The sequence below is a fragment of the Peromyscus leucopus genome, chromosome 8a (assembly GCF_004664715.2).
Source record: "Peromyscus leucopus breed LL Stock chromosome 8a, UCI_PerLeu_2.1, whole genome shotgun sequence".
In the NCBI taxonomy this organism is placed as follows: domain Eukaryota; kingdom Metazoa; phylum Chordata; class Mammalia; order Rodentia; family Cricetidae; genus Peromyscus; species Peromyscus leucopus.
Genome location: NC_051085.1, coordinates 42,027,611 through 42,269,267, shown reverse-complemented (window position 1 = coordinate 42,269,267; position 241,657 = coordinate 42,027,611). Strand labels below are relative to the sequence as shown.

Sequence of the window (241,657 nt, the reverse complement as noted above, 5' to 3'; positions counted from 1 at the left end):
GAGTAGCCTTCTTAGCCACATGCTCCCACTTCCAAGGCCACAGAGTCAGCCACCAATGGACTTAGCTGTGAGCCAAAATATAACATTTTCCCTTTTAAGTTGTTTCTTTTGGGTATTCTGTCCCAGTGATGAAAGGCTAACTAACATACACAGATATGGGTCACACTTGCACTATAAGAGAATTGTTGTGAGATATTTGATTACACTGTGTAAAGATACGTCACTCTGTTTAGTTTAATAAAAAGGTGAATGGTTAGTAGTTAGGCAGGATTTCCAGGCACAGAGGATGCTGGGAAGAAGAAGGGTGGAATTGCCAGCTGGATACAGAGGAAGCATGAGGTAACAAGCTATGAGCTTGTAAATTAATAGAAATTGGTTAATTTAAGTTATAAGAGCTAATTAGAAACAAGCCTAAGCTACTGGCCAAGCTTTCATAATTAATAAGAAGTCTTTGTGTGGTTATTTGGGAGCTGGCTGGTGGGATGGAAAAATCCACCTACAGAGACTAGAAATGGAGAGACAAAATTCCCAGGTTTGTTTCATAGACAAGCAGTTGTGACCACACATTGAGAGAGCTGTCTAAATTTAATGACCTAAAAAGGAAACGCTGCTTAAGAAAAGTCAGTTACAGTAGAAAGAAAGGTCTTTATTGTGTTGAGGTCTTTAAAACATCTATTCACTAATGTTCTTTCCTAGTAGACATGGGTGATTCTGTGCATGTGACACGAACACTTGGTATAGCTGGAGAGTTTTCTCTCCAGGTCCCACCAAGCCCCGGCAGTGCGACAGCCCACTTATAAAATAAACACACAGACGCTTATATTATTTAAACTGTTTGGCCTAATGACTCAGGCTTCTTGTTAACTGTTCTTACATCTTAAATTAACCCATTTCTATTAATCTATACTTTGCCACGTGGCTCGTGGCTTACAGGTACCTTACATCTGGCTTGTCATGGCGGCGGCTGGCAGCGTCTCTCTGACTCAGCCTTCCACTTCCCAGAATTCTCTTCTCTGCTTGTCCCGCCTATACTTCCTGCCTGGCTACTGGCCAATCAGCATTTTATTTATACAAAGCATTATCCACAGCAACTTGGACACAAGTTAAACAATATATCTGAGTTTAAAACACTATTTTATGGCCAGGCAGAGTCCAGAGGTGAAAAGAACTGGCTGGTCTTATAGAGGACCAGGGTTCATTCTCATCACCCACATGGTGGATCTGAACTGTAACTTCAGTTCCAGGGCGGGGTGAGGGGGATCCAACACTCTCTCCTGGCTTTTGTGGGCTTTGCAGGCACGTGTTGCACTTACATACATGCAGGCAAATACTATTATGCATAAAATTAAAAAAATTAAAAACCTCACATATCTATAGAGTTCAGTTACTCTGTGCCAGGAGCTATCCTGCAGCATGTGGGAAGGAATCCCCTGTGAATAAGACAGCTCTGGACCCAGGTCTCACTGAGTTTTTCTGTGTAGAGTGCTGTGGGTCACTGCCAGTTAAAGGGGAGTTGTGAGTATCATTGCTCTGGGTCTCATAAAAGGAGAGGCAGCACCCTAGACCCAGAGAGTCATCAAAAAGCCTCCTGGAGGAGGTGGCCCTTAGGCACTTGAAGACAAGGATGGATTAGGAGCTAAGTAAAGGCAAGAGTGGATGTTGGGTAGTGAGTAGACTGGGTAGAAAGAACCACAGGAACAGAAGCCTGTAGTTTGGCAAGCATAATGAATTTGAGTCACTTAGAGGATGGGGGGGGCGTAGGGAAAATGAAGAACATTGACAAGTCAGGCTGAAGAGCCAACTGCCATATCATAGCTGGTCATGTCATCTTGTGAAAGACTATTACCCCAGAACTACTCCCTTGAAATGGTTAGAGTGATGGTCTTTGTGTTGTTTTTTAATTTTATTTTATGCATAATAGTATTTGCCTGCATGTATGTAAGTTATGGCCAGGCAGAGTCCAGAGGTGAAAAGAACTGGCTGGTCTTATAGAGGACCAGGGTTCATTCTCATCACCCACATGGTGAATCTCAACTGTAACTTCAGTTTTGCCACAGTTTTTAAAAACATCAAGAAGACAAAGGGGGGCTGGAGAGATGGCTCAGAGGTTAAGAGCACTGCTTGCTCTTCCAAAGGTCCTGAGTTCAATTCCCAGCAACCACATGGTGGCTCACAACCATCTGGTGCCCTCTTCTGGCCTGCAGGCATATGTGCAGACAGAACACTGTATACATAACAAATAAATAAATCTTTTTTTAAAAAAAGACAAAGGGTAAAAGAAAAAGAAGCATCTCAGATGATCAAAAAATTGTTAGAGGCAACTTCTATGGGTTTTTTTTTTGTTTTTGTTTTTCGTTTGTTTGTTTGTTTTTTTAGCAAAGAACAGCTGCTCTGTGCAGAGGCCAAAGCAAATGGAGGCAGAGGTCACCAGGAGTGATCAAGAACCTGAGAAGCCAGTATCCATGAAATAGGGAGGCTACTTGGCATCATGGTAGGATATGGTGGTGGTGAGTCCATGGTGTGATGAAGACTGCAATCCATAGTCTACATTTTCACTGGGTGAGGAGGAACAGCCAGAGTGGTGGTGGGTGACAGCACTCTGCTAACACAAAGATCTTCATTCCAGAAAGCCTAAGCTTCCAGGCAGGAGTTCATTCCAATTTTTATGGATGTTTTACATTCATGCATGTCTGTATCACATATGTATGGATGTTTTACATGCATGCATGTCTGTATCATAGGCACGCAGTGCCTGTGGAAGTAAGAAGAGGGAGTTGGATCCCCTGGAACTGGATTTACAAAAAGGTTGTGAGCTGCCATGTGGGTGCTGGGAATTGAACCCAGGTCCTCTGGAAGAACAGCCAGTGCTCTGCCTCTGAGCCATCTCTCCAGCCAAATTCTTTCATTCATTGATTAGGGTAGGTTTGATAGTTGTCCCTTGAAGACTGGGGATTCCTAAAGACAGCATTTCTCATCTGTGGAATAAACTCAATACATGTGTGGTTTCCCCCCCACTCCTCCTGGAAAGTGGTGAGTCTAGGAGAACAAGGGCCACCATAGATGTGAAGCTCGTTCTCTCTGCCCTTTACCCCTGACCTGGGAAACCAAGGCAGGCTAACTTACTAGCCTGTAAATAGGGAAACTCTCCACATGGCTCTCAGTGGTGAGTTCCGTGCTGAGGACCAAGCATGTGGGGAGAATAGGCAGAGACAGACAGAGACATGGAGAGCTGAGAGGATGCCTGTAGCTGAAGTTAACCTGTTCCTGCCCAGCTCCCACGGCCCTCAGATCCAAGCAAACACACAGAGACTTATATTATTTACAAACTGTATGGCCTAATGACTCAGGCTTCTTGTTAGCTGTTCTTATATCTTAAATTAACCCATTTCTATTCACCTATAAGTTGCCATGTGTTCTGTGGCTTTACCTGTTGCCTTTGCATGCTGCTCCCTGGATGGCAGGCTGGCGTCTCCCCCTCAGACCTCCTGTTCCCAGAATTCTCCTCTCTCTTTCTCCCACCTATACTTCTGACCTGGCCACTGGCCAATCAGCACTTTAATTATTAACCAATCAGAGCAACACATTCAGGGCATACAGAACATCCCACAGCAGATGCCATTCTGTTTGTGTGATGTATCATGCTGGCTATGACCAGGAGGGGGGATCTGAGTATGAGGAGTACAGGGAAGGCAGGAGCCAGATGGCCAATGAGGAATCCATGTAGTCCTGAAGAAAGATTGCATCTAGAGTAGATGCTTTGGAGGACCACCCAAGGGGTCAGAGGAAATGATATCAATTTTGGACCATTCAGGTAGAGATACCCTGGAGGAAAGCTTCCTGTCCCTCAAGAAGGGAGTCTGAGCTAGAGAGGGTACCTTAGGAAACAGGATATTAACAGCAGTTTAGGCCTTGTGTGAATTCCTAACAGTCCAGGAGACTCTTTGATCTCATACACCAGCATCCCATGGAGGCTTGTAGAGGCCAGGAAGGTAGGAGCTGTTAGTGAGCTGGCTCAGATGGAAAGGTCCCTCACAGGAGCATCATGTTCTTCATGCTTTCTGTGGTAGGCACTCATTTTCCCTCGAGAGAAGATCCTTTATCATTTATCTAGAACATCTGTGTTCTAGCTGCCAACCAAGCCCATAAAGGGGAACAAAGAAACCATCTCCTCCAGGAGTCCGAGCAAGTTACCGTCACTAATGTTGGCTTTGCACCTTTGGTGTATTCTTCACAGATCTTAGAGCATTGCCTCACCAGAATCCAGGACCGAATAGGCTAGCCCTGCCCCCACTCTCATCTCTCTTCTCCTTCTTCTAGCTAAGTTAGAAATTTGGATTTTTATTTTTAAACTTTTCCCCCACATAACACAAGTTAGAATCAGCCTCCGGCTCATAGACTCCAACTTAACTTGTCTACAGAAGAAGGAATTTGCTTACACCATGGTCTCGTTTGGGGGTTCCATGAGAGCCCTGTGGACAGCTGTACATTGTGATACAAACAGGGCATTTGGGGGCTTGTGTTTGCCCACACAGCAGAAGTTCTGATCACTATCGAAGCCCTGCTCTTTTATGCTATCCTAAAACCACATGGCTTCAGAATTAGTGAGTCTGCCTGTCCCTTGTCTCTTCAAATTGTGTGCTGTATGTGAACAAAGACGCTGTCTGAGAAATATGACCTGTTTCTAGTCTATAAAGGGGACTTGGCCTGTGTCATGCACCGCATTGTAGAGGAGGCAAGGCCCATATTTGGACACTCAGCCTCCTGTGACTGTTCCCTCCACCCCACCGGACTACTCTTCCTATATCTGTGAGTTTGGTTACTCTATGCTTTCTTCACATCCCCAGTAGCAATGATCAGGAAAGGCTTTTGTCTGGATGAAACTCCCAGGATGGTATGGGGGGACCACCCTGATACATTGTTGCTTAGATACCACCCTGATACATTGATGCTTAGGTACCACTCTGATACATTGATGCTTAGGTACCACCCTGATACATTGATGCTTAGGTACCACCCTGATACATTGATGCTTAGCGAAAGCTCCTGGGAATCTACAAAATAGTCATCTCCAGAATCCAAGAGATAGAAAAGGGCAAGGACTCATGAATTGCCACTTTCCCATGATTGGATGGCACTGTATTACTGATGGTGCTATGAATTTAAAAATAGATTTATTTACTTTATTATTTTATGTGTATGAGTGTTTTGCAAGCATGTATGTATGTACACCACATGTGTGCCTGGTGACCATGGAGGTCAGAAGAGGGCATCAGATCCTCTGGGACTGAAGTTACAGACAGTTTTGAACTGTCATATGGGTGTTGGGATTCAAACCCAGGTCCTCTTCTACACAGGCAGTCAATGCTCTTCATCACTGAATCATTACACTAGCCCTGCTATAAGTTTCTAAAAGCTAATTATTTGTTTGTTATTCCTACTTGTCTCCATATGCCCCTGATTTGACTGTGTTCTCTTGCTTTGGGCTTCAGTAAGTTTTGAACTTCTTTCAGTCAATCATTAAACACGAGTTGGTCAAGTACAAATTGCCCTGTACTGTGCAGAACCCATACAAAGCATTGTATGGAATCAAATTAGACAAGAGGTACATGTGCTACCATTCAGAATGTTTATCTACAAGGGACCTTCGATCTCCTGTAAAAGAGCTTTCAAATACATTGTAAAGCAAACATCCTAAATTAATTTAGTTATATAAAATGATGGTGAAGTGTGCCATCCCAGAATACACTTGATTGGTGAGTTGATTATTTTAAGGTACAATCAGCTGGAAAATCTTGAAATTCAAGAGGGGGCCACTGGGTCTGTCTTCCCTACAAGTCATATTGTCTTGGCGAGTCTCCTTGATGTCAGAGACTGGGCACTGGGACAGCACTGAACCTGTACAAAGCTCTGAAGTCGCCCCCGTTTCCCTTCAGCTACTACATCTGCAACCCCATCTTTGACTGTTAATAATAGCTCTCAAATTTACTACCCTGGCCTAAAGATCTGTTTGTCCTTACCTTCTTTCGCAAAGTTATTGATGTCTAAAACTACCATGCTTTGGCCATTTCTTTGTTTTTTTTTAAGTCTTCTGTAAATATCCCCATGTTTATATAAAGCTAATAAAACTGTAATATTTTTCTCATGTTAATTGGATCCCTGGATCCAACCAGAGTGTCCAGGGAAGGAGGAAGAGGGGAGATGGAGGAAACTCTCCTCCACTTTGTGCAGTGAGGTTTTGCATTTATCTAATTCTCAAATGTAACATAATGCCACAGTAGTGTTGGAGTTCCATGCTGTAAGCTAGTTATTGGGGGGGGGGGGGGCGGGGAGAAGAATATACTTATATCTTGAGAAGTTGTAAAGAAAAATTAATATGCACAATAAAGCTTCAGATCTTATGCATATAAGGTTTCTGATAAAGACTTACTTATTGACATAAAAGTTGCAAAAATGTAGCAGCAGTTTCTTTCATTGAATTCTCATTCCCGAGGGAAAGAACTGAGTGTGCCCTTACCTGGCCAATTAGAGAAAGCCATGGCTGACATGGAGGACTGAGGGCTCATAAAGAACTGCTAACATTTACTCTTCATATTCACTTTTCTTCCTCTAATGTCAGAAGGCAGCTTAGCAGACTTCTAAATATTTCCCCCTTTCTTCTGAAGATTTATGCCGAGATTTTACATACACCATGGGGCTTTGGTTGTCACAGGCTTGTCTAAATGACACGTGACTTCCAGTAAGTCACCACAACAAGGAAGATCTGAGGCCTCTGCCTCAGATGCTTTGAGATGCCTCACTCTAAAGAAAGATGCTCAGCAGCTTTCCCCCATGGGTGGAACCAGGCAACTGAATTGGCTAGGGCTTTGTATTAGGAAATGGTTTGTCTCAAAAAGCTTCAGTAAGTACCCATTTATAGATGCACGCTTTTAATAATTTTAATCTATCAAAGAAAATTGGAAATGTCAAGTTATATGAAATAAGCCTTACTTTGTACACCAAAGATTTAGACTAACTTTTCAATTTAATAATAAAACAGGATATCTTGTTATTACATTTTTCTATGAAAAGGTTTTTAATTTAGTAACTGAACTTATTTTAGCCTCCTGTCAAGAAAACAAAAACCATTTCAGACACTAAGCTTACTATTTCAAAAGCAATCTAGATACGGAAAACTGGTTTGTCACGAGCCACCGAGACTTAATATATCCTCTGCCCTAGTTCTGCTGCTGTTGTAAGAAACACCATGAGCAAAAGAAGCTTAGGGAAGGACAGAGTTTATCTTAGCTTACTTACATTTCCAGCCCATAGTCTGTCCTTGAAGGAAGTCGAGGCAGGAGCTCAAAGCAAAATCTACTGGAAACAAGGCTTGCGAGCTTGCTCTCTGGCTCACCAGCTCATGCTCAGCTCACTTTCTTATGTAGTCCGGGATCACCTGCCTAGGGATGGTGTTGCCCACAGTGGGCTGGACCCTCCTACATCAATTAATGATCAGGACAATCCCTCACAGACATGCCCACAGGCCCATGTGATCTAGGAAATGCCTGAAATGAGGCTTTCCTCTTAGACAATGTCAAGTTGATCAAGCTACTTAGGACATACTTTTTTTTTTTTTTTACCTTGAATTATTCTCTCTGTGGTTCACAAGGCAGGGCAAGAGTATTATAGCCAAACAGTTTGGAAAAAACCGTATGTTCTAGTGCAGACAAAATTCAAACAAAAATTTACTTTGCACTTTACAAACTTTATTAAATAATGGACATTACTAAGTTTCATTGTCTTATATACACTATTAAACTGTTTTCCAAGATGCATTGCTTTCCCCACCAAAAAAAAAGTAGGTCAAAAGTGAAATTATAAAAAAAAAAAAATTGGAACCTTCAGTATAGGAACCCAGTAAGAACTTTTAAGTACATAAAACTTTCCCCCCAAGTATATACATAGCCACCCACCTGCAAAATAAACTATTTTAAACAAAAGCACTGAATCTATAACATTGAGGGAACATCTGAGCATGTATACACACAGACAGACAGACAGACAGACACACACACACACAATTGGCTCTCAAAGTCTGCAGCCTGGTCCATAGAGGTGATCAATAAAACTACAGATTTATCCTAGAACCCAAAGGACCACATACATTTTGTACAATATGACATCCACCTTTGTAGGTAACACCAAACTGCAAAAAAAACACTGTTGTGAAGAATTAATAATTTCTGAGACTCAGACAGAACAGTAACACGGACTATATTGGAATGTGGGTCACATAGACTAAAAAGAAAAAAAAAAAAACAAAGCAGGAAACTATATCCTCAAACAAGGGTCAGGAAACTTAAAAAACAAAATAAAAAAATAAGCAAACAAACAAAAACAAATGATACAAATTTGTCTAGGAAATTCTAAGAACAGAATTCTCAACTTTTCTGCTATTGCTTTCTCTGGAAAACCAATATGTTTAAATACAAGCAATGAAAGAAAAAAAAAAGGAATGTTTTCAGAACCACGTAATTCAGTGCTGGGGATCAGTCTGGGCCTGAGAACGTGAGGCGAGGGCTCCACCACCAAATGTCACCCTCAGCCCCTGTAGTTTTGATAACTACAGGAAGAGTTAAGGGTCCAGAGGACAGGAAACTCAAAGCAACAAGAACAACAATACAACACCGTAGGAACTAATTTGTAACATAAGGATGGTCACATTTTTAAGTGGCACAGTTGAAACTAAAGGGGGATGGGAGTTCAAAAGAGGAAAAGGATTATGGGAAGCTGTCAGTGATTCTTATTCCTGCCTATTGTTAACAACAGGCCAGACATCTTTCCCTGTAATTCCTATCATATCTTTTTAAATGGAACCAATTGTTTAATTCAAACAAAGAGAAATAAGTTAAAACAGAAGCCGAGAGGGTGAGGAAAGACTCCAGAATGTTCTACGGTGTAAAGTGAGAACAGAAAGGGTACTATGAGAGAATAGTCTGACTGCATTTATGGAGCCTTCAATAAAATGTTTTTATAAAGTAGCAATACATCTGTCTTCGTTTCTCTTTGCATCTGTTCCTATCTACAAGGAGTTAGAATGGTAGGCTATCACAGTGAAATGTTGTCTAAGACTACAGTTACAACGTAAAGGAAGTCACTAGGTAGAACCCAGCAACCAGAGACTCGGTTCTTCTGTATGTTCCAAAACACTGAAAGAGGCCCTAGGTTATGGACTGTTTAGAAACTAAACTCTTGCCCGTATCTGTGGCAAAGACTTCTCAAGGAGGGCATTCAGTCATGCCCAAAGGTCAAGAAAGTGTCCATGAAGAGCTGCTATAGGTGGGCCATATTAATGCATTTTGTCTTATTTTAACTGAGGACTTACTCTGTATTGGTAAGAGACTGGCATATATAGTAGTATAGTGCGGTGTTTTGGATGGTTGTTTTTTTTTTTTTTTTTTTTTTTTTTTTTAAGGGGGCAGTTCTCCTTTAGTTGTAAGAAATAATCAGATTGTTTCCATAAGTCTCCCTTATGCAATAATTAAGTTGGCCTGCATTCTTTTGAGCTTGGATTCTTTTCTTTTCTTCTTTCTTTCTTTTCTTTTCTTTCTTTTTTTTTTTTTTTAAGATTTATTTATTTATTTACTATGTATACAGTGAGTGTTCTGCCTGCACCAGAAGAGGGCACCAGATCTCATTACAGATGGTTGAGAGCCATCACGTGGTTGCTGGGAATTGAACTCAGGACCTCTGGAAGAGCAGCCAGTGCTCTTAACCTTTGAGCCATCTCTGTAGCCCTGAGCTTGGATTTCTTTAAGCCAGGAAAGAAATAGTTTATTTCACCTCAGATATTGTAGAATTACTATAATTAGTGGCACACCGTTTGGGCCTTGTCGAGGAACACAGGCAAAGATTTTTTTTTTCTTTCTAATAGCGAGTTGGTCTTAGGGCTATATTTTAGTTTTTTTTAATAGTCACATAATGTTGGCCTCTACAGGAAATATGATAGGAACGCCAGTGTGGGAACCTTAACATACATGATAAAGCTGTATTCTCATCAGCGATCTCTGGCATACGTCATTCTTGAGTCTTGCCATAAATATAACAGAAATGTCACATATAATTCTTTAAATAACTTTAGTTTCTCTTTTTAAAAACTGCGAAAGAGACTCGTGCTGCCTCTGAGTCACAGAATAAGACTCCTTGGGGTGCGGGGAGGGAGGTGATCTAAGAATTATATGAGTGAGCGCTATAGGTCAGGATATGGGAAAATGTCATCGGCAGCTAGCTCAAGGAGCTGTGCTGTGAAGAAAGAATGCATGGTTTACACCTCTGGTTATTACAAAATTGTTTTAAACTGGTACATATATTAAAAAACAACAACAACAACAACAAAACGCCTCCTCCCTATTGGTAATTTGCAAGCCTCCGGCGCCAGTTCGGACTGTTCTAGAACCCTAGGCGAAGCTGCTGGAGCTCAGACACTGAAATTTCTCCCTCAGAGACTGGACAAGGTTCTGCTGACTGGGTGACGGCCCCCTCCACAGATAATCATTCAGTTTGTCAGAGTCCTTGCACGCTGTCAGGTAAGGGGGAAGCCTGCTGCTCACTGGCTCTTTCAAAGAGCAAGGTGTGCTGTGGTTACCAGAACAGTCAGGGTCTGCGATCTCTGGGTCAGGCTTCCTGCCTTGACTCAGGGAGAGATCCAGCCCCGCCTCCTCCTCTTCGGACTTTATCTCCACATAGTCATCTTCATCTCCCTCAGACTCTTTGAAATTAGAAAAGTAGTTCTGTGTCGCTACTTGGGCACTTAAGGGTACATTTCGATTTACCACCAGAACTTTCTGTGAGTCTTGGAGTGTGAGATCCGAGCGTTTTCGAGTGTCCTGTTGACATGAGTCCGCCGCGCCGGACAGCAAGTCCTGCTGGCTCGCACCTCTGGGACTCTTCTGTAAAGACAGCCGTTGCTTTTTTTCCGTCTCGCTCGGGTAGTTGATGGAGTCAAGGGACTTGTTTATCAAGACCGAGGAAGATGACTGGGGCCTGCTGTACGGCTGGGCTTTCGTCCCGATGGCTTTGCGACCCAGCGAGTTGTAAAGATGGCCTGCACAGGAGTTCTCTTTGTGGGGCTGGTTGACCACCACGCTGCATCTCTGCGGCCCGGAGCCCAGCAGGGGGTCTGACACTTGAAGAGAAGGCACCGAACAAGCGGCCGACAACTGCCTGGGAATGCTTTTGGCCATGGAGTCTAACGTGGTATGATAGTTTGCCTTTGAGTCTTGCTCTGGCGGGGCGCAGAAATCGGCTAACTCTCCGTTACTGTAGGGCGAATGCCAAAGCCAGTCCTCACCAGCGCGCTGGGCCTGGGGAGGTGACGCAGGCCTGTGGAGAGAGGGTTCTTGGGTCCTAGCCCAGCCATCCTTCTGAACTTTAAGGGGTGGTGTCTCTCTGAACACGATCTGGTCATACAGTTGGGAATATTCAGCAATCCTGGCACCTGGAAGGCATATATTGAAACAATAAGTACACATAGGATTATCCTCACCTAGGAAGATTAACCATAAGAACATAATACCCTAAATAGATGTATTAAAAATCAGACAGTAGACTTAAGATTAAGGGTAAGTAGTCCCTGAATGCAATGCTAATTAAAATAACCCACAGTTTAATAAAAAATAGAGTTCATTTAATGGGATTGAATTTCACACTATTTTATTTGAATAGCAGATCTACAAGGGTCCAGTGTGTGTCATGAAAAGTCCTTTAATCCATAAGATAGTGTCAGTGCTGAAAACAAGCCATTGGCAAATGAGGATACCAGAGCTTATGTCCTGCTGTATAAAAGCACCTCATGTCCACTAAAAGAAGCAGGACCACAACGCTGTAGCCACCCCTGGCTTCATGCTCCTCTTGTTTGCCCTCGGACAAGTTTTCTTAGAGACGTTGGCCCCTGGCAGCTGTTTCAACATCCTGCTTTCCAAACAACCCTCTACCGCCACTGCCTAGCGGCCAACATCGAGGCAACATCCTTTAGCTCAAGTAAGGACTAGCTCACGCATCCTTTCCCATTCCGCCAAAGCCAAGGGCAAAACCCCATGTCGCCAAGCCGTCAAGAACAGATAGATCCCTTGCTCACGAACTCCATAACTGAGTGCTATCTGGCACCGACTTAAGAACAGGACGTGACAGTTACTTCCCAAAACACATTTGCCGCCTATAATTAAGCCCCAGCCCCTTCTCCATGTTGCCTTGCTTCAGAGTGCAGACATCTCCAAAGATAGGACCTAGATTTTGATATGCAATGGAGAGCATTCTCCCTAGCCAGCAGCACATCAATTCAGGAGCTGTTCCCAGCTGCGACCCTGGCACACATGACCGTCATGACCTCAAAGAACCCTGTTCACCCTGTGTATTGCTCAGACCTCATCTGCATGATATCTGTGAAGGAAGTCCATCCCATCTTTAATGACATCAGCAAATGACATTAGATATAAGTTGGTACTATTACATGCATGGTAACCTGTTGTGGGTAAACTCTCCTTTAAATCTCAGTGGGAGACACATTTAGTGGAACGCCGGCTATTTCTTCAGTCTACCTTTCTTGAAGATGGAAACCACTTGCTGGGATCGTGTGCTTCCAGCTGTAACCCCTCTGTCCTTCACCCTTCAACCCCTGCTCCCAGCAATTGAGTCAAACCATTTGTGTAAAAATGTCTTAGGAAGAGTTTATACTCAGATGCTTTGGGTTTTCAACTCCATTTGAAACCGCATTCAAGGACAGAGAATATTGTCCAGAAATCTCTAGAAGCAAAAACTTCACAAATTTCTCCTTAAGGAGCACAGCAAAGACTTGCAACACCAATTCAAATGCAGCAGCACCTTCAAGAGATACTACACAGCCATCTCCTTGGATGGCAGCGCTCTGTGTCAGCCATCTTCCCAAAGCCTGGCATGTGGCATTAACTATGAGACCCAACCGCAGAGAGTCGGGACTTCAGACGACGTCATATAGTTCACTTGAGCATCCCTCTCACACTGTAAGTAGCCCTGAACTAAGCCACAGCTGAGTCAGGGGGCACTGAACGTCCACCAAGTTCTAAAGAGTTGACAATTGGAGGGAGGGCAGAACTAATGCATGATTCACATAAAAGTATTCTGGCACAAATTTACCCATAAAGTTTTATTGGAGGACATGGCTCCTGACTTTAGTGCAGCTAATGTAATGTAATGTAAAAACACTCATGCAATAGGTTACGTCTAAAATACTCATTGTATTTCTCACGCCTTTTCCCTCTCAGGCTTTCCTCGTCTTTGCCTAATTAAGCCTCACCCATCCCTCAAAATCCTCCACAAGCCCTAGTCTACTCAAAACCCCTCTCCTGACTTCTTTCGTAAGCTTTATATGGGGCTGAAGGAATGGCCTCACTTCCAGACAACCCGAGTTCAGTTCCCAGCACCCACACTGGGCAGCTTGCAACTGCCTGTAGGCTCCAGCTCCAGGGGATCCAACCCACTCGTCTAGCATCTGGAGGCACCTGCACATACACAGTGCATATACTCAGGCACACACACACACATGTATAAAATAAATTAATGCATTTTTAAAAGTATTCAAACACATGCACACAAACAGAAAAGCTATATGGCTAATCACCTCCGTAGGCTAGTTCATTATTGAGGATAATCTATGAGCTTTTGGTCTCAGAGAAACAATGTTGTACACATAACTTCTGGAAGGAAACTGGTCTCAACTATTTCATTACATGGATTTTTTTTCACCCTTTCCTTTTGAGCATAGGGTTTCAAATTTATGGGCCTTTCCTGAGACCACCCAACAGAGTCAAGACAACATAGAAATCAGGCCACAAGCAGGAAAGGGAAAACAGGAAGATGGCTTTGGATTAAAATGCTTCCCATAGATAGCTCCTACTGGGTACTTTAATCTTTAGGTGACAAAGAGGGGGACCATCGATAAATTCTGATATAATGTATCTCACTAGAAGAGAAAACTGATCTCAGTTATTTCTTGTCTCAATTTTTCCACTTGAGAGAGTTTATAGCTTGCATGATGCCAGTATGAACAAGACATACTGTTTCAGAGCTCAAGCTGTGATTAAATAGAACCTGTTAGTGGGATGCATAGAAAATGGCTGGCCACCATTGGCCTCTTAGCCTAGCAAACCCAGGACTAGTCTATGGGTCAAAGTTTAACTATGACCTTACTTCTGCTACTGTCCGTATAGGACATATACATTATTATTACATGATAATATTAGGCTGTCTTTGGTTTGTTTTTCCCTGAAGGCTTGAAAGTTGGAGTTCTTTTCATTAAAGATTAAAAATTGAAATAATTGTTGTGGCAGGAGATATCAAACATGTTGATTTCAAGACAGAGGATTAGAAAAATATTGATATTTAGGATGTCGCTCATATATAAACAGAAGCATAGAACTGTGCCCTTCCTACATCATACAAAAAGTTCTCAAGCCTATATGAAAATATCACCCAAAATACAGGAATCCAAGGAGTCTCCTTGGTCTCAAATACTATCAGCGGAACAAGATGGCCACATGCTACAAAAGGCTCTAAAAGGTGGGAGCAACTGGACCTGGTTGGGTGATTTATAGGTGGACATGTGACCCGGGGCCTGTAGACCCCGGGGACAGAGTTCAATAAAGATGCTCGAGGCTTTCAGCAGGTGAATAGGGTGCTCTTCCTTCCGCACAGCACCGAGAGCAAGCTCCTGGCAAAGTGGCAAGGCCCATGCGCAGAAGTCTGGAGAATCGGTCCATTCGATTACGACGTCCTGTGCCCAGATAAACAAGAGAGAGAAAAGGAGTCATCATGTCAACTGATTGAAAGCCTAGTGGGCACAGGAAGTGGCCTTGATCACCCAGATGGAGCCAGGTCTGAGAGGTGGCAGGCCCCAGGGGCATGCTTCTGCCTTGTGGAGGGGAAGATAGCCTTGTCAGGAAGACACCGTGGCAGGGAATGCTCCTCTTTGTTGGAGGATGATGCCAGTAGCAGCCTAGCAACCCACCATATCAAGAAAAGACTCAGATACAAAGCATAGAAGAGATCTTGTGGGACCCCGAGAAGACAGCAGGACGAACCAGGAGGCAAAAAGGCAAATGGAAGCCCAATCGGCAACCACAATACTTCAAAGGCGGTAAAAAGAATTCATTCAATGAAGTTCTAGGTCCTCATTCTTTAGTTCTGAGGGGCCTGCTTCAAGCAAGCTTAGAGTTTTGCATCTTAATGGCTGGCTCATATTCCAGTCTGTCTGGCCCTGGCTATTACTGGTAAACTGTAGTCTGCTGGCATAATCAACTCCTCCTCCTCCTCATCATCATCAGAAATATTAGTATTATATTTTCTCTAAATATGGGAAACAATGGCCTGGCCTCGGCTATTGGCTAAAATTACCACAATCAACTTCTCCCAAGGACACTCATGCCACCCCACCCACAAATCCTCCTGGAGTTTGACTTTAGTCACTTTCTGAAACTATAAAACAACCTGCTTGGCGAGACGAGCATTGGAAAGAGGATGTAACTGACTTTAAGCATGCCATTGCCGGGAGGAACAGAAATGCATTCTAGTCTCTCTCACAGTCACACAGAAGTCAATTTTTACTTTAATTTTTATCATAAAGAAGAATTCAACGAGTCTGTAAAACCCTTCAGAAACCAAGTCCAGGCCTATACTTCCTTATCTGGTAGGAAAATGCTGAACATGAAAGCTTTTGATAATACTTTAAATTATGGCATATTTTTTCCCCTCATGGATTGATTGAATTCATTTAGGACTTAGATATCTCCTTCCTACTGTCTAGTTTCCATGGACATAAAGAAGTCAAATGCAGAGGGAGGAGATTCGTGGCATCCGCAGTCTGAGTGGCATTGATGTGCACAATGTGCCTTGTCTTGAGGCTGATTGACCCTGTTAATGCCATTTGGTTTTAACTTCCATATTTGTGGGGTTTTTTGTTTGCTCGTTTGTTTTTGAGACAAGGTTTTTCTATGTAGCCCAGGCTGGACCCAAACTAAGATCTTTGTGCCCTGGCCTTCTGGGTGCTGGGATTATTGGTGTGCCCTACTGCGTCTGACTTGGTTTCTGCTTTTAATTGGAAAACTGACTTTCTTCTCATACTGAGGTAGTTCTTTGTCAGAAAATAGGACTCTCTCTCTTCCCTTTTCTTCCCTTCCCTTCTCCCTTCCTTCCTCTCTCCCTCGCTTTCCTTTCTTAACAGGATCTCACTATGTAGCCCAGGCTGACTTAGAACTGGGTAGAACTCATAGATCCTCCTGTTTCCACATCCCAAGGCCTGGAATTTCAGGTTGTGTCACAGGGCATGACAAGAGTAGGATTTCTTAAAATATGGTGGATTTAAACATACAGATTCCAGGGACTGACGGATGTGGCTGAACTGGAAGAGTGCTTGGCTAGGCCAGGGTTCAATCCCAGTGCCACGTAAAACCATGTGTGGGGGCACCTACCTGTAATCCCAGCTTTGGGGAGGGGGGTGCAAGAAGATCAGAAATTCAAGAGGTTCACTGACACAGGGAGTTTGAGGCCAGCCTGGGCTACGTGAGTTCCTGTCTCAAAAGAGAACAAAGACAGATTCCTATCCCCAACCCCAGAAATTAGTGTCTGGGGAGGGATGAAAAGATCTCCTAAGGAGAACGCCCCTCTTGCGTTTTCTTTCACCAAGCTGCATGATTTATTCACAACTCGAGGCTTCTCATGGATCAGTGTTTCGTTCTGTCTTTCAAAATGTCACACCAGGAACCACTTGCTCTGGTACCCCTGCTCCTCGCCCAGGTTACGTCTAAAAGCCCAGTTATGCCCACGAAGGACGTCCCATGGAAGAATTAAGCTTCTTGGAAGCACGGAGTGACAAGACCAAGTGAGAAGGTGTTGAACGCACAGTAGCTAGCTGCCGTTTAAAGGCACCAAGTCGTAGCTGAAATATGTGGGTGCAAATGAACTGTGGTTTAGAAAAACGCATAAAAGCGGGGTGGGGTGGGGGTGGGGGGTGGGGCTAGAGATATAGGTCAGTGCTTGAGAGCACTGGCTGCTCTTCCAGAGGACCTGGGTTTGATGGCCACACCCACATGGCAGCTCACAACCGCAACTCCAGTTCCAGTGGATCCAACACCCTCTGCTGGCTTCCTCCGGCACTGCATGCACATGATACACAGGCATATACGCAGCCATACACAGAAGATAAAAAAAATAAATCTTTAAAAAAGACTCATTTTTTTTCCGTCTTTGCTAGCGGACGTGGGTGCTTCTTTGTTGTATGTACATGTTTGTGGCTTTGTATGCCTGTGTACATGGAGGCCTGAGGCCAATGCTGAGTGTCTTCCTCAGCCGCTTACCACCTCGTCTTCTGAGACAGGGTCTCTCACTGAGCCTAGGTTGACTGGCCAGCCAGCTCTAGTGACCGACCCTCCTTGTCTCTGCCTTCCCAGCCTTGGGTGACAGGCATGTCCTGCTTGTACCTGGCTTCTTCCCTGGGTGCCAGGGAGCTCAACTCAGGGTCTCACGTTGTATGGCAAGCACTTTACCAACGGAGCCGTCCCCTCACCTCTGTGCTAGGGGTGCGCACTTTTGTTGGGGTTCTGCAACAAACGACACAGCAGCCCTGTTCTAGATGATTCCCAACCTCGGTGGTTTTGAGGAGCACCTGCTCCCCAACACATTGCAGACTCATAGGGAAATGCTTAGGTGTCTCTCGTAGGTTAAAGCAGTTAGCCTCGTTCACATTCCAGGCTCCCTTCGAGAAACTTTTTCCTACAAGTACGAACTCCATAGTAATATTACATGTGCACCAAACCCTGAGGCCCCATCATGCTCTAGTTTATGTGATTCAACTGAAGTAAAGTGGGAAGGGCTGGCAGCGGCTTGGTGGCCTGTGTGATACGAGACTTGAATGGCTGTTCTCACAGGTGTGTCCGCTCTAAGGACAGCTAGAATTGGGAAGCCTGTTCCCACACCTGACTGTCTAGAGGGAAGAAGGGAGCAAGCACAGAACATACCAATGGCAGGCCCTCCTTGCCTCTTCTCTTCCAAGATGGCCACCAGGTCTTTGTGAGTGGGCTTATGTTGACTGGATGGTGGCTGCTCTAACTCTGGGCTTCTCACTTTCAAAAGCTGATTTGCCTTCTTAATCTTTTGACTATACTGCCTTGCCATCATAAAGACCCTGCTCTTGGTCTTATCTGTGGCCTCTATCCCAAGGTCAGGGCTTTCTGGGTCTGCTTGGGGCAGGTTGTAGTTGGCCAGGTCATAGGGACTGTCCACAGGAGGCACTTCCCTGGCCAGAGAGAGTGGGTTAAGACTCACGAAGGAGCCTTCTGTAGAAATCAGGTCGTCTTCGCGGGAGCAGTTGACCCCGCTGGCTCTGGAATCCCGGCTTTTCCCAGGCGTGAGAAAAGTCTGGCTCCCAGGAAGGGACAGCATAGATGTGGCATGTCCTGCATCTCTGCTCAGCTCGCGGGTATTGTCCACATACAGCCTCTCCGGCACATCATCCTTGCTCACAGGAAACGCTGCGAGGAGGCGGTCTCTCGCTTTGTCTTCATTTTTCTTGATGTAATTTTCCAGGTCGTTCCAGATTTCATCTACTTCTTCGGACAGCTTGTCTGACAGGGCCTTATCTGCAATAGGCAGGTTACAGCGGGGAGAGTCATATAACAAACTCAAGTAATCAGTGTCCGAGGGTCCCTGATGGTAAGACACATCGTCCTCACTGAACTGGAGGCTGTCCTGGGAGACAAAGGGTCTCAAGCTGTCACAGCATGCAAAATCAGCTTCCAGACCCAGGAAGGTGCTCCTCTTGGGCTGCTTAAGGGTGCTGCATTTGAAGTCCAGTGATGGTGGGTCTGGAAGCCCTATGGTGTCATAGATGTTTTCTTCTACTACCTGGAGTTCATGTATGCTTTGGTTAGATGCCTCTTGACCACTGGGAGCTGCCTCTTTCTTTGGGTAGAGAGAGCTTGTATTGAGGCTAGCCTGCCTCTTTGAGAAGGCTAACTCTGGAGTGCTCTTGGGGCGAACAGAGTCTCTAGGTGATTTGGGGAGAGAGAATTCAGCTTCATCCCGCTTAGCCACCATTAACTTCAAGTCTTCGAAACTTATGTTATCATAGACGTGGTCGATGTCATCAATTGTCAACTCCACAGATGACCCAAAGGGAGTCATCCCTCCCTGGCCTCCTGGTTGAGGGCCATTCTGCAGTTCTCTCCTGGGACAATACTGGGAGCCATCACTGTCCCTGATTCTTACTTCGGGAGGGCACGTGTTGCTTTCGCCCGCGCTGCTGGCCCGCCGGACTATCCTGTGACCGGAAGTGGAGAGCTCTGCGGGCTCGATCAGTCCCAGGTGCCAGCTGCAAGGGCGACTCGAAGTGTTCTCTTCACACAACCTGGTGGAATTGAGATCCGAGGAGGAGGAAAAGGACGGGACGAACATCTGGTAGTCGTCGTCATCGTCTTCGTTCTCCTGTGGAGACCGGCGGCTGGGAAACAAGGACTGCCTGACGTGGTGATCCGTCCAGAGGCTTCTGATGGCCCCACCCCCACGGAGGAGACTGATGAGGGCAGTGTTGCTTGGCTGGCTGTTCCTCTGGGCAGGAGAAGGCGTGGCGGAAGAAGTCAGCTGGGAGGAGCCTTCTTCTCTAGAAATCTGAAGGAGACAGACACATAGCCACTGAATTATTGCACCACAGGGAAGATGAATTACTGACCACTGGGGGTATCTCACCCATGTAGCTAGACTGGCACATCGCTAAAGAAAATGACCACCAGACACTGTTGGCTTTCAGTTGAGTTGAGGGGCACTTCAGATTTTTGAAAAGGAGGCAGAAAGGGCAGGGATATTTATGTAAAAAGTGGGCTTAAGCAATTTGCAGATATCCTCTGTAAAATTAGTTTTCATGTTCAGTCTATGAACTAGGTATGGATATATCAGGATTATACAGAGGAAACCCAGGCTCCGGAACAGTCAGTAACTTTCTTTTCTGGTTAGTGGTAAGGGTAGAGGTCAAACCAAACTGACTCCACAATCTTTGCTCCCAAACAGAACAGAAGCGAAATACAGCGAGTGTGGTAGAAATCCACTGGATAAATGAGCATGCATTGGGGCCCATGCCTTAATATCTGCTCATATGCAAGACTTCAGGGAGCCTTCATTTCAATGTCTTACTCCTGAGAGTCTTTCATAATTTCTAGTCTTATCAGGAGCCTCTTCTCACACTCAGCACACTATTGTCAGGAGACAGAATTTTGCTAGTGAAACAGCACACTGGTAGCTTGTTTGTTTATTTTCCTTGCATGACTTTTGTCTTCATAAAGCTGTGTAGTTCTGAAGTGGACGTTCCTGGGTGGACTTGGTTGAGGATTGGTGTAAGGTTTCCCAGGCTGGAAAAGCTTTAACTCCAGCATTGACTTAGGTACCGAGAGGGGCTGGGCTCCCCGATTCTATCACAGCTGCGCTAAAGGTCAAGGTACCTGACCTAATTCGGCCACCCAATTTATGCAAAGATCAGAAAATAAGTTTCACAATGAAGAGCCAGTAAAGTTATAAAGTTTCAGATGAAAGCAAATAGTATCTGAAAAAACATGAGTGTGTCCTAGAGATGCTGAAATCACCTCCCAAGTCGAAGCTGGTTTTTAGACATCTGAAAATAAGACAGGGTCTCACTGTGTAGCCCTCACTTAGATCCTCCTGCCTCTGCCTTCCAAGTGCTAGGGTTTTGAAATGAAGATACAGCCTTTATCAACAAGGTCACATTGTCTCTCTGCTAAACCATGGTGTAAATGGGATTTGGGGAAGAGACGATCAGAGCCACATCCTTATGGATAAGGAGGGTAGATATTTAACCCTTACATGAGAAACTATGATAAACGCTCTAGAAATTGTCAATGAAGAAAACTCATCAGTGGCCATATTGGTGAAGTCACTCAGGTCAGGCTATAACAGCTCTCCTTTCCAGGGAATAAATCTGGGCACACAACTTCCAATAGGACAAAGCAGTTTCCTTTTTCTTCAGTGGTGAGACTTTAACCCAGGACCTCAGGCATGTTAGGTGACAGGCACAGCTCTACTAGCCACCATTCACCATCTCCTAATGGTTTGTGCCAGGAACACACATCCTCCTTAGATACAACTTGATATAGCAAAGTTTCACTGAATCACACATCATACCTGCTGCACCGGCAGAAGGATTACGTTATATTAGTTGTGATTTTTTTTTTTCTTTTGAGATGGGTTTCACTATGTTGCCCAGGCTGATCTTCAACTCCTGGATTCATTTATTCCTCTTGCCTCAGTTTCCCCTAGTAGCAAAGACTTGGGTGTGCTATTGCACCCACCTTAGGACCATAGTCTTCAAAGGGGCACCTCATCCTTGTGATTGACAGCCAGGGCTTTGGGAAGGGTGCTCTACCCAGGAGGTCAGGCGCTGGCTTTACCATGAAAGAGGTACAGGGCAGTGTGAGACTGACCGCTCTAGCTGTAAGTGAAGGTTACTGTCTAAGGGTGGTTACAGCTTCTGAGGTGAGATGTGGGCCACAGGGATGGTTAGAACTGCCTGAACTGCGAGAGATGAAATGGGGAGGGAGCGAGTTGAAAAGAATTAGTTTTCCCTTAAATCAAGACTAATTAGCTAAAAATGCAAAGTGACTAAGAACGTCAAAATGTCACGTAAATGGTGACACTTCGGGCTGGGGATGAGACCAATAAGAAAGGACATCGAGGTGAAAGGTACCCACAGCAAACCCTTCTGAAGAAATGTGGCCATGCTTACCTTCTGGATATCGTGTGCAGTTTCTGAAAAACAAAAACAAAAAAATTTTAAAAATGCTTTAAGTTTGAGAATTTAAAATGTATCTCATATATAGGTAAGCATTCATACTTTTATATGGCTTGTACACATATTGCTAATAATAGACACTCAAGAGCTTCATATCTCTTGGATCCAGTTTTCAAAAATGTCCCTCACTTATCTGTTCTACATCCTCTACCACAGCAGAACCACTTTATATTAAGGCCCAGAGCCATCTTCTGTGTCCCTGAGAGCAACAGTTCATGGTAATTGTCCTCAAAACTTCCTAATAAAAATATGAAAAAGAATGCCTGTGTCATAGGCCATGCGAGTCCCCTGAAGACCTGAGAATGTCTTTGTTGGTTTTTAGACATTTTGGGGCTTTAAATGAAGATGAAATCTTTATACAGAAGATCTCCTTGGCCCTGTCATGGAGAGGGATTTATGTAGGTATCTTATAGATACTCCAATAATACACATGTCATCATACAAGTGTTTAGTTAGGTAAGCTTATAGAGTACTTCTCTTCCCACAAATCTCTCTCCCTAGAGGTACAGTTCAATCTGGTGTTCATTTTTTCTGGGTTCCATAGCCACTGTCTCTCATCATATTGCAATATAAGTTGCTCTGTTGGTTCTTAAATAAAGATGCAATACACATCAGAGTATTTTCTGCTAAATCTATAGGCATGTGTTAGTAGATAGAGACCGACTTTATTCTTTTCAACAGCAGAACATTCCCTTATAAGTATGAACAGACTATTTCCTACTAGATGGGCATTTTATATCATGCTATTAAAATGCTGCAAAACCCAAATCAAGTTTGTTTCCTTATAGAACTACTCACTTATTGACATCTTAAGAGTTCTAGGAATATTCCTTCTTCTTGTTTTTAGGCAGGGTCTTGTGTACCACAGGCTGGCCTTGAACTTGCTATGGAGCTGAGAATGACCTTTCCATAGTGCATGAGTGGTCTATCCAGAAATTGTGGTTGTTTCTGCAAGTTTGTATGTTACACCAGGGGGAACACGGGAGTTGTACCAGGTTCCCTGAGCATGTGGAATGAGAGTTGACCTTTGAAAATACTTGGGACGAATACAGAGTTCTAGTCATACTTGTTGACACATCTATATGGGCCGAGAGGTCAAATTGTTGGGTAAAGGACAAATGACCACTTTGAACTTAAATGGGAATCACTAAATTTTGCTCAGAAAAGTTGTAAAAATTTACCCTTCCACCAAGAGTTTTACAATGTCTTTCCATCAAATTCAAAGCTTCCTTTCCTCCATTTCTCTCATTGAAGTGAATAGTTTTTCTAATTACTGAGACAAATGACTTTTTAAACTTTAAATTGTATTGGCACTTTGTTTCTTCTGGGAACCTGGGATATATATATATGTATAGACATATAGCATATATATTATATATGTTATTACATGTTTAGGGGTCCTTTTCCTTTTGCTGATAACCATTTCTCTCTATGATATATGCTAATTTTACATCTGTCAGACATGTTGCAAATAACTTGCACCAGTTGGCTGTTTTGCAACAGGATACTTCATCTTCCTGCAATCCGGCTATCAAACCTGTGAATCTACAATGCACCTCACACATAATTTTCTTCTATACACTTTGACAAAGAATGAAAAATGCAACTCTATTTTCAGACTCACCGCTGGTCTTCAACACTTTGTGTGACCGCGAGGAAGGCTCTGAGGGGAGAGCAAAGCCAGCATTATTTGCAAATCAATATTTGCCCTCATAAATAAATTAGTAGCTTATTGACATTTTTAAGAGCTTTAGAAATTCTTTTTTTTTTTTTTTTAATTTTAGACAGGCTTTCATGCATCTTAGGCAGGCCTCCACTATGTAGCTGAGGATGACCTTGAACTCCCGATCTTCCTGCCTCCATTTCCAACACAAAGATCACAGGCATGAGCCCCCATTATGTGGAGCTGGAGAAAGAACCCAAGGCTTTGTACATGTCAGGCTAACACTCTATTAACTACGTAACATCCCCGGACTCTAGAAAGGCTCCGTCCAATTTACTCAAATTCTCAGAGTTCAGAGATACTCAGGTGCAAGCAATTCACTCTGCTGACGTGGTAGGATAAACTAAAGGGTCGGGAGTCACGGAACAGAAGGGCAGGTGCCACTCTGCCAACCCACCAAGCAGTGGAACAACCTCTGCAGCTTCCGCTGCAGCCTATCAGCTGGCAACTTGCGATTTCATATTCCAGGCTGCTTACCTTACCCATGCTTCGGATCTCTCAATCTGAGCTCCCCCGCTTCCTCTTGACCTTTCACCTGTATTTGCTACCAGCTCATCGATGACTTTTCTCTCGAAAGCTAGTGACCACGATGCCATTCTCAGCCTATCTTGCTTCCATCCACCAGTCTAGAAAGCTTTGAGTGAGCTGACTCAAGTCACCCGTCTGCATCCCTAAGCCTGACCCAAGTCACCAGTCTACATCCAGGCCTTCCTCATTTCTCCCCTAGACTAGTATGGCTGCTGTGCTGGGGTGGGGTGCGGAGGCCCCTTGCCTATTTGGTTCTGCATGCGAAGCCAGCTTCTGTTAAAGGCATATATTCTCACAGTTGAAAAATCCTCCTTTTTTAATAAGCCTCACCACATTCACAGGTGTGCATGGCATGCTAAGCCTTCATGATCTGCACCCCTCTATCCTCATCTCACCATGTGCCTTGTCTCCTCCACCTCAGCTCCATCCCTCACTCCAGCCAGGCTGAGCTGCTGACAGTCGCTGGCTGCTTGTCCTGTGGCCTGTTGGCTCAAGGTCTAGGGCTCTGCGGGGCTGATTCCAGCTCTCTGCCTCAGCCTCACATGCCATCAAAGGTATCAGTCTTCGACTCCGTGAAATCTCTCTCCTTCCGGGAATCTCTTCATCTTTTCACTCTCTTTTCCATCCACATATGCCAAAGATTTATCAAAGGTATTTATTTATTCATTCCTTTTTTTCTGTCTCCCTCACAGAAACAGTAAGTGCTGTTTATCCCGGCATTCCTTGCTGATAGTAAAGGGTAAAGTGGACTTCGTAAACACTCCTTCATATAAAACCAAGCTTTGAGAGCTCAGAGAATACTAAGCAAACACATATCAAAATGTTAGGCTTGAATACTCTCGGGTGTATCATTCACAAGGTATACTTTTAACCACCAACCACAAGTAGGGCTTAAGGGAGTACTTGCCAATGGTGAGGTGCTGTATAAAGCGCAAGTCATTGGTTGATACATTTTATTTGTTTATTTAAGACGGGGTCTCACTGTGGAGTTCTGCCTGGCCTAGAACTTACTATGTAGATCAGGCTGGCCTCCAACTCACTGAGATCTTCCTGCCTCTGGCTGGGACAAAAGGCATGTGCCATCATACCTGGCTGGTTGACATATTTTATATTTACTGGGAGAGAGAAGTAGAGAAGTGTTTTAAAGAAAGGCTAGAGAGGTGTTTTTTTTTTTTTTTTAGTCTTCCTTTTTGGTAGCCTTAGCCTTTTTGGTAGATGTATTAAACTAACAACCCAGAAAATGCCTGTCAGTCAGCAAAGTACCCACTTCCTGGCCCTTTCGGCATTACAGTTCCCCTTCAACGGCAACTTCCTGCTTACCAGATTTCCGCCTCTGCCGATGTGGTGCAGGGCCTTCTTTGGAGCCACATGGCGTCCTCATCTGTCCCTCAGGACTGTACCAGAAGCCTGGATGGTCTGCAAAGAGGAGGGTGGCTGTAATTTTTTGAATTTTGTGCTACATCAGAAACACCAGTAATTCTCAAGTGATAAAGGTTCTTGTAGATAATCAGAAGGGACTTTTTTTTTTTTTAAATGGGTGAGTAATTGCATTGTAGTGCGTGTGTGTGTGTGTGTGTGTGTGTGTGTGTGTGTGTGTGTGTGTATATTTTAATTGCGGGGGAGAGGAAGAGTCAGTCCTCCATGGAGGCACATCTGACAGTTTTAGGACCTGTAGAAATCAGAATATTGCTAGCCATCGAGTGCATCACAGGTAAACCAGGGGAATCAAGGTAGAAGCGAACCCACATCTTAGGAAGGGATGATCACGTCCGCCCCAGCTGCTAAGATGGAGTGAACAGGGGCTAGTTTCCCACAACTGACATTTCACAAGCTTTGAGACACACAAACAGACAGCACCGTCTTCTCAAAGAATGCTAAGGGAACACAAAACTTACGGATGGCATCCATTTCAAGTATTGCTTGCTTGGCCTGAAAGAGAGAAAAAAAAGTAGATATAATTGAATTTTTTTTTCTCCAATTTCTTCTTTAAACTACCAAGTCTGACAGAAATCTTATCACATCTAAATAAATGGATTTTAGAAAACAAAAATTAAAAAAAAATTTCTTTTAGGCCTTAATACATAGTTCAGGGGACTCAAAGACTATTCTCATGGGGATTAGCAGATGCTGTTCACTGGGGGAGACCAGCTTCCTCTTAATTCCCCCCGGGTACTCTCTCTTTTTTTTTTTTTTTTTTTTTTTTGCTTTTTCAAGACAGGGTTTCTCTGTGCAGATTTGCACCTTTCCTGGAACTCATTTTGGAGACCAGGCTGGCCTCAAACTCACAGAGATCCGCCTGGCTCTGCCTCCCTCGTGCTGGGACTAAAGGCGTGCGCCACCACCGCTCTGCCCCCCCCCCCCCCCAGGTACTCTTGAGCAGGGAGAAATGAAAAATATGTAGATAGAGGTATAGAGGAGAGAGAGAGAGACAGAAACACAGGATAGCCTCGGGAGGGCCTGGGTCCAAACCCACCAGCCCCTTCTGTCTCTGCTAAAGGGCTTTTTAAAGGAATGCCAGTGGGTGGAGCAAAAGATCCCCCCCCCCCAGCACAGCCAAGTGCAGACCATCCCAGACACCTGGTGACCTTGCACGTGGTCCAGCCATCCCCTAGTGCAGCCCTGCTGGGTAAAGCAAGCTCAGATCTCACTGGGAAACCTTTGTGGGTTCCCACAGTTCACTTGGTACACTGCAGCGGAGACTGGCTGATTAGTGGTCACTGTCAACTTGACACAATTTAGACTCACTTGGGAAGAGAGTCACAATGACAGACTGTCTAGAGCAGTGATCCTCAACCTTGCAAATGCTGCGACCCGTTAATACAGTTCCCCGTGTCGTGGTGGCCCCCAACCATAAAATTTATTGCTAATTCATAACTATAAGTTTGCTACTGTTATAAATTGTAATGTAAATATCTGTGTTTCCTGATGGTCTTAGGTGACCCTCAAAGGGATCGTGACCCACAGGTTGAGAACTGCTAGCCTCGATCAAATTGGCTTGTGGGCACATCTGGGGTGGTGGTGGATTATCTTCTTGATTTTGTTAATTGGTATGGGGAGGCCAGTTGGTATGGTCACAACCCTGAGGCTGTCCTGAATTATGTAAGAATAGAGACAGTGAGTTCAGTAGCAGGCCTGTATTCATTTCTCTCTGCTCTTGACTGTGGGTGTGACGTGAGAAGTGGCTTTCAGCTCCTGCCTCGGTTTTCCCGGAATGATGGAGTGTAACCTGAACTGTGTGTGAGCTGAAAGGAACCCTTCCTCCCCAAGCTGCTTCTTCCGTCAGGGTATCACGGCAATGGAAATGAAGCAAGATCCAGACTGCAGCATCCATGGCCTTGATGTAGAGATACGCTTTATACAGAGCCTGTACGCGTGTTCCTGTAAACTTTAAATCAGCTCCAGGGGTTACTTACCATATCCAACAGGTCGATCGTCTTATATTGTATCGTTCAGGTGAGTAAAAAAACCGACCGCATGCATACTAAGTATAGCTGCCGTTCAGTTGCTCTCACGTTCCAGAGCGACCTGAAGGGAGCAGCTCTCACCTCTCTGGAGCTTTCTCAACTGTAAGGTGGGATTTTTTGTTTGTTTGTTTGTTTTTCGAGACAGGGTTTCTCTGTGTAGTTTTTTTGGTGCCTGTCCTGGATCTCGCTCTGTAGATCAGGCTGGCCTCGAACTCACAGAGATCCGCCTGGCTCTGCCTCCCAAGTGCTGGGATTAAAGGCGTGTGACACCACTGCCCAGCTCAGCTGCAAGGTGGAATAGCAGGATCTACCCTTCTGAGTGCTGTTAGGACCAATTGACAGGCACAGGCATGGCCCCCGTCTCTACCCTTCTGGGGAATGGAACCTGATGCCTTGAGGCTTCTGCTCTCCACACACTTAGAAGTTCTACCCAGAATACTTTGGGGTTTGCTGTTCCTGTATGCGGCCAATGCTCAGAGACTTAGAAACAGGTAAGCGGAACTGTCTTAACCCACCATTTTGCCAACTGATTCAAGGGGGCGCAGAATCAGTTGAGGTGACATTTCTTGCTTTTTAATAGTGTTTACATTTCCCCTCAGGGTAAAGTAATTTAATCTACATACACTATGCTATAATAACTAAAATGACTCTGCTTCTAATTTGCTGCGATCTATGATATCATGCAAAACTATTTGGCCTGAGTGGTAATCACATGTAATTAAAAAATAAAGATGGAAGCACAGACAGGAAAAACCACTGAGTTACCTTAACTTTGAGAAAAAAAAAACAGTTGCCTATTTCATTCAGTTGTATTTCTATGTTATATTTGGAACTTGAGGTTACTAGTTGGAATGAATTTCAAACACAAACGGTAGCTTAATCTCTGGAAAGTGGCTTCCTCGGTCCACATTAATATTTAAAATGAAAAAGCATTCACGCCATCTTTATGCTCAATTAATTTGGCTCAGTTTATAAACTATACGTATAAATGGGGCACGACGTGACTAGTTCCAAGAAATTCCCTTAACAAAGTTAATCCTTAAGAAGGCATAAAATCCCCTTCAGTCTTGTAAATCATTTCAGGAAAGAATTCTTTCCACGTTGTCCACTAGGTGTCAGCTGAAGCCCATCCGGGAGCTTAGCGGTCTGGGTGGAGGCTGGCAGAATTCAGTGATTCATCAACAGCTGTGTTGACATTAGAAGACCCGGTTATACATGTCTTGCTGTTTAAAGTGTCCCATTATATATTTGTTTGATTTCACAGAAATAAATATATTTTGAAAGCTTTAAGAAAACAATTGAATAGTCTTGATGAAAGATCTAAAAAAAAAAAAAAAAAGCCACCTTCATTTAATAACCCTACTTAAACAGGGCAAGGAGTTATTTTTACCATTATAGTGGATAAAGTATACTAAACATGTTTGTTTTCGTTTCTAGTGGGGGAAAATATGGTTTAGAGGCTCTTTGGAGCCAAATTTTGATTTGGGTTGGAATCTGAATTTGGCCATGCACTAGTTGTAAAACTTGGACAATTTGCTTCCTGCTTCTGAACCTCTGATTTTATTCTCTAACATGGGAAGAACATGACCCACCCATCTCTAAGATATTTTACTGAGTGTGAAGTAAGAATGCAGTGTACTTATCACAATGTATATGTGTTCAATAAGTTGTAAATTAAAATCCATTTTTGATCCTCAATGGACTAATAACTTGGGTGAAAAGAGTAATTGTATTGTGCCTGTATCAGTTGTTTTAGGCACCAAGGGAAAAGCCACCAGGAATACACAGAACGGAAGGAAGAGGACAGGCATGTAAGCTGTCTCATTTGGTAATTGACTATAATTGCCTTTCAAAATCTTATTAAGCAATCTGATTTTCCCAGGATTCTTGTAAACAGTAGGTGGAGCATAGCAAAGACATGGTGCCATCTCTCCGAAGGGCATTGCCTTTGAGTAATCATGAGAGAAGGCAATCACTGTTCTGCACGAGTTCCCTTGTATCTCGCGACACCTGACGAAATCAAACTCGCGCCTCAGTCTAAGCACATACCCCTGCATGTTCATTTCCTGAACATAAAGCCACTGCTGGCACAGCTCCTAGAGACCAGGCTGAACATCTTTTCAGAACATGTAGAGGGCAAGCTGTGTACATATTGTGGGCATACTGGGTACACCTGTGATCCCAGCAATCAGGAGGCCGGAGGTCGGGGCGGGGGGAAGGGGTGGGGTGGGGCGCATGGTTGGAAGTGTTCAAGGTTAGCCTGGGCTACATAATAATACTCTGTCTCAATCAACCAACCAACCAAAGGCAAATTTCTTCTTCCCTAGAACTCCTTCCGATTTTTTCCACCCACCACCATTTTTACAACTGATTCTATTTTCTGTTCAGTTTCTCTTCTCTTGGTCCCATCACCGACATGCCATCATCCTCACAGATGGCTACTCACCCCTTCTTCTTAGGCTTTGCTGCTTTATTTCTAATAACCATTTCCTCTACTCCACAGTAGCAACAGGGCAGTAAGCCCCTCCTAGAACCTGAACACAGCAGGATGGCCCGGCCTCCCAGGTACGGTACCAGGGAACTGTCTTCAACTACAGATTCCATGTTTCCCGATGAACCAGCTGACCACAGACCGGAAGTCTCTCCTCCGCTCAGCCAGGAATCATAGTCACTAGAGCTACAAGCTCATGAACATGGGCCCTTCTCCTTATTGTAGGAACCTTTCGCGCCCCAGCTCTGCCACCCCTGGAGAGGAACTCCTGAGTGCCATAGTTCCTTCCAGCAGTTTCTAGGTTGCTGAGCAATTTGTCACGACACCGTCACGCGGATCCACGTAGCAGCCTCAGGTGGGTCATTGGTGCCTTTCCGAAAGGAGCCGAGTCACCCTGAGTAAGTAGACCTTTTTCTTTAGCAGTGAGTCTGACCCTCTCCACTTTCGAGCACCTACCCCATCGCGGCTCCATCCCAGGGGATGACGTCATCACCCACACCAGCGTCTCCGGCCCTTCCGGGTTTCCTAATTCCCCTCCCATTTCTCTTCATTCTTCACTCTAGCTCAGGGAACAGGTTTTCAACTCTTTCCCAGGCTCCATCCTTTCCACCTCCCGTGACAAACGGCCCTTCCTCACCCTTGCTGCCTCCTAGTCTTCCCAGACAGCTCACTAACCTACACCATGTTTTCCACCCAGATAGCAAGCCTCGTTGTGACTGAGTGGCTCTCTAACTTACACCTTTTCGAACTTTGTGGGGGGGGAAAAAATGTCTCCACCCGGCCTATTTCTCCTCTCTTTTCAACCCAGTGCAAACATTCTCAAATCCACATTCTGCATCTGTTTGGACCCCTCAAAGCTGCTTTTCTTTATCCCTGTTGCCCCCTCCTCATCAGGTCCCCTCCTCCCGGTGTGCTCCCTCTGGCAGCTTTCCAAGGACCCCTCCCCCAGCAGATGACACGCTGGGATTCTCAGGAGTCCCTGCTTCCTTTATACATTCTTGTGGGCCATCCCGTCAAGCTATAGGGCTTCAATCACGGCTTCTCCTAATCCTGGACTGCCAGAACCTGAATTTCCACCTCCGTTCACCCGGCCAGACGCTCCTCTGCTCCCATCCAACCGGTTGGGTGTCCTCTGGTTAAGTCCCAACCCCAAGCCCTTCCTGCGCCTTCTGACTCAAGCGCTGTCTCAGAGGCTGACATCTGTTCCCTTTGCCTGGGCGGCCCTATCTTGCATCTGCTCCCTGTGCCGTGCTCCATAGGCGACTTGGCTGCCTTCCCCTTCCCCAGCCTCACCTCTGCCCTATCTCCTGGCGCTCTGGTCCCAACGCCAGCTGTGTTTGGGGAGCAGGGTGTCACTCCGGTTTTGTTTACTCTGTTGTCTCGGCCTCCATTCCCCTCCCTCTCCCCAGCTTCACAAGCACATTCCTCATCCTTCACGAAAGCAGGAGGTCCCTTTTCCTTCCTCCCCCTCACTGGCTGGAGCTGAACACGTTGTCCTTCTGCCCCAGGCCACCTGGCTTTCAGCACAATTGTTTCCCCACGTCCAGCACACAGATCTGGGTTAGGCGGGCAGCTTGCTCTCGCCTGGTAAATTCCTTTCCTGCCAAACTGGGCTTGGCTTCCTGCTGTTCCCACAGGACCCAACAGGGCCTCCTGAGGCTCCCAGGCCTCCTCAGAGGAGGTCCCATATTTTCTATTAGCTTCTTTATAGTCTTTCACTTATATTTTCCCCCCTTTTATCCTCTGGGCGGGGTGGAGGGGGGTGGGGGGTTGGGAAGAGTAGTTAGCAACATTGCCTCCATAGCCAAAGACGTGTACATCTGTAGTGGGTGCCATTGACTCCTCTGTGTTTATATATGTCAATGTACAACCTCTGAAATGCCTTTTTTTTGTGGACAGGGTTTTGCTTGGCCATCCTCCTGCCTCAGATTCCTGACTGCTGGGATTAAAGGCTCCACTTTGAAGCTTGGCCTTGCTTCCCGTCAGACTCCTTGCTAGGGCCTGGACCTTTTCCGCAAGCGTGACCGTGTGCTGACTTGACCTCGCTCTCTTACCTTAGCTGGGATCTTTGCGGCATGGTTCTCCAGAATGAGCCTCTTCAGGTGCAGGACCCAGAGCCGTTTGTCTTGCTGGGATTTGGCCTATGGGAGGAGATTTAAACAGTGAGAGGTGAGGCCACACAGAGATGGTGGCCGGGCTCTGGGCACCTCTGCGATGCAGGGACCTAGGAGTGGACCGCTCTGTTTACCTGAACTGTGTGCTGCAGCTTGGGGTTCTTGTAGTGGAAGACACTGAAGCTGAGCGGCTCCTTGGGAATCACCTCCACAAGCATGAGGTTGCCACACTGCAGCGGAGGAGAGCACGGTGGGTGAGGCACACTTGGGCACGCCACCAGCCACCCCCCTACCTCACCCCCGGCCCTGCATGCCGCCCCGTGAGGACCCACCAGGATGTGAGCTTTGTAGGTAAACGTGTCGTCTCTCTTCTTTGTGATGAGAAGCAGCTTGTCCAGGAGGAAGAGTGTCCTCTCATTCTTGGCTCTCTGGATGCGGAAGGTCCCCTCAAGCACCAGCTCCCCGTAGCTGGTGAGGTCTGGCCCCTTCCAGTTGGTTAGCAAGCTCTGGATCTCCTAAGCAAAGGGAATTTCACTTCTAATTAGACACCAGGCACACTGCAACGCATCGCAGACTCAGTGACGGGTCACTGAACCTCAAGGATGGTGACCGACAGAAGCCAGTGTTTATGGGGGCAAGGCTGTCAGTCTCGAGGGTTACCTGAAACGAATCAAATCGTCAGTCGCTGAATTGCCAACTGCTCATTGCCATTCTTTTTTTTTTTTTTTTTGAGACAGGGTTTCTCTGTGTAGCTTTGCGCCTTTCCTGGAGCTCACTTGGTAGCCCAGGCTGGCCTCGAACTCACAGAGATCCGCCTGGCTCTGCCTCCCGAGTGCTGGGATTAAAGGCGTGCGCCACCACGCCCGGCACATTGCCATTCTTTAATGATCCAGTGTCATGGCTGGCATCGGCGGCTACACCTTTCCAAAACTTCACAGGGTCGTCAGCAGTGTGCTGCCGTCACAGATGGCACCCTCCTCTAACTTGTCTCATTTTCTTCTCTTTGAATTAAAACCCTTCAAGGTTTAACTTGAGAATGTTCTAGAAACTGAGTTCCATACCGTACATAAGTAACTCAAAACTGAAGCCTGGGTAAAACCACAGACATTTTTCTCAGGGCTTTTCCAACTTCAAGTTCATTTATCCCGAAAGGAAATGGACATAGCTGGATGGACATCCCGTGTGAGCCTGGTGCTCATGAAGCCATGAGAGTGTGTCAGATCCCCTGGAACTGGAATTAAGACCATTGTGAGAATTGTGAGCCTCCATCTGTGTGGGTGCTGGGAACTGAACCTGGATCCCCCGCAAGAGCAGCAAGTGCTCTTAGCCACCTATCCCTCTACCCAGGACCTTGTTTTTAAGTGGCTCATTTTTTGAAGAGTCTAGAACATAACCAAAAGTTCCTGCAGGGGACGGGGTGTGGGGGGGCGCGCTGAGAATTTAGGGTTCATAATACGGCCATGCATAATCTATGCGCATATGCTGCGTGGCTGTGTAAGCAGCCTGTATGCATGCACAGAGCTCCTTTCAAAAGCAGACTCTGTCGGCCCCTTACTTTCTCGCTGTCACCTCCCTTTCAGAGGCCACCTCCACGAACTTCTCCCTCTCTTCACACTCCCTTAATAAACTCTTAATGTAGGCTTTGTTGTATCTTGTGGTCTGTCACACAACAGATGGACCTTAGCAAACCTGTCGTCACATGTTAAAGTTGGAAAAAACTAAATGTTCTTGAGATTCGTGTCTCAAGTGAAATGCAAAGGAACTGCTCCAGTCTCCAGTCCCCTCATCGAGTCACCTGCCCTGTGACCACCCTAACACTGTATGTCATGGCGTTATATAAACCAGTCAGAGAGGAAGAGGGGCATTACATGTCCTTAAATAGTTCAGAGAGAATTTGCTTTTAGCAAGAGTTGTAATTGATTTGAAATGATATCAGAAAAAAGCCTTGGGAGACTCATATTTAACCAGGGTCATCAAAGGAGCTATAACAAAATTATTAGTTTAAAAGTGATAAATTTTGTCCTACGTAGCCACTGTCATCAAGGGTCGGTATTATCCGTGTCCTGACCCGTCTTCAGGGAGAACTGCGGTGAGGACTGTCAATGAGGGGCAATACTCCGCAGCCTGAGCATGTGACTCAGAAAACAGTGATGATGTGTCGGAGCCCTCGCTGGGAACCGTCCCCCGGCTCACCTGCAAGCGGACAGCGTGCTCATGCTTCCGTTTCATGTCATTGATGTGCCAGGCCACTCTCTGCATTGTGTCTATAGCATCAAGCACCACATCATAGCCTTCTGTGTCCTTGTCAAGGTGGTTTTCTATTTCCTTTAAAAAAAAATCTGTTATTAGTTCTTTCTTCCCATGTAGTCAATGAAGCAAATGGCTTCATATATATATACCTCAAAAGGCAACAACAAGGTAATTTGGGATACACTCAGTTACCATTCTTCTTTTTTTCCTTCATTAATAGTCATTTACAAATATCAATTAAGTTTTTGTAAGGATCTTGATTACTCAGAGGAGCTAAGATCTTGGATTTTTCTTGATTGATGGCTACCTGATTCTCTAGAGGATGTCTTATATGTCTTATATGTGACACAGTTTAGCAGAGATATATCCTGCGAGAGGTGTTTTTTTTCCAAGAACTGTGTTTTTTTTTTTTTTTTTTTTTTTCAAAAACAGTGTTTTGTTTGAACACTGACTCAGCAAACTTATCCTACTAAAGCTTCTTTTTGTTTTTTGTTTTTTGTTTTTCGAGACAGGGTTTCTCTGTGTAGTTTTAGTGCCTGGCCTGGATCTTGCTCTGTAGACCAGGCTGCCTGGCCTGGATCTTGCTCTGTAGACCAGGCTGGCCTCACTCACAGAGATCTACCTGCCTCTGCCTCCCAGAGTGCTGGGATTAAAGGCGTGCGCAACCACCGCCCGGCATCCTACTAAATCTTGAAGGTCACTAGGATTAACTCAAAAATTAAGGGATTATTTCTAGGTGGCTTCATAAGATAGTGTGGTGGTAATCTAATTGTACAGAATTATTATTTTGATTGTATGTTAATAAATAAAGTTGTCTGGGGGTCAGAGCTATTAGAGCCATAGCAAGAGTGTGGCGGTGGTGGCACACACCTTTAATCCCATAGATATCTGTGTGTTCAGGGTCAGAGCTATTAGAGCCATAGCAAGAGTGTGGCGATGGTGGCACACGCCTTTAATCCCATAAGATCTCTGTGTGTTCAGGGATACAGCCAGCATTGGAGACATATGCCTTTAAGACCTAGGGGGCTGTACATTCAGACAGTGACGAGGCAGTCATGTGTTTGGGTTTACAACCAATGAGAAGGCAGAACAACATACTATAAAAAAACAAGCCGACAGGAAGTAGGTCTCTTTTCACGAAGCTGGGACAGCAGGAGGAAGGGTGAGATTTTAGCTCTGAGCTCTGACCTCTCGGCTTTCTCTTTTACATTGTTTCTGTGTTTCTTATTTAATAAGACGGTTGGTTACATCAACATCTGGCGCCCAACGTGACAAGAATCCATTAAAAACTGCTTGGCTTGGCGGCAGGTCTGCTTTCCCGCAAGGGCGGCAGGCGGCCCGCAGCGGAGGCGGCGGCGGCGGCACGTGGCGGCCGGCGGCGATCGGCTTCTTAGTCCTTAGCCTGGGTCTAGTTCTGCTTGACCTCAGGCTGGACTATCGGTGAGCTGCTTGCTTAAATCCTGCTTGCTTAAAGCCGGTGCTACAAACAACTCAGAGTTGCCCTGCCGAACAGGGCCCTGCCTGTAAAGCCAACGCACGTGGTCGGAGCTTAAGGAAGCCAGACCCAAGCCTTGATTCGGCACAAGAGGGAACACGTGGCTGCATTTAAACTTTAGCCAGCTACGCTTTCTTGCGCTCTCTCTCTCTCTCTCTCTCTCTCTCTCTCTCTCTCTCTCTCTCTTTGGATTTACACCTGGGACACTAGGTGGCTGCTTTGAAAATCCCCTCGGATTTCTACTGTTCTACGCAGATTTGGTAAGTCATAACATATCAGATATTTTAAAGGAAACTATCTAAAAGAGAATTTTTTCCACATTAAAAAAAAATGGGTTTTATGTGTACATTGGAAGAAAATTGGTTTTTGTTCAAAATTTTAGGCAGTCTGGCAATGGAACAACTATATAATATTAGTATTGGTGGAATTATGCACCTTATCACTATAATAATCCACATTTTAATATTTAAAAAGATAGTCAATTTAAGTGCCAGGATAACAGCTTTAGAAGAACTTGCTAAACCTGTAAAAATTCAGACAGAAGAAATTAACAGTGAAGTTGTTTCAAGTCGGGATCATAAGGTTGCAGAAAGAAAGCCTGTTTTCACACAGTCACCCTTAATTTATCCTGTAACCGTACAGCAGATGCCTGATCAAATGGCTACACAAAATAATTGGGCTCCAATTGAAATGTTGGATTTAAAAAGGTTTAAGGAGGCAATAGTATCTTATGGCATGCATTCCCCATATGTAAAGCAAATGTTAAACTCTTGGTCAACATATAATAGGATAGTACCACAGGACTGGCGGGACCTGGCACAAGGTGTTCTGGAACCCAGCCAGAGACTTCAATTTCTGACTTGGTTTAAGGAGGAGGCTAAAAACATAGAAAAACAATGGAGGGATAAAGGAATACAAGTTTGCCAGGATCAGCTTATGGGCGAAGGCCAATATGCTTCAGCACAAACACAATGTTTATATGATGTCCAAACCCTAATTTTATGTCGAACGGCAGCCTTGAATGCATGGGACAAAGTTGAGGAACCAGGAAAAAAATCTGAGTCATTTACAAAGGTGAAGCAAGGCCCAAAAGAGTCTTTTACAGATTTTTTACAAAGACTGGCTTCAGCAGTAAAGAGAATGGTCTCGGATTCAGAAGCTAGTAAGGCAATAATTGAATCTTTGGCCTTTGAGAATGCGAATGCAGCATGCAAAACAATAATCAGGCCATTAAGGGCAAGATCTGCACCTATGGAAGATTGGATTAGAGAAACAATTAATGTTGAAGCTGATGAGCATGATGATACATGGGTAGGAGAAGTAATTTCAAAAGGTTTGAGGAGTGTTAGATGTTTTGGATGTGGAAAGCAAGGACATTTGAAAAGGGACTGTAGACAGGTCATTCCCAGAAACAATGTTTCTTCAAGGAACAATGGCAACAGAAGGCCCCTTCCTTCTGGAGTATGCAGAAGGTGTGGTAAGGGAAAACACTGGACCAACGAATGTAGATCAACAAAGGACAGACAGGGTAATCCTTTGCCTCAGTCTTCGGGAAACTCCCAGAGGGGCCTCAGGCAGGCCCCCAGTGCAAATCCAGTTCAAACCTTTCCTGCAGCCATAGAGGAAATGCCTGCTCTGGAGAGCGATTAAATAACCAAATGCCTATTGGAATAAATCATGCTGGTCAGGAAGATGAAACAGAGAGAATAGAAAATTCAGGAGAAAACATAAAGAAAATTTTTTGGCAAACTTCTATTAATGAACAAAGACCAAAATTAACAATAAAAATAAATGGTGTTTTGTTGTCTGGTCTGGTAGACACAGGTGCGGACGTTACCATAATTGCACCAGAATTTTGGCATCCAACTTGGCCTCTTCAGGAGGTAAACGTTCAACTGTTAGGAATTGGGACATTATCTCAGGTGAAACAGAGTGCAAGATGGCTCGAATGTATAGGTCCAGAAGGACAGAGAGGAAAATTAAAACCATATGTGGCTAACATAACTATGAACCTGTGGGGTCGAGACTTGTTGCAACAATGAAATACTCAGATTAACATCCCTCCAATCTCAGAAACAAATCATAAACTAGCACATGTTACTGAGAGAAATATTAGAAGATATTGTTCTAATGAGTGGTCACCAGCCATCCATATTATACAAGAACAGGGCACAATAACTGATGATCTTCCAAAGACACCAACAGCTCTACCTTTAAAATGGTTAACAGACAAGCCTGTATGGGTCCAGCAATGGCCTTTAACAACAGAGAAACTCCAGGCTTTAGAAGAGCTGGTAGAAGAACAGTTAAATGCTCAGCATATTGAAGAATCAACCAGCCCTTGGAATTCTCCTGTATTTGTTATTAAAAAGAAATCTGGTAAATGGAGAATGGTAACAGACCTTAGAGCAATTAACAAAGTAATTCAGCCAATGGGCTCTATACAATCTGGGATGCCTTTGCCTACTCTGTTACCAAAAGGATGGCCTCTCATAGTTATTGATTTAAAAGACTGTTTCTTTTCAATACCCTTACAAGAAAAAGACAAAGAAAGATTTGCTTTTACAGTGCCTACTTATAATAATTCTCAACCGGCTAAAAGATTTCAATGGAGGGTCCTCCCACAGGGAATGTTGAATAGCCCAACTCTGTGCCAATATTTTGTACAACAGCCATTGGAAGTGATACGTAAAAAATTTTCTAAATCTATAATTTATCATTATATGGACGATATTTTACTAGCTGACTCAAATGCAGATACTTTAGAAATAATATTTGAAGAAGTAAAGAAAATTTTGCCTTGCTGGGGATTACAAATTGCTCCTGAAAAGATACAAAGAGGAGATTCTATTAATTATTTAGGATATAAAATAGAGCTACAAAAAATTAGACCCCAAAAGGTGCAAATTCGGAGAGATAGACTACAGACTCTTAATGACTTTCAAAGATTATTTGGAGACATTTCTCATCTACGAACTATTGTTGGGGTAAAAAATGATGAACTGACTAATCTGTTCAGAACCTTAGAAGGTGACAAGGACTTAAATAGTCCAAGAGAATTATCACCTGAAGCTGAGAAAGAATTGGCCTTGGTAGAAAAGAAAGTGCATGAAGGACACGTGGATCGTATTGATCCAAAGCTGGATTGCATTTTGGTTATTTTACCTTCTAGGCGTTCTCCTACTGGAATATTAATGCAGAGGGAAGATATTATCTTGGAATGGATATTTTTACCAAATAAACCAAATAAAAAATTAAAAACTTACGTGGAAAAAATCTCTGACTTGATTTACAAAGGAAAATTGAGACTTCGTCAATTAGCAGGCATAGACCCAGCAGAAATTGTCGTACCATTAACTAAGGAGGACATTGAAAAATTATGGACAGAAAGTGAACCTTGGCAAAGAGCTTGCAGTAATTTTTTGGGAGAAATTAACAGCAAATATCCCAAAAGCAATAGAATTGATCTTATAAAAAGAGCTGAATGGATCTTGCCTCAAATTGTACGGCAAAAACCCATATCTGGAGTTCGTACATTTTATACAGATGCCAACAAAGAAGGAAAGGCTGGTTACAAATCAGAAAATTTAAGTAAAGTGGTTCAAAGTCCGTATAATTCAGTTCAAAAATCAGAATTGTATGCTATTCTGTTGGTATTAATGGATTTTTCAGAACCTCTCAACATAGTAACTGACTCTCAATATGCTGAAAGAGTGGTGTTACATATTGAGACTGCAGAATTTATCCCTGATGCTTCAGAATTAACTTCACTATTTATTCAATTACAAGATACAATCAGGAAAAGGGATCATCCTTTATATATAACTCACATTTGATCCCATACTGGTCTGCCAGGTCCTCTAGCACAAGGCAATGATGAGATTGATAAATTATTGATAGGAAATGTGCTGGAAGCCTCAGAATTTCATAAAAAACATCACGTCAATAGTAAAGGTTTAAAAAAGGATTTTTCCATAACCTGGCAACAAGCCAAAGAAATAGTAAAGAAATGTCCTACTTGTTCCGTCTACAATCAAACGCCATTACCAGCAGGATGTAACCCAAAGGGTACTCAGAGAAATGAAATCTGGCAGATGGACGTGTTTCACTTTGCAGAATTTGGAAAATTGAAATATGTACACCACACTATCGATACTTATTCAGGATTTCAATGGGCAACTGCTTTGAGTTCTGAAAAGGCTGATTCTGCAATCACTCATTTGCTAGAAGTTATGGCCATCATGGGTATACCTGCACAAATCAAAACTGACAATGCTCCATCATATGTCTCTGTTAAAATGAAACAGTTTTTTGCTTATTACAATATAAAGCATATTACAGGCATACCACATAATCCTACAGGTCAAGCAGTTATAGAAAGATCAAACAGAACTCTAAAGGATATGCTAAATAAACAGAAATGGGTAACAAAAACCCCCAGAAATAGACTGCATAATGCTCTTCTAACTTTGAATTTTCTGAATGCCAATGAGAAAGGAACAACAGCTGCAGAGAGACATTGGATAATAGAAAAAACTACAGAATTAAATCAGCCTATATACTTTAAGGATGTGCTAACTTCAGAATGGAAACCAGGGTATGTATTACATTGGGGACGAGGTTTTGCTTTTGTCTCTACAGGAGAAGATAAGCTGTGGGTACCATCAAAATTGATAAAGGTTCGAATTGAACAAGAGAGACCTCTTAATTAGAGGAGGTGATAGTTCATCAACCAGCATGAACATTCAATTTAAACTAACTTGTATCAATAAAACATGCCTTTTCATTTAATCAGATAATAACTTGCCAAAAAGGAACATCCCCAAAATTAGTCTTGGGGAAAGGTTTTTGTTTTTGTCTTTTAGGAGAATGAAGGTTAAGGAATCTGAAGAACACTGGACAAATGAGACAACTGAAGAAAAGGGACAAATCATCTATCCCAAGAAACAGAGTGAAACGGTGTATGGGTATATATTATCTAAAAAATTTTTTATGTCTTCCTAAATGTTTGTTTCTGCTTTTCTCTAAAGATTTAACACTATTGGTTTTCTAATAGTTCCAATTCAATTAAAATTTAAAGCTGACTTTGGAGTTGGAGAATGGCTCTCTCCTTCTTTAAACTCAAGCATGTTGTTAAAAGGAAAATGCAAACTCCCTGTATCATGCCAGAATAAGAGCCATCTTCTGCTATGGTACAGGACAAAAGCAAAATTAATTAAGGGACTATTCTATTACTAATCTCAACTCTTTGATTCTATTCTGATTCTTTAAACTTTTCTCAAAGTATAAATTTTATATCAAAATTTACAAGATTAATATATATATACATTTTAAACTTTGTTAAGATATGAATGGTCACATAGAGTACTAACTAATTCTAGAAAAAAGGCTAGCTGCATATATATGTTTTTGTGTTCGAGTCTCTTATCAGTTTTCTGCAGGAAATCATGGCCAGGCCTAACATCAACTGAAGTCTCCAGAAAGAAGATGGGGCCCCACAACAACAACAATTCCACGTGGACAATAATAATATCATTAAGCTGACAAACATCATCCATAGATCAGCTTTGAACTACAAGGTGCTCAGAGCAAATTTGAGATGACTAGCTGAGATGATCCAGTCTCAAAGACTACTTGAATAAGGACTTGAGATAAACCCTGAACTTTGGCATTATACACAGACTGGATAATGAAGGATATAGTTACCTCTCCTAGAATTTGACAATTAACCTAAAATTTTTCTTTCAGGATAAAGAAAACTTCGCCCATACCCAGCAGGAAGCAATTTTAAGAATACGACGCCCACATTCCCAAAGAGGTGGTGTGGGGCGGGTGGTCTTTTGGTCTTTTTAATGGGTTTTGGGTCTGGGATAATTTTCAGTATTTAGGGGGGTTGGTTACAAGTTATTGTCAAGGGTTAGGAAAAAGGCTAAGCAAAGGAGATTAGATTTAAGGTTCTTGTTTAAAAAAAAAAAAAAAAAAGAAAAGAAAAAGACAATTACTAATTTTAAATACTTTACATTGGATTGGATTGTTTTATATTGTATACAAATTTGAAACTGATATTGCTAGAAAATGCTATATGTATATTTCTAATTGTATTTATTCCATCCATTTAACAATGTAATGCAAATTTCTGATCCTTGAATGTTATTATTATCAACTATTAGGATATAAAGAAATGAAAGCTAGTAGTTAGACATTATCATAGAACTTGTAGTCAGATTAGATATGTTTTAAAAATTAAGCAGAGATGTTTTAGACAGGTCATCTTCAAACCCTTCAGAGATCTACAGAATATGGCATTTAAAATGTTTTAATAACTTAGAAAATTTTTCTTTTTTGAGACATGTCAGCTCCTGGCAGTACTAATCTACTTCAGAGAAAATATGGGCATTGAAGAAACTGCATATGGAGTCAACTTTCCTTGTGGCAAAAGTTAGCCACTGGACAACAAAGTATCCTCGAATCAACAGGACAAAATGGACAGACAGAACACTAAACAAGGGACTACTGATTCTTGCCAAAACAAGTGTGGTTATGGCTTTATCAAAAGGCATCTTCTGAGGCCAGGACAATACGGCCCCATCCCTGAAATGGCCTTCGCATCCGGAAAAGGTACGGTGCCCTTTTCTTCAAAGCAGCTTAACAGGCAGAGGGCCGATGGATTCTGTTGTACAATGGAACAGCAGCTAAAAGCTCATGCCTCTCAAAAGTAGACTGGCATTTAATAGAGGGATGTGGAGAAGAAGGGGATGCTGAGATGAAGCCATATATACACAGCCAAGAAGAATGGACAGCTGAATTTAAAAACTGTCAACAATTTCCAGAATTTAAAATCCTGAATCATGACAGGACATTAGTGGAATTCAGGTGTTTCTGGTACATGGACTGCTCTCACCCAATGTGAGGTTGAACTGTTGACCTTGTGTACATCCTACTTCCAAATGAGTCTGTCAGATACACTGAGCCTATAGGCTGAAGATGATGCCCCAACACTGCGGAGAAACCTCAGGTGACTGCCCAGGCAGCTGGCTGTTTCTGTCAACTCACAAAATTTTTTGGAAGTTGCTTGCATGCACTTCCTGTTTTTATTTTTGTTAGCTAATATTATTCCCTTCTTGGGTCTCTGAGGGAGTTGAAGATTAGTTAGTTATAGTTGAAAATTAATTAGGATAGAAAGTGCATTAGATACATCTTGGATTTACCAAAGTAGGATAGATAATGGAATTATTTTCTCTGATTTGTCAAATACCTGTTTAGGTATTTATTACTTGTATATATTGTATATAGTTATTGTACTTTTGTATATAGTTTTTCTTTTGTTAGTTATAACCTTTTGCTTTCTTTTTCTTTTTATTAAAATAGAAAAGGGGAAATGTGGTGGTAATCTAATTGTACAGAATTATTATTTTGATTGTATGTTAATAAATAAAGTTGTCTGGGGGTCAGAGCTATTAGAGCCATAGCAAGAGTGTGGCGGTGGTGGCACACACCTTTAATCCCATAGATATCTGTGTGTTCAGGGTCAGAGCTATTAGAGCCATAGCAAGAGTGTGGCGATGGTGGCACACGCCTTTAATCCCATAAGATCTCTGTGTGTTCAGGGATACAGCCAGCATTGGAGACATATGCCTTTAAGACCTAGGGGGCTGTACATTCAGACAGTGATGAGGCAGTCATGTGTTTGGGTTTACAACCAATGAGAAGGCAGAACATACTATAAAAAAACAAGCCGACAGGAAGTAGGTCTCTTTTCGCGAAGCTGGGACAGCAGGAGGAAGGGTGAGATTTTAGCTCTGAGCTCTGACCTCTCGGCTTTCTCTTTTACATTGTTTCTGTGTTTCTTATTTAATAAGACGGTTGGTTACATCAACAAGATAGCAGACAATTCTCCAAGGATAAGCTACTTACGCAAGTAGATGAAGACATTTTTGGTAAAATTCTACCTATGTGAACTCTGCAAACCAGACATGATTGCCCAAGTTAGAAACCTAGAATCATTTCAAAAGAAACACCACATATGGTCAACAGTCACGCCACCCTGAACACGTCTGATCTTGTCTGATCTTGGAACCGAGACAGGGTTGGGCTTGATTAGTGCCTGGGTGGGAGAGATATCAGGAGTGCTGATAAGACAGAGCTCTGGATTAAAATTTCTACTTATTTGTTGTTTGATTGGTTGAAGGAGGGTCTTATGTAGCACGGGCAAGCCTCAAACCCTCTGTCTAGCTGAGGATGATACCAAGGTCTGGATCCTCCTGCCTCTACCTCTAAAATACCTTTAGGAAAAGATTCTTAATCTAGTATACAGAATAACAAATTATAAACACTATCTCATTTTTATCGAATGGCTATGAGCCACAGCTAATGTAGCACTTGCCTCGGGGTTCTGTTCCTCAGCCTTACTATTCTGTTTTCCCTCCCACTGCAAAGCTAAGTAAATCCAACTAGTAGAACGCAAATGATCTGCAATAGAACGTTCTCCATTAACTACACTTCCTTAGAGGATCTGAGAGGTGAATCTGAGATCTACATCCATCTTATTTCTAAAGCCTTCTTGACTATCACACAAGTAGAAACCACTAGAAAAGGTCGATAGCCAGAGCTGAGGCTGAGCCCCACTCAGAGATCCTTCATGGGGGCTGCCCCTCTGTCTACCCCCTTTCTAGGACTTTCTCTTTTCTTCCATATGAGGGCCAATCTATGACAGTTTTCCCTCCCAGCTGCCTACTGAATTGGGGCTCATGGAAATAAAGCAAAACAGGAAAGTGAATCTGCTTTTCATTTAGATGCTAGCTCCCTGCCTGTAACTGACCCTGTCCAGCACAAGGCATTCCTCAGCCCTGTCACTATCCAAGTTCAAATTAATCTTTCAGCTTGGCTGTTGTCGATGGGGCTGCAGCCCTAGCATACAAGTATCTCTAATTCCTCAAAGCGGTTGTAAAGCATGAGTGTAGAAAGTGTTTCCATATGAGCACAACATTTTCTGGCATTCCCACCCCTCCCCAATTTAATATACACACCCCAAGCCCCCATCCCCTGGCAAGAGTTCTAGCACAGGCTGAGACTTACATGTAGAAGGAGATGATATTTGAGAATCCGCTGGACTGGTTTTAAGAGATAGGACCCTAGGGGCAGTGAGTGTTTCAGAGTTTCCTGGCGCTCTCGGAAGAACTTGGCCAGTATCTTGTTCCTCATACACTCGGTTAGCACGGCCACAGACCTGCAGGAGAAGCACATGCTTTTCATCACGATGATGCCATGTCTTACGTGGGTGTTTGAGGTTTCAATGCCAGTCTTGGTGGAAAGATCCTAAAACAGGCAGAGTAGCCATGGAGCTAGCTCCTGGCTAGAATGCCTTGGAGCAAGTCAGGAAAAGGTGTCCCTTTGGATGAATTGAATTAGAAAAAGGAACTGAACCCAGTGGCATAGAACCATGGGTTTGTGCTTGGACAGCCCCACTCCAGCTTGACAAGACACGTTTGTATTGGACGTTAGCCCCTATACCTGCCTCATCCAGATGTCTCTGTACAGTGCTCATGGTGCACATCTGGATTCAGTTCCCACAGGCCAGGTTATCAGGCACAGCTTGCCTGGTTTAAGGCATTTAACAGTTCCTTTTATTTTTATCACAGACTTGGTTTCCTATCAGGACAGTGGTCACCCCTCAGACGGTTGGAGAAATGTGCCTACTCTACCACTTCCCAAGAGTTGACCTTTCCCAGAGAAACTCTGAATGGCTGCCCTCTCTACTGACAAATCTTCTCTACTGGCAATTTTTGGTAGTTTCACTGCAGGGTATTAGAAAAGGGGGCAAGAGTCCCTTCTGCAATTCCCAAAGTCATGCGTAGCTCCAACACATCTTAAAGCAAGAACGTGTAATGATGATTATCCCTTCCACATCAAGCCAGTTAATAAGATCAGCTATCACACACACGCGCAAATTAAAATCCCGATGTGGTATAACTTGGATGCAGGCGGGAACCATTCTATTCTTTTCTTCCCCAAGTCACTACAATGTTTTCAGGATTAATTGAGACAAACAGATGGAGCCAAACAGCAAATTAAGACTCCTTGGAAAGACATGAAGTGAAAGTCTTGTAATTAAGCTGTTAGAGTCCTTTTGTGCTATTTGCTTTAAGAAATATCAGTTAAAACGGATTTATTTCTCCCTTGAGTCCTGATTTGTAAACTCTTCATTGTGTGACCTGGGTATTTCTCTGAAGTCTTTTGGAATTAGGGGCAGCTGCTCAGTAGCCTGGTGGGTGACTGATGGCCCAATCTCTTGCTCAAGATCAGAATCTGCTACAAATGAGGCACATGACACTTGAGGTTCCCGGAAATCTCAGGAATAGGGCAGGCATCTGAGGACAATGGCATGACCTCCTCTGTGCCTGTCCCTCGGGGAAGGAGGGAGGGACCTGTGCCTCTTCATAGTGAAATCACCAGGGTGTGATTGGCATGAAAGAAGAAGTCACTTGCCAAGGTGTGCCTGTCACATTTAGAATCATCAGCCTGGGTCTCAAGTGGGGAGAAGAATCTTGGCACTCTGCACTTGCTAAGACAGGGACCAGGGCATCTCAAATCTCAGAGCAAACTGCCTGGAGACAGGCAAGGAAATATTTCTTTGTAGATATGAAAGCCACACATTGGGCAAGAACTGGACATGCCTTCTTCATTGAGAGCATCACTCTGTTAACACGGATTTCTTTAAAGGCAGACTCATGATCAAAACACACAGTCTCCAGGAGATTGTCCTTAACAATCTCCACTGGGGCGACTTCTTGTTATTTCTGTGTCTTTAGTTTCCGCTGCATGTTACTGAGTCCATACCATATTCATTCCCATTTAGGTATTTAATTGCCCCTATTAAACAATTTCAGTGGTATATGCAGTTGGGTTCTGCCCCTCCAAAGCATACAAGCTGCTTGAAGGCAGAAATGTTGGGTCCTGGTTCCTGCAGATCTCCACTAACCAGGGAATAGTGAATAACATTGTTCTTAAATAATAGCATAAATAACAGGTTCTTAAAATCCTTTTTGCACACCAGTTCACTTTGCTAGGATCCCCAAACAACCCATGATGGCAAAGCATAGTGTTTCAGTGAGCTGGACAAACTTTCTGAATTTTTGATTTGGAAAGTTTCTATAATGTCTTTGGATGGTATGTTCACAGGGAAATGCACAGAGACAGACCATCTCAAGCCAGTCCTTCTGACCATCAGACAGAGTACCTTGCTGATTTATCAGTTTGAACAGCTTCCCTTTTGCGTGGGAAGAACTTCTGTGGACAGGCTGTGGACTGGCTCCATGGTTCCTCTGCTGCATGGTGTTTTTGGCTTATGGACCATGAGATTTAGTTGATGCATCCTATCGTCCATACTGTATCAGGAAAAAATGCTTAAGTGTAACCCTGCAAACTATGGGTGTGTCTATATAAAAGGATCGTGACAAATGCTTGCATATGCATGTGGGGTGTTTGTTTTAAAGAGAAATCTGGGAAAAGCACAGCTGTCCATCCAAATGAATAACCATGGTGTCACATCTTTAACACTATTTACAGGAGACTAAAATTTTATAATGGGAAGTGGTTGTTAAAAGTAATTATGAACTTCAGACCTCTTATTACACCCTAGCCTTTTAGGCAACTCCTGGGTTACAGGTTAGGGGTGTATGTCCTTCCTTCCCTTCGCAGCCATAAGGATTCTCTACTGTATATTGTATCTTTGTGGGCCACTTCTGGTAAAATTGACCAAGAGTGTGCAAGTCACTGCTGCTCTCTTTCTGGCTGGGCTGCAAGAGCCGGCTGATCATCTCTTCACACAAAGCTCCAGAACTTTATGAAGATATTGTGGTGGGTGGCCTGAGGCTGGAGCAACTTGGCTGACATCCTCATTGGGCTGTCCATCAGACAAGACCCTGTGGAGTCCATTTGTTATGGGTCCCTCAGCAGGGTCATCCATAAAATGGGAAGAAGGAAGGGGTGGTGATGGATTTGCATTTTATGAAACTTTACTGGGTTTCTGGCACTGGGGTGGGTGTCCTGGATTCCTTTATTCCCCTAGAATCTCTACATTACTCTACATGTTTAATTTAGCATTTGTTTCAATACTGCTCAGGGGTCAAATATCCAATAAATGTCTTGTGGAGAGACAGGAAACGCCTAGAGTTGTAGCCTTGTCTTTTGGCCACTATTCAGTGATCAGTACCTTGTCTGGGATGCTCTGGGTACTGCCGTCCCAACACCAATCTTAGATACAAGTGAAATGGAGCCAACATCTCTGGGAGACTGGGAGTCATGCCGACTGCTCATGACCTGTCCTTTCTGAACTTTATAAAACTTGGGAAACTCATAAAGCTTACCAAGCAAAACCAGAACATGTTTTCTTCCTAGCTTGGTTACACAAACGCATCTTCAAAATGTGGCACACATTTTAAAAAAAGGCGAACAGAGAAGTAGATAGCCCCATGCAACAACGAGGAAATGTCAATTTTCCTTTGGAGCTGTGCAGTGATGTCCTTGGTCTTATCCAATGTCTTTCATGAATTTTCCCTGCTCCTCCAGCTCCATGGATCCTCCCAGTCCTAAAGGCGTCAAACAGTATCTGAGATCCCCAGAGTCTGTTCTCAACGTTTTCGCGTTTCTCACGGTCTTCAGCACAGTGCCAGGCGTACAGTGCCCGATACAGCATCTAACGACCCGAAACAAAAACAAAACGGAGCAGAACTCTGCCCCTTTCTAAGCCATACCTTGGGTAGTTGGTGCAATACTGGGTATAAATGTGGAACTCTTCACTCTACGAGGAAACAAAGGAGAATTTCATAAGCCCCAGAGCACAGACAACAACAGCCATTCAAAAACAACACAAGAAAGCGCAATCAGGCTTTTATTGTCCCATTCACATTGGTCTGCCCCCCTGAGCCTGTGTGGCCATCATCAGTGCCCACTGCTTTTTACCCAGAATCCACGTAACTTGAACCCACTCAAGTCCAATAAACACCCTGAAAACCTGCTGTGTCCCAGGGATTCTGAAGACAAATAGAAAGGGATGAAAACGAAGTTTTTGCCTCCAGGTGCTTACGGAAATATAAGTAGGTTATGTTTAAACACCACGCAGTAAGAATATGCTGGAATATGCATGGGAGACCAGAAAGCTGCTCCACATGCTCAAGTCCTGCATGTGTAGCTCTTTCCACCATGGTCCTCCCTGCTTTTTTCCCTGCATAGCCACTGGGCCTGCCTTGAGAATGCATGCAGGCTGCATTTCTTCCAAGCAGCTTTCTTTGAGATTTTGGGTTGAGCCAACTGTTTCTAATTGTGAACATTCACCAAAGCCCGCATTCATCTGTCTGGGAGCACTGACCAAATGGGACTGATGTCTTCTGTTTATCTCTCTGGCTCACCATAGTCAGGGCAGGGGCCACATTGGTCCTCCTGACAGATAATACCTGTTGACCCCTCTCTCCTCCTGATATCAGCTGAGAACAGAGCCTAGGTCTACTCACCTGCACGCACCTAGCACAGGAGCCATGTCTCAAAAGCAACAAAGGTTTGACTAGCAAACGGACCCCCATCCCACCCTCCCTAAAATCTCGACTTCCAAGGCTACCTTAATCTTTCAGCTGTGAATTTGTATTATAGGAAATAATACATTGATACTGGCTGATTCAGACAGTTCTTCAAAAAGGTAGGGTCACAATGCCATGGAAATATAAAATAAGCATTGTCTCTTATCTTGTTTCACCCGTTAATGAGGAAATTGGTCAGACATTACAAACTGGATCAAAAGAAAAAGAAACAGAGCACACTTAGGTTAATGAAGACTGATGCCATGCATTTTTACAAAGAGACACGAAACTGGCCTTTTCCTTCTATGGCCTGGGGTGAGGAAAGAAATCAATTGTCAAGCCAGTCATGTTGATGCAAGGCGGGGCCAGGAGGACTGTGAGCTTGAGGTCAGCTTGGACTACACAGTAAGACTGTCCGAAAGGAAAGGAGGGAGTTGGGAAGGGAGGGGGAGGAAAGGGAGGGAAGAGAGGAAAGAGGAGGTGAAGGAAGAGGGGAGGAAGAAAGGAAGGGAAGGAGAGAAGGAAAGGAAGGAAGGGTTAGAAGGGAAGAAAGGGGGAAGAGGAGGAGGAAAGGAGAGGAGGAAGAGAGAAGGGGACCCATCACCCCAGTTCCTTTGCATCCTTGAGGACAAGCACTGTTTGTACTACTCTGGTTATGTAAGATCAACAAAGTGGAAAAGCATTCTGTACACCCTCTGGTGTACACGGACCTCATTGAATTACTGCCTGGCAAGAATAAGCCAGAAAACTGGCGGTGACACCCATTAACTTGTCTTTTGGGATTCCCTACACCGCCAAGGGAAAGAAATACATCCACAGTAGGTGTACGGAAAGTTAGAGTTTCAAACTCCTGGCTGGGCAACTGTCAGAATGAATGGCGCAAGCCAAAGAATTACTGGCTCTCGCCAACACTGAACTAGAATTTCATCTTGACCAAGAGCCGTGGGGTATTTTGCCAGGAATTCACATTTCCTGGCTTCCTAAACAACTCCATGCTCGAGACACTGCTTATTTCTGATACTGTTAACCTTTAATTTTTAATTCTTGTCTCTACTTAGAATCTTCTCGGTTAAACTCAAGTAGAACTAAGTCAATATTTATTTTTTTTAAAAAATCATTATGGGACATTTTAAGCATATATAAAATTAGAGAGGATGGTAACTATTCAGGTAGCCTCCATCCAACGTGATAACCATTAACTCAAAGTTTATATCTTTCTGCTCCTCTTGCCCCTGTTACCATCACACTGAAGTAAATTCTAGACAATGTATCATGTCACTTATACTTATTTTACTACAGGTCTCTAACCATTTTTTTTTCAAAAAATATTTTATATTTTATGTGTTTGGGTGCTTTGCCAGCATGTACGTCTAAGAACCACATGTAAGCATGGTGCCCTTGGGGCCCAGAAGGGGGCCTCACATCCCTTGGAACTAGACTTACAGATGTTTGTCAGCCACCATGTGGGTGCTGGGAATCAAACTTGGGTCCTATGGCAGAACAGCCCCTGCTCTTAATCTCCGAGCCATTTCTCCAGCCCCTGTTTCTAAGCATTTTAATCAAGAGGCATCACAATTCCACGATCATACTTAAATAATCCCACAATATAAGGTTTGCCAATAACTAGACACATTTCTCTCTTCTGATTTCCTTTCCTTTCACACTCCAGTACTTGATTTGAAGCCCACAGAAGACTCATACACAGCACATGTTATCAACTGGTTGATTATTTTTGCTCATTTGTTTGCTTTGTAAAGCCGGGACCCAGAATCCCAGCATCCCTGGCAAATCCTCTACCCTCCACTGATCTTTATATCTCGACTGGTTTTTCCCTTTGGACATTCAGCTGTTGAAGAAAGCCGTCCATTCATTCCCCACATGGTGCCAGGCTCAGTGTCCTGGGGACACATTACAGTCCCTCTCTGGATCCTCTCCATTGTACTACTGAGTGCTAACAGAGGGTGGCTCAGATTGGGGATTTATAGTTTGGCAAAATGCACCATAGGTTGCACTGTGCTCCCGTCAGGAGGCACAAATGTCTGGACATCTTTTCTGTGATGTTAATAGCCATTGGTGATTACTACTTAGGCTTGTTTCTAGGGGTTACTAATGGTGATGTTTCTAGTACAGTCACTCCTTCTTTATTTGTTATTCTCAGAATATCCTGTAAAGAACCTGTCTGATTATTAATGTCACTATAAATTCATAAATAGGAATATATTTATTTAATGAGGTTCAGTTGTTTTCAATTAACTATCTTTACTTGTTGTATTAGTCAGGGTTCTCTAGAGGAACAGAATTTATAAAATGAATGAATGAATGAATGAATGCATCCATCCATCTATCCATCCATCCATCTATCCATCCATCCATCTATCCATCCATCCATCTATCCATCCATCCATCTATCCATCCATCCATCTATCCATCCATCCATCTATCCATCCATCCATCTATCCATCCATCCACCTAGGAAGGGGATTTATTAGAGCGGCTTATGGGCTGTGGTCCAGTTAGTCCAACAGTGGCTGTCTGGACACCAATGGAAGGTCCAAAAATCTAGTTCAGTCCATTTCAGTATTTACTAGAATCCCAAAGAAGTGGGTTCTAATGCCAGTGGAGGAGTGGACTTGCTAGAGAAAGTGAGAGCAAGCAGGCAGAGAGAGAGCTTTCTTCTTCCACGTCCTTTACATAGACTGCCAGCAGAAGGTATGGTCCAAGTTAAAGGTGGATCTTCCCACCTCCAAAGATCTGGATTAAAAGTGGGCCTTCCCACTTCAAATGATTTAACTAAGAAAAAAAAAATCCCTCACAGGTGTGCCCAGCCACTTAGGTTTTGGTTAATTCCAGGTGTAGTCAAGTTGACAACCAAGAATGACCATCACATTGGTGGTTCAAATGACCCCCATCTTTGACCACTAGGCACCTCTTCTCTGATTCTAGCTTAGTTGTGTCTATCACATGACTTACCATCTTCAGAAATTTCATGTTTTCTGTGTGACAAGATATTCAAGAACATCTTGTATATTTCCCAACCACCCACACACATGCTTCCCAGAGCCCCGACCCTCCATAGGAAGCAGTATTTAGAGATAGAAACCAGTCTGGGTGTTAGGAACCTTCTAGCTATTGGGTTTATCATTTTTAGGGCTTTTCACTGGACAAAGTTAGGGGTATTGTTTTTCTAAGAGATTTTAAAGGAGACTTGGTCTATACTAATACAAAATTAAAAAAAAAAAACACCACAATGCTGAAAATCCAATCTTTGAGAATAAGCATGATGAAATAAGTGGGAAATCCCATACCTCAACTCACACAAGGGGAAGCATAAGACACAGCTGCACTGAAAATATTATGCAGAATCACTTCAGCCTAGGTGTAGAGGAAGCATTCCTGCATTCTGTGTTCACACTTGCATCTCATCCTTAAGATACTATATTATGTCCATGAAAAGTTTCAAAATCTGAACTATTTCTGGTCCGAAGACTTTGGGATAAGGGTGGCACTACCTGTCATTCAGATACAGAACTATAGGACTTAATGAGTCGGGAGCATTCCTGCTTCTATATTTCTCCCGGCAATTTCATTTCTCAAGGGCACTAATATCAGTCTTTGCATGATCCCATAGCACACTCTATAATTTTCACAGGACAACAGGAACATCACCATATATATGTGTTGGCTATATTCTGGCCACCACACATTTTTCAAATCAGTTAGAATTTCCTTTGCACGGCTACCTACCAAGTGCACACACATCTTTTTCTGTTTGTTTCATTTTACTATTGGTATACAAAATCTGTTTTTTAAAGCCTTAATTTGGGCTTTCGAATTATATACATGCAAATCCAGTCTTAGTGATAAATACTTATTCAGAGAAGTTAACTCATTCTGCTCCATTCTAGGTGATTTCTTCTTTCCTTTCCTCAATTTTTGTTTGTTGAAATAGAGTTTCATGTGGCCCAGGCTGGCCTCAAATTTGCTACGTAGCTGAGGATGGCCTTGAACTCCTGATTCTCCTCCTGAGATTTCAGCTTCCACATCCAGTTCCTTTCTCTTATTTTTTAAAATCTTATCTGTCATCCTGTTTTTAAACACAGACATCCCTTTATCAGATAAACAAATCACATTGTAGGAGTGAACATGAGTGGATGTCACTGGAAGGTTTATGGAAATGGATTGCTAGATTGAGCACCAGCTTCTCATTTAGTTGGTTGCAAGCATTTCTAGCAAGTTCCCCTGTGACGCTGATGTCACAGGTAAGGGACCATGCTTTGAGAAGCTTGTGCTCTGCACACTTAACTGCCTCCCCCTCCCCCTCAGTGTACGGAGACATTCCTTATTTTCTTGCATTGTTCCACAGTACTCCATTATTTGGTTGAATATACAAAAGATTACTCAAGCAGCTTTTTGTTTAAGTTGTCTGCAGTCTTCGGAGGATCAATTATTACTGCCAAGTATCATGTCAGACTCATTAAAATTTTGCCAGTTTATCCTATGAATAGCTTTCTGGAAGTAGGATTGGTAGACAATGGGGTAAATTCCAATTTCTTAAATACTAGATTCATCCAGATTCCTCTCCATAGCTTCTGGGCCAATTTGAATCTGTTTCCTTACAGCCTAAACAGCTTTCTAAACCCGGTACCACATTTTCCAATATAGCACTTTACAAATCCTAAATTAGCTGTCTACTTCTAAGCATCAAAGAATATAAATAACTTGGTTTTGGCTTCTTCCGACTAAGTATAGGTTCCATGGGCCACGGGCCTACAGGTCCACCCAGCAAATACTATCCTATGAGACCAGCAGACACCTGTCCCATTGTAGCCTCTACCTGGGTCCTCCATGCATTGAGTTAGGCATTTATTGGCTGTGCAAGACAGCCCTGGCCCTAGGAATGAGAAAAGCAAAGAGATTTGCTCAGGTCCTTCAGCAAGAGTATAGCAAACTCCAGCTTTCTCCCCTCTGGTCCACACTGACTCAGAGTTACTGTTCTCTTCTCACCCTGGGTTAGAACAGCATCCAGCTACCTGTCCTCATCCTTTGAGACCTTTAGGATCATAGGCCATGACACATTGAAAACAGTGGCCTTCATGAAGCTACACTGCAGTTGAGACATATAGTCAGCCTACATATACTAGTCCCTAGGCAGGTCCTAGGGCTTCTTGTGGCATTGTGACTCTTCCTGTTTTAGAGGCTTGATCGCCATCAGTGGCCTATTCTTAACAGAGGGTTAAATGCAGGTTTGACCTTAGATACCCAAGCATCTGCAGACTTTACAAATAATAGATATATCCATTGTATAATGCCAGCCCAAACCCTTTTAAAGATGCATTTAGGGAAATATATTACGCAAATCAGAAAAAAAGCAGAGACTGCTTTCTAGTTTCCAGCCCTTTCAGATTCTAATTAGAGAGGGTGCACAGAGGAGGCAATTATGTAAAAAACGAAACTATGAGGTACAGGGCTGCCGAGCGGAGCACACAGGACACCCAGCGGCTGCTGAGTGAGTGACAGAGAACAGAAGTCTGTGACTTTGCCACAGATCTCTCTCCTTTACAGTCCTTTCTCCAGGGACGTTTTCTTGGACATAGTACATAGGTAGTACATGGGGAACGTGACAGTGACTTGACATGGATTTTCAACACTAGCAATTTCTTGATGATAATTCCAACATGTGGCGCGCGCGTGTGTGTGTGTGTGTGTGTGTGTGTGTGTTGTGTTGTGTGTGTGCACACACATGCATTTATGTGCAGTGAGTGTTGGTTGCATCTTTCTGTGTGAACGTGTACTCATTCTCCTCAGCTATGAAAGAAGGAAATAAGCACTCATGGGAGGTGACCCAGCACCGAGGGAGAGGATTCTAAGGGGAACTTGGAAGTCATGCAGTCTCTCCTTCAGCTGCCCAGAGTAAGCCCTGCTGACAGTCCAGTGAGGGATGAGCATGAGGGTGGCTGAGAAGGCAATCTGGGGACAGACTCGAGTCTTTCAAGATGCTTCCAGAGCCCCGAGTGCAGATCAGCATACGCGGGCATCAGGCCGAGGAGAGAACGCTTACTGCTGTCCCTAAGGCAACTGTCATCCCTTTTCTTTTGGAAGCCATCAGTGAGATGAAACAGTATTTTCTTTCTTCGGCTAAGGACTTCCTTAGCCTACACACACCACCCAAGCGAGCCAGGGCAATGACGACGACGACGCTCTGTGTGAGCCCCAGCGACTCCGATAAAAGCAGGAGTCAACTGCCAGCTTTACCTCTTCTGCTAATGACCTCTCAATTAAAGCAATTTTCCATTCCTCTCAGAGCAGAGCAGCTGGTGGCGGTTCAGAGAAACATAACCCCGTCGAAATGTCAGGGTGCTGAGTGAGAAGCGGGTAGCGCCGAGCCCGACACACCCTCCCGGCTCCTGCTCCCATGTGAAAGTGCCGAGTGCTGAGGTTGGTCTTCTAATTAAACTTGGCAATATTACAATGAAAAATGAGATTTGGGAGTTGGCAGGGAGGCACGTAAACAAACTTTTATGTGAGTAATTAAGCCAGAGTTAAGCGAACACTGGAACCTCTTTAATCAGCGTGTAACTAAAGTTGGGAGTAAAAGCTGAATGTTTTCTGAAATGTCAGTGTTGCGCATGCGCATATCGTCTTTGAAATGCTCAAGGTTTTTTGTTTGTTTGTTTGTTTTCACGCCATTTCTCCTGTTGCCATTTCTTTGTCTTTTTAAAACTCCTACCCTATAAGAGAATCCATTACAATGAGTGCAGCTATGAAAAAAAAAATTGTGTGTGGAAGCATGTATGCACCATGATTTTTTTATTTTATTTTATTTTTATTTTTTTTTATTTTTCGAGACAGGGTTTCTCTGTGTAGCTTTGCGCCTTTCCTGGAGCTCACTTGGTAGCCCAGGCTGGCCTCGAACTCACAGAGATCCGCCTGGCTCTGCCTCCCGAGTGCTGGGATTAAAGGCGTGCGCCACCAACGCCCGGCTGCACCATGATTTTATATGTGAACACACACAAAGCTATAGAAAGACAGGAGGTGCATACAGGCCCATTGATTGCTGTGTAGTGATTTCAGTCAAAACCAGAGAGCTGTTAACTTTGAATTTCCAGCCACCTGGATGCGTCCCAGACCATCAGAGATAATGTGTGAAACGATCTAGAGCCAGCAAAGGCTGGGGCAACATCTTAGTTCACCTTGGACTTCAGGGCTCTAAATGAGGCGCTAATTGATGGTTGGATCCAAGGCATTGCTGTGAACCTGCTTCAACCTTGTCCACTTCAAATCTTCACACAGAAATCACATGAAGGTTTTTTTTTTTTTTTTTTTTTTTTTCTGTCCCTGCAAGTCGATCTCTTCTAGAGGTTTTCCAGAGAAAAGCTGTTGAGTCTCACTGTGAAACTTGAAGGAGACAGGATTCTACGTGTGTGTGTGCCAGGCAGCAGCATGTGAACTGCCTGGGATATTGCAGAATATCAGCCTTCCAAGTTCAGAGCATGAACTTGCTGACACCTGTCTTCATGTCAAGCCCATGTCATGCATTTTTCTAAACTCCAGCGACACATAAGAAGAATATAGGAAACCGGGGGGCATTGTTAAGATGCAGGAAAATAAGCTTTGCTGTTCATTACCCCTTGGAGGGGTAAGAGCATCGACCATGCTAGTACACACATTCCACACACAAAGCATGTAGATTCTTGGGCATTTTTGGAGTGGATTGAGAGGTATGGTATATAGATTTTATCTTTACGTTCTTTACTCTAGGAAAAGAATGAATAACATTATCCAACTACCATACAAACTCTAGGAACTCTAGCACTAACACCCTCCTTCCTCTTCTCTGTAGCAGTGTGTGTGTGTGTGGATTGAAAAACACACACACACACACACACACACACACACACACAGAGAGCTATGAAAACAAAACAAAAGAGTCTGTGACTGGTTGGCTAGTTTAATTCAATATTGAATGACCATTTACCCTAATTTTAAAGTGAAAACAGGTTGCACACTCTGTCTGCCTTGGTAGGCCCTGAAAAAATGAATGGTGCTTACCTTGGACACAAAACATTCTGCTATGGCCACAGGATCATTTTCACAGTTTTCCAGATCTTGAAGAAGGTCACTAAGAAAACAAAACACATAGACAGGAAGTATTAGATTGTAGTTTTCAGGTGAAAGACATTTTATGGAACTTAAAGGTTTAAACCTTCTTAATGGCATTTACAAGGAATCAGGTAATTGGGTCACAGGTCTATTGTCACCATGTCCAAGGCTTAGATAAGAGCTGTCCAAGGTCATGGGTAGAGCAGGCGTTTAGACAGGACCAGCAGTTCTCCCAAAGATACGCCTGCAGAAGAGTTAAGTTTCCCAGACATTTGTCATGAGCTGCCAAAGTTGCTAACACACATTCATTTGCTGAAGAAGAGCTTAGGCATCCACGCAGTACAAGGTCCGTGCACGTACGCACATGTACACCAAGCAAAGTGGGATGCGTTGCCAGTCTTGGTGAACTCCTGATGCATTTGAAGAATAAGACTCTCAGTTTTTTGTTTTTTTTTTTCTTTTTAATTTCTTTATTATATATACATAGTGTTCTGTCTGCATGCCAGAAGAGGGTGCCAGATCCCATTATAGATGGTTGTGAGCCACCATGTGGTTGGTGGGAATTGAACTCAGGACCTCTGGAAGAGCAGCCAGTGCTCTTAACTGCTGAGCCATCTCTCCAGCCGAAGAATAAGACTCTCAAACCACACTAACAAAATTATCAATAAAGGGAGTGTTTCAAAGGACAGATACACCACAAGAGCAGACATCTCTGCTTAACGGTAAATTCATTAAGTTTTAGTGGCAGACCATCATGCTGCGTGTCTATCTATTTAACTAACCATTTAAGCTCCCAATGTTGCACAAAATTCTGAAAGTGGAATTGTTTGCTCACTAGATATTCTTCTGAGTCTTCCTCTTCAGTAAATGTCCTCCCCTCACCTGGGCTGATGATGTCCTGGGGCAGAGGATTCTTGGTTGGAGTCACTTCCTCTGAATGTTCCTGGAGCCTCCTGAATCCAAATACTGCTATCAAGAATTTAGTATCACCCTTCTCCCCAGTTGCTGATTTTTTTCTTTAAGTTTTTAGTTAGTTAGTTAGTTAGTTTATTTATTTATTTATTTATTTATTGCTAACATAATTCTGAGACTCTGTGCTGCTCTCAGCTTTGGGTCTGGTCTTTGATCACGTACTTAGCCAGTTTGGATGTGACCTTGACCTCCATGTGGCATCTAATGTTCCCTTATTCAGGACACCCAGATAGGACATTAATTCATAAAAATGCTCAGTGAGCTTTGCCAGAGGCTGTATGACTTGGCTTGCCTCACAGAAACCGGAAGTAGACACGGGGATGTTGATGTTTGCTATGAAGTCGGACAGTAAAGAGAGCTTCAAAAATGTCAAATGGTTCCCAAACAAAGAGACAAAGCATAAAGTCATCAAGCCACTTGCCAAAATGTGTGGGTTTATTATTATTATAATACAAACTGATAGTTGAATCGCTTCTGAGCTGTAGTTCCTGACACAATAAACAAAATATAATAAAACTTAAACAGATACGCTCATGGGTCTTCACCACCTGCAGGAAGGCAAGGGATCCTGGGACCAAGGAGTTTAAAACCTACTGGAATCCCACGTTTGATGTGTCTGTCCCTCTGCTGGTGGCTGTTGGAGGTCCTGTTACTCACACTTTTGGATCTCCTGGTTTGATCTTCTAACTCTTCTCCTCTTTCCCTCAACATGATGCTGACTGTCTCTCTCTCTCTAAGAGATTTACTTCATTTCCCTTCTACTGATAATTTTCTTACTACTGTCACCAGACAGTAAGTTTGGAGGATTTGGGGTTGTTTATTTTGTCTGAACGTGCTACCTGGATGTTTCTTTATGTGTCTGTTCTTATTTCACAAGTGCAAAATATTCTATTATGTAGTATAAGGATATGATGGTGATGGTGATGATGATGGTGATGATGGTGATGGTGATGATGATGGTGATGATGGTGATGGTGGTGATCTTTCTGGTTGTTATTTGTCTTCTGCTGAGCTCTTATTTCTCTGCTTGGTGATTGTGGCTTCTGTCATTCATGCAAATGTGATCCTAAAAAGTCTGGCAATTTTTATTTGTCCTAGATAATTTTATGTCAGCTTGACAGAAGCTAATGCCAGATAAAGGAAGGGAACCTTAATTGAGAGAAATCCCCCCATAAGAACAGGCTGTAGGCAAGTTTGTTGGGCATTTTCTTAATTACTGATTGATGGGGGAAGGCCCAGTCCATTGTGGGTGGTGCCAACCCTGGGCTGATAGTCCTGGGTGCTTTAAGAAAGCAGGCCAAGGGCTGGAGAGATGGCTCAGAGGTTAAGAGCACTGGCTGTTCTTCCAGAGGTCCTGAGTTCAATTCCCAGCAACCACATGGTGGCTCACAACCGTCTGTAATGAGATCTGGCTCCCTCTTCTGGCCTGAAGGGATACATGCAGGCAGAACACTGTATACATAATAAATAAAATAAATCTTAAAAAAAAAAAAAAGAAAGAAAGAAAGAAAGAAAGAAAGCCTCTCTGTAATGAGATCTGGCTCCCTCTTCTGGCCTGAAGGGATACATGCAGGCAGAACACTGTATACATAATAAATAAAATAAATCTTAAATTAAAAAAAAAAAAAAGAAAGAAAGAAAGAAAGAAAGCAGGCCGAGCAAGCCACGGTGAGCAAGCCAGTAAGCAGCTCCCCTCCACGGCCTCAGCATTGGCTTCTGCCTCCAGATTCCCAACTGGTTTGAATTCCTGCCTTGGCTTTCCTCAATAAACAGTGATTCAGGATATGTAAGCCAACAAACAAACAAACAAACAAACAAACAAACAAACAAACAAGCAATTCTTCTCCCCAAGTTGCTTTTAGTTATGGTATTTCATCACAGCAGTAGTGACTCTAAGATACTTTCAAGTGAGAAGCCATAATGGGGACTACAGTCTCTGTGCACAGAAGGAGCTGATCACATAGTGGACTTCGCTCTCAGGTAGAGAGACTCCAATATTTTAAGTAACATGACTTATTTACACTCTGGAATAGTCTTAAAATGGATGATATACATATACATTATATATATATGCATACACACACACTAGAAATTAAAACTGAATACTAATCAACTGACACAGAAGATAAATATATTAATATAAACATTCCTCTGTGACAGTTTTTAATAAAACAGAGTGAGGAACATGTTTTACACTTTTGCACATTTCTCATATCTAACTCCAGCTGGATTCTCTTGCCTGCTTCTGAATTCAACCTGTTGTAACCTATTACTTGGGGTGGAATCCACTGAAAACAAAGCAGTCACAAAGACAAGTCCTTAGGAGAGAGGGGAGTATTTTAATGGCTTCTTCAGACAAGGGTGACTATACATTGACAGTTCACTAGAACTCAGCAAGTGGTGGATTTTTACAAGCCTGCTGGCATCAGAAACCACATCAAATGGGCCAGCCTACCACTTTCAAATTCACTGCATAGTCCTAATTTCAAACATTTCCCCCAATATTCTTATGAAAAACATCTCTTTTGCAAGGTTTTTATTTTGGCAAGTATCCCTCAGATATTTGAATTGTTATTATTTATAGCAAGACGGATGCGATTAAGAGAGAGACAGCTGAAACCTGATCGCTGTGATCTGAACACTGGGAGAGGGAGAGAAAGTGGCGAGACAAAGAAGAGCGGAAGACGAGGCCTCTGGGGTTGGTGTCCTCTTTTAATGAAGGGAAGATTGTTCTGTTTGGAGGGTTTGGGCCTGGGCCTATCACAATCTTCTCTCGGGGAGATAAGAATTTTGAGAGGATTCCAGAACACTCACTTTCCCTTCCTTCCTTCCTTCCTTCCTTCCTTCCTTCTTCCTTCCTTCCTTCCTTCCTTCCTCCCTCCCTCCCTCCCTCCCTCCCTCCCTCCCTCCCTCCTTCCCTCCTTCCTTCCTTCCTTTGTGACAGGATTTCTCTGTGTAGCCCTGGCTGTCCAGGAACTCATTCTGTAGACCAGGCTGGCCTCGAACTCATAGAGATCCATCTGCCTCTGAGTGCTGGGATTAAAGGTGTGCACCACCACCGCTGGGCCAGAACACTGTATTTCTGAGCTTACTTGAAATACTCTTTGGTTATGCATAACTCCTCACATTCTAAATTCTATGCTCCTAGCATTCTCTCCAAGCATAAATTTCATCTCCAGAGTGGACTTGCTAGGAGGAGGAAGTCTCTGGAGCTCTAGGTGTACCTCACCTATACATGAGTGACCAGCATTCACTGCTTGAGAACCACAGAGCTGGGTACACAGAGTGACAGTCCTAATCCAGCTTTACGGGGAGGATATCACAACCCATAAAGATAAAGCTGCTCATCTTAGATGCCACAGATCATAATTAATGGCAAAACTATGCCCAGAAGGAAGGTTCCCGAACCTTGCCTCTGTACTCCATCAGGAGTATGGCTACTGAGGAAGGCATTTCCTCAGCAGACTTGAGTATGAGATTGTGTGCCCTGGAGTTTTCAAACACCCACCTGGGAGATCCTCTTGGTGCCATCTGGCCACCTTTTATAGCCTTGTACTTGGATAACATAAACACAATGTAAATGAGGAGGGCAGGGGTTCTTTCTCTCCTGCTTTCACTGGGGCTACTAGCCAAACAAAACTGTGTGCTTGCTGTTCAAAAATGACTGGGAGACTTCCCTGTAGGGCGGGATGAGATGCTCTGAGGAAAAGACGACAATGGTCCTGCTTACAATTCATGTGTCTGTGTTCTGATCATGGGTGATCAATGTTAATAAAATAGTCAATACCATGTGGTACCACGTAATGTGAAGTCAATAAAGAGAGCGATATGTCTGAAGTCAGTAAAGGAGGGGAAACTGAGGCAGGGTGGAATTGGTGGAGGGCAGGGTGGTCATACAGTTTATTTTCCGAGGAGGTGATTGTTATTTGAGGGCAGGAAGAGACTTGGAAGAAATCATTTAGGAAATGAGGCCCCAAAGTCAAGACAGAATGAGCTTGGTAGGTTTTTGTGTGAGACGTAGGAAGGAAGTTGCGGCAGAGGTCGGTGAACCATGGAGAGTGTGGGGATTCAGGAAGACAGGTAACTGGGAGGAATAGAAGAAAGACTGTGGGACACCCCGTGGGCCCCAGTGCAGGAGACAAAGACCAGAAACAGGGCTGGCCACCCAGAATTACAGCCTAATGGGCCAACGACCATAGTGATGGCCACAGTGTGGGCAACGAGACAGGCTCGTCCAAGAGGTCAGAGCATCCGAGACGGCTTTCAGGGTTAAAACCGGATTGCAGCCATCGCGCTTTCAGAATCTCGGTCTGCTCTCTTTCCCCTGAGTCGTTATTCTAAATCTGGCTTCTCTTTTGAATGGGATCACGAACGAGAAAAATCGATATCATTTCCTTCTGGAGCTCAGGCCTCTGAACTCGCCCTGGTGGACAAACAGCGAAAGCTTTGTTCTCTTTCAAGATCTGTGTTAATGTATGTGACACTCTCTCTGCCCACTGCTGTGAACTTGAGGGCAGGGGCTGTATCATGACGGCAAGGTCATACTGCTTTATGCGGAATGAGGATCAGGAACGGGCTTCTCCTCTCCTGGGTGGCCTGGACTCCAGGCAACATTTCCTTTCCCCAACACCTTTCTAAGCCATTTTTCAGGTATAGCTTTCAAAGAGACTCATGTGCATATGGGAATGGAAAATGTCACATTAGGCTCACTGATACATTTGACTTTTTGTTGTTTGTTTGTTTGTTTGTTTATTTATTTATTTATCCATCCATTCATTTAGTTATTTTTGAGACAGGGTTTCTCTATGTAGTCCTGGCTGTCCTGGAACTCACTACTAGAAACATTAAAGAAGACTGTCCATAAAAAGATTCCTACCATTCTTTGTATAAAGCTGGGATTCACTGTGGTAGGTTGAAAATGTACTAAAAAGAAAATTGTCCCACCTCTCTCTGCCTTGTTCTAAGTTCCAATGAATCATTACGTTACATTAAATAAGCATAGCCCCAAAATATTTTTTTCACTTTGTATATTTAACTTACTTTGTGAGGATTTCACTAGACTCTTACACGGAATTAGTTGCATGGTCCTCAGCTCCTTCAAAGCATCCCGTTCATTCCTTGAGTATATACATGACCTACTGCCCTCTATACAATGGTGTCAGTCATGCCTGAGTCTGAAGACCCAGTCAGGCCTTTTGCGCACAGTAAAGGCTCAGTGCAGGTATACTGAAGACAAAGATCCAAAGTAAAACGGAAATGTTTATTTTGAGCTTTGATGATTTTAATCCTCTAATAAACATAATTTAGACATAAAAAAATCAATGTGGAGGAACTGCCTGCATTTCCTCATGCTTCATCCTTAAAGAGAGATTCATGTTACATTTTAGACATCTTCTCTATTCCAAGATCACTGGCATTTTTTGTTTTTGTTTTCCTTTGGTTGGCAATGCAAGTTTTAAAAAGCTTTGGGATTTTAGGGCTCCAGTGGTTTCTTTTAACTAACCCAGTTTCTGACCATTGGAGATTTATTCCAGACACCAAACCAGAGACTTCAATTTCAGGGCTGGTGGGGTGGGGTTGGGGGAGGGTGGTAGTGGTGGGTGGTGGTTATACAGTAAGTGATGTGGCCACTAGGAAAGTAGACCAAAATGAAGTCTCAGCTGCATTTTGTGATGAGAGATTTAAAATTTTAAATCTCATGATCTATCAAAACAGAAGGGAAGACAATGAAAAAAAATCATATTATTGATGAGAAGGAATAAAATACTTCATCAGTAAACAGACATAGAAAACCTCATGGGCAGGTGGAGTTTATTCTGGTAATGATGTATGTGTATGATTCAAATCAGAATATTTATCAATACAGTTCACATAATATGCATAGAAGTAAAATAATATAGTAAGTTTATTAAAGCCAAACTCTGCATTCAGTAATGCTCAATATTCATGATATTTCTGATAAACTCTAGCAAAGTGGAGGAGTGTTTCTCTAATACTTGATTCATAAGTAGGGAAGTGTTTCCGATGATGTCAAAATGAAGCTAAGGACAGTGACAATGGGGGAGAGAGTTGATTCAAAGCCATGGGATAAAGAAGGGGACCCAGGGAAGAACTGAAAAAGGAAACCAAATAATTCACCTTATTTTCACAATGACTGCATAGAATTCTAGAAGCACCTACAAGCCATTGTTAGACATCACAGGGAAGCCTGGAAAGTTCCTTGGATATGATGACACACAGAAGAATCAAAAACATTCCTTGTGGAGGGCACATAGTTAATTAAAAGAATAGAAAAATTTTAGTCAACATAATGTCAGCATTTTAAGGTCTCTAGGAACTAATTTTTAAAGCTACATGTTTCCAGGTGGGAGAAAAGTTTTAAATATTCTTACATGACATTTCAAAAGGTAGATGGGACCAGGTGTATATCTGTAATCCCAGGATGTGGGAGGTGGAGGCAGAAGGATCAAGAGTTCAAGGTCATCCTTGGCTATATAGCAAGTTCTAGGCCAGCGTGGGTTACATGAAATCTTGTCTCAAAAATAAACAAGTAAGCAAATAAATAATTGGCCAAAGACACATGCAGCTGTTGATAGCATGCCTTGGTCATGTAAAGATGTCATTTTTAACATTAGATTTATAAAAATATCAACAGAGTCCTACATGGATTTTGAAAAACTAATGAACAATAACAATAAAACCACTTGATAGGGCCGAGTCAAGAGAAATGAAATCAGTGTTGAAGGGGGGCAGGGAGGGTTCCACACAGGCGTCATGGCACCAGCAGTTGGAAAAGTAGACTAAAGAGGACTCAGAGCCCAGACTCAGACCCACACACCCATGTAAACTTGGCATACGGAGGACAGGAAATGCAACTTAGAGTGGAGGGTTTGTGTATTTCAATTAGTGATGATGGGACCATTGGCTAGGCATGTAAAACCAGAGCTTAGGTCTACCATCAAACACGCCACCACCATCGGCTTCAGGGAGATTAAAAACAAATGTGAAAAAAGCAACATTTTAGGAGTCTTTGAAAAAAGTGAATACGCTTATCACCCCAAAAACGGGAGATAATTTTTAAACCCAACCCCGCGCGTCCTACTTTCAAAAGTGTATTTTGTGTTGTGAATTGTGTCATTGTCTTCTGAGAAACTAAATTAAAGTTAAAAGGCATGTCTTTTTTAAAATAAAAAAAAAGACATTTGCAACTCACACAGTCTATGGAATTGATAAACAATTCTTATAAAGCAATGAGAAGAGAAAAAAAAGTTTCAACATGAGAGCAGGTGATGGATATGCCAGAAAAAAAAAAATCACAGAAGAAATCTAAGTGGCCAGCAAACAAACAAACAAACAAAACCAAAACTCGTTGCAACTGGCCCAATGCAAAATAACCACTCTGGGAAGACTCACATGGTGGTTATACAAACCGGAGAACTGAAGCTCAAAAATGATGCTGAGTGGAAAAAAAAAATCTGTAAGGGTCTGACCGTATTTATGCCGTGTGTGAACCAAGGAGAGCCAGTCACGTATTTCAAATAGATACAGATGTAATGATGGCAAAACTCCTACCCCGAGGCTGGGGTGTGTGGCTGGGTGGTAGAACCATGTCTGTGTGATATGTGAGAGTCCCTGGGGTCCTGCAATACAACAGAAAACCAGGCAAACCCCGCTTGTAACGAAGCCCTGTGTTGTAAGTTACAATGAAACACAAATTCATAGAGAGCTGGTTTATCTTAGCTGATCCTGCATCTTTGCCTTTTCTCCCTCAGTGATGCCATAGGCTCCTGACATCTGAGCCCTTTGGTTCCCCAGTTTTTAACATAGGAGAGGGTGATACACGGATGGGAGTCGTTATGTCACCTAAGCTGACAATCGGTTCCAGATTTCTCCTGCACTGCCGTGCCAGAGAACTGGTTTACCAGCACATGGGTGTATCACTCCACATGGTGCAGAAGGACACTGGAGAAGGGCACAGAAGAGGTTTTCAGTGAGATTTTTTTTTAATGCCTTTAAAATGTAAGGAATTTAAAAAGTAAATATGGTACAAAAACGCTTCAAAGAAGCTGGGGTTTATTATACCATTCTATACTTTTTCTGTGCTTTGGAAATACAGGTCAAGAGTTCCCTAACCCACATATTCCGGATCAAAAGTGTTTTTGGAGTTTGGAATATCTGCATAGACACAGAGTCTTCCTTATCTTGTTGAAAAAATGTGGGATTAAACAACAGAATTTCGGAGTCTATTACTTAGAGCTCTGTCATGATTCCCCAGACAGTTGGTTGCATCTTGGAAATCAATTGGAACATCATTAAAGATGCATGAGCAGTGACATAAAAGGTCACACTGATGTCCTTACTTACCCAACTATAACCACCGCAGGGTCATTTAAATTATAAATTTAGATTCTAGATGTAAGAAGACAGAAATGCAAACAAATGGGGACGGAACAAGAGAGGTGATTCTACTGTATGTAGCTGAGCATGGGAGTGAACCCCTGCACCCCAGCACTCTGGAGGCCACCATACGAAGACTGAGTTTGAGGACAGCCTGGCCTACATAGTGAGGCCCGGTCTCAAACAAACAAACAAAAAAACAAACAAGCAAGCAAGCAAGCAAGCAAGCAAGCAAGCAAGCAAGCAAGCAAGCAAGCAAACAACTCACCGACCCACAGAACCCAGATAATTCAGCAGCTAAGTTAAACAACAGGTATTTTTTTTTTTAAAACAGAGGAAGATACTAGAAATGAACAAAAAGCAGTATCCAGAGCGGCCCAGGCTTGTACTACTACACCTGGGAACTACTTCCCGGTCTCAAAGGCTGATTCCTCACATATGAAGTGAGTGTGTCTTACTGCATCCTGTCCACCTTGCAGAGATGCTAAGAGGGTTAAGGTACTGTAAGAACAGTGAATATACAAATGCGATCGCCACAGCCATGGGCATGAACACGATGGGTTGCCATGGTGTGACCTCACCCATGCCTTGTATGGACATCATCAGCAGGGCATCCCTTCACTGACTCAGGTGTATTTTAGACAGGATGGCTTTCAGGGTCAACAAACACCCAACGGAAAAGAAAGGAGAATGAATTCAAAAACAGAAAGGTCTTCCTAATTCTTCAGCTTTTGCAGAATAGGCCTCACCGCTGAGTCCTTTCTTGCTAACTCATCTTTTTCTTTCTTTAGACAAGGAGACACACGGACATTTAGATTCCAACGAGTGAAAATCCCTCCTGAGGTTAGCCATAGCTCTCTGTACTGCATAAAGGGCTTGAAGAGCCAGGTTCTGCCGTGCAGGAGGGCACATGGCTGAGTGAGCCCTGATGACGTATTTGAAGGGCTGATGCCTCTAAAGCTGTCTGGCCTCTGGCACAAAGGAACTACTCCCCAAGTACTTGTCATCATCAGTTTACAGCCAGACCACAGAAGAGCTAAGGCAGGGACCTCTCAGCATCCAGCATCTTTCTGGGTCACAATGGCATGAGTGGGCTCTGGAAAGTGATGCTATCCCAGGACTCATGGGATTGCCAAATAGGGGCCTGCAATAAAACCACCACATCACTGGTGAGCATGTGTGGCTTCTGCAGTTTTTGATGTGTTTCTCACAGTCTTACTGCCGGGCTGATTTATCCAGATAGTGTTTCTCTGCGGTGGCTCCACATTTTAAATACCTGAAGACCATTTAGAAAATTCTGATGCTGTGGCCCCATCCAAGACCAATGAGTCAATGTCTGAAAGTAGGGTCTTGATACTGCTTTAAAAAAAATAATGCTTTTATTTATTTATTTATTTATTTATTTATTTATTGAGAATTTCATACAATATATTTGGATCAGATTTCCCCCCTTCCCCAACTCCTCCCAAGTCCCTGTCACCTCCCTGCCCACCCATCTTCATACTCTTTTTCTCTTTTCAATACAACAACAACAGACCACAAGCCCTGGGGAGTCCGGTTTGTGTTGGTTGACTGCTCCTGAGCACTGCGTCCACCCAGGAATGTGGCTGATAGACCCAGTGTCGTGCCATTGAGGAAAACTGATCTTCCTTCTCCCAGCAATGACCAGTTTCAACTAGCTTCTGGGTTAGGGCTGGGACATCATGCCCACTTCCCTTACATGCTGGGGGTTTGTCCGGCTTTAGCTTGTGCAGGTCCAGTGCATGTGGTCACAGTCTCTGTGAGTTCAGATGTACGTCAGCTCCATACTCCGTGTCCAGAAAATGTCCTTTCTTTGGAGTCACGCACCACCTCTTGTTCTCACAGTCCTTCTGTCCCTGGTTAAATTCCTGAGCCTTTGAAAGAGGACATGTAGGCCAACTTTTCCTTGTTCTTTTGTTTTGAGACACAGTGTCATGGAGCCCAGGCTGACCTTGAACTCACTATGTGGCTGACATTCCACTTCTGATCCTCCTGCCTCCACAGGTGAGCCCAGCACCCCAGGTTTTATTTGGTGCTGAGAACAAAACCTGAGGCTTCATGCATGCTCGGCAAGCGATCCACCACCTGTATACCCTGACTGTGTTTTGGAAGGAGAACTTCCCAGGTGCTTTTGTAGGTGGCCCAGGAGGAGAAGCATGGGCTCAGAAGACACCAAATGGTTCTCAGCGTCTACAAGATCAAGCAAGTGAAACCCTGATGCAGCCTTGGTGTTTTCTATGAGCTGGACTGTTAGCACTGTAGAAATCTGCCTTCTACAAGCCATGGTGGTACTAAATGTCAGGGACCCAAAAAGACACAGGAGACGCAGATCCTGCCTCTGAGGAGCTCATTTTCATTGGCCCCGATAAACAATTCATAATGTTCTTACAGGAGAGCAACCGCGTGTGTATTGACTTACCTATTAAAGTGGTAGATATCCTGTATGTTTCCAAAAAGAGCAGTCCTATCGTCGGTCCCCAGGGGAAGTTTTGTCTGGTCCCGGATGCATGCGAGGTAATCCTGTGAAGTCAATGAGAAAGATGCCTTAGGACTCCGGATCTTTTCTAAGACATTTTTAATATGCAAGATGAATCATTGGCATCTATTTCAAATAATTATGATACTAATGTGCTCATTACCTCTACCGCAGAGTACGGACAGATGTTCTGTCATTAATGAGTATAATACTTACCCATTAAAGAGCATGCAGTTGTACCAAGGAGAAAGAGCGTGGCCTACATTAAAATACTGCCCCCCCCCCCAATCTCCTCAATCCACCAGAGCTTCTTTCTATGGATGCTGGTCCTGGTTAGTGATAAAGTCAAAGTTTGAGCATTTCCTATGTCCCTGAATGATTTATTTGATTAAGAATCCAGGGGTCTCAGGGTATAGCTCAGGTGGGGATTGCTTTTTGTGCAAGCAGGAGGATCTGAGTTCAAGCCCTGGAACCGACATGAAAGCCCATGATGCAACACACACTTGTAAGCCCAGTTCTGGGGAGGTGGAAACAGGTGGATCACCGAAGCTTGTTCATTGCCTAGCCAGCCTAGTTTAATTATCCAATCCCAGGCCAGTGAGGACCCTGTCTCAAGAACCAAAGCAGACAGAACTTGAAGAACAATACCCCAGGTAGATCTCTGGATTTCACACGTGCTGGTCATCCACACTTGAAATCCATAGAGTGGAAAAATCAGAAATAAAAATTCAGAGTGTGATAGAGTTCTTTAAGACAAACCTTTAAAGTATAAAGTTATCAGATACATACATATAGAACCGGATCCATGCCAGTACGGGAAAAGTTTAAAAAATAAGCACATTTCTCACTCTTATTAAGTATGTTAAATTATATGGATGAACCATGGGGAATGGAAATAACTTTATATGTCTAACACTTACACAGCTCTTAAATGCATCCCACATCAGTCAGACCCACCGAGGGTTAAAACCAACGCAGCCCAGACGCTGTTGGGATTGCCCGGAGGGGGAAGCTGCTTTCTGCTCCATGTGTGCTCCAGAGTTCATAACTCAGCGTTCCTCTCTCCACCATTGCTGAAGAGTGGACTCAGCAGGAAGCAAGGAGAGAATTTAAAAAAAAAAAAAAAAAGTGGAAGCAGCTGAAATAACGTAAAAAGAAAAAAAAATCAATACAGTCCCCTCCCCAGGACTGTACGCTGTGGCTCCATTTCCTTCTAAGTCCAAGATGTGATCTGCAAGCATTGGGGGAGCAGGTGTGCTACAGCACTGGGGGGCGGGGGAGGGAATGTGTGCAAAATGACAGGGACCACAAAGCACAGTTGCCCACTGCCTCCCATTTCCCAGCAGGCTACAAGGTGATGCGCAGAAGAACCCTCTGAAGGAGAAGCTGGGGTATCCTATGCCTTTTCCTAAGCCACACTAACTTGTTTTGTTCCTTCTGTAAACAGCAAAGGCATTGTCGTTAGCTTCCTAAAGTAACGCAGGTCACTGTCTACACCAAATATGCTTTCATTCTGGTCCCTTTCTGCCTAAAAGTATTGCCATACATGACTTTCATTATCTTTTTAAGCAAGCTTTGTTGGTAATTGCTATTTTCGCCCCCTCATTCCTTCCTCCTCCTTCTCCCCTCCTCCCTTCCTGGAAGCAAACATCGCATGAGAAAGCAGGCTGACAAGATTTCAGTGTAGTTGGCTGGCACCCCCTCCGCCCCCCACAAGCTAAGCTTATTATCACTCTCACGAGAGGGACCATGATAAGGAAGTTATGTCTGTGCAGGGGAGTTAATGTCCAGCCAAGAGCAGCTACGCATGACAGAATTGAAGCAATAGTACATTTAGAACAACATGTACAATCTGCTCTTCGTCAAAAAAAAAAAAAAAAAACACTCACTGGGAACTAGTGGGACGGGTCAGTAGGTAAAGGCGCTTGTTAGCAATCTGATGATGACCTGACTACCACGTTCCCCCACCCCAACCCACATGGCGGAAGGACAGAACCAACTCCCACGAGTTGTCCTCAGAACTCCACACGCAAGCCATGGCATACACTCCTCCCCAAAGAGATGCCAAATAAAACCAACTAGTATTTTATTAAATTACTCATGGCACATAAAAATGGTCTAATGCTCAACTTCATCACATGCTCCTTTTTGATGATAGCTTAGCATGCCATTAGACACTTAAAGAACTTTATTATTTTTATTTAGTGTGTGTGTGTGTGTGTGTGTGTGTGTGTGTGTGTGTGTGTGTGTGTGTGTTGTGTGTAGTCCACACAAGCACAGGTGCCCAAGGAAGCCAGACGTGTCTGATCCCCCTAGAGCTGGAGTTACAGGCAGTTGGGAGCTCTCCAACATGGGTGCTAGAAACTAAACTCGGGTCTAGAGCTGGAGTTTTAGGCAGTTGTGAGCTGCTCAACCTGAGTGCTAGGAACTAAATTTGGTCCCCTGGAAGAGTAGCAAGTGGTCTTAACCACTAAGCCACCATCCCAGACCCAAATGAGGCATTTTCAAGGAATATTTTGCATGTAAAATGAAGGAAATTAAACTAGAGACCCTGGACCATACCAACACATCAAGTTGGAAGTGTCAACTGGGATGGTGATCAGATGCCAGATTCACATGATTGGCTACAGCAGGCTGTGAAGGAAAAATGCAGTAAAAATGCTTGAAGAATTTCATCTGGGGTTGGAGACAAAGCCCGTGGCTCCCTTTCCACAAATCTCTAATGGAAAGTACTTTGAAACTCTGAGAGTTCATGGCAGAGACCCTGTATTTTAGAAGCTGCTTGCTTTTCTGACATTGTCGAGAAAATAGGCCATTAGGAGTCCACATTTTTGTAGGTCATTCTAGATAACAGATCAAAGTTGTATGGTCACAACTTGTTCCCCGCTCTGATGATAATTAAGTCTTTTAAAGAGGGGACGTTAACCCTGAACCAGTTACTGGAGACCAGTGTAGCATGTGCTGCCCTGACAGCTGTAATCATCAGAAGCCAAAATGAGAGGCTGGAAGCTCGGCCTAATAACAGTTCACTCTGTGCTCAAATGACAGAGCGAAGGCATCCGTGAGCTCCACCAGAGCCCCCCACACCGCTCATTAGTTTCATTGGCTTCATGTCAGGACCTATGGCTATCCTATGGCTCTCAACCAACCCATAGAAGGTGTCGGCACTGGAAGGAATTCTTGGCCATGAGGGAATTCACTCTGCTTTGGGGGCAGAAAGAAACAGACAGAGACTCAAAAAGATGACTTGTTATCACTCAGTTGCCCTTTTGAGATGCAAGAATCTGCTTTAAAGTATCTAGTTTTTAAGTAGTTTATGTCCTTAAGATCTCCTTCATTGAATAGTTTGTACATGACTGCTCTCCTCCGGCTTCTTATTTGAAAATACCTCCTTATTTGAAAATATCAAAATAGCGTCTAACTTGGTTCCTGTCAAGGTGTGGGAGTGGATAGGAAGCAGTTTGCAAACTGTTTCTGACCCACAACGATGTAAAGACAGAACCTGAAGAAGCATGCTGACACCTTGATATGAGTCTGATGATCTGTTAGCTTATTAATAAATCTGTTTCTGTAACTGGCATGTCTTTTTAAAATTTTAAAGTATTTAAAAAGTTTACTGTTTTTATTTTCTGTGCATGAGTGCTTTGCCTGCATGCATGTCTATGCACAGCACGCCGGCCTGGTGCCCTTGGAGGTCAGGAGAGTGCATCTGATCTTCCGTGGACCTGTTGTTACAGGTAGTTGTGAGGTGACACATGGGTACCAGGAATGAAACTCAATCTCTGGCAGAGCAGCCAGTGCTCTTAAACACGGAGCTACCCCTTCGGCTCCACAGCTGGCATATCTTATTCTTCCCTGTTTGATTATTTTGCAAATGCAGTATTTGGTGATGAAAGCTATAACACAGCACGCGCGCGTACACACACACACACACACACACACACACACACACACACACACACACACACACACGGCAGTTGGAGAAATCCTGGGTTAGATAACCATTGCTGCAAAGATACACAAAGAATGTTATAGAGGGTTCAACAGAGCTCGCTGGGACAATTTCTATAAGGCCCTTGAAGAAATTTAGTCAATGGCTCCTTTAACCTGTCTCTTCCTTGAGATCATGTTTTAAAATGTTACAACCCACTTAGCATGTACTAGGGATCACCCGCTATGAGGAGAAGATAGTTATTTACATGGAAGGTGGCTAGAATGCCTCTCAGTGTTTTAGGTCCATTTACTCCTGTGCTCCCTTCAGCTTGGAGATAATCCCACCGTGGAAAGGAAACTGGAAACTTCTTTCCGGATCCTCTTGTTTTATACATCAACTCCTACACAGTCCATTTCTCTGTGGCACTTTTTGGTCCAGCCCCTCCTGTTAGCACTTTGCACCCTATTCGTTAGATAGAGTTCTTACAGTTTTCCTTTTTCTTGATGGTGGTAATGCTGTTCTTTATTTGGAAGAAAGCATCTTCTCCATTTCCCAGAAGCCATCACCGTCCACCGCCTCGTACCTGTGCCGGGATGCCACTGAAACCACAGTGACCTATATTTGTATACCGATTTAACAGTGTTAAAGCACACTCAACTCCACTCCGCCAGTCCTTCCGGCTGCTCTTTCTGGGGGCATTAAGAGTGGGTGCCAAGTTCTGTTTTACAAGCTAGGAGTTTACAAATTGAATCATACAGATCCTTCCCTTCAAGCAGCTCCCTCCCTGGCTAGCTGAAAATGTGTCAACAAACAGGTCCTGTACAGTTCTGGCTAAATGACTGATAAGTGTCCAGTAGAGAAGGATGCACATATTCAGTACAGAAGGGAATCACATGCAGGAGTGGTCAATTCCAGGAAGGGATAGTAACCTTTGGCAGGAGAGAAGACCTTTTAAAGAGACACTACTGCTACCAGACTACTGAAAAACAATGGACTCCAAAGAGTCAAATTTTGGTGGACTTCCACACTAGGGAGAAGAGAAAGGCTGAAGCCTTGGTGCCAGCCAGAGGAGGAACTTCCCAGGAGGCAATCACCTGAAAGCTGAATCAATGATGGGCAGAGACATACCTTGAGCAGGATTACTTAGTTATACATACCTGTTGCCCTCCATGCTCCTCAGTTATTGGACCCCTTTATTTATTCTTCTTCCCAACATTTCTACTTTAAATAAGTCTAGTTTCTCAGCTTTTCACTATGACTTGTTGTAGGCAGAGTTTCTCTGTCCCACCAGTGAGCTCTGTCCTGCCAGCTGGCTCCCCAAATAGCCACAAAGAGACTTATTATGAATGATAAATACTCAGCCAATAGCTTAGGCTTGTTGTTAACTAGCTCTTACATCTTAAGTTAACCCATATTTCTTATCTATATTCTACCACATAAGATACCACTTCTCTACATTCTACCAGCATGGCATATTCATCTTTTGCCTCCTGTGCCTCTGGCTGGTGACCCTGTGACTCTGCCCTCCTTCCCATCTTCCTTTCTGTGTGACTCTCCCAGCTAACCACTTCCTGCCTAGCTATTGGCCAGTTAGCTCTTTTGTTAAACCAATCAGAAAGAAGGTGCCTTGGCAAGTCACATCTTCACAATGTACAAAAAAATTATTCCATAATAACTTGTTTCTTTAATTGGCATTGTTGGGACAGGTAGCTGAACCTAGTTTATTAGGGTTTCTAGGGCTTAGGGTATTATCCTAAAAACTTCAATAGCAGGAAGAGAGGCTTCCAAAAGGAGGTGGGTAACCAAGTCCCTGAGGATGAGTAGGGATTTGAATACAGAGAAAAGAAGAGAGAGACCACAATATACAGGCAGGTAGAAATGAGGCTCAGGGTAATAAAACCAGGTCCTTGAGGGGAAGTAACAGGGGCTGGCCACAGGTGGGAAGGATGCTCAGAGTTGAGTTTAATTACCCAGAGCAAGACTTGTGGAGCCCACTAGTCCTGGAAGGTGGGGCATTGGAGTGATGGGAAGATCCTGAATGCTCTCTCCTGCTGTGCAGATGGTGATATTACAGGAATCAGTACTGAGGAGACCACAAAGGATGGGTACATGCTTCATGGCTGACTTTGGACCCCATTTCCTGTTTCCTTGGTAACACTAGAAAGATAAACACCAGCTTTGCCATTGTTCAAGCCTATTGGTCAAAACAGTGAAATAAATACCTCTAGTTTTGAGAGGAGACAAGACGTTCTCATCTACTTCAAAGATGAGACATTACATATTATTGTCTCCTTTAAGAGTTAATCTAGCTGAGCCTAATAGTCACCTGGCCAAAAACTAGTCCTCAGAAAGACCAGTTTGCCTAAAGCTATGCTAAGGAGATGGGAGGAATAATTAGTCCTTTAATGAGGCGATATATATATATATATATATATATATATATATATATGTGTGTGTGTGTGTGTGTGTGTATATATATATATATATTTGGATAGATATTATGAGGGTATATATGAATATATATGAGGATGTATGTACATATGTATGTATGTATATGTATATATGTACGTATGTACGTATCTATCTATCTATCTATCTATCTATCTATCTATCTATCTATCTATAAGACATCAATATCAGGCCACAATACAAAGTCTGGCCCCTTTCTGACTCCTAACTTAGAAAAGTATAACTTTCCCCTTTCCCTTCCTCCTGTTTCTTTTCCTTTTGAATGCTTGCAGAAGTCTAAGCATGCTTCCCCAGCTACTCTGGGATTCCCCACTTGTCCTCTGAAGCTCCTACTGCCCTCTGCCTGACACACACATCTGGCTTCTGCCATGCAGCTGCCTGTTACTTCCATGGCTTCCCATGCTGGCTTAACTCAGGCGGCATGACTCTCTCTTCCTTTCCTCTGTCTCCCTTTCCCTGGCCTGCTCTGTTTTTTCCCCAAACTCTCATAAAATTGTCCTGCAGCTTCCTTCCATGTCTATCTCTAAGTTCTTTTATTAACAAGGCTGAGAATCCAAAAGCGGGAACCCCAAATCCCCTAGCAACAGTGGCAGCCACCAGAGGATACAATGAGATTGAAGACTACTCCAGCATCGGTACTCAAAATCCAACCACAGGGAGGCTGCTTAGACTGGAGCAGTCACATCGGGGAGCACAGAGCATGGCTTGAACCTGAGAGGGGTAGACAGCTGGGACATTTAGCAGTGAGAAAGGCGGGGAAGGGAATGAGTCCAATGAGAGGCATAGTTTGAGCGACTGGTCTACTCATCGTTGGTTTCAGGATGAGGAAGTCTGGGGTTCCCTCTATCTTTCCTCATTTTGTCACTGAGGAGAAACGTGCAGTTCTACCAGCTGCCCACAGGGCACTTGACTGTCCACTGAGGCAGCAGGTGGGTTGACGGGCACTGAGTCCACAGGACCCTTGTTTGCCTCTTGTGTTGGGCCACAGCAGGGAGGCAGCTGGGCTAGGGTCCTAGGCAACTGTTATCTTCTATCTTTCCTTTCCACTTTGTCCCAAGTGGGGGGGGGGCTACAGAAGCCACAGTGGGTAGTTAGAGGCTTTTCTGACAGGTTGGGGACTTCCCAAACCAAGGTGGACTGGTCACTGACATCTCCGAGGATCTGTGGTGAACGGAGACAAGGCCTATCTTTGACCTACCACATGTAGACAGTAGGGCCTTGCATGCCTAGGACTTGTACTCTGCTCCTATCAGGGTCCAAGCTCTAAATAGGGCGTCTATTTTGTAACCACTGCCCTCTGCACAGAATGCCCGGGGTTGGCTTCGCCTCATAAGACTGGCTTAGAATCACAGGTCTTTAGGACTAAATCCCCACATGGTCACCTTCGATCTCTATCCCTAAGGGAAGTAAACAAAGGTAGCATTAGTCTAGGGTAAAGATAACACAGCAGCCCTGGACACGCTAAGGTTGTGATAACTGAAGGACATCTCTTGGAATCCCCAGGACAGGAGTGACGTGTGAGCAGTTGGCTAAGAGAGCTCTGGCCATCTATGAAGACTCGGTGTCTGTCTTAGGGACCATCAACAGAAAGCTGGAGCTAACACTTACCTTGTGTTTCAGGGTCAGAGCCCACACAAGTGACTGCTTATGAGAAAATGATTTCAGGGGATCTCAAGGCCGGCACCCTCCAATCTCAGTAGACCAGCAGCCTGCACTAGCAGGAGAGAGCCGCTCAGGAGTCCTCTGTCTTAGGAGGAGCATTGAACAGCTCCCGCAAATGGAGGCTAAGCAAGGAGTATCAGAGATGTAAGACTTTGGGTACTTCAGAATGCAGTGTCCACCCGGACGGAGATCAGGCCCTGAGCGAAGGGGAGGGGGAAGGGATTCCCTGGACGGTAAGAGTCCTGAAGCACAAGCCTGCCATGATGGCCCTTACTTCTCAGGAAAGTTGGGCGGGAATGAATGTCTAATTCCCATGCTAGAAGGAGGTATCGACCATTTGGGAGAGTAGCGGAAGAGCTGAGATGTTTGCTGGAGAAGAAGGGGGTGCAGGAGCAGGAGGGTGGGTGGGTGGGTGGAGACCGATCTGTCCTCCTGTCACCTGTCCATCTGTCACTTGTGCATCCATGGACAGGCTGTTGACACAGGAGGGAGCAGGAAACGGGAAGCCTGGAATGTAAGATTCCATCCAATAACGTTATTATAATGTATTCAGTAAAGGTTGGAGGTGCATGCTCTCTATGCATTAGGTCCTGATGTAGGGGGAGGAAAACGTTCAGGAAAGATGATAATGCAATCCCTGTCCCTGTAGGTACTCACCACCCTCACACACAAGACAAAAACATAAAGGGGAAAAACAATTAAAATGTAAGTGGCAGTATGATCACTTGAGTGGGATAAGCACAATTCACAGAGTCCTTTGAGAATAGTGAAGAATCTATTTTCAAAGTACATAAACTTTTAGCCCCCACCCCCATCCCCATTCCCCAAATAAGCCACTGAACAATCTTACAGTGGAAATCCTCGCTGTGGTTAGCGGATGATGTCTAAGAAGTCTAATATGCAGGCCCATCTCTCTCCATCTCTTTCTCTCTCCAACGCTTACTTGGGAGGAAGACACCATCAAAGGAAAGGGAGCCGAGGGCCCAGCTTCTCTCTAAGCAAAAGCTGGCACCATGGAGACAATGCCGTCTCAAGTCTATGGCACAAAGCCTGAGCATCCACAGAGAACAGAGTGGGGAGTGCCATGGGCATGGAACACAGCAGAGATCTTTCTGTATTTCTGAAGGGAGGAGAGGGGAGAAGAAGGAGGAGGAGGAGGAAAGAAAGAAAGGAAGGAAGGAAGGAAGGAAGGAAGAAAGAAAGGGGAGGAAGGAAGGAAAGGAAAGGAAAAGAAAGGAAAGAAGGAAAGAAAGGAAGGAAAGAAAGGAAAGGAAAAGAAAGGAAAGAAGGAAAGGAAAAAAGAGAGAGGGAGAAAAATAAGCAGAAGAGAAAGAAAGTAAACAAAATGAGGGATGCAAAAAGGAGACGGGAAGAATGACAGGGTGGGTGGGGGAGCACACACCCAGCAGTAGAGACAGCTCCTGGGCGGACACAGGGTCAGGTCTCATTTCAGGGTTCCTAATCTATCACACGGAGGCTGGTCCTAGTGACAATATGGGGACATCTGTTAAGGACTCGGAGATGTTTTGATAAAAGAGTAATAAACCCGGAGGTTTCAGCCTCATTTACTTTCTATAGCATTTTCAATACATGAAACCAGTGAAAAATGCCAGGAATGGCCCTCTAGTCAAGCTGTGACAAATGACGCTTGTGCTCGCTCAGGGCTCTCTATTGTCTCCCTCCCTCCCTCTGAACAGGGTTGCTAGGATTTCTTCACAGGGAGGACACAAGACACTAGACCTGCTGGAACGGGGAGTGGGGAGGTGGGGGGCAGGCTGGACCCCCAGCCAATCCCCAGAAAGAAAGCCCGGGGAAGGAGGAAGGAGCATGGATTTTGTTAAAAACAGACCCGTTGGGTAGAAAGATAAGTACTACAGCTAGGAAAGTTTGGGCTGGTTTTTCTTCTAAAGCTTTTAAGCAGAACAGAGTCCGCAGAGCAGAGGCTTATAAAAATGGATTCAACTGTTCATTTCTTTGTGCAGTTTTTGAGACATGGTTTTGCTAATTGCTCGGGGTGGCCTGGAACTTGTGATTTTCTCACCTCAGCTTCTCCAGTAGCTTGTATTACAGACACAATGTGCTGTTGATTCTGCCTAATATGTTAGTTCTTAGCACTCAGAGTGGCTATCTTTTTCTACACCTCTCATGACCGTTGTAGACATCACTGGAGCACTGGCCAGCCAGTCTAGCAGAATCCATGAACCCTATGTCCAGTTAGACACCCTGTCTCAAAAAAATGAGGTGAAGAGTGATAGGGGAAGACATTGATGCAGATCTCTGGTCTCTACACACATGTGCAAACACATTTCTCTCCTTTCCACATTCACAAATATGAACATGTAAACATCCCAACCCTAAAATGTGCTTAAAGTTTTCAAAGGACATTGACCACATTCTTACATGTAGAAGCTCTTGTTAAAATAAGGGTGAACACATGGCACCTTGGAGAAATGCTGTTGAGGAGCCAACTACCTTTTCCTCCTTAACCCACAACTTTCTATTCCTTTAACCATATCAATATTTCTAGCTACCAATAAGTGAACAAAACAAAACAGGAAAGCATTTCTGAGGCAGTCTATATGCCTTTGGGTAGAGTTTAATATGATATTAAAAAACCTTCAACATGGCTACCGGAGTGGCTACCTGAATCCTCTAGAGAAAGGTACAGGCCCCCAGCTCCCCGTGGGCACTGACCAGATAGGGGTAAGAACAAATCTGTAGGAGGCTGCTGTTTGGGACATGTTTCTAACCCTAGTCACCTGTAGACCATACCAGAGTGGAGTCATTTCTGCTGGGTACCAGCTTCCAAAAAATCAAGAGATCCCTAGCATGTATGATAGTAACTTTGAAACAACCTGTTATTGTTCTGTTTCTGCTTTGCTCAGCTCCTTTTCTGTCTATAAAACCTCATCAGCTTGGCTCATCAGCACATACATTCCATTTTATGGAATAAGGTGGTGCCTGGTTCTTGAAGACCAAGTCAAAACCAATTAAGAGCCTCAAGACAATTTTGTTGTATTTTGCCTTTTGACATAGGTAAGCAGGGAAGCTAAGTAACTGCTTTCTTGTGATTCATCCTTTTCTTGTTTGTTTTGTTTTTGAGTCAGGGTTTTTTCATGTAGCCCTGGCTATCCCCGAACACGGTTTGTAGACATCTGTAGACCAGGATGGTCTCTGCCTCCTGAGTGCTGGGATTAAAGGTGTGTGCCACCACCGCCTGGCCTGATTCATCCTTCTTATGTCTTTCTTTTCCTCCATCTCTTCTTATTATGTCTGTGTTACCTAGTTGACTTCACATAGCATTTTTTTAAAACTTGCTTTTGACTTTCCCAGTACCAAACTAGGTAAGAAATTAGATACAATTAGAAAAGGCTACATCCTCAAAGGAGAAAATGTGGACACCCAAGGACATACTGGACAGATGAGATATGTTGGAAATAATTTTAAATACTTGAAAATAAGAAGCCAATTCATCTCAATCACAGGCAGTGGTACTATTTGAATCATGGTACTTAGGGAAAATTAAATAAATCCCAAAGGGATTTTTTTTTATTATTTTGGAAAAATTAGACATCAGTAAAATAAAAGTACATTAGAAGATAATTAGAATTTTAGGTTCCCTTCATGGCTATTATTATCATCACCATCATTATTCTCAGATTTACTGCTAGGTACCAGCTCTCTACTTCATATACATTGTCTCATTTAGTTTGTACCATGCCCTAAGCCATTATTGATTCCCTTTCTTTGGAAGCATAGGATGTTTCCATCACTCTTCCAGGGTCAGTCAGGGAATAATTATGAAGTCATGTGTACACCGGGATCCACTGGCCAGCCAAGCATGGAAATCCTGCATCCCATGTCGAAGGCTTTATTCTTTCACACGTATCTTTAAACCAAAGGGATGTTTGCAACTGGTTTATTCTAGGGGTTAAATGTAGTATTTATTAGGAATCTATCAAACACAACCACCCTTACTACTACAGACTGCATCTGACTTCCTGCCACTCCCATTTACACATTTAACTCTTCACTGTTGGATGTTCAGACACACTCACTCCTGGTATGATTTTTCATCAGCTGATCTCTCCCGTATCTGCTTTCCACCCCCCAATCTAACATTCAGACTCTACTGTGTCTTCTGACCTACTCATGCATAGATACGTTTCCTTCCTTCTCATGAAAATCTGCTCTTAACTCCTTTAGGACACACGGCTGTTTCTGCCCACCATGTACAGTTTCAATACTGTGCTAATTTTCAAGTGACGAAAAAACAAAAAACAAAACCAGAAACAAAAACCAGTTCCATGATAAGAGCCTGAAAACTCTGTGTTTTGAGGCTGGAGGGTTAGGCGTTCTATCTTGAAAGAAGACCCAGAAATACCCACAGTGAAGACAGAAAGGACACCACTTTTGGCCAGCACAGCCATGGTCAAAAGGAGATGCTGCCATACTGAAGTGGACGGGTATACATGGGGGCCCAGGACCAGCATGCAGAAGCATTCTGTCCCTGGGCATTGGTGTGTGTTCCACGGTGTCACATAGGAGCATGAAGGCGCTGTAAACATCTCAGAGTAACACAGGCTATAGACACACATTCTCACATGTTCTTCTCACGGTGCTCCAAAGCCCTCCATGAGTTCTGCGCTTCCCTTTACTACATGGGTGGCTTAAAAGCTTCACTAGTCAGAAAAATGACTAGTGATTTCAGAAGCCAAAACACTCCCAGGTCACAAATCCAATAATGGCCTACAGCCTACCCAGAAATTAATTCTAGGAATTTTGAAATAAAAAGACCAAGTAATGGCCTATTCACACAGATAATGTTTTTTTTTCCACATATACATTACTGATTATCATATCCTTAACTTGTGTTAGACAGTGATGAATCCTGTCAGTGACTTGATAAATTAGAGCGCCTCCCCAACTAGTCTATGAAGCCTGTAACCACATTGTAGTTAATTCTCCTAGTGTGTGTTCTCAGGGTTCATCCAAGAGAAGAAACAACTTTAAAGACAAAGCCTCTTGTTGTGCTGAATTTCTTGGAACTCTGACCCTGACGCAAAAAAGGTTTCAAATGGCCACCAAGGTAGGGGCTACCTGGATAGAATTCTCTAGAAGACGAAAAAGGTGGAAGAGGCTAGCTCAGCTTTCCATTTACTGAGTCACACAGAGGGGTAACAGGGCTCTTTATGCTGTGTCTTCCCAACAATTTCAGGACCATCTCCTACCATAGACGGTTGGTAGCAAGCGCTTCACCACCATTGTTGACATTGGCGGTGGGGAGAGTATGGGAGCAGAGCTTATTATACATTTTCTTTTCTTTTCTTTTTGGTTTTTTGAGACAGGGTTTATCTGCGTAGTTTTGCACCTTTCCGGGAACTCGCTTTGTAGACCAGGCTGGCCTCGAACTCACAGAGATCCACCCACCTCTGCCTCCCGAGTGCTGGGATTAAAGGCATGCAAATAGAGTTTGAGTTTGAACCAAAAGTGGCTCTGATCTTCCCTACTCCTCAGTGTTTTTTGAGGAGGAAGCTGAGAGTCAGAAGGCCACATTGGAGCTACTGCCACTAGCCAGTGTGTGCAGAGGCCCTGGTACCAGACACCTAGCATTGGGCTATGGTGGTCAGCCACGGGAAGGCTTGGCTTTGTATGGCTCCCACTAAAACACTAAAGCAATGGAGTCTTGGAAAGAGGTCAGTAATCAGCATTCTCCAGGACTCAGAAGAAGATGACTGGCAGGCTCATGTGCTAGCATCATATTGTACCTGGGACCCACAAGGAGCGAGACCTGTGGTGGTATTCTAATTGTACTGAAATGTGATTTTGATTGTATGTTAATAAATAAAGTTGCCTGGGGGTCAGAGCTATTAGAGCCATAGACAGAGTGTGGCGGTGGTGGCACACGCCTTTAATCCCATAGATCTCTGTGTGTTCAGGGACACAGCCAGCATTGGAGACATATGCCTTTAAGAACTAGGGGGCTGTACATTCAGACAGTGACGAGGCGGTCACGTGTTTGGGTTTACAACCAATGAGAAGGCAGAATGACTAGAAAAAACGACTTATACACAGGAAATAGCTCTCTTTCGGGAAGCTGGGACAGCAGAAGGAAGGGTGAGATTTTAGCTCTGAGTTCTGACCTCTTGGCTTTCTCTTTTACATTGTTTCTGTGTTTCTTATTTAATAAGACGGTTGGTTACATCTACAGAGACCTTCCATGATGAACCCAGCCCCTGGCCTCAAGTGCCACACTCTGTCCTCACATAAATCTGCTGTCTTGCAAAAGATGTGTTCGGAAAGCACAGAGTCTACTTTTGTTCGGATCACAAAATAAGAGCTGGGCATATAGCTCAGTGGTAGAGCATTTGCCCAGCACCCACAAGGTCCTGGGTTCAGTCCTCAGCAGTGCAAACAACCAGTTGCTCCTGTAGCTGTCCATATAAGTTCTCAAAATATCACCTAGGAAAACCTTGTCTTATGAGCGTATCCACTCTCCAATCTCACCATCTCTTTGTCTCTGCCATATGCTGTCTCTTAAATTCTGAGTAACAAGATGACCTGTAGGCAAGTATGTGGGCCCTTTTCTTTTTCTCTCTTTCTCTCTTTCTCTCTTTCTCTCTCTCTTTCTCTCTTTCTCTCTCTCTCTCTCTCTTTCTCTCTTTCTCTCTTTCTCTCTTTCTCTCTTTCTCTCTTTCTCTCTTTCTCTCTTTCTCTCTTTCTCTCTTTCTCTCTTTCTTTCTTTCTTTCTTTCTTTCTTTCTTTCTTTCTTTCTTTCTTTCTTTCCTTCCTTCCTTCCTTTCTCTCTCTCTCTTTCTTTTCTTTCTCTCCCTTCCTTCCTTCCTTCCTTCCTTCCTTCCTTCCTTCCTTCCTTCCTTCCTTCCTTCCTTCCTTCTTTCCTTCTTTATTAATAATTGACGTGGGAAGGCCCAGGCCACTATGGGCAGCACCACCACTGGACAGGTATTCCCGGGAGCTACAAGAAAGGTGAATGTGAGCTGGAGGAACAAGCCGGTAAGCACGGTCCTCCATGCTCTCCGCTCCAGTTTCTGCCTCCAGCTTCCTGCTTGCGTCCCTGCCCTGACTTTTGTTACTGTTGTTTCTGGTGTTTATCACAGCGACAGGAGGAAGCAAACTAAAACACCTAGCTCACTCAGCCTTCCAGATTCTTCCATGGTTCTTCTTACCCTGTGCCTCAGTGCATCGGGTGCTCTCCCGGTTGGTTATATTAGTAATTCCCGGATATTCCTCACGCGAGCTCGCAAGTCTCTGCGGAGCTCTCGCTCTCCCAAAGAACGAGGAGAGCGAAGGGTGGGGCGAACGGCGCTCCAGCTTATCTATCACGAGGGACAGAACGAGTCTTGGCAGTGTGAGCATCTGCTACCAGGGTAAAGGGAGCCAGAATGGCAAGGGTTAAAGGAGGCCCTGTCACTCTGTGGCGGTGGCTGCATAGAATTTCAGCCCAGCTCAACATTCCTCCTGGGCTCCCTCCTTTGTCACAGGGGACAACTCTTACAACCCCATCTCTGGAAGGTGACAAAGGCTCTCAGCCCTGCTTCTCCTTTTTAACCCCCCCCCCCCCCCGCCCCCACGGGCCCGAACTCCTGCCTCCCTGCAAGAAAAGAAATGCTTTTCTAATCAAAAGGAGATTAACTCCACCCTTTGCAGGACCATTGTCCGGGCCTTAAACAGACCCCAGGGGGAGTGATTTATCCCCTGCTTTGTGCAAAACGGAACAAAAGGGGCCCCAGCTCGGCAGCTCTGCATTTATTGTGGCTAGCTAGCTCGCCTGCCGCCACAAGGCCTCACTCTCCTCCCACTTACAGATAGCCTGGTAGCCTGGGTGCAAGCACAAAGCCAAGACGTGCTCCAAAACAGAAGAGACACTCTTTTCTTGTCTCAGCAAGAGAAAGATTTTTTTTTTTTTTTTAAGCCTTGGAGCAAGCTTCATTATTTCCCCGATGCACGTAGTTTTATTTTTCACGATAAATGGCTATTTGAAATTAGTTCCATAAAGATTAATATTAGTAACCCAAGCTCTTGCGGTAATGGCTCCAATCCCACACCAACCCCTGTGATGCAGAAGGCCTAATCTACAACAACAGGGTAGTGATTGTACGTGTTAATTAAAAATAACAAAAGGAAATATTTTAAAGGATAAAGAATATAAAGAATGGCCTCTCCCAACACACACACACACACACACACACACACACACACACACACACACACTTCTGAAGGCAGCTTATGGAAACAACTAGTCCGCATCATCCATTCTCCATTCTTTGTGACCCCCTTTTGAATGGGGTTCTTTATAGATCAGTTTGATAAAGCAAATAGCCCCTACAACAAGCACTGGGCTTTATTTCTTATTAGTGATGGCCACAGCGTCGAACTGTGTGTCCGTCCCTGCCAGAGCCCCCTCTCGATTCCCTGTAGGGATTTATTTTCCTTTTTATGAGACACCGTTTCATTTTTGGTGCTGGATAAGTGCATAAAAATATTTTTGATCTCCAAGATCCCACCTCTGGACAGGCAGCTTGTGACTGCTGAGAGAGGGAGAATTGGTCTTGCCCAGCAGTGGTGAGTCCCCTGAATGGTTATCTAGCACATAGCTCTCAGCCCTGAAGCCATAGACACAGGAACAGCAAAAATGGACTCGGCAGGTTGTACTTACATATTTGTCTGTCTGTATATATGTATGTATACTCTGAGATTAGAGCGGGATGTTGGGTGACTTCCTCAGTCACTCTTACTATTATTATCAGTCACTGAACTGGAAGCTTGAGACTTCAGCTCTGCTGGCTGGATACAGAGTCCTTGAGATCTGCCTGTCTCCATTTCCCAATGTTAGGGTTACAGGCACATGCAGTCATGCCTGGCTTTTCCTTTTTTCTTCCTTCCTTCCTTCCTTCCTTCCTTCCTTCCTTCCTTCCTTCCTTCCTTCCTTCCTTCCTTCCTTTCTTCCTTCCTTCCTTCCTTCCTTCCCTCCCTCCCTCCCCCCTTCCTCCCTCCCTTCCTCCCTTCCTTCCTTCCTTCCTTCCTTCCTTCCCTCCCTCCCTCCCTTCCTCCCGATGTGGGTTCTGGTAATTCAGACTCAGGTCCTCAAGCTTGCAGACCAGACACTCTTACCCACTGAGCCATCTCAGCCCCTGGAATTACTGTTTATCTGGTCCAGACTTTCTGGCTGGGATGGTAACCAAGTTCTGGAAATTGACAATAGTGATGGTGACACAATGCTGTAAGTGTGTTTACTGCTGGCATCCAGGGATACAACGTTCAATTGTGTCTACTTTACTACCACCAAAAAATATTTTAAAAGTTAACTAAAGAGCCTTATTTTATTTATGAAAGATAAGCATCAGACAACATATTTCAGATTGCTGTGGCCATCACAATATGACAACTTCTTGCCAGTGAGATCTATCAGAAAGGGGGCTAGATTGATGGCAGTAGTTACAAGCTTTTATTGTTCTTGCAGAGGACCTGGGCTTAGTTCCCAGCACCCACATGGTGGTTCACAACCACCCATAACCACCCAGTTTCAGGGGATCTGACACATTGGTGTGACCTCTTTGGGCACCAGGCACATATGCATGTGGTACACACACACACACACACACACACACACACACACACACACACACAGGCAAAATACTCATACACATAAAATAAAATAGGTAACTCTTTAAAAAAACAGAGCACTTCAGTTTCGTCTGGACTTTAATTCACTAACAAAATTCATCAGTGTGATTGAGATGACTTTGCACCCACTCCATAGAGTCTCACTTCAGTCATTTGAGGAAGTCTTTTTCCTGGCTTGCTGGTGCTGGCACATCCACCTCAGCCCTCTACTTGCCTTAGGCTATGAAACCAAGTAATTAAGCTTATTTTAGACACGTAGGGTAAATAGGCTCTCAGTGACAGCCTGGGCCTCTTGGGTAAAAGACACAGGGTTTACTGTCTAGTGTTTGAAATATCTATTTTGGCAGCTCAAAAGACACATTTGTGTCTGGGCTGCATTCTTGAGAGCTGAGGCTGGTGGGGATGCGATTGCCAGTCATCTGTAGATTTGGGGCTTTCTGAATTAGACTCATTTATAGAGGGAGAAGCTGACATCAGACTAGCCATTTGTTTCTGGACACACAGCTGATTGTCACATGAGCCCATAGTCCAGACCAGGAGCTTTGTCCATTAAATCAACCCCAGTTCGACTCGGCCCAAATTAAAACTCTGGAGGAAAAATTCATTCCACTATGAAAACCTTTTGATATGTTAGAAATGAATTCCAGTTACATGTAAGTATGGAAGGCATACTCAAAAGTACAACAAACTATATGTATCTTGTAATTAAAAGACACTTTTACTTTATTTTTAATTAGGGAGGTGTGTGTGTGTGTGTGTGTGTGTGTGTGCACGTTCTCTGGGAGGCCAGGAGTGAACGTTGGATCTGTTGAAGGTGTAGTTACAGAGTTACAGGCAGGTATAAGCTGCCTGATGTGGGTGCTGGGAACCAAACTTGAGTCCTCTGGGAGAGCAGTATGTGCTCTTAACCACTGAGCCATTTCCCCAGCCTGTATAACATTATCTTTCCAAAGTACAAATTTAAGGGTCAGTGAGATGGCTTGGGGATAAAAGCACTGCTCCCAAGCCTGAGGAACTGAGTTTGTTTGATCCCTGGCACCCACATGGCGAAGAGAGAACGGCCTCCTGTAAGTTGTCTTATGACCTCTAGACATGTCACCCCCCCATACATACACCTATAAAGTTAAGATAATTTCTTTCTTTCTTTCTTTCTTTCTTTCTTTCTTTCTTTCTTTCTTTCTTTCTTTCTTTCTTTCTTTCTTTCTTTCTTTCTTTCTCTCTCTCTCTCTCTCTCTTTCTTTCTTTCTTTCTTTCTCTTTCCTCTCCTCTCCTCTCCTCTTCTCTCTCTCTCTCTCTCTCTCTCTCTCTCTCTCTCTCTCTCTCTCTTTCTTATTCTTTTTGAGGCAGCGTTTCTCTGTATCCTTGGCTATCCTGGAACTCACTCTGTAGACCAGGCTGGACTCAAACTCATAGAGAGCCTCCTGCCTCTGCCTCTCAAGTGCTGGGATTAAAGGCGTGCGCCACTACTGTCCGGTCAGGATAATTTTTTTAACTAAAACTTTGATATAGATATACAGGTCTGCCAATAGTATAACACTTTACAATCTACCAAGAATGATTGGCTTTGTACAAGAGTTAATTGCATGAATAATCATCTAATGAGAATAATGATGCTCCCTAAAATGTTGATTTTTTTTTTTTTTTTTTTAGCACTATGTAAGCATTGTACACGAAAGATTCCATCCTCTTAGTCCCATTTTTTCAGGTGAACCTGTGGGTTTCCATGGAAAAGGGCAAAGCAAAGGCCCAGATTCAGTTCTGGCTGCTTTGAAAGTCCGTATTTCCATCATTTCGTTACATCCCATGAGGCCAAGAGGATGATTTATGTTGCCTCTAAAAGTTATTGTTTGCTTTATAACAAGAAACACAACAAAAATCTCCTGAGGACCATGGACCTCTATGTCAAATGGCTGTTGGAATATGAGGAGCAGCGAGGAAAACTTTCCTCAGCCCCACAGATTCGATCTCCTCACTTAGGGTGCAGTGCAGGGCTGGCCAGAAGCTGGGATGTTCCCATGATCTCCCCAGCAGCCTCTGCTCTAGAAAAGCCCTGCTTAGGTTTCTGTTGCGCCTCCAACCCAGATTTCTCAAGTGATAGCTTTTAATTGCTCAAATAATAGCCCCTTTGAACGTGTTTACGAGGGCTTGCTTACTATCCCAGGCACAAATCTACCTGATGACCGTTAATTGTCTGTCTCTCATGAGGGGTCATTAGGATGTTTGATTAATTCCTATTTTTGAAGTAGGAATTTTCTCTAAGTGGAAAGAACACAAAGTCAGCTTTGAACACTCCGGATGGTTTGAATATGGGGTCCCTTTACATAGCCTATTAGTAGCCTGCTTGTCCTTATTTTCTTCTAAATAGGACTTGGCAGGCAGCTCCCACCTCAGAATAGAGGTGTGTAAAACAGGTCTCCAGAGGGACCAACTGGCTTGCCAGTGACCACACATGGACAAACCCAGGAAGACCTGTTCTTGTAGGAGAGGGAAAGGTGGATTTTTACCCCAAAAGTGACCTGTACTAGAATTATTGGGGGGAGGGTAAGTTGTGGACTGCTTTTGCCTTATCCTGAGATGAAAGTGACCCTAAATGTTGCAGATTCCTCGATCTTCCTCTCTGGATTTGCTCACCAAAGGTAGACAAAGCCACAAACTCTTTCCTTACCCCCCCTCCCCCACCATGCTCTAAGTTTTCTCTGTTAATGCCTGAGGCGTAGAGGACTGACTAAGAAAAGTGGCTTGCTTCTAGGAAACTTCATTTCACGAGCTTTTGTGAGGACTCACCTTAACTGGTATCTGTGAGGCATTTAGTAAAACGCTTCTAGCTTGTTTTCTTCCACTTGATTCTAAGTGGCTCTGCTTCGCCATACCTCCCCCACCATGGTGGACTGATACCTCTGAACACTGTGAGCCAAAATAAGCAATTCCTCTCTTTAACCTGTCCTTAGTTATTTGGGTCACATACAAAAGCAACACAGTTGTTTTTATTTATATTTCAACATTGAAAAAAAAACCGATTTTAGCAGTTCTACTCAAGACACTGAGTAGAATGCCATCACTGGCTTTAAGTGGAAAGTAATCTCCGCAGAGGAGAAACTGAAAACAATGAGAAGAGCTAATACTAAAGGGTGGTATGGCTGGTGAGTTGTAAAGAGGCAAAGCTGCTCATGGGCTTTGCTATCTCCTTTGGGGACACACCTAGAATACATGTCTCTGCCTCCCTTAGAGACTAGTGAGAGCATACGACAAGTCCCTCCTTCCCACATGAGCTGGCTTGTGAGCGGAAAGAGGGACACTCAGAGTGACTCTGTGTTTCTAGGGGTGCTTAGGTATGAGAGTGAGGCAGGGTGGGGATAAGAGGCCAGACAGTAGCACAGATGATGACAGCAACAGTGAAAAAAGCCAAGAACACGTTCAAGTCGATTCTATGTGCAGGACATTCTATGAAAAACACGGCTGAAAAAAATATCTTCTGCACACGCAGGGGATTATCAGATTTGCTTCTAAAGGACCATAAATCCCGAATGATTTTAAGAAAGCCCCCATGCACTCATTATGAGAGTCCTTAGAAGACAAAATGAAAAGATGCGTCCACACCAAAGTGCTCAGACACCCCATTAAGCAATGTTGATGAAATTATGCCAAGTACTGTAGTGCAAATTCTTTATTAAATCCACCCACAGAATAGGCCTTCACTGAAAAAAATATCCCCGCCAGGTCCTACAGTCTAGGAGGGAACACATTTCCCTCTCAGGATTAAAAAGGTTTCCATCTAAATGAGCCCCGTTAAAAAGTGTCAGCATGATAAATGCTGTTGAAGTTAAAGGGGGGTTTATACAAAGAGGACCTGGGCATCTGACAATAGAACCTGTGATAACCTTTCTGGTAGCCTTCGAGCTCAGTACGTAGCCATTCTCCTTTGGTAGCTGTGCAGGGCATATGGATGATCCAAAGAATTCCCACACAGCCATTTGATTGGTAGAGACACACACTGCCACACCATTTCCACACCCAACAATTCTACCTTCCCCAAGATCACCGGGGAAGCTAAGCCTTGTTAGAAACTGTCTCCAGATTCTACAACACACTGTTGTCCTCAAGGGCAGCACGTCCTAGAACAAAGACCAGCTCAGATTCCATTTGTCCCAGTCACAGATGCCTCGAAAGGCTCAGAGCAGAGCATCTGGGTAGCGCTTGCCCCACAAGCTCCCCAGGCCTGGCCTTGGCTTTCCTCTTTCATTCTGTACAAACCAGAGAGAAGTGCCATTGTCCTTCTGACAAATGGGATACACCCAGCACCCTACTCTAAGTTACAGCACCAGGCAGAACTGCTTTCCATGAATCTCCTGTCAGTAAGGTATGGAGACCACTCGTCACTCTTTACCTGTCCTGACATTGGACACTCAAGAAACAAAAGGACTATGAGCAGAGGTTGACACTTGAGTCCTTGTTCAGCCAAAGCCTTTATTTTACTTTATTCTGTTTTCCTTTTTTCCCTCCTCCCTCCCTTTCTCCCTCCCTCCCTCCCTCCCTCTCCCCCTTCCTCCCTCCCTTCCTTCCTTTTCTTGGCAGTGTCTCATGAATCCCAGGCCGGCTGTGAACTCACTATGTTGCCAAGAAGAATGTTGAACTTGGAATCCCCTTGCTGCCACCTCTCAAGTGCTAGGATTCCAGGCATGGCTAACCATATCTGCTTTTATGCAGTGATGTGGCTTGAGGTCAGGGCTTCATGCATGCTACACATGCACTCTACCCACTGAGTTACAGCTACTGAGCAATGCCGAGCACTTCCAATGAAGATACTCTTTTTTTTTTTTTTTTTTTTTTTTTGTGGTTTTTCGAGACAGGGTTTCTCTGTGTAGCTTTGCGCCTTTCCTGGAGCTCACTTGGTAGCCCAGGCTGGCCTCGAACTCACAGAGATCCGCCTGCCTCTGCCTCCCGAGTGCTGGGATTAAAGGCATGCGCCACCACCGCCCGGCCCGAAGATACTCTTAAGCTTTGACTGTTTAGAGATACCAGCATCATTTCTGTTTACTGTGGCATTATTCACAGTAGCCAAGGTAGGAAATCAGTGCATATTCCCATCAAGAGAGGAAAGGATAAAGATGTATCATATACACACAAGAAGAATAAAATAATGTCCCCTGCAGGAGAATGGATTGAACTGGAAGTCATCATGCTAAGTGAAATAAATATCACATTTTCTTTTATAATCAGAATCAGTCTCTCTCTTTCTTCCTCCTCCCCCTCTCCCTGCACCTCCACAGGCATACACACATGTGGAACTGGAAGAGGGACTATTTGTGGGAGAAAGAAGGGCAAGGGAGGGTAATGGGAAACAAATATGACCAAAGAAGATGGATTATACAAGCATGAAAATATCACGATGAAACCCATTAGTTTATATGCTAAATAGCATATTTTATATGTAGACCCACTATAGGTAGACCTCTACGCAGGTCTTGGGGATTGAACTCGGGTTGCTGGACCCATCTCACTGGCCCGTACAAACAATATTTCAAAGCTTTAACTGTTAAAATTTTGGACATTAAGGCTGTGATACTCACTTCTTAGCTTTTTTTTTTTAAACATACTTTATAAAGGTACTTGAAAAGCATTTTAAGTCTCTGGTATATGATAGGGGGAAAAGGTTCATGTTATATTTATTTTATCCACTAAAACATACATCCCCCACTAAACATACATGTCTTTTTACATCCTCAGAGATGACCTAATTTGTTACCCCAGAGTTCAAAGATGCCATTTGTAGTGGGGATGTGAATTCTGATTACACAGCATTATATAACATTCTGAACCATTTTAAAATTCACTAAAAGGGTAAAAGAGGCTGTGAGCGCTATCTGAGATCCAATCTCATGGGGCTATCTAAGTCTCTTTTATAGATCATTTAGAAAGATTAAAAGAATCCTCCCTTGCCCAGTCAGTCAAAGATCCATTAAACATGAAAGAGACCCTCTGGCTATGGATCCCATCTCACCACAAAGTGGATGGGCGGCTATTTCCTTTCCATTTGTTTTAGTGTTTATTACCTCACTTCATTGGTGAGCGATGAAATATAGGAACCATATATAAAGATGGGAAGAGCTGTCCCATTGCTCCCTTGGGTATGGTGATGGACAAAATCATATCTGCCCTTTTCCAAATGTTAATGATACAAATGATGAAGGCGTTGAAGGGAAAGGAACAGTGGATGAGACAGAGCCACTCTGGCAGGTAGGACAGGAGTCCAGAGATTAAGGGAGTGAGTAAAAATGCCAGGAGTAAATAGTAAATCAGCACATACAGTCAAATGACATCTACATGTCATTACTGAATCCCTGTCTGCTAAGAGAAAGAGAAATATGATCTCTGTATTTTGGATTAGTTTAATACAATGTCTCTGCAATGGGAAAGAAGGTATTTTCTTTGTCCATATAACCGGCATGTGGAACCCAACTACCCAGGTTATCAGGGGCCCTTCTTCGAAATCAAGCTAGCTGGGACAGTCAAATTGCCTTCTGTGGACGTCTCTTAAATCAGTTCCTGTATCAATAATGTTCACAAAATCTGCCTGTTCATCAATCCTAATAACAAAATCTCAACTTGAGCCATGGAGGTTCTGTTCATGTAGGATACAGCTAAAACGTACCCTTTCCAGAAAAATCCATTCAATTGGGAATGCTACTGCTTGATAGTAAGGCAGAATGAAACAAGAGCATAAACTGGGCTCAGAAAACTGAAGCTCTTTCCCGTCTTGCCCTGCATTGAAGAGCTAGCTCACCGACCTCTGCAGAGAGGGTTAACACATCTGCCCAGAGGCCAGGTAAGGACACTTGGACAGCTTCAAGCAGCACCGATGGGGTGAAAGTTGGATAGGAAAAAACACCTCTCTATCTGGTTTCTCTCATTCAGATCTTATTTCTTCTCAACCGAATTTTATAAAGCATCCTTACGAAAGAAAACAAAACCAAGGGTCATCGTGGAATAATAGTTGAGTAGCTCAAGGTCTCTCTCTTAGGAGATGTATTTTGATTAGGTGGAAAAGCTACTAAGAAAACAATAAGGAAAAGCAGCCTAGCACAAACCAATAACAACTTTAATAAGGCCAAGTTCCCTGAGAGGTTGGAAAATGGTTGACAGTTTCGTGGTTTTTTTTTTTTTTTTTTCCCTGCAGTACAAATGACATCATGGTTAAAAGTTAGAAATGGAGCCACTTTAGTCCATTCGGCACCACATATTGTTTTGGTCGGACATCAGCTAGCTTTCTATTTTTACTGGGAGTGATGTCATCACTGTTTTTAGGATCCAGGCTCTGGTTCTGTCGTCTGTGGAACTCAACACACGATCATGCTTTTTAACATCTTCTAAAGCTGTAAGCATGTGCGTACTTGGCAGAGAATGTGCTCATCAGCAAATACTCCATGATATCCTGAAACATATTTTCTATTGAAAGTCTAACACGGAAGCGTGCCTGGTGGCACACACCTGTAAATCCCAGAGCTTGGGAGACTGAGGTAGGGGGCTCAGGCCAGGAGTTCAAAGCCAGGGGGGAAAAAATCAAAAACGGGCTTTAGTTACTAAATAAATAGATAAATAAATAAATTAATTTAAAAAATGAAGGTATCTGGTGCATCGCTAGGCAGCAAAATGAGTAACTTTGTAATACATAGATTTACCCTAGAAGTACTAATGTTCTTAAGAACAGGTTAATATCTGAGTTCTACTCAATCTTTACCCCTGGAAACTGATCTATAACTCACAGCGAAATTAAAAACTGAATTTTCAACAGAGGTGATATGACACAGAAGCTGAGCTAAGTTCCTATTGACTAATTTATACAAATAACTAATATGGTAATCATTTATGCAAATTATCCAATTCCATCCCACAGGCCCCACACTCCAGGACACAGAACTCACAGCCTCTCAGGGGGGCAGGATCCAGGTATCAGTAGTTTCAGAAACTTCTAGACATACATGGAGAGTTGTGGTTGAGGTCAAAACAGTTGAGTTCAGAGACATCTAGCATCTACTCACCAAGAAGCTTGGGGTACCCTCCACCCTCATTACCATCTGCTCCACTAGCTGAGAGGTACCCCAAGATCCCTGGTGTGGAATTTAGCAGAACAGTATGCTATCTGAATATGTGCACAATATCATCATCACTGTCCCTGACACACAGTTGATCTGCTATGCAACTGTCAACTACTCCATTGGCCAGGTGACAGCATTAGGTTTCTCTAAGTGAAGAATTTGTGTTCGTATACTCCTGCATCATCGAAGACATCACCCTGCCCTCCCCCACCCCAAACAAAGCCTTTGCTTTCCTCTATATTTTGCAAGCCTATTTCTCCTGCTTGACAAACTTAAAAGTCGTTAGAGTCTGCCTTACCTCCACAATGCTTTTTAGATCTTGCACGTAAGTCCTCTCCGTCTCCAGGATTTCCTGTACCACTCTATCCACATAGAGGAGCTTGGGGCTGGTGTCCGAGTCTGCATTGGGCTGGGATGTCCCATTTGTGTCCACTCTCCATGGGGTCCTGGGCTGCCTCTCGCTGACCCCATCCATGTTCGGTGGCCCGGAAGGGTTGTCCCGCTGCAGCTCGCTGCTGGAAAATGGCCGTGCTGGTACCAGCTCCAGCTTTATGGCCCCAGCTTCCTTATCCGGGTGAAATAAGCCCAAGTGGCTATTTGAAACCAAAGTCATCCTGCTGCCAAAGGAACCATGGCTGTCCCTGGAGGAGGCCGAGGATGAGGTGGAGCCAAAGCTGATGGGTCGGTCACTGTCCGAAAGCTCCATGGTCTTTGGTTCTGGGGACCGGGAAGGTTCAGCTGTGGTCTTGGGATCAGGAACTTGAGTTACAGCTGATGGCACTTCAAGTTGCCACCGGTGATGCCCGTCTGCTTCCAATGCAGAAAGATAGAAAAGACAGAAGAAAGGTCAGTGAGCATCCTCTGAACAGAAAGAGGTTAAAACCCACCTCAGGTGTAGAGCATCATCAACAAGAGGCTGCAAGTTAGCTCAGAAAGGCAGACTGAGATAGATGAGGATGAACGCCAGCAGAGCATCCTCTGAGCCAGCTGGAAATGCAGTCTCAGGCTCTGCGCCCCAGGCCTCCTGACCTTGATTATGCAACTTGACAGATCACAGAACCAGGCAGGATACCCTAAACTGTGAGATGCAGGACATCCATTGGGTGCGATTTCTAAATGTGACCACCTGCACTGACTCGCACATGCAGATGAGTCCAGATTTACTGACTTAAAGGCTCAGCGGTCAGGGCGCAAAGAACGGGCAACTTTAATCAACACCACGGATGGTTCTTATGTGCTGAGAAAGGAGACTGATTCTTCCAGCAGCTTGAGAAAGGCTGTTTTAGATTTTAAGTCTTCCCCCACAATTCTACCATTTTTAAGCAAGGGGTCTGGAGCATGGCGACTCGGTTTAAGTGATACTGACCCACGCACATTTCACTCACACAAGGCACTGAACATAGAGCTGTGTGGGCTGGCTCTCTCTCTCTCTCTCTCTCTCTCTCTCTCTCTCTCTCTCTCTCTCTCTCTCTCTCTCTTCTAATAGTGGGGCACAAAAACCAAACTGAAATAATCAGACCCACATCCTACCTCAGACTGATCTTTCCTTTTAGCCTTTGCCTAAAAGGCCCTTCTAAAAAACTGGCACACCAGGCTTGCGGGATGGCTCAGCTGGTAAAGACACTTCACACAAAGTTTGACCACCTGACTTTGATCCCCTGGATCACAAGAGAGAGGGACGGAGCTGACTCCTGTGAGCTGTCCCACATTTCCAGCCGGCCCGGGAGATGCCTTCAAAACGTTTGTGTGGTAACTCACTTCCTCTATAACGCCCATTCGCCCATATTCTCTTTCTCTCTCTCTCTCACACAAATAAATCAATTTATGCTCTAAGAAACCTGCCTGCCTAAGACAGACAAACATGGCTCTTGTAGTATCTACTAAGTCACAGCATCCAAGAGCTGCTGGAGTAGCTCCGGCAGTCCATACGCCACGCCAGGAAACAACAGTTTTAAATTAGGAACTAGATGAGGAGAGACGTGACGCCCAGCTGGGTTGTTAGCATTTATGAGAAAGCACAAGGTGAGACCTCCGCCAAGTGGAGAGGTGACCATATGCACGGCCGAGGAAAATTATCCTGGCTTCAAAAAGGCCATCCCCGAACTTAAACTCACCAAAATCGTTCTCATGGGACATGCAAGAATCCAAATCTTTTCAGCTGTCAAGGCAGGATCAACATCCCCCTCCTCCACCCCATAATAATGAGATTGTACCTTATGATAAGGGATTTGATTAATGATGAAATTGGCTTCATTTTGGCAGGTCACCTCACTACCAAAATCCATGTTTAGAGGTTTTGTTTGAAATGAGGAGGGGGGCATGAATTTTGCTGGAGAGGTTATAATATGACAGATGTATTAAGAATATAGATTCATGGTTCCCCTTCCCCCCCCACACCCTTGTGTAGCACTGGTGGCTGCCCTGGAACTCTCTCTATAGACCAGACTGGCCTCGAACTTAGAGATCCACTTGCCTCTGCTTCCTGAGCACTGGGATTAAAGGTGGGTGCCACCACCTGTGGTTATTTTTTGATAGGAACGTGAACTTGTTCTGACTTTATAGTAAACATCCAAGAGCTGGTATCAACATTTTTAAACTGTAAGTCCTTCAGATCCCCATCCTTTTCTTAGGCTATAGGCACAGAAAATATTAGTGCCAATCTATGAAACAAACGGAATGGTGAATATAACGTGAAGGCCTTCACTTTTGTTGACAACAAGCAATGGTAAGAAACACATAGGGCCGGGCGGTGGTGGCGCACGCCTTTAATCCCAGCACTCGGGAGGCAGAGCCAGGCGTATCTCTGTGAGTTCGAGGCCAGCCTGGGCTACCAAGTGAGTTTCAGGAAAGGCGCAAAGCTACACAGAGAAACCCTGTCTTGAAAAAAAAAAAAAAGGAACGGGGGGCGGGGGAACAAGAAAAGAAACCCATAGGAAGCAAACACACTCAGTAAGACTGCCACCACATGGTATGAGTTTGCTACGGATTTTTAGAGCTTTTGGAATATGCTTTCTGCTTGCTCTATAACAACTTTATAGCCTATAAAACATGGATTGGTTTGCAGTTAAAATGCACTTGACCTAAAAAGCTTGATCCGACTTGAGTGTGGCGAAGATCCAAGAAGTGGCCATGCATTCAGACCTGCTTGTTGCAGAATGCACTTGCCAAAGCTCAGAACTGCTGTTAAGAAAATCTAGAACGTGATAGGCTGGGGAGATGGCTCAGTGGACATAAGCACTGAGAGTGTGAGGGTCTGAGTTCGAGCCACTGAATCCACACAAAGTTTGACACAGTAGTGTGTGTCTGTATCCCTGAAGCTCTTAGAGTTCTCGAGATGGAAGGTAGAGGCAGAAGAATCTATTGCAAGTTTGCAGGACACCCTAGCCTGGCCTGTGCAGACAGACAGACACACATGCGCGCGCGCGCGCGCGCGCGCGCGCGCGCGCGCACGTGCCCGCATATACAGAGAAAGGGGGAGGGAGGGAAGGAGGGAGGGAGGAAGAGAGGAAGATGCAGTCAGGTTTCTTTCAGTGGCATCCACCATAATTGTGACCCTGATTTTGATCCCACTACAGGGAATGGCCACTCTCTTGGGAAAGAAGGGTCCTTTAAGAACCCAAAGGTCCAACGAGGCTTTGATTTGGGATCAACATAGGTTGGATATGCTCATTGCCCAAGGCCAGGACACCTGGAAATGTCTAGATCAAACAATTGACCCCCACAGAGGGAGACAGGCAAGTTTCCAGGGCAATCCCCACTTCCTAACCAGGGCAAGCGTTAGTCTTATCTCTGGTCTAGGAAATAGTCTTTACCATCATTATTGGCCACTTGGCTCTATATTAACAAGATGAATGACTACAGAGAGACCCATTTCTTCCTTCGCACTTCTTTTCTCTATTTACTTTCACTCTAAGACTGAGAGATTAAGGAAGAAGAATTTGGCTTTAAGAGTCTAAGTTGTGCGGCTATGGATGGGAACACCTTTAGGGTATTTTCAAAGATAGGCAAAAATGGAATGTGACAGTGAGTGAAGTTAACAGACAACCCCGTTCTGGGAAGCTCCTAAACAGAAACACAAGTGGGCACTGGTCTAAGGATGCTCCTATACTCCTGGGACCAGCCTATTCTGCAAGTGCCAGTTAGATCCCTTAAAAAACAGAATAGTGCAGATATCTGGTGCCTGTAGTATTCAGCCAAGCTTATTGGGCTAAATATCTTCCCAAACTACCAAAGACAGAAATAAGACATTTAAAATCAGGCCATATGATAGCATGTGATGTGAGGCTACCCTTGTTAATGAGTAACATTTTTTATGTTGACTCATGGCTTAGAAGGTAATTACAGTTTTCTCATAAGACAACATGCCTCATAAAAACTGTCTAGTCTTGCTCTTCCCTCCCTTAAAATAATTGGAGATTTTTACCGTCTGGACTCTCCTTTCTGATGAAAATCTCCCATGATTAATATTTATAATACTGTGCTGCTCAACATTGTAGTCGATAGCTATGTGGGACCACTGAGCACTGGAGATGGTCCAGAATTGAGGTGGGCAGGATGTGTAGAATACATGCTGGATTTCAATGACAAGATGAGACAAAATTATCAAATATCTCATTAACAATTTCATGTTGATTATCTGTAGAAATGGTATTTTAGAATAGTGAGATCATTTTAATAAATTATTAAAATTTTACCAGTTTTGTCTTACCTTCTTAAATGTCACTACTAGCAAATTTTAAACTCTATGTACAGCTTGTGTATATTTTTATTAAATAAAGCTTATGTTGAGATCATTAGATAATTACATTAATCTATAAATTTGGAGCTGGAGAGACGATGGCTCATTGGTTAAGAGCACATACTGCTCTTGCAGAGGACCTGAGTTCAATTCCCAGCACTCATATTGGGTATCAGCTCCAGGGGATCTGATGCCCTCTTCTGGCCACTGTGGGCACCTGCATACATGTACACATACCCCCACCGCAGACACAAACCTACACATTACTTAAAATTATAATGGTGAAAAGATTTAAATTTACTTGCTCATCCATTGTTATTTAAATAATAGTGAATGGGATGATGTGTGAAACATCATGTAAAATATTTTTAGGAGTAAGGAAAAGAGAGGGAGGGAGAACTGTTATATGAAAGTGGAATGAGAGTCGGGTGACTGATTCTCCATGGCAAACTGAACCGGACAGCAAAGTCTGCCAGAGCCTTTTTATTCTGCTTTGAGTGAAAGATTAACATTTGTATACCACTCTGCTTCCCTTCCTACAGCATCATTCTCTTCCTAAATCCCAAGTGAAGGACCAATGTTAGACAGTTTTGGAGAACTTCTTCCCAAACATTGGCTCACGGAACCTCATGTTTAGATCTTTTGACCATTACTACTGAGAGACTAGCCAGTTCCACCCACATGGGGGGTCATGGCCAGACTCAGTTTTGACGAGCCTGGAGGTAGTTGGGGTAGAAGCAGTTGCAAGGGTCTTGGAGGTTTGCTGATTCTGACAACTAGAAGTACTGGCTAGCCAGAGCCTATCTTTTGTGCAGTATTCTCCACGAAAAGACAGGCTTCCACACATTTTACTTCCGAGAGTCTTTGTAGGGGAAGCAATCTCATTCCTTGGCTTCTCTTTTTTTGCTCTTTAAACTTCTGTTATTTTAATCTCTTCCTTTGGGAAGGCCACGGTCGGAATCAAGAGTACTGCTTGCTGGCTCTAACTTGTCTTGAGCCAACTGTAATACACAACTTCCCTGATTTCATGTCACCTGGTTTACACGTACAAGGTGGGGACTCGAGGATTCCCCAGCCTACAGTTCCCAAGGAGACTGCTTATAAGGCAAGGCTGAGACCCTTCCTACCACAGTGGTAGAGGAGGGATCAGGACACCAACTTCTGTTCACTGCTATTCTTGACATCCAGCACTCCACCCAGTTCCTTGAAAGAACCATTACCAAAATATCTTCATGCCTTCTTAATTATTCTACTTTATTAAACATCAAGTTCGTGCCACCCCAACTCTCCCATAATGATGGCCTATAACCTGGCACTGTAACCCAAATAAACCCCCCTTTCCTTAGAAATAAATCTACTCTTTTGACAAATTTGAAGCATGCAACATAGTATTATTAACTATAGGCCTGTGATGTTCTCATCCATCTTGGACAACTGAGAAGCTAGACCTCTGAATAGTTCAGGCGGCATTTGTCTCTCCTCAGCAGCCCCAGGTAACCAACCATCCTTGCTCGTCTCTTCCGTGAGTTTGATTATTTTGGATTTCTCATGGGAACGATACCTTGTAGTGTGTGCCCTTTTGTGTCTCATTTATTTCCCTTGGCACAAACCTTCCAGACTTATCCATATGGTCACAAGTGGTAGGACTTCCTTTCTCATGGCTGAGTAACATTCAATTGTGTGTGTGTGTATACATATACACATGCATATACATGTTACTTTCTTTTATCTACATGTAGAAAAATGAAAACAGACTCTTCTTATATACTACACACACACACACACACACACACACACACACACACACAAAATCCAAAGTAAATAAAACAAAACCTAGATGTAAAACACTAAACCATAACAATTTTAGAACAACCAGAAAAATGCTTGTTGACATGGAACAAGCCTTACTTCCTGGAGCTGCCGTGCTGGGGGCAGCAGCCTCTGCTGTTCCAGCCCCAGGCGCTGGAGTGAGAAGCCTTCAGCCCATGCGTGCCTGCCATGCCAGATGACATAACAATCCCACAGAAGCCAAGTCAGAGACACTTGGCAGAGTGTGTCCCGAATTCTCAGCTCAGAGGAATCCTGATGGCTTATACATGATTATCTATCTCTGTTTCTAACTAGTGAGGTTGGGGGGTGATCTGGCTGGCAGCAAGATTACCCAAGCAGATCCACTTTCTATAATACAAATCTTCATCAAATTGGCCCTTAGCCTCTCCCGTCAAGATCCTCTAAGTTCATGTGTTTCATCAAGTTTAAAAGATGTTATAAAAAATATAAAAACTAAACCAACCTCAGAGAGGTACACAGTGTTCATAGTTGAACCACGAAACGGAGACTTTAGTTTCCTGATCTCTAGTCTGTTATTCATTGTATTCAGCAGGGATTGATGGAATGATTAGGGTAGAAAGAAGCTTAGAGATGAGAAAATAAAGAACACAGCCTAGCTAAGTAGAGCACTTGGTATCTGTACCCAACAGACCTACATTGTGTGTGTGTGTGTGTGTGTGTGTGTGTGTGTGTGTGGTGTATGAGGTGTGTGCTGTATTTATGTGTGCATGTATGAATGTGTGTGTGCATCTATCCCCCACTATATGTACATACAGAGATCAAAGGATAGAGCAGCAATTAAATCATGGTATTTTCTTCCAGTCTGAGCATGTGTGTGTTTGCTCTGGTTCAATGTCATTTTAGTTGACCATGACCACTGGTTTCATCCCCTGAAAGTAAAGTAGCTGGCCCAGAGGGCTTCCCCAGGCCCTGTATAACCTCCTGCATGTGCCTCCAACACTGAAGGAACCAGCAGGTCACGAGCTAACACCCACACTGCCCATTCTAACAGCAGTCAGGCATAGGCAACAAGTCGTGGCTAACCAAGTCCTATATGGCACGAATGCCAGGTTGTAGCCAGTAAAGTTTATCACTGACTTTGCCATAGGCAAACAAAACAAACCACCAATCTCTATTTTTAATTGCGGTTGAAAAATAACCAGCTGCAGATTCGCTTGGAAGTGCATTTTCCTGTTTGCACGAAACTGCTGGACTCAAGCAGTCGGTGAACCACAGTCACTGGAACACACTGCTGTCCCCAAACATCTCCACACAGTTGGGAAGGAGGCACAAAGCAAGGGAGCGTTTTCTTAAAGAAAAAGGGAGGAAAAAGGAGAGAATTCCAAGGGACTAGCAACAGCACTCGGAGGAAATAAATCCCTTCCCAAAGCACATTAAACACTTTCTTTATGAAAAAAGGAGGAAGGGAAATTGAAATGCCTAGCAATAGAGGTCAGAATAAATAAATCCTCTCTGGAAGGCACAATGTACAACGATTAAATGTCAAGCTCTCCTGGGTCCTTAAAGGTAGGGGAAACTGTACATTCAAAATACATGGCTAGGGAAAGATGAACGGCTTAATAAATGTGAACAACGTGATCTCAATTTTGAATTTTAGATACTAACTTACTGCTGCAAAGAGGATATATTGTAAAATATTAGCATGATTTCCCCCAAGTAGAAATGGATTCTCTGCTTATCTAAAGTCCTCTGTTTATCTAAAAAGATCTCTCTTCTTCAACAACTGTGTAGCTTTCAAAATCTGGCCAAATTACTTAAGGAAATTACAACCACAACCCCCCCCATCTATATCAAATATTTAAACATTTCAAATGAAAACAATTTGATTTTCATATACAATGTGTGATAAATTAAAGTCTACACACCCTTAAAAATGTCAACATCACAAAGTTGAGATAACCAGGAAGACAATAAAAAGTTGGATTTCAGTAGATAATAACATCAAATACAGAGCCAAGCTCCCTCTCCATCCCAGTCATTTCTTAACAAAAATACTTCCTACCAAAAAACCACTCAAACGCAAACTCCATTTTCCTAGTCCGCTTTGGTTGCCTCGAGACTCAGACTAGGTTGCATCGCTGCAGCTGTGAACTGTGAAGTCTGCAAACATTCATTTTGTCGTTTCCCCGTGTCCCCCCCTCCCCCGCCAGCTCGGCCCGCCAGAACCGTAATAAGAAAAGAAATTCAAGTGTGGCGCATTCAATGAACACTTGGAAATTTCTCCTCGGAGCCAAGAACACGAGCGCTCTAGTTCTTTCAAACTAACTTTTAAGGAAAGATCAAAGTCACACGAAACCCAAACAAGACAAAAAACCAGTGCAGATGCAGGGGGTGGGGTGGCGGTAATCTGGATGAATTCCATTGTCAGATAACTTCAGGGCACGGCGTTTGCGACAGGACAAGTGTGCTGCGCACAGCCGAGCTTCTGTCCTGGTACAGTACTGTAAAGAAAGCTCCCTGGGAGGGTTTCTCCCATTTCTGTGACTGCTGCCGCTTCAGCGGCGGCTCCGAGAGGGAAGGAGTGAGTGGGTCCTGGCATCAGTTCCCTGGGAACACTTCCACCAGCACCTACCTGTTCTCCACCGAGGCTGGGCATGCCGTCTGTCTTCAGCTGGTGCAGTAGCCGCACCGAACACGCAGTCAGGTAAAACAAGGAGCCTATACTAGTCTGTGCAGTGTCTTCCACTGAACTATTGCATGAGTCAGCTTTTATCTCTCAAACCCAACACACAAAGGCTTCACAAAAACCTGATTTGCAACTTTCTGGCTGCCTTTCCCCCCTCGCGCACAGACCACAGACTTCAGCATCACCGAGGGCCTTAAATGAAACATGACATCATTCAATTGAGAAACAGGACAATAGGCACCACTGTGGGTAAGTCGAAAACGCACACTTCACTGAACGACACCCCGCCGTTTCCATTCTTTTATGCACATCAAATGCAACCCACGGTCGGTCTGAAAGCTCCTTGGCTTTTACCTTCTGGCTCAGGCCACATGGTGCTCCACAAGCTCCACATTAAAATGAGCTAGATCTTTGGAGGTCAGATATTTTCAAGTTCACTTCCTGATTTACAAGCTTGTGTGTGAAAGTGAATCGCACAACTTTAACAGAACTTTTAAAGGGCTGTCCAGGGCTGACTAACACCCAGTGGAGGGTGCCCTGGGCACCCTTAGACTGCTTGTTCGACACTGTTCTTTTCAGCCAGCGGAGTTATACAGGAATATATTTGTGTGGGACTTTAAACAAGAGTTAGAAAACTTTGTCTGCAGACAAATGTCTAAAAGCAAAATGTGCAGGCATTTCTTTGGAAAACAGTTAAATCCTGTGGTCTTATATTTATAAATACTAAGTAATAAATGCAGAATGATTTAATTCCTACATGTCAGTAAATTAGACTTCAAATTAATTGGGATTAAAAATTTCCCTCAGGCTACTTATCTTAAAAAATGCCACATCTCACAAACAAGCACACACATATACATATATACACACACGATAAAATGAAATACTCTATTTATCTTGAGATAAAGTTTCAATTAAGGTTTATATTTATATATTTATATCCAAGACTGGATTCTGCTCCCCTGTAGATGCCTTAAATTCAGTGTCTATAAGAATCAGACACTTTTCAATGCACATTCCACTGAACGCCTTCAACTGTAGTTATGAAAAACAGTATTGGCATATAATCTTTAATGCAGCAATTTCTATCATGCCTATTAGGTGATTTGAAGCTAACAGCATAATAGGATAATTTGTTTTAATGCCTATTAGCTTTGAAGGAGTCTGAGCGTACGCCGGCTTCTCCGCTCAGATAGCAATGCAAGGGTGAAAGACACTGGGTTGCCGTGATTGCTGGCTCACACCCACCAGATTGACGGAGAGCACTGATCCAGGGTTCTAGTTGACCTTTTGGGGGGAACCCCACCCCCACCCCCTGGGCTGTGGGAACAGCCTTCCTTTTCCTTCTGACCACCACAGTGACCTCTCTGTTCTCATCAGCACCCCACACCAGGGCCCAGATGCACCCTCCTTTCCACTTAGGCGAATTCCCTCCATCTTCCAAGTTCCCATCTAAGTCTCCTTGGCCGCCTCCACCCAGCACAGGTCCTACTGTCAAACAGTTACTTATTATACTCAGAGCAGGCATTGCAGTCTCATAGGCAATCATTTCCTCTCTTCTCTTCCAACCCTGAACTATCCCAGCTGACGGAGGTAGGCAGGCAACCTTCCGATACTGTAGATATTAAACTCCTAGATGGACTCAGATATAGAGGGGTACTTATTGGCTCGTATATATTCTGTGCATATCCTTGGATATCAAATTAACTACTTTTGTCTTCCTATAAAATGTTTCTGCCCTTGGGTCCTCCTCTCCCCAAACATGCTGCTGTTTTTTTTTTTTTTTTTTTTTTTTTTAATCTTTCTGAGAGATGCTATCTGTGTCACAAGGAAACACTACAGCCCAGCTGTTTTGTGTGTGGCCGATAGGCAGTTTGCTACTTTTACCCACTGGATAAGAGATGACCCTGAAGCACAGATCTGAAGTGTCAGAACAGGCCAGGCTGCTCCTATGGGACCGTCATGAGCTAGGTTATAGAAGATTTCCGTTTCCTGAAGATCAGCAACTTGAACAAAGACCTCTCATATAAGTAACTCCCAAACAGCCCAAACCAACTACATCGTGCAACTACAAATAACAAAAGCTTAAAGTATTTTGAATCTGAGTTCTTAAACTAGAAGGTTTTTTTCCCTCAGACCAGGAAACACACACACACATACACACACACACACACACACACACACACACACACACACACACACATGCACACGCACTTTGTGTCTTTGTATTTATCCCAGTACCACAATTTTTGCAAAATGAATTACCAAATGCATAGCATATAGTGCCAAAGGACAAATAACAGAGAGGGGAAAACAAGGGGGAGGGAAAAAAATCACATCTTAAGAGCCAGGGGTGTTTAACACGCCCCCCCTCCCTCCCCCATCCTGTTTTCTGACAGCCCGAATGTACTCCACTCAAACTCTACAGAGCCTTTGCATTCCAGCCCTTCCCAGCTCACAGTCCCACACCAGTTAACCGGACCAGTAACAGCTCTTGGAAGGAAACTGCTATCTTTCCACCCGCTGTGCATATAGCAGGAGGAGGCCTCCGAGACACTGAAGGCACCAGGGCTGATGTCCTTGTCAGTTCTTGCTGCCCAAGTCACTTGTGGATATTGCCACCAGTTTTTGCTCAGCCCACTTTCTCTCCGAACCCAGCGAGATTAGTCACATGTAAATACACATGTGTCCTCCCTAGTGGATAAAGATATGTTGTTGCAAAGCAACTCTTTAAATTCTCTACCAGCAATGGTTATACAACCAGGAGAAGGAGACTTTTCCCACTTTGTCATCTGGAATGGGGAACCCAGGCTCAGAAGATCATCACACACCTGGACGTATCTATAGCAACTGGAAAGCAAGCTAGCAAGAAAGGAAAAACTCAGGCCAACAGGTGGTCTGAAAGTCAGCAGGGTGAGAACCCTCCTTGGAGCCTGCTACAGCCTAGAATCCCACCACAGGCTGACCATTTCTTGCCTAAATGCTTAGGATCCGTAGAGTTTCAGAATTCTTTGGATTTTGAAATATTTGTATACACATAATCTATCTCTCTTGGGCATGGGACACAAGTCCAAGCATGCACATTCATTTACGTAGCATATACACCTGTGTACATAGACTGAAATTCATTTTAGACAACATTCGCCTTACTCTTGGGCGTGAGATGAAGTTTTGTGATCTGGAATGTTCCGTTTGTGACTTCACGTCAGCCCTCCAAAGGTTTTCAGCTCTTGTGGTTTTCCGATCTCACTGTCAGATTTTCAGGTCAGGGGTGCATAACCTGTGTCAGAGACTCACTCTTGGGCCAGGGAGATGGCTCTATCTATCAGTGTTTGCTTTGCAAGCAGGAGGACCGAGATCAGTCCCCAGAACCCATGGGGAAAGTCAGAGGGGATGACACAGGCGTGATCTCAGTGATGATGACGAGGTGGGGGAGGAGGAAGCAGGTGGATTCCTGCACCTCACTGGCCCGCTACCCTCGCCTTGTGAAGTTTTAGGCCAAGCAAAAGGTGAAAGGAGCCTGGGACATGACACTCAGAGTGGTTCTCTAACATCCACATGCATATGAACTCATATAGGAACACACACATTAAAAAAAAAAAGAAATACATTGTCTTTCTTGGTATAGGTAAAAGTCATGAGTGAAAGCTGTAACACCCCCTGGGAGGACCACTGGGTCATCACCTCCTCCCCCTTCCCCATGCCAAGAATTACCTTGCCCATTCTTCTAAGAACTATCCTGGGATATTAGGAAGGAGACTGCAGTGGTTTTGTCTAGCTGTGTTGGGATAAGGAGGGGAAGAATGTGGGTAACACAGCTGTAGGAGCACCAAGGCTGGCCACACTGAGACACTTTGCCAGCTCTGAAGCCAAGTCAACAGCACCAAGAAGCTGGACAACGGATGCCCCCAGAGAGGGCAGGAAAGGAAAAGGCATGTGTTGGGGGACTCAGGAAAGAGTGTGGCCTCAAATCATACTGGATCAGACAAATTTAGAAAGTTGCATTGTAGTTTCAGATATAAAGGTGCTAGACATTTCAGGTTTAGATTCCGCCATTAGCTCCCGTTTTCTAAGACAACCAACAAGCTAACTTTGCCCGATGCACAAGATTTCACAAAACATTCCCAGCTTATGTTTAGTCTGTTAGAACTTTTTCTTTGGCATGGAGGCAAAGTAGATATTATTACATTTTGATTACATCACAGGAAGAGAGAGAGAGAGAAACACCAAAGTCAATGGTATATCCCAAACAGCCCACATCTTCGAAGAGTCCCTTTGAAGTATACACCAACTTTCTCCTGAAAGTGAGTAGTAATGAATTAATACCCTCAGCACTGTAGATACCTATTAAAAATCCACACACACTCTGTCCACATTCGAAGCCCAGAAACATCACCAGCTACAAATCTGCCTTACAGTGGTTCCGTGGGTTTTGACAACACACTTGGTCAAAGGGGCTGACCTGGCAACTTCCTTTCCAAAGGGCTATTTGTAAAGTGAAATGATTTCAATGGCATCTGACTTTGTTTCCACCAGTTTAGAAAGTATTTACTCTCAACAGAAGTTCGAGACCAGCCTAGTCTACAGAGTGAGATCCAGGATGGCCAAGGCTGCACAGAACTCTGTCTTGAAAAACAAAAACCAAAATAAAACAAAAAGGAGAATCTAAGCAAACAAATACATAGCAGCCACATTTTCCCCCCTAAAACACTGGTTTTCACGGCCCACCCTCCCAATTGATTTAGGACTTAGCTTCTCTCTATATTCCTACAATAGTCAGCTACGCAGGGAATGGGGTGGGCCAACTCACCTCCGGATTCTCAAATTGTGCTCTGTTGCAGGCTGTCCTCTGCCTGCTCATGTCTCGGTGCTTAGGACAAGCCTTAGCTCTATGCTGCACTCTCCTTTTGTTAGGACATTGGCCTTTATTTTCTAGAGCAATAAAATTGAGTTTCAGTTATTTTTGAACTGAGCAGTTTTTAGATAGCAAGCAAGCAAATATGTTACAAATAGCTTCTTGCTTTCAACCATCTATCAGTCCCATCTTTCAGGACACCCAGGAGGACTCTCTGTACAAAGCACAATGGAAGAATTATCCCTGGAGAATGTAGTTGGCTTTTAGACACAATCCCCCCCCTCCCCAAAGATAACACCTATCAAATCCATTCATAGTTAGAGGCATTCCACACAATCTATACTTTTGGAAACACTGCCACAATGTACTTGAACTTGAGGAGGGACTTGGGTGCCAGCTGAAACCTCACAGTTGTATTTCCAAAATTCTAATAAAGGAGAATTCTTACAGTTTCAGAGGAACCATTATTTTCACACCCCAGCAGAAGAAACAACCACCTCTGTTTGCTAGCTCCCCCCTTTTCTTGTTAGCACAGTTCCTTGAGAGCACTAGGGTGAGAGGAAGAGTTGTGACCAGCTGTTTCCAACTGTTGCCTAGCCTAGCCCCAGTAATGGTGGCTTCAGAGGCAGTTATCAAAACAGCAGAGGTGAGGGTCTAAGTTTGCAGGGCGACACAGACAAACTGCTTGGAGCAAACCCATTCAGACCCTTCACCTCCACTCACATCACCTCCAGAAATCACTGTGTGTGTGTGTGTGTGTGTTCCTTCCTAATCTTCTTCCTGTGCCCACAAACCAAAATCAACACAGGGTGACGAACTCTATGATGCACAGCCTGTGAGCAAATGAATTCATCTCAGAGGACCAGGTATAATCTCTAGGACTGGAGAGGATGGTTGGAGCACATATTCATTTGATCTTAACCCTGGGAACCATCCCACTCAGGCAGAGTACGTACCAGGCCAGAGGCGACATCTACTCAAGGAAAGCAGCACTTACTCCTGAGGGAGTGGAGATGACTCCATTCTTTGTGGGATGTTGTTTTAAAACTAAAGGTAGCAACACAGACCACAGATCCAAGCATGTGATGACAATGATCTGAATTGCCCATGTGTTGCCATGGCGAACTGATCTTTACCATCCAGAAGGCAGAGCAATATACACAGCGACAGCCTGACGACCCCTCTTCCTCTTGGCTTTAACAGCCTTCCCCTTCATTTGCTTTCACTTAGCGGTGGCCACTACGTCCCGGGCTCCACACTGGAGGCTGACCCTGGGCACCAATTTCCCCTTCTTGGAGCTTTTGTCAAGCAGGATGGGACAAGCCTCAAATTCATAACGACAAGTGTGGTGAGTGCTGGACAGCCGGCTGTGAGGGGCGCTGCAGATCGAAACGATTGTGACCGTAGACATTTGCTCTGTTTTTCTAGCTCCGCTCTCCCCCGTGTGCTCAAATGTCCTTCAAGTGATATTAAAAGAGGGAGAGATGTATTCTAGATGGTAAAAGCCAGCTCTGTGAGGCTGCCTGCCCCCAGACTTCCCATTGCGATCTTCCCAGCCAGTTCATCTTTCATCTTTCTATTTAATGACTTGGGATCCAAGCGGAGGGAGTCAAACTTGCTGAAAGTTTCTGGGAGCCCCGGTGCTTGCCTAATCCCGGTTCCCACAGGGGCACATGAAGTAACTTGTTTATGGTAACAGAACAAAGGAACGGAGAGAGAGCTCTGTTCCAAGACAGGTCGGCCTTAATTAGGTCCCCAAACAAGTGTAGCCAAATTTATTGTGGTTCATCTTGAAGAAAAAACACATCAAATCCCTTTGCAAATATAAGAAAGAAGAGGAAAAAGAAGGGGGAGGGGGCCACGTATAAATAGTCTTTGGTGAGGTGGTGTTAAAAGGCAGCTCTTCGGTTTCCCACTGGATCTTGTCTTCACATTTTTGTTAATGAATATGTTTATTGGCATAATTATAATACAAGGGGGACAAAATAAACTCGCATGAGGGCAATCTTTATGTGTTGAACACACTTCCATCCCACCCCCAGTTTCCCAGGACTCTATTTCGTGCCTAGGGGTGAACACTTTGCTCCCTTCCTTTGGGGTGTCCAGGCAGGTTTAGTTAATTGGAAGCACCGCCAGGATGATGCAAGAAGGGAGGGAAGTGGGGGCATTCATTCCTTCCATTCGGTTATGTGTCTGGAGTTTGATGTTCAACCGTGACCACTTCTGAGCAGTTCCGCCATCATCCTGATCCTCTTCAGGGCTCTCTTTACCTGATGCTGTTCCTTGGTTCCTCTAGGGTCTCACTGGGTTGTCTCGATCAGAGACAAGGGTCCCTGTTGTGGTTGTCTTTCTGGGCTGGAGCATCTCTGGCCAGGTCACCTTAGCCACACCCACTTCTCTAAGAAGGAAGCCCTCATTAAACCCTTCCTGTGAACCAGGTGGGTGAGTCCAGTGGCTTGTGGTTCCTGGGCTGACATGCACTGATCATTGACTGCAATCACTGAAAGGTTGATTGCAGTCTGTCTTCACGGGCTTATTCTGAATTTCATCCCTTGGTTTTTACTCTGAGGTCTACCCCAAATGGTAGTGTTTCAGAGTGAGTTAATGAAGTAAAAATGCTTAATACCATGAATATATTTCATGTTTACTACCTAATCATGTAGCTACTCACCCAATACTTATCGAGCTGCTACCATGGGCTGGGTTTTATCTCAGCTACTAAAGGCACAGAGTAGAATAAAGCAGAAAGAATCTTGCCCTCCAGGAGCTTATTTTCTAGCAGAACACAGACAGACAGACAAGCAGATAGACAGATTAAATCCTTTGATTATGTCCTATCAGTAGGGGAAAGTACTGTTGGGGTATTCTAATATAACTCCTCATCTGGTGTTTGGATGGCCACTTAGGTCTCGCCATGGGTGTCTAGTCTACTGCTTGGATCCTGCTATTTACTAGGCATTCTATCCCTGCTCAGGCTACCTGTCCACTTGGAGACAACTCTAAGTTTGTGGTCTCCTTTTCCTCCTCCTCCTCTTCCTCCTCCTCCTCTTCCTTCTCCTTCATCTCCTCCTCCTTCTTTATATTGATAGATCATGTGGGTGGGGACACCTATGCCGTGGAGTCTATGTGGAGATCAGATAAAAACTTGCGGGACTTAATTCTTTCTACCTTGTTGGTCCCAGGGATTGAACTCATCCTGTGAGGCTGGGCAGCAAGTAGCTTTACCTGTGAAGCCATCTCACAGGCCCTTTTGTGTGTGTGAGGGCACGTTGAGGTCAGAGGTCAGTTTTGAGAGTCTCCCTCTATTCATATCCACCTCATTTTTTTTTTTTTTTTTGAGTCAGGGTCTCTCACACAATCTGGAGCTCATTGATTCAGTAAACTCAGCTGGCAAGCAAACTCTACAGGTGCTCCCATCTCCCGCTTCCCACTGCAAGGATTATAAACGCTTGGGCTGGGATTAGAGGTGTGCACCTACATGCTGGCAGTTTACCTGGGTGCTAAAGATCCTAACTCAGCTCCTCATACTTGTTCCGCCAGTGCTTTATCCACTAAGCCACCTCCCCAGCCTTCCGCTGTAGTCTTTATTCTCACCTTGCAGCCGGAAAACACAAGAGCAGCCTTCTTTCTCCCCATGCAATTCTTTTGCTACTAGAGATTTACTATCAGGCTTCTATGCATATTAATTTTATGCATATTTACTAGAAACTACCCTGAGGGCAGGATTTCATGGTAAGGGTCAAGGAGGAGACTTGTACCTTTGGGCTCTGGGGGCCCTGGGATATTACCTCTAAATTCTTCATTGGCCACCTTCTTCAGGTGTCTCACCAAGCTTCTGCTTTCCACTGCTTCCGCTATAGGTTTTTTAGAACCACCACAGTCCTCAGGCCGCCTTACTATACTATAAAATACTGAAGATACTGTTTTTAAAGGAACATCTAGGTCTGTCGTCTGTGGACTTAGAGTTCAGCCAGGGAGGCAGACTCAGAACCATCATGTGAGCTGGTGACCTTGTGAGAAGAGCATTAGGTCGGAAGGCACAAGTATCAAGGAAGCATGGGAGAAGGGGCGGGGCTTGTTGGAAGCAATCTGGGGAGACTCTCCTGAGGAAGGGTTGTGTAAACTTACACCTGACACCTGAGAAGAATCAGGTAGGAGACCCAGGTAGGGATAAAAGCCCCATCTGTCCAGGATGCTTTATTCCCCGTAGGCACAGACTGCTCACACATGGCGATCACCCAACCTAGGTTTTTTGCTTGTGTGTAAACACCACACAGTTACACACCACCATTAATGACAATGCTTGTTCTGAACAGTTCTTCTCCTAGAAACCATCCTTCCCTACCCTGGAGCGATCCTCTCCATTAATCTCTGTGTATGTCTTTTCTGCTATTCCAAACCCTGGGCAGAGCTGCATGGACAGTAACCTTGACTCTGTTATTGTCTGGCCAGTTGGATGGGGTCTTTTCATAATATAAACCACAATGCAAATTTCCCTACTGCAGCACTTCCATTAGACACAGTCAGAGCAAACGGAAAATCGGTGATCTAAAAGGAGGAGTCAGAGAAGAATGAGCTGATGAGGGGAAGCTGGGGAGTCTCCTCCGTAGCTTAGTAGGGGACCTCAAGCTGGAGACAACTGCCCAGTTGTTAATATGGCTTTGAACAGAACATCGACTTAAGGGTCTATCCGAATTAGTCACAGCAAAATGGTGAGCCTCAATGAATTAAGCCATTCCAACTAGTGGCTACTGGTTATCACCCTACTGATTTAGTAATACAAAACCTCCCCAAAGCTGAACCTACTTTGTACAATCAAAGTCATCATTTACTGCTCATGAAAAGAGACGTGGAAAGGAACCCAAGATCTGGGGTTGAGATGTGTGGGGTCGCAGCTCTCCCCCGAACATGTTTGTCAATGTGGGTGAGTGACTAACACCTCTTTGTAGTGGGTAGCCATTCCAACCTTGATCTGGAATTTCCAGCCCCCATCGAGGCTTCGGTAACTGTCACGCCTACAAGGCGGGTGGGGCCAAGAGAGGACCCTGAAGACCCGAGACCTGGATGCACCGCCCTCTCTTGGTTCCCCGGATCCTGGATGCTGGAGGTAGACCGAGCAGAGTGCTCCAGAGAACACCACTGGTCTTCGACACACCTTTCCCAGACCCTGCAACCTGCTTATCCCTTCACTTGTAAGTTACGCCACTAAATAAACCTCCCTTTTAACTACGTGGAGTGACCGTAATAATTTCACCAATACCTCTTTGATCCAGATTCTACCTCAACCACTAAGATGAGAGAGCTGCAGTCTCCAGCATTTAAAAACACTTTCCCAAAGGTTATGAATCAAAGATTCCATCATTCTGGGTGATGCACTAGCATCACGACCTACTTGTTAGCTCCACAGACCATCTTCCTTCAGGCTATAAGATGACTTTAGCCTCCTAAAAGTGGTCCCACCAACATCGGTGACCATGGACTGATTCATGAAGCAGGAATGCTCTTTGTATAGAGAGATTGAATTAAAACCCCCATAATTCCTTACCCAGCAGGTAATGGACAGCCCAATTCAGCTATTAGCAAGGGAGAAACTCCCTCTAAAGCAGTGGTTCTCAATCTGTGGGTTGAGACCCCTTTGAGGGTTGACTGACCCTTTCACAGGGGTCACCTAAGACCATTGGAAAACACATATACTTACGTTATGATTCAAAACAGTAGCAAAATGACAATTATAAAGTAGCAATGAAAATAATTTTATGGTGGTGGTGGTGGGGTCACCACAACATGAGGAATTGTATTAAAGGGCCACAGAATTAGGAAGGTTGAGAACCACTGCCCCCAAGTGTCAGCATCATCTGAGAGTCAACCATGTCTGGAACTCAGGTCAGGCTTTGGCAGCTCACTAACATTACTCCACTTTCTGCAAAATGGCACCCTGAAAACCAAACCACCTAATTACAGGAGATTAGGGAACGGAGATCAGCTTAGAACAGGGGCATTGTCACAGTTTGTGGCTACATCCCAACCAAGTACCTGCTGTCATAAAGCCGTGGGAAGGCAGGAACACAGAAGCTAGACTAACTGGAGCCTGGCAGGATGGCTCAGTGGGTGCAGAGCATATGATGCTCTTCTAGAAGACATGACTTGGGCTCCTGGAACTGACATCAGGCGGCTCACAACTATCTGTCACTCCAGATCCAGGGAATCCAATGCTTTCTTCTGGCCTCCATAGGCAGCCACGTACATCTGGCATCTGTTCTCATAGGCCTCTGTTCTCATAGGCATCTGTTCCCATAGGCATCATCTGTTCCCATAGGCATCTGTTCCTACAGGCATCTATTCCCATAGGTCTCTGTTCCCGTAGGCCTCTGTTCTCATAGGCATCTGTTCCCATGGGCATCTGTTCCCACAGGCCTGGGATGAGCCAAGGACTCCCTCTTTCCCCATAAGAAGTTGGGACTTCAGCCTGGGCAAAGAAGACCTGTACATCTTGTACCCATTCTCTCCTTTTTATAATTGCCTGACCTATGGCCTGTAACCTGGCACTACACATGTGGACACATCTGGACATTGTACTGTATGCTAGCTTAGTGGTCTTAGAAATCCCCAGTGGTAGGATCCAGGAGGACCCAATCTATCTCCCTTTGCTGTGTAAGCCACAGGGAAATGAGATGTTAAAAACAAGTAAACCATTACTTGCTACTCTAGGCAAAATTTGAACAAACAAGCAAGCAAGCAAAAAACAAAACAAAACAAAAACAACAACAACAACAAAAAAAAAACCCATGAAGCGGATATTCCCCCTTCCCCTAGGTAAAGATTTTGTGAGAGAGGTGAGAGAGTGAATTTCCACAGTAGGAGGGTGGGAAGAATATTAATTGTAATATTGGGCAGTAAATATTGTGTCTTTTTCCTGTTGCTTCATTAGCTTCACATTAGTCTCTCATCCTACTAGATATTCGATACACCAAAATTTCAACAAAATTTAGTGTTCTTAGGGTTCCCATGTCGGGTTAAGATGGAAGAAACAGTTTAGTTGGTGAGCTGGCTAATCCCAGATAACTAGTGTTATCATTTTTATATTAAATAATTGCCAAAGAACACACATAAGTAAATAAAAAGGGGGGACCCTCAGAAGAGCAAGACGAAAGCATAGTCCTCACAGCGGGGCCACTGGGTTGGCTGGTGACCGCTGGGGGACAGGGAGGTGAACTGGTCTGGCTCTTTATGGACTCTTGCAGAAGGACCGGAGCGGGGATTTGGTGGTGTTGCTCTTCTGAAAAATAAGCCAAGACACACAAGTTGGAAATGCCAGAATTTGCATGTCAGAGTCAACCCTCGCAAGACTCTTGTCTTTTCTGAAAAAAACAATAGGACAGAAGTTCAGACTTAAGAACTGGAGCTTTTTAATCCCACCCAGACGAACAGGGTTGCCCCACAGGGCTTACAGGCAAGGAGGAAGGAGGAAAGAGAGGGCCTCCTTGACTTGGAAGAGCATGTGCGCGTCTGGAATCCAGTCCCTTCAGAGGGTGGCTGGAGGCCCTAGTCCATCCTCAACGTTCTTTCCTCGAAAGGGGAAAAGCCCCGATCCTGTCCCCCACACCAGTGTTTATTTCCTTCTGAACCCCGAAGACAAAAATTCAAATACACGGAGGCCTCTGAGAGGATTCTCAGACACAGGACTCTCTCTGATATGTGATATCTTCCCTCGGGAGCACAGGGGGACAGGCGAAGTGGAGGGGGATAGAAAAACAAACCCGACCACTTTCCCCTGATGCTGGTGTGAAAGAAGAAAGCAGGCCTGAGAGCTTCTCCAGGCTTCCACGGATCAAACAGGTCTGACTTAGACTGTTTACCGTGCATGCATTTCCCCTTCCCAACCCTGAGGTTTATTAAGAGCCCGCAGGGCTCCAGCACACCTCCTCCAGGGAGCCCAGGCACCTCCTTGCACAGTGGGGTAACAACGGCTAGCGCCACTCAGTGCGCATGAGTACAGGCTGGAGCCTGGCCTTCTGCGCATGCTCGCTCTTCAGGCGCCTCCTCCCGGAAGGAAGGTAATCCCATGCCCAAGAAAAAGTTAGAGGCTGGTGAGTTCTTTGTCTCTTCCACATGGATAAATATCACCGTGACTTTGTTTCCTGAAGATGAGCTAAACCATTTATAATCGGGGAAAATTAGTGTTCTGGTGGTGTACATTCAAGACAGACTTCGCATTCCATTCTATTGTAGGCATTGAGATTTTAATCTCTTTAGACATTTTATTACACTGGTTATTGCAATGGTGCAGCAGACCAAATGCTGGATGAATGTAATTGCCGATGGTAGACAGGCACACTCCCATCCGCCTTCCTTCCAGGTATGATCTAACCCTTGGTGGAACTGAGCTGTCCCATCCAATCTCTAACACCCAGGGAAGTAATTCAAGTTAAGTGAAGTCACAAGGGTGGGGCCCCAAGCCAACAGGACAGCTGTTCCTATAAGAAGAGCTGGCTGGCTCAGTGGGTAAAGCGCTTGCCTTGCAAGTGTAAGAACCTCAGTTGGGTCCACAAAACCTTGTTAAAAAAAAAAAAAAGGCCAGGAGTGGTTGCACAAATTTTTAATCCCAGCACTGAGGAGGCAGAGACAGGCAGATCCTCCAGGCTTGTTGGCCTGCTAGTCTAGCCTACTTGGTAAATTCTAGGCCAGTGAGAGACCTCATTTCAAAGCAGTGTGTGTGTGTGTGTGTGTGTGTAGCTTGAGTTTTCCTGCCTTGTCCACAGTCAGGACAAATCTCTGTCACCTGCCAGTCCCACAGCCGCTCAGACCCAACCAAGTAAACACAGAGACTTATATTGCTTACAAACTATATGGCCGTGGCAGGCTTCTTGCTAACTGTTCTTATAGCTTAAATTAACCCATTTCCATAAATCTATACCTTGCCATGTGGCTCGTGGCTTACTGGCATCTTCACATGCTGCTTGTCATGGTGACGGCTGGCAGTGACTCCTTCTGCCTTCCTGTTCTTTCTTTTCTCTTCTCTGTTAGTCCCGCCTATACTTCCTGCCTAGCCACGGGCCAATCGGTGTTTTATTTATTGACCAATCAGAGCAACACATTTGCCATACAGAACATCCCACAGTATGTGTGTGTGTGAGATCCCCCGGAACTGGAGTTACAGATGTCTGTGAGCCACCTTGTGGGTGCTGGAAATTGAACTTGGGTCCTCAGCAAGAGCAACAGGCAATGTTAACCGCTGAGCCAATTCTCCAGCCCCCCAGTGCTGCGTATTAAAACATATCACACAAGCTTGGGAAATAAAGCTGTACAAGGTGTAATTTCCATCCCCAAAGTTTCAGAACGTTGTAGGCAAAGGCATCTATGTGGCTAGCTGACTCCAGAGTGCTGCTTAGGCCAATTCCTCACCACCTTCATTAGGCATGGACACTATTGTTTCCATTTAATAAGAGCTCAGCACATAGCCTCTTTAGGTGATAAATCTATTCTGAGTATGGTTCCTCCTCCTTCAACTCCACCCAGATCCTTCCCATCTCCCCACCTACCCAAATCCATATCCTTTCTTGCCCCCTCTCATTAGAAAACAAGCAAGAAACTATTAAAGAAGGAGATTAAAGAAAAAAATCTGAACAGGACAAAACAAGAAAAACATAGAGCCAGAGAAAAAGCACACGAAACGTATAGCACAGAGAACATACAGTGGTAAGCACAGGAATTTCATAAAAACACAAAATCAGAAACCATAATATATAAGCAAAAGACCTGTAGGGCAGGGGAAAAAAAAGAATTTGAGTGAAGGCAGTCAGATTTGAGAGCTGTCTTCTCAGTTACTATATGACTCTGCCAGGTATGTTGTTTGCATCACAGATGGGTGGATTTTGAGAGTTTGGGACATGAACCTGAGGGCTGTGGGGGAGGGGAACTGTCTTAGAGTGAACCTACTTACTATGAATTTTCCACTGTTTAAAAGAAACTGAGATCTGGAAAAAAAGATCATCCTGGGTCACTTGGTCCCTAGTTTTAACCCTGAGCTGGCATCAGAAATCTCGGAAGAAGGAAGGGCTAACAGTCTCACCCCAAGGCCTGCAATTCTAGAGGACTGGTGTGGGCACTCCAGAACTGCTAACAAATTCCCACAAGGCTGATGCACCCAGAGTCCTCGGGATGCACTCTGAGAACCAACTCAGTCGGTAGCATCGTTCTGATAGATGGTAGATGCCGGCCGTGCTCATGGGGAGGGGACAGCTGAGCAGAATGTACTTTCAGGATCCAGCCTACATCAGCATAGTTACAGCTCTCATAGGTGAGATACATGGGACATCACCTTCTGGTTCTCCGTCCCTTGATTCACTCTAACGCTGGCTCTTCACAAGACCCTCTCTCTGTATCTTCCCCAGCATGCAGTTTACATGAAATAATAAAAACCTGCTCACTGTCAAGGATAAATATTATTCTCACTGGGAGCTATTTATCAAAACTTGTGATCTAAAATTTGGCTCTATCAATGCTAAACATAAGAGTTAGCAGAACTAGCAGGGGCCATGGAGAAATGCCAGTATCCATCCTCAGAAGGGGAGGAAAATTAGACAGTTTCAAAGTTTTCATTTATTTACATTATAAATCAAAAGGATTTTTTTTTTTTTTTTGCTTATTTGGTTAGCTGTGAAGGTCCATTGCCTTCATTAAGATCCCTAATAAAGTATTCTAAAAACAGAAATATTTTAATTATTGTTTAAGCTTGCTACACTTAACCTTGTTTAGTTTACTGTGGCCTTGAGGAGTGTTCTGAGGTTTCAGTGACTTAATGAGCATAAGGCATATTAAGCCTGGTACAAAAGAAGTACTCAGAATGTCACCACGGTTTGGGTATTTTCATGGGTGAGTTAAGAAGGAGCCAAATGGAATGAATCCGGTTGGGTAGACAACTTCATTATCTCAAGCCTCTCCTCCCCTGAGGTGAAGGGATTTAGAGAGCAGCATCCCAGAATATTTGCAGATCACCAACATCTACTAGGTAGTTATCTGCTCCAAGGAAGCCTCCTGGGACTGAATACAAGCTAGTCATTTTGCATTGAGTCACAGCATCTTTTCTTGAGTATCTGCCAGGCACCAAAGTCCACAGGTGAGAGTTCTAGAGAATAGTTTCTGACTAATACCTTTTATTTTTAAATAAGTATGAATCCAGAGGGAAACATGCCCCCTCACCCCAAACCAAACAAAACCAAAAAATATCATCTGATATTACTTTCAAATGTACCATTGTACCAGCTACAGGAAAAAGATTGCCCCAAATACACTTAAATTGTTTTGGGAGCATGGGAGGGGGAGGGGAGCAGAGACTGATCTTGATAATAATGGTAAATTTGTTTTCAAGACATCTCTAAGTACATCTCTAAGTACATCTCTAAGCCAGCGAAAACAGTTCATTCTCTCAAAGAACAGAACCCAAGATCTGGCACGTGGGTCTAGACTCATCTATTCCCAACCCCACTCCCACATAATTGTCAGGGAAGAACAGATAAAGGGCCTTAGAACTCTGTATATTGTTCTACTTCTAATGACATTTACAGGTGCTTGTGTACACCTGTAACACTCCCCCAAATAATCTTTAGCTATTATCATTAGTGTATTTACTGTACAGTTTTTTTTCAACCAATTTGTTAAAATTATATAAGACATGCTTCCCGGAGCATATTCTGACTTTGTGTGTGTGTGTGTGTGTGTGTGTGTGTTGTGGAATATTTGTTTAACTATGTAAAGATGTGTTGTATTTGTTTATGTGACATAATATTTAACTGTGCACAGATGTGTTGCGCTTGTTTAACTATGTAAAGATGAGCTGCATTTGTTTAATTATGCAAAGATGTGTTGCTGTTTTACCTTGCCTACCTAAGGCACCTGATTGGTCTAATAAAAAGCTGAATGGCCAATAGCGAGGGAGGAGGTATAGGCAGGACTTCTGGGCAGGGAGAGTCAGTAGGAGGAGAAAATTTAGGGTCAAGAAAGAAAGAAAAAGAGATGACAGGGAGATGCTAGGGGCCAACCAGACACAGAGGAAGCAGGAAAGTAGGACACATAGAATGAAACAAAGGTAAAAAGCTCTGAGGCAAATGTAGATGAATAGAAACAGGTTAAATTAAGTTCAAAGAGCTAATGGGATAAGCCTAAGCTAAGGCCAAGCATTCATAATTAATAAGTCTCCATGTCTTTATTTGGGAGCTGATTGATGGCCCAAAGAAAATGCTCTGTGTGTGTGTGTGTGTGTGTGTGTGTGTGTGTGTGTGTGTGTGCGCGCGCATGGGAATAATAAAACTGGAATAAGTAAGATTTTACTGTATGTCTTGTTTTCATAATATATACTCAGTTTAAAGAATCAAATCATTAATATGCTAATGATTTCTTAACACATATCACTGACATAATATGATCAAAATTGATGGCTTTGATAATAAGGTCACTTGCCATTGAGTTTCAATTTCTCTAGGCACTGAAGCAGAATCTATATGAGAATTTGATTCTGAAACAGTAAGTTTTCTTAGAAACAATTTGTAAATTCAAAAATGGATATAATAACAAAATTCCTGTTACCAAAATTCACAGAAATCTGTTTGATGCATTATCAATAAAAAAAAACCCAGAAGAACAAAATGCCTTGAGAGTTCACAAGAATCAGACCCTAAGAGTCTATTATAAAAAGGTCTAGAATTACATTCCTAAGCAGACCCAGTGTGGGGGTATTTTTGATCCCTCTTATAAGAAAGCAGCCCTGGTATTAGAAAACAAAACACAGCCTCGTCCCTTTTCACTCTAGGGGACTGTCTGCATCCTCTCCCTCCAGTGAGGCTGGCCAGGGTAAACAGATGTCTCAATGGGTGGAGAAGCCAAAGTCCCCTCCAGCTGTCCACAGAGCTGACAAACCCTGCTGGGGTCCTCTGAATTCTCAATGACCAAGCACAACTTCTATAGAAGGGCTCCCCATCCCAGAGCCAGCCCCAGGTGATTCTGAAATAGAAGCTCGTCCTGGGCCATCTTGTGCCGCTATCCCAGTCCCGAAGGACTAAACTCACATCGCAACCCATTTGAGTGTCCTTGGACATACCCCACTGTCTGTCCTTACTCACATTCCTCTCCCTAAGGTCAGGTGCCCCATGCTGGGCCACCTGATAAAAATTCTCGGGGAACAGAGAAAGCTCAAATAAGCTGCCCAAGGCTAAAGAAAGGCTAAGACAGCCATCCCATGTCCCAGTTCAGCACTCTTTCCATTGCAAAGACAGGGCAAGCTAGTCTACAGACCATGGGAACTGGAATTCATTGCAATTCACTAGATTCATTGTTTTTTAAGGTCAAGAATTTACAAATCGCCAAACGAACGGAAACACATGTACTATGAACCAAAGGCTGAGGGGCCCCCAACTGGATCAGGCCCTCTGAATAGGTGAGACAGTCGATTGGCTTGATCTGTTTGGAGGCATCTAGGCAGTGGTACCGGGTCCTGTGCTCATTGCATGAGTTGGCTGTTTGAAACCTGGGGCTTATGCAGGGATGCTTGGCTCAGTCTGGGAGGAGGGGACTGGACCTGCCTGGACTGAGTCTACCAGGTCGATCTCAGTCCTGGGGGAGGCTTTGCCCTGGAGGAGGTGGGAATGGGGAGGTGGGCTGGGGGGAAGGGGAGGGGGCAGGAGGGGGGAGAACAAGGGAATCTGTGGCTATATGTAGAACTGAATGGTATTGTAAAATAAAATAAAAGGAAAAAAAGAATTTACAAATCACCTATGTTTGGTTTATGCTCTTTAAAAAAAATTATTACTACCATTGTGGGAGGGAATGTGGGAACGTGTATGAGTCCTGGAACTTAAGTGGAGGTCAGAGGACAGTCTTGTGGGGTTGGTTCTCTCCTTCTACCCTGTGGGATCCAGCGATTGAACTCCAGGGTTGTGTGGCAAGTACTTTCATACACTAAGCTCTCTCTGGCCCATGGTGTCTATTTTTTCAGAATCAAATAATCACATATATTCTATTTTAGTACTTGGAAAAATTTGAAAGCGTTAAAAAATATTCACATATTTAAAAGTACATAGGGACATGCTTACATGCTTTTCAATCAATCTTTAGCCAAAGGCATCATGTCCTCACCTCCCCCCATATATATATATGCATATATGCACATATATACATGTGTGTATATGTCTATATATTTATCTGTATACATCATGTCCTCTCCTCCCCCTTATATATGTATACATGCACATATACACATGTATATATGTCTAGATATTTATCTGTATACATCATGTCCTCACCTCACACATATGCATACACATATATATGTGTATATGTTTATCTGTATACAGCAGGTCCTAAACCAAGAAATTTTTATTGGACATAGCATCATTTTTCATACTTTTTTGGTAATACAATGAAGACTTCCATTTAATAGATAATATGTAAATAGCCCCCCCCCCCAATAGCTTTTCAGTCTCAGAGGACTCATTTTTATGCATGCCAGGATACTCTGAGACGCTTTCTCTCTTCATAGATGATTTCTTGTATCTCTGAACTTGAGGCACTCCCAAAACCATGCACGTGACCAGTTCCTCATTCCTCAACTTTGGAGACGAAGCCAGTACACTTGACACCGAGATGTTCTTGTTCCGAAAGTCACCCACAAAGCTGGGTCACCGGGGCTGAGGAAGAAGTCACCGCCATACCCAATACCACTGCTCTCCCAAGAAGGCAGAGAGTGTGAGCAGACTCACAGACGTGTGACCAGACGGTCAAAGCGCTTATGGCATGACTAACAAGCGTCCATGGCCTCAAATTCAAAACCGACGATTTGATTCCAGCACGGGCAGCCTTCCAGCCCGGACGCAGGGATTTGGGGACAGGGAAGATGATGCCAGCCAGGAACACTCCACGCCTCCCTGTCTGTGGGATTAGTGTCCGTTTCTTGATCTTGCTGAAAGCTTCTGCTAGACCTCCTAGGACTTTCTATTTAAGCTGTCAAAAAGTGATTTACAGGACATAAGGACTTTAAACATATTCATAGAAGGAAGGCATGCTCCAGTATACTGTGGCTGGAGTTCTCCCTCACTGCAACCATGTCATACAGCCAGGACATGGGATACTATTTTAGGTTGACAGGTTTGTTTGTTTGTTTGTTTGTTTGTTTGTTTTTTACTCAAAGCAGAACTAACACAGAAATGGCCCCATGCTGACGTGCTGTGAGCACAGTTAAGGATAATGATAAATCCACATTTTAAAAAAGGCCACAATTCCACATTTGAGTTATGTTTATGGTTCCCGGATTCTTTCTCAGTGGGTGATTTAAAGAAACATACTGAGTTGTTTTCCAGAGATTTATGCACAAAACCTCCATTCGAGGTGGGCTTGTTTTATTGTAATAAAATTGCAATGCCTCGCTCTTTAGAGTCAGATCTCTGCAAAAAAAATGATACTAATGAACGATTGGGAACCGTGGTTGTGTGGGCACGGACATAAGCAGCTGATATACAGGAGCTCATTCCGTTCTCAGAAGAAAGTCTTCATTGTGAAGATGAGCAATTCATGGCTCAGCACGCTGTGTAACAAGTCCAAGGTTACACGTTTCATAAGCAGAGGAGACAGCACATCGTCCAAATCTGCTTCCTCCATGTGAGTGTTCTACCTCCCATCTTATATTTGAAAGTATCAGGGAAAGTGCACCAACGCTTTCTCTACGTGGTAGAGAAAACTTTTTAACTTTTAGCTGGCCAGGCTCCCAGTCTGAAGGACTGAGATCCATCTCCAATACATTTCCAATGCATTCTACATCCTTATCTGAAATTAGAACCTACTGATGGCAGTTTGGTATTTGAAATCGAAGCTTTTCAGAATGATCAAATATGGAAAATTAGGTTTGTGCAAAGCTAACTTTAAGTGCCAGAAGCATAGAACATTGAGTAATCATTTTGTAAAGAAAATGGAAATCAGGGCTGATTTTTCAATGAGACAGATACTTCTATTTGGAACAGAAACTAGTTGCTGAATGTCACTGTGGAGCAGAAGGCTGATAAACTTAAAGCAACCACCACCACCACCAGGGTCCACATGGAAACAAAAAACACAACAGGAACTCCACAGTGGAGAGCTGCAGGCCTGTGCATCTTCCTGATCGCTGAAAAGGCATTGTTGGCTGTAAAACTCTCAGTGCAGGATAATAAAATACCCTGGGCCTTAGTATTCCAGGGGAATTGCTTATGGCGAGGATTTTAAACTGTGTTTATAGAAATTCATCAGTACATAAGCAAAATGACTTACAGGCATTGGGCACAGTTCAGTGGTAGAGTTCCTGCCTAGCATGGGGGAGGCTCGGGATTGATCCCCAGGACTGTAGAAAATGATAAATAAATAGTAATCGACAAGGGTAAGGTGGCTCCAGTTGCTAGGAATTACCCAGGAAACCACCCAAAGGACAGAGACAGCTGGGTCACAATAGCTGCTCCCCAGGACCAACACCGATTGAGTACTTGCTATATAGTCTTGATATTCCAAGCTTCCCCTTTTACAGAAATGCATTTTAATTCTCACAGTAATCTCCAAAGGCAGGTGCTACTATCATCCCTATTTTGTATTTGAGAAAGATGAGATACAGAACAGGAAGTAACTTTTTTTTTTTTTTTTTTGAGACAAGATCTCTCACTATGTTGCCCTAGTTGCTCTGGAACTAGCTACATAGACTAGGCTAACCTTGAACTCACAGAGATCTGACTGCCTCTGCCTCCTGAGTCCTGGGATTAAAGGCGCGCATTACTTAGGACGTCTGTTTTATAGTTATACAACAAGTAAGTGGTGACATTGGTATTCGAACTCTGACAAGTCAACTCTTGAGCCCCAGAGTTCTCTGCAGAGAACTATAGTAGAGCCCTGCATGCGAGGAGAGGTCCTGTCCCCACCGAACTTCTCAAGTGGTGTAAACAAAACAGGAATTTTTTGCTGCGTACAGTTAGCAGAGGCTCCTCCAAAGTAACGTTCTCAATCTAGAAAAAGATCCCAAATCCTAGGCTGACACTGAGGAACATAAAGAAAGATGGGGGAGAGCGGGCGGATGCAGGGAGAGAGCTCGAGAGAGTAACCATCCATAGGGCCTGTACCAAATGGCCAAGGTGACTTCTAAACTCTCAAGTACCACAGCATCTATGCTCTTGAAAGGCTGTTTGCACCCTTTAGCTGCCTCTCAAACTAGTCACATGGGCCCCGAAAGCCTGAGCTGGGCCACTCGTGGCCGCCACAGCTCTATGCACGTAGGCGCTCCAAAGGCACAGCTACGCGATTGATAACACACGTACCAAAGGAGCGCCGAGTGGGCTCTCAGAGGAAGCGACCAGTGAGTATCTGCAGAGCTAAACGGCGGCCATGTGGAGAGAACAAAGCCAGGCTGAGGCGGTGGAACACACAGGGTGGCATTTGGCATAAGCTAAAGAATTGCGCTGGAGAATGACCAAGGAGATGGCGGTCACAGATGCGAGACTTCAGAGTCTCTTCCAGGGAACTCGGAGGCATGGGTAATTTGGGCTTGTGTTTGCTGACATAAGAGAGAGCATCCAAGTCGCAGAGCTGTAACAATCAAGAGAGGGGAGCCAAAAGTTGAGAGGGGAAGGGGTCAAGCCACAGATTTCATTGTTCTGGTTTTTAAAACGTGCTGAACACAGGCCAAAGCATCCACACAGATTTTATGCTCTTCTGGCAAAAACCTTGAGGACTCAGAGGGCAAGAGCAGACCCCATGCATCTGCCACCGCTCCTTAACCCTACGAGCCCTGGGAAGGCTTCTACAGGTTCCCAACCGCCCATGTGGAACAGGATTGGACTCATGGTGAGTCTAGATCGAGGAGGACTAGTCAAGCAGAGAAGGCCACGCGTATTAAGCACTATGATTAGTGCAGGGACTTGTCATGAACTGTTCCAAAAGGTGGAATCTTACTCCAAGCATCACTATTGCTCATGGGACCTTGGACAGAGCACTGAAGTGACTGAGTGCAAAGGGGGACTTTCAGTGCTGGTCAGAGTGAGGAAAGGGTTACCATGATGTGTGTGAAGTCCTCAGCCCGCTCCCAGGACTCAGCTCTCTGCTCCGGCTTGTGCTTTTTAGGTTCAGTATTTACCTAGTTAGTGTTTATAATCAACGAGCCAAACTAATAACCAAACAGTTTCCTTCTTCTTTGTCGCCCACAACCCAAGTCCTGGAACGTACTCTTATACCCTCAGCCAACATTGCCTTCTCCCTAATCCAACCCAGAGCCAGCTATCAGGCGAGCAACAAACCGAAATCCCACCAGACCAAACCCACAGTGGTCCTCAGACACACACTTGTCCTGCCATGCCTTTCTCCCAAAAGCCCCAATAAATAAAGGCTCTGGCTGAGCAGAATTTTTTTCTGAGGTCCTTCTAGCCTCCTTAATGATGTTGGGATCTAAATGTGACTCTTTATGATATGGTATGGTATGGTATGGTATGGTGTGGTGTGGTGTGGTATGGCATGGCATGGCATGGTTTGGTATGGCTTATCTTCTTGAGAAATGTAATAAAAATCTCCTTTCAAAGCATTAAGGTCTCCATTTGTTATTCAGTCTCCTCCATAAATCCAAAACCCACAGACAATAAACGATAGCCATAACACCGTTTCCTTAGGCCACCAAGGAGAGTCCATGTTTGTTTATGTTTCTTCCACCCACCCTTTCTCTCCACCCCCACTTCCATCAGTTTTGACTTCCTCCCGGAAACTTGCCAAATCCAGTCTCTTGCTCCCTGAAGCCACCACCCTACACAGCTGCTTTCCCATACCCCAGATGTGAATTACTTTGCTGGGAAGGTCTGATGGAGTTCATGAGGTCTAGGGATCAAGTCCAGGCTCTTGTGTTGAAGCTCAGACCTTCTGGGTTCAGACCAGGAACTATAACTCAACATGCCCCACCAACGCCCTTTGACCTTCCCACCTCCCCACCTGAGCTCATGACACTGCCCATCTGGAAGATGCCCTTCCTGATGCCCCGCAAATGTGGGAATCACCAACACACTCAGCAAGCACGGGAAGCACCCAGTTAGCTGGAGTCTTTGAATGTGCTGATGGGCTAGACCCATGGCTGTCTTACTAGAAAAGTCAAATTAATACAAAATCTTCGGTAGGATTTAGAACCTTTATGAGTTCAGAAATTACTGGAAGCATGACAAGAGCAAACATGTAATTTCTGTTGGTTCCAATCTCAGAGTTGAGAGTATTCTCAGTTACTTGGAAGGCCAAGTTCAAATTTTACTTGCTTGGGAAAGTCTACACAGTTTCTTATTTGGGATATCCTTTTAGCATCAATTTAATTCTATCAGTATTAAATATATGTATATATGTGTATATATGTTTTTATATTTGTTTTCTCTAGATCTCACACACTATGGAGTTTGTAGTAAAGTAAACCTTAGGGATCCTTTTTTTTAAGCCCATTAATTCTACACTTAGCAGTTGCTCAGTGAATATTTATTGAATCTGAGTCCCATGGTTACTCCAATTAAACTAAGGGGCTCTTACCACATGGTAATTACGCAGTTAATTATGAGAAAAATGGGAAAAGAATTATATAGCTAGGCTTAAACTAATTAAAATAAGTATAGGCCAAGGAATAAGTCTATTAAATTCCAACAGAAAATAGTAATAGATAGAGTGAATTATTCAGAAGCATTATTCTGACATTCAGTCATTGCCATTAATTATAAAATTGGGCTAATTTAATTTAATTTTTTTTTAGCTTGCAAAGATAAAAATTCTTCTAGCCTATAAACAAACCAAATATCAGCTTGTAATTACACAATTTTCTTTCTTTCGCCCATGTCTGCAGTTCCTAGACATCTATTAAAAACATAAAAACTCGAGTCCGATTGCAGATGTCTAAAGCAGGCTGGCCACCTCTGCCTGCTCCCAAGCCTGAAGAAGGGAATGGGCTGGAGTTGGATGCACAGGAGCCCATCCCCAGGTCCTGGCTCTCCCAAGCCTACCTGGAACTGAAGGAGGCCACGCTGTTTGGTGGAATGCACCAGGGCTCAGCCATACGCCTTTAATGAGGACTTCTCCCAGGTCCTCAACAAACATCTGGGATCAACTGATTTTTATCAGCTGACTTTCCTCCCAGCATAATTGTTCGCTGAGATTTAAAACCACTCCTCCTCCCTAGGTGGGTGGCTGGGCTTGGGAAAGGAGAACCATTCCATCGAAACGGAGGAGACGCTCCTCCCAGCTGCCAGAAGAGCAAACAGTGGTTTAGAGGAGGAAAAAAAAAATCTCCAAAATTGCCCCAGCATGATTACAGGCTGTCACTAAAACATGAGGAAGGAAGGGCTTTTTTTTTTTTTCCGACTGCAGGGTGTAAGCACAGAAATGATTATTTTATATTTGGGCCGATGGTAGTCTATAAGCCTTTGAAATGTGAAAAGCCATAATAACTTAAGTGCCTGGTGTGACTTAGAAAGCATCAAGACGATTACATGGGTCATCTACGCAATCCAGGTTCCTGGATTTACAAACCCTCCCATTTCATGTTTCTGATGTTGCTGTTCTGAAATGCCTGCTGCGTGCCCACTCTGGTAGGACGCTGGCCATGGTGGATTTAGATACTATCAAGCCACAGAGGTTTATCAGCTAGATAAAGCAGGGGGCACTTCCAGGAGTCTAAATATTGCAAGTTTCACAGACTGAGTTAAAACGGAGCAACAGACCCCACAGCCCACTTGGGTGTTCATTGGAGGCAGGGGTCCTGGAAGAGGCCACCTTGAGAACAGAACAGAATTTCTGATATATTGCTCTAAGGCTCCTTATTCCAGGAGTATATATAAAGAAATTCTGCTTCAGTTTGACTGTTCCTGAGCCCAGAACTGGGAAAAAACCTTCAGTGGACAGGGCCAGGAGCAGGCTGGACTCTCCAGAGCTTGCTGCAAGTCAAAAGTAGCACAGCTTAGCAGCTGGGAGGCCACCCACCGCCCCATCATCTTCCCTGACAAGCATCACTAGCTCCTAAAGGAATAAGCCAGACCTTGACCGATTTTTTTTTTGGGGGGGGGTTGACATTTAAAGATTTGTTTTATATTTAATTGTGTGTGTGTGTGTGTGTGTGTGTGTGTGTGCTTGTGTGTGTATTTTGTACATGCGCATGTGAGTGTAGATGCTCAGAGGACAGAGGCATCAGATACCCCTGGTCCTGGAGTTGCAAACAGTTGTGAGCTGCCCAACTTGTAGGTTAGGAACCCAACTAAGGCCATCTGCAGAAGCAGGAAGCCCTGAGCCGTCCCGAGGTGCTGGGGCGACTTCCGATGTGGTGCAGTGAATGCTGACGAGGTGTAACTTGGGACTTACGTTTAGTGGCTCTGCAGAGTGTGAAGCAACGGTCACCATACATGTTTATGTCAAAAGAAAATACCACGGTTCTAGGAAACAGAACTAAAGCATGACGACCGTATTCACTGTTATCTAAAATCGCTTTAGATAAACCTAAGAGAGACTTTCAAAGTCATTCAGTCTAGCCAGGCATAGAGCTGCACGCCTTTCATCCCAGCAGGTGGATCTCTGTCAGTTGGAGGCCAGCCTGGTCTACATAAAGTTGTGGGACAGCCAGAGCTACATAGTGGAAACTTGTCTCAAAACACACCACCACCAACAACAACAAAAAAATAAGTAAATAAAAACAAAAACATTTAATCTATCTCAAGGGAATATGTTGGCTATTCTGGAGCAGGCATTAGAGATGAAAAGATTCTAGGAAATGATTTATAGGCCTGGAGAGATGGCTCAAAGGTAAAGTGTTTGCTGTAAACATGAGGAACCAGGTTCAATCTCTAGAATCCACATACAAGCCCAGTGTGGCCATGGCATCGCGGGTGGCAGTAGAGATAAACAGATCCCTGGGGGCTTGCTGTCCAGCCAGCTTAGCTCCAGGTTCAGAGAGGGACCCTGTCCCCATAAAACAAGGTCAAGACGGATGAAGAAAGACATTCACCACTGACCTCCGGCCTCCACGTGAGCTTGCATAGGCAAGAGTGCCCCCCCCCCAATCTGTGCATCCCTCTCCCCCATGCCACACACGTATTACAAATGATTTATCTATGGCCGTTGTCTTTACGGAACTAACTGAAAATAAAGAGCCTCTTACATTTACACTTTAAATATAAGAATTATCCAGCGGATCAAAAAACAACCCAAGGGAGGTTAGGGTGAGCCTGGGCATTAGAGAATGCTTAAAAGGGAGAGAATAAAACAGAAGAGAGTCTGACTTGTCAGCTATGAAGACGAAGGGGTCTCTGTTATATGTGGATGACTTGGAAACATTAAAGCAAGTGACAGGCCAGAAAGGGGCGCAGAGAGGATAATTGTCCTTGTATGAAATCCTTAGAACAGGTGAACTCAGAGACAGGAAGCAGATGCGAGGTTACCCAGGGCATAGCGAGCTGAGACTAGGCAGGGCTGCTCCATGGCCCCGAGAGCCGTGTTACAGACAATAGCACACTCTGGGAACTCACGGTGATGGTCACACCCTAGCATGGGCATGATGGATGCTGATGACCGGAACAGTACACACACTTAAACAACAGTTAAGATGGCAATTTCTATATTCTCTGCAATATAGCAGAGAATCTATAGCATTTTTTTTTTTTTTTTTTTTTTTTTTTTTTTTTTTTTTTTTTTTTTGGTTTTTTTTCGAGACAGGGTTTCTCTGTGTAGCTTTGCGCCTTTCCTGGAACTCACTTGGTAGCCCAGGCTGGCCTCGAACTCACAGGGATCCGCCTGCCTCTGCCTCCCGAGTGCTGGGATTAAAGGCGTGCGCCACCACCGCCCGGCACATTTTTTTTTTTTTAAAGAACAATGTCATATACTAGAAGCCAGTGACTCAAAATGGATAAGCAGCGTGGCTTGTGAGTTATGCCTCAATAAGACCGCTCCAGACCTCTAACAGGTACAGAGCATAGCTGGGTGGGAGGAGAAATTTTGAATGTTTGTATGGCAACTATGATTGACAACATGCAAGTGCAGATTTCAAAATAGCCAGCGGCGAGGATTGCGAATGTTCCCAGCACAAAGAAATGGCAAATGTTACAGGTGATGGCTGTGCCAGCCGGATCTGTCCATTACATACTACCCACGTGTGTTAAGACATCACACTGTACCCATAAACATGTGTAATTATATATTTTTTAAAAATCAGTATCTTTACCTTTTTCTTTAAAACCTCCGTCTCTGACATGTTAGCTGTTATTGTGCCGCCTCACAAGGCTCTGAATAAATATTGTTACAGAATGTTACCAATTTTGTCCCAAGAGTTCAGGACAAGAGAGAAAACCTTGCCTCTCCCCCCCTCCCCCCAGCATGGGAACCGGGCATCCGGCCCCACTTTGCCACTAATGAGGCCATAGCTTCTAGGGCTCCTCCCCTGAGCTCTGCTTCCTGAGCCGTGGGACAAGGTAGCAAAGGCAGGTGCTGAGCTTTTGAAACACCGTGACTCACACTCCTAATGGACTGGCCTTCTAGCTCCTTCCATCTTTTGGATACCTGGCTAAAACAACGAAGTACTTTCCTTCTTATAATAAATATACTTAGAATACTTTAAAAATACTTTCTTAATTGGATTCTCCTTTTCTTAAATTTTTATTTTATTTTATTTTTTGAGGCAGAGTCTCATGTAGTCCAGGCTGACATCTAACTACCTGAAGATGAACTTCTGTCCTACTTTGCGAGCACAAGGATTACAGGCATGCATCACTGTGCCTGATTTATATGGGGCAGGGGTGGCTTCTGACGTGCTAGGCAAGCACTCTATTAGCTGGGCTACATCCCTAGTCCTGGGTTGAATCTTCCCGCATACAGTTGTTAGCCTGAAATACGTGGGTCAAAGCCACCACTATACAAATGACAACATTTAGTTTTTATACCTCTTGAAACTGGTAGTTAATAAGGACCCGATGGCCCACACTGGTAATGAGGGGCAGAAGGGGTCGAGGCAAGGATCTTGACTTTGAGGCAAGCCTGGGCTAGCTAGCAAGCTCAGGGGACCCTGTGTCCAAACAAAACAAGAAGGTGAGCTATGCAGATCAAGAGCGTGCGGTACCTAGGAAAAAACAACTGGAAATCCCTCGCTTTCAACATGTGCCGGGATGGAAGAGCGGGTCCATTTACTGCTTAGGAAGTTCTGGGACGCGGGGTCAGAGAGGAGCCGGTGGAGGGGCAGCCGGCCAGTTCTGAAAGCTCCCGGGAGCTTGTTACTGCTGGGGGCCAAATCACTTCCGCAGCTGGCTCTGAGGCTAGTCTCTCCATAGGTCAGCCAGCAAGACCAAAGAGTTCTAAGTAAGCATCTTTACAAGTTCAAGGTCTAGACAGAGGAGAATGAGGTCAGGTATTTCAAAAAGCATTTTTTTTTTTTCTGGTGAAAATTCACTTCAGAAAGGACCACGAGAACCTTTTGAACCAGGTTAACATGAGGCCTGCATCTCCGGCATCCATTCCGTTACCGTCTCAGAACAATAGTAATGAAATGGAAAATAAAAATAATTAGTGGGGAAACCAGAAGTTAAGGACTTTGCCAGTTTCCCATATCAGAAGTAACGAAGGAATAGAATCTAGGCTAAAAGCAGCCGGAAGCTAGCACCATACCCTTTCTCTCTCTCTCTCTCTCGGTGCTCAAACCTCTGAACAAGTTTCCACTTTCAAAGAGAAGCTTTTGAAGGAAAGGAGTACAGGAATAAATAGCTTTTGCTTTGTGTCCTCTGAAGGTTCCTCAGTCTTTGATGAGGAAAAGAAATACATCACCCCACAAGCCAGTTAGCCAGAATTTATAAAAGCTGAGAAAAAAAAAAAAAAAAAAAAAAAAACAGACGACAGATCTGCCGCTTGTCAGTAAGCAAGCTTGTGCCCATCTCCCCGAGTCCTCTTTAAAAAGTTATCCAGCCACATCAAAGTATTGACAACATACCCGGAATCCGAATTCCACCTTGCCTCTGTGGGGTGGGGAGCTTTGACTCGGCTCTTCGAGGGGAGCTCCGATTTCTCCACCCTCTGACCAGTGTGCCCACCATGGTGGTCGACAGCATCTCCTGTGACCTTGCTGGGGTTGAGGACGACCTGGTAGGCTGCCACCGGCAAAAGGATCACGTCCGTCCGTCCTCCTTCTCCTCCTGGAAGATGCTCCACCCAAGGGAGACAGGCCTGGGCAGTTCCTCCCACCACGGTCCTCCACCCACATCCTCCTCTTGCTTGTGTGTGAAGAGTCCTCCCTCAGGAGGCTCAGGGAAAAGTACGGGAGACGAGATAAGAAAAAAAAAAAAAAACAGACTACAGCAGAAATTAAACGTGAGAGTTAGGAACAGAGGCAAGCAAGGGATGAGACCAGCCTGTTCACACAAGTGCCAATCTATGTATAATATGGGGTTACTTTTGATTTTTTTTCCTCCTAAAAGCAAATTCCAACACTGAAGAATGGTTGTGTGAGAGGTGAGTCGGGGTTCGTACCAGTTCCCCTCAGCCTAGCTTTCTCTACCACACGGAATCACTTACGGTTAACCCTTTCTCTGGGGACAGGGCTCCCACAACAGAACTGGTTTATAACCTGAGTGTTTACTTTAAGCCTTATATGATACGGGCTCGTGGGGATGGAGAGGTTAAGAGGTGTAGTAGTTCGCAGCCACGTATATATTCTCAAAGCGTTTTCAAAAATGAGCTGTCTGTCATGGTCCAGTGATCTCCCTTTATGAGCTAGCTGGAGTGGCTGGCCTCAGTCTGGAGAACTGAGGTCACCCTAATATCGCACGCTGCTCACAGGTGCCCCCTACTGGTCAACATACTAGGTACACACAGGTGAGTATGAAAACAGCATTAAAGCTGGGGAGGAGGGGACCAGAGAAGTCTTTCTAGAAAGCTCTGGAATCCCTTGGTTACCTTTGGAACCTATATTTATTCAGCCTAGGTGGAAAAGGCCAAGACTGGATTAAAGGTAGGCAGCACAAGAGGTATTGATATTTAACATCATTATGACTTTTATATTTAATTAATAGAATGATCCATGCATATAACTTCACATTTTCTCTTTTCCCAAGATACACCTTGGTTAATTTAAATAAGCTTAAGATCGCTTCTTCAGAAGATAGGTAAATTACACAAATCCCTTGAACTTGATCACAGTTCTTTTTTGTTTGTTTGTTTTGTTTTTTAAGGCTGTAGTTTCCACAACCACCAGTGTTTTAAGAATGTACAGTTTACATATGCAATATTTATTTGGTTGACAATTCCCTGCTATTTTGGCCCTCACCCAATATTGCCATATTTTTTTTAACATGATCACTAACACATGTTAATTCTTGCAGTACCATTTCTGTGATCCCTCTGACATTTAAGAAAATGTTGATATCATTTGTACAGAAGGACAGTAGAAATGGAGGGTAGGGATTCATATATTTAAAATTTCAATGGCATGAAACCCAGATGCTCTGGAGTCTATTCACACCACACCTCAGGGATAGATCAGGTCTCACCCAGGGGTGGAAAGGAATATATGATAGGAGGCTCAGGTCCTGGTCCTCCTGTGGTGGGGCGATATCCCCATTCTGTCCTTCTGCGGTGTATGTGGGAGCATCTCCATTCTTGTATGAAATGCTGTTTACCTTTTCTTCCTTTGTCTATGAGCAGCTCTGGCCACGAAGGGATGAGCTGAGCTGTGGTAGGTTCAGAGAGAGAGGGAGAGGGAGAGAGACAGAGACAGAGACAGAGACAGAGAGACAGAGAGAGACAGAGAGAGAACTTACGAGACTTTGCTACATAACCTTATAGGGAAACAGGCAACGAGGCCTCCAAGGATCTCAGTTTCCTACCACACCCAGACTCACAAAGACAGGCTGAACCTGCCTTCGGATGGGGCTACTCCCTGCATAAGTGGGGGTGGCTTCTGGAGAAGGATGGCATTAGAGCCAGGGTGGGTATCAGCAGAGGCCCTGAGGCATGGTCCAGTGTCTCATCAGGGGACAGGATAAGGGGGCAGAAACATGGCTGTGAATTACCTGGAGACATTTCTCTTTGCAACCCTGGATCCAACTTTAAAGGACGCAATAGGTTGGGAAAGGAACTGTTAGCATTGTAGAGGAGACTCTGTCCACACATGCAGAAGTCACCTTTGTCCTCTTTAGGGTGAAGTAAAAAAAAAAAAAAAAAAAAAAAAAACAATAGTATTACCCAAAGCAAAGCATTAGGTATTAACCCCACAAGGCACTGCCAACACCCTCCCATGAAGCTCTTCTCTAATCGTGACGGCTCTATGTCACTGAGAGCCCGTCCCAAAAGGGCATAGGATACATAGGGCCCATGGCCCAGGCCATCGTGAAAGCCCAGCAAACTGCCCAAATTCAGACAGGCATATCCCTGTAGAGCCACAGGAGACAGCCACGAGACGGGACGGGGAAGTCTGTGAGGAAAGAGGCAAAAGAGGCCAGAGGATGTGGCAAGTACAATTCTCTAACCCCTACCCAACCTCCCCACCTTCCCTGCGCTCCCATCTTCACGAGGCATCCAACCACAGAACGTCCCACACTAAGCTATGTTCACCATTAGCTGTCATTAAGTCTGTCTCAATCCACTGACTCTTGCCCAGCCTCACTGGGCATCAGAAACACCTCACGGGGGTCTCAGGGCATCCCCTAAAAGGGTTCCTTCTCGTCAGAGTTTGACATGGTGCCATGAGGTCCATAATTTCTTTGAGAAGTCCAGGCCCAAAGCCTTAACATTGTTTTGTCCAGCATAGTGTACGCAGCCAGTGCATGGTTATGTGGAGAATCTCTATTCCATGGGCCAAAGTGCAACAAGGCACAGTTCTTGTCTCTACCCCCATCCTTTTGTCTCCCTGTGAACCTTGCTTATTTCCACCTCAGGGACCACCCTCGTAGCAGAAGCTATCTGTTAGCATCATTTGTCTTTGCTCCAATCCACATCCCCTCATAATTGCCATGGTTTGCTTACCTGTGATGTTTTGGCCCAGAATACAACTTGACAACAGTGTCCTGCTTCTTCCAACCCCACCCCCCAGAGCACTACTCTCAACACTACTAAAAAGGGTCCCATGGGTAAACACGCTCAGATTTAACGGCGGCACTTAGCAGTATGCTGCCCTCCACATCCTGGTAGCAGCAGATGGACACTCAGTATCCACAATTTTCCCTGGCAGGAAGCTGAGCAATGACCATGAGTCCTGTGAGAAACAGGGACAGGAAGAGGAAGTAGAGTAATGTCCTGCCTGTGAGGTCAACTCCACCCTTCCCAGTCCATACAAATGCACTTCCTTAAACAGGTCACACTGCAGGAGAGCTGTGTTCTTCCGCCAAGATATAGGGCAAGGACATGAGATCATTCTCTTCCAAGATCTGTCTTTTTTTTTATGAACGCTGCTGCCACCCCTTGCAAAAAGGCGCCCGCGCGCGCATGTGTGTGTGTGTGACATGTTTTTCTAGACAGGATATCTAGGAAACAACCACCACTCTGAAGGCTGCTGGAAATTCAATATTCTTCACAAACTAGTTCATAGGCATTTGCTTGTAACGTCCTATGGGGACAATGTGCCTCTTGGAAATTGTTAGGAAACTGTTGGGTAATGTGACTCTGGGCACCAGGCAAATGCTGAAGAGAGGCCTGCCTAGCCTGGATGATGGGACTATCATCGTGAAAACGTGCACTAAGCTGTTGGAATTAAACAGGCCTGCCATCTCTAGCAAATATTTGACCTCCTATTATTTCCAGGAAAGGTTGCTGGAGTGAGGATAACATGGTTTGGGGGTTATATTTCTCCCTCAGTACTGGTTTTTAAAAATGATTTTTTTTTTCTATGTGAATGGGTGTTTTGCCTGCATGTATGTCTGTGCACCACATGTGTGCAGTGCCTGTAGAGACCAGAAGAGGGCGTCAGATCCCCTGCACTGGAGCTACAGAGAGGTGTGAGCCGTCTCGTGGGTTCTGAGAATTGAACCCCGGTCCTCTGAAAGAGCACTCATCTCTCCAGCCTAGTACTGATTTAATTAATTAATTAATTATTTATACCCCAATTGCAGTTTCCCATCCCTCCTCTCCTCCCAGTCTCCTCCCCTACATTCCCACTGCCCCTCCACCACTCCTCTTCCGATTCTCTCCAGAAAAGGGCAGGCCTCCCATGGATATCAACTAAACCTGGCATACAAATTGCAGTAGGACATGGTACCTCCATTTGCATTAAGGCTGCACAAGGCAACCTAGCATGTGGCATAGGGTCCTACAAGCAGGCAAAAGAGTCAGAGACAGCCCCTGCTCCCACTGTTAGGTGTCCTACAAGAAGACGGAGCTACACAACTGTAACGTATATGCAGAGGGCCTAAAGCAGTCCCATGCAGGCAGTCCACTTCTGACACTGCGTAGAGGGCCAGGACCCAGAAGATGGATAGCCCAGAGACCTAGGATAGAACCAATCATGACTGGGGAAAGAAAATAAAAGTCAATGAAATGATTCCCAATGATACTCTGCTATACTCATAGATGGGTGCCTGGCCCAGCTGTCATCAGAGGGGCTTCATGCAGCAACTGATGGAAACAGATGCAGAGACCCACAGCCCAACGTTAGGCAGAGCTCAGGGATCCTGAACAAGAGGGAAGGAAGGATGGTAGGAGCCAGAGGGGTCAAGGACATCACAGGAAAACCCACAGAATCAACTAATCTGGGCTCCTAGGAGCTCACAGAGACTGAACCCGTACTGATATTTTATTTTATTTCCCTTGAACTGGTATTGTATGAGTTCCTGGTTCCTATTTTTTTTTAAATTATTTTATTATTTATGGGTTATGGGTGTTTCATCTGCATGTCTGTCTGTGCACCACTTTTCTGTCTGGTACCCGAGGAGGCCAGAAGAGGCCCTGGAACTGGAGTTATAGATGATTGTGAGCCGCCATGTGGGTGCTGGGAATAGAACCCGGGTCCTCCGGAAGAGCAGCTAGTGTTCTTAACCATTGAGCCATCTCTCCAGCCCTTCCTGGTCTCTATTTAACCCTCCTCTCCCACATACTTCTCTTGGAGGCCAAGAGTTGGACAGATTGTGTAAAAGGGGACACTAATTTCCAGAGAGCTGCCTTTAATTCCCAATGTTCTGCTTCTGTGTGGAGGGGCTCACCCCAGGTCAGGCCACGGGCTGAAAAGTATGTTGACATGTATCATAAGACATGACCTCCAAAGTGAGTGATAAAGGTGAAGGTTTAATTTCTGCCTGTCTTACTTCTGTATTTCCAGTTCTCAAAGTGGGTCAAAACCTGAATAGACCAAAAGGTCTTTGATGCTTTGACTGGAGGCATCTGACAAGTTGGCTTCTGGACATGGTGTTTGAGGAACAAAATAACTCCTGAAGATGAATGCTTCTGACTGATGCTACTTAGTAAACATGGGCCGTTTGTTTTTACCTTGGTAATCTCCACTGAATGGCTGTGGGTTACAGTGGGCTTTGACACTCTAGCAGCTGGCTTCTACTGTGGCCGTGAGCAGGGCTGGTGCAGTGTTTACATTGATAGAGGATTCAGCTTATGATGACATTGACATGAATGAGTGGCTCTTTCTCGAGCATCCTGCATGTCATGCAAGGTTCTCCCAAGTAGGACTCAGTCCTTGTCCTGTAAGCACATGGCTAGTGGTTTCACAAGGGCATTATGGCCTAACACTGTGATATATAGGTGGCTTTACCCGGCTGTTTTGGGTGGCCCCTGGTCTACACTGGTTGAGATTTGGGGAGCAGGTGTACTGGAGGAAAGCATGAACTGTAAGAAAGGGAGTCTTGACGCCGATAGGCTTTGTAGACAGAGATGGGCAGGGTAGCAAGGCAGCAAGCTTTGTCCACACTGCAGTGAACTCATGGCTTTCAATGATTAATGCCTGACTTATCATGCTACACCTGGATAGTTCTGGAGTCCTGCATTTAAGGCCAGGGAGAAACTGAGGAGGCACAACATTTAGATTCATGCTGTACACCTACAAGATGGGGTTTCCCCACATGGTGGGACCACTCATCTACCTGGCTTGCTGAGTTCTCTCGGCGAAGTTCTGCTCTGGACTTGATAGTGAGTTTTGAGCGAAGGATTGCACGTAGTGGCGATAGCTGTGTATCTCTAACTGCTTCAGGGTTGAGGGAATAATCCTGTTTTCTCAACAAGATCTGCAGCTAGTGGTCTGTGGAGAGTTCTTAACGTGAGTGGGGGAAGAAAACAGCATTTTTTTTTTAAATGGGGAAATGAAAAGGATGAAGTTTAATCACGTCTTGTCGCTAAGTGTGAAGCACAGCTTTGATGAGGATGTGCTTCTGTATGTTATGAATATGTGTTGCTCCGGTTGGTTGATAAATAAAGCTGTTTGGCCAATGGTGAGGCAGAATAAGGTCAGGCGGGACATTCTAACTAGAGAGACAGGAAGAAGGCAGAGAGCAGACACCAGCCTGCCATCCAGGGAGCAGCATGTAACAGCACACGGTTAAAGTCATGGAACATGTGGCAACATATAGATGAACAGACATGGGCTGAGTTTAAATGTAAGAGCTAGTCAGTGGTAGGCCTGAGCTAATGGCTGAGCAGTTTTAATTAATATAAACCTCTGAGTGATTATTTTATAAGTGGCTGCAGGGTTCGTGGGGGGATGGGCAGGACCCAAGAAAACTTCAGCTGCAAATGGCGTGCATTAATAGAAATGGGTTAATTTAAGATACAAAAGCTAGCTAGCAGGAAGCTTACCAGGGCCATAGTTTAAAAGTAATATAAGCCTCTGTGTGTTGACTTGGGTCCGAGCGGCAGCGGGACTGGTGGGTGAGAGAGATTTGTTCTGACCACGGACCAGACAGGACACAGGAAAACTTTCAGTTACATAGCTTGGATCGAACCGTTCTTGAATTAGATGCTATGCAAAGTCTACTTGAGCGTTACTCTGTCTCCTACAGGCCCAACACACAGTCTGGTCCTCAAGTGTTGAGTGGTCGCACACAGGAGAAAAGCAGGGGAGATGGGAACACATGCAGTTTCTGCTCACCTACACCAATCTGCTCTTACAGTGTCTCCTCTCCTAATGCCTGAATGGTGGGATAACGTGCCCATCAAACCAAACCGTTTCCAGCTAACCCCACCTCCCCTTGACTCGGTGCATCCTCTCCCAGCTGTTAGCGCTTCTCTTTCCAGTTCCATCCAGTCTGGCTTTCCCACCACAACAGCTCTCCATGGATGTCCCTGCCTAATCCAGTTGGTATTTATTAGTTTCTTTCTCATAGAACTTCTTGGCAGTGTCTGACACCTTTGGACACTGCTTTCTCTCAGAGCATTTCCCGATAACCTGGCTCTCCTCCTCCTCCTGCCGCCGCTGACTGTGTTCTTACTCATGACTCAGATAGCGTCAACTTAAGTGTCTGAGCACGAGGCAGGGATATCCAAGTGACTGCTCCATATCCCAGCTTTGAGATTTCGCAGGCAACGGAAATGCAATATGCTCAGAATGGAACACAGTCATCCTCACAGCCCAAGGACCCAGCCCGAGAATGCCACTGCCACTGGGTCTCTGCCTGCCAGGAGCGCCAGCCATCTTACTTTTTCTCCTTTGCTACGGACAGTCAAATCATTATCACCTCCGCTCCAGGCTTTTTTGCTTCTTAATTCTCTCTTCATAGCCATCATTTAATCTCTCCCAGGCTATCTCATATATGTACTAGAAGAATGTTCTAGTAACCTGTCTCCTGGATGGGAGATATTGCACCATGATCTTCCAAATTGCAAACCTGCTGTTACCCCACCCTGGACACTCTTCCATGCCTTCTCATTTATTCTAGGACAATGATCAAAGCCTTCAATGTGTCTCAACCCATTTCTCCTCGCTCGCCTTCCCAGCTTTGATCTAAATACCTCCCAGACCCATTACTCCTCTCTAGGATTCTCCAGGGCTCTTGGACACTCCATATCCCCTTAGGTACCCACTTCCCCTACTGCTAATCTGTCAGCATTGGGCTCTGACGTCACCTCCTCAGAACAATACCTGCATTTTTTTTTCTTCCTGGCATTTATAACGTGCAATAATTATTTGGTTTCCAGCCATCTCCCCAACTAGGCTAGCCTACACTAACACAGTGGGGGTACTTGTATTTCCCAGAGTGTGGATTGGTACCTGGAACTTAGTACCTATCCAATGAAAACTTGTTGAATAGATGAATGAATGAATTGAACTGAATGCATGAACAACTATGATGGTCTGGAGACTTCAGTATGACTAGTGAATAAGATATTTCTATCATCAGTGTTATAATTAAAAAATGCTATTGTTTATAGATACTAAGTTCTGGTAAAGGAAGCCCATAATTATCAAATCATTCCCATGGGAAAACATGATTTCCTTCATGATGTTTCCCTATTGTACGGATTCTTCAAGGGGAGACCTGGGGTGACACGGGAGATGTCTACACTTATCTCTAACTTTGAGTATTTAAATCTTCTCTGCCCCTAGAAATTCTGTATTTATGGACATAGCCATAAAGCTTGGGAAACCTAACTGTGGCTTAATATTCATTATAAGACCAAAACATAGGTAAGAACAGAAAAGAACTCTTTAATTTTCATCCTACTGAGGATATAAAGGGTATGAAGAGATTGCTTAGTGGATAAGGATATTTGATGCTCTCAAAGAAGAACCAGTTTTGGTTATTAGCATCTATATCAGATGATTTGTCCCATCTGTAACTGCAGTTCTAGTGAATCTAATGCCCACTACTGACCTCTGTGGGTACCTGCATGCACATGCATGCACATGGTACACACACATGCATACACGTGGTATACATACTTACATGCAGGCTCACACTCCCCCAAACACACATAACAATAAATACAAATCATTTAAAAGAAATTTAGAAATAAAGGCCATAAATGGAGCTATCTCCCAGCCAACCCCTAAAACATCACAAAATTATTTTCACTGCTATATCAAAGGAAAAAATTGTGCAATGCCATGTCACCTTCACTTATAAAATTTAGTAAGAATTTGTTTCACATTGATTCTGTAGGAAACTATTTCTTAATATTTTTGTCCCCCCCCCCCCCCGCCCAGAGGTTTATTATTTATTTTCTCAATAATGAAAAGTGGTGAGTTAAGATTTATTATTGATTCACAGTTCAGTGGTGTTCAGTGATTTAGGGTTTCAAAGACAACAGTGATGTCCCCAAATTGTAAAAGCCACCTGCTCGGCCACATTTCAAAGGCATCTGAAAATGTTTACCTTTGATTCAAATACTCCTTTGGCTCTCATGGTTAGAACAGATTTCAAACAAGACCTCAATATTTGGCAGCTGGAAAGAGCCATCTGCTCTGGCAAAACCTTTGTTAATTGTAATTCTACCCTGAAATTTGAACTCTATAAAAACCAGGAACTCTGAGTAAGATGGGTAGAGAACTGTAAGCTGGAGAATGTGCCAACTTTTCTCTCTCTCCTTTTTAAGAGTATGTGGATTAATTACAAGGCGCTGATTGACTGGGGTTAGCCTTTCTCCTTGCTTGCACAAAATTAATTCCTACCACTTACATCAATTAGACTGGGTCAAGATGGGTAATTCAGATGGGACCTTAATATAAAAAGCTCTGTTTGCCAGGGCATCTGAAGTTAACACGGGTCTGTTTGGAAGCAACTCCTGTTTATATGTGGGGGGTTATTTAAGGCATAAGGTGCTAGCTGATCTCCTTTTGCTTGCTTTATGGAATTACTAAAGCTTATATAGATCCTGGAGAATTCAGGTTCCATTGGGAGTGGTTTAAAAACACTTGTCTGCAGAAAGTGAAAACCCTATTTACCTTTTTTTTTTTTTTTTTTTGGTGGGGGGTTACATTTTGTCTTAATGCAGCGGGGAGTGCTCATACCAACATTATTTCAGGCATTATTTAAGGACATGAGAATAAGTTGAAGGCCCTTATGAGGTGTCCCCCTTTACTCCCATTTAAAATATTTGCTACTGGACATTTTAATTAATGAACAGTTGGCTAGGAATTTTCTAGCGAACAAAAGTTAGACAATCCCAGACAGGAGTGAATTCTTTCTTATAAGGACTTTGCTGTGACCTCCAGTGGTCCAGGCCCCTCCTCCTCTTCCTTTTTCTATTGTGGCTCTCAAATACACCAGTCCCCAAACCTGCTCTAGCTTTTGCAACCAGAAGGAGGGCAATATAGACATTTTCCTGACTGTAGCTATTGCTACAAAAGAAGACATCATTCTGGTGGCCCGTCGAGGTGGAAAACATGCTAAACAATTTTGTCCCAACTTTTAAGTAGAAAAGAAACGGTGCAGATATCATAATTCAGAATTCAGAATCCCAGCCTTTTACATGGGGGCATGCACCAGGTGTTGTGGAGAGCACACACAGGCCTCCAGTCTGTGGCATGCAGTCTCAATCTTGGACAGCTTTTCTTTTATATTATGCCTGGTGTTAGTAACCTACTTAATTTAAGTAATTCTTAGTGCTTAACTTTTCACTAGGAAAATGAAACTTCATTTTAGAGACAAGAGATCAACGTAAAAGTATCCTATGAAGGGGCTGAAAGATTCAAGACTCCCTGAAATTTTGTGAGTAAGAGAAACCAAAAGTTGAGACTGAAGGTGAGGACCTCCCGACAAACCCACCCACACCACACAGAGCTGATGCTGCACACAGCCCGGGGTAGTGTTGGTCACAGGTCCTCCTGTCCTGGCTCTGCTGCTCCTGGCTGGGTCTCCTTAGGTAAGTTTCTACATCCTACAGCTTTGCCCACTGTGGATTAGTAAATAGTACCAGGAGTGGGGGACCAAGTAGGTAAGGCGAACTGGAGAACCTCACCAAGGAGTTGTTGCTACCAGGTGGGAGAGGAGGAATAGTCAGGTTAGGTTTATACAGAGAACTCTCCTCACCTTGCTGGCTAATACATGTTGAGTGACCAGCATGCCACCTGCAGTTATTACACATTTCTCACTTGCTCTATTATGTCAATTCACACCTAAGTTTTGAGTTCACCACTCAGTGTTTTCAAACAGTAAACCATTCCCAAGTTGTGTGCTTATTCTGTAAGAAGTGTCTGAGGTGTAGTCTAGCATTTGCAACTGGAAATAAAAGTGAAAACCAGGCAACTCCCTACCTACCAGTCTACAGTCACAGACAGCAAGCATTGGAACCTGGCTGGCCAGTGATGCTCCATCCTGGCAGGTATGCCGTTCTTATATAAGGGCCTGAATCCACATCTGCTTCTTTGGAGCAGGCTGGTTCTGAGAAATTCAGAGGGTAGTGAGGTTGGGCTCTGAGCTCATTTACTCTGTCATCACTATTAGAATAAAACAGCAATTATCCAGATACCTCAAGAGATGAGAAGATCTGCCTATCTCAACTTTCTGGTAACCATTAGGGTTACCATAAAACCTCTTTCAACCCTTGTTAATTTTTCTCTGTCTCTAAACTGGGTTATACAAGTTCTCACTTCCATAAGTAAGCATGGTATCTGAACTATAATTTAGCCTTCCTCTGATGATTCAGACATTTGCTCAGCCTCAGGGTCAGCTCCATGAACCAGGAGTCTGACACTGGACTCCAGCAAGACATTTGGAGGAGCTGGAAGGGTGAAATAAATACATAGGCTTCTATTCTTTCCTAAATCACTTCCCAATACTCGAGAGAGTAGGGAGGGAGGAGGATGGATGCTTTTTTTAACCAATGGAGTTGAGAAGACAATAGTTCTTTCTGTGTATGTGCATATATGTGAGTGCACACGTGTGTAGGTGCATGTGCATGTGTGGAGGCCAGTGACTGATGTCAGGTGTCTTCTTCTGTCATTTTCCATGTCCACCTCATTCCTTGAGACACAGAATTTGTAGCTTGCTGACTGTGCCAGACTGCCTGGCCAGCAAGCTTTAAGGGTCCTGCTGTCTTCCGCTGTCCACTATTGGGATTATAGATAGGCCTCACCTTTGGCTTTTTACATGGGTTTGAGAGTTTGAACTCAAGACACCATGTGACAAGTACTTTACCTACTGATTCATCGTTCCAGCTCCCCCTGCCCCAATAACAGTTCTTTATGAGTTCTGTGCAGGACTATAGACTATGCTAGAGTCTACTGTGCTGAGAAGTGCTTTTGATCACATTTACACATTAGATAGCAATCATTGCCTACAGATAGGTAAAAGGCAATGAGCTGTGTTTATCTGGACCTTCAGAAAACCCTTGGGAATCTTTCCCTGAGATGGCGGTGAGTTAGCTACATGTCGCAGAGTTCACAAACCCCTCAGAAGATCTGAAAATAATGCAGTGCTTATACATATGTTTGAAGATACAAAGGGCTTTCAATTAAGTGGAACATACATTGAGAGTGTCTTTGGAGTGTGTGTGTGTGTGTGTATGTGATGATTTGCACTTCTGCTGAGGATGCTAAAGGCTAATTTCCTGTGGCATTAGGACCTTAGAGACAAGCCAGGTTCCTGTTCCCACACCTACATTATGTAATCAGAAATTGGAGCATCCAAACTGCACATCAAATACTCTTGCTTTCTGGCAGACTATGAAAAAAAAAATCAGCCTCGGTGTTTGAAGTTGGCATCTGTTTACATAATGCAACCAGCCACGACTGCCAAACACAATAATTAAATGCTTTACGAGTGCAAATCTTGCCAGAATATGTAATTTGAGGGGAGAAAATAAGCAGAGAGAGTTGATATACAGAAGAAAGTGCTGAAATACTCTGTTTGAGTTGCTCAGAAGCAGACACATTGGGAGACTGTACTGCAGGAATGCTGGAAGGGACATCTACAAAGAGGCTCCTTATTCTGGTTAGTGCTGTCTCCTTCTGTGCATACACGGAGCTCTTCTTTCTGAGCCCCACTTGGAGAATGGGGACTCCCTGGGCCTGGGAGATGGGCTCAGTGGGTAAAAAGCTTGGTACATGGCATGAGGACGTTGAGCGCAGGTCCTCAGAGCACTGGGTGTACACTGAATATGGAGGTGACCACATGTATCCCCCGCCACCAAAGGGTGGAGACAGGGGGATCTCAGGGCTGGCTGCTCAGCCAGTTTAGCCATAACGCCGATCTTCAGCTTGAGTAGAGACCTTTTCTCAGAAAATAAGGCAGAGAAGAGATGGAAGAAAGGCCTCCTGATGTCAACCTCGGGCCTCCTCACACCCCTTGCCCCACATGCACGTCCTTCCTCTCCACTGTGAGTAACGCCACCTTCCGTTCACATTATAGTAAAAAGCACCTGTGTGGCAATGAAATCCAACATCTATAAAGAAACAATAGATAACCACCCACTAGCTACCAGCAATCTACAAAAAGCTGACCTGGACTCATTTCTCTCCTACTTGAAGCCTATAAATATAGTCTCACTGCCTTTCTGGTACAAGTGGAACACCTTAGCATGGTCCACAAGGCCAATCAATGGAGAGTCCTTCTCTCTCCCCAACACAACCACCAGGCTCTCTGGCCTCCCTGGTTTTTACTCCTCCATTCATTCATTCCTTCACTGGTGTCCCACAGGCTGTCTCTAATCTCTTGCCAACCCAAATCTCTTAAGACTACCCCTGTGTTCTTCAGAACACTCACTGCAGTTAATCACACACTTATTATGGCTTTAAAGCCACCATCTTCTAGATCTACTAGGCCCTAAGCCCCCTGTGGGTTACATTTTTATGTGGCTCACTTGTCCTTAGCACCTACCACAGGACCTGGCTGATGGAGCCCTCACCCATGCTCCTGTGTGGAAGACTGACTGAACACATGAAGGCTTCGTCTGACTCCCAACTTGACCATTCATCTACAATTCATGGCTGTGGTTCCTCCTTCATGGGTCCCCTGCCCTTTCCTCTGCAGAGGGGTATTCTTTAGATGGAGGAAAAAGGAACAGCAAGGGGAGCTATTTTCATTGTGCCATTTCCCCAGCCAGCCAGACCACTATTTTCATACCCACAACTAAGAGGGTCATGATCTCTGTATGCTTGTGTGATCCAGGGTTCCCTCACCATTCCTAGGATGAATAGGGAACCCCAAAATTTCACTCAACTTTTAATGCAGAAGTGTATTTTAACCCCCTTCATTCTAGGGCTCACATGGTGATGCAAATCCAGGGGACACCATTCACAGGCCTGATGTCAGCAGCACTGTGCTGTGAAATAGTCCTTCTGTACACTGTGTGAATATATGTTGCTATGATTGGTTTAATGAACAAGCTGACTGTCCAGTAGCTGATAGGATAAAGTTAGGTGGGAAAGCCAAGTTGAGAATGACAGGATGAGGAAGGGCGGAGTGGGAGAGGACGCCAGCCAGCTGCCAAGGAAGCAGAACATATAGAAAATGAGGTAACAAGCCATGAGCCATGTGGCAAATCATAGATAAGAAGTATGGGTTAATTTAAATGTAAGAGTTAGCTAGTAACAAGCCTGGGCTATTGGCTGAGCATTTATAATTTATATTAAGTCTCCAAGTCAGCAGGTGGTTGGGACAGGAAAACTCCACCTACAGCACTGTGTACAAAAGGTGCTCACACTTTTAATAATGGCTGGGGGTAGTTCTACTTGGTGTTTCATGGTTGCCCTTTCTGGATTATTCACCCAGCTGCTCTTAGGTTTTATTCTTTACTACAAATCCAGCATTTATTCTAGACATCTTAAAAGCCTGATGTAAGGGATCACATTCCTTATGAAGTCAGTAGAAGAAACATGAGAATCTATGAAAATAGAATCTACTTAAGTCAATTTTTTCATTAGAGCCTTTGCCCATAGTACTGCTGACTTTTGGAACCAGGCTTCTTTTCCTCATTGTTTATTTATTTTGGATATATAAATACATGTAAGAATACAAGTGAAAAACCAGTATTTTTCTTCTATCAAAATCTATGAGACATATGAACAAAAATAAATATCTCATTAAGGGATCAGGGGTAAAAAATAATGTCAATGTTTTCTTTGAATGCAAAACCCTTCGGTTATTCCAGGAATGGTTTGAGAGGAAACCAGAAGCAAATCTTAGGATCACAACCTGGGTTAGAGCCATATCCACATGACAGGCAAAGGGTAAGAGGTTGACCACAGGCTGACCTGAATCTCTGGACTTTATGAGATTGTTGCTAAGAAGACTAAGTAAGTAACGGACCTTGATATCAAGGAAGGTGGTGGAAACCAATAAATGTTTAGCTTGAAACCAGACATGGTGATTCATGAATGAGCCCTACACTCAAGGCTGAGGTAGGAGGATCGTTAGAGGTTCAAGGATAGCCTGGGATATATAGCAAGACCTATATGGGATTTGTCTCAAGACAACAACAAATTTGGTCCCGGAGAGTATTTCATGATTTTTTGTTTTTACATGTTAGTTAAGGGCTTAATGGTCCCCAGAGCCCAAGGCCTCTGGATTCCTGTAAATGCAGTTAAGAGGGAGCCATGCATCTAACCATCACAGAATGACTTTTGTAGACATCAAAGGTCGTCACCAAAGCCTTCAGTTTCAGTCCACTCAGGCAAAAATCATCTTTTCTCCTGGCCCCTGTTTAAACTGTACAAAACAAACACTGCCTGCTTATTGACAATCTCTCTCTCTCTCTCTCTCTCTCTCTCTCTCTCTCTCTCTCTCTCTCTCTCTCGGAGACTTTCTTTCCCCCATGTCAGAGTGTAAGCTGTCATTAGGAACCTCTGTCTGTCCTTCTGAGTCCATAGCCTGGCTGTAGAAGCGTGTGAGTTTAATCACAGCCATTGGGACAGGGGCTGGCAGTCATCTTGGGCAGGCTGTTCTGCAGAACTGGGTGAGAGAGAAGCCCGGAGAAGAAGGCTCAGCTTAAAAATGTCTAAAAATAAGTTGGGATTAACAATTGCTTTGAGAAAAGAGTATTGCCAGATGTAGGGAATATATTGGTCACAATAATTTGGCTTTCATTTTATTTACATTTAAGGTCAAACAAGACAAAGTCTGTTTTGCATTACTTTGTACAAAATAGGAAGATTGGCAAAATGCGAATTCTGTGTCATCAAAAGATTAAAATACTTTTTTTTCTAGAAATAAGCTAACATTTAGATAAATGAAACAAATTTTGGATGCTTTGCCGTACTTTCACCCTCAAATAATCAACTTATTTTCAGCACTCCCATCCAAACGTCATGGTTTTAAAGTCTTTATGCAAATACTTCAGGACAGGCCTGGTTAGGAACACAGAACCCAGCTCACTGGAATGCTGAACTCCAGTTTGGTCATGAGCCAGCACAGCTCCATGGAAACCACTGTTTCTACAGATCAAAGGACAGTTTAGTGCTTAAGAATTGCCTCAGACTCCCCAATAATAGTAACGAGGCTGAATATGGGTACTATTTCTCAAAAGGACCATTAAAGTTTATTGGAGAAGATCTCAAAATATCACGCATGTGCAGGCACACATAGATACTCCAGCAACTCACAAAAGGGCTCTCTAAGAAAGCTATAATATTCTGTGTGTGTGTGTGTGTGTGTGTGTGTGTGTGTGTTTCTCTCTCTGTCTCTATCTCCTCTCTCTCTCTCTCTCTCTCTCTCTCTCTCTCTCTCTCTCTCTCTCACACACACACACACACACACACACACACACACACACACACTTTTTCTTTTTCTTTGCAAAAGATATAGATAGGCCAGCCAATGCTTTACATCTGTCCTTAGCAGATGCAAACAGCAATGAGGACTGAGCAGTCTATTGACGGGCTCCAAGACACAGCGCTACCTGGGCATATGGAGCTTTTCTCATGCATAGGGAGCTCTCATACCCAATCAAAACTCACTTGAAAACCAGAAGTTAGGTCTTCAGCATCAGTCTTTACTCTCCCTCCCTGGAAAGCATTGTGACATGCTGTGGGACGGTCTGTATGTCAAATTGCTCTGATTGGTCAATAAATAAAACACTGGTTGGCCAGTAGCCAGGCAGGAAGTAGGTGGGACAAGGAGAGAGGAGAATTCTGGGAAGTGGAAGGCTGACGCGTAGAGACACTGCAGCCGCCGCCATGACCAGCAGCATGTGAAGATGCTGGTAAGCCACCAGCCACGTGGCAAGGTATAGATTTATGGAAATGGGTTAATTTAAGCTATAAGAACAGTTAGCAAGAAGCCTGCCACGGCCATACAGTTTGTATGCCATATAAGTCTCTGTGTTTACTTGGTTGGGTCTGAGCGGCTGTGGGGCTGGCGGGTGAGAGAGATTTGTCCTGACTGTGGGCAAGGCAGGAAAACCCTAGCTACAGTGACATCTTTGTGTACAAGCAGTCTTCGAGAGTTTCCTTTTACTTCTCTTTATACTACAGAAACAGACAACTGGTTGTGGTGGCTTAATCTTTACTGCCAACTTGATGGGATTAACAATCACCATGGTAGCACTCGTTTGGATGTGTCGATGAGGGTGTTAGATTGTATGCTGTAAACAGAAGCTCATTATATTTCAAACTCCCTTGAAGCATCCTATTTAGACAACATGACACCACCCATCACCACTTGTTGATCATTGGTCATAAGAATTTCATGTGTAGAAATTCTATTTTGAAAAAATGTGTTGATAGAAATGCATATTCCTGAAATCTTTGGGGGAAATGAGAAGCCTGAAATCTAGGAGTTAGGCAACCAAAGGTAACATAAACCAGCCCCAAAGTGTGTTTAACCAGGCCCCGTTTTTATGCTATATGACTTAAATGCTTGGAGTCCAAGTTTACTCCATACTGATGAGGCCAATCAATTTTCAATAACCCACGGTGATGGTTAGCTTTAACTGTCCATTTGACACAACCTAGCATCACTTGAGAAGAGTCTCAATGAGGGATGATCTACATTGAATTGGCCTGTGGATGTGTCTGTGGGGGATGGGCTTACTGAAGTTAATTGGTGTAGGAAGACCCAGCTGAATGTGGGTGACATCATTCCTTAGAAAGAGATCCTGAACAATGTAAGTGGAGAAGTCTAGCTGAGCACAACCAACAACAAGTGAGCAGGAGTTCATTTCATCTCTGCCTTTGAATGTGGCTGTCATGTGACAAGCTGTCTCGGAATATGTGACTTGCTGCTGTAATTCCCAAAGTGATAGAATGTGATCTGGAATTGTGAGCTAAAGTGAACCCTTTCTCCTTTAAGTTGCTTTTTGTCAGGGTATTTTTCTTTTTATCAACACTTTATAAATGAAACTAAAATACTGTTTTTTTTTTTTATTTCTCACTACTAAATAATATGTGTGATAGGGGTGTGCGTATGTACATGGCCATGTACATATTACAAGCATTGTATGTATATTCCCTTTATGGAGAATACAAAGGATCATATAATATGCATGCAGTTATACGATGACAAGTATCCTAGGTTAGAAATGATATCTTCCAGCTCAAGGTTATATATATATTTAGACAGAGTCTCATGTAGCACAGCCTTGCCTCGAACTGGCTATCTAGCTGAGGCTGGCCTTGAATTCTTCCTGCCTCCACCTGCCGAGTGCTAGAATCACAGGCGCAGGTTACCACACTACTTGTGGAGTATTGGGGATTGAACCCAGAGCTTTATGCACACTAGGCAAGCACTCTACAAACCGAGCTGCATGCTTCCCTCTCCATGGCATCACTGATCTTCTTAGACCTCAGTTCTCCCACAGGTAGCACAAGATGCTTAGAAGCAGGTCTTTTCTGTGCCGGAAACTAGCACCAAGGTTAAGGCTAAGGTGAGCATAGACACATTAGCTCACAGGTTGCCTGGAGAGTAGGATCAGGCCCCAGGAAGGAAGACAGTGCAAGATGGCTAACAGCCACAGATGAGGAGGAAGTACTCTAGGAAGGCACATGGGAGGGGGAGACAGAAGGAGGAGGCACAGCCAGTGAGAGCCAGACCACAGAAGCCCTTCAAGCTGGAAGCCGGTGTTAGCCTGTGATGACCTTGGCTTGCTAGAAGGTCAAATTTACCCTTGTTCCTCAACTCTCTTCCCTGGGCATCATTCCAACTTGAGTGTATTGGTTGATTTCAGATGACCACAACTCCATCAACTTGCAGAATGTGGACCATCTGACCCTTTTAATACATTTTATTCAGGAAGCTACATGATATTTATATAACTTGCTGGATTTTTTTGTTGTTGTTGTTGTTGTTTTACTCAGAGTCCAGAATAGGGGACAGACTCAGAATGAGCCACAGATCCCTGCTGTACCGTTTGCTTTCTAACAGATTTATTTCATTTTCTGCGCATGAATGTTTTGCTTGCATGTTTGTATGTATACCAGATGTGGGCCTGGTGCCCATAGAAGTCAGAAGAAGGCACTGGACCCCTTAGAACTGGAGTTACAGATGTTTGTGAGCTGTTATGTGGGTGCTGGGAACCAAACACAGGTTCTTAACTGTTCTTAGCTGCTTAATCATCTCTGGTCCCTATATTTGCTTTACAATAGGAAGTTTGTGTTCAAAAGTTTTTTTTTTTTTTTTTAAACAATAGTTTTTGTTCAAATAAGACGGTTTCCAACTTTAAAAGAGGGTAGGTGGGTGGTGCTGATCACCTATTGGAGAACCATTCTGCCCAGGATTTGGAAGCAGACAGGCTCCTGGGATGTCTGTATTGAATGTCCTTCAGCCTGAACTGCACTTTCTTTCTATTCAGTGAACACCAAGGTAGGACTCGCCATGCTACCTTGGTCCATGTCCCTTTGCTGAACATTTAAATACCGGAAGCATCAGATACTTTATCCCCTATTTTATAGCTAAGAGCAACAATAGCCTTTTTGCAGCGGCCGGTGAGAGTCCATTGAGGAAATTAAGAACAACACATGGTCCAACAGGAGGAAAGCTAAATCCCCAACCTCAACTTAGTCACTAAATCAAAGCATTATAGCTTTGACAGGCAGGAAGAAAAGTTCAATTAATAGTGTTTTTTCTTCGAATAGTATGTGTTGTTGGGAAAGGGAGACAACAGGGATTTTTGCCCTCCCGTGGAGGAGTGTGAAGGACTGCTGCTTTGTTAAATAACTTGTAACCTGCAAGACCATATCCTACATCACTCAGAGCCCGGACTTGAAGTCTGGAGTCTGGAATGGATCTTCCCATCAGCAGAGCATTAGACAGGATAGATAGGGTCCCAAGCTGCTGATACTGGTCTGTTGGACTCAGTCACTAGATACCACAAAGTGTCTGTCCTGGGCTGCAGCCCAGTTCTACCTGGTGATCTGAGCCAGTAGCCTCCAACCAACCTCAGCTACTTCATGATGCGCCTCCTGCCTTGATCCCAGTTCCCACAGCCTATGTCCAAATCCTAAAAATAGATGAATGGAGAGCATTTCTGACGGTGATTTTCCTTTAGAACTCCCTATAAAAGCAGCATCACAGTTGTATACAAGGTATATAGATTGGCTCTGGCACAGATCGCAAAGAACAGAGCACTATTGGCCTGGGCCAGGCTCTTGGCACAATTGGTTCTGGATATAGCAACAGCTAGATCTGGGATACCATCTGTTCAAGGAGCCTGCAGCTACTTTGATCATAGATGAAAGTGACATCATACTTGTGCATAACAGGAGACATGTCCCTCCATCAAAGTATAAGGCATAACTTGGAGAGTCCGCAATAGTAGGTAGGGATGGGAGGTAGGCACTGACAGAGTGTATGAAGTATTATGTTTTATTTAGAAATAACAGGAATGCAAAAACTAAGTACAATGGCCATCATTGGTTGATCACAGGCATCAATGCTCCCTTTCTCCCTTCCTGACACTTGTTTTGTTGAGGTTTCCACTTGCTCATGCTTTCTTCCCAGGCACACGGTAGAAGTTCAGCTAACACCATTCCCAGCTCTTCAAAAGTGTGTACCGTGACTAGCTTAAGCCAGTCTGCATGGCTTCTTTACTGTTTCAGCCTCATCAGTTTCAAAGCAGAGTGTCCAGGGAAGGGACTTTCTTTTTCCTGGTATAGATGGACTTGGGAACATGTTATTTCATTTGTGTTCTACAGCTATTGTATGGGCATTTAAGGGAGATGATCTGAAAAAGAGGTCAAATCCAGGCATGGCTTAGCAGAAAAATAGGGAGAATCTTTAGTAATGTTTTTGAGACATTGAATCAATAAGTCTTACAATCCACCATCACCTTAGCAGTAGCTTAAATTTGCTCTGAATATTAGGCTAGAAAGTGTTTTCTAGATTTCTAGTTCTTTTTCCTGAACATATAGTGATCTACAAAAGTAAAATCTATGTGTGTGTGTGTGTGTGTGTGTGTGTGTGTGTGTGTGTGTGTGGTATTGGGATGGAACTCAGGCCTTTGTACATGCTAGGCAAGTATTCTATCACTGAATGACATCTCTAGCTCACAAAAACTCTTTAGGACACAAGTACTTCATATGCTCTAACTCCTGCTGGTTTACTTGCGAGCCACATTTTCCTGAATCAAGAGACCACATCATTTGGCCCATAATATCCGCCAGGAGAATCGTACATCAGTATTCATGGGGATTGGTTCTGGGATCTTTGAAAACACTCATATCTAAGGATGACCATGTCCATTACATAAAAATGTCATAGGATTTACATATAACCTATACAATTAGTCTATATACTTGAAATCATCTCTTAAGTATACTACCCAATACAATGTAAGTACTAAACACATAGTTGCTATACTGTATTATCAGTAGAATAACAACAAAAAGCTCTGTATAGTCCAATTAAAAACAAATTTTCAATCCATAGTTGGTTGAATCCATGCATTTAAACCTGGGTATGGATGGCCAACTGTATATGAGATTAAATAAAACTCGAAGGGTAAAATCAAATAAGTAAAGAATGAATGAGCTAGTTCCCTTCACATAAGCATTTGTGATGTTTAAAATTATATCAGTGTTCCTAATGTGCAGATAATTTTTCTAATTGTAAATCTTAATTAGGCTTCTGAGAAGTTATCAAAATAACTGGAAGAAAAGGTTTTACCATCTTTGAAGATGACCAGAAGAATGGTCACGAGAAGGAAAAATACATGCCCATATTTAACATTTCACAGCAGGTTAGTGCATTGGGTCATCCCTTACCAACTATGTTCTGTTCTCCAAACTGACCCCGTAAGCATCTTCTTCATAAGTGCTTTGGTTTCTTAGGTAGGAGAGCTCTCTTCATAAAGAGAAATCGTAAAGTTTGGAAAGTTGTAAAACATTTAGTCTAGAGAATACACATTTGGGACTTCTCTCTAGATGTTCAGAGTAGGACAAGAGTTTGTTGAATTTCAAAGCAAAAAAAGCTCAGACCTCCCATGAGGACTTAGCACTTCACTGTTCTCTTCTCAGATTCCCTTGACCAACAAACAGTACAGACAGAGTCATTGTGAAATGGAGGATGCTCCAAAGGATTCTTGGTAAACGGTTGTACAGAAAAATGTGGTCCAGATGGTGTGTGTGTGTTGTGTGTGTGTGTGTGTGTGTGTGTGTGTGTGTGTGTGTGTGTGTGAGAGAGAGAGAGAGAGAGAGAGAGAGAGAGAGAGAGAGAGGAGAGAGAGGAGAGAAGAGAAGAGAAGATTCCTCACCTTGCTAACCACAGATTACCAATGTTTTTAGAACAATGTACTTAAGCAGTTAACTAGAACTAGGAAGATTAGGAGTCCAAGAACGAAAAGGCAACGATCTCATCTTATCTCTCAAACTAACATTATCTATAACTTACATATTCTCACTGGATGCATGTTGGTTCACTCCCCACCACTACCTAGAGGATACCTAATACTATCAAGTCACAGTGAGGCCAGGCTGGTTTTGGCTAATGGTTTCGGAGGAGCCAGTGTGGCTTGATTTCACTCTTTTAAGGCCTGTGGTGAGGTAGCTGGGGGCTGGGATGTCAACCCAAAGATCTAAGGACCTCCTCTAGGCTTCACTTATGAAATTTCTGCACTGCTCCCTGTCCCCGATGAATACTACCTCCATGGAGACTGAGCCTTTACCACACAGACCTGTAAGGGACACTTAAAAGTCTCTGCTGTAGCAGGATTTGTGAATGGGGACTGTGCTGGCTAGTCTTATGTTGACTTGACACACAAACTAGAGTTATCTGAAAGGAGGGAGCCTCAGTTGAGAAAATGCCTCCACAAGATCTGGCTATAAGGCATTTTCTTAATTAGTGATTGATGAGGAGGGCTCTCATGTGGCTGGTGCCATCCCTGAACTGGTTGTCCAGGCTTCTATAAGAAAGCAGGCTGACGAAGCCACGGGGAGCAAGCCCAAAAACAGCACTCCTCCATGGCCTCTGCAACAGCTCCTGTGTCCAGGATCCTTCCCTGTTTGAGTTTCTGATTTCCTTTGAGGATGAACAGAAATATGGTAGTGTAAGCTGAATAAACCCTTTCCTTCCAACTCGCTTTTTGGTCATGGTGTTTTGTCATAGCAATAGAACCTCCACCTAAGCATAACTTAGCCACGCAGTAAGCACAATGCTCCTCTGAAGTGTGTTTTTCTCCTCTAGGATGCATGGTCTCAGAGGCTGCCATTTCGCTATCCCCTCACCTGCTTGTCAAAATTCGGGCTTTATCTTACTGTTGATTTCAAAGCATCTCATCTCAGCCTTTGTCCCTAAGTAAATAAGCACGTTTGGGTCTGGATCCTAAGAGAATTTCAGAATTAAAACGAGCACAACACACGAACATCTGCAAAACTTTAAAGTGTTATATAATTGGAAAGTGCTTCTGTTGTTGCTAGGACTTGTGGGTAAGGCTCTCCTGAATCATTTTACATAGGATCACTCGTTTCTAGATTATTGTATTTCATAGACAGTAAGTATATCTCTCAACTCCAATGGAAAGATCTAGGGTCTAATACAAAATGTGTATGCCACACTTTGTAGAAGTCCACAAACACCAGCATTTCAATTGCCCATAGAACAATGAGAGAGAGAGAGAGAGAGGGAGGGAGGGAGAGAGGGAGGGAGGGGGAGGGAGGGAGGGAGGGAGGGGGAGGGAGGGAGGGAGGGGGAGGGAGGGAGGGAGGGGAGGGAGGGAGGAAGGGAGAGAGGGAGAGAGAGAGAGAGAGAGAGAGAGAGAGAGAGAGAGAGAGAGAGAGAGAGAGAGAGAGAGTATTAATAACAGGATACTCCAAGCCATTTCATGGGTCTACAACATTTCAGGTATAACATGGTTAAATAGTCTTAATTTGTCTGAGAACGTCTTATGCACAGCTCTAATATACTCCAAGATGGTTTTCAAATGAACTTTTGGAAAACAACCCTGGTTCACACTTGAAGATTGCCTGCACATAGTGGTACATAAACACATGGTTTGAATGACTGAGTGATTATTTCCCAGCTTTCCCTATACAATCCTCAAGGTGAATGTGCAATCACTACTTTCTAAATGTCTGTATTTTTGAAATTTTATTATTTATTTATTCATTCACTTACTTATGTGTGGGCAGAGGCATACACATGCCCTAGCTCACATGTGGATATGTAGGTATAGGCATGTACATGCCACAGCTCACATGTGGATATGTGAGTACAGGCATGCACAAGAGACAGTTCACATGTGGATATATGTGTTCAGGTATGCACATGCCACAGCTCACATGCGGATATGTGGATACAGGCATGCACAAGCCACAGCTCACATGTGTGGAAGTCAGAAGACCACTCTTGGGAGTTAGTTCTCTCCTGCCACCTGATGGGATCTGGGACTTGAACTCAGGTCTTCGGGCCTGTGCGCAAGCACCTTTACCCACTGAACCATCTCACCCTAGGGTTTACTAAGAGAGATCTTTGCTGGAGTCTGATGATGGCGAGTGTGAGGCAGCCTGTTATCTGTACTCTAAGGCTTTATCTGCGAAAAGCACAAGGCAGTCCTTCATCTGAGGGCTCTATGCAAAGAATTCCCTCATCATAGGAAGGCATCTTTCCACAGCTGGGGAGTAGGGCTGCACTTTCTTCCGTGACCCTAATAAGAAAGGAAGTCGTTCCCCAGGGAGGGGCTCCTTGAAGGATCTTGCAGCACAGTTCAATTTAGCAATGCTAAGCCTGGCAGATCAAGGGGGCATCTACTCTCCTCAGGCAAATATTTCAACAAATAACCTTTTCTATATAGAGAAAGTATTTTTAAGTTAATAAAAAAGTATTTTGTTTAGAAATAGACTTTGCTCAAATCCGTGGACTTCAGAAAGCAGCTAAGACCATGGTATCTGAAACTTGGCTACCATTTGTCTCACAGAGTTTTATAGTAAACCCCTACATCGATTATGAGGAGAGCTTCAGACCCTCTTGTTAGAATTATAAAGCTTGGAATTTTAAACATTGACTCTGAGTGTAAGAACCCTAAAGAAAGCCAGGGACCTGCTAATGAATAACACTATTGTTTTAGTTTAAAAAATGCCACCACATTTTTATTAGAAGTAAAAAAGAGAAGTAGACCTTTGCAGGGGCGTGTCTTTTCAGATCTGCTTCCCCGTCAGACTCTTTGAAAGAAGTCTGGTAGAAAAGGAGGGAAGAAATGTTTTCTGGTTTAAAGAGGCAAAAAAGAGCTACTGACATCCACTTGGAAAAAAAATTGAATCCTGGGAGATAACCATTACAAAAAATCAGAATATTATTTCACTTAGAATGGCTCTGAGAACCCACGGCTACAAAGAGAGCCACATTTGATGGTCTCCCAGCGCCTAAAAGATTGCTGGCTCAGAAATGCTGGGCAGCCCAGTTGCTGGGGCTTTCTATTTGCTCTGCAGAATTCTCACTTGCAGGATGAGGAATGAGAAATTGGGCTAATCATACTGTCTATGGGCATCTTCCTGGGATGCCCCTGCATTTAAAACCAAACCAGTTTAATGTTTTCTTATGGATAGGAATGGAATTTAACATTTTCAAAAACAGGACACATCTGATTTTTAAAAATTTATTTTACAGAGACCCTAAAATGTAGAGTAATGCAGGTATGAATGCCTTTCTTAATTGGCAACTTCACATCCAGGCTGTACAGGTGTTTACCTCTGTGGTCTTGGGACACCTAGCATTTTGAAATACGTTTTATGTGCCAGGAATAGTTACGGAGAAGGCGCGAGGCTATATCCCCTCCCCAGGGCCTCACTCCGCCATTCAGTGGCCTGAGCCCATTAGGACAGGAAGAAGAGAAGCCCCTCAAAGGCATTTCAAGAAGGATGTGTGAGCTCTTAAAAAGACAGGCAGCGACACATAATTAAAATTGCCAAATGAATCCTTCAGAGGCTAGTGATCCAGTACCTCAGAGATGGCAGATATAATCAGGACAGAGCAAAGAGAGAAGGAAACTGATCAAGTTTGAAGGGAGGGATAAATTTTAGATACATTACTGCCCCTGCGACCATTCTACAGATGCCTATGGTGATATTTTATTTGTATTAAAATATTATTTGTATGTTAATAAATAAAGTTGCCTGGGGGTCAGAGCTATTAGCAAGCCATAGGAAAGCAGGGCGGTGGTGGCGTACGCTTGTAATCCCAGCACTTGGTAGGCAGAGCTAGGTAGATCTCTGTGTGTTCAGGGATACAGCCAATATTGGATACACACGCCTTTAATCCCAATACCAACCATAGAAAACCTGGAGGTCTATACAGACAGGCCGTGACGAGGTGGTCATGTGGTTAGGTTTACAACCAATGAGAAGGCAGAACAGAAACTCTATATAAAGACTTTAACACAGGAAGTAGCTCTGGTTCGGAGAGGTAGGACCACCGCAGGGGGAAGGGTAAGGTTTTAGCTCTTAGCTCTGACCTCTTGGCTTTCTTCTTTGCATTGGTTCTGTTTCTTATTTAATAAGACGGTTGGTTACATCTACAGATCCCATTGAAGCTGCCAAAGGCAGGCCCTCAGCACAGCAGGCCCCTGGCGCATGCTCCCTCTTCCCTGCTGCTGCTTGCACAGGCAAAGTTCATTATCAGGCTTTTGGGATTGAGAGTGGGCAATCATCATCTGAGGCTTCTCTGTGAGTTACAGAGGCAGACTCGGGTCCAGCCGCACCCAGAGCACCATCCCCCCCCCCCCCCCCCGTGTTCCTGGCATGATGCCTAGCACCCCCCCCCACCCTCCCACACCCCCCCCCCCCCCCCCCCCCCCCCCCCCCCCCCCCCCCCCCCCCCCCGCCAAGGGAGTACTAATGGTGCAAAGGAGCAGACTATGGTAAGGGAATGCAGCTCCAGGCCAGCCTGGACTATACAGCATGACCCTGTCTCAAAAATAAAACAACAAACCCCAAACACTTCTCAAAACAGGTGACATAAAGATTTCAAACAAACAGGCATGTTGGAACGAGTAACAACAGGTTGTTGTTAATTTCAGACCAGACATGTGCATTAATCAACACTGTACTTAGGATATACCAGGATGGTAAGACAGAATGGCCAAGCGATGTGCAAGTTCAGAGCACTAGAGAGAAGCAGAAACTACTTCTACCATGGATACGTGCCCCATCATGTCCTGGCTGCGATGGGACCACTCCAGGGCAAGAAGAGATCATGGATGCATGCAGCATCATATCCTAGCGACAATAGGACCACTCCAGGGCAAGAAGAGGACTCTGGACTTGGAGTTAGACTTGAGTCTTTCCACCTCAAATTCCTTTCAAATTTACAAGCAAGGATCCTAGGGGTGGGACTGAGTGGCAGAACACTAGCCTAGAATATACTAACTAGTTGTGGTTTCTATCTGTTGTACAACACACACACACACTCATATTCACACTCACATATACTCACACACACATACTCACACACATTCAAACACATACACTCAAACACACAACTCATACACACATTTGCTCACGCACACTCATTCTCACACACACATTCACATACACTCATATTCACACACTTTATCACACTCACATCCCTACACACACTTATACACATATTCTCACATACACTCACACATTCACACACTCATTCTTCGTTTGATTTTAGATTGTTTACATATATCTCTGAAAAGCTTCAGTCTCCTAGCCTGTAACCATTCAATGACTGACTAATTGTGCAAGGCTGCAAGACTCAGAGAGCTAACACACAGTGTGTAGCTTGTAGTGAGTGGCTACATGCTCACTTTATCTTTTAGGAAGCGATGGAAATGGGAACCTTAGGATGAAGAGGATGACGAGGTAAACCTAGTAGGATTTAGTGGGAAAGTTGGTATTGAGGGCAGGGAGGAGGTGCGGGAGGGGGCAGGGAGAGAGGAGGCTCTCTCTTGGCTTGGAGGCTATGCAAATTATCTTCACTCCCCCCAACAGGAGAGTGGGAGATTGAGGCAGTTGGAAGATGACATGATCCCAAAAGGTTCTGGGGAAAACTCCAGTGAAAAATACCTGGAAAAGAATTAGAAATGAACCAGGGGATTAGAGAGAAAGGGGAAACCGGAGAAACATGATTTGGTGACGGTTTGGTCAGAAGCGGCGGTGGCTCTGATATTCCATCCCTGAGAACCTTTGGAATGACCAAACTCCACTCCCCTCTGAATGAGCATACTTCTTAAATCAAGGGCCTATATATGAAGTTACAACATTTGGTGAAACCAGACCCCACATTTTAAAGAAACAAAGAATATTAAAAGAAAATAGTTGACTTAATACAGGGCTTGAGATCAGTTGCTTTGTGGTCTTTTGAACTTGGAGCACAGTGACGGCTGTAACCTTTGCTTTAACTCGACCAAGGCCTTATCACCCACTTAACCTTCCTCCAGCACAGACTTTCCCTCACTACTCAGAAAACACAGGGTAGTGAAAGGAACAAGGTATAGATTCCTAAAAGCTTGTGCCCCGTGGACACTGGGAAGGGGTGTCTAGGTTCTCAAATCAGCAAAGAAAGGGGACATAGCAGAGGAGGAGGAGGTGGATGTTGGCTTTTGTTCAGTCAAAAACACAGGCTTTGATTCCCTAAAGCCATGTCTGGTAATTTTGTTTTTATTGACTTTTAGAGCTGAGGGAATCTGGCCCAGGGCTTCCACAAAGTTTTCAAATATTGAAGCTAATTGTTGGAAGCCTGGATTCATTTGTTATCTCCAGCTACAGAGAGCAGATCTGGTACCAGTGAATGCATCTGGTCTTTTGACATTGGAGGTGATGACCTTCCCGTGCCTATTAGCGTGGCTATTCATCAAGACCTTGCAGGTCTGTGCAAGGTCACCGTCGTTTGCAGATGTCAAAAACAGGAAACTTCCAATGACCCACCACCATCCCATGAAGAGCAGAGCTATGATGTTCTCTCTGGTTTTCTAAAATGCAGTGACCTGGTATCTAGCTAAAACAAGTGAGTAGTACATTTATTTTCACTTATAACACAGCTTTGCAGTACATTAAGGAAAAACAAATGAAAAGAAGAAAGTCCATAATCCACTAATACAAGGTGAGTCCAAAAATGGCCTTTTCTGAATGACAAGTAAAATAGAGAAGGGTTTCAATGTTTGGGATAAGAATAAAATTCTAATTTAATCCACAGCTCTGTGCAGACCAACGGAAAAGCAGCTTCATTCCCAAGGACATAAGTACATTCATAAGTAAACAATGCACACTGGTCCTTTTCTAACATCTTTGATGTTAACTTTTAATTTATTCTACTTCTTGTATTAATTTCTAATTTCTTTTACCACACAGTGCTCCAACAGAAAGGTCACATGCGGTCATGCTCTTCCTTCCCAGATTCACTTTCTAAGCTCACCAAAGATGGAAAATGTCATTCTTGCCTTTGGATCTTTCTCATACTTAACTAGGTGTTTAATACAAAGAAGGAATTTACGATTGTAAAGCAGGTTGCTTCTAACATAGAATCCATAACAACTTACGCCAAGTAATTTTATGCCATTTCCACCTACGTGCTGAAGAAGAAATCACTTGGGCTTTATGAAATGGCATCAGATGGGAGGAAGTTGAACTGCACGAAGATGCTCTCTCTCTTTAGAATCTGAGATGGCTAAATGCCACCCTTCACAGCTGCTGAAGCCAGTGGCTTAGCTAATTGCTTCCAGATGCCCCTCCCATTTTACATGCGGAGCATAAGGTCAGTCTTAGGTAAAGGACGTGGGTGGGCTCTGTCATTGGTCATCCAGGTAGACAGCAAAGGGAGCTGCTGAGTGGAGCTTGGCCATCCAAATGTCCACTCCCCACCGTTACAGCTTTGATTTAGCGGCCTTTCTTCCTGGAGCCCGTTTCTGGGTCTGCTTCCAGCTTGACCTTGAATTGCACTCAGCACACCACTTCCTTGGGGCAGCAATGGGTGAAAAGGGAGGAGATGTGGGGAGAAGTGCCTGGACTGAGGAATTCTGAGAAACCTTTTCTGTAATACCTCTCCCTGTTTAACCTGTGTGGTTCACAGCAGCTCCGCAGCAGGCAAACGCATTGATTCTAACCTACATTTCACTCATCAGACGATGAAGTTCCTGCCCTCCCCCAGCCTGAGCTGCCTACAAACCTATCTCCGTAATTCCCAATTCTCAAAGCAAAGGACAGAAGGAGGCATTGGCATCTCTTTCCAGAGGACATCCCCTCGTGGGAAGACAAGTGTTTTTGGTGTTGCTGTGGTTCAAACTCGGGACCTTGTGCATGCCAGCCGAATGCACTACCACTGAGCCACACCCTGAAGTCCCAAGCACTTAAGAAAACCTTCTAATGATTGACTTACTCCCCCAAGTACAATGACAAGACAAGTATAAGACAAATGTCTCAGAGGATAGAAAGGGACAACAGAAAAGTGGACAAGTGATCCAAGTAAATTTAAGATCAAACACAGTGGAGAAGGTTAAACTTTAAGTCTCCATTTTCAACTTAGATTTTGTTGCTGTAAAGACTTGTTGAGTGACCTCCTTGTACCCTCGCCGGCCATAACTGAAGGGTCTACAATGGGTCAGCCTCAAGAGTGTGCACTCTCTATCCCAGCTTATGCAGGCAGTCTTCCAACAGATACATGTCAAATAAAAGAGAAATCCACTGTGTAGGCAAAGTCAAACCTGGATATTTTTCCGAATGATGTAATTCTGTGCTGGATTTTTGTAGCTACTACATTTACATTGTGCAATATTTACATATAGGTACTAAATAATCATCACTATGTATGTATGCATATATATATTTTAAATCATCATCACAAATCGTCATCACAATGCTGTCAGGTCAGATCAAGAGAAAGTCGGAAGATTTTGCAATGGGAACGACTGGAGGAAAGTGCTTCCATGGCCTTTTTAAATATTGCACACTGCATTCTGATTCCTGTTCTCCAGCCCTCTGCCAAGAATTCCACAGGACGGTTGTATCGGCAATGTCTAGTCTGATACAATGAGTTACTTATTCATCATATGAATCATTAATGATGTAGACACTGATTATTGTTTTATTAGCTAACTTCCGACAAATCAATCAACTCTGAGCCAGATACTTACAGGACTCTGTGACACACAAGCAAGGTCACTTACAAGACCCGTAAGGCATGGAGGGTTTATTTTTCTCCCTAGCATACCTTCACGAAATTCTGTGTAAATTTTAGAAGTAAAAAGCTACAATTCTAATCCTGCAAAGCCTTCAGCTGCAGGACTATTTGCTTCTGAGGTATCACAGTGGCGGCTACTGACTCGGCTCCTCTCATGATGGAAGAACACCTCAGACAGGGATGGGAAAAAAATGGCGGTGATGCTCCAGAGAGGAGCCCAGTGCATGGTGGGATCTTGGGCACTGTGGATCACAGTCACATCTGTGCTTAATTTTAAGCAGCCAGTGTGGGAAACATACCATCTTGAATCTTCAGCATCTTTACTGGAAAGTTCTCTGGCTTGTTACACAGCTCAATGGTATAAAGGGCCCAGAAAATGCCAACAGAAGAGTGAAGATCAAGATGCCTGGCATGGCCTTGCAACAATAATGGGCACGCTTCTATTCCTTAGGTCACCCTATAACCACATGCTCTTGGAGCATTTCCACTCCAGTGTCCTTTCATCAAAGGTCCAGGGTGGGGAAACCCTAGTTAAGAAGGCGCAGGAGATAACACATAGGGATGCTTTCATTCAGAAAATTTTTTTGTGGTACCTGAAAAAAAATGTAATCTCCAAACTGAACACACACACACACACACATCATGCCAACAGAAAGAGAAAGACCATGTATGTGTTCTGATTGCTCTCAAGAGAAAGAACCCCAAGTTTGTATATACCAGATCTACCCTCTGACAATTGAAGTTTCTGTAGGCTAGTTGCCTGACCTAATCTGGCTAATCATGGTCAGTGTTCCTGTTTCCACCCCCAGTCATAGGTCTTCAGTAGCTAGAAAGGGGCAACACCTCTTCCTACAATTTTCTGGTCTTTTTTGCTCCGTCTGTGGAAGTAGCAATCACTGGCTTTGTCAGACAGAACAAGCTGATGTAAGTGTTGCCCTCAGGAGGACAGCACTGTGGCTTGTAAGTAAGTCCCTGGCTTCCAAGCTCTTGTTCTTTACTGAGGGACCACAAACACTTCTGCATGCCTGCCAAGGCCCTTTGGTACCAGAGAACAAAGGCTGAACATTGCTCTTCTCTATCCAGCTCAACAGCCGGCTATTTCAGAGTGGGGCCTGATTCTTCTAAAGGAGGAAATTAGCTCATTCTTCCAGGAAGCATTTGAGCTTCTCTTATATGTCTGTTTTTTCCTAAGGTCTAGAGCAGTCAACACAACACATAAAGGCCCTGGCCTTCAGGGAGCTAATCTTTGAAAAGGAGATCCCCAGACAAGCAATGAACTTAGAGTCAACAAGTAGCTCTGAGGAGGTCTCTGCATCTTTGATAGTCACCAAAGTTGAGGACCAACAAAAATATTTTCTTCAAAACCAGAACATGGCTTTAAAAGTAAATGACACCAGGAGTGTGTCACAGACACTGAAAAGTACTTGCACTTAGTCACATAGATCCACAACACCAGAACTGCCATTCTGGGCTCCCTTCCCTGAATGGCGTCAAGGAGGCACAGTAGGCCACAGTTCCCAAGAAGCACGAGCCTTCAGTGATATATAGCTAAGTGGAATCAAGGGACCTCAAATCAAGTCTCATTCTCTTTCCTTGTTGTTTGCATCATATCACAAAGTAAACAGAATATGTATGGGTGTCCAGAAGGGAAAACAGTTATTTGATTTTAGGAAAACTGATTGAGTAATCATAACTATCTAATGTATCAATATGTCATTTTTTTCTTTCTTTGTAGACATAGTCATGTATTACTCTAAGAAGCAAATGTACAGATTCATTTATAAGAACATAATCCTTTCTTTAAAAAGAAAGACGAAGAAGAAAAGGCTAGAGATAAGGTTCAGCAGTAAAGAATGCTCACTGCCTTAGAATTCACTCTGTAGCCCAGGCTGGCCTTGAACTCACAGAGATCTGCCTGCCCCTGCCTTCCAAGTGCTGGGATTAAAGGTGTGCGCCACCACAGCCCAGAGACATATAGCTCTTGTGTGTATTGGTCCTTGTGCTCTTTCCTTCATAAAAAAATTATTAAAATTATGTATCTTAACTATGTTGATATCAGGATAAATGTAATTCAGATTCAATACTATATATTTATGAATATATTTATATTTTCCTTATACTTGAAAAATACGTGAAAATTAAAATATTTTCATAGGCCACTACTGGGCACTGTGCCTAATGGGTAAATCAGCTTTAGATCACAAATCCTTGGTCTTTAACCCAGTGAGCCTTCTGGGTAGACACAATTAAGCAAAAGAAATTACAGGACTTTTCCTGGCAGTGTTAAAGACCTACAGGGAGCAAACCATGTCTTGGGGGTTAATGGAACTCTCATGAGTCCTGACACACTAACGAATCTTGACTTCATGAAAAGATGGTCTTTTCCAGAATAGCTCAGCACATCAAACATTTGTGACTCCAGCGAAGCATTATTACTTTGTGGTTTGCTCCAACCTGTGAATTGTGACCCCTTTGAGGCCTGAATGACCCTTTCACAAGGGTCACCTAAGACCATTGGAAAATGCAAATATTTCCATTACAATTCATAAGACTAGCAAAATTACAGTTACGGAGTAGCAATGAAGATAGTTGAATGGTTGGGGGTGACCACAACATAAGGAGCTGTATTAAAGGGTCGCAGTGTTAGTAAGGTTGAGAACCACTGCTCTAACTCATCCTTGGGCTTCAGTTTTCTTCTTTTTGTTTTCCATTTTGTCATAAAATTGAGAGTATAAACAAACACACACACACACACACACACACACACACACACACACACACACGTACACACACACAAGTGAGAACACTCTGCTTACCCAGTGGAGTTCCCCCATACCTTCCTCTCACTTAATGAAACTTTGATATGGGATGGAGCAGTACTCACCACTCGATAAGCAGCCTCACTTGTGCTCAGAGGCTATTAGTTTCCAACAGTATGGAAAGGAACAGTCAAACAAGTACCTGGACCTAACATGCATATCCCTTTCCTTTGCCGTTTATCACTACAGCATTCAGGTACCATCACTACAACATCCGAGCGGGGGTTTTTAAACCTCGAGGAGAAGAAGCCAAGAGGGACAAACAGAACCTTGGCCAATGACAAGCATTTAAAAGGAACAGTAGCTCATGGGCTGGTAGCAGGCTAACCGGAAGAAGCAGGTCAGGCTAGGATAGATCTTTTCTGAGCCCATGTTTACCCTGTGTGTATTATTGGGCAAGCATTGTCTTTCACTTCACATATTTTCCTAACAAAATACTTGTCATTCTGGATTGCAAAGTAGTTAAGCACTATTTTAAAAATACCGTTTTCTTTAAAACCTACTTAAAAATAAAAACAAAAATGGCTTCAGTATATATTCATATAAAATATATATTTAATAAACATAAATGATAAACATAGTAGTAGCCTTTTGTCCTATATTTCATAGTCAAGTAGCAAAACAACAAACAAGAACAGGAAAGTAAGAAAAAGGAAAACAACTTACTTTCATAGTTGATGTTCACTTTCCTGATGTCCACGACTCCTACTGTCAATCCTCACCTATAGTAGAAACACAACAAATGAATTGATTTTACTAAAATACCTCTTTTTTAGGATTATGTCTATTTATTTAGTTTGCATGTGTGCATGTTATACATGCACCGGATAGAGGATGGAGGAAGACACTGGGTGTCCTGCCCTGCCACTCTCCATTTCATTGTTTTGAGAGAAGAATCCAGCAACCCTGAGTGATCCTCCTGTTTCTGACCCCCATAGCTATGGGGTTACAGGCACATGTGGCCACATACCTAGCTTCTCACATGGATGCTAGAGATTTGAACTCAGGCCCTCACCTTGTCCCTGTGCTCTTACAGACTGCCATCTCCTCCACCCCAGAATGCTTTTGATGGAACATGGATGAGATAGATATCAGAGCTAACTTGAAGCAACAAGTGAAGATTAACTGCCCAAAGGCCAGAATTTATCAAGACAATGTCACAACCATTCTAAAATAATCATAAAAACAAGTACAAATCGGGCTGGAGAGATGGCTCAGAGGTTAAGAGCACTGACTGCTCTTCAAGAGGTCCTGAGTTCAATTCCCAGCAACCACATGGTGGCTCACAACCATCTATAATGAGATCTGGTGCCCTCTCTGGCCTGCAGGGACACATGCAAGCAGAACACCACATAAACAAACAAACAAACAAACAAGTATGAATCCACAGATCTTATAGGATGTTGTATTAAAAAGCTACTAATGCCCACTTATCTTTGACTTTTTTCTTGGCTCAAAAAATTCAAGACATGAACTTTTAATAGTTATGAAGGCAAAGGATTCCAATGATTTTCTATGAATCAGGAAATACTTTCCCCTAATGGAGGAAAGATGAACGCAGAGGCCGTAAGCTGGAAGCAGAGGTGGAGTAAGATGTCAGTCCATCTCAGTTGCAGCATCCCTAAGATCCAGCTTCCAAGGCCATGGCCAATGCCTCCTTGAATTTCTCTCCATGTCTTTATCTACAAACTCTTCTCAATTCTCATCTCTGTGAGGCAGTTGGATGGTGGACTCTTCCAGCTTACCCCTGGAAGATTTGAATTTCTTTTTCTTCACTGTGTTTGAAATGGAGGAAGCTTAGACACCTCAGTGTTTTAAGTTTCAGTATGTCTTTTTTTCCAAGTGAAGCCAGTGTTGTCAGTTTTTAAAAGAAAAACAAATGTGCTTAGAAACTTACCAATTGTGTATCTCTCTTTAATATTTTTATCTAATACATATGGGTGTTTTGCCTAGGTGTATGTATGTGCACTATGTGTGTGCAGTGCCTGAAGAGGCCAGAAGAGGGCATCATATTTCTTTAAACTGGAGTCAATAGAGGTTCTGAACAAACAATGTGGGTGTGGCTAATTGAACCTGGATCTTCCAGAAGAGCAGCCACTTAAGCGCTGAGCCATTTCTCTAGCCCTCCAACTCCACGTCTTTATGAACATGCTACAAATTATTCTAGGTGACTGACGGAAGGATCAAAGCACAAACGGAAGAGTGAAAAAGCACTTGCTGAGTAATGTCACCAAAAGCAGGGGGTGGGGCAAAGGATGACAATTATTGGAACAGTCTAAAAAAGTGCAAACTTGTAAAACCTTTGAAAATAATCCATCCAGTAAAATCTTAACTATAATATTTAGTCCCACTCAAAGATGAAATCCTAGCTCACATCATTAAAAATGAAGAATGGGTAGATTAATTTTATTTCATATGTGGGGAGCCAAAACAAAGCCGTTTTGTTTGTGACTCAAGTAATTGGTGATGTTTCATATTTAAATTGGAGAAAGCAAAGAAATGAAAACTAAATGTTTAGTTTTAGTTAGGGTAGAAAAAAACCATGTGTACGTGTATACATATATCAGTAAGAATGCATAATCTAGATAGTTAAAATTAAAAGCTGCTTCTTTGCAAATTGTAAACCCACATAGACTTGCTTTTGGAAAATGTAGCTTTAAAACCAAACATGAAAAGAGAATTATTCAAGGAATGCACCCCAGACATGGAAAAGATATAAAAATGAAGAATATTGAAAAGTATCTTTGGGGACCAATGGGAAGATCTCAGCATGAACAGTTTTCTAAGCTGAAATTTAATGATCAGAACTGAACCCCAAATATAAGTGCTGAAATATGGTTTATTTTAAAGATTTCCAAACTGCAGTTTAAAAAGAAGCCATCTAATTGACTTGATGAAGGTAACAGAAGCCTCTTCACCAAAGCTAGTAGGAAGAAAGAAAAGTAAGACGCTTGTTTGATTTAAATAAGATGCAAGAATCCTACACAGAGCATTCTGGAGCCCAATTTTCAATGAATCATTATAGCAATTATTCTACAGATATTTATATTAGAGATAATATGTGTTTTCAGAAGGCAAGAAGGGATTCAGTATCTCACACTGTGCTCCACCAATATCTACCACTGTGTTTTATAGCCTTACAAAACACTTTAAATACAGAGAAATAAAAAAAAAATAGATGGCCACTAAACAACAGTGGAAGGGAATGCACAGGCCAGTTACCACCACGAGCAGGCAACAAGACCGAACACTTAGACAGTACAATAGAACTTGTTTACCTTAAGGAACCCGGGGCCTCCTGTATGGGGCGTGGCTAATGCTCTACCACCAATCTAGCCTCAATCCTAACATAAGTATTTTTTTTTAAGAGGGAGGCTTTTATGAGAAAGGGTCTGGTAGCTCAGGCTGGCTCAATTCACCACGTAACTGAGAATGACCTTGAACTGACCCTCTTGCCTCCACTTCCCAAATGCTGGAATTATGGGGTTCACTCACCAAGCCTGACTTCCAAGAGAAATATCTTTACAAACAATAGGCAAGTGCAGAAGTTTCACAAAATGATCTGAAGTACAATATGAAAAAAAAAAAAAAAACAAGGGGTTTTGTCCAGTGACAGCAATGTCTGGTCACAAACTATCGAGAATGGAAATCATCCCCGAGCAGACATCTTCCAAAAAATTACCCTCCTGAAAGACACATAAAAGACAGGAACAGAGCTCTTTAGGGTCAATAATAATTTCTTCATGAGAAATGGAGGAACGTATACATGCATTTGCTTTTTTCAAAAGAACAGCAACACTCTACAGTCAGGAAATTCAATACGAGGTAAACCAGCACACTGGTATTTTTGGCCTGATAGGAATACAGGGCGAGTGGGGGAGGGGCATTTACAAGCAGCAGGGCTTATTTATAGCTGAACACCTGGGAACCTCATCGGTTGCTCTGTAAATTCAATATGGGATTAAAAAAAAACATTAAGAATATTTGATTATCTGGCCTTAAGTGCAAAATCCACTAATGGAGTGTGCTCACGGCATTAAATGCAAATAGAATTTGATGGAAAAACAAAAACGATCCTTCACTACACTTCGGAAGGAAGGTTAGGGAAATGCTATACAATAACCATCCATGTTATATATATGCCAAGAAAATGCTGACCACCCTTAGTTGAATCATGGCAAAACGTGTCTCATTTTATTGCTTTTGGCCAAAGCACAAGGGCTAAGCTTATATATACTCTGGGAGGCAAGCAGGGCTGTGTTTAAAGTAAGTTACAAAGGCAAAACCAGGTGATGTGAGTTCATGTACAAAAATAAATAAAATGTCAGGGTTAGTTTTATAAAGAGGAAATGTGAAGTCCAACATAGCACCATGTCCTTTTAACTCCAGTGTCTAAAATAAGCTCGCTCACCTTTGATTTTAGGTGACATTCAGACATGAGTTGAAAGCCTGTGTGGCTTTCAACAGCTGCAGGATCAAATCTAGATATTCCAGAAAGAACGCTAACAAAAATGCCCAGGGAAGGAACCCACGTTGCTTTTTATATGTAGGACAAAATGAAAAGGATTGTTATGTGGCTAGCTAGAAACATCTTCCAATGTATGCTCTTGAAAGGGACCAGTTCTACTTAGATAATTCACAGGAAAGCGCAAGGTCCTCAAGGATGCACATTTCCCGTCAGATGTCACTCAATTGACATATAGCAGCCCTGCCCATGGATTTGTTACCTCCACGAGTAAAACACACGGACTTCATAAAGAAGCACAGCAAGGCTGGGTGCTCACAGAATGACCTGTCGGAAATGGCAGGGCTTCAGGAGAGTGTGTGATGGTGACAACGTCAATTAAACAACCACCCAAGCGAACAACCAACAACAAAAGTCTCTCAATATCCCGCGAAGTTTCTAGAAAATACTTTTTAAGCCAATACCACATAGACAAAGACAGTGCTTTTGAGGGGATACAAGATTTGAGGACATAAAACTCCAAAGACTTTCTGTTTGAATTAGAGTCTTGCTTCTCCCTAGGCCTGCCATCTTGGGGTGCCATCCACAAATGTCTCCTCTGCCCCTACAGATCTAAGAATGCTGCTAAGGCATGTTGGGACTCTGGGTCTCCAGCATCAAAGAAACATTTTCTTTTTTGTTTGTTTGTTTGGTCATTATTTTTTATTAAAAATATTTTTTCATATAATATATCTGATTTTCTTCCCTCATGTCATCCCAGATGTTCCCCACTCACCCATCCATGCAACACCACACTTTCATTTTCTTTCCTTAGAAAACAAACAGGTAAATAAATAGACAAATAAACAAGCAGGATAAGAAATTTAAAAAAGCACAGACAACACATAATATACAGAATAGACACAGACACACACATACACACACACACACACACACACACACACACACACACACATCCCATGAAACATAAAATCAGAAACCATAATACACAAGCAAAAGATCAGTAAAGTTAAAAAAAAATACCCAAACAAAGCAACATGAGACAAAAATCTCCAAAAAATACCGCTGAATTCATTTTGTGTTGGCCACTTAAAGCTGAGTATGGGGCCTGGCCTTAAGTGTGGTTTGTATACCCAGTGAGACTTCAATGGAGAAAACTAATTTTTTTCCTTTACAAGTACATGTCAACTGGAGATAGTTTCTTGGTTAGGCATGGGGGCTTGTGTCTACTCCCCTCTCATTGGTAGGACCCCATATTGCTAGGACATATGAATGTACGTCAGTCCTGTTGTGTCTGGAAGACACTGTTTCCTGGGTGCCATCCATCTCCTCTGGCTCTTAGAACCTTTCTGCCTCCTCTTCTCATAGTTTCTTGATCCCTAAGGGGGGTGGTTTGGTAAAGACATCTCATTTAGGACTGAGTGTTCTACTCTCTGCACATAGCAACACTTTCTTGTATCTGTCCTTTGAACAGCTTCATTTCCTTTGTAGGCCATAAAACAAGTAACAATGTTCTCCCAGTGGGTGGGATAACATTCTTTGCATTTACAGATGCCCAGCCTCCAGCTATCCTCTTTATGGCCCTTGAATAAACTAGCACTTTCCTTTTCCTTGCTCTGATCTCAGCCCATGTGTGATGAAGTTTATAAATACACTATGCCATTTGTTATGATTGATACATCTAATTGTAGTGATTGGTTCATGGACAGTCAAATTGTCCAAGCCAGATCAGTTAAGGCCAATGAGACCTCACCTGGAAAACAGGCATTTCCCTGCTCCTCACAGATGTAAACAAGAGAGAATTTAGAGGCTAGAACTCTTGCTAACATGAGGGGCCTACAAAGGAGCCAATGTGGTAGAAGTTTTCACTGATCTAATTTTATCCTGAGCTGACAGGATAATTTCATGTACACACACTTGCTTTTCCTTGCTCGGTGATCTGTTTGTGAGTAGCCTTCATGCCATTTTGTTAATTATGTGGTGTGACTGCTTGTGTGGGTGAATTATAACTCATTAGAGAAATTGTAATATATTCACAGTCACACTGAATAACGACATTTCTGTCTGTGATGAACCACATATAGGACAGTGGTCCCATACAATCATGCCTGCTAGCAACATCGTGGCTGTCTTAGGATGGGCACACACTCTCTGTTTTCACAATGATGAGTGTCCCTAACTATAGTTGGCAGACTCTATCCCAAGGACATGGCTGAACATACTCTTATCTCTGGGATCTTCAGATTGTTTTCAGGGTTTCTGCAATGTAACCCACATCAACTGTGCCCTCTGGAGGCACAGGCAGGAGATCCCACAATGCTTTTGCCTGGATGGAAGGGCTGGATTGCTCAACAAGCACATGCTGAACACCACCCTTTTCAAGACAGACTCTACTGGTTTACCATCCATGCAGAGTATGTCCAAGTTCTTAGGCATTGTATGTTATAGCTAACACGTGATACCGTAATGCTTCATTTATATCTACTTAGAGGGGTATAAAATGGTGTTATTTAAATTTGAATTTTCCCAATCATTAATGAAGTTGGACATAGCATACACAAGGCTCCAGGTTCAAACCTTAGTCACACACACACACACACACACACACACACACACACACTCAACCTAAAAGTCATCCTGCTTTTCCTACAAAGGTTATGACTAAAATAAATAACCCCAAACTACAAATAAGTAGAAATTAAGGAATATTCCCTTTTCCCATCTTTTGCTGTTGTCATTGGTGTAGATATTCACTGATACTAGTATTTTTTCCATAGGAGGAATTTCTACTTCTGGACAGTCTATACCCACATCACCCTTATGTAAACAAGGAAACCCAGCAGCTACAGAATTCACAGTAGACCCTCACTGGACAAGGTGGGAATGGAGTTGGGTAGGGAATTCAGATGACCATACTCTTTGGGATAAGAACATCTGGCAACTGCTTGAAGTTTTCATTCACGGAGATGATAAACTGTGTCAGAATTGGTTATTAACCCCATTTGCTGTGTGCTTAGGCTCTGTCATGCAGACACACGTTTGTGCTCACACAGAGCCTTCCAGAAACATGCTCTATAGTTCCCCTTAAAAATTCAGTCTCAGTGTTTAATTTGACGTCTCTGGCTGGCTGATTCTTCTCGTGATGGAAACCTTGTGAGTTTCAATCACTTTAAAACTAACTAACTAGCTAATAACTAACTAACTAACTAACCAACCAACCAACCAACCAACCAACCAACCAACCAACCAACCAACCATCTAGGACCTGGGAGTGAGGCTATGGAGAATGAAGAAATGTTTTAAGAGCTTGTATTTCCTGGTCTCCTCACTGGGATAGACATTAACTTCACCCACCATTTAATCCAATTATGCAGTGAATGCCTTATGTGTGCCAGGCCCAGGGGATTCCCAAGTGAGTGGGGCTGGGTGTCTGACTGGGGAGTCCATCTCCCCAGGACAGTGGATGTGTTCTTAGAAAAACTACATATATCAAGCAGTTTTTAATAAACTGGATTGTTTTCAGTGGCGTTTTGACAGATAGATTAGGAACAATTTGTCAAAGTGAAGGCTCCAGCCACTCAATTCAGATATTATGTGTCAGGTTGGCATGTCTTCCCAGGCCCTGCCTGCAATACATAAATAATGTTTACGAAATGAGTGGAGCTTTTAAGACAAGTTCAGCCTCTACTTTATACCAATTCCTGGCTTCCATGGGCTCATTCAGGAGCACTCGGTAGAAGGTGGAAGCTCTTTAAATGCCATTAAAAGGAGCTCTAGAGGGTGCTGCCCAAATCTGGGCTAGATTTCATGGTTATGCAGGCTGCAGGCGTGTATAGAACAAAAGCAAAAGCAGACAGCTACAGTATTCATAAATTACGATGTTGTCATCTTGTATTTATTTTCTAGATAGACTAATCGTTGGCAAACTGACTTAACATGGGGTTTATTCCTTCAGATGTAGAGTCGACGATTGAGGTTTCCAGTAAGGAATCCTCCCTCAGATTCTCTGCAGGTTCCTCTCGTTTTCACACTTCACAGGAGTGAAGGCTCTTAAAGGAAAAATCAATCAATCAATCTCTCTCTCTCTCTCTCTCTCTCTCTCTCTCTCTCTCTCTCTCTCTCTGGTATGTGATCATGTGTGGTGTGCGTGAATGCACCCAAGAATGCATGTACACATCTACTTATGTGTGTGAATGTCTGTGATCAAATCCCATGGCACACGTGTCAAGATCTGAGAACACGCTCAGATGTTTGAGACAGGGTTTCTTGTTCCCACTATGTATGTATGGCAGGGTAGCTGGCTTGGGAACTTTCAATAATTCTCCAGTCTTTGCATCCCATGGCAGACTCCTAAAATGCCTCAAAAATCCCCAACATTGGAGCACTGATGGATTGTCAAGGTAGAGACTAAGGATAATGGCAGAACTAGTAAAGACAGCTGTAGTCTGTTCTTCTTCTTTTTTTTTTTTTTTTTTTGGTTTTTCGAGGCAGGGTTTCTCTGTGTAGCTTTGGTGCCTTTCCTGGATCTTGCTCTGTAGACCAGGCTTGGCCTCAAACTCACAGAGATCCCCCTGGCTCTGCCTCCCGAGTGCTGGGGTTAAAGGCGTGCGCCACCACCACCCGGCTTCTAAGGGAACCTCCGATCAGTGGGACAATCAGAGCGATTTAGCCAGAGGCAAAGCCCAAAGTCCAAGGCAACTAAAGCCGTGCATGCATGCTTCTGAATGCATAGAAATGCTACAGCTATAGTATTAAAATCAGGGTCTTTAGCACAGCAGTGAAGGAGAGTCGCGGGTAGGAAAAGACTGCCCAGAGATCAAAGACTCGTTTAAATAAGGAAAGGGAACGTGGCTGTGACAGATAGGAAGTTTTTTTGCCGAGTCTACACATGATAACATGGAGGAAGTCATGGAACTTGACAGCCATTTTCTCAGCAGACACACTTCAGAAGAACCATCTTTTATGACTTAGTGTGCAAGAGCATCTCTAGCTAGACCAGTGATGTGAGGAAACTTAGCCTCTGCGGCCAAGTGATGAGAAGGAACCATGCTAATGAACATAGTGAATTCCCCTTAAATAAGACTCAGCTGGGTGTGGCGTTAAATGTTGAGTTTCCCCGGACTGGCGGAGGTGGCCCAGTTGGTAAAATGTCTGCTATCCAAGCAGAGGACCTGAGTTCAGATCGCTAGAACCCACATAAAAAGCTAACATGGTGGCATGTACCTGTAACCACAGTGCTGGGGGACAAGAAAGGGAGGCAGGGGGACCCCAGAAACTCATTTCCTGGACATCCTAGCCAAATTGATGAGTTCCAGGTTCACAGAGAGACCCTGCCTCAAAGAGTAAGGTAGAGAACAATTGAGAGAGACAACCAGTGTTGACCTCTGACCCCCACACGCATGTGCACATGCACGTGCACACCCTCCACATGAACATACATATACATACACCACACATACATGCACCGTAAGTAAAATATATTTGGCAAAGAGACACGGAGGATATCAGGTCGCCTGTGATGGCTCTTCAACAAAATCATATTTAGGGAGCTAGCATTATGCATCTGCGTCTGTATCCGGCTGTGTAGTTGATGGTGAGGACTTGGTTTGATTTTAAGCAGGCTTCTGTATAAACACTGCTCTTATTCAGGCGTCATATGGAAAACTCTACTCCATTGCCCACAAACGTTACAGAAAGGAAAATCATTTCCTTCTACTGGAGGCCTCCTCCAGCTCTCCACCTCAGTCGAGGAAACAAGGCTTTGACATATCAGCGGTGAAAAAGTGAAGCACCAAATACATCATGGAGTATTTATTTAACATCTGTCTTGAGGAGATTTCAGTGAGCTTTTGGGAGAAAAAAAGAAACATGGATGTTGAGGGCTGACTTCCGGTAACACATTTCACAGCGGCTCCTTGGTCACTATTCATCCCCATGGCCCTCGGCTGCACAGCCACCCAGACATCCTGCAAATCTCTGGTTCTGTGAATGTAGGTTTTTCACTTCCACAAAGAGAGGAAATGTTCAATTTGAATAATTTCACTCCCAGGGAGGGGAGAGGGTAAGAAGAGCATCAATGCAAGGAAACCCTGCCATTTTTTAAGCTGCCCTGGAGCTCAGCATCTTTACCTCTACTGAGCTCTGCATCCGGCATGCGAGCACACAGTGGTTTCTTCATAAGGCTCCACATTTAATATGATTATCATTTCAAAAATACTTCAGGGAGCCCCAACTTCACGGGTCATTCTTTCTGCAAAAAGCTGTTAATTTCTTTCACAGGAAACTGGTAGAACTGTCTGTCTGTCTAGCCAGTTTAGGTAGGCTATGTAAAGTGTGGCTGATTTATTGCAGTAAGAGTGTGTGTACACGTGTATATGATGTATGTGTGCATGTGTGTGGGGGTCAGAGGACAACATCAGGGGTGTCTTTCCTCAGGTACCGTTCACCTTGTTTTTTGAAACAGAGTCTCTCGGGGACTTGGCGTAGAGTTTGCCAAGCAGGCTAGGCTGGCTGGCCAGCGAACCACAGGGATCCGCCTGTCTCTGCCTCCCCAGTACTGGAGTTACATTCATGCTCCAAGGCCTAGATTTGTTTCCTTTCCCCCAGGATACAGTTACCCTTGTAAGACACCATAGATCCTTCTGCCGAGGGGATGGAGAAAGAAAGGCTAACAGTAGACTCTCAGATACTTTACAAAGGTCCTTCCTCAGGAGGACCCGACCGCTCCTTCATTCACAAGGTTCTGGGTCTGCAAACTGGCTCCAGCCTGGAAATGGGTTCACAGGCCGAGATTCCCTTTGGCCGCGATCCAATGCAGACTTTCATTTGCTTGAGAAATTTTCTGCTTATACAGATCAAACCGAAGGAGCAGGCTTCTGACCTACTCCGTGTCTGGAAACACCGTGACTGATTAGCCAGTACCGAAAATCCCTACAAGTCATGCCACCATAAAAATCAGAGCTTGCCTGTGCTGACCACTCTGTCAGGCCATTATGGACATTGCTTTGCCTAAGCTGCCTGTTACAATACCTATGCTCACCTTGCCTATGGGATTCAGTGTTGCCACCTGCCCCCCCCCTCCCCGCCCCGCTACTTCAGGGCCAACTAAAACCCATCACATTCAGTTCATCCAACTGGGCAGCGGCAATGCCAACTCTAAGGTCTGACACAAGGAAAAGGGCCACAGCAAAGCTCTTCAGATGTGCTGGTGGCCCTCTCACCGTTTTGTGTCTAGTAGGATTAGTGAAGGGCCTGTCTTCTGGGCCTTCCCATTGTGGGCAATTAGGTTCAACACGGTGCAGCCTCTAGCAATGTGGTCTGAGAGTCAATAGCGAGAATTTTGTGGTTCAGTTAAAATATCCATGAGTGAATGCCTTTGACTTTTTAGGGTGAGTAAAATGCAAGTTTAAGCCTTCCCAGAAGACACGGGCTTACCAGAGGAAACAAAGAAAGAAAATAGTGTCCCCCATTCATTAAGAGAATGGTATTCAGTGATGTTTACACACGAGACTCCCACGCTTAAAACTAAGTCTAAATATATTGTTTAAGCTGCAACTCAAGTAGTAATTTGCTGAAGCCAAACCACAGAGAAATTTCAGGAATGTATCCAGGTTGTATAATTCTATTTCCTGCTATATATTTCTTTCATAGCTTCTATTTTGGTCACTTATTAACTAATTCTTAGTTGGGAGAATTTTGGGAACATAAAATAATTTCAGAAATTAAGCTTCAATCCAACTAAATCAAACTTCCAGGTAAGAGGGAGACACTTAAGCTCCCAAACATCGAGTCCGTTCTTACACGTAACTACCTGGCAAGAGGGGAATGTTCTCCTCGTTGCTTTCATTTTCCCTAATTTCAGGAATCCAGACTAGCTGGGGTGGCCCTCAGCAAGAGGGAGGAGCTAAGACAAGCCAGCTTCAAGCAAAGGTCAGTCAACGGATGTTGAGGGAGATAGAAGAGCGCTTCCTGCTGAAAAGAATATTCCAGAATCTTTTGTGGGAAGGAGGTGTGAATCAGAACAGCTTGTAGGGGAGGTGTGACAGGAAGAATATAGTAACACAGCAACGAAGAGCACAGGAGGGCAGAAAAGTCTGTGCTCTTACGAGGAACCATGTGATGACCCACCTAATGGGAGCCGGGGGCTTGGGGGCAACCGAAGGGCATTTTATGTATAAGATAACAGGTTAAACAAAGTGCTTTTGATATTGGGAAAAATCATATACGTATCCCACCGTGCAACTGTAAAACATGATAGTCTAGCAAACTGACGAGTCACAGGTAGATCGCCTGACTGTCCCGGGGACAGGGGGTTCCCAGATTTGGGACTTTCAGCGGAGGAATTGGGAAAGTCCTGTGCAAACCAGGGAAGAAGAGATAAGTGAACAATGTTAATGTTCTCCTTTGTCCCACCCGGTGTTCAAGAGATGCTCTAGAGAAGAAATAATTGATGGCACCAATATTAACGTGGGAGAGTGTGCCTGGAGAATGAGGTCTTTATATTTGGTTTCATCTCTTCCCAAAGCATTTTGAGCTTTAAAGCAATGCATCTGTTTAGAGTAGACAACTTCTATTCATGAGGCATCTAACTTCTAACAAAGAGAATATTCCAAAATTGGAGCAATGCTCTGTTCCAAACATGTGGAGTTAATTAAAAGTATTAAATGGGGAATTAAAAAAAAATAGCTAAATCCCATTCGAAAACAAGATTAGAAACAAAACTGAGGGAGATCCGTTCCCTTGTGTGGTGTGGGGGCAGCATTTGTAAGTGTCGACAGTGGGTGCTTACAGGGAAGGGCAGGGTCAAGCGTCTGCTAACCTCTAGAAGCTTGTTAATCCCAACAACAGGCCACTGGCCTTATGGTCCCTAGATCATGCTACCATCAGCTACTGCTAGGAAAGCCTGAGTGTGAGTAGAAGCTGCTCAGATGTGTATGTGACGCCTTTCCCTCTCTACGTGACTTTCAGACTGTTACACATTAACCAGAATTTTAAAAAGACAGCCACTAAACATGCTGTTTTGAACCAAAATTGTTACTTGTTTTTTTTTTCCCCAAAAAATAATGATTCTTTTCATGAACTTTAACTCTTTGAAGTCTAATGACCCCGAAGAGGGACTCATATCTGCAGATAAATTTTTGGGTGTCTTTAACAGAGAGCTTAAATCTAGGTGTGCTGACTCGGCAGTCATTTGCACAGGAAGTCATCAGCTTATCTATAAATGATAACTCTAACCTAAAGATAATAACTGTTTCATGCCTTCGCCCTAAGCTTGCCCTCTGTTAATATCTAAAGATATGTTCATTTTCAATCTCATCGAGACAGTGTTACAGTTCTGCCTTTTGTAAATCACAGACTACGGAGCATATAATCCAAATCCATTCTGGCGTCCTTTGTTGCATGAAAGGAGGGGTCTCTCATACATTTAACAACCTAATGGGTCTCTGCCAAATCACTGCACATCCATCACACTTCCTTATTTTAAGGCACATCTACATCTTAAAAGCATACCTGAAATCAGTATGGAGCTTATAATTAAATTTAACATGACTGAATGCCTTCTGCTTCCTGTAAAGCTGTTAAATCAATTGTGTATCTTAAATGTTCCGTGTTTAATCACCAACAAAAGGAAAAAAAAACCCACACATGCAGTTCATTGGAAATGAATGGTGACTCAGATATTTGAGCTCCTGAAGCAGTAGATCAGGTAAGTGTGAGATGTCAGCCCTATGAGTAAAGAGAGCTCAGACTATAGCCGTTAAAAAAGGAGAAGAGGGGGGTCAGCAAGAGGCTGGAGAGGTGGCTCAGTGGTTAGGAGTGCTTATTGCTTTGCAGAGGACTGTAGTTTGGTTCACAGCACCCACATGGTGGCTCACAACTGCCTGTAACTCCAGCGCCAGGAAATCCAGTGCCCTCTTCTGGCCTCTGAAAGTCCCTACTCACATGCACATACACACGCTCAGATACACAAATGTGTATATGTACTATATTAATATGTTTAATATTATAAATGTCTAATTATTGTTATATAATCAATATATTTTATATATAAATATTATATATACATAATAAAATCAAAATAAATCTCTGAAAACAGTGTGGTGGGAACTAGCGAGATGGCTCAGCCAGTGAGGGGACTTGCCTGGAAGCCAAGTCCTGAATTTCGTCCCACAGGGCGAAAGGAGAGAAGTGACCCCCACAAGTTGTCCTCCGGTTTCCAGGGGTAAGCTGTGGCACATGCCCCTGCCCCATCATAAACAAACAAAGAAACGAAGAAGTAAATATCATTAAAAACAGAATGAGAAACAAGACAAAGCGAGCACGTGTTTCTGAGTGTGTTGAGCTACAAACCACATCTAATAGAACCACTGTTTCCAGACTTCTAAGAACCAACAGAAGGATGATTCTGCTAGAACGTCCATCCATGGATACCACGTTAGTAATTGTAATGAACGAGACTACTAAAAATCTCATGCAGTTATTTCAGGGAGTTAAGACACTGTACTGGTATGTATTTTAAGCAAAATTTACAGCTTCCACAATTCTAAAAGAAAAATTAAGAAGAAAAAAAAAAAGCCAGTGAAAGCTACAATGTATTAGCTTTCCAGGAAATCAATTGGAAAGTCCTGGAGTAAGCTTGATGAGACCATGTAAAACACTTGTGTAAATTTGAGCCCTCAGGTAGAAGGGCTGGAAGGGTAGGCACCACACAGACTCATTTTTGTTCCCTTTGGCTCTCAGTGACAGCTCGCTCTATTGAACATTCTAATCAGAAAGGATTTTGAACTAATTATTTTTCCAGAGAAGTGTCCTCCCATTACTCTAAAACCTAGATTGTTTCTGCCTTCCCCATCCACTCACTCAATGCTATACTAAATGCTCTTGGAAGGATAATATTCAACAAATCCCATCCACTCTCTGAAACCAGTTATATGCAACAGCCTGCCTATAACTCGTGGGCCAATACATGGGTGTTTGGATTAACCTGAGAGCACCAAAATGATGGTGTACCTCCAGGCATTTTCTACATTCTCTACAAAAAAAAAATCAAGATTTATTTTTCAATTGTTTCATTACTTCATTACTGTAATGAATGGGTTTCTCCCAGAAGTAGGCTTAGCGTCAGGGATTGAAAGTTAAACCTTTCCATATGTCTGAATTTAAACCATTTGCTCTAGTGACAGGAAAATGATTTATTTTTTGTTATAGGTTAAATGTTTATTTTTATTCACTTTAGCTTTTGAAACTTTCTCCCAGTGCCATTCTTGCCTTGATGTATTTTTCAAGCTAGCCTTGGATACAGTGCCAGATAGCTGATGGAGGTCACACTATGTGCTTGGGTGTACCAGATAGCTGATGGAGGTCACACTATGTGCTTGGGTGTACCAGATAGCTAATGGAGGTCACACTATGTGTTTGGGTGTACCAGATAGCTGATGGAGGTCACACTATGTGCTTGGGTGTACCAGATAGCTGATGGAGGTCATACTATGTGCCCTTTGAACTTTACACCATTCCCTTCTCCAACTACTGTTTAAAATGTCACTAAGTCCACCAAGTTCTCCGCCACCCTAGGCCACAAATTTTACCATTGTTACTCTTACCGTGACTATTACCTATTTCTAAACCCAAATGACAAAATCCAAAACTGAGCATCTGCATGATGCCACAAGGGGAAAATTTCACATTTCATGTGATAGGCCAGTGGAAACACAGGCATACAAAAATATTGTGTGAAATCACATTCAGGCTACACCTAGAACATAGGTACAAAATATAAATGAATTCCACAACTAGATTTGGGTCGCATCTCTGAAATATCACATTGTGTATGCACTAATATTTTTTTAAAAGAAAATCTGAGAGAGACCTGCTCCCTCTTTTTCTCCCAGGGTACTCTTGAGGAGAGAGAAGTGAGAACTATGTAGATAGAAATATAGAGGAGAGAGACAGTTAGAAAACATAATATAGCCTCGGGAGGGCCTTGGTCAAAACCCACTGGTCCCTTCTGTTTCTACTAAAGGGCTTTTAAAGGAATGCCAAGGGGTGAATCAAAAGACCTCCCCCTAGCACAGCCAAGTGCAAACCATCCCAAACACCTGGTGACCATACACATGGTCAAGCCATCCCCTAATGTAGCCCTGCTGTGTAAAGCAAGCTCAGATCTAACTAGGAAACCTTCATGGGCTACCACAAAAACCAAAGGGCTTCTGCTCCCAGGCATGTTTGGGTAAGAGAAACAGCCTCTGTCACAAAGGCTGCACAGTCATTCACTTGCCTTCTTGTTGAGGTATCACTTAGTACCCAGTGATACCTCCCACCGTGAGTTGCACCAAAGTAGGCCTCTACCTGAGTGAGCTCATGTGATTTATGGAAATCCAGAAGCATCTATATTTCACAAGGAAGGGATTGTGAGATGATGTTTCCTGATATGGGGACTTCTGTCACAACTATGTGTGTCAGATGTGATACGATCAAGAATTTCCAGTGACATCATTCATGGTTTCATAGATATCATCCTGAATTTAAATTTTGTTATTTTTGGAAACTTAGATAGACAGCTTCTTATTTTACCTGAAAAAAGTATAAAATTAGCAATAAATGAGTATTTATTTTATTTCTTAGAAACAAAGAAAATGTATATATTTTGGCAATTATTATGGCTATCTTAAAACTGGACAGCACCACTTACTAACATCTTTCTCTGTCATCTATCATGCTTTTATCCTTCCTTCCTTCCTTCCTTCCTTCCTTCCTTCCTTCCTTCCTTGATTTGACTGTACATATGGTGTACATGCTTACACGTATGCATGCTCACCTGTGAGGGGATTCATGGGTGTGAGCAGGTGAGCCGGAGGCTGGGTTGGGAGCCTTTTTCAACTGCTCTCCACTCTAGTCTTTGAGGCAGGGTCTCTCAGTTAAACTCAGTGCTTGCTGAGTCTAGTATGGCTAGGCAGTTTGCTCCCGGGTCTCCTCCCTCTGCCTTTGCAGTATAAAAATTACAGGTGGGCCTGTAGTTTCATATCTACCTGGCATTTACATGGGTGCTGGACACCCAAACTTTTGTTCTCATGCTTGTGTGGCAAGGGTCTCATCACCCGAGCCATCTCCCCAGCCCTTCTCTCATTCTTCATCTCCCCTTTCTCTTGTGAGCTGTGTCTTTCTTACCCTATTCACCATTTCTCATTCCCCCTGACCTAGCCTCTGCAGACCCCAGACACCAGTCTCAACAATATCCTCCTCTCCCTCCCATCCCTGTGTTTTGTAGTTGCCCATAAAAACCCAAGGCAAAGAAATGCCGAAAAACAACGCTGGATCGTTGTCTGCTTTTCTGCTTTAACGTATGTATCTCAGCAAGCTGAAGAAGACTCCAGACGAACCACGTAGGCAGAATGAAATCCTCAGGACAAATCCAGGTCACTAATCTCAGCCATGTTCTTAAAGCTCTTCAACGATCGTTGACTATTAATTTATTGTCATGGGTGCCAACTGAGTAACTATCGTGTTATCATTATAAAACCCCTTCTACCTGGAAACAACCTAGATGCCCATCAACTGAAGAGTGGATTAAGAAAATGTGGTGCATGTGCACAATGGAGTACTACTCAGCAGAGAAAAACAACGACAGCACGAAATTTGCAGGCAAATGGATGGAACTAGAAAATATCATCCTGAGTGAGGTAACCCAGACTCAGAGAGACAAACATGGTATGTACTCACTCATAAGTGGATTCTAGATATAAAGCAAAGAACAATCAGACTGCAACCCACAGAACCAGGGAGGCTACATAGAAGGGGGGACCCTAGGATGACTGTGGCTTAGAATAAATTTTGGTTTTACTCAATCATTGGGCAAGCCTCAGTGAAACATTTCACTATTAGGATAAGAATTTGTACTGTATCAAGTTGATAATAGAAAAAACAAATAAAACCCCTTCTATAGTTTATCTCTGCAGCAGGAAGAACTTCCATTTCTTCTTCCAAATGCTTTTATTCTCAGAGTCTCTTCCAATGCTGGAGAAAGTGGAGTCAGTGGGAGAAAGCTCAAATTCCTGAACTTTCCATGTCTCTTCTCTCTCTCTCTCTCTCTCTCTCTCTCTCTCTCTCTCTCTCTCTCTCTCTCTCTCTCTTCTTTTTCTTTCTTTGATGGACAAGCTCTCAGCATGTCTCCCTGGCCGCCCTCCAGCCACCCTCTGGACTCTGCCTCTAACAACTGGAACTATGGAAGCCACCATACCAGCTCTTCTCTCTCTTGTTTTGCCCCAGGCTCAGAGGACGAGAGGAGGACTGAGAAGGGACAGCCGTATACCACCATCTCCCATTCATTCAAATCCTCCCTTCCCTTGGCCTTTTGCTCTAGCCTACACACATGATGGTGTCTCAGCCACCTTAAGCAGCTCTCTGGGCCACTCCTCTTCTGGCGGCAGGAAGGCTATCATGCTGTGCCCAGCATGACCACATCTTCTCAAGGATACCATTGTGGATCCTCTCCATCCTTGTCACCCAGCAGACCTGGCTCTGCTCCTGAATGCCTTGAGGTTCCCATCCTCAGTCTACAGCTTGAACCACAGCATCTCCCGGAACACACACACACACACACACACACACACACACACACACACACACACACACACACACATGCCTACACATGTAAAGTCATTGCTTTGAAAAGCAGAGCTTCCCATCTGGACACATAATGCCAAGTGGTCTAAAGTTCAGGGTATTTGTAGCCAGTATTTTTCCAGTGTGCGTAAGTTGCTCCTCAGCAAATAATGCACTCTTTATACTCCCAGATTGACTCTCCCCCAACAGAAGTGTTACTATTCAGCAAAATAATAGAGGTTCAATGCAGAAGCCAGTTAAAGTCAACGAACTGCACTGTGAGACATCTAGAAAAAGAAATAAACCAGAGCTGGGGTGAAGAATGTGAACATTAAGATGTTCTCCCAGTTTCTACGTCAGAGCCAAGTGTGTTGTTTGCCAGGCTCGGTTCCCAGGGAAGGGCTCTTGCTGGCATCCTGTACCTGGAGATTTCTTCATCCCAACTCCAGCGATTCTTCTCCGTCAGAGAGGGGAAAGGTGAGACCAAGGCTCTCACTGCAGCCCAGGCTGGCTTTAAACTCACGGTACTTGTCCTGCTTCAGCCTCACAATGCCTGGCCTCTAGCCATCCTTCCTGGTTGACTTAGCTTTTGCCATGAAGACCCCTGTCCTGTGCTGTCTAGTTTTATGTCAACTTGACTCAAGCTAGAGTCAGAGAGGAGGGAACCTCAATTAAAAAATGCCCCCAGATGATCAGGCTGTAGGGAAGCCTACGGAATGTTTTTTTAACCAGTGATTGATGGGAGAGAGCCCAGTCTTTTAACGGTGGTGCCATCCCTGGGCAGGTGGGTCTAGGTTCTATAAGAAAGCAGGTTGAGCAAGCCAAGAGGAGCAACCCACTAAGTAGAGCTCCTTCATGACTTCTGCATCAGCTCTTGACTCCAGGTTCCTGCCCTGCTGGAGTTCCTGTCCTGATTTCCTTTGATGATGAACTGCGATGTGGAAATGGAAGCCAAATAAACCCTTTCCCTCCCCAGGTTCCTTTGGTCATGGTGCTTCATTACAGCAATAGTACCTCTAATCTTATTTAGACAACTAGACACATCCTGCTCTCGGCCGTCATCTTCTCTCACAGTCCAGGCCCATGTCTGTCCTACAGAGCTTGGCTACTCACAGGGCCACCCAACCACAAGCATTCACTGGCATCCCTTGGAAGCTTTCAAGACATACATAGCTCAGCCCTGCCACAGCCAGACAGAAGTAACACCTACTTCTCTGGGTGATACCCATGAAGAATCAAGGGGACTCAGAGCCCTGTACCAGCTTGCACCATAGTCATGCTGGCCTGCATTTGTGGCCTCTGGATGTGAAGTAGCGTCTTATAGCTTCCTTATGGATTCCACCCACCACATACACCCCAAAACACTGATTTCTTTTTCTCTTCCCTCTCCTTATAATCCATCAATTACTTGTGGTGTGAGTGAGTATATGTATGTGTGGTGTGTATATGTATGAGTGTGTCTGTATGTGTATGTGAGTATGTGTGTACGGTGCATGTGTGTGTGTGTGTGTGTTTCTATACACGCACACTTGTTGGAGTCAGAGGACAACTTGTAGGAATCAGTTCTATCTTTTCACCATACGGGTTCCAGAACTCAAACTCAGGTTGTCAGAGTTGGTGGCAAGTGCCTTTACCTGCTAAACCATCTCTTCAACCTCCCTTTCCCATTTTCTTTTTCTTTCTTTAGAGACAAGGTCTTACCCTATAGCCCAGGCTGATACAAACTCACTACTTAGCCTCGGTTGGTCTTGAAGTCATAGCCATCCTCCTGCCTCTGAGTGCTGAGATGTCAAGCATGAGCTAGCATGCCTCGCTCACTGCTGCTTTCTTTGTTAGAACCTGAGAGCAACAGCCACGGAGATGCCGTCCTAGCTCTGCTGTTCTCAATCACTTTTTCTTTCCCTTTCTGTGAAGCTGCCCTTAGCTCTTGCCCTTCTTTTACTTCCAGGCCTCAGAGCCCCAGAGGTTGCCTCAGAAGAGCTCATTGAGCTCTCCCTGGTGTCTAGGCAACAGCAGCAGTTCACACTCAGGACGGGGGACTAGCAGGAGCTGAGAAGCCAAGTGCTATGAAGACAGAGGCACAGATAGGAAGAAAATGGGTCAGGAAGTCACCGGGTTAACATGAGAGTTAAGAAACGGATATTTTGAAATTTGGAGAGCCAAGGGTTTCAGCACACATATGAGACACAATATGCATGCATGCCAACTGAACTACACAAGTCCACGATACACATACACAAAATCATAGCGTGGGGATCAGCTCTTGAGGTTCACACACAAACATACCTGCTGTGGATATTGCTCTATATAAATAAAGCACTGATTGGCCAGTGATCAGGCAGGAAGTATAGGTGGGACAAGGAGAGAGGAGAATTGAGGAAGGAGGAGAGAAAGAGGGACCCGCCTGGAGCTGCCGCCAGGACAAGGAAGATGTAAAGTACCAGTAAGCCACGAGCCACGTGGCAAAGTTAAGATTAATAGAAATGGGCTGAATATAAGAGTAAGAGCTAGACAATGATAGGCCTGAGCTAATGGCCAAGCAGTTTAAATAATGTAAGAGTCTGTGTGTTTATTTTATAAGTGGGCTCTGGGACTGGCGGGAGCTGGAGAGAAATTCTCCAGCAACAAATGGCGCCCAACGGCCCGAGTTTCCACCTTAAACCTACCCTCACCCACATCATTAGAGGTCAGAGTGAAAAAGGCAGGAAGAGACCCTCACTGGAAGCTGATGGTGTTGGTTCCCTGCTCTCAGGCTGCCATCATCCTGAACAATGAGAAATAAATTTCCCTTGCTGAAGCTGCCAAATCCATGGTATTTTCAATGGTCACCAAAGGAGAGAAATCTAATGTCCCAACACATGGAAGAAGCTTGGTCCTCAGTACCTGCCTGTTTCCTCCTCTGTACTAGCCTTTCATCAATGTGCTCACTTCTGAGTTAAGATAAGGTGGTGGCCATCAGCTGAGCTCCCTGGACTTTGCCTCCACAAAGCCTCTGGTTATTCTCTTATCGCCGCACACCCTCTCAGAGGAAGGGCTTTCTCTCTTCAATAAAGTGGTTCCGAAAGCACGGAAATTTGCATGTACTCTTAGTTTTGTTTCTGTTGCTGTGATAATAGATCACCACCCCAGAGCAGCTTGTAGGTGGGGTGGGGGTGGAATTACTATGGCTCCCAGTTCCAAGTTACAGTCCATCACTGTGGAGAAATCCCAGAGACAGGTGCTGGAGACAACTGGTCACATTATATCTGTAGTCAGGAAACAAAGACCAAGGAATGCATGCTTTTGCTCGGCTCACTTTCCATACTCTCACACAGAAGCCTACAGAATGGCGCCGCTCACAGTAGGCAGGGCTTCCCATCCCAATGAACTCAATGGACAAGCCCACACAGACACGCTCACTGGCCACTCTGATTTAGATAATCCCTCGCTGAGACACTCTACCAAGGTGATTCTAGACTGTGTCAAGACGACAATTACAGCTATCACTCTCTCATTCCCCTGTCACCCCCATTAAGCAGCCCAACCAGTATTCTTCTCGAGTTTCCGCTTTATCATTTCCCGGCTGGGACACACTCTTCTAATGCCTACTAACCCTTCTGGCTAATTGTTTCCCTTCCCTTTCAAAGGAAAACACACACAGGGCAAAGGTTCCTAAGCCCACAGGCTCCTCTGCATCAGTTTCCTTAAGCAGAGTGCCCTTCCATCCCAGACCTTTCCAGAACTCACATTGACCTCCTTAAGGTTTTTGAATTTGAGTTGATTTGATGTGTATGGACGTTTTGCCTGCATGTATGTCTGTGCTCTCCATGTGTGCCTGGTGCCTGCGGAGGTCAGGAGAAAGTGTTGGGTCCCCCAGGACTAGAGTTACAGATGGTTGTGAACTACCGAGTCGGTGCTGAGAATCAAACCCGGGTTTTCTAGAAGAGCAACCAGTGTTCTTAACCACTGAGCAACCTCAAGCACCTTACGCTGGCCTCTTTTTGTTCCAAGTTCATACCGCATTTGGCCCCTACCCTCTTTACCTCTGCAATGTTTGACAACGCTGAACTTTGCCAAGGCTGTTGACGGTTGTCAGGCACTGAGACCAAACTTGTCTGATGTCCCCTGTCTTCGCTTGCAGTGGAGTGTGGATTGAACCAATAGGCTCCATCTTTGAAGCCTTGGTAAACAATAGGAGTCTTCCCCTCACTCCCCCTTAAGGGGAACCAATTTTTACTTATCTCTGTCTCAAACTGTTCAACTGGATTTTTGAAATCTGTGTATATTTTCCCATATAGAATTTGGTTTCGACATGGAGTTGATGGATGAGAAAGGCTTGAAACCCATCATTGATAAACATAAATGTGGTGATATTGTGTTCCCCAATAAAGCATAATAAATTTATCTGGGGTCAGAGAACAGCACAGCCACTAGACAGACATAGAGGCCAGAAAATGGTGGCACTCATGGCTTTAATCCTATCACTTGGGAGCAGAGATCCATTCGGATCTCTGTGAGTTCAAAGCCACACGGGAAACAGCCAGGCATGGTGACTCAGGCCTTTAATCCCAGGAAGTAATGGCAGAAAGCAGAAAGGTATATAAGGTGTGAAAACCAGGAAATAGAGCCTGGTTAAGCTTTTAGGCTTTTGAGCCACACAGTTCAGCTGGGATTCATTCTGGATGAGGACTCAGAGGCTTCCAGTCTGAGGAAACGGGATCAGCTGAGGAATTGGCGAGGTGAGGAAGCTGTGGCTTGTTCTGCTTCTCTGATCTTCCAGCATTTACCCCAACACCCGGCTTCAGGTTTATTTTTTATTAATAAGACCATTCAAGATTCGTGCTACACATAGACATAAAAGGGGTCAGAATGTTTGTCTCTGCTTTGAGACTGGATGTCAGTTTTCTTATAACTGAGAGGCAGGAGCATCCTTCTTGTCTACCTCATGGGGCTATTGGAAGATAGACTGAGAAATTCCATTCAAGTCCTACTTTCATGACCCTGCTGAATAATGGCCCCAGGACGTTCTTCTACATCAGTCCGTACACGCACCTGTCATGCTGTTGTGAGTAAGACATGGATGAGCCAGGCAGACAGGCATGGGGGTCCCGGGCAGTAGTATCTCTGAGTCTGAAGCTGTCTGAGAAGCAGCTCCAGCTTTTTATTTTTCTAACCCTCACAGCCCAGTTCCCACTCATGCTTGATTGCCTACCCAGCACTTAAGACTTGCAAGAGCTGCCCTTGGCATACAGTTTGTCAAGACAGATAGATGGTAGGGGGATAAAGAGAATCACATTGTGCAAGAAATCTTTAATGGTTCCATTTCACATAAAAAAAAAATAAATGTACCCGCTAAAAGATCAAGAGAACAGAAAACCCAGGAAACACCACCACAACCTAGAAATGCTATGGCTGTGGTTAATCCCTGGGTAATTTCCTTGTTTGTTTATAAGGGAAATTAAAATGTTAGCCATCTCTGACCTTTTCCCCCTACTGGACATTATAACACAGGCATTTTTTACAAGAGAGCTTTCAACTGTTGACCTTTTGCTACTTACAACAAAAATTCTTCAAGAATGTCAGAAATACCACACGCTTCTTTTAGGAACCAGAGTCCTAGAAGTTGTGTGGTATACTTGTCTTGCGAGCCAGAAAGTCCTGGAAGCTGTGGAACTGTCTTGATTCTCAGAGCCAGGAGAGCAGAGCAACTCCAGAGGCAGTGTGGCCAGGAAAGCAGACAGACCACCCCTGGGACATGTGGGGCAGAAAACCTCCCCCTTAAAGCTTTGTTTTAGAGAGTTCCAGTCCCTGTTTCCTGGTGCTCTCCCGCTATGTGCACCCTCGGCACAGCCCACACCTTCCACGCTCTTTTTTTCTCCAGCCTTGTCCCCCCACTGCATCCACTTTGCTATGGTTTGGCTCTGTAATGACCAATAGGGACTGTGTGCTAAAGAGTTGGTCCCAGGTTGGCACTGTTGGGGGGAGGTGAAAACATTAAGATGTAGGGCAAAGTGGGAAGTTATTAGGTCACTGGGGATGCTCTTGAGGGAGACTGTAGTGTAGTTTTTTTTTTTTTAATTTTAATTCTTTGGGGGCCCGCCACCCAGCTCCCAAATAAATGCATGGAGACTTAATCTTGCTTATGAATGCCCGACCTTAGTTTGGCTTGTTTCTAGCCAGCTTTTCTTAACTTAAATTATCTACCTTTCACCTCGGGGCTTTTACCTTTCTCTTTTCTACATACCTCTCTTTCTTTCTTACATCGGGGCTGGCTGGGTGGCTGTGTGGCTGGTCCCTGGCATCCTCCTCTCCTCCTTTTCTTATTCCACCACATGATCTTCTTTTTCTATTTATTCTCTCTCCTGTCTAGCTATTGGCTGCTCAGCTATTTATTAGACCAATCAGGTGTTTTAGACAGACAAAGTAACACAGCTTTACAGAGCTAAGCACATGCAATGTAAAAGAATGTGATACACTGGGCGGTGGTGGCGCACGCCTTTAATCCCAGCACTCAGGAGGCAGAGGCAGGTGGATCTCTGTGAGTTTGAGGCCACCCTGGGCTACCAAGTGAGTTCCAGGAAAGGTGCGAAGCTACACAGAAAAACCAAAAAAAAAAAAAAAAGAATGTGATATATCTTTGCATTATTAAATAAATATTCCACAGCATAAACATATGTAACAGATTTTAAACTAATTCCACAACACTGGAGGATCCTGTCTCCCTCCTTACCTCTCTCTCTCTTCTCCCTGGCTATGTGATAAGGAGTTTCTCTTGGCCGCATGCTCTGAACACTCATATCATGCTGCTTCATCCAAAGAAACAGGACCAACCAACCATGGGCTGAAACCCATAAAGGTTTGAAACTAAGTGAAGCTTTTCTCTATGTCAGTTAATTATCACAGATATATGTTAGAGTAACAGAAAGCCAGAGGATGAGATCCTCTAGCCAAGCTTTGAGTATCTAGAAGTGCAGGGGATAGTGGAGGGAGGGGGTGGGGGGGGAGAGGAATGGACGGACAGACAGACGGACTGGAATCCATCACAGCAGGAGAAGAGGTTCTGAAATGTTGGCTTAGGACTTGCAATTTCCTGGAACTCTTACAGTCCATGGTTCTCCAGGTACATTGTGTATCTTAGGTGTCTCCACCATGGAATAAGTGTTCATCCCACATGACCACATGACGTATAAGTTGTGGCTGTTATGTGGGGCCTTTTTTGCTCCAGCATTCCTTGTGTGTAGTGGATGGAACACCCAAAGGGGCAATCACATCCATTGCATCACTCTTTATAGTCTTCTGTATCACCTGGAAGCATCTCAGAAAGTAGCCCTGGCAGGCAGGCGGCTGATGCAGGGCAGGTATGGTGACCAGGCACCACCATGTCACAGAGACAGGTATCTATAAATTGGAACTTATATAGACATCTATTTCAAGCATGCTGGACCATGACCTGAGCCTAGGACCCTGGAGATGATGTGGCCACTGAAGAGTCGAAGTGGAATCTATAAGCTTTTATACTTTGGACGTATGAGATTTTCTTTGCCACTTACTCTATGCCATGGCATTTAGTCGGGTTTTGAGTTTCCACATTCTCTTCTGAGCAAGAGGAAGGGTGAGCCTTTTTTCTCTCCCCTACTTCTTTGAGATGGTTTATCCAGGTCATCAATGACCTCATCACTGCAAAGCACGTAGCTGGCTCTCTGCACCTTTCTCCCTCCTTCAGCTGCTACAGTGTGCTCTCCTTGGCTCCTGCAGTTCCACACACTCCTGCCTTTCCTTTCTTGCTGGCTGTTGCTTCGCCCTCTACTGAGCAAGGTCTTCCCTCTCATCCCATTCTGGAGTGCTAAGGTACCGTAGGACCAGCCTATCTCCATGCTGAATCTCAGAGATAGCATCACCAGAGTTACAGGAAACATCACTCTGCTGATAGTTTCCTGGGTACCTCCTGCCCTGACTCTTCCAAATCCCAGGTTCATACATCCAAGGCCTATTTAAGAGCCAATGTGACTAAGTCAGACTCCTAATTCCTGGTCCTTGCCAGTCTCTCTCCCACATTTACAGCCTCTACCAACAGCACAAAGCGCAGTGCCAGCAACACTCAGGTGTTCAGGCTAGCATCTGTGGCTTCATCCCTTTTTTTTTTTCTCTCTACAATTCTCTCTCTACAACTGAACTATTGACAAGTCCTGTTGGCTCCACTCTCGGTAATTACTCTACCATCACTGATCTGAGCTCCCATCATTGCCCATCTGGACTGTGACACACACCTTCCACTTCCTGGGATCGCCCCTGGGGGATCCATGTGCGCGCGACTTTGACATGGAGTCTCCACACAGAAACCAGTGGCTTTCCGTTCCTATTCAAGATCATGATCCCTGCTGGGTTCCAGATCCCCTGGGAATCTTCTTGCTACGCCCAGAGAAACGCCGAGGTGCTAAGCAGGACCTGTTCCCTGGGTACCCCTCTTCCACTGGTCCGCCAGCTACAGGATTCTAGATTATACACGAGGAAAGGTACCACCAATGACTCTGTCAGATGGCCTATGGTGCCAACCACTGTTGCTAGGAAAAGGCTGCTCAGAGCGTAACTTTAATTTGTACTGAACCAATAAATACATTTTCCCTGACTGTAAAAATCTTGAACAATATGCAAATCCTGAAAAAAGTAGAAAAGAATTCATAAAAAAATCAAGTGTTAAATTCCAAAGATAACCATTATTCTAGGTCAATTTTCTACCATCATTTTCTTTATTGTATTGACTTTCTATGTAATATTGACTTTTTTTTTTTTTATAAAAAAATGCAGGCTAGTCAGTATTGATTTTGCACTTTCTCACACACTTTAAACGTTTCCTTTTAGTATTGCTATCTCCCGGGAAATCTCCATTATATATAACCAACTTGTGCATGAGTGTGCCGAGCATTTGCCCTATCCTCTAGTGTTGATACTTGCGGTTATTTTAATGTTGTGGTGGTTTAAAACTATATGTAGGGTCAAGTGTATCGAAAGTTTTCTTTGTTTAGTGCGCTTCCCGAAATAGCAATACTGGGTCAAAGGGCACCACACTCCAGGCTTTAGACAAGTCTTAAATGGCTTTTCAGAAGGATTTACTTCAAGCAGCAATGTGGTCTCTGTCTGATCCTTATTTTCAGATTGGCCATACTAAGCACGGCTCACATGTATGGAAGGACAGCTCCAAACTGGTGCTGGCAAATCCTACCCATTTAACATCCAAATGAGTTCTGAGGCCAGTATTCCAGAATGCCTGAGAGCAGGGTCATCTTCCGGCTTCTTCACTCAATGTCTCAGTAGGAACGTCCTTCCGTCCTTCCGCGTCTGTTCTCTCCCCTGCTCTCCTTCCCTCTCCTCTCCTCACTTTTCTCTTCCTCTTGCACGGACTGCCCTCCAGCCCTCCAGGCATCACCAGCTCTGAGCAGCTATGATGGTGATCCATCTCTGTTCCACTCCTGGGGCATAGCTTCTCTCTCACCAGGGTGCTTGTCAATCACCTGGGGATAATGTGACAGTCCATATGCCTATCCTTCAGGATAAATGATAAATGATCTGTGAGCTGCTTTCTTCTCCCTCAAAAATTATAATATCATCAATAGCAGGGGCAGAAATTTACCTAACACCATTGAATGACACGAATTCAATCCTGAGTTCCTCTTATCTAGTCAATATATAATTCTAATTTAGAGGAGATTACATAACAGAGCTGGGTAAAGGCCTGTGTGTGAGGTGAGTGTGTGTGTGCGCGAGTGTGTCTGTGTCTCTGCATCTGTGTTTACATGTTTTCTCACCTACATACCATCCTCAAACAAATGTCCATTCACTGCGAGCGCTTTGAAAGGTGATCTCAACGGACTGTAAAGAGAAGCCAGGATTAAACACTTAGCTGCATAAAGCCGCCACTCTGCACTCTCCTCATAGCCAGGGGCTTTTTACTAGCTTAACAGCCTTTCTGAAACGGATCCCAAGAACACACACACATATTAAGAAGTAGTGACAATTTGCTGCAAAACAGAATAATCCCACTCCGGGGAGAATATGACCAGAACCATATTCCATTCAAGCTCTGAAGTGGCGGTTCAGATGCCTGAGTCATTACCTCAGCAACAGCATTCTCCTCCCCGATGGTCACTGCAGGATTACCAGGCCATTAAAACATTTATTTTTGGGTTCAATCTGCTGTCCATATGGCAAAGAGAGAAGGAGTTCAGCTTACAACACTCACTCTTATAAGAACAGGTTCTCTATAAAAATTCCATCGTCGTGCGGTTACACAGACATTGCATACTATTTCGTAGAACATAGGCCGGAGTTATGCATCCCATAAAATTCCCTGAGGTTACGCAGAAACACAGTTGGAAAGCGAGAGGACAGCAGTTGTTTATTATTATCTCTATAGGCATGGATTTAAGTTTCTAATGATCACAGATGCCAATAAACACTAATAGCGCTCAAGGCAAGTGGGCTGGGGAATCTTTCCTAACTGCAGGATCAGATGTAGACACAGATTGTTACAAGGAGTTATCCAGGCAAGCCACATGTACTTCCAGCAGTCCTAACAGATGAAATCTGTGTGTCAGTATAGGATGCAGTAAATCTAAGTTCATACTTGCAGACCTGTAAAGGCCTTTTTTATGTTGTTGTTGTTATTATTATTATTGTTTCCTTTATGAGTGGCGATAGGCTTATTCCCTGTGGCAGGCAGGGAGAGCATGAGAGTTCTTTCAAAGCAGTGTTGTCCATCAACATGGAAAGTATGGAGGTTTTATGGAGGGAGCCTATAAATATTTATATAGGGAAACACTGTAGGAGCCGGCCCATTCCTAAGCACGGTGAGTAAAAGAGTGTATTCCTAAGCACGTTCAGTCGAAAGTCATGGTCCAAGAATGAAAGGTGTTAGTTGCATTCTGGGTTGTGCTTGGCTCAGGGCTGTGGAGCATGTGTTTGGAAGGTTAGAACGGCAGGCAGGAACACTCCGGGGCATGTACAGACTGTGTCAAAGATGGAGGACAGGAACACCTCCCGGCATGCTCAGATTTCATCAACCTTTCACTGAAGAGAAGGACAGGACTCTCCAGAGGTGTGTTAACTTTAGAGTTTGCTCCTAAAGGTGGCTGCCTCACTTATGGGCTCACAAATTTCCTCTAAGGAAGAGTGCACAGACATCCACCACTGTTAACCCGGTAATGACCGCAAAATAACTTGCCAGTGTTGGATAGAGTGTATTTTCTTACGTGTAGGATAATAAAGACTTTTAGTTTTTATTTGTGTGTGTATGTGTGGGATATGTATGTGCATGTATATATGTACATACATATGTGTGGGTGCCCACGGGGACCTGAAGAAGGTGTTATAGAGCTGGAGTTATGGGTAGTCATGAGTTGCCTGATATGTATTCTAGGAACTGAACTTGGGTCTTCTGCAAGAGCAGCAAAGCATTCTTAAAGGCTGAGCCATCTTTCCAGCCTCTAAGAAAGATCTTTAAAAAAAAAAAATTAAGATAAAGATTTTAAAAAACAAAACAGTGAAGTTTCCTGAAGCAAACTAAATATTTAAGTTTTCTTCTAAAAATTATGTTGGTATTAATTTATAAAAATCGTGTGAGTGGGGCTGGAGAAAAGGCTTAGCAGTTACGAGCAGGTATTGCTCTCACAGAGGACCTGAGTTTGATCCCCAACATCCATGTCATGCAACTCAGAACTGCCTATCACTCTAGCTTCAGGGGATCTGGTATCTCTGGCCTCTTTGGGTACCTCAACACATATGGCATAAACATACATACATACACACCATTTAAAATAAGCAAATAATGTCTGGAAACAATAAGAGGCCACTGTCATTTGTTAGCTTGAATTTCACGTCTCTTCACCATAGGACTGGCAACCCCACAGACTGTGGGAGCGCTCACTCTTCTTAACGGAACAAACCCTCATATTCTAATTTTGGGACAAAGGAAAAATTCAGTGACAGCAGAGAATGGTACAAAGCTGGGAAAAAGCAGAAGCGAGAGAGACCTGGGAGCCCGTCACAAACACCTGCCCCTTGAGGAGCAGATTTTGAAGCTTATAAATAGAGTATAGGAAGAAAGATGATCAAGAAGTTTCCATCTCTGACTGCTACAAAAGCACCTTTCAAGATGTAAATACCTTTTATCTTTCAAATAAATGTTTTGTCCTAATTTTGACATGTTAAAGGTAAGTGGTAGAGGCTTGCTGACTTCGCCTGTTTTATCACAGTTCTAGAAGGAAGGTCTGAGAGCAAACTCTTCCCTTGATCTATTACAAGAAACTGGCCATGCCCCAGAGTCTAGACAGTGGCTTTTCATCTTTCCTTCTCAGAGTGTCCCATTCACTGGAAAGAATGGTTATTCATTACTTTTTCTTTCATAAGCTTTCCTTATGAAAGTGCAAGTCAAGTGCAAAGATTGTTAGCTTCACATAGCTCTATATAGCCTTGACCTACATTGGGGTAAAATATAAACACACGCAGACACCTACAGCTTCAGGAAATGCAGAATTACCTTTAATACTAGGTAGAATATTGCTCCTTAGGAGCCTAAGCTAAGGACTTGCATCCTTCATGTACCTCTGAGCTTTTTGGAATGGAGTTGATAAGCACCCATTCCTGGAGGCCTGCTTACCTATCCCATCATGCTTGGCTGGCGCCACAACAAAACCACTGAATAAGAAAACACAAACCAGTAAGGCACATGTGCAGCCCCATGGGGTCAGAAGTGGATGTTTCAACAGTGGTAATGGTACCCTTCACCCGAGAGCTCCAGGGAGCGACAGAGACAGGCACACAAACACACGCTGACTGCTGAGGACAGATACCAATGAGCTTCGCAGAGCAGCAGGGACAGCCTGCCTTGAAGAGAGGTCACAGCCAGGCCACGGACCTCTGAACCTCTGCCCAGAGCCCCTGAAGCAGCCACGCCCCCTCTCAGCAAATCAAGTGTCTCTGTGCACGCTTCCTTCCTGGAAGCGCATATGAGCTTCCTCTCGCCCATAATTTCTGTCTGTTGCCTCTGTTGTATTACCATCTCCCATCTCTTCAGTTTCCTCTGTCCCCACAAATAGTTCTGCTGATAGAGAGCATTTGGAGTTAAGGGGCAGTTCCCCATCCTCCCTCCCCTACAATCCCCACAAATGACATTTTCTTACTGAACCACAATCCACTATTACACATACAAAAATTAACAAGAAGTCCATCTTACCATCTAACACCTAGTGTGTTCAGAGTTCACCAGTGGCCTGTCTGTCCTGGGTCTCCTGAAAATTGTGGGTGACATTTTCACCCCCAGTTCCGGAGCAAGCGGCTCTAGGTCAATGTAGGATCTTTAAAGAATGACTCCATTGAAATAGGGTCATTAGGGTGGACCCCAGTCAGTACAAATGGTGTCTTGAAAGGGAGATATTGGGACACAGAGACGAGGCTACTGGAAGACGGAAGAAAAAGACAAATCCAAGTTAAGCAGAGGAGTGTGCAAGGAGACAGGCCCTGGCAGCACCTTTCTCTTAGAGCGCCAGTCTCCAGAAAGATGAGAAGGAAACATCCATTGTTTACGCCATCCTTCCTCTGCTCCTTTTTGGTGATGGTTCTAGTGAACTAACAGCAAACTAGTGGTGGTACTTAACAGGTGTGGTAATGATGGTTTGGGTCTGAGACTCAGTCAAGGTTCATCTATTACATTAGTTTTATTAAAAAGGGGGGCTTTTGTTTCATTCAAGATGGATTTTGATGACAATAAAATGTCTGTCACATCTTAAATTTAATGACAAAAGGCATCAGTCGCAGGTGGGGAGATAAGGGGAACCAACAAGAGACTTTCACAGTCCCAAAAGTGTGCTGACCCTTTACTTAATGCCAGTGACAATCAGGGTCACCTACGTACATTTACACTGCCAACCCCAGTAAGCCAGAGGCATCAAGACCCTCTAACTTATGGGTGGCTGCCCTTTCCCAAAGCTTCCCCTTGTCCCTCACTCACAGCCGACATGGGGCCAGTATTAAATCATGTTTTCCTTCCTCAAATGTTCATTAAAGAAATACATTTTTTCCTTGGGCTGGAGAGATGGCTCAGCCATTGAAGGCTGGGATCACAACCAAAAATATAAGAAATACATTTTTTCCTACTCCTATCTAGCCTCATGTTGGTAGCTCTGGAGGAATGTGTCTCCAAAACTGGTCCTTTCTAGTCTAGCATCTGTGATGGCTCAATGGCCCCTTTCATGTCAGAGAACTCTCCATCTAGAGAATTTTGACCTAAACATTTCATAGAGTGAGTCCTTCCTTGGGGCAAGGTACTTGGAAGAGAGTCCCTTTTCTCGGTTTCGGTGTTCTCATGAGGGACCAGGTACCCCTGCCGGCCGCTGAGGAAGTGAGGCTGATAGTGACAGAGAAGGCAGAGGAAGAATACAAGCACGTGGAAGTGCTAGTGCGGGGAACATTTTTTGCTAACTGCCTGTCCTATTCCTTAACCTAAACCTCAATCCAAGAACGTGTTTGAAGTCACCGTGAAGCATCGATCACTCTGCCCGTCAGCAGCATCACGATTGTACCCATTTTCATTTGCAAAGTAAAAGTGCCCTTCACAGACACTGGCCTGACCCCAGCCACACTGTGGTGCCGTGAGGTGGGCACGATGAGTTGGGGGCGAGAGCCAGATCATTAAGTGCTTCTATTTCTCGTGATGGAGGGAGATGCTTGGCACTCACTTTGGGTTAGGTCTTGTGTCAGTGACTTATGTCATTGTGGTGGCAACATCTCTGAAGACAGCAGCTTCAGAAAGGCTGGGTTCATTTGGCTTACAGTTTGAGGGAGAGTCCATGATGGCGGGGAAAGCATGGTGGCAGGAGCGTGAGGTGACTGGTCACATTGCGTCCACAGTCAGAAAGCAGAGAGAGAGGAATGCTCAGCTCCCTCTCTCCTTTTTACTTAGCTCTAGACCTGAATCGGGGAGGGGGGGGGAGATGGTCCAGCCCACATTTACGTAGGTCAATGAACTTAACGTGGGAACTTCCTCAGAGATATGCCCAAGGATTCATTTCCCTGGTGATTCTGAATTCTTTCCCGGTTGACGATGAAGAAATAGCCCTCACAGTCCTGTGTACTTTAGTAACTCATTTGTTCTCCACAATAATGCTATGAGAACCCCACAAAGAGGGGAACTGAGGCCCAGGTGTCAGGACGAGAGACTAGAAAATTTGTCAGGAGTGGGGACAAGAGGAAGAGGCGAGCAAAACGAGAGAGCATCTGAGTGAAGGCACCAGCCTACCCAAGACTTGAGCATCCATCGGCAGTCTGCCAGGAACATTCGCGGGGCTGTGATGGGGCAGGACTGGGAGAAAGTTCTGGAAGAAGAGCTTGGGTCTTTTCACAGGGATTAAGATTCAAGTGAGAAATTTGTCAGAAATCCTATAGCCACGAGGTGTGCCCTGAGGGGCTTTCTGTGGGCAGCACACCTGCCATAAACTACCTCTTCGATGGTAAACTGCGGGGGAGTTCTTTGTCTCCTCTGCTTCAACATCTGGGGCAGTTTGCACAGACTTTAAAGGAAGTTTAAAAATCTGCTTTTGTCCTTGAGTCAATGTCTTTATGTTAATATGAACATCACACACTCACGCAAGCACGCACGCACGCACGCACGCACGCAAAACCAAAGTGGGCAGGATGGAAAACAGTTCACCTCCCAGACAAGAGCGTCAGGAGACAAGCAGGCGGGGCTGGAGAGCAAGCCGGAGGTTAATGGCAGATGAGATCAGCACACACACACCCAAACAGGAAAGGCCTGCGGTGGCTCTGGCTGGATAGAGCCATCTATTCCCAAGTGGGGCCAGGCCCACACTCTAGGTGATAAGTGAAGATAATCCTCTGCTGATGCTGCTCTTCCTCCCCTGTCCTCCTTCCCCATCCTTCTCCCTTTTCCTCCTCCTCCTTCTTCTGCCTCCTCCTCCTTCCTCCCCCCTTTACTTATTTATTTGTATTGATTAAACTTGTTCTTTGACGTTTCATATAACGGTACCTCCCGTTTACTCCACCCCTTCCCCTCTTTGAACCCCCTTGCACCCCTGTCAGCTCCACCCCCTCCCCACAGGATCCTTTCTCCATTCGCGCCCTTTTGCTTTGTTTTGTGACCTTCTGACTTGAATCACGACAGTCCGTGTGGCAACAGGTTTGGAACTATCCACTGGAGCCTGGTGGGCTCACTACTGTTTGGGTCACAACGGAGGGTAACGACTCTCTCTCCTTGGAATCTACTCATTGCCAATAATCCTCAATCCACGATTAGCAGTTGACAAGCTCAGTCTGGTGCAGGGCCAGTGCAGGCAAATAAAGCTGCTATTGACATGTGTTTGCACCGGCTGTCATGCCCTGGAGACAACTGATGTGGAGACACTCTTTCCCAGCTTACCTCTCGCTTCCCAAGACCACCGGAGGAACATGAGGTAGACAAGCCAGATACCTGCCAAGCATGCAATACTTGTTAGGCACGTGATGAGCTTCCAGCTTCCATTTATGGGGAGACAGATAGGCAATGGAGGAACTCCACTATCCACTCCTCTGCACTCCTGCTAAAGAATGGGACTGTCGTCGTCGTCGTCGGGCCCACAACACAGCCTTGTCGGGCCCACAACACAGCCTTAACTTGTCATGTGATCTCTTCAAGGTCATTTAACTCGGAAAACAGAAGAGGAAAAAAAAAAGCCTCCCCATCTGTTTTCCTCTCTTTGTCTGCACCTGTGTGGCTAAGAGGATGATGGCATCATGGGATCTGACTTCCGAGGCATCTGACAAGCGGTACCACGGCGAGGTCTGGGGTCAAGAAAAGCGAAACTGCGAGAGTGTGTTCTGACACGTGGGATATCTCACACAAACAGCTGACGTGCTCTCAGCAAGGCGCTTGCTCATTTCCCACAGGAAAAATAGAGATGTTAATTAATAATCCGCGTCTACTGGACACAAAAGGAACAATGCGTGGTAGCCCGGCTTTCCTCTTTGAGAGAATCAGGTGCACCTATAAAATTCCCCTTTTGTTTTCTATCCTTTAAAAGGCCCGAGCATAGTCTTGGGCACTGAGGTGTGTGCATGTGTATGGGTCCCTTGAAATCAACACTGATTTCTTATTTCAATCCAAAGGAAAAGTATCCAGTTTCCTGTCAGGGTAAAAACACCTGCAACATGAGTGACAAATGGACTGTAGACAGAAGGTAGACATGGCACATGCCCTAGGTACAGATCTTCCTGAAGGAAACTAGTTGGGAGGGACTAGGGGACAGATCAGAAAGTCTCATGCTCATTTTATACAGGGGGTGGGGGTACCCAGGAATGCCGATGGCCTGTCTGATAGTGGGCCCTTGGCTCCAGGCCTCACTTGTTTCAAAGTGGCAGTGCAGCAGGAATATCCTTGGGTACCACTCTGGGGCCTGACGAGCTTTGGTTCTGATAATTGTCCCATGGGATGTGGCTGAGCAGGGGACAGAGCACAGGAAGGGTTACCCACTGAGCCGCCCACATGTAGGAGCACAACTTGGCATCTCTGCTCATTTTGATTTTTTATAAATTTCAAAAACACGTCTGTCACTAGGAATGCTTTTTGGGGGAAATGTCGGGCGGTCCAACAATCTAACTGGTTATTCTTTACCTTTGGGTTGAAATGGACAACTCATTCCACATCTGAAATAGAGCCTAGAAGGTCATGTTCCTGGGGTGCCCTGCTTTGATCAAGATGTGTTCCTTTGAAAAATGCCCGATTCTGACCACGTGATACTCTCACCCCACACCCCTGCTCATCTTCAAATAATTGGAAACTTTGGCTGGCTCATGCAAACAGATACAAGAGGTGGACAGAATTGTAGAAAGGGAGTTGTGTCCTGGTGGGCAGTGAGGGAAGGAGATGGAAATGTGAGTTCGATTCTAATATGCCCCCTGTCATCAGGCACATGAAGTCAACCACAGGAACAGGGCAAAATGGGCTGCGGCATGGCAAGACACCCTGAATCAAATCACAGTGTGTTCCTGTTAACAAGATGCTACAGGAACGGAAATAGACATCACAGCACAGAAGAACACTCAAAATTAGACTCTTCGAAGAGCTTGGTTTGAGTCCTTGCTGTTACCAGATCACATGCTCTTTATTCAATGGCAGTTCCTAGTTCTCAAATTGTGCTTTTTTCTTGGTGGGGTACCATCCCTAACCCCCACATTTCCCCAGAGTATTCTTGAGTAGGAGAAGCAGGAACTATTAGTTAGAAGTATAGAGGGAAGAGAAAAAGATAGAAAATACAGGATAGCCTTGAAAGGGCCTAGATCCTAATCCATTGAGCCCTGACTCTCTCTGTCAATTTTAAGTCATTGTTGCTTTCTGTTTTGTTTTGTTTTGAGACTAGGACTCACTATGCAGCCTTGGCTGGTCTAGAGCTCGCTATGTAGGCCAACCAGGCTGGCCTCCAAGTCACAAGGATCTGCCTGCCTCTGCCTCCTGAGTGCTGGGCTTAAAGGCGTGCGCCACCACTGCCTGGCTTTCTCTTTCCTAATCTTGACTTACTCTCTCTCCGTTCTTCTCTGCATTCATTATTCTTGCTCTGTCTCCTGCAGAGCATAAGCCCCACAAGGGCAGGATCTCAGTTTCAATCAGCTCTACAGCCCACCAAAAGGAATGGGTTCATCAAGGGATTGAGAAAGCATATGGTAATTTAATGAGTAAAAACACACATCTATGTCTCTAGAGCAGAACCCAGTGGCCAGGGGTGGGGGGAAGAAAATTCACAGGGAAGTCAACTAGAAAAAGAGATGGCTGTTTTAAAGATGATCAAAAGCCAGCTGTGTGGCATATGCCTCTAGACCCATTGACTTGGGACACCGAGGCAGGAGGGTTGTGAGTTCACTCTCAGCCTGGGCAACCTAGCCAGATGCTGTGGAGCAATCCTTTTCTACTTTTACTCTTATTGGTTAATAAAAAGCTGACAGGCTGGTAGCTGGGCAGGAAGTTAGGTGGGACAGCCAAACTGAGAATGATGGAAAGAAGGGCGGAGTGAAGAGACACCAGCCAGTTGCTGAGCAAGCAGGACGTGTAAAAACAAAAGTGGTGATAAACGATGAGCCACATGGCAAAGTATAAATAGAAACATGGCTTAATTTAAATGTAAGAGTTAGCTAGTAATAAGCCTGAGCTATCGGCTGCGCATTTATAGTTCATATTCAGTCTCTGACTCGGTTATTTGGGACTGGGCAGTTGGGACAGAAAATGTCCATTTATAGCCATATATATATACATATATATGCAAATGTATGTATATATGTATGTATATGTGTATATATATCAAATAAAAAATGCATGAAACAGGATACAGAATTGGTTTTCCTCACTCCCCTGCATTAGGAAGGACTGGGTGGACACAATGGTCACCAAGAGGATGACAGTATTGATTCAGAATCTTCCACTCCTGTACAAATACTGGAGGTGCTTGGAGGTTGGAAACAAAGGACAGCCCAGGCTGCTGCAACAATCTTCTGTCCAATTAGGATGCTCCAGAGCTGGCTTGAGTGTGCCCAGGAGGCACAGAAACAAGCCACTCCCGAGTCGAGCATTTTTTCTAGGCTGTGAATGCCATCAGTTATCTGGCATCTGGGGCTCCCTGGCTAAGGCCAGTCAAGGACCTGACTGAGCATAGTTCTGTCTCCTCCCCTTTCTTCATGTCCCAGTAAGCAATAGTATAAATAACAATACAGATTAAATATAAACAAGGTAGTATGTGTGGTTGCCATACTGAAGAAACCAAGCACTGTATTAGACACTAACGATCTGAGTCAAAACAGCCACAATGGCTGATGAATGAGAGACGCACTAACACTTATCTCCCTTGTCTCACTTGGCTTTTTTTTTTTTTTTTTTTTTTTTTTTTTTTTTTGAGATGGGGTCCTATGTATTCCAAGCTAGCCTTGAACTCATAATACATCAGAGGAGGGCTTCGAACTTCTGGTCCTACTGCATTAACCTCCTGAGTGCTAGGACTGTAGCACCAGGTTTATACAGCACTGGGGATCAAACCCAGAGCTTTGTGCATAGTAGATGAGTACTCTACCAATTGAGCTATGCCCCCAGATCCTTGTCTTACTTATTAATGTAAAAGAAAATATCAAGCAGTATTCATGCCGGAATTACACTCACTTATATATGTTGAATGCGGATATAAGCTGGGCAAGCATCAGTAGAAGTATCCATAAAAATCACTACCCTTTTTGTTATTATTTCCAAGTTGTGCTATGTGTCAATGTAATTTACAGTATGCAAACCTTATGTATGCATATGTATGTCTCCTGTGTGTACACACACATACCCCATCACACACACAGATCTCATTCCCACCCCAGCTGCACTCTGTACCCACTTTCTTCTGCTCCTGTGTTTGAATGCATTCCCTCTCCCCTGTAGACTTGTTCCCACACCCCAGGCCTTCCATGAAACAATGCTTGCTGATATGGCCATCATTTAGCTGCAATGGGCTTGTCTGTGCCCAGAGAATGGAAGGAAATCCCCTGCATTTATAAGCTCTGGGGAGGGCTCTTTTGCCTGGCTTCACAAGCTGACTTAGACCGGCCTGGTAGTTGTATTCACAGCTCCCCATCAGCATTCAACATTGCTATTTGCAACTTCCTCAGACAACTCAGAAAGAAATAACCTTTAAACCAGACCAAACTTTCCTGAATTCTATGGGAAATACTGTCAAAGAAAAACAGCATTCTGTATAGAGGTTCAAGATGTAGACACAGACCACAGTCTCCCAAGGGCCATTTGAGGTACTTAAGTACATCTAAAAGCATGAATCAATTTTATCAGGCCAGCAATTAACTGGTTAACTAGTCATTGAGTCCTTTTAAATTTCACTGGGACATCAAGTTGGGTTTTGAAATTCCAGGAGCGGCAACAATTTTGGTGAGGATGAAAGTGCTATTTTAGCACAAACTTTTTTTTTTTTTTTAAGGAAGTCTCTTAATTCTTCTGTGGGCCACCATGAAAACAAGTGTGATTAAATGGATTGTTATTCTTCAAAATCAGTGAAGCATAATGGAGTCTATAATCTTCACCAAAAGCATACCACCAAATGAGTGTTTTTCTAACTAACAAGCCCTCCAAACTCAGGATACCCCGTTACACGGATTTCCTGCAATTCACCAGGAATGTGCAATAGAAAAAAAAAAAAAAAAAAAAAGACAGAACTAGCATTTCTGAAAATACACAAGCGAAATTTCCATTCTTTCATCTTGGCTATTTGCTTTCTTACCTTCTCAATAATATTCAAATCGCACCTCCCTCCATTCAAGCCAGAGATTCCAAACATCAGCATTTAACAGCACTTCAACTATATCATAGTAGGTTGAGACAGTTCCATCACTGCCTCCGATTCGTCAGGCCAACGTGAATGTGGCGTTACTGGGGCTACTGTCTGGGGACTGCGCTGCTATGTCAGGTGAACTTGTCCTGACCTTACCCAAATGGGGAGTCCCCATTGGTTTCCTAGTGTTTCTTGTTGTCACCATGAATGACTGGCAGCCTGTGATGACTGGCATCTTCAATTATTTCCCCTCCAGACTCTATTTGGCCATAGAGACCCCCTTGCCACCATGAAGTGCTGGCTGGAAATGTCCAGCTCACAGCTCAACACAAGCATGTACTATTCATTTGTCCCAACATCTGTTACACATCCCAACATGGCATCCCAACAGCTGTTACACATTTTAGACATGGATTTAACCCCAGGAGAAAACACCTCAGACATCAGCCAAGTCCTGAGGACTTCTGTGAGGCCCAGCTCAAAAGAACCTGGAGAGGACAGCCTAATGACTCTGACCACAGGCTCTCCTGGCCTCGAGACTGCCATATCTTACACGATACTTTGTTCTTCTATTACCAGGCAAACTGTCTTCCCAAATGCTCACTCTTTTCCATCTGCAATAACACAACTCTTAATTTTAACTAGGCTTCTGTCTGCCTATAATCAAGATGTCATCTCTCAGGACAGGATATTAGGGGTTTGGATCTTTAGGTGGAGAAAGTCAGTTGCTAGCCCTGAGCTAATTCAGACCTGTGATGAAATGTTAATTTCTCCTTTTCAGGCCTCTGGACCTCCCTCTCTTTACCTGATACCTTAACTCCCAACACCACATCTACTAAGATCTTAGGACCAATCTGAGAGGTGCAGCTATCAATACTGCCATAGATCATTTGTGGGTTTTTTTTGTTGTTGTTGTTGTTTGTTTTTTTGTTTTTGTGAATTCACTTTTGTGTCTCATTTTTAATAGCAGTAAAAACTCTTCAGACTTCAGATGAGCAGTGTGCTGACCCAATGGAAAAGCACAGCACTGCTCTTCATCCCACAGCAGACCTCCACAACCGTGGGAAACCCTGAAGTGCCATCCTAGAAACAAAGAGTTTGGGTGCAAGAACAAGGAGACCATGAAACGACACTGCTGGGGGACAGCTTCCATCAGGGGGCCTTCCCTCTGTCTCAACAACGCTTGCCTTGGATGCTGCCAACCACATGTCGAGATAAGAGAATACCCATAATAGTCCACTAGGCAGCAGCTTAAGCCAAGCCCCAAGGTAGAACACCTCCACTGCTATCAGTAAGCGCCCATAACAATCTATCCAGTAGTCTAATTATGCCCCACTCGGTGATGATGAAACAGCTAGAAACAGCTAGTCCAGAGCCAAACATAGCTTGTCCAACTCAAAAGCAAGAGCCAGGCGACCTGTGTTCCCCAGTCAAGAAGGGGAAAATAGATGGGACTTCATGCCTGAGTCAAGAACGAGGTACAAGGATGGTGTATCCCAAGGTGGCATTCTGAAAGTATCTGCTCACCGGGTCACAGTGATATCTGTATGATGTTCACCAACACAAGGCAGTTGTGCCCCGGGGCCTATATGAGTCTCATGACCTACATTGTCAGTTCCGCATCAGTCAAGCTTGATATTTGTCAAAGAGCCAAAAAAGCAATAGCCCAAGACCACAAGCATCACTTACACTCTTTTTTTAATAGAGCTATCTCCTAAAATGCATTTCGAATACAACTGTTCATTCATTCATTTAAGCATTGGCTTGCCTGTTATATGCCTGGGGTGCAACAGTGAGAGCTAAACACACAAGCAATTCTGCTCTAACAGGATTTGAATAGACTGTAGCAGGGTAGAAGTGAGCATTAAAGAGTTGTGTTATTTATTTCCATTAGAGCCGTGTGGTGGGGATAACGGCTGTCAGTCAGAAATTGATGTATCTGTGGGCAAAATAACAGATATCTGGGAACTGCCTGTTGGAAGCAGCTGAGAACAGAATCTAGACCATTACATTCACTAGGCACGCACTGGCAATGAGACTACACCTCAGTCTTGGTATTTACTTTTAATAATTTCAAGTGGGGGAGGGAAAACAGATGAACTAGGGCTGGCACTATGTTTATAACTGCTGAATCTTGAAGAAGGGAATGTGGGGGTTCATTACAGTGTGTTCCTTACTTACCTCTGTTTGGAAATTTCCCTAATTAGAGGGCTCATTCCTCTCTCCAAGGAACTTAGAAAGATAATAAACAAATAGCAATTTATGGCACGTCAATTAGATCACAGAAGGGATGCGAGAGGTGGGTAGATCAGCATATCCATCACATATCCATATAATATTTATTTTGTATAGTAGTCAAATACAAGTCGTGGATAAGCTAACAGTCTATATTAGCATAAGGAGCTAATACTCATGAAACAATAAAACCCAAATCATCTGTTTTTGAAAAATAAGAGGATTATTTTCATTTTATGAAATTTGCTTTAAAGAAATTTGGTGGGGAAAAAAAGGCTAACATTTACCTAACTTTCTTCTGTAAGTTAGGACTGGGCTCTGCAAGCTTGTTAAAGCTGGATCCAATCTTCATTATAACACCAGGAAGCCATTATTCATTTATTATGTGTAAGATGATGGTCAAAGCTGATGGGCTGAACACTTTGTCCGAGGTTAGTAAACCTCTAAGTGATAAAGCTGGTTTGGAACCCAGGTCTAGCTCCAGAGTTGAAATGTTTAACTATCGCACCTTATGCCACACTGATTATTTTGATATGGACCTAGAAGGCAGAGCCTGAATGGAGCAGAGGACAGATCTGGGGCGCAGTGATGCAGAAATTCTTCTCTATAAGATGGTGCTGGAGAGCAGGCTCTCCTGGGAAGAGTCAGGTGTTCCTCTGGACACTTCTCCAGGAGCCTTGGGGAGGGAGAGCAAGAACAGAAAAAGGGGAGTTATGGGAGGGGGGGGTTCTCCATCTTCTTTTTCACATCTATACCTATCTACTTACCACCACCATCACCATCACCAATTCCACCACCTTTACCATCATTATTATTACCATCACCACCACCACCATGATCATCATCACTATTCAGCCACTCACAATATTTTGGGCTTCTAGCGTCTGTTTTAGAACCTGATATAAAAGAACCGGTCACCAGAACATACCAAACAGGTGGTAACTGGCAAAGCAACATCAACTCAATGAACAAACATTTAACCTTCTCTCCTCCATGATTTGAAACATTTAACCTACTCTCCATGATCGGCGCTGCACTTAGGTATTGGAATCACAGCAACAAACAACCCAAGACCTCTGTTCTGGTAACAGAGGGGAGGACAGACAATAGGCAATGTGGTAGATGTTGATAAAAGATAGCCATAAAAATGAAGTGGGGCAGGAAGGATGCGCTTGCAAGGATTCTATGGACTCCAATTCTATAGAAGGTACCAGGTACTTCTTTAGTAAAGGGACATTGGAGCAGGAAATCAAGAAGAGAAGGGGCAATAAAGGCCCTGGTAGGTAGGCAAGAATGTTCCAGGCCGTGGTCATGAAAACGGTGTGAGGCCGGAGCTTGGGATATCTGGGAATCACAAAAAGGCCAGTGGGCTAATGAAGGGTGAGTCCTGGGGAGGATCAGGAGATGAGGAGATGAGAGCAATATAGGAGCAAGGTCAGGGAGCATCTTCTAGGACACTCCATGAAAGAGCTTCTGACCAGATAAGATGGGGGGGTCACAGGGGTCAACATAACTAGCAATGAAGAGGTGCTGTATAGAAAACAGAGTTGGGGGGTCAAGATGTAAGCAAAGGGGCAGAATTAGACCTATGGCAATAACCCAGGGAGAGGTGACAGTGACTGGACCAAATGAAATCACTGAAGCCTAGATGAAGTAGCTGGATTCTGGGTGCTTTGGAAAGAAAGCCTGTGTGCTTGCCTATGATCCTGAAGTATAAGAGAGGGATGTGACCAAGAAGCCCTACATGCCTTATATCTCCACCTTATGTTTCCCAACAGCCTTCATTGGAATTAAGCTAACAGAAGAGACCCCTGGAAATGCGCTTGGTGTTTAAATTTGTTCTTGGTAGATCCATCAGTGCTGTCTCTGAGGGTAATCTAATAGTCTAGGCAAGAGGCAGAATTCTAGAAGGATGGGAAAGAGGCATGGGTAGGTGAATAGCGACTGAGGCCCATTCAAGAAGTTGTTGTTAACTGGCCAGGGCATGCAGGAAAGGGAAGGAAAATGCCTTGCTGCGACCAGTGAATTGTGGTGCTGTTACCAAGAATTGGAAAAGGATTAGAGGGGCGATCCCTGGAAGTATGTGCAATATGTCTGGAAATAGAGATTGTGAGTCCAGTTCTGGCTGGGTGACTTTGAGTCAACTGTGCAAAAGCTGGATAGATAAACCCCAGAACGGATCAGAATAGGAGTGGGAGACTCAGACTAACCTACTGCATCGTGGAGCTCCCCCCCCCCTTTTATTGACTTATTTCGAGACACAAATGGGCTTTATGATTGGAGTCAGAGATTTTTAAGTTAGAATATTCCAGAAGGGTCATTTGACTATTTTTTAATCAACATAATCATTTAAACTAGGCTACTAGAATTCCATTATCCTTTAATATGAAGGGGCCTTTCGGACATGTCTTTGCAAACTGAGATTGTATATCACAGAGCAATTACTACACTATTTAACATTCTCCTGCTTGAATATCCCTACAGTAAGACTGATTCATTCTGATCCTGAGAATAATAAAAGCAGATGTTTCAAATTTGGTATTGTATTCACACACACACACCTACTACCCCAGTTTCTTCTCCAGAACTCATACATTAGCACTGAACACACTTCAAGAGAGAACTGAATAACAATTCAAGTCAAACCATTGATTCAAGATCAACAGGGTAACCATGCTCTTTGGTGTGAGTAGAAGGATGATTTTGGAGTGCTCTCTATGTCCCAAAGAACGCATACCTTACTGAAGGTCCAAGATGCTTCTTCCATATACAAGAGGGAATACATCATCTTGGGACACAGTTGATAATTCACTTAGAAGTGTACAAAAGTCACTTAGTTGATTTGGGGTATTAGAAATATTTCTTATCGCTACAGTATCTCTGGCAGTTACTTCTGTTCCCGAATAAACACAATCTCTGTTGAATTTGCAAGTTTGTAGCAAGATAGGGAAAGACAGGATTGCATGACTGCCTGGGTAGTGATGAATGAATGCCCCAGACGGGGCACCAATGGTAGACCAAAGACAAGACTTCATTCACGGCTAGCCTGGGGAACCAATGGGTTTAACTGGGATTGTTTACTTACAGAACGATGAGCATGGGATTGCTTATAGGATCGTGTGCTATTTTTATGGGCAGCTGCACCACTGAGGAAGTCCTCCCCAACCCCGGTGACTGTTAACTGTTACATCATTAGGGAAAAGAAGTTGTGTGTGGCTCATGGGTCCTCTCCCCCTCTCCACTAGGGAACCTGATCTTCAAAGGGTCTCCTGTGGGTAAATAGCAAAGGTCTTGTCATGCCCAGAGGGCAGAGTTCTACAAGAGACAGGCAGTGCGCACACACACTTTCAAAACACAGCTTTTACTACAAACTCCCAAATGTCCAAACTGAGAGAGCATGCCCATGAGAGAATATTGCTGGATCAAAACACTTTCTCAGGAACTGTTAATGAACTGTTAGCTCCGATCTTCCTGGTGAGTTTTCTTTCCATCTTTTCTCTTTACTCTCATCTTCTACCTCTCTTCTCTTATTTGAACCTTTCTCTCCTCCCCTCTCCTATTTATATCTTTAGCTACCTGCCCAGAATTCTATTTCTCAACTGATTTGTGGAATGGAAATTGTGTTTCTGTTTGTTTGCTTGTTTTGCTTCTATTTCTAAAGCTAATTTCCACAGTAGGAGGAAAAGTGCTTTCATTTATATGTGCCCCTGAGGATGTGGACATCTGGAGCAGGAGGATGGACAACTAAATGGGCCTCAAGATGAAGATATCCCGGGGCTACAGAGATGGTTCAGTAAGTAAAGCATCGACCTCACAAATGTGACCATCTGAGTTTGGATCCCAAGAACCCATGTAAAAAAGCTAGGTGCAGTGGTGTGCCCCTGTGACCCCATAGACAGGAGATGGGAGGGCAGAGATGGGAGGAGCCCTGGAAGCTCACAGCATGGCTAACTTAGGCTGCCTGGCACAGTTCTAGGCCAATGAGAGAGCCAATGTCAAACAAAAGATAGAAGGCACCCGAGGACTGATACCAGAACTCCTCTTCTGACTGCTACATGCATGCTGTGCACATGAAACGTGTACTCATCTACTCAACTTACACACATGCACACATACAACCGCATCTTAAGTGATGGACCAGAGGGAGCTAAGAGCTGAAAGGAAGGGTACTGGGCCTGGGAATAGATGCAGAGATGAGCTTGCTTTTATGGCTTCATGGAGAGCTTCAGGCACAGCCATGTGCTACCCTGGTTACTTTGTATGGAGGAAACAGAGAGGGTAACAGAATAAAGCATGGAGTTGGATAAGTAAAGCAAATCCCAGTGACAGCACAGCTCGCCACCCCACGACGCTCTCCAGAGCTGTACCACCTCGGCCAACATTCAGTTCTGAATCCGCCTGCTCTTCACCAGTTCCTCTGCTCCCGACCTCTCTCTGTATCACTGCAGCTCTGCCTGTTTCCAGAACTTTCTAATACAGTTCTCTTCATAGCAGCCAGAAAAATAACTAGCCATTAACTAGAGCATGTGACTCCTCGGCTTCAGACCCTCTCCTCTCATAGCCTGATGTCACGCGCTGAACCATGGCACAGACCTTCAACCTCCCAAAGACCCACACAACTTAGCCTCTGCCTCCTCAGCATCGTCTCTCACTTATAACCCACCCTGCACACACACATAGCGCTGTGTTTTCCTCAATCATGATTCTTCATATTTATCTTTTCTTCTATCTAGATGGTTCTTCCTTCAGATCTCCTCAAGATCACCCACTTGCTATGACTCAGCCTTGCCCCAGAGGTTACTCTCTGCTGTGGTTTGGCTCTAGAAGGTTGCTGTTATCATTTGGATAAGTGTCCTGCCAAACTCCATCTATGAGATGCTTAATCCCTCCAATACCGGGTCTGTACATGTCCCAGCAGTCCACTGATGTCACCGGGAGACAGTAGGACCTGGCTGGAGGAAGTGAGGTCACTGGGAGCATGACCTTAAAGCTGATTTGGGGGACTCTCCCTCTCTGCTTCCTGGCTACCGTGATACGAGCAGGCTTCCCCTGTTGCGGCTTCCTTCATGATATGTTGCCTTGCCACGTGTAGAAAAACAACAGGCCAATCACAGCGGGCCGAAACAAACCCCTCCTCCTGTCTGTCCTTAGGTATTTTGTCCCAGTGATGGAGAGCTGACTAACGCAGTGCTCCAAAGGGCTTGTGGGTTACAGGTGTGGTCCCTAGCTTGGCACTGCTGGGAAGCGATGGGCACTTTATGTGGGAAGGCTTAGTGGGAGGTCTCTAGGTAACTCGGAGTCGTGTTCTCAAAGGAAATGAATAGACTCTGAACCTTCTTCTCTCGTTTGGCGTCATGATTCCTGGTGAGATGAGTGGTTTTGCACCACAGACATGTTCCTGTGATTTCCTACCTCGTCAGAAGCCCCAAAGGAATGGGCTGACCAATCATGGACCAGGTCCCCTACAACAGTAAGCCAAGTAGACATTTATCCTTAGGAGGCATCAGTCTCGGGCTTTAGTTACAGTCCCAGCTGTGTGACATGCATCCTCCGATTGAGTCTTCTCACCAGCAGGTCAAACACTGGACTCCCCAGCTCCATCCAACTGTCTGCTCAACTTCCTTTAAAGCACTTGGATGGAGTCAACTCTTTCACTCCAGACTTGCCCAGCTTGGCTCTTCACTGTGCACCCAGGAAAGTATAGTCATTGAGCAAACGAGTAACCTGAAGTACCAACCTGCTTATCGGGTCTCCACCACAGCAAACCTAATGCACTATGGTCCTCTTCCTTATCTTGAATGGTGGACTGTTGCCTCGGGAAACCCAAGGCACAATCTTGTAACACCTAGATAAACTTGCCCAGGTACTTTCATGTTGGTTTTATTGCTTCAGCTACCTAGTAACAGAGCATAAAACTAAACACAACGTGCAGAAAACACAGTTGGATTGTCACTCATTACCATGGGCTTCTTAGGCACTCACAGCTCATAACATCTGTTTTTTCCCCCTTTAGGTAGTTTTGAGCCAGGATCTTGCCATGTATCCCAAGCTAGCTTTGAACTATTGATTCTTCCTGCCTCAGCCTCCAGAGTGCTGGGATTTCAAGTGTTTACCACTATGTCCAGCTTCATAAAATCTACATTACATAGTTGTAAACCTCTGGTTTAGGTGGCATTCAACCTCCCAGTGACATATGTGCCCTTCCCTGTTCCATACTATTCCCTTATTTCAACTGACTACCGAGACCTTAGGAAAACACACATGTCTTTTCCATGTACACAGTTTTCCATGGTGAATGACTCCAAAGCAGCATTTGAATTTGGAGAACAATAAAGAAGGGAAAAAAGCACGATGATATTAGATGTGAGTGTTGTGAATATTCATTATGCACATTGAGGTAACAAATTTTCTCATGGATGAATTATTTCTGGGCATTCACCAAGTATCTTCTGCATATATGAATAATCTAAAACTAAGTTGAGTTTTGGAGCAGTTGTGGCTGGTATGTCTCTAGCTAGTGCAGAAATGGTTGTGTGTGTGTGTGTGTGTGTGTGTATGTGCATGTGTGTATGCATGGATGGACATACCTGTGTGTACAGGGGCCAGAGGTTGGTATTGTATGTCATCTGGAATCACTTTCTACATTATTATTATTATCATCATCATCATCATTATTATTAATTATCATCATCATTATTGCTATTATTATCTTTGGGTCACACACTGAACCTAGTGCTCACTGATTTGCTAGACTGGTTGGTTACAAAGTGCTGGGGACCCACCCATCCCTGCATTCCCTCCCACCCCCAGCACTGCCACACCTATATTTTATGTGGGTACTGGGGACCCGAACTCAGGTCCAGCAAGCACTTAACCCATGGAGCCATCTCTCCAGCCGCCTTCTTTCTGTAAGACACTAGCAGCAAAGAAATGTGAGCTTCCAGTTAGAAATTCTTGAAGCAGCAGAACCGGGCTGGACAGGATCATGACACATGACAGATCACAACATAGAATGAGTCTTCCTTTTTTTTCCTCAGGGACACTGTGGATTTTTGAAAGCCATTGCTAATTGTGGAACTCATCCCGGCTGTTTTAAGAACCTCCTAGTATCTGCTTCCACTTCAGGTAAGTTCATAAAGGAAGCGGTCACAGGGAAGAGTTCTCATGTCAAGAGTGCTGCTGAGGAGCCGCCTGGGTTCTGTGCTTCACTGCGGCGGGGCACACCCGTGGGCCACGACATCATTATTTTCATATTACTCTCATCGCTCTAGTAACTTAGAGGTCAGCTATCACGAAGGACTGGGATTAAACGGCCTTCTTTACGGTCACATCCAAGCCCTCAGTTGCTGACGGCACATGTGTGTGGTGTGGGAGTGGATTATCTTACACAGATAGTGAGGAAAGGTGGACAAATGCCAAGACCACCAAGAGTTTCCTCCGTAATCACGCCCCAGAAGCTTACAAAGAACTCCTAATGCGCTTTCCTCGGTGGAGCCAACACTAGCCAACCCCTCCACGGCACGTCCCCACGTCCCATCTGTTGCCAGACTATCTTATTACTCTTACAGTCCCACCCTTACTAATCCTCACTGAGCCTCCCATATAGGGTAAGAAAGGTCCTGATGTCATCTGTTCAAGTTTAAAAAGCCCACATCCCCCCCCCCATCATCCCCTACATATCTCCTCCTCAGTGATGCCAAATCTTTGAGTTGGACTCACTCTCAGGCTCCGTCATTCACGTGCTCAGTATTTTCAGAGGTTAGAAAGTGTGAGGCACTGGGATATTTTCACAGTAAGTCGTTTCAGAAAAAGGAGCCCTGTCCTCCTCTGAGGCAGCTATAACCTGTTAGCACCACATAGATACTTAAACTAATAACAGGGTTATGCGGTTCAAGAGAATGAACACAGGATGGTATATTTATGCCTCCAATTACAGTCTTCCACTCTCGCAGCACATCAGAGACGCGCAGATGTCAGGGTTTGGAGCTGCCTGTAATCACGCAGCCACGGGAGCTGAACTCGGCTAGCCCCTTCCCTTTTCCTGGTGGCCCCAGCTCTTCGCCAGCTTTCTCATCACAGGCTGGTGACAGCTTTAAATCACCTCGATCCAAGCTGGACCGTGGCGCCCACGCATCCTCGGAATGCCTGGGGATGACTTCTGCTCTGTAGCTACTTGTTTCCAAAGACTCGGATTTCAGTCCGACTGGGTGTCTGTTCTGAAGACCTCCAGGGGTGTGGGGACCTTTAATCACATGGGAAGGTGGAGGGAGGAGGGCCGGGGGTGGCTGAGGAAGAGGAAAGGCCTGCACTTGGTTTCCTTCTAGGCCAGGTATTGATCGATCCTCCCTGTCAGACTGGGTACAGAAGGGGACTTGGCTCTGGCATCAGTAGTTAGGCTGGGATAGAGTGGCAGGAGGACCGTGAGGGCGAGGGGCTTGGGTGATGTGTTGAGATGAAAAGCAAAACAGCAGGAAGGTACATTTGATCACAGCTGGGAGTAGACACGCATGCTCACTGAGGGGTTAAAGACACAGGGGAGCAAGGGAGAGAGCTGGGGAAGCCAGCAGGCTCTGAGGAGGGGTGCCGAGCCAAGGTCCTGACCAGGGCTGGGAGTTTAGAGGGTGCTCAGAGAAACAAGCACTTCAGCAGCCCTTCACTCCTTCACCAGGAGGAGGGTGGAGCTCAACTGGAAGGAAGTCAGCCTGGTGTGAAAACCCAGAGGCTTGCCAGAGCAGCCAAGGAGTCCTGACTGATGCGGAGCCTCCGCGGCTGATTGTCCAAAGAAACCTCCTCCATCAGAGGGCTAAGTCGGCCTCCTGGGACAGGGAGGGGCAAAAGCACATTCGGTTAAGTAAAATCTAGAAAACAGAAGAAAGCCAGCTTGCAGCTAACGCCTTGGCTCGAGAGGGGCAGCTCCACTGCAGTGGAGAGTCACAGACCTCAGCAGACATCTGCCAAAGGAATTGGCTGGCTGCAGGAGCTGCTCGACTTCTCCCTTTACAAGTCATGTGTAGGTCAAGTTCACTTAAGCAGGATTCCCTGAGACCCTTCGGCCAGACCTGAGTGAATTGTTAAAGTCTTTAAAAAAGTACATTGGGTCATAGATGTATTGAAAGATTTTTTAAAATTATGATGTTAATGTTTAATTTAACTCTTCCTCCAATCCAAGTCAGTATCTGAGAGCTAAGAGACAGGAAAGAAGCTTCCGTCCCAATACAAGGCCTCAGTGGGACACTGTGCAGCCATGGATATTCATGGCGTACAAATAAAAACAAATTTCATTGCATGATTCTGGAGGTGGATGTAGGAGGGTGCAGAGTCTGAGGCTGCCTTGGGCTACAAAGTGAGACCCAAACCACAGACAACAATTTTTAAAAAGATAGAAAATGGTATGTTTGGAGTTGGAGAATCCAGCTCGGTGGTGGAGTACTTGCCTAACAGTTTGATTTCTAGCAGATTAATATAGTGCATTTCAAAGGTACCTTAGAACTCATTATCATTATGGTCGCAAGTAAATGTTGCCTCCTCTAGAGAATTTCTAGAGTACCAGTGAAGAGCAGCTCATCCATCACTCTGATTTTTCCCTCACCCTCATCATATCTCCGTGGAGACCATCTCTCAGGTTGGTCAGGCATTATTCTCGGCATGGTAGGTTCTCAGTAAATGGATATGAGCTAAATAAAATTTAACATTCAGTGATCAATTACTAATGTGACACTGATAAATTACTAATGGAAGAACTAATGTTTTACAGCAGGAAATCTCATTCATTCCTAGAAATTAAGAGTTCATTGTTAGTTACTTTAAAGACAGAGAGAACTGGGGACTGGAGATGTAGCTCATTTGGGAGTATGGCTCACAAGCATGTGCAAAACCTGGGTCTGCACCTGGGACTGCATAAAACCAGTGTGTGGTGAACGCCTGAAATCCTAGCACTTAGAAAGTGGAGATAGAGGATAAGAAGTTCAAGGTCACCCTTAGCTACATAGCCAGTTAAAGGCCAGCCTGGGCTTCATGAAATCTTGTCTTAAAAGAAAAGAAAAAAAAAAAAAAAAAAGATAGGTATGTTACAGAGGGTGAAGTGAGAGTCAGGACCATTCTCTTAGCTTGAAATGAAATGTCTATCCACAGAATCACCATTTTTCTGGCCTCTTAACAGCTTCAGTTACAATCTTCTGTGTGAGCATGGAGACCTATACACCTGCCTCTTTGCCCAGTGTGATGAACAAGGTCCGTGGAGAGGCAACACGTCCTTACACTGTGTATGAAGAGATGTAGTAGATGAGAAATGGCATGGCCCACTCAGGACTGTGCCAGTGATGTTGGCTAAAAGGGACCCAGGAGTCCTCTGAAGGCGCTAAAACGAGAGCAGGTGCACAAATGGTGAGTGTCACGCTCAGGGGCTCGGGCTTCATTCCATATATAGTCACTGATGATAAGTTTCAACGTAGCTTTTATTTCAACCCAGTCAAGCCTCTCCCGCCTCTGTGTCTAACTCCAGGCTGAATGTGAAAATGTGACCATTTCCATGGGAACCGACCGCAACGTCCAGCAGGGACTTCCAACCCCAGTGTAAAGAGAAGCTGGAGTGACAGAGAAAAAGACAAGCTTTCAATTTCACACCGGTCAGCATGGCATCAACTCAGATGGGGCCAGTGAAAATTTCTTATTTGGGGTCTCCATGGAAATACTGAAGGATATTGTGCCATTACCCTTGGCATTTTTTTTTTTCCAATGGATACATACAAACTCCAGTCCTGGTGTTTGCAAGGAAACCTTACCAACAAAGCCATCTCCCCAGCCCGACATCCTATTTTGATATGGCTGATGCCAAGAGTCTACTTTTACACGTTTTAAAGTGTATCTATTGATTCATTTACTGTCTTTACACAGACTTTCTCACTGCAGCCCAGGCTGGCCTGGAATTCCCTCTGCAGCAGCCAAGCTGGACTGAACTCATGCAGTCTTTCTGTATGGGCCTCTTCTGAGCTGGGAGTACAGTCATGAACCCATACACCCACTAGTTTTTACATTTTAAAAAAATTGCAAACCAAATAGCACATGACATAGATACAGATGAACCCCAAATAGCATGATGGTTCATGACTCTGATTTTTCATGCTGAAGTTTCAGCTATCATGAGATCCACACTCACCTAATTTTTTTTCCCTTTGACATTTTCAAAGGATGCCCCCGCCTCCCATCTGTCAAAGGGATGCTTAGCTTTTAGCCAAATCCCATAGCTAGGCTGGCTTCGGCTGATAAGCTCCTTCTGTGGCCTCTGTAGCACCATGGTTATTAAAGCTACCAAAACAGCATTCTTAATTAAAGGCCCAGGGAAAACCCCAGCCCTCCCTACACCCCACCACCATCACATTATTACAAGTGGGCGTAGCCAGGATTTGTTTTAAAAATTCACCCTAACATTAACACTCTTCATATTGACTTTCCTCTTGGATTGTATGGGGAGGGAGAAAGAGAAGAGTTATGGAATTGTGGATCTGGCAGGCTTTAGTGTCCTATCACTTGGTATTCTGATGGGATCACTCTATGGATATTCAAATCCTTTATAGAAGATGGAATGGAACTTTCAGTTTACACAGATTCTCCTAATGTTCATTTTAGGGCCTAGGGTACTGGGGGATTGAGCCCAGGCCGGTATGAGAACTTAGCATGTGCTCTACCCCTGAGCTACATCTTCAATGCTTCCTATATATTTTAGGGGCGTGTGTGTGTGTGTGTGTGTGTGTGTGTGTGTGTGTGTGTGTGTGTGTCTCCTTGCATGCACATGGGCCTGAGGAGGCCAGAAAAGAATGTGAGATCCCCTGAATCTGAAGTTACAACCAACCAGATGTGGGTGCTGGGAACCAAACTCCAGTTCTTTGCAATAGTAGCAAGTATCCTTAATCACCAATCCAGCTCTGTAGTTCCCTCTATACTTTACATTGCTCTCACACATCTTAATTTAAATTACTTACAATACCTAAGGCTACAAAGTCATTGTGGCCCTAGGTATTTTGCAAATAAAGACCAATTCTTTCGGTGAATAGCAGGTTTAATCAGGACTGCAGAATGCACAGGTCCAGAGGCCCTGTGCTTACCCAAGGAAGATGTTGTGGTCTGGAAATTTTAACTTGGCTAGGGCTGATTCAGGAACCTATATACATGGGTCGAAGAGATACTCAGACTCCAACATGAAAGCTATTCCACTGAACTCCTAGTCACTGGCAAGGGGGTTAGCCAGGTACATCTGATGTTATTCTGTAGCATTTAGGGTCCCCGGGGCCAAGCCCTTCAGCAATGAACCAGGGCAGAAGACCAGCAGGCATGCCTAGCATCCTGCCTAAGGCATCCATTGCAAGCCATGTAGTCAGCCAGATCCTAATCACGTGCGGCTCCCTCTTCTGTCCGTGAGTTCTACTTGGCACAGCTGCCCCTGACTCTGAATGGGCCAACGGATTGGGGTCAACTTTTCATTTCATTCATTGAGATTGATGCAGGCCTCAGATAAAGCATGAATATCTCAGATGCCTGCTACATACAATTTTAAGGTTACTTCGAGAGAATTTGCCTAAAAAATGGTTGCTTTTTTCCATCTGTGCCTGAATATGAAAATGTCTTGCATTAGAAATCATGGTGTTTTTTTTCCTATGTCAAAAGATAAGTGGTTTTTTTTTTTTTTTTTCTTAAAGAGTGAGCCACAGCCTGGCATGGTGACGTTCACTTGTAATCCCAAGAAAGGTGGAAGAATTGTGAGTTCAAGGCCAATCTGGCCTCCATAGTAAAACCCTACTTTAGAAAAGTTAAGAGAAAACCCCCAAAAGAAACAAATAAATAGTTTATAAATATGAAAATTTGTCTCTGCACAACCATCACTTTGAGGTAGTGGAGGCCCAGGGGTCAGTCCCAGCTGAGTTAGACCCCAGTTCTGCCAATGGAGAATGTAGCTTACTTCCAGCCAAACCTTTCCCCCCAGGGAACAGCTTATCAGCAACTACCATCTTCAAAGCACACCATATGAGTGGAAGATTTAATATGGATTCCTTCATTCAATCCTCAGTCCAGCTCCGGAGCTAAGGGGGGCATTCTTTCTGAAATGTATGGAGGAAGGGGGTGGGGTGGGGGAGGAAAGACGAGAAAAACCAAAGAATGATCTAATATAAATGTTACTTTACTTGATTATAAAATCATTCAGGTCGGATCAGAACCTGATCTGCAAGCTCCCAGGGCACAGAGGGGAGCTTCATATTCATCCGCTAATCCTAGAATCCTAGAATACTTGCCCCTAATCACTCTAAATCTCAAAGACCCAGAGGCTGGGCCACATCATCCAAGAGCCATCCTGCTTGAATAGCCTGGAGATCTAATCACCTCTGAGGCAGGATTACAAGGTGACAATTGTGTGAAACACCCAACTACCAGCAGTGAAAGGAAGAAAAACCCACAAAGGGGGAAGGGGGGGATGGCAGCATTGAGAATAAAAGTACAGAGCAGAAACTGTTTTTAACTTAATAAAGGCTCAAAAGACTTGTGGTTTCTCAGTTTTTCCATTTTTTTCATGTCAGAATACAAAACAGTAAAACTGAATTAAATCCCCAAAAGAAATAACCACAAAGCAGGAGAGTGAAATACTACTGGTTGTCTTTGGTTTTGAAAAAATTAGGCTCCAATTTCTATGGTTTGCAGCGTGATCATTTAACCTCTTTGAATGACAGTTGGAATCTCCCACGGAAAGTTTAGAAGGTCTTTTATTTATTTTTTATTTTTTGGTAACAATCATCTATACTAAAGGCATTGAGAAAGGGTGGACTCCCAGGGCAAGTAGAGGAACAAATTCTACCAAAGACAGGCAGATTTCAGGCACAGATTTGACTACCAAACAGCTGTTTGTTCTCACTTTGTTTAGTCTTTTTGCAGAAGAGGGCTTTGGGGGAATCTGCCATGCAAAAGAAATTAAAGGAAGGTCACGCAAGGATTGCTGGGGGGGACCCACATCGGGAGGAAGCCCGGGAGGTCGGTGAACTCGGGAGAAGAAAGTTTCTTCCTGGTTGGTTTTAGTGGCTTGGGCATGGTGGGACCCCAAGAGGACAAAAAAGCTAAGTCAGGAGTCAGGAAGCCAGATTCAAAGATGTTAAAGGGTCAAACAGCAACCCATCACTTTGGTATAGAAGTGTTAGCTACTGTAGAACAAATAAATACCCTCCTCTGGGAGGAGTGAAGCCAGTCGAGACTATCTGGTTCACATCCACACACCGCTTTATCAGGGAGGAAGTCGAAGCTACCGGCATGGCTTGTTCGCACGTCCCACAGTGCAAGGCTAAAGTTGAGAGGTTTTAGATCCCTGATGATAGGCTTAGATAAGTTTTTATAGCAGTTTAACCAAACACAACAACAACAACAACAAAAAAAAAAAAAAACGCATCTGTTCTTTGAAAATCTGTGAACTCCAGAAACTGAGAATTCAAACAGGCTGACTTTAACCCTTGACCACTGGTTTTTACAGAGTTAACGCAATCTAAAGCCTGGAATTCAGTTAAATGGTAAATCTGACCCATACTTAACATTCTGGCACCCTGCTGGGTTTGTAGCCAGGGCATATCCAGTTTGTATCCAGTGTGCCCCCAAATCCCCAAAACAACTCTCCCTCGGGGAGATCAGAACTTTCTGAGATGATGCCCTGCCAGGCCAAACTCGCTTTCCCTAGGGGCGTCAAAAATAGGTGCAGTAGCCCCAGCTACCTGAGGGTGGTACAAAGAGAGCGCAAAGGACCAGCCAGAGCTTAATGAAATTCCAGCGACACACACACACACACACACACACACACACACACACACACACACACACGGTCAGCTTTACACATACCAACTTCATACAGCACATCCAAAGCAAATCATCTACCTCATTGTTTCTCCACGAACGTTGTGAAACCGAGCAAGTACCCTCTCTCCTCCTTAGGGCGTCCCAACTTTTCTGACTGCAGAGCGAGACTCCACCGGGACACAAAGAGGGGACCTGCTCTGGCCGTCAACCTGGGGCCTGCTGCGCAACCCCATCTCCCATCCCTCCACCCCCTTACCCCCAAACCCACCCCCTCATCCCCGGCCAACAGCCCACACAGTCGTAGCCGGCTAGGTATTACCGTTTATTCGTGTGACGGATAGGACACAGGTTCTCAACTCTCTCGCTCACTTCTAAAATCGCTGACTTGCTGATCTGGGGAGCCCCTGAGAGTTTCTGCTCTCGCAGGGCTGCTCCTAGCTGGGACTCGCAGCACACCCCCAGTCCTCGCGCCCGCACACCGCTGTTGGGGTGCGGGCCCCGAGTGTCCTAGGTGGGGACAGTTCCGCTGGACTTGGGGAGTGGGGTAGCACCCGGCGGCGCTTGAGCAAACTCCACGGAGCTGCAAACTGCAGCCGCGGGGGCTGCAGCGAGGGGCGGGAGAACCGGGCCGGCAGACCTAGGCTGAGCTGGGCTGAGCCCGGACTTGGGGACTCCCGGGACGGCGAGCCGCACAGCCAGCTACCTTCAGTCTCCTCCCAGTGGTAGCACGCTCAGTGACTCCCCACCCCCTTCTCAGGAGCGGACACCGTGCTCTGCCCGTCCCACCTGCAGATTCGGGGTGCGTGGCCGAGGTCCCCTGCTTCCCTGGTCCGGTCCCTGGAATAGTCCTGGCCGCGCTTACCGGAGAGGGGCGGCTCCCGAGCGCCGGCTCGGCGATGTGCTGCGCTCCAGCGCCGGCTCCGGCGGCCCCGAGCCCTGCAGCCCGCCCAGCTCCACTTCCTCTTTCCCACTCCGTGCCCGCCCGGCGCGCCCCGCCCCGCCCCGCTCCTCCGGCCGCCGCCGCGGGTCGCGCGGTCCCCGCCCGCCTCCTCGGGGGCCCTGCGGGCGGACCCGGCAGAGAGGAGGAGGCGGCTCAGAAAGAGATTAAGCTTGCTCTCTGGAGTTTTGCCAAACACAGCAGTCAAATTACAGCCTCTAGGGGCAAAAGTTTTTTTTTTTTTAAATCCCTGCTACTGTTTTCGCAGACGCATCGCTTCCCCGCCCCCCCCCCCCCTCAAACCCCAGCCCCTTCCTATGGGCTGTTCAGGTTTAGTTAGCTAAGCCTTGGACGTGGCCATTTCCTAGAGCGGCCTGAAATCGGATGCAAAGCGAGTGCTTCGCGTCCACACTCGTTTCACGCTGAAACTTGTGAGGTCATAACACTAAAAAGTGGGAGAAGGACGCTTCCTGGGTTCAGGCATCCATCGTTACCTCCATCACCCCAGTAGACGTACCGGATGACCTTTGATTAGAGAAAGCAAAAGTGGAAAAAGTGGCAGAGACCTTTGAGACAGCCAGATGTTTAAAGGCACCGACACGGTAGGACAATAAAAGCAAGACCTCTATCAAAGGTGCCTTGGAGGTGACGTCCCTAACACTTGGCACCTTTCAGACAGGTGTGTCAGACATGCCAGGGCTCCATCAGGCCTAGTAAGGTGCACCCATGCACTCTTCACTGGTTTCTAAAGACTTCAGCTCACAGCGTGTGTAGTTTTGAGGGAATTAGTTAGTCTCTGTGCCTGTTTCCTCATTGGTGACGACGGTAATGTCTACCCCCATAGAACTGTGCAGGTGATTTAAATAAAACGGTGCATTTGGAACCTTAGGAGACTACCCTTGCATTTACCAAATCCTGAGTATGCTTTAGCTGTTACTATTGTTGAATGTGCAGGTGTATCTAGTTGTGAAAATTATAGAAAATATTTGAGATGTAGTACGGTTTTATGCAGTAAGGACACACATTGTTACAGCTGCCTCTGTGACGTAGACTTCGTTTTCTGTTTTATAACTTAAGTGCATCTCTAAAACTATGGGCCTTAGCTCTGCTCGAGATATTTTTTCACGGTAGATTTGCCATGGGGCTAAAATAGATGCCACTCCCATCTTCAAAGCAGTCCTGCATTAACATTGGAGGTCTCTAGGACAGGTGCTGGATGCCTGTCATAGACAGGACACCCATCCTCAGGAGGCTTGATCAGGACCTTCCTGGTATCTAGGACTTACAGAAAAACCTTCCCTACCCCTGTGTCCATGCTGTTTGCAACAGATGTGAGCGGCAGCATCTCCCTGGAGTGTGGCACATTTTATGAACTCTTATGGTACCAGGTGAAATTTTTTGCAAATAAACAATTTATGTTTCAACTTGTCCACCATTCTGACTATCATAATGAACCTTAGGTTTCCTGCTTGGTGCCCCTTGGGATGAATCATTCCTTTGTATCTACTGTCTTACTTAGAGTTACTATTGCGGTGATGAAACCCTGTGACTAAAAGTGGAGAGGGAAGGGTTTATTTGTCACACTTCCACATCACTATTCATCATTGGAGGAAGTCAGGGCAGGAACTCAAGCAGGGCAGGAACCCAGAGGCAGGTATTGATGCAGAAGCCCTGGAGGGGGGCTGGTGACTAGCTTGCTCAGCCTGCTTTCTTACACATCCCAGGACCACCAGCCCAGGGGTGGCTCCACCCACAATGGGCTGGGCCCTCTTCCACCAATCACTAATTAAGAAAATGTCCTGCAGGCTTGCCTACAGCCAGATCTTAGGGAGGCATTTTATCAGTTGAGGCTTCCTCCTCTCTGAGGACTCTAGCTTGTGTTTAGTTGATATAAAACTAGCCAGCACATAATATGCTGTATACTCTATTACTCACTAGTAGGTGTCCCATGCATCAGGTCAACTGCCGTAGTATCCCCATGACTGTGTTTCAGTGACCTCCTGCTTTACTCTTCGATGGGCCTGAAGTCCAAAAGTAGTGATTTACTTAGCTTTTTCTCCTACACTCCATTGTTAGAATTGTTCTATCTTATTAACGGCTCTTGCTATTCTCTTAATATACTTAGTTTATAGATTATAGTTTGTCATCAGTAAGTACGAAGGGGAAACGTTACATTGTGTGCAGTTGGCTTCACGAGTTGACTCAGAGTTTTAGAACATAACCATCCAGGATGCGAGGAGGCTGTACCACATCTGTGGTTTCTGTCAGTTCTGTGAGTTGGTACCAAGACTTCTATAAAGATGCAGGATTCGGAGGAGTCATTGGTGAGCATGTTTGTGGTTGATGGGTGGGTACTGGGGGGCAGTTGGAGAAGAAGGGAGGAAAGCTGAGCTTCCCCACTTTCTGTGATTCCCTCCTCTCAAGCCCTTGCAGGTCTGGGTCTATTGAGTGACTCAGTGGGACAGCACAGTCTGTTGATGAAAAAACTCTGCTTGCAAACTCTGCATCTAGCTGCTCCACGTGGGCAGGTGACAGTTCTGGGCTGTGGGGCTGTGTTGTTTGAATCTTAGATAGTCTTTTAATAAAAAAAAAAAAACCCAGAGCCAGATATCAGGGTGAAAGCTGAAAGATCAGAGAAGCAGAGCAGCAGCCACTAGTTCTTACCTCTACGAAATCCTCAGCCTAAAGAGAGTGAGCTCCTGTTTTCTCACGCCTTATATCCCTTTCTCTGCCCTGCCATATTAGTTCCTAGAATTAAAGGGGTGTGTGCTTCCCAAGCCAAGGCATGAGATCTCAAGTGCTGGGATTAAAAGTGTGTGCCACCACTGCCTGGTTCTGTTTCTCTCCTATATTGGATCAATCTTATGTAGCCCAGTGTGGCCTGGAACTCACAGAGACAGGATTAAAGGTGTGTGCCACCACTGCCTGACCTCTATATCTAATCTAGTAGCTGGCTCTGTCCTCTGATCCTCAGACAAGTTTATTAAGGTACAATGTATCACCACGGGGCTGTATCTTTGGAGTGGTTACAATATTTGCTTGCCAGTCTTCTTCTTTTCTGGTTGCCTCAGTTTACCAATGAGGTGGAATGTAGGAAAGAATAACAAAGCCTCATCGATTCTGTGTGCCAAAGCAGACTAGGAACCCAACTCATCTTTGCTTCCCAAGCAAGTGTTCCTTTGGATCCCCTATGCTGTCTTTTGTGGGTCTAGGTCATTCATGTGTGCCCAGCAGTGAATCTCCCCTCCCCACACTCAAATATTAATGATAATAGATGGATGAATGGGGAGCAGGGAGGATGGACAGATCAGTGGGTGTGATAGAGTAGAAAGTAAAAGCTGTGAAAATCCCATCATGTAGCACGTTCTATTAGCAATCTAGAATTCTTCCCTCTTTAAGGAAAAGGATTCCCCAGAGCATTTCTGGTATCAGGACAATTCTTTTGCTAAGAAGTCCTCTTAATATTCTGGTATCCATCAAGGTCGAAAGGGAGAAACAGAAGTCACTTAAAGTCTTTATGAAGGAAAGACTTTAATAAAAAACATAAAAGAAAAGAAGGGAGATGATAAGGAAGAAGAGGAGGAGGAGAAAGAGAAAAAGGAAGACTCAAATGCAGGAACAAACTGTCTCTACATATGAGAGTCTAAAAGGAGACAGTGAGGCACACCAGAGGTCAAACACAGAGGTCAAACACAGCCGAGAGCCGCCCCACCCTTAGACTGGAGGGATGGGGGGTGAGTGTGCTGGAGATGGAAGCCCTCCGTGACAGTGGCAGGTTCTTCTAGGCTGTCACAGACCCTGGCGGAGAGGAGAAATTTACTTTTTTTTCCCTTGTCACTCTCCCAGTGTCCTCCTTGACTGAACCCTACTGACAGGGGAACTTGGGGTACAGTCTGCAGTCCCTTGCCCCCAGTCAGGTGAAACTGCGCAAGAAGAAAGAAGGAAGGAGATCTGGGGAGATGGTTCAGTGTGTAAAGTATTCGCTGTGCAATCATGGGGACCCGAGTTCCCACCCTCAACACCCACATGTAAGTGCTGGGCACAGTGACTGGCATTTGTCATCCCAGTGTTAGGGAGGCGGGGACAGGATTTCCTAAAGCTCACTGGACAGCCAGTTTAGCTGAATTAGTGAGTTACTGGTGTAGTGAGAGTCCACATCTCCAAAATATGGTGGAGTGTCATTGAGGAAGACAGCCAACATTTCACCCCTTACTCCCACGTTCAGGTGCACACCTGCACACACACCCCCACAGGAAAACTCACACGCATCCACACAAACATGTACACAGCCCCACACAGAAAGGGAGGGGTACAGAAAGCATAGGGCAGGAAGGATCTGAGGGTGACGAGCCCAGGCCTGGTCTACATTCAAATCATACCTTGTTCCCTCTCAACAAAGGCTGGGTCTGTCAATTAGATGTCTGTAGAAGAAACACGTCTGCTTTCTGAGATTATCAAATGTCTCCAGTAGCATCTTATTTATTCCTCAGACAGGGCCATTAAGGTAGACAGACACTGTAATCCTTGAGGTCGCAGAGCTCTGAGGAAGTGCAGGGGGTTGCTGGTGGCCACACAGCTACACCATGCAAAGTAGAATGCAAGCACAGCCCTGCAGGTGCTTCCCAGCCGCCAGCCCACTAACTCAGCTGTTCTGAGGAGAGGCAGCCCAGCATGACATCTGCTACAGATTCTCCCATCCGGGCACATGGGGGAGTTAATGTTTGCAAAGCTCACAGGTTTAATGGCTCCATCAAGCCCTGCTTTAATTTTATGACTTCGGATGATAACATTTATGGTGTTGATGATGACTGTACTGAATTTATGATTTTACAAGATCAGAAAAATCATGTCTACTGGAATATAGAACCCCCCTCAAAGGCCCAGGTACTACTTTTTTTTAAATGGGAAGTTATTTTAATTTCATATTTAGATTTGTGAGGCTTAAAACCCTTTTTCTTTCTTTAAATAAAATCCTCTAAATGAGTAACACCTGCAATTCCAGCACTAGGAAGCCTGAGATGGGAATATTGCTAGTTCAAGCCCAGCCTGGACTCTGCAATGAGACCCCAAAGATAATTAAACTCTAAATATCTTGGCCATGTAAAAGATTATGGCAAGTGTCCTGTGATGATACTTTAGGGATATGTCCTGTGATGGTTATTGTCAACTTTACAGGATCAAGAATCATGGACAATGTCTCTGGTGTATCTGTGAGGAGTTGTCTAGACTAGGTTAGTTGGGGTGGAAAAAAACCATTTTAACTGTGGGGGCATCATTCCTCGGGCTGGGAACCTGCCCTGAAATAAAGGAGAAAGGAAACTGCATACCTTCATTCTTTGCTTTTTCTTGAGGGCAGATACAGTGTGCTGCCTTAAGAGTCTGCCGCCGTGATAGACTGTATCCTTGCCGCCAATTATAGACTGTATCCTTGCTGCCATAATAGACTGTATCCTTGAACTGTGAGCTAAAACAAACCTTTCTTTAAGTTGCTCTTATTACATTGCTGTGGCAAGAAGGAAAGTATCCAATACAAGTCTCCTGTACATAATGTAAACAACTGTGTGTAAGATGATGTGCATGTAAATTCTCTGCACCCAGGAGGAACCAACTGAGTACATTCAGGCTGATCGTCCTTTCTCTCCAGACTCTGGCTGCCTATAAGATTTACAAGCTGAGTTATCCTCAAAGAGCAAAAGAAAGATAAAATAAGAGCTGTTTATAATTCTTACGTTCTTGCTGGGTTGAACCTAAGAGCAAGTAAAGGAATTTGAAGTCTGGGAGGAATCTGAATTCTAGAGTAACCTGGAAATCCTAATACATCTGAGTCCTCTGCATCATTAGCCTGCTTACAGAAGAACCTTAACTCCCCATCACTGGTACCCAGGAGGGTGAAGGTCTGGTCTCCAGAAGCATGGGCGTTGACAGAAACAAGGAAGGAATGATTTTGTTTTGTTTCGGTTTTTTTGTTTGTTTGTTTGTTTTTGTTTACAGACTCAGGGTCTCAGTCCATAATGGTGGGGAAGGCAAGGAGGAAGGAGTGATTGGGTCCAGAGCATTGAGGGCCTGTGATGGAGGCTTGCTCACATCATGTAGGACAAGGACAGAACTGGATAGAACTCTCAAAGGTCTGCCCTTAGTGACCCACTTCCAGCAGCCAGGCCTCATCTCCTTAAACTCCACAGCCTCCCAAGACAGTGCCACCAGCCAGGGACTAGCACTCAAAACCCAAACTTCTCAGGGACACTTTATATTTAAACCATGACAAGATCTTGAAGTATATTCTATTAAAGCAATGCTGGAAAGTTTATACTTGTACTTCACAATTAATGTTTTGTTCCCAAGGTGATTCATTTGGAAGATATTGACAGTCTGTTTAGGGAGCTATTTCCTCTATTATCTGTGTTAAAAGGAGTCATTAACTCTATGTTTATATATATGTTTACGTGTGTGTGTGTGTGTGTGTGTGTGTGTGTGTGTGTGTGTGTGTGTGTGTGTTTAGGAAAGCTCCATAGCTGGGCAGCACACCTTTAATCCCACCACTCAGAAGGCAGGTGGATCTCTGAGTTCAAGGCCATCCTGGTCTACAGAGTGAATTCCAGGACAGCCAGCGATACACAGAGAAACCCTGTCTTGAAGGAAAAAAAATTGCAGGAAAGCTAGCCCTTCCCCTCCCCTGAGGGGGTTGGTCGCAGCAGAGGCCTGGACTGATGAACTCAGGTACCACCCAGGCCTACATCCAGTGTTTTGAGTTGGCCCACCCCAACATCTACCCCATCTATGACCTGCTGGAGCACTGATCCCATGGAACCAGAGCTGCAGGATCTCCATGACGCAGGGCAACAGCAGGCTATCCAAGAGGAGTTTCGGTGAGGATACAGGAGTGACGGTGTCCCAAAAGCCAGAGGCCTTGACCCAGACCAACAACTCATGACAATGGACAATTGCAAGTAGAGTTGTTTGGGCAAAATGATGTACTATGTAGCACACTGCAGCTCCCGGTGCCACTAAGATGAAAGAAGAGGTGATGGAGAGGTGGGAAAGACGGAGTGGCGAGGTGAGGTTTTTATTAATATTTTTATTCTTGGTTATTTTCCTTGGGGTGGGAGAATACTGCAAGAGTGAAGGGCAGACTGAGAAATGATTGGGATTGGGGTGCATGATGTGAAATTCCTGAAGAACCAATAAAAAATTATGTTTAAAAAATAAAAAGAAGCAGGGGCTGGAGAGGTGGCTCAGTGGTTAAGATCACTGGCTGCTCTTCCTGAGTTCCTTTGTTCAACTCCCAGCACCCACATGGTAGCTCACAACCATCTCTAGTGAGATCTGCAGCCTTCTTCTGGCATAAGGTATACATGCAGATAGAGCACTCATGTACACAAAATAGATAAATTTTTTAAAGAAGGAAAAGCCCCACAGGATATCAAGTACACCGATATACCCCTGTAGTGCCAACTGGCCAATTGAAAATGAGGGGTCGGCCGTCCCATGGAAGGGAGTGTCTACTGTTGTTTGGTGAGAGGAGAAGAGGGTCCTTGAACTTATTATGTTGTTTAGACCCTCCTTCAAGACAGAGAAATGTTCCACCCGAACTCTAGAAGTGTCCATCTCCTTTTATACGTGCTGAGCATCCCTTTAAATGGGCATCTCTGACGTAAATGCTATCAGAGGCCAGAACAGTAAGAACCGAGTGTCTGCTCCACAGTTCAGGGTATGGTGCATCCATGAAGGTGTGGTAGCTTAAGTGTCCCCGAATCCTGTTTCAGCTTAAAAAGAAAAAAAAAAGAAGATACCCCCTTTATGTCAACTCGTCAGTGGGTTACTTCTCTTTCACTCCCAATCGCTTTGAGGTAAGTTTTCAAACAAAGACACAAGAATGTTTCACAGCACCCCCACCCCACCCCCACTTCCTTTTTTCTTAAAAACATACAGTGCAGGTGGCCGAGGGAGATGAGTTTTTCTCTCCCCTACGAATTCAATGTCATGATGCTGGAGTAAGGATAATAAAATGAAAAACAGGGAATGCAAGACTGCTTTTATCCGTGAAAATTTTAGATTAACTTTGGTCTTCGGTTCTAAAAGCCTGCAAATGGGATGAGGTTTTTTTTTTGTTTGTTTGTTTGTTTTGTTTTTTTGTTTTTTTTTCCAGCAAATATTTTGTGGTAAATTCACCTTTGATGACTGGTTTGCAATAAAGCTTCACCTGCAGTGGAGACTGCTATGGTTGGGATAAGTGTGTTCCCTAAAGATCCAGATGTTAAAAGTTTGGTCCTAGGCCCCCGGCACTTTTGAGAGGACTTTTAATAGATGGTGACTAATGGGAGATCTTTAGGGCACTGGGCATCATCGTGAGGGGGTGGTGTGACCCTGGTCCAGTGTAGGCATTTGGAGGACGAGGGCATCAAGAGCTGTCAAATTGAGATGCACATTGCTGATGCCTACATACCAGGAGGCCCTGGAGCCCCGTGTTAGAAAGCCTGTTCAGGTCCTCTCCTGAGAGCTAAGTGCTGCAAAAATGATTATTGCTGTGATGAGCCTGTACCCATTGCGACAGAGCTGTATGCAATTTCCCCCCCACACACACACACACACTCTTTCTTGTCTTCATTTTAAGAGATGAAAAAAACGTGTGATTGAGGTTTGTAGTGTACAAAGGTGGGTCACCAGAGGCCACTGGAAGCCCAGTCTCCTTAGGACATCGGCAGAGACAGTGCAGCCCAGTGAGCAGCGTCCTATTCAGTGGTCTATCCATGAGGATTCCTGGGCTCCCTGTTGCCTTATTTAAACCAGACAAGATGGGCAGAGCTTATTTCCTAGCCAGCATGCAGGAATGGAAGGGTAACATACGTAGGACCTGGTTGTACTTTGCCTAATGCAAATATGGAGAGAAAAGGTTTTTTAGCCCATAGAACCCTCATATGTGGTCCCTTCAAATAGATTTTGAGGTTTCCCAGTTCTCTCTTCTCTCTTCAGACAGCCCAACGAAAGAAGGAAGTTCACACTCAAGATCTGACTCTGAGTGCTGCAGACCGAAATGAAAAGGGCCCGAGACACTACCAGGGGAGGAAGTGACCAGCCGCAAGGGGACAGCCCTGTGCTCAGCCTCACTCAAGACCACCAAAAACCGAGGCCTTGGCTGCTTTGTAAGTTAGCAGCATCCTTCTAGACACATCTTAGAAATAATGCTCCAAGGCTGTCACTAAGGTTGCTGTGATAACTTATTAACTAGAGGAAACTCCAGATGGAGAGATGCCAGAGGCACCAGGCTTTCAAGGTTGTTCTTGCATTGACTGCAAAATGTTTAATGTTTGGAACCAGGAAAGAAATGGTCTAGAATATGCTACATATAGCAAATAAAAATGCAAAGCTTTCAAATGTAGTTTAGTGCCGTTCACCCCTGTAAGAAAATGTCAAAAAAAAAAAAAAAAATTTCAAAGAAAACTTTAAAAAAACTCAAATGTTCACATGTGCACACTTGTGGTGCATGAGTGTATGCAGACACATATATACACGTGGATGTATGTGTGGAGGCCAGAGGTCAATGCTGGCCATCTTTCCTAGCAGCTTTCTACCTGGGATCTCTGATTAGGCTAGGTTAGGTGGCCAGCAAGCATCTTTGGGGCTCACGGATGTGGCTGACTCTGCCCCCCACCCTACTGCCATGCTCAGGGTTTTACATGAGTGGTAGGGATGTGAACTCGGGTCCTCTTGCATGCAGCAAGTACTTGCTAAGTCATTTCATCAACCGACACCAGCCCGGCAGTTTACTCTGGATGGAGAAATGCTGGGATGGAAAAACGTAAGGGCCTGGAACTTCAAGAGTTTAATAATGAAGGAAGAGAGGACTTACTGGCAGCCATGTGGAGCTTGGTCTTGGAAGAACAGCGTGGCACCAGGGAAGTAGAGGTCAACTGAGTAGGGAGGGGAGAAAGAGCCAGTTTTCCTGTCACGGTTGGAGGCTCTTGTTGTGAGAACTGAGGGGACCAACCCTGACATTCTTTCTTCAAACCACATGATCACACTCTCTTGCTGTGGGATGTTCTGTATGTCCTGTGGGAGCCCGTTCTTGGGTTCCTCGTGGCTTTATCCAGCATGTCCGCATAGAGGATGATTAGGACCACGGGCCTGAGTGCAGGTGTCTGAGATGGTCTGCACTTGGCTGTGCTGGGGGATGGTCTGTATGTCAAGTTGCTCTGATTGGTCAATAAATAAAACACTGATTAGCCCATGGCTAGGCAGGAAGTATAGGTGGGACTAACAGAGAGGAGAAAAGAAAGAACAGGAAGGCAGAAGGAGTCACTGCCAGTCGCCACCCTGACAAGCAGCATGGCAAGGTATGGATTTGTAGAAATGGATTAATTTAAGCTATAAGAACAGTTAGCAAGAAGTCTGCCACGGCCATACAGTTTGTAAGCAATATAAGTCTCTGTGTTTACTTGGTTGGGTCTGCGCAGCTGTGGGACTGGCGGATGACAGAGATTTGTCCTGACTGTGGGCAAGGCAGGAAAACTCTAACTACACTCTCTGATTGGCTAAAATACCCCAGTGAACCCAATTTTGTCCCTAGAGGCTATTTTATTTTTTTCATTTTTCCTTATTAAGAAATTTTCTACTCACTCCACATACTATCCACAGATCTCCCCTCCTCCCTCCTCCCACCTCCTAGCCCTCTTTCCCAAGAGACTCCGCATCCCCACATCCCCCAAATCAAGGTCTCCCATGGGGAGTCAGCAGAGCCCAGAACACTGAGCCTAGGCAGATCCAAGCCCCTTCCCACTGCACCAAGGCTGTGCAAGACGTCACACCTCAGGCACCGGATTCCCAGAAGCCTGCCCATAGACCAGGAAAGATCCCGATTCCCCTGCCTGGGTGCCCCCCAAACAGTTCAAGCCAAACAACCATCTTCCATATCCAGTGGGCCTAGTCCAGTCCCATGGGGGCTCCACAGCCACCAGTCCACAGTTCATGGGCTTCCACTAGTGTGGCTGGTCGTCTCTGTACGTCCTCCCATCGTGATCTCGACGTCCCTCGCCTGCAGTATCTCTCCTCTCTCTCATCAATTGGATTCCTGGAGCTCAGCCTGGTGCCTGGCCGTGGATCTCTGTATCTGTAGAGGCTAATTTATAATAAAATATCTCAAACTCATTTTTTCCTCCAAATTTCATTATTAGTAAATCCAGGAAAATTTTATTCATTTATTCCACTGATAGTAGCCAGACTTTACTAAAATAGAGTATCTGATACACTTAGGAATTCTTAAGAATAATGATTTGTAAATATTATGAGTTTTCTTTAATTTGTGATTCCTAGGTTTTGCACAGTGGCATGAAATCATATATATGAGTGTGTGTGTGTGTGTGTGTGTGTGTGTGTGTGTGTGTGTGTGTACATTAAATGCAAGTAGAAATAATAGTGCTAGGGAACACAGGGGACTAACAGGAGGATGTCAAAAAAAGAGAATCGAGGGGGGTAAGGACAGGGGGCCATGCTCAATATACACCTGTAAGAATGTTTAGAAATAAGTAAGTACTATGCATAATTTGTAAAATAAATTTTATAGAAAAATAAAAAGAATGATGACTTCTCTGTTTTGTTTTTGGAGATACAGTCTCACTGTGCAGCTCAGGATGGTCTCGAACTTGTAATCCCTTCTGTTTCAGCTTCCCAAGGGCTGACATCATCATCATGCACTGCAAGGTCCAACAAAGTATCTTCAGTATACATTGGTTCCTCAGTGTGTGCTCGGTGAATTCACCCTAAATATTCACAATTACCTTTTATGTCAACTAAGGACTGGCGGAGTTACCTATATCAGTGGTGTGTATCTCTCTCATAAAGGACAGGAATACAATCCCTTAGGGCTAGAGTCACGTGTGCACATGTCTGCTGCCTCCAGACAGGCTATATTCTTCCAGCTTTCCTTCCTGGATTTAAATTTCTGGGTCCTCCCTCCCCACCCCCCCTAAAACAATTTCATTTTGAGTACCAAATCTTTCATCTTATTATTAACAATTCTCTTCCAGCCTCACTCAGCAAAGCCGATTCTGCAACTTTGACACGCTGTTTGTGTCTCTGGTGCCAAGAGGCACATTACTTTCTTTGGGGATTTTGTAATAAATTACGCCAAAAGAAATGTAATCCCACCTCCACCCCCACTCCTGAATTTGTTGCCTCGAAAACACAAGCTTTCTTGGAAACAGCTGATTTCCTTGTTTTTGTGACTCTTGATAGTGCAACTAGTGACTTGATTACTGACAGAAACCGCCTACCAAAGATCTAGTCAGGAACACGAGGGAAGATGGACAGCCCTGCAAATGGCACAGCCCCAGCTGCCTTTGTAGGTTGAATTTCTTTGTGATGCCATTAACCGAAGACCCGCCCAGCACACTGGTTTCAAAGTAACTTTTTTTCTGTAATTACAGAAAGACTCTGGTCCTGAAGAATCCAAGCACACGATCAGTTTCCAGCAACCCAATACTTGCCTGAGCTGACTGCCACATTCCTAACAAGATGTTTGATCTCCCCTTTCCTCTGGGACATGGATCCTTTCAATTTTCAAGAACAGAGGCGTCTTTTAAAACTTATTGTGCCAGTTTAAAAAAAAAAAAGAAAAGAAAAAGTAAAAAGAGAAAATAATCTGGATATGGATTAATGAAATTAACAAACACATCGATAACCACATAATTCAAAATGCAATACCCAAAATGAAATGACCACAGACTTCCTCAAATGCTGCCATGTATTCCTTTCATTCTCTTTCTCTTCGTACAGCTTTGAGGTTTCAGGTCCCCACCTGGAATATGTTCGCATAACTAATAGCACGCAAAGCAGTCCAAACGGTTCAGTGCAAATCCAATCTGCGTTGTGAACAGGGCTAGGAGAGTAAACAGGGAACCATGGCCAGACTGGCCAAATGGTCTGCCACCTCCTTCATGTCCTTTGTCCCCATGAGAAACTCTGGTCACAGTCCTTTCGTGTTGTATAACCCTTCTAGTTAATTCGGCAGTGGCCAGAAAGGAAGCTATCCCTAGCCAGTCACACCGAGCCAGGCAGGTGGTTTATCAGGGTGTGCATTGGAAAAGAACACACCTAATTAAATGGTAGCATTGTTCAGACTTGCTCAGGTGTTAAGTGGAAAAAAATGTAGCTGAGTTTAAAATCACCATTGGGGAAGACTCTTAACACAGTTTGAGGATATGCAGACTTGATTGGGAATTAATTCTCTCAATTATAACCTCTTTTAAATCTGTTGTGAGGAAATAATCAACCCCTTTATATATATATATATATATATATATATATATATATATATATATATATATATAATGTATATATGTATATAAATACACGTGTATATATATGTGTGTGTAAATATATTACCACATTATCCAAACTCAAATAGAAAGATGAGTTTGATAGGTCAGGGACAAAGATATTGCCTTTAAGAGGTCACATCGCTGAAGTTATTTGTTTCACAAATTTCTTTTCTTTTTTTTCTTTTTTTGAGGCAGGGTTTCTCTGTAGCTTTGTGCCTTTCCTGGAACTCACTTTGTAGTCCAGGCTGGCCTCAAACTCACAGAGATCCACCTACCTCTGCCTCCCAAGTGCTGTGCGCCACCACCGCCTGGCTCACAAATTTCTTATAATAAAGGTGCAAACACTTGCTGGCCTATCTATCATGCTACACTGTTTTCAAGAGTATATTCATTGATGTACAAAGTGTATCTCAGGAGCCATCCCACATTCCATAATGCAGCTGCATTAACTATCAATTGATTTCTTCTTTAATGGCTTTGCAATGTTGTATGTTTAAAGGGCCCACCACGATTGTTAAGGAAAGCTACTTGAACATAGGAAAACTCACTCTTGGGTCGACACTCAGAGGGTGCTAAAAAGGTAAGGTATGCCTAACTGCTCTTGTGTAGAAAGGGGGCTGAGGTGGACCTCATGAATGCATTCGTTAACTACCCTTGGCACAAATTCCTAGGGCCTGCTAGTGTTGAACAAAGTTCAAACCCATCAGCCTTATATTCTAAGTCTATTAATCCAGCAGATATCTTGCCGCAGCGCCTTTCATTATTAATTTCCTCCTCATCATTTCTCTCTTACCCAAACATCAAACCAAACCTGCTAGGGTGGAGTTAGTCTTCTCCAGACATATCACATGTGTTTTTGTGCCTGAGGGTGGAATGGCCTTTCCCAGGATTTATGTATCAGATGAGCCTTTCTTCCGGGAGATTCTGCAATTCCAGGGAGTCATAGCAGGTTTTCTCCAAATGCCGCCAGAATGCCCAAACTGGACAATAACTACACATCTTCTCTTGTAATGACAAGGACAAAGGGGCGTGGCCTCCTGTGCTCTCCCTGTCTGGTTATTGGCAGTGCTACAGAGGCAGGTGAGACCTAGTTAATTTCATCATGGCAAGACTTGTAAGTACACGAATTTGTGTTTTTGCAAAGGCTCAGCAAACAAAATGGATGTAATTGAAGGCAGCTATTCATAAAACAAAGTGATTCATTGATGGATTTGTTAGTTACAGCCTTTCTGCGAAAGCGTTTTCCACAACGAGACAGCTGGCCCACTGGCAAACGTTTAGAGGTTAAATAAGCTTAAACTAGATTAAAAGAAACACCTTCTTTAGGTCTGTTTTCCAGAGAAGCGGTTCCCCTGCGCTTGGTGATTTTGCTGCCTAGGCTCTCTCACCCTGTTGAGCTGAACCT

At 44.2% G+C, this 241,657-nt stretch overlaps 1 protein-coding gene across 6 annotated transcripts; it reads right to left on the bottom strand.

Annotated features, from left to right (window-relative positions):
• Positions 1-9,900: 9,900 nt before the first annotated feature.
• Positions 9,901-226,961, bottom strand: Plekhg1 (pleckstrin homology and RhoGEF domain containing G1). 6 transcript variants are annotated; one of them, XM_028858215.2, is made up of 17 exons: positions 226,865-226,961; positions 169,222-169,277; positions 95,560-96,068; positions 69,402-69,502; positions 57,542-57,611; positions 48,674-48,720; positions 44,997-45,147; positions 34,370-34,501; positions 32,509-32,691; positions 32,311-32,406; positions 32,117-32,203; positions 26,003-26,036; positions 25,428-25,523; positions 23,481-23,519; positions 21,791-21,813; positions 18,021-19,668; positions 9,901-11,473 (listed from the first exon to the last, which is right to left on the bottom strand). In XM_028858215.2, exons 3-17 carry the CDS (start codon positions 95,965-95,967, stop codon positions 10,434-10,436), a joined length of 4,155 nt encoding a protein of 1,384 aa, XP_028714048.1. In that variant the 5' UTR covers positions 95,968-96,068; positions 169,222-169,277; positions 226,865-226,961; the 3' UTR covers positions 9,901-10,433. The 6 variants fall into 6 exon arrangements, with proteins under 6 accessions (XP_028714048.1, XP_028714047.1, XP_028714041.1 ...); XM_028858214.2 differs by lacking the exon at positions 226,865-226,961 and having other exon boundaries at positions 95,560-96,071; positions 169,222-169,273; XM_028858208.2 differs by lacking the exons at positions 169,222-169,277; positions 226,865-226,961 and adding an exon at positions 134,299-136,462.
• Between the last annotated feature and the right edge of the window lie 14,696 nt (positions 226,962-241,657).

Coding starts and splice junctions, on each gene's coding strand:
- Plekhg1 (XM_028858208.2), bottom strand. CDS start 134,416: ATGCTGTCGACCACCATGGTGGGCACACTGGTCAGAGGGTGGAGAAAT. Junction 23,520..25,427: donor TCGGCAGAGGCGGAAATCTG/GTAAGCAGGAAG, acceptor CTCTCCCCTCAG/AGCCTTCCTCGCGGTCACAC. Junction 21,814..23,480: donor CAAAGTGTTGAAGACCAGCG/GTGAGTCTGAAA, acceptor TTTGTTTTTCAG/AAACTGCACACGATATCCAG.